The sequence below is a fragment of the Musa acuminata genome, chromosome BXJ2-4 (assembly GCF_036884655.1).
Source record: "Musa acuminata AAA Group cultivar baxijiao chromosome BXJ2-4, Cavendish_Baxijiao_AAA, whole genome shotgun sequence".
Classification (NCBI taxonomy): domain Eukaryota; kingdom Viridiplantae; phylum Streptophyta; class Magnoliopsida; order Zingiberales; family Musaceae; genus Musa; species Musa acuminata.
In genome coordinates, this window is record NC_088341.1 from 30,896,548 (window position 1) to 31,171,060 (window position 274,513).

The following is a 274,513-nucleotide window of genomic DNA, read 5'->3' on the forward strand; positions in this document are numbered from 1 at the left end:
TGGTCCCTTATGACCTACAAAAGAGAAAACGGGTTAGAGAAAACATCTCACTCTGGATCCACAAGAAATCATTTCATTAAACAATTCATAGTCAATGCAAATTATAAACAGACTTTACAAACTTTGAACGATTGCACAACAAATGGTCCAAAATGATCCACTATGAACCGAAATCCCCCACAAGTGTCCACGTGATATAATATTTATTTACATGCCTAAAATGACCATCAAACCTAACTAAAATGGGGTTGTTAAGCCTTCAATCGTCCCTCTATATGTTGTACAAAGCATGGACAAACCAAAAGATATGGACATACATAAGCATTACATCGAACACTCTGTTTATAATTCTGTCCATGACATTCTCCCTCACTTATTCCTTCGACGTCCTCGTCGAAGCCTTTGCCGACACTACAACTCCTCGTCTTTGTTGAGTCTTTAATCTTCTGCTCTAATTGTAATGCGCCTCTTAGCTCTCAACTGCTCACTACCGCTGTTGTTGAGTAGTCGAACTTTTGATCTGTCATGCTACTTCAACTCGCTAAAGTGTGGGGTTGGCTGAGTTGTGTTGATCACTATTGATTCTTGCATATCCTTCAGATGAAGGAAAAGATCATCCTTGATATGTATCAATCTCTCAAATATCTCATGCTTCTTGAACTAGATGGATGCTTGTTGGAGTTTTAACAAGCAACATCTCACAAACTTTTGAAGTTTTTGGGTTATTCCTCCATAAAATTTGTCCATCGATTCTTCTTTTCACTTAGTTATCACTTCCAAGTATGTTTGCATTACTTCTGCTTTTGATTGGCATTCTGTTAGGAAATGAAGCGGATAATCTACTCTCAATAGTACTGATCACCATTGGTAAGAATTTGATAATTATTGTCTTCCATTCGGTTTCTTCGAAAGGTCTTTGAACCTTTGCAAAGCTTCTCTGTTAGATATATAGGAGAATTGGAATACTTGGTTTCATCAATTATCTTAAGAGTTGAGAAGTCAAAGGTTACTTGACTTTGCCCACCTCCTCGAGGGTTGTACTCCATGCATCGAGCTGGTTATTAGTCTTCGCCCGCTCTTTGCTCACACTTCTAAAGCACTCGAAGTGTTTGCACTCCTTGTGTTGAGTTAGCTATTGTGATTCACCTTCTCAATATCATCAAACTTCTGAAATGCAAGAAGTTCACTCTAACTTGGAGCAAGTCTCTAGTAGTTTTGGTCACCTCTTGGATTGTATTGTCTTCTCCATCATCTCTGATGCCTACTCCACTGAGTAGCAAAGGTACAGTACCACGTACTGCTTACTTCATTCCTTGGTTGTGCACTCTTGCATCGACCTGAAGACCTTCACTTATGGTTATCTTAATGATAAGCTCATTGATACCAGTCTTATGAAGTTCTCTAGCCTTTGCCCTTCAGTCTTGTCTCGGTACTTGGAGTTTGCCTCTACATTCTCCACCTCTTCGGCCCCTTTCACGATCAAGCATTCTCCCTCCATGAGAACAAGGGATCGATAACGTCACGAAAGTCCCGCCTCTGCGATACCATGACGCTACCATGCCCATGCCCTTACTGTCAATCGCTTGGTAGCTGCGTCCCTTTCTTCAACAATCGGTAGATCTGTCTTTGTGGCACTATGGCACTCCTCCGAGTCCACCTCCATTCTAACCGATACTTTGTTCTGGGTAGCTAAGCCCCTCTGAACTCGTCGTCGCTTCCTCTCCCCTTTCGACCCTTACTTAAACACCTTTGTGTTTTTCGAGCAATTCCCTTTAGTCGATGAAAAGATAAACTGCAACTCCCATGCATAGCCTCTGCCATCATGTTACAAGGTTCACACCGATTTTGTTCTCCTTAGCTTCCTTGGTAGTAACGTTCGCTTACTTGGCCTTGTCCTCTGACTTGCCGGGCTCCCTTAAGCGAATATGGGCTCTAGAGCAGTCTAACTCTTCAGTCGTTCTGATCATACCTCTGCATGATCAAGTTCCTCCCATGAGACTCACTAGTACTTGCATTCAAACTTTTCACTCAGTGGCACACAGCCCCCATATGCTAATGACGAAGGCTTTCATCCGATGCAAAATTCGATGCATGCATGGAAGACTCGCCTCTACAGTACCATGACTTTCACTCCTTGAATCCATAGCCCTTCTTATCATCGTGTTGTTCACCGAAGTGGAGCTCCCAATAGCTCCCGATTATACCTCTATATGATATAGTTTCTTGTAGGACTAGATTCGTGTGTATTGCATTACCATAAACTGTTCCACCACAACCCGCTGCACCATGTCGCCTCCTGGTGACATCTCCATTGCATTCTTATTCTTGTGGGATGAACTCAGATTATGATCCCTCCATATGTGGTCTTTGCCAATACATCACATAGCCTCTTCTACCTTCGATTGCGTTCGCTCCTTTGGCAATTAACATTCATCGACCTACTCTTTGGTCACACCTAGACAAAACACAGCTCTATGATAATTTGTCGCCTAGTAGCTCCCAAAATCCACCGACTTTGTTAAAATTGGTGCACTATTGTCTAGATCTTGGGCCTCTACTCCTACTAGCACAATATATCAAAATTTATGATGTTTATTTTCGATGATGCTTAAAATTGTTTTATCTAATTTATAGATGCATTATTATCATATTTGAAAATTGTAATGATATCGATATGTAACAAAAGCTAGACTCGTTTTCTTCTCTCTTCCTATTTTTTCCAAAATCGCTATGAGAGATGAATTGTGAATTAAAAAGAGAAGCGAGAAAATATATGAACTCTCAATAATTTCATGTGACCAAGATGAGAGAAGATTAGTAATCTCTCAATAATTATTACTTCGTGTATCCACTTATTCATATCACTAATCTCTCAATAACATCAGTATCCACTTATTCATGTTAAGTCCAATCTTATTTATTTATAGATAAAAGCAAAAGGTTTGATTTATCTCTAATTAAGAAGTGGACCAATACTTCCCTTTCTTTTATCTCTAATTTTCTTTTGACAATATAGTGACTATAACCTATTTATTCTCTCTAGAGCTGACAAGCAGGGGCTTTAGATTTGGTATCACTTGTTATTAGTAAACTATCACTAGTACCAAAAGTTAGTACACCAGAAGCTCTATAAATCTGTGTGCCAGTGCATAAATCTATCGCATGGATACCAAGAATACTATTGAAGGATAGATCAGCAAAGCTCGATAGGAGCAATAAAAATACCCAGAACATGCTTTTAAAGCATAGTCGAACTATGCTACCATTTGTTATCCAGAATTTGTAGAATTGATACATGTAAATAAAGCCACCACATTATGTAATTGCAAGTCTAGTGATTTTCAAGAATAATGATTACATGCTTTAATATCTATCATCTGCATGCTTTCACTATCCTCGATAAACATATTGTTGTGGATTAGGGTTCTTGTAGCTAGAGGTGTGCAATGAGTTGATAAAAAAAAAAACACTGGCACATCTGGTTTTACTTTTACTTCCTAGTATGGTGCATATCTGCATGCGGTCACACATATGGCAATCAACGTGAGGAGCTCGGTGGGGAACCCTAAGATGAATAGCTGAACTGCTGATACGTGGTTACTTCGGTTCCATCACCCAAAATGTTCCTTTTGAATGCTGCTTTTGTGTTATTTGTTCTTTTCCTGACATGGACGAGAGCTCTCTCTTCTAAGCTGTGCCCATTCTCGTTGATGATGAATTCGCAGCGCGCATAGCCATTGGATCAGGAAACAGAATACCAAAGTTTGTTCCCTTCTTTTCTCTTCCTTTTATTATAGGGAATGTTGGAATACTCCATCTTGGAATTCTGGATCTTATGCAGGATTATTATTATTCATTACATCAACCTGACCTTTTTAAAACAGGCACTAAATGCATGCCAGATCAATACATTGATGGACCTCGGCTCAATTGCAAGGTTGTCCACCACTCCATCCCACTGCGTCACAACTGACGGACACCTCTCATTTTCAAGATCGTCCATTCCGTTAACAGGGTCATTCATGCATGCATGTATGCAAACCGGAACGACATCTATCTACTTGTCGCCATGCATCACGGGGTGGTTTCCTGGAACCATGCACAGGGAAGCAAAATAACAACTCGATTCATAAGCTGTGGTGGTGTCACGAGAGTCGTACGACCCCATTTAATAACCTCATTGGGGATTGCTTCCGAGTCTCGATGCCGATGCCAATCCTCGGCTTTTCCGCTGTTCACACCGGTGGGGTACTCCCCATGTGGAGCCCGGTTATATATGTCCAAATAATTCCGGATCAACCATCCAATTAGTCTGTGTTGTTTGTTGATTGGATTACTAACGATTTTGTCTTCAATTCATGTGTCACGTCGATCACTGTCGGCCACTGCGACATATCTGCTCTACCATGCAGCAAAGGAAAGATACATATGATCAAGAGGTCGGACGAGCATTTTCAAGAAATTATCTTTAGGCTAGTAATTTTCACACGTACGTTGATGGTGACTGCACCTAGATTTTCCAAAGTTTTATCTTTAGATTGTACAGTAAGTACTTGAAGAATGCGCATCGAACGCATACAGGATCATCATATTCTTCGTGAGAGTTGGCCGATATAAACATTTGTTGTTTATTTCACTTGTAGGGGGCAAAAACTATAGACTTCGTAGTTTGAGTAGGGTTAGGTTTTAGTCTAAATATTGTGCGGATAATCGCTATTATCTACAACAACATATATAAAAAGTCTTTGACGATGATCTCACAATCATGTATGCTTGCTTACCGTCCTGTATGTTTTTTGTATCGATACAGAAAATGAGCTGGAAAAGTCAACTGATGCTTGCTTTAAACCTTTACGTACGCACGGGTGTTTCCCACTGCTGCTACATGTATGGCCAAAGCATGGTGAAATAAATAGTCGTTACTGGGAGCTTCACACGAATCGATATGTATCTTGCTAAGTAGAAGTTGAGGTTGTAATAGGTGACATGAGATACAGCATGAAGATCGAGGGTGACATGTAGCATTGTATAACGCAAAGACTCTCTCCATTTTTCGTAGTTTTAAGTTTCAGAATTTAATAAGAGCCACGTGATTTCCATGTCTATTACTGTTGAAGATGCAAAGACTAAACGAAAAAGAAGAAGCAAGCACTTACTGGTGTTCACTGCCGCATGAGAGGTAGGTAACAAGTCGACATGCAACTTGCTTCCTTCGGATCACCAGAATGATTGCCAGCTAAAACTCCTTGCCCATCCATTTCATCATCCACATGGCTTCCTTTGTCATCTTCCCCTGCAACAGCTGCACCAAGAATTAAGTAACCTCCACATGCAGCAGCTTCTTCTCTATAAATACCTCGGCACACCACCTCCAAGCTATCCATCACAACCACTTGCAAGTGTTCCTAGCGAGTTGTTTCTGAGAAGCCATGGCGTCCAAAGCCTCAGCTTCGCTTGGCCTCTTTTTTGCCCTCAACCTCCTCTTCTTCGCACTCACCAGTGCCTGCGGCACCACCTGCCCCACGCCCACCCCGAAGCCGTCCTACGATAAATGCCCCATCGACACCCTGAAACTGGCCGCCTGCGCCAACGTGCTCAACGGCCTCATCACCATCGGCATCGGCAAGTTCCCCAAGCAGCCGTGCGAGTGCTGTACTCTCATCGGCGGCCTCCTCGACCTCGAGGCCGCCGTCTGCCTTTGCACCGCCCTCAAGGCCAACATCCTCGGCATCAACCTCAACGTCCCCATCGACCTCAGCCTGCTCCTCAACTACTGTGGCAAGGACGTCCCCAAGGAGTTCCAGTGCCCTTGAGCCCATCACCCATCGTCTCTGTCATCTCTATATCCTTTCCGTTCATTTGAAGGTCGTCAAGTATGGTGTTCGACGTGCGTGTTAGTTATCTCTCTATTCTACGGGAGAATTTGGTTTGCTTTCGATGTTTCAAGATATATGATGGTGAGTAAGTGTTGGTGTATTAATGTACTTGTTATTCTTTGTTGATTCCAAGGTTGTGCAATAATATATTTGTTTCAATATATATATATATATATATATATATATATATATATATATATATATATATATATATATATATATATATATATATATATATATATATATATATATATATATATATATATATATATATATTCCATCTCATACTTCGTACTTAGCACATTCTCCCGTTTGGAACATAATCTAGACTTGGGAACCCCATGATTCATTTTGAGCCAACAAGAGAGAGTGCCAAATCCGGTATCAATTGAATTGAAGAAATGGACAACTTGAATTATGTTGGTGAGACTATGTTAGTATGATATATTCCATGATGATTGAAACGACATATATCTTTATGGAAATTTAATAATAATAAAAAAGGACGAACCTAAACTATATGACAGTGGAAGGACTCCTGAATTGTACATAAATAGCTACACTATTGTTGCAATCACTAAAATTTATTCATGACATTATTTTATAGGATATTTGATTGGATAATCATTTATTTTCTTGCGGGACATGAGTAATTTCACATAATTTATAAATATATCAAACATTATATTGTGTTCGGCTAGAATTTATTCTTTTTGCATACTATTATACTTTTAACCTTAGATTCTTATCAAGAAAGAAAATGAGAGATACTATCCGTATTGCTTTAGCTGATGATAAATATGAAAAACCAAAGATCAAGATGAATAAAGCTTTGAAATCAAATCATGCCTGATCAATCTAGTCTCGGTCTATTGAGATATTAAAGTATGAGAAGTATGTTCAAATATATCATATTGATGACACAATTGAATGAGTTTAAATTTATTTGAAGCATGTTATATTCAAATTATGTGTTGTTATTTAAATTTTTATGATGATTTATGCTAAGTAATTCATAATTAATTATATTTTTTATATTTTTAATTTTGTTTGGCATAATATTTATTTGGCATACTTGTCTTTATTCCTTTTAATATGGTTCTTATTAAGCATTTTGTTATATCTATATGTTAATTTAGTTCTTCTCACAAACACCAATAATGAAATCAATAACATAATAGAAACTTAACATGTGTTCCATATCACATGTTCCTTAACATGTGGTCATAAGTCAAAACTATGAGAGATCAATGTCATATGAGAAACTTAATTAGAACACTACTTTGGAGCATAGAGCATTATTCTTGATGTGATTTTGGTAGACTCATGTATGCAATCTATTCAACATAGATGAAGAAAACAACATTATGAACCATTAGAAATGCATTGTTCTTACAATCTGTTAATCATATGTATTGTTAATAGAAGTGACCCTTAATGATACTCTGCCAATACTATATATAAATTATCTTCATTTTTCCCATTCTAGTTTAGGGACCCATGCTATTAGATATATTTTGATAACAATTAATAATCCAATTTGATGACATAATTGACCTATTAAGAAGATATGTGATCTAAATTACTTAATCTCAAAACAAACTTTGTAGACTCATTTAGAGACACGAAGATTTTTCAAAATTTTTAAATATATTAGACAATAGAATGTGTTTAGATTTAGAATACGTTTTTTATAGATAATATTGTCATTTTCAAGTTTGATTTCTATATAGAAATAAAAGGATGCATTTGATCTTTATTGCTTTAGCTAATGATATATATGAAGAAATGAAGATCTAGATGAACAAAGTTGTTAGATTGAACCATAGGGTGAGGATTCCTGATGTGGCCTCTGTTCATCAATGCTAAGATATCAAGATTTACATTTAATCATTGGTCTATTGTGTGCATTTCTTAAGCATTCTTGATCATGTTTCTTTAGAGTTATCATTCTTTTATTGGGTTTTATTTGGGTGCAACAAGAGAATAAAAAGATTATAGCACAATGACCCTCGATAAGAGTAAGGCACATAATTAGTTGATCACTGATGAGCAACCATTGATGACAATTCAGTGGTTTTGATGAATCGTGAGACGAAAGAGAAATGGCAAATATTTCATGATGACACCATACTTATAAAAGCATCCAGATCTAAGGTTTGCAACAGTTAGTAAACATTAAGCAGATCTCCTTCGTAATTGACTAAGAGATTGGAAGGAAGAACAGAATCTTTGACACCTTCAGCAAACTGAACCGTGTCGAGTTTGCCACCTTCCAATGTTGCCATGAGTTTTTTGTCTCTCACATCCTCATGCAAAAAGGTTGGCTACTGCTTTCCTTGTCATAGTACTGCTGTTCTAACAAGAGAACTCCAAAGAAATAAAAACCAAAGTTTCTTGCTTCCAATTGTTTACTCGACAGGAGAAGATTCCACCCTTCCTTTTTCTCTTCTCCCCACCCCATACCTGATGATATGCGTGTCTTAGACATGGCAGCTCGTTCATGAAAAGGGAGTGAATGTGGAATAAGGAGTTGCTTATCAAAGCTATTGTATTGGAATCTGCTGGCACTGTTCTTAGCAAGATCTTGACACCCGGCTCCGCAGTTGAGCTGCTTTGATCTACTTCGAAGAATACTCGTTTCACATCCTATACCTGCAAAGTTTGCAGCTGCATTCATGGGTCATACTCCCAAGGGAACACTGTAGAAACTGGTCCAATGTAGTGCACCAAAGTACCTTTCAAGGGCCACGGAAAGCCTCCAGAATAATGTCCTCATCTGGTATGATAATATTGTATTTATCTGACACAGGTTATCAGAATGGAGACTGAGCAAACTAGATGGACTGCAGTTGGCTTGACGTGCACGACCATCAAAGCGTCATAATTCTGCATGGGAGATGCACACCTACGTGGCAAATAAGAACATTCGACCATGTTATGAAGGCATCTATCTATGCTGACCCAAATATCACCATTACTACTTGAAGGAATCAAATTTGTGCTACCATCAAATCTCAGAAACTAAAGCATTAGTAAAGGATAAATCATTAGTAAACAAACATGATGAGAATCTCTGAAACTATAGAAACCTACACACCAACTATAAGCTGAACTGGGGAAGTAATGTTGACGTTATTAGGGGCTTCTCTGAATGGTCAACTTCAAGACTTCTCTAATGGAAGTCATCATGAACTTTAGTGCTGCAGAACCAATTATGTGTTTCGATGTATTCCAATCCAAAGTGGTGAAGAATGAATAGGTCGGTTGGTGAGATCTGGAAAGGTGTAGAGAGCAGCATCAACAAAGCTGAACAATGTTGTCTCACTGACCTTTGACCTCTGCTCAAGGGTGATACTGAAGGGGAATATTAGGTTAGGCATGGGACAGTGAAGAGACCGCTTTAAGAGTTTGTTCCCTGTGGCTGACCCATGCTGAGGAGATTCAAGAAAAGATTGCTTGCCACTGTCATTTTCCTTGTCAATGTGCTCCAAAATCATCAATAAAATGATCCAAGTCTCTTCTTTTTCAACCTTTTAGATACAAGAACCACAACTTGAAAGCACTGTCATTTTCCCTGTTGATGTGCTCCAAAATCATCAATAAAATGATCCTACTTTTGGATACAAGAACTACAACCCACGACCACAGATAAGGAGTTTGCTGGATATTTTGCTGCAACTAATGACAGAAGGAGCATCACGTAACTAATGGATTGCATAGAATGAGGTTTTGATGGAAACCAGTTGCACTTATGAGAAATCCAGTAGGGAAAAATACTTTTTATCTTAACCGCATCACAATTTGTCATCTTGATGCAGTAAAAGAGACCATGAATCTCTCATGTTTGCAGCAATGCTTCAAGTACAAATACTTCCAGTACGTAAAAGGTAAGAACAGCAAGCAGCAGAGAAGCACAACAATCTAGGGTGGAAAAAAGGCTTCTCTTGAATTTACAGGACACAACAATAATGTGTTCTCTCATGAAATGCACTATATCCTGTAGACTGATTAGAGCATAAACTCCTGCAGTCACAGCAGATGGGGTTTCCAAAAATCTTGAACCAAAGAAGAGTGAGATTTTAACTGGAGAGATTGTAATCACAAAAAATTTCAGCACACAAACTTCACAATCTGGGATAGGATCCCAGTTTGAGTGTCCTCCAAACAGTCAGCATTATTAGGGACACTAAAGAAGATGAAAATTCTCCATTTTTTCAGCATTAGAAATAATCATTAAGAGCTTTGTGAAATGCTGAGTGCATTAAAACCTTTGCCTGCTTGAGTCCAGTTAACTAGAGATAAAGAACTACAGATATTATCATTCTGAAATCTAATTTTCCTTTCTCCAAGCTAGTAATGATCATATGAGTACTTACTGCCATGATAAAACATACCATTAACCTTCTTAAACATGTTACCAAAGAAACTCCAAATTCAGCATCTACCACCACAGACACTACTCATAGCATTATTGTCATAATTTCCACCCAAGTTCGTGCAAGAATTAGGATAAAAAAATAACAACATGGAAAGATATATTTGAGACATACATTACTGCTTCCAGGATGCATCTTCAACTTTTAGAAATAAGGACACATTGTGGTTGCAGTGCACCATTGAAATTTTAGTTGCTCTAAATGACCATTAGATGCATCAGGTTTTAATTCTCATCAAAATGAAAACTTACATTACTCCAGAGATTTTGACAAACATCACAATAGCATGCAACAGAGAATATCACGTAAGCAAAAAAGTAAAAGGAAACAAAATGGTGTTCCTTCAGAGGACATGTGACTAGCGTCCACCATACACAAGCTTAGAAAGCAACTAGGGTTGTTATCTTTTTTTCCTCAAGCGCCAACTCCACCTTTGTTCCAATCCAACCACATTCATTGCCATGCGTCAAGTTAACTCCATATGTTTGTGTTACATTCAATTGTACATAGTCATCAAGACATGTGCCAATGTGAACGGAAAAAGGTTCTAATTGGAATATTTTACAGTTGGTCATCATATACGCTGTTCAGAATCTTTTTGAAAGAGTGACCAGTGGGCAGCATGCCATGACTAGTTCTCAAAGATTGTTCATTGCACCAAGAGAAGACTGCAAAAAAGAAGTCAGTTGATGAGGAAGAATTAACTGAATGGTTCTTAACAACAGTCGCTTTACACTCCTTCCCACTATGTTCAAGAAATGGCCATATGTTAGATCAAGCAACAGAAATCATGAAGATTAAAAATGCCAGATCAGTTAGAAAAACCAGGTAAAACATCACATCCAATTGCATAAATTAAACTCTGAGAGCTTAAAAAAACAGAATTCCTGATCTACTTTGCATGGAGACCCAACTAGAATTTTCCAAAAGATTTACTCTTGGCAGAAGACCTAAAGACTAGGGAATAGGTGTTCATTTCTGTAGTCTTGGAACTTGGGATTAACTTGTTGGAATTGTGAGTTAAATTAATGTAGTTTTTGAGACTCATGATGATTTGGGTTCTGCAAGTAGAGGATTTATCAACATGAGATGATTTGAAATGAAAATGATTAATTTTATTCTCCTCTGTGTCTCTCTACTGCTCAAGAGCTTCCTACACTGTCCATTTCTACCCTCGAATTTCTCTCCTCTCTTCCTCCTAGTTGTTCTACATCAGATTGGTACCGAGTCTTCATCATTAGAGCCAATATCCACCGCTACCTTTCTAGATACTCGTCTCCCTATGGGTATGTACTTAAGTTACATGAATTCACTCGTTAAGAAATTTATGTGCTACAACTCATTGAAAAGGTGTAGACAAATTTGTTACAGGATCCAAATAAAGATGCCATGTGGATCAGGATATACCATAAAAGTACAGTCAAGCGCATCAGAGTAGTTACTAAAATAATTGAGCATAAATTTCAATAAAAAAAAGAAGGTAGACTAAATCCCAGTGATACCGTTCTCACTGATATATTTAACTCTAAAAGCAAACTAGTGCAAAACTAATTAAAATGTCAAACAAGCCTCCTCAAAAGATGAAATATCTGCATGCCAATCTTGATAGAATAATCATGCCTATTGATGCCTCACGTACTTCTTGTTTCAGTACTTGTAACCAAACCTATAAATTTTAAATTTCTGTCCTCCTATGTTCATATATTCATCAAAGAGGACATATAATATACCCAAGTTTTTTTCTATGTTTTGCTGATACAGAAGGAACTTAACAGCAATGACAAATCTGGAGCTTTTCATGATTTATGCAACTAGAGTTACTCAGGGTTGGAACTAGTGGCAATTAAAGTCAGATGTGGTTTTTATCAACAAAATCAAACATTGATTCTAATATATGTTAGGAAATAAAAATAACTATTGAGAAAAAGATGCATCATACCTTAGTGCCAGAGGGAGGGGTTCCAGTTTTAGCTGCAGGCATACCACCAAACCCAAACTTTGCCTTCTTTTCTGCAGGTTTCAAAATCTGGAATGAGCACATCAAGGTTTCATCTACACTCATCATGGCACCAGAATTGTCAAATTCCCCACAGTAATTTGGGGCAGAGAAAATTGTCACAAGTTGCCTGTCAGCAAAGAACTCGTATCCATCCTCTACCACCTAGGAAGAGAAGTAAGATTAGAAGTACAGATGTTTTTTCAAAATAATATAGGGAAGAAAAAAGAAGAGAGGGTTAATCGTAACCTGGTGAGCACGGCAGATCAGATCCAGATCATGCTTCTGAAGAAACTCAGTCACTCTATCAGGCCCAAAAGTATAAGATACTCCTCTATCATTCATTCCCCAACCTTGAATCTCATTACTAGGATCTGACCATAAAAGATCACAAAGCAACCCAGTGTCTGGCACATCAGTAGGGCATGCTAAATTTCGAATTTGATCCAAATCATGCAAGTCCGGAGAGAGACCACCATGCATGCAGAGAATCTTTTCATCAATAAGAGCTGCCACGGGTAGGCAATTAAAACAATCTGTGAAGACCTTCCAGAGCCTCACATTGAATCTGCGCTTGCATTCATCGTAAAACCCATAAATACGGTTTATAGATGCACATTCATGATTGCCCCTCAAAAGAAAGAAGTTCTCTGGATACTTAATCTTATAGGCCAAAAGTAGGCATATGGTCTCTAGGCTTTGTTTCCCTCGATCTACATAGTCACCTAAGAACAAGTAATTGGCTTGAGGTGGCAACCCACCATATTCAAAAAGCCTCAAAAGGTCAGAATACTGGCCATGAATATCACCTGTTTTCAAAATGAAAGAACGGCACATATGTTTAGCCAACAGAACAAACAACGGACACTGAAAGAACCTAGAAATTAGATAACTAGGAAAAACAGCATGTACAAAAGCTTTTCGACTCAAATCATGCGCAGAGCTGTTTGTGCTTCACAAAGCCAGATAGAAGCAAGGCCCCTAGTGTCCACATACCGATAGGCCAATTTACCATGCTCTCATTCAATACAACATTTAAAAATTAAGTAATCAAAGTCTCAAATCAACGAGTACGCTATTGATACATCAAACAGAAATAAATCTAAGCATGTCAAATATCAGAATAACTAGACAAAGATATTCAATGTTACACATCAAAACCAAAACATGTTTTGTTACCATATCAAATTCTCAGAATATGATCTGAGTTAATCTAGCAGGTCTAACCTTGAGCAGTTTGGCATGAAAAGATAGGTGCCAATAGCTAACAAATACTTTCATCTACATTGAATAATCAATTTCCACGGGTTTGGAATTGTAAATACCAAAACAAAAACTTCATAAACTGCTCGCCATTCAAGTGTAACAAAAGATAAGAGTGTGGAGGCAGAGAATATTGTTTATGCAGCAATTTTTTTAATTTTTTCACATCTCCAGTGTAGGTGAATCAATAAAAGATGCAACTAGAAGGTAATCTTTAGTTACTCTTAACCATCTATAACTGAAATCAGCATCATACTAGATGTCACCTCTTAAAATGTTATTTTACCACTGGTTATTTCTTTTAAAGATGACTGTTCTAATGGCCTAGTACTCCAACAATTCTACAACTGCTATGGGATAGGCTATATATAAAGCATAATTCTTAAGTAAGAATTCAGAGCAGATTCCAGAATACTGCTATGGTTATCCTGACATGAAAATTCAAACAGTGTATAAAGGTACAAGCAAGCCATTTTGGGCAGATCAAACGATTTCAAGGATCATAAGGTGGATGACTAATATCACCATCTGTCATTAATTACAAAGACAAAATGTGGTGCTACAAAGTACAAGCCTCATAATTTGTCATAAGAACCTATTGATAGCCGCTTAGAAACATACAAAATACAATTAGACAGGATTCCTAAAAAGATCAGATGACAAATTGTCATAAATTCGAATTTAGACCAACTAAATGTTTCATTATTCCCACTTAAACAGAAACACAACTCGTGTGTCTCAACACTGCAGAAATAATATTTTTAGTGCATACAGAAAAATCCTAGTCCCAATAGATAAGACCATGTCCACTTCCTTTTTATGGAAACATCATCAACCCTTTGTAAAAGTTTAATCTTTCAATATCACTATACATTACTTCCGAATAATCATTCTTAGATACTGATATCGTCCTACTTAAACTAGCTACCATTTAGCACATAAAAAAAATCCATCAATCTATAAGCAGGTAAGACAAGGGTAGAAAATTAACTAACTGAAATGTCTCTAATTTGTAGCAATCTCATAGCTAGTGCTAGAAAAGCAGATAATGGGCGAAATAAAAATAAATTAAACTGCAAGCTTCCAAATTTCTAAACCTTTTTGCCGATTCGGAGAGCTCGAACAACCGACGGCATGAAATAAAAAATCTCTTTTTTCCTCTGAAGCATATTTGACTAATAATCATAACATTTTCCTCTAAAAAACCAGAGCTATCAAATCAGTCCATGTACAAAACATAAACAGGATCAAAGAAATGATAAGAATTTACCGCAGATCTTAATAGGCGCCTCGAGCTCTAAAAGGTTGGGCTGTTGCATAAATATATCCTTCGATACAACACACAGTTGCCGGATCTCCGCCTCCGACAGCTGCACCTGCTTCCCCGGTCGACTCCCTCTAACTTCCAGCAGCCGCCGGATGATATCATCCAGCGCCCTCCGATCCATCCCCACGAAGCGGGAATAGTAACCCTCTTTTTTTCCCTCTCAAAACCAAAAACTGCCAAAAAGATCACCACGAAAACAACAAGATAACGCAAGAACACCTAAAAAGACCACCTTTCCCTTCGAACCCACCCCCCAAAGTCGCTGTGAAACCCATATCGCGAGATTTCAAGACTCCGCAGCCCCATCGCCTCCGAATTTTCTTGCATTTCGAGAACCGCCCTCTCTTCCCCGATACAGTAGGGTTTCTCTTTCCTTCGTCACATCGATTTCCACTCACTCCTCTCTATCCACTTCTTTCTGGGTGCAAAAAGAGCTTTTTTTTCCCGTCGAATTGAAAGGTCGAGTAGCCAAGACCGGTCATCAAGGATCTGACGGCTGAAGCTTCGCAACAGACACAGAAAGGAGACTAGTGATCTGATCCAGACCGTCAGATCGAGGTAGCGGAGTTCGTGGGTAGGTCGTGTGGGGCATCCGATGTCTGCAAAGGGTACGAATCTGAGTCAGCAGCACCAGGAAGAATCCATGCCAAGATTCAACCCGTATCTGACACAAGTCAAATTTGACACTAGTCACTCACATGAGCAATATAATATAATTTGAAGTCTCCAAGACTAGGGATAAATTTGAAATCATGTTTAAAATATGTATCGAGGATCTAATATATATATTTTAAATATAAATTAATATTTAATAATTTTTTATTTATATTTAACATAGATGTTATATTATAAATGTTCCATACTGATGTCATCTTAGGATAGTATTAGCATCCCAATATTTAAGGAATATTAATATATTTTTTTTAATTTTCAAATGTACTTCATAATTTTATCTAAAATTATCAAAATAATTTGATGAGAAACTAATATAATTTATATTTTATATAGAGTGAAATTTTACTTATTTATTTTTTAAAATTATTTTATATTTATTTATATGATTATATTTTTTAGTTATTGTATATTTGGGCCATCAAAATTTGTATAAGATTACATTTATTTATTTATTTAAATATATATTCACTTTTAAATAAATATTAAAATTATTAAAGGATAAATTTATTATAAAAAATATTCAATAAAATTTTAAAATATAATTTTATCAAATAACACTTATATGAATGCACATCTAAAGTTTAGTTAAATTTATCGATTATTTATTAAATATTCAAAGTATTTTATAACAATATATTCACTTAAAAATTTTCAATTATATATTAAAAATATAAGTATGTTTCCAAAACACAATGTGACACTTTAAAACCCATTTCATATGATAAACTATGCTTGTTTATGAGGTGAATTGGACATACACGTCACATATCTTACAAACCAGCCAGAATGAATGATATGTCCCTCGCTGTCATATAATAAATAGTAACTTCGATGACTTCATACGTTGTGCGTGTGAACCTAAGGATGACACGTGCTCCTTTAAATCTTACAATGCACCCTATCTTTCACTTTCCACTGCTTACTTATACAATGCTCATAGTATATATATTATGCGAGAATTTGAACTTTTGGATCGGTTTGCGTTTATCAACAATATATAAAAGTAAAAAAGAACACACATATCTTCTGATTTTTTAGAGAACTTATTTATATATCATCAGAGTAGGAACTCTAGTATCGACATGTTCTTAGAGATACCTTCCAAAACAGTTTTTTTGTAATAATATCAAAATTCTTTAATAAAGTTTTAATTTATATTCTTTTTTAACTCACACTAATTTATACTATATTTACATTTTATAATCAAAAATAGATTATATTTAAACTTTGTATGTTTATATAGGTTATGACCCCTATTATTATTTTTTACTTTATGAAACTCTAATTAGAGAGATCTCAATTTCCAAAAAATTAGGTTCCAAGAAGTGCAGTAGTTTAATTCCCTTATATATACATATACATATATATACATATACATATACATACATATACATATACATACATATACATATACATATATATACATATACATATATATACATATACATATATATACATATACATATATATATATATATACATATATATATATACATATATATATATACATATATATATATACATATATATATATATATATATATATATAGAGAGAGAGAGAGAGAGAGAGAGAGGGCATTTTACTGGAAAGAGGTCTCACTATTATATTTTTGATCAGATAGGCAAGTTCACCAAAATGCTCATTCACGTGAGCAAAAAACCCAATGTGGAGAAGCTTTGTCAATGAAGCACTCATGGATAGCTTCGGTGCTATGTTGTCAAATCCTTTGCTACATCGACATCAAAGGCTACGATGCATTCGTGGAAGGCTTCTTTACTACGTTTGCTAAGCATTTGTGGAAGCATAGGTTGTTGCATCGCTAAAGCATTTGTGGAAGGCATCGTTGCTACGTTGCCAATCCATTCGCGGAAGACTTCATGGCTACGTCACCGAAGCCTTGATTGCATCGTCAAATTCTTTCGCTATCTGTGAGTGTAACTGGGACGTCAAAAGCCTTTACTGTCACCGAAGCATCCGTTAGATGACGCCGATCGTCGAAGGTTGGATTCTTGGTGTGGGGATCATGCAACTCGTCTTTCTTGTGACATAGCTACAATGCTTAGTGTAATTGGGTTGCTGAAGCCTTCGCCGCATCGCCAAAGCATTCATTCGTTAGACGATGTTGATCGATTGTGGAAGCATGGATTCCCATTGTGATACCTACATCCACAGACGAAAGAGAAGCAAATCACTACTATGAAAATGGACTCTTACATTTGCCTTAGGAAGATGTTCCTAGGCCATAAAACACCCGAAAATACTAAATAAAAAAAACCTCAACTATAAACCCAAACTATTTAACTGAGTATGGACTTAAACCCAAAGCAAACACTTAGGTTTTCTTGTGGTGCTACTTGTGGTGCCACTTATGGTGTATCTGACTTCAAAGCTCAGACATTTATTTATAGCTCTAACAACAAGTCTGATTTTCCCGATGTGGGACTATGGGACTTGCCAAACTAACAAATCTCCACCTTGGCATGTCCCAACAAAACTTGCTCCACTTTCTTCATAAAAGTCCCAATGGGCAATCACCAACAATGAACACCAACCAAGTCCAAGCACTGCTTAAACTTGTAAACCGAAAGAGGCTTCGTAAGCATATCAGCTGAATTGTCCTTCGTATGAATTTTCTGAACAAGGACTTTCCCCTCAGCAATGGTATCCTATTTGCATCCAATAAGTTTTTTACCCGAAGGCGGCTTCACAAGATCCCAAGTTCTATTCTGATAGAGGGATTCTATTTCTTCATTCATCGCAATCAACCACTTAGCGGAATTATCACAAGAAACTGCATCTGAGTAAGAAGTAGGCTCACCAACTTCACTTGTTTATTCTGCAACAAACAAAGCATATGCAACCAAATTTGCATATCTTTGTGGTGGTCGAATATCTCTCCATGGTCTATCCTTGGCTATGGAATATTGCTCTTCCTTTGGAGCAACTTCGTCAGTAGACTCAGGACCATCTACTAGTATTCTTTGAGTAGAAGAGTTCGATTGAAAAGAATCAGACCATGATGATGACGAGATTGCAACTGAGCCTGTGACAGTAGTTCCCTGCAAAATATATAAGCTACCAGACCTACAAGCTTTCATAACAACAGGAGCACTTCTAGAAACTTTCATAACTCCACCTTCAGCTGTGTATTTACACCCAAGGGCCTCTAGGGTGTCTAAAGAGATGAGATTCTTTTTTAAATCAGGAACATGTTTAACATTAGTGAGCGTCCTCACAATACCATCATGCATTTTAATTCGGACTGTGCCTCTACCAAAAACATCAGATGCAGTATTATTGCCCATCAAAACAATTCCACCATTACAAGATTCATATGTGGAAAACAAATCCCTATTAGGACACATGTGATAAGAACAATCCGAATCTAAAATCCATTCATTTTTAGACATCGTCCTGCCATCAGTAGCAGAGAAAATATTTCCAACATTCTCATCAGTTGCTACACTAGCTTCAACGGATTCAATAGTTTTCTCAACAATTTTTCCCTTTTGCTTTAATTTATTTTTTAATTTAAAGCAATCAGTCTTAATGTGCCCCATTTTATGACAATATCTGCATTCCAAATTTCTATGTCTGAATTTAGATCTAGATTTAGATCTACTACTATCAAATTCTCTTTTATCCATTCTACTCCTGACAACCAGACCCTCAGCCTGATTCTCTCTACTTTCCCCAACGATATTCCTGTCTATCTACTCCTTAGATTTCAGTGCAGATTTAATTTCTTGATACGAAACTATTTCTTTTCCATAAATCAAAGTATCACGGAAATGCTTAAAAGATTGAGGAAGAGAACACAAGAGTAATAGGGTCTTATCCTCGTCATCAATTTTTGTATCTATATTCTCCAAATCCATAATCAAGAAATCAAATTTATCAAGATGTGAGAGTATAGATGTACCTTTAGTCATTTGAAGCATATACAAACCCTGCTTCAAGTAGAGACGATTCTCCACTGTCCTCTTCATGTACAAGGCTTGCTTGTCCCACATGCTCTTAGCCGTAGGCTCCCTGTAGTACCAAATCAACTCCGTCTTGAACTAGAATGACCTCCATCTTGAGTTGCCACAAGCCGAAGTTGACATTTATGTCGAATTTCTTGATAACAATCTTTGTTATTGTCATCGTTGCCAAAAGATCCCGAAACCAGGCTTTGATACCGGTTTGTTAGAGCTGACCTCATGATATTTACCAAAGGGTAATTTTGGCAACACAACAAAGACAATAAAGCGAAAAGATAAAAGCGATAAGAACACCAAATTTACGTGGTTCGATCAATTAACTTTGACCTACATCCACGGACGAAAGAGGAGCAAATCACTACTATGAAAATGGACTATTACATATACCTTAGGAAGATGATCCTAGGCCATAAAACACCCGAAAATACTAAACAAGAAAAACCTCAACTATAAGCCCAAACTATTTAACTGAGTATGGACTTAAACCAAAAGCAAACACTTAGGTTTTCTTGTGGTGCTACTTGTGGTGCCACTTGTGGTGTATCTGACTTCAAAGCTCAGACCCTTATTTATAGCTCTAATACGAGACAACAAATCTGATTTTCCCGATGTAGGACTATGAGACTTACCAAACTAACAAAGCTCATCTTCCCTATGACTAAGCAATCCATTCGTTAAGGTAAAGGTTCGTCACAAAGTAGGTCATGCGGTGAGAGGTGTTGTTAATCTAAATTTGCAGAAGTCATGGTTTGAGATGTTGTTTGGGTTTGTTTTATCAACTTGATACATTCATCCCCTATAATATTAAACACTCATATTTGTTTAATATTATATATTTTCAATGTCAATATTTAATATTTTGGATGATTCTTTTTGAAATGAAATATTTAATATTTAAGTTGAGATAGAGAATTTCAATCAAACACAACGCCATGAGATACATGTTGGATTGAATGATACACTTCTACCTAACTTCAAACTTTTAATTTTGATTTGAAAAGAAGTCATGAGATATTAGACCAAATTGAAGGATCTATTTTCAAACAACTTTAAACTTTGTTTGGGAAGTCGTAATAAGTTCAAGATCAAATTGAAGGATATACTTTGACATAATTACTACTTTCTAACTTTGATTTGAACAGGATTTTTGTAATGGTTGAGAATGAAGATAGCTATAAAATATTTGAATAAGAATGAGTGGAGCAAAGAATAACAAAAAAAGGTTGAACAAGATATGGATTATAATATACATAATGCCCATGATGTTATTGGTGAATATATGAAATATGTTAGAGGAAAAAGTTATAGAAGAATATGACTTTAATACTTTGGTTTATTTAGATGAAGTTGAACTTTATACATTGAACAGGTATGAATTTATGAAATCTAAAATTTTTGATATGATAATGTTCTATATAATAATATATTTGTGATATTTGACACTTAATTTCTTCATGTTCCATAGACATTTAAAGATATTCAGAGCTTAAAAGAGTTTTACAAAAATATATTATAAACACAAATTTTGAAATGATATTGTTATTTGCTTGTGATACAAAATTATTCTATAAACTAAATTATATATACTAATAAATTAGACCATACCATCAATACTAATATATAACCTCTTACATATTCAATAATCTTTGTGTCCACCACCCTAACTTTACATATATATATATATATATATATATATATATATATATATATATATATATATATATAATTTCCAACTATATATATATACATAGACTCGAATTATATAAATTTAATCTAAATTAAATGATTCATTAGGAGGTTCAAATAAGGGGTGCAATCTAGTAAAAAAACAAATAGTGGGGGCTTTTTTGATAAATTACCCTATGAAGTTCCCTTAGTTTTGTCATATAAAATGTTTGTCGATGATAAAATACACATAGTATGACATATTATGTCTTAAGTTTTAAGATAGAATTACATTAATAAAAAAATTAAGATCTTATGATCAAATTTTTGTTCAATATATATCCTGATTAATCGAAGATTCATGAACAAAATTATATATTAACCACGTTTGAGAGGAATATGTTAATTGAAGTTTTTAGATAGAATAACGTAGAATTTTATTTTCAAATGCAAAACAACATAAAACAAAAATGCTTTTGGTTGCCAATAAAGAAAATGCTTCCCAAGTGTCGTAAGCTAAGTTGTGACGTAAGCCGGGAACTGAATCATGCCCATCCAACAGGGCTGGTCTTTGGAAGAACCTCACCAGAATTGCTCTTGAGTTGGCACGAAAAGACAACTCCGGAGATAAAGTTGTAGTGAGAGTTCTCTCGAAGGAAACAAACAAATGAGACTCTCCAAAACAACCAATGGACGATATCTTGTTTGTCTCTGGTCTTGAAATATCGTTCTTATGAGCCTCCCTCCATTTCTTTTCTTTCTTTTTTTCTTTCTTTCTTTCTTGCACTTGGCTGTCACTTCAAGTGAGCTTACGCAGAGAGAATGAAGTGATCATGATCCTGGCTAGATTTTCTTTCTGAGTCGATCAACTTTTTCTTTATTTCAGTAGAATATTCAGCAAGCATTAAACATATATATTTCAGTAGAACTTTTTCTTTGTATATGTTCTTGATTTCTGTAAAAGAAAATCTTGGTTAATGTTGGATCATACGCGGCTTTAAATACCTTGATGTATTGTGTTTTCTTCACATCATTGGAAGTATTAATTTTAGACTGCAGCCCTGTACGATCCTGGCTATTACTGGAGGCTTTCATCTCACGTTCTCAGCTTTTGCAGAAGCATCGAGAGGATTTGAAGTCAAGTATCTTCTCCTGATAGAAGAACTCAGAGCTGAGGAAGAGAAGAGTATCCTAGTTCTCGAGGGAATTAATGAACTGGATCAAGCATAATATAGAACAATATATTTTATATTGAATATATAAAGCATTACTTGATGATGGATGGGATTCAACGCCTGCGTTCTGCAAGGCTTAATCCAAGAGCTTGCACGAAAAGGTTATTTAAATGAGGAACAGGCAAAGCAAGCACAAAAACCTTGAATTTGACTGGTCAACTTGACCTACACAACTCTTCGTCGCTCCACAATGTTATTCAAATCATCAGCGGATAAATGGGCAGGGGAAGCTTCCATGAAGCAGCACGCATGGAAAATGACAAGTAGAGACAATGACCCATGACTCCAAGAATTTGGCAATGCATCCCCCTTGGACAACACCACCATCTCCTTCACAGCAGCCATAGCCATCAGCAGATGATGACTTGGAGTGGTGGTGCCCTGATCCTTGTGGGTCAGATGGCACCTGGCTTTCTCATGAACCAGCAGAAGATTGCTTTTGAAACTATGGTAGAAAAAGATTGCAGTAGGAACGCCAACCATTATAGACTGGCATGCACGAGCCGATCCTAGATTATTCACACTCGATGAAACTAGATGGATCGGATTCCAATTGAAAGAGTAGCTTTAAGTAATTACATGTTTCTGTCGAGAGGTTTCAGGTTGAGACATTCGAGTTGATCAGTATATTATTTCAAAAGCAATAAGTCTCAGATTTGAATCCATATTTTATATGGGAGAAATATGTTTTTAATGATATTAAATAAAAAAAATAGTTAGATTCATGAAAATTTACTGTAATGCTGATCTTTTTTAGGATTTTGATGATAGATATGTTGTGATTGCGAGCTCTGATCATAACACGAACGCTTTTACACTGGAACAGAGAAAGAAGTAGAATTCTTAGAGCTTCTTTGTGCTGCAGGATTGGAACAATTGAACGAAGGAAAGAAGAAAGGAAACAAGAAAGGTATACAGAGAACATGGTCTCGAGGATTGAGAGTTGCGGTTCACCACGGCCTGGCAAACCCTGAGGTGCTCAAGAGCTCCTCCAAGTACTCTGCTCCCAGGTCCTCCAACTCCACCACACTCTCCGCCGTCCTCACCTCCCGGCCTTTGGCCTTCTTGCTCGTCGACTTCCTCCTCAGGGTATTCCTCCGCTTGAGCGCCACCACGGGCGACAGCCCATTCTCCGCCTCCTCGTACTTCACGCCCCGCAGCGACTCCCGAACTCTCTCCACCGGGAAATTGAGCACCGCCGTCGTCCCCCGCATCGAGAACGCCGCCTGGTCGTAAGCCAGCGCAGCTGCCTCCGCGCTGTCGAACGTTCCCAGCCACACGCGAATCCCGCGCCGCGTTGAGTCTCTTATCTCGGCGGCGAACTTCCCCCACGGCCGCCGTCTCACCCCGCGGTAGGGCTTCTCTCCCTTTGTGTCATGATCCACCTTGCTTCTCGATTCCACCTCTTCTTCCTTGGGTCGGGGTGAACTGCGGCTGTCAAGGACCTCCGACGAGGACGACGACGCCGCCTTGCCTGAGGCCTCTGCGAGCATGCTAAGCAGCAGCATCTCCTCGGAGTCGTTCTCGTCGAACGGAAGGGGCTTGTCAGGGCAGACGAGCCCGAAGCCGTCGGTTGCCGAGGACCTGGGCGAGTACGTGGAGGACTCGGATGAGTGTTCCTGGTTATGGGAGTGAAAGGAGAGAGAGTAATCCATCGAAGAGGAAGACAAGATAGAGATCGCTTCTGCCTTCCGCTTGTCTCAGTAGTATCAGTGCAACTGCTAAGCTTGATCGTAAGGACGGCTGGAGCCCGCCTCCTCTTATACTTGAAGGAGATGAGAGCGGGAGGGAACGGATCGGACAAAAGAGGGGCCACTTGGACTTGTGCGAATCGAAGGCATCGCATGCTGGGTCCCAGGTGGGAGGAGGTGGCCCCCTCGCCCCTGGAATGACTAAAAAGAGCACGTGAGTCAATCTCGCACGGCGGCCGGGTCAGAGAAGAGCATCCCACACCACTGGGCCCAATAACAAACAACTCTATGTGAGATCAGCCTTTCCTCTCGCTATCTCTTTCTATATATGTAGACATATATATTGAACAGGAGTAGTGGTTTGGGAAGGCTTCAATCCTGGGAAGTGTGGTGTGTAAAGGACCACGACAAGCTAGTGGAGCAGAGGGATGGAATGTCACAGTAACTCTTGGTGATTTCTCCATCTGACTCCACTGGTATTGATACTGAGCTGACAGGATCAGCTGACAGCACAGCACAGAGTTTGCACGGCAAATTTTGCATCATCATGCTTAGTTCCCATTGTTCATATGCCAAAACATATGTCTGCAGTAGGTCGTCAGTTCATGTTCCATGTAACCTTTGGAGAAGATAGTAATCAACTGAAGCTTCTTCTTCTGCTTCAAGAGAATCAACTTTTGCAGAGCTGCTGCTGCTGCTGCTTCTGCTTCAGAAACAAATCAAGGTGACCAAAGTGTTTCAGAAAGAGGGATACGAAATCACATCTCACTGTGAGATTTTTGCAAGCAATCGGCAGAGTTGGTCTGCACAAAAACACACCTAAAAGAATATGAGGGATGAAAGTGGAGCTACAGGTGTGAAGTCCCCTGTCAAACCAGGCTATTGACATTTTTGACTACCTTCTACGTTTCAACATGGCTAGGGAGTAAAATATTCATGGTCTACTTAGCAATTCAATGAGTCCATCTACTTTTCTTTTTCTTCTCTCTCTCTCTCTCTCTCTCTCTCTCATATTTTGTGAGTGAAAAATCAATGGTTTATCCAAGCTAAGCAAAAGCTAGCTTGATATATTGCTTGGCAATAAGGTAGAGGAGCTTGTTTGCAGAAGAAGACTGTGTGATGGGACACCCGGTGATGTAATCGGAAGACATCAATCCAAATCAGTTGCAATTACGTGCCGCACTCGAGTTGTAAAACAGGAATATGCTCCCAATCGCCTTCATCTCGTCATCACCTCATGTTCGACCGTGGCGATGCAACACAAAGGCAAGCAAACGAAACCGAGATCAGGAACTGAGCTGCCACCGCTTCTGTAGACACACTGTGAGAATTCCTACCATGTCACTGTCTGAAGCAGGACATGCTTTGAACATGTGGCAGGCAGCAGAGCCCGCCTTCCCAAGTGCGGTGAACCAGGCCATCTCCTTGCACCGCTTGTTCTTGTGCCACCCCTCACCATCGAGGTCCCACAGAGCTTGTTGCTGACAACCCCCCGCCCCACCAAGGTGAAGGGTAGGTGAAGCTGGGTTTGCAAGCTTTGAGGAAGCTTCCCGGAGAGGGGCGGGGAGACGAGGAGTGGTTTCAGAACATTCTGAGTCCAGAACTCTCGAGGAATTCAAGTTGGTTTTGCCTCGGTATCGGCAATCTGAAAGTTCAAAGATCATGATCTACTTTATTTGGCGTGTCTACTTTTGTATTCAGTGGCAAACCTATTCGATAAAAATATTATTCTTCTGACGATGACAATATATTTAATTAGTTGATATCAAAATTCCACGAATCTATTCTTCTCTCGTGTATGGCTTTTAATATATACATTCCTACAAGTGTTGCTTACATGTTTAAGGCGTTAAAAGGTTGCCAATATCCATCCAATTAGTATTAAGTCATATCACACAATCTCTCGAGTGCGCACATATGGTCTCATCGATTGTGCATATTTCGTTGCATAGTCCCATTGTCTATGATGAGTCACACGTTAATGCATTAATAGATTCCTTTGACTACATTAAAAAGATATTGAATGACGAGTCCATACAAAAGGGTCCCACCCTATGATAAATAAAATAGTCTGCACCCTTTTTCCGTTCCAATACTTTATTTATTATTTATTATTTCGTTTTGACTTGAACGAAAATTCTGAACGATCTTTTTGGACTTCGTCATAACTATAAAATATTTCTCTTGCGTTAAGACTTTTGGATCTCATCATAATAAACTATACTTTCTAGCTAAGCTAATTTTATTTCAGTCGTAATAATGAGCATTTGATTCATTATATGCAGTGAATACCTCTTAGCGGAAATAGGTTTAATTAGTCACAATAAGGAATTTTTAATATATAAACTGACTGAAAGTTGCCATTTTAATTTTGTTATATATTTCATTTTAATAAAGGCTTAAGCGAAACTTATAAAACTTTTGTTATATATTCGAAAGCTTCGCCTCGCCCGAATCTCCCAAATCTTCCTCCTCTCCCTTCTCGATTGGCTTGGAATTAGGGTTAGGGTTTCGAGATCTCAAGAATCATATGAATTGTGCTTTTGGAATCGACTATGGCCAATTGGAACTGAAGGGCTAGTGCTCTGTCTCATCAACCATTTCTCGAGTTCTTGAGATTCATGTGTTTGCTCATCAGCAGAACAATGATTGCATTCTGACTATGCTATTTCTTTTGATGCGATTCATGAAATTTTACAGCCAATTAGCCTGATGATGAATGCATTATGTCGGGGAGAGACACATTCGTTCTTGCATATTGTTAAAAGGGTAATCTGTTTATTGTTTTCTCACATTTCTGTCTTCTAAAATGAATCGATGGATTATAGATGTCTGCTGTACCATACCAAGAACTTAAATGATAGAGGGGCAGGGTAAATTAATATAATAATATTTTTTAATTAATTTTAAAATTCGATCGATAAATCAACTTATTTTTAAATTTTGATTGAACAAATTAAAATTATAAGTAAAGAGAATAAAATTATGACACAAGTAAAGAACACATATTCCCTCTAAGTGATTGACTTTTATTATCGATCTTTTAGACAAACTAATTTATCATGGTTCGATTTTCTTGACATATGTCTATTCCTGATTCATTTTTTTTCAAGGTCATTAACTTTTATTATCGATCTTATTTTCAATGGGCGAAGATCAACTACCCTTGTTACATGTTTTTTCTTTTTAGATAACATTCACCCTCTTTTTATATAAAATCTCTCACATTCTATAACTTAGAATTCTATAACTTTAAGATGCTTGATATGCCTCAAGAGGCTTTAAGATTGAGCCAAAAATTCAAATCCCCAAAATTTTGAAATGCGAGCAGTACTACCATCGACATTGGCCGATACTACCGCTATAACCAGATTGCAAATATTGGCTCTGGTGGTACTATTATTGGCCTAGGCAATACTACCGTCGAATTAGATGGTACCATTATTGGAAAACGTCGATAAAGCATATGCAATACTTATCAGTTGACTCAGGCGGTACTATCGCTTGGGCCTAGCAATACCGCTGCCTAGGATTGGTTTAGACCACTGGTTTGACTTTCTAATATGCTCAATTTGATCCTAGTTTAAGCTCAATAGCTTCCTTGACAAGTTAGCATGATTCAAGCCCAATACCAACTCAAATTGACTCGTAGTGATTTCAATCAAAACTTTGACAAATCAACCACACATATGACACAGTTACAAAGCTTGCGACACATTATACGTTATTCCAACATGTCATCTGATGTTCCGGTATTTCGTTCGAACATCTAATATATCATCCTTTCCTTTGACATATCGCTTATTTCATTGGGATGCCAAATTTTTCATGACATCCAATCTTTCGACATAATATTTGATTCTTCTAGCACGATGCTCGAACCTCTAGCATAAAATTTGATTTTTGTATATCGATCAATTCTATGGCTTGACGTTTAATTTTCGACACAATAATTTCCCAATACAACGTTCAACCCTTGGTAGTCCGAGTCTATGATTGAAGTATTTTATGCGTTATTCATTTTAAAAACATATTTATCTGATAAACTCATTAATTAATTTTATCATCAAAATCTAAAATTCAACATCCTTTGATCGTCATGCATATATATTTACGTCTCTCTCAATTTATATCGATAATAAGATGTGAGTAATATTGCTTGTCTATTAAAGAAATATTTAAATATTATGAGATAAGACAGAACTCGCTAATTATGACAAACTATTTGATATAAAAAAATTTATGGAATATCATTAATGAGAAATCCGTCGGACAACTACCATCATTGACTAAAGTTTGTTTGAATAATTGCTTGGTCCTTAGTTTCCTTCATTCCAACCATGATATTTGGAATTGAGAAAACTGATGCTCTGAACCTAAAGAATTTACATGGCTTTTGTGGCTCAATAAGATGCGGCGATCAAGCTTATCCGAGAAGAAAACCAATCTTGCTGGATCTCTGTACAAATATATCATACGGGTCGGTCTATATTTGTGATATTGATGAGAGTAGAGTTTCGTCGAGGATAAATTTTAGTGTTGCCCTTTCCTAGTTGGTTTTGGTACAAGTATACTTCTCTTGGAAGAGGTTCTGTGCAAGGAAGAGGGCTGTGAAACACACCATTCCTTGTATTGCAGACTTGTATTACTCATCTACCATAACTTGGTGACTTGTATGATGACCAAGATCATACTGGACCTGGTAGAGCTTATCTTGGAATGTGCAGCTGCTGATGCAGTTGATGGATTCAAATACCTAAAATTCTATAATAATGTTTAACTATCATGTCCATCTACTGTTTCCTGCTCAATGCTGACTTTTTGACTTGTCAACTTGTTCTCAAATGAAACTGCAACTTTACTGCCAAACACACATGTTTGTCAAGAATCTTTCAATCTTTTCCCTGAAGCCACAGTTTATATCCACATGATATGAGTGACGGTCTCAAAGAGATCTTGCAATCATACTCCTGTCGAAGACGGGCGGCGACGCCAAGGCCCCCGCCAAGCCTTTGGACCGCGCGCGTGTCGAGGCCCAAGAAGACATGAACCGCGTGGACCTCAAGCCGTCGCATGCGGCCGCGCCTTGGTTTGGGAATACTGTCGCCTGCAAGGCCAGCGGCGGCACTCGGCCGTCGTCAGACTTGGGTAGCTGGGGAACCAAGGGTCGCAGCACGTTGATGTCACTTCCATGGGTGCCGGAGATATCCTCGAAGTCCGCCTCGTACTCCGCCGCCGTCGGCGTAGTGGATCTCGTACTTGTCGAGGGGGTGGCAGATCTTGCCGGCAAGCGGGTAGAACTGCTGGAGAGCGAGGGAGAGGGAGGACTTGAGGTCGGGGAGGATGGAGTCGAAGAAGTCGGAGGTGGAGTGGGAGATATGGTAGAAGAAAACTCGTTCCACCGCTCCAGCGTTTTCCCATGCTATGTCGAAGAAGGTGAGGGGCAAAGTGGATTCAGCTATTGATATGGTAATGACGAGAACTCGGAACGCCGGCAATGACGCCATTGATATGGTAGTTGTGGAAGCTGGCTTGGTTCATGGATGGGCCTTCTCGCTATGTTTTTACATTTATAATGGCGGTTAAAGGTAGGAAATGCATGGAAAGGATATTTTTGTCATTTAGATACCCTTTCAACCCTTTTGTACTAATAAATTAGGCTCCATCGATGCAGGTTGGTCAGTAGCACTGCGATTTAAGGACGCTGCAACCCGTAACACCAATTTATGGCGCCGCGTGACTATTACGTCGGCTGATCTCCACCGTCATCGCTCCTCTCGATCATATGATCCGACGGCTAGAGATGCATCCATTCAAATTTCGAATAACTCCGACCGAACTGTTCATACACGCACGAGTCCGCACGAGCACTGTCTATCTCAAACTCCCCAGAACGAATCGGACGGCCAGTGAAGTGTCGCATAAGATAGAACATGCGGTAGAAGACTTGGGGTAGACCGGAGAGGCAATGCGGATATTTCCTTGAAGTTTCAGGGCGATTGCATAGCAAACACGGCATTTTGAATCGTCCTCGCCCTCTGCAGTAACCTGCGCCGAGCATGATCTAGATGGACGCTCCGTGCGCGGAGTCTACTGGAATGGACGGTCCAGATCGAGTACTGGGCGTCAGCAAATGGACTTGTGGCCTTTCAAAGAGGTAGGTAAGGACCCGAGCGATCTCCCTCTATTTAGCCTTGCGATCCTTCGCTGCGCCTCCGAGAATCGGCGGATCGGAGCAAGAGACCGAGACAGTGATCCCTTCCCCCATCTCTCTCCGTCCCCTTTTGGATCGGAGATTTTTGTTCTCCTGCCCTTTTCGGATCGGAGATGGGGTTTGTTTCCTTCGCTGGGAGGGTTCTATTCGCGTCCGTCTTCCTCCTCTCCGCTTACCAGGAGTAATCTCAGTCTCCCTCGCTTTCTTTCCCTTCTTTTCTTTTCCTCCTACTTATTGATCTTTTGCTTGTCTTATTTGGATCTGCAGTTTCTCCTTTTTTTCTTTCAATTCTTTTGACGCGTTTCGTTTGTGGGTTTCTCTTGGTTTTTCTATTGTTCCGGGCTTTCTAAATTTGGGGGTATTTGGCTATAGAGACCACGACTTAATGAATTTTGCTCTCTTGTTGTGTTGGTCGCCTATGGGTGATCTGATGAGCTCGTTTTGTTTCTTTTGGAGGGGTTTTCTGGTGATGCTTTCTTGCCTGAACTGGCGGTTTTGCTCGGATCTAATTTGCTGAGGTTGATTCGGTAGATTTTGTTCTTTGATCTATCTCTTGATCTCTTATGTGAGGTCTCTGTCCGATGTTTTCTTCTCTCATTGTTTAAGTTTTGTTTTCTATTGATATGATCTGTTTATTTTTAGGATTCTTGTTGGAAGTAAGTTAGATCTTCAATTTTTTCTTCTCTTTGTTTGTCATTTAATTTGATGCACTACGATCTTTATTGGGTACACGTTCATTAAATGGGCAATTGTAAGTAGTTATAGGCAATAGGGAGTACCTGGTTGGATAAAAGTTTGCCTCGAGTTCGATGTTATTTGATTGGTACAACAGAGACAGCAATAGACTTCCTATGGATTTTGTTCCTGATCGGTTAAAACATACTGGTAATTTGGAGTATGGAGTATTTAAGCTGACTAGTAAAACTGAATGGTTGACTAGTCTCGGCAAATTAGAAGGTTTTCTTGATATGGTCCCAAAAAGGAGAGGCGTTAAGAGAAACAAATGCGAAGGAAGGAATCAACCCTTCCTGAAAGGATTTAGTTGGAGAGTGATCATACTCTTATTACCTTTTTATATTAGCATTTTTTTTATCATGGAAACTTCTGAGGTATCCGTACCTTATGCTGTTATTTGGCTATGACACTTTTATCCACATTCTGTGGTTTGTCATCTGGTTGTCTTTAATTATCAGCATGTTGTTCTTTCAACAGTTCGCAAATGTAGTATCAGCATTTTGTTCTTTTAGCAGTTCTAGAAATTAGTATTACATATGGATTTCTTTGCTGTGTGTGTTCTTCTGTATTTGCTTTTTGATGTACTGGAATATTTATGGACATCGTTGTATTAGTAACATAGAAAAAGTGATGATACTATGTCAGATGGCTAAACAAAGAATATCTACATGATATGTTATTAAATGTCATCAACATCTATGCACTAAAAAATATTGTGGTACATCAAGCATGTCCAAACAAGGATCAGGACACGACCTGCTAGATCACTTCTAAGTACCATCTATTGGTGATTATACATAGCTTAAATAAAAACACACAGTTATATATACTGGGCTATGCTTGAATGTCTGCCTGTCCTGCTTCAGCATTGAGTTGGCCTGATATGAGATGGTAATGGTTTAATGTTTATCAGTATGTTTAAATAAAAGAATATTGACATCTTAGAGAAGTAATACTAGGTTGTGTTTTGCATGGTGTGTGTTTCATTTGTGTTTTCTCAGAAAGTTCATTGGGAGTGCAATCTTATTATTTCTCATTAGGCATATTAGATGGTAAGGTAAGCAATTGTAGACATGGAAACTTTCTACTTCTGTAACTTTGAAAAAATAAATATTTGTTACAATTTTTTATGTTGTTATTTTATAAACATAATAAGAACAATAAGTAATGCCAAAAACTTGCCTTAGAAGTTACTATATAATCTCCCCAAGTCAAACCTTGGCCTTCACTTAGGGTAAAACATATGACTAACTTTGTCCTATAGACTCTACTGTACTATTGTTACTAGAGTCTTTTTCCAGTTTCATTTAATCTTTGGTCTTTTACTGTCATGTGTCTGTTATTTTGTTGTAAAGGAACTTCTGCAGTAAAGGTCTTTTTTTGGTGATGAACACAAGTATCTATTAATTTTATTTGAAAACACAGCTCGAGGAAGGATAGAGGGAGGTAGATAAAATCTTGCCCATGCCACAGAATGGGATGATATATGATAATGTCTTTATTGGTTGTATTAAGATAGTGCAGCAGATATTTTGAGAGCTAGAAACTGGTTCATTCTGCCAAAAGTGCTAACTCTAAAAAGCACCAAGATTTTGAAACTCCCATAACACTAGGCACTCACTTAGGTGCTCACTCGAATGAAGTGAGACGCTTTCTAATATAAAATTTATAAAAAATATAGTCAAAAATTAAAAATTTAGACAATACAATATTACCTACAATTATCCTGACTCAAGATTTTGAGATCCTAAAACTGTGGTGACAATTCAAAATTCTAACAGTGATAAATTTAGTAATTAATACAATTCATAAGCTATTATTATCAAGAATTGTTGGAAAAAACAGAGATCATAGGAACTTGGTGGAGGTGGGCTGTTTGAGCCCACAGAAGCATAGAACAGAGGTAAGGGAGAAAAGGAGGGTGTTTTGATTTTTTTTTTACGCATGGAGGTTGTCACACAGGTGGGAAGAGGAGGTTTGGGTTTAGTGTTTTGGACTCAAAATCAGACCAAATGGTTTGAACCTGAACCAATCCTAAAAAGTGTTCTGATTCGCATGGGTTGACTAAGGCACAGGTGGGAAGTGGGAGGTTTGGATTTAGATTTTTGAACTCATCAAATCAGATCAAATGGCTTGAACCAGGTCCAATCCTAAAAAGTGTTCTGATTCGCTTGGTTTCACTGAGGTGCTCGCCTGGTTCCCCCTCCTAGGCTCCTTGCCTGGGTCATTTTGAGGTGCTCGGGCCTCACCTAAGCCTCTCTTGAGAGCCTAGGGAAGCTCCCAGTGACTTCACTGAACCAATGCAAGTTAAACTTTGCATGAACGTAACTTGCGATATATCATAATTTGTGGAGATACGGTACTCGGATGAAGATTATTGACTGACATTATGTATGATTCAGGCATCTTTGATATCCATTGAATGTGTCTGTATGCTTTCTTCTGACGTATAATTGTGTGGCAGGTTTAGTGAATTTGGAGTTAATGGTGGACCAGCTGCAAAGGCTCTTAAGCCAAAATTCAACCTTTTCATGAAGCATGCTTCTTCACATATTGGCTTTGAAGTGCCTCATGTTGAAGTAGGAACTGTCTTTATTGTTTTTCAATACTTGAGATGCTATATTTGTCTACCGATATTTTTTATCTGAAATGTCCTCTTGTTCTCTGTTTTCAGATGAGACAGGTTGTTGCTGGTACTATTTTTCTGAAAGGACTTGGTGGCCTACTGTTTATCTTCAGCAGCTCGTTTGGAGCATATCTACTGGTAATTGTTGTCTTGTATATAACTATTATTACATGTTTTGTCCAGAAAGGAAGCATTTTGCTTGAGAGAAACTTTTGGCCTTGGGATGCTTGGATATTTACCAATATTGAATCTGACATTTTTTGGTTGTTTAGCTTAGACCTAGTTCTTGCAGAATACATGAAACCTAAGCTTCGAGATTAAGTCAGTTTGGATTGTTTATCCTAATTTCAGTAATTCCATCTAATTTATTTGGTTTAGATCAGTTTTGAATAGTTTTGCCAGAATCTACCAAACCCATCCAAAATGGTTTGAACTCAGTATAACAGATTTAAGTAAATCCTTCAATTGGGGAACCAAACAGCAAGAGGCTGAAGTTTGGTGGATGTACCTTAATTTACATGAAATATGTCAGTTCTTCCTGTCATTGCCTACTTCTGCCATTGATGGTGCAGAGAGACTCCATCCTTCATGGTGTCATCACTGGCTTATGATTTGTTGCCATGAGGCGTTTGATGCACATTGTGATGGTAGTTAAAACAAATTTCTGATTCTTGGACATTTATTCATGTGCAGCTTCTTTACCTGGCTTTCATCACTCCGGTCATGTATGACTTCTACAACTACGATGTTGAGAAGTCAGAATTTGTGCAGCTTTTCAGCAAGTTTATTCAGGTTTCCTCACATATCCTTCACATCATGTGTCAACTCTCTATTTTGTTTCTGTGGGTTAGGATTTTGTTATAATTGGATGTGACTTAATTCTTTCTTTCTTCTTTTTTTTGTTCTCCAGAATTTGGCTCTCATTGGTGCGCTGCTCTTTTTCCTGGGCATGAAGAACTCCATCCCAAAGCGTCCGAAAAAGAAGGTTTCTAAGACAAAAACCAATTGAAGTGTTTGATGGTTGCTGCAGTCCGAGTTGTAGGAATCAGTTGGTCTACTCCCCCATCAGACCACCACAGTCGTGTCATTTTCTACCTGTTGGCGGAGATTTAAGATCCCCTTCCTTTGTGAAAGTTGTGTTCTATCTTATTCTGGTACACTAGAGGTCGAGTTGACAAACTATAGATCCATTTTTCCCAAGTTTTTTTGCTTACATTATTTTGCGATTTATCAATTCATAATCTAGACTTCTGCACCGAGTTATTAATGATTAACAAGATTTATCAACACTACACTTGTTCCTTCAGGTGAAACCCTTTGTTAGCATTGCTGCTCTTTAGTGGCTAAACCATATTTGGTTACATCATCTTTATATTGAAGGAGTCTTCGCAAGCTTAAGGCACCCAAAGAAAACAAAAGGAGCACAACAAAATCATGTCCCAGATCATCAGGCAAGTAGTCGGTTATCGTGGCCTTGTCCCCAATTTTGTTCAACCAATTAGATGTCCATTTGAGCTCATCGAAGGGGACTATCATGTTTATGTAGCCATTTGATGATAATATATTGTATATTTACACGTATATACAACATGTATATTTGTATTTATATATACATAATCTTCATATGATGATATATGTTGTACAACCACAACCGTACATTTTGGAGGTTGTCGCGTCTATGAACAGTTGTTGCAACAACAAGAGGCAACAGAAAATTTCCTGAGACTTGGATTTAAACGAGGATAATATGATCACACGTGTGTTGGCCCCACATATGTCTTTTTTGTCTGCTTGACTGGTCTTCTAGACTAACTAATACATTGATAAGGTTTGTTTTGATCATATATATATATATATATATATATATATAATGCTCCCCAAATCCTGCCAAAATTGACCAACCGGTGGTATTTTATTTTTCTAGTCATCATGGGAATGGCTCCACTTCAAGTGCTCTATATATCAGACAAAGCCATGCGTTCTCACTCAAGCTATTGTTTCATTTAATATACGGATGCATTACAACTAGTAGATAGCTTATTAATACTAGCAGAAGCAATTACTCGGTCAAGAAACTATTGCTTAAACTTCACAATGTTTCATATGGAGTACAGTATGTGAAACATTAGCGACTCATTTATGTAGATTAGCTTGTCTAAAATAGATCATAATTACAAGGTCTTATGTGTCTTCGTGCTGTAAAGCGTGACTTTAGCTGTCTTCAACTCTAAAATATATATATATATATATATACACACACACGCAGACACACGACTGAAGCCATGGAAAGGTGGAAGATGATGGCTTCCAAGAAGTCCAATTCCATGCACAAGCTTCAGCCACTTCTGATCTCCCAACTCAAATGATGCAACAGTAACTGCAAACACTGGAAAGCAACTGAATCTGTTCATGGCGTAATACTCGTGTAAATGATCACAAGATTCTCATGTTTGCATCTCGGGTTGAGTGAATGATTAACGCCTTCAGGAAATATAACCTTCTATGGCTGCTTAATCGAAATATATTATGTGGGATGAGGTGATGTTTGAGCTATATTCTAACAAAATACAGTGAAATCTGTCGGCCATTCGGAAGACCAAGCAATGTTGATCTTTCATCCCGACTCCCCTCTCTTCAAGCGTATATAAGCCAAGCAGACGTCGCTCTTCCTCACCCACAAGCACAAGACAACCCAATCCCGTTTGATCGATCCGAAGGCTAATCAACATGGCAGGGTGTGGCTCTCCCTGTGGAGCTTGCAAGTTCCTAAGGAGGAAGTGCCTCAGTGGCTGCGTCTTCGCCCCCCACTTCTGCCATGAGAAGGGCGCGGCTCACTTCGCGGCAATCCACAAGGTATTCGGGGCGAGCAACGCGTCCAAGCTCCTCATGCACCTCCCTCCCGCCGACCGATCCGAGGCCGCAGTCACCATCTCGTACGAGGCACAAGCGAGGCTTTTGGACCCCGTTTACGGCTGCGTCGCCCAAATCTTTGCCCTCCAGCGACAAGTGAGTCCTCCTCAGCACGCAAGAAGGATCTTTTTACCGCATTCCTTCCGGTGTTAATGCTTTCCCTCCATGTCGTAGGTTGTTCTTCTGCAAGCTCAGCTAGCCTCTCTGAAAGCCCAAGCTCAATTGGCACTTGGAAATGGCACGACGTCGCCTGGAGAAGGGATCGCGCCACCTGCTTACGCATCAATCTTCTCGACGAACGATTGGCTTGCGGATTGCAACAGCTGCCGGTCCTCTCACGACTGCAACTCCCATTTTGCCATGGTGGAGGACGAGGCCATGGTGTTCAGGATTCAGAGTGAGGATGCTCCTCGTTCCATGGCATCTCTCGACGTGCAAGCTGGTCCTTGGAGGTCGTCAGCATCATCGTCATCATCATCATCATATACTGATGTGGAGGGCCTTCTATCTGTAGCTTTTGCTTATCCTGGTCGTTCATAAGAATGAAGATCCATTATTGGATGCCTCATCATTGCCCATTCCCAATAATTGACATGCATTCATTCAGCTAAACATGTAATTAGCAGAAGCTGTGGGACGACCATTAGTTTAGTAGTAAGTAGGAATAAAAACCTAAAGTCTATTCATGCACTAGCTAGTTAAGTATTACTTTATCTTCAGAGATTTGCATGATATGTTGCTTGCATTATATGAGGCTTAAGGATTAAACTTGTTGATTTCAATCAAGTGACAAGATAAGATCATATGACCCTCGATGTGACATTTGCTTTCACTTTACTCGAGCTTCTTTCTTCTTTCGACCACTCAACACACTCTTTTTGCATGATGAGGCTTTTTGCCTTTGCCTGCAATGCTTGCTGGATTGGTTGATGAAACTCCAAAGGGAAGGGTTAAGTCCATGGAATCATCGAAATTGTGATGCAAAAGTAGCATTTGCCCAATCCATGACACACTTGATAGTTTCAGAATTCATTTGAGAACAGTAGTTTCAAGTCAATGAGAAAAATTAAATGCATGGTTTTGATTTGTATAAGGCCTAAGAGTTTAAATTCTTATGTTATAATGATATCCAAGGAGCTATATTTATGCTTTGACCCATTTAAATGTACCCATTAAATCACACAAAACCACAAAAGTAATCGTATCCTAGAAAAAATGATTCTTTTCACGGCTAAAATCCTAAACACCCACCGAGATTCACCTGCATACAATTAGTTTGTGACTAATTTTAATATACATGTATATATATATATATATATATATATATATATATATATATATATATATATATATATATCCATAATGAGATTTTTTTAATCATACCTAAACTTATATAGAGTGATTAAAGTGCCCTGTCATTTTAAATTACTATAATGTTGCCTCTCTCTCTCTCTCTCTCTCTCTCTCTCTCTATATCAATCTATATATGTCTATCTCTAATGGTAATAACACTTTAACTAGGACTATTTAAGGTAATGGCTACATAGGGCCTATGTTCCGAATTCAAGGACAGATACGTGCTCTCTCTCTCTCTCTCTCTCTCTCTCTATCTCTAATGGTAATAACACTTTAACTAGGACTATTTAAGATAATAGCTACATAAGGCCTATGTTCCGAACTCAAGGACAGATACATGCTCTCTCTCTCTCTCTCTCTCCTTTTAGGATAAATCTCGGAATTAGATGCACCCCTCACTCCTCAAGTTCAACACCTTTCCTACTCCAAAGCTAGAAATTGAGATCACAACAACATGGGAGGCCGACTTTGCTCACAATAAAATAGTAGCAAAAAACACTTGGTCATATGCAAATGATGCGACCATTGCATTTCCTCTCCGGAAAACCCTCCTAGATTAGATGAATTCAGTGGAATTTTCTCCCCAAAGCACTTAGATTACTCTATTGTTTAGCCGTTTTCCAATTCCATTTTATACTATGTGTAGGGTGATTTATTAGAACATGTAGTTCATGTTACACGAACTCCACCTCCAGTTCTTGTTAATCCTATGAGAAAGCAAGATTATAAACAATGAGATTGGTGATAAAACAAATATTTGAAGTACTTGGAGTTTGGTGAGAAATGTTAGTGTCTTGAGCCATTTTGGCATTATGTTAATCGAGCGTAATGGTGGGGCCTTGTTTGGTGAAGGTTCTCTTCCCATCTGGCCTTTAGTCAGTGCAAAGAGACATCAGGCTGCCTTTGTCTTGCCCAAGGTTTCCTTTATCTAATCAATTATTATGTATCACCTCAAAATAGTTTGGCAAAGATTAAGATGGAAAGATATTGGAGTTTGCAAACTACTCCTCTGATGATGTACTTTGTAATCAACCAGGGAGACACAGTGTCCATCTCTTGGTTATGATAAGCTTATTTTAGACAAGTCCTAATCAAAAGCGATAAGTACGTACTTAGTTTTAAAATGCAAAAGCTAATGCACTCCTTCCTTTCACAAGTGTTAGGCAGCTTGTCATCTTTTTCAGCTCTTACAGCTGCCCAGAGGCCACTTGAGATGTATAGGAAAACCAAAATAAGACGAGCATTATTATCTACTTTGCGTGCGGCCTCATCATGTTCAGAGCATGAATGTGTTGAATGACTGGGCAATTTTCTCATGTGCTCTCACAATGGCAAGCACCAAATAAGACTACTACACTGAGGTAAAATATTAGGTTTTATTATGTTGGATCCAAAGAAGAAGTAACTTTTTCTTTTTTCTTTGCTTGTTGTGTGTCGTAAAATTGTGTTATTTTATGTGAATTATAGTCCATTTTTCTCCAAGGAACGTTTGCCCAATCTATCCAAGTTAGTGTTGATGACACTGGCAACATTATGAGAACTCTCGATACAGGTTTTACTTTGGAGCTTATCGGCTCATGTTGAACACATCTTTCCATGCAAGTATTGGAACCGATTAGGTCACATAGCATATGTTTTTGTAGGCAAAGATTTTGATCATGTTAATCCTAAAGTCAAAACTCTATATATAGAAGCACAAGACTCGATAGCCAAGGTGTACAGTGAAATGCAATATTTATTGGATCCTTGATCCAAGAAAGTTATGTAGATGAAAACTTTCTCATTCCATATCATATATAGGTTTCTTCTTCTTCTTCTTCTTCTTCTTCTTCTTCTTCTTCTTCTTCTTCTTCTTCTTCCTATTGCACCACCCATTTCTCATTTGCAAGTTCGAAGCACACAACATACAATTCAAGTGTTTTCATATTCACCTCTCGAGCAACAAGTCTTGTCGACAAGTTCTTACCTCAAAGATCAATAGTTAGCTTCGGTTGTTGCCTTCGAAACTTATGACTGCTTCATTAGCATATAAACATACCAACCGAAGGAATCTAATTAAGCTTAATATCAAGAATTTAGAGATGAAACATCTTCTGAACATAGTCATCCATCCCCTTTTGTTTCTTCGATAGCTCTACTAAATCATAAATAATTGGTATCAACATCACAAGTTGCCTGCCATTCTGAAAGCCAAATCTTGAAGCTCCCCCACTTCGGCATGTGTCGCCCACATCTTGCTGCTACTGCCACCTACGGAGAGATCCTCCTTGAAGACAGCATCATGCTTCGGTAAAAGTCTAGTAGAATCTTGATTGATGAAGTTACGGGAACTCTGAGAAGAAGACATGGATTCCCAAGAAGAATATGGTTGGAGAAAAGGGTTGCCGTCATCATTTCCTTGCCATTGGCTCCCTGAAGGCTGTGAAGTAACCAAGCGTTGGGCTATCTGCGCCTTGACAAGCATCAGCTGCAGCTGCAAGGTAGCAACCTATGCACACACATCACGAGAACAAGAAACATTAGCACAAATCATCAACATCCATAACACGAATTGGAGTAGATAGATATTGTTTTCGACAGTGTTTCTTGTTCCCTGAACAAGAAACCGGGGGAGGATCTCATCCGAAGTTGTCGAATGATGTTCTCCAATTCAGATCATGCAAAGAATTCGATCTCGGGAAAGAATTGTTCTGTAGCAATGGGAGATATGACATGATGCGGCCTGGTTCGTTCGTGCATGCATGCATGAGTCTGAGGGCTGCAGCTACCTGTTGTTGCAGGGCGAAGATGTGCCCTACGCAGCCGTACACAGGATCCCTGAGTCTGGCCTGAGCCTCGTAAGCGATGGCCACGGCCGCCTCGCACCGGTCGGCCTGCGGCACGTGAAGCAGCAGCTTGGCCGCGTTGCTGGCGCCGAACACCTTGTGGATGGCGGCAAACCGCACCGCCCCCTGCTCCGAGCTGAAGTAGGGCGCGAACACGCAGTCGCTCGCGCACTTCCGACGCAGGAACTTGCACGCGCCGCACGGAGAGCCGGTGCCGGAAGCCATACCCAGCAGCCTAGCTAGCGCACAGTCACGGAGAGAGAGAGCGCGAAGGATTTGTAGGAGCGGAAGAGAGAGAGAGAGAGAGAGGAGCGGCAGAGGGAGACACGGGAATGGAGGGGTGTAGGGTTCAAAGCAGACAGGAATTAATGGTGTGTCGGAGAAGGGTGGCCGATTGAGGATGTCTTGCCAAGAAGATATTGCGTAGAAGCGTGGCTAAGATGGGTGAACCCAGAAAAACCAGAAAACCTTTTTGGCTAAGTTGATGTGCATTGATAGACCTCTAAAGATCATAAGTGTTTGTTCTATCCGTGCCAAAGAAAAAAGAACATACATTTGAAATTACTTTATAGAGATATTCTTATATCATCGATTTAATGAGCGAATATGTCATTTAGATATTCAACTAATATGACACGCCCAATATGTTTTGTATCATGAAGTGATTGATATATCTATTAAATATTGACTACATTTGAGTCCATTGGTTGATAAAAATAATGATCATATTAATTTTATTCATCATATCAATAATAATAAGTTTTATTTTTTAAAAAGATATATCAATACTATAGCATATTTAACTAGATATTTATAATATACGTACGGGGAATATCAACCAATAATTATTTAAATTAAAAAAAATAATAAAAATTATAACTCCTTTTGTCCGTCTAACGTCACACATGACGACTACTTATCGGCACCCACTGATGAACCCTTCCTAACGGCCGAGATATTTCACTAACTCCATCATACAAGGAAAGGAAGATGAATAATCCAGTACAAGTTACTAAATGGGTGAGTTAAACCCATGTAAATAAATACATTATAATTAATTATTTTTTATAAATATTTATTGTATAAATATAGATATGTTATGACATAATTTAATTGTCCAACATAGCAAGGGTTCAAAATCAATCCGAGTTTAACATATAAAATTATCATAAGTTTTATATCGGTACATAAGAGAGGGTTCGATGAAAAATCTTATAAAAATAGTTTTGATGGTGTGTTCGACAAAGATTCATCTTCGATGTTAAAATCAGTAGAGTAGTCGATGAATTTAGGGGGTGTACTCAAATTATTCGAAAGAGCAGGAGTGTACTTGAGAATTTTGTATATAAGATTTAGGTAATAGTTAAAGTGATGAGTTAATCCATGAGGTAATTATGTAAAATCATATCGTAAAGATGATTATCCAACCATCAAGCTTTACAATTAGTCGGCTTGACTCTTGTTAATGAGATGAGAAAGCTTCAACTAATGTGTGAAGATAATTGAGTATTCAAGATAACACCGATTAAGCTTCAATTCAACATTAGATGACAAGTATTCACAGTGTGTTTCAAAGTCATTAGGCAGAGGTATTAAGTGGATTCCTCATGACATTACAAAATATGTGAAAGTAAAAAAAAGCGAAAAAAATGGCTTGCAAAAATCGCGGGCTAAGATAAACAATATGATACATGAAATAAAGATATTAAGCTGAGAATTAACAGTAAATCACTAATATGATGTTTAAGACAATATTTAAGAAATGAAAGGAAAATGAAGAAAATTGCGTATACAATATTTTTCTCATGATTTATCAAATGGAAGGAAGAATAAAAGAGGAGTGGAGCGCTTTCCTTTATTCTCAAATATATATGCTCATAAAATTTCTATCTCCATTATAATTAAACCCAATACTTAACTCCCATAACTAGTAAAAATTAAAACTCCAAAGTTTAATTACAATCTACACATAGAACAGTAGAAATGGTCATAACATAAGTCATTAACCGCTAATCTAATATGATGCCAAGGGCACGATTATTATCAAATTCATTTCGTGACAAGGGAAAAATACACACTCAATGATTTTATATTCATTCCTCAATTTGAGTAGAACACATATGTGAGTTTATCCTTGAAAAATAGATATTTAAATATATGGCCTTATGGTTAATTTGTCAAGTTTACCATTAATGATTGTTAATCTAAGCTTCTCGAATAAATGTTAATATGAAACGGAACATTTGTATAATCTTAAATATTAATATTTGAAGGGATAAATATGTCATATTATTAATCATAGCAAATGTGCACTTTCAAACTTTACATTGATAAAATATGCAAACTGTTGATAATAACCCAAGTAATAATTGTAGCTAATTTAGAAAAAAAAATGTTTTTTAAATTATATTTTGGATATTTTTCAATCGGTACCTCTATTTTATTTTTTTTATCAAACAGTACCTCTAATCTTAGAAATATCCAAAATACTCCTAAAAATATTTTCTACCGATTACAGTGTTTTAATACTCGGTAGTGTTTTGACCATCATAATAAAAATATAATAAAATCTACTAAAAAATTATAAATGAATCAAAAGAAATCAAAATTATAATAAAATCTACCGATTCCATTTGATATCACGATTCAAATAACTATTTATAATAATTTAGAAATAACATCACCCAAATAAAAATTAAAAATTAATTAATTATAATATTTTGATCATCATAATAAAAATCTACTAAAAAAATACTGTAAATGATCTAAATGGACTACTGACCTCAACCAAATAAACTACAAGCCTAAAAATATAATATTATAATGATATAGAGTAATGATAGCAAAAAAAAAACCCAATAAAAATACTATAAATGTTATTAAAATATTGTAAACTAGCCAAATAAAAGAAGGTCATTTTCTTTTATAAAATTCTTTGTAGGATCCTTATGAACATGAATCTAAAATAAAAAAAAAATTAAAAATTTAAATGATATATTATAATTTTATAAATATGTTAGTAACACATCACCTATTAACAATCATTGGAGTAAAATGAATACATCCATTCAACGGTCTAATTCTATTGAATGAATATAATCAAGTATTATTGTTACTATATCATCAAGAACATGTGATGATTAATTTAATACAACATACATCGAAAACTAATATAAGAACATCTTCTGGTCTCATATTTTTCGAGAATCAGAAAATCCTTTTCAAGTTTGAATTTGTTCCTTTGAAATCTAAGCTATATATATATATATATATATATAGAGAGAGAGAGAGAGAGAGAGAGAGAGAGAGAGAGAGTAAAGGCACTTTTTGTACCACATCGGATGGAAAGTACATGGATCATTTGAAATCTATTAGATCCATTATATTAAAAAATAGCCCTCTACTTTCGGAGGTGATCAGAAAGAGTCCTCGACTTGGAATTTAATCTAAACAACGCTGGTTTTATTGGAATCTCATGTTTGTATTTATCCCTCGAGTGGTCCAAATCAAAACAATTAGAGAAAGAGAAAGTGCAATATTTTAAGAACTTTCGAGATGAGGGACACCCTCTCATAATTTTTTTAAATTTGAGGTTTGCTTCAATTGTTTCCAAAAGTTAAAATATATTTTCCTATTGTTTGCAACTTGATGTCGTGGATCGAGAGTCGATATAGCTTGGTCCTATCTCAAAGACGGGAGGTCGTTCAGGTGGCTTCTCGGGAGGAAGACAAAGTGGTGAGAGTGAAGCAAGGGTTAGAGAGAATGATTTACGAGATTATCGCTGAGCCCTCTATGTCATTATGAGGTGAAGTCAAAAGAAGTTTAAACTTCGTTGGGATCCTGCACAACAAGTTGGTGTTGGAGGGATTCCCAACTCGATCTCTTTGATGCTTAAGTTAGTAGCTAAAGGATATATTCCATTCTCTTTAGGATTGAGGATCAACCTTTATACCTACGGAGCCGTCAAGAGGAGACTATAGCTGGTGAGGATCAATCGTATCTCTCTGCGACGCGATCATGTGAGCGACTGAATCGTACACCCCTTGTGATGCGGGTCGACTTGTCTGGGCTCCTATAGCGCAACGTCGATTCATGCAATCCCATGTGGCATGAAGCTAGTGAGGGATGATCGAGGGAGCATCGCCCCTTATTTCAGCCCTTTTTTGCATTAAATGGATACTGAGCTATCTTCCACATTAGCTCAACCGGTAAACTATGACAGGTGCTGAATATTCTCTATCACCTATAAATCATCCCAGCTGTTATGCTTGCAAGTATTTAGGAAAAATGCAATCCCACATAAAGACAAAGGTCTTTCCTTTTGTTTACTATCAGTGGATGGACCGTTTATTTTTATGTCTAGTTTTAAAGTCTAAGTTTCCACACAATATAGTTTTACTATTATTTATAACAATAAAAGCCATATATACATACTTTAAAAGAAAAAAATTAAAATTTTGAGTCTCATCTGCGTGCTAGTGTATGTTGTCTATGTTCTTAGTATAACATATATTATAAAAGGTTAACAAAAAAAAAAGGCTAATTATATATTGTCCCCATAGTTAGTTATTTTAGCGTTTCGATCTTTACATCTTAAAAAGTTATATTGATATCCCTATAATTATAAAAGTAAAATATCTAGGTCTATTTATCCTAACGACGTTAATTTTATTGATAGAAACATAAAAAAAAGAAAAAAAAATAATTTTAATATTTGGTGGCGGACAACATTGATGGTGGCAGACGGCGATGCCGTTGGCGTTGATATCGACATAGTTGCTTGGCCACCTCTAACAACAATAAGGTTCGCTCTCACCACGACACTATCCGCCCTCATAAGGAGCATGTCATCGACCTCATCATCGCCTGCCTTATGTCACTCTACATTTGCGTTGACGTTGATGCAGTTACTGAGCATCTACGACGAAGATGGTGGCCTTCTCACCATTGACTTATTAGGTGGATCCCAACCACTACTTGAAGTTGAGGTCGTCGTAGCTCCTATCACCCCCCTCGTTGTTAGGTTAGTCCCGACACCATCTTTCACTGCTTTATATCTACGTCGGTACCGACACATATGTGTTAGATGTTGTCTGGGTTGGATAGACAATCAAGGAAACATAATGACTCGGTCCGATAGAGGTGGACTATGGCATCCACGACGGAGCATGTTGCATTACAAGAGCCAAAACTGATCGATGATAGACACTGCCCTTTATGGTGTGATGTTAGGCACTAACCAAAGCTCGTCCATATCATTGTCATTGTGCGAGAGGCCATTGGAGTAGAGGGCAAGTGGGGCTGCGAACGAGTCGAGGGAGGTGATAGAGGGCTTCTTGCACATGATGGAGGGTTCTGAGTGAGCGGATCCGGGGGAGGGGGAGGGGGCGGGCAAAGGTGCACTTAACTACGGTGGGGTGAGAGAGTGATTTGGGGATTCCACAGCACTACTCATAAGAGAATGGGATGACAGAGGAGCAGGAAGATGGGGAGCAGCCACCACCATGTACGTCAACACCGATGTAGTTTTTAAGCGACAATTGCATCAACATTGATGTAGATACAAAGTGGCATGGGGCAAACAGCGATGAGGTCAACGACACGCTCCTCGTAGAGGCGGGTGGGGTCATTGTGAGAGCGAACTTTATCGTCATTAGAGGTGGCCAGACAACTATGTTGGCATCGACGCTAATGACATCGCCATCCAACATCGAACACTAAAATTATCCTTTTATCTTTTATTTTGATATTTTCGTCTGTAAATGAACGTAGATGTTTCACTTTAGTAACTATAGGGATGCCAATATAATTTTTTAAAGTGTAGGGACCGAAGCGCGAACGATAGCTAACTACAAGAGATAATATGTAATTAGCTCTAAAAAAATAAGGAGCTTAACGTTAGTCACATGATTTTTTAATTAATTATTAATTTTATTTCATACCCAAAATATTTAGTCTTTGGATATAAATCCAAAGGTAGACCATCCTTAAGATACATTTGTTCCTTATTTATTTTAATTAATTTATATATAATCCTAAGATAAATCTTATTTTTACTAGGGTCAAATGGAACAATTTGGGTGAGCGGGCCTATTTGAGCTATTATATTTATTTATTTATTTTGCTACTATATTTAATTCAAGACACAAGTAAACCATTTAGGATTTACCGCCTCATCTTCCACCAATGATTCATCGTGCTACGTGCTTCAATGCTCCACCACGAATTCATGGGGAACACACGTGTGGAACTTTTAACACTAACTTAATTTAATGGACTCTCGATTGCTACCCATCACCCAATCCATTTATTTTTTGTTTCCATGAAAAGCCTCTGATCCATCAAGGTTTAGGAATAATATTTGAAAAAGTTCCTTTCCATTGTTCAAATTTATTTCTATTAAAATATGTATTAGTACAATAGACTATTTCAATGGTTTACAATAATAAAAAGTTAAAATGGCTTTTTGTCAGACTGACTTTTTAGGATTTTAGAGCAAAAGAATTTTGTTTTCATTCTTTTCGAGATTGGCATGAGAATTAAATATTAATAATATAGATAAAATGATTTCAATGAGAGAATCATAATTGATGCAACTTTAATAAATATTTTAATATTTTTTTGAAAAATAAATCTCTAGCTGATAATAAATTAGCTGACAGTATGTAATACATACATTTCATGTGGCAGCATTGGTTGAGGCGTCGCGTGAGTCGTGGTAGGTAGCACCAATTATCTCCAATTTAAAGATACTATTTTCCTTATTTTAGACCAATCTGTGGGACGTGGCGCACATCCGAAGGGCAAGAAGGGCGTTGCACGCATCTTAACGTCACGCTGCGGTTGTCGTAACTTGATCGATTGCGTGAGTCGCTGGCGGCAGCGGCAATTCTTTCTAATTTAAAGATACTATTTTCCTAATTTTGGGCAATCTTCTATGTGACGTGGCGCACATCCGAAGGGCCATAAGAGCGTAGAACACATCTTGACGTGCCACCGCGGGAGTCGTGCCTTGAGAGGTTGAGTTGTAGAACACACCGGTCGTCGTCCGTGGCTGTCGTATCAAATTATTATTTGGTCCACCGCAATGTCGAATTCCACGCCCGCAACGGGAAACCTCACGCCCGCCGCGGAGGACTGACCACATAGCTCTCCTGGCGCGGACATTCGTCTGGGTTCTCTCTCTCTCTCTGTCTGCCTCCCTCCGCTGCTCTCAGGGATCGATCGCAAGGTTCTTGATTCTTATTCTTCTCTTAGGAATCATCGTGAATCTTCGGCCAAAAGAGGGAACCGAGTAAAGGAGGACACGATTCGATCTCTTCCATTACTTTGTTCTCTCCCCGATGGCTGCTTTGAATCTCCGCCTTTTGGTGCTCCTTTGCTCGTGGGCAATGGCAACGGTGGGCTTCTCGGCCTGTCAAGCGCCTTCCGTCGTCTCCAGCTTCAGCCGTCCTAAGGTCTGGCTCGGCCCTTACGACTGGACGTACTTGCGAGGTATGATTCCCGTTGTTTCTTGAAAGCAGAAAAGATGAATGATGTTGGTTGCCTCGGCCTCCCTTGTCGGTTTCGATCGCTTGATGTAAAAGATGGGATCATTGCCGACTGTCGAGGACGCTTTGGAGGAATCGGTGACTGGGGGCTTCTTAAATCAAAAGATCGGTTCTTGATGGGGTTTTGGTGGTCGGTTCTTGGACATTCTTGCGGGTTTTTGGCGGTTGGTTCTTGGACGAGAGTTTCTTTTTTCCGGAAGAGTGAATGGGTTTTGTTCGTTGGAGTTTCTTCTTCTGTCGCTCAATATATTTGTTTTGGCTTTTAAGTGGAAAATTGAAGCTCGAGGGGGGATCTTATACCAGGGAATTAGTTGGCGAATTTTATTTAATTCTCTGACGTTCTTTACCTTTTCCGAATCTCTAACCCCGCCCCAAGCCGTATAACCGGGAACGGAGTACTAGGTTTTCCGTAGTTCTTCCTAAAATCCTCTGTGGGAGAACAAAAAAGAGCCTCTTGGTGTCGATCAGCTCGATTTTTTAATTTGCTCATGCTCTTGATATGATTGAGGTCCATCGACATTTATTTACTTGCTCGAAGTATTTTATTGTCCTTAAAAGAAGATGCTCTGATCTTGTGTGCTTTTCTTTGGTTTTCTTTGTTTCTTTTTCCTCTTTCTGAGAAGAAATCTTGTTTATTTTGGCTAAGTTTTGCTACTACTTTGGTGTACATAGAGAAGATTCGGATGTTCTAAAGAGTAACTTGCATCCTGTGATTCTAGCAACGACTTTAAGGGTTTGGTGAAAATTCTCACTTCAACTCACTTGTGTAGTTGGACGATGATGTGTAGCGGAATTATATATCTTATTTTGTTTATTTTTGATTCACAAATATGAAAAAACTTTGATCTGTGTCTATCTGGTTCTTCAATTGTAGCACTTACGTTAGACGTATTGACACTTCAATTCTGGTTATGTAGTTTATATTATCAGAAACCATAGGAAATTTAGCTAGTCCATGATTTTTCTCTTTTCAACCATTTGTCTCCACTCCAGGATTTTATTTAGAAGATCTTTGTTCTGAACAGTGCATTCATGATTTGACATCAAGTACTTATTTACTTGTCTTTAGTTATAATGACATCATGGACCAAATCTTTCTTAATGACTGATGTTATCTTGAATGACTATTCTTTTTGGAACCATCAGAAAGTAAATAGGCAAAATAGTTGGCACTGAATGCTTCTTCTGAATGCATACGTAGGTGCAAGATTCTATCGCCTCCTATTTAACTTTAAAAGTTAAAAGCATCTAGCCACTTTGGTATTTTGATGGTCATTAATTTTAGTGAATTTGTAAGTGATCCAGATATTTTGGGGGATGGTAGAACATGTTCACCGGACAAGGATTAAGCACATGCCCACTTTATGTACATCTTACCATTTTAATGATGAGCCTTACCTAATGTTATGCTGAAAGCAAACTCCACTTTGAGTGCCTGAGTCCAGAATTGTAGAATCATTCATTTCAATTTGCTTAAATGATGCAGATATCTGAGGTAACCTGGTTTTACCATCACATGATGCAGATTAGTGGCTCAAATTGTGTGTGTGGATATGTAATTGCAGGGTTGGAACATTTTGAGTCCAACTTGAACTTCAGGTGTGCTGGGTTTGAGTATTCTGAGTCTAAAAGTAGCGTTCAAGTCAAGAAAGCTCAATCCAGCCTTATCTGGGAGAGGCTTGGGTTGAGATGTTGAGCAGTCCAACCCTACTTGAGCTTAAACTGATCCAGTTTGAATCAATGAATACATTCATGCATTCAGTTTGCTACTCAAACTTTTCCAACTTAATGTAAAAGTTACTCCTTTCTTCCTTTTCCTTCCTCCCTGAAGATCTCTCATTCACTTCCTATGTTACTCTATGTTGGTTCTCCATTGCAAGACCATCAACACTTCAAAATGACTTGAGAATTTTCTTCATGTAGAATCATCCACACTTATCTTACTCTAGGCATTCCTTCGTCCCCCATCTTGCCTTCTTCTGCCTTGAGCATTCTCTTCCTTACTGTTTAATTAAACTAATCTATCTCTTATTTCCTTTAATGTGATTTGTCATTCATACTCAATTCCCAACAACATATTATTTTGTTGGCCTCTCTTATACCAAATATGCTATTGGATAACTGTGCTCCATGGTCCGCTTCTCCAACCCAGCCTTTTGTCAGGCTTGATCTCATGTTGTGGGGCTTTTCATTGGTTATAGATATCTCCCAGGGTTTAAGTTGACATCCAACCAAATACAAAGTCTACGAAATAAATTTAGTTATCTGTAGCCACAGCTAATGGTTGAATATTATCTTGTGTATGTATTTCTTCAGTGAGCAAGCAAGTTTTTTTTGTGGATTGCATTCAAAGATGTTGTTCGACGTCCCAGAATGTGATACAAACCTTTTCTTGTTGGCACATGTCATAGTTCATATATAAATTTACAACCATGCCTCTATATTGCAGAATCAAAACCTTTGATCCCTGTACTGCAATTGTATATATCTGAACCTTATATATATACTTCATTGCAGTTGAGCTGCCGCCTTGGTTCTCATCAATGGCCATCAATTTTGTGTCCAATGTTAACATTGTAAGTTAGTCATTTTCACTTACTTTACTGCTGTTATGCTGGTTTTAACTATTTTTCAAACTTTTGCATAGTTGTGTACCTTCATAAAACTAATTTTAAAGTTCTCAGTAGCAACACTTTCCTGATTCTTTTCATGCTGATTTCTATAATGTCACCACCTTCAAATGCATAAGCAAGTTGCAATTAGTATGAAATCAATTATAAGCTTCAAGTTTGGCTCTCGTATTTTAGCTGTTAGTACAATTTTGAGCTTTACTCTCCAGACTTCTGTTGACTGATTTTGAATAGCGCTTATATATATGATTTGTTCCCCTTTAAGAAATTCATGGAACCATAACTAAAGATGGTTGCTCCAGGCTAAGAAGCACAAAAACAAACATGGGACATGGACACAACACGACACAACACGCCACGACACGACACGACACGACACGGACATGGCAACACATCATTCTTTTTTTTAAAATAGGGCACGAACAAAACGAGAGCACGTGTATTTTTAATATATATATATATTATTTGATTAACATGAGTTTTATAGTATTTATACTTAAAATTTTATGAACTCAACAATTTGAACAAATAAATATCATCATACATGTTAAAATAATTAAAATAATCTAGATTTAAGTATCGAAAATAAAGGTTGAGTACATCAAATAATATTTAACAATCTCTAGATAGAATTGATATATATTTCCTTGTGACGATCTCTAGATTTCTTTTCTTGCGAAGTTTATGACCCTCATGTGAGGGCCACGAAAATGTAGCATTGCACGCGAGTGTTTGGCATGTGTGTCTGTGGACCGTGTCCATGTGTCTGACATGTGTTAGACATAGACATGTCTACCAAAAGCATGTGTCCGTGCTTCCTAGGCTCCAGGAGGGTGTAACATTACCGTTTCAAGAAATGGTAGAAGCTATATTCATTATTTCTTCCATCCAAAAGACAGATGTCAGCTTTTTAATCAGCCTAAAATTTATCGAGCCTTGAATACCATCAGACATTCATTTTTTTGGACCTAAGGACTTTGTGCTTATTTTTACACAATAAAACAAGAGTTATGGAATATTATTCCCATCAGACTTGATTGAGATATGACAATGCAGAATTCTCTCATCAGAGGGTTGTTAGTCATGGGGAAAAACTTTCCTATATCAAAATAGCTTCTAGAAGGGTTGAACCTACCATATATCTCTCCATCTTATTTTTGCCTCTTTTTATTCTACTTCATAAAATAAGACATCCTATTTTGCAGAAAAGAATTACCAATGGAACATCTTGGCATGAGAAAAATACTTGCATTGCAGGCCAAAGTCCCCATGACGAGTGTTTAGTCTTCTGCTTTATCTGGAGCAATGTTGGAGTGTGAAATATGAATTAGCTTCAAAGTCGGTGAATTTGTATTGGGTAATGGAACTACTATGAGATTCTGGTTTGGTCATCAGATATGAGACTTTGACTATTAGATTTAGTTTTTGGTAGACAGAACTTCGTATACAAATTGATTTATGGGAGCTGTGCGATGTCTTTGATCTTTTTGTTCTAGGATATACCGATGATACACTAGCCCTGGGATGAGACAGATTCATCAACTGATATATTCACCTTTTCTTGGTTGATATAACTTCAAATGCAAGTACATCGTGGGAGTCCATTTAATTGCTCACGACCACGTTTTTCCATAGATTTTTGAACTTTGTGGGCAAGTGTTGTCCATACTCTAAAATTCTATGGAATCGCCCTGGTACATGTAACCAGCACTAAAAGGTTAGATTCACTCTAAGGATGTACCAGTGAAGAAAAACTTGGAAGCTAGATGCTAAGTTTGATTCATGTAGTTGGACAGATGGAACTGAAGGCCATGTCTTAACCATAACATTGCAGAACAGGTTTGTCAGAAGTTCACATTATTTTGGGCATGAATCTTTGGGCTTGAAGATTGCTGAGATACTCTTGGCATAAATTATTTATATTTATCTTCTGAGAGATGATGGAACGTCAATAGTTATTAAAATCAAGGTATGCATTTTCGAAAGGTACCACCCGGTACGGGCGGTTCGTATCGGTTCGACGGCATACCGGTACGCGGGCCGCTCGCTACCGGGTGGAACGTTTAAAAGCGCCCTTTATCGGACGATACAGGATAATATTGGGCGGTAATGGTCGAAATTCGACCATTACCGCCCGACACAACTCGGTAATGGTCGATTTCGATCGTTACCGCTCGGTAACGATTGAAATCGACCATTACCGCACTATAACAGTGCTACAATGCTCCAACGGTCAAATTGACTATTGGAGCCCTTTCTCATAGACACAACCTACATGATATAGACACAGAAAGAAGTTCATCGTATTCATAGCCATCGTATTATGGAGAATCATACGGGCAACAACAGTATGATGATAGTTGGTTATCCTTATTTGAGCAACAGTATGATACATAGCAGTAGATCAGTAACGAAAGTAGAAGCTTTGACATTCACCGATATATGCCTCAAGAGATAAATATAATTCATGACGATCAGCACCACATTGATGCATCAATGACAAATGGTGTATCAATACATTATGTCATGCGATCAATTTCATGATTGACTCCAACAAACATATCATATTGATATGCAGATATATAGGATCGAGAACCCCGATCAACCACCTGTGGAGGCCTGTCGTTCGTTCTGGTAGTAGAATCAGCAATCAGGTATATCTACATATATGTGATACTATTCTTGCCTAATTTACATTGATTTTTGCTAAATTTATGCTATTACTATATTTATTTCTAACTTAAAAACCCTATCCTAATTTTTTTTTTATTTTCAGGTATTTTCGGAGGGTTTTACACCCAAATTAGGTGTACCGCTCGGTACACCCTGGCGTACCGCTCGGTACATGGTACCATACCATACCGAGCCAACCTTTAAACACCGGTATGGTACGGTATTGCATACCTTGATCAAAATAGTTTAGGAAATCAACTTAAAGTAAACTACCTCCAAAGAATTCCATCATGAGTTTTGGGAACAAAAGGCGATAAACAACTGTGAATTCTTTTGCTCACAAGTGAAGCCAATCCTTCATATGTTCTTGTGAACTTCTACCTTTTTCTCTTTCTGCCCTTTTATCCTTTTATGTTTCTTCTTTCCTTGTACTCTCTTTCTTCTTTCTGTTTATCTATCATGACATAAGATAGTAGGCTTTGCTTACATTCACATTAAAATAACACACAACTGAAAGATTTATTACTTGAAAGGGCTCCACACTATAGGCCCACTATAAGATAGTCGAATTTGCAGGTCTATTTTTCTGCATATGTGATTTGTTAAATTCCTTTGCTAGACCATGGACACTTGCTGCCTCTTTATTAAAAGCCTAATGAGCTAATCCATTGTTGAGAAGTTGGCATTTCAAACAGTGAGCGCCAGCAGTGTTATCTACAGCTTTCATGATACTATTTAATATTTACATCAGAATGCATATGGAATGTTAAGGGGAAAAGGATGTAGGGCACTAAAGGTATCTGACGACATACTTTCTAGTTTCTACAGTCTTTATTGTCTATTGTTTTATATGACATCCAGTCTTGTATGCTATACTTGAGTATGTTCTTTCAATCTTCCTGATGTTTCTGAGCATTTTGATTCATATCATGATATTTTGTTGACTAATTTATAGCCTCAAACCTTACAGGCCAAGGAACAAGCAAAACAATATCCAAAGAGTAACCTTCCCTTGGTATGCTTCAGAGGTGGCAGTCCTCCTATTCCAGATGTTTCAGGCATCCATTTGGATGATTCATGTATGGTCCTAGTTAAACATCTGCGTTCACTAGTCCTACTAAAATTAGAAGGTTTTGACTAAATTATGAAATCAATTTTGAGTTTTCTCAAGTTATTGCAGTTATGTTCAATATTCTAAAGTATTACAGTAAGATGTCCCAAGAAAAGACAATTTCATGCTCTTGCAAAGAGACAATTGATTGCAAGTTATTGGATCTTTTCCCTTAAGCCTGCAAGCCTTTTTGAATGATAACCATAAATGATAGGATTTTGATGTTGTCTCAGTGTGGTCTATCTTTCTGCGGGGTAGACTGAGAGCCCCTTACCTTCCCTGGAATGATTATATCTAAGAAATACATTTTATCTTGTAGTGTCAAAGTTTGTACTGTATGGATCTTTTGGAGGTGCATCCAATCTCTCTTTCATAGATCAATGCATTCCATTTCAGAAAAACCTATCAGTGACATTGACGAATGAGCTGGTAATTGTCATAACTTCACAATTTATGTAAGTAATTGCTAAGTCTTATAATTGTTATCATTCTTTGTTTATTGCTATAATTCACCTCAAAGCATTTTATTTTCAAAGATGTCCTGCCATTTCTAACATATCTACAAAACCATGTATTTCTCTTTTTTGTGTAGATTCTTTTGTAAGTTCACCATGAAATAAAAACTGGAAAGTTGAAACTGAGGTTTTTGCCTAATTTATTTCTTAGGTTAGATAAACACAATGTTGTGTGTATCATATATTCGATGTCTGTTCAACTTTGATTAAATTTTAATAAACTTAGGCTAGAAACTGACTTATTGCAGTATCTGCACCTCTTGCCAACATGCTTATTAGGAACATCCTCGGTGTACTTTCTAACTCCTCCATCCAAAGGCAGAACCACACGAATCTTTGCGTTATCTGTTTTTGATCAATATACTTACTGTAAGCCCCTTTTGTAAATTATATGGGATCTTCATTCGAGATACTTAAATTATGCCTGTCCATCAAATGTGGTCCTTTTGTAAATTTTATAGTGTCTTTGTATGATATACTTCTGTATGTGTGGTTTTCTAACTTCCAAATATTGGTATTAGTAAAGCATGGTTGGCATAGTAGCATAGCATTTTTGATTGTTTGCGAGCATGTCCAAGTCCATTGATAGTTTGCCAGTTTCACAATACTTGAGACTTTTATAAATTTTACATGGACCTTTTCTGTATTACTTAAGTTTGACTAGTGATATCATATTACTTTACTGGCAGGAAAAGTTCCATGTAACTGCCTAAAAGTTGGGATCTTGCATGCTGTTGTATGCAATGTGTTAAAAAACAGCCACTATTGCAGTTAAGCACTATGCTAATATATCATGAGACCTTAATTTGTTTCATAATGATAGCAGCCATAAAATGACTACCTGCTTCTATCCTATATTCGGATAGTGGCTGCGCAACCCAACTTTATAATATTTTGTTTCGAGGTGCATAATTTCATGTACCGATGCTGTATCAGTCCGAGTTGGGCCGGTACTGGCACTCGGTACACTCACAAAATAAAATGGAAACTTCATGGTACCATACATGTATCTATCTATATTAGGTGGTACAGGCCCTATACCCAGCATATCAAGCAGTACAGGCCATGTACCGGACAATATAGGCCTGTATCGATTGTATCGCCTGAGTTTACCCTAGTCTGCATATTTGGTAGAACTATTGGACCAGTAAATACTGCCCTATCATACCATAGCGGGTGGTATTTTAAACCCTATTTTTTTTTTTGTCTATCCAATCTTATTGTCTATATATTGGATAGGCTATAGTATAATAATTTTTATTGTGCTTTAGTAGATTGATCATACATCACATTAAAATATTATCATGCTTTGTTAGTGTATATTTTCTTGGACAATATGAGATTTTGATATTGCATATGTTGGAGATAATCAGGTTAAAATTCCATTTTGTAATGGTACGTAACGTCAACTTTGCATGAAATTTGTGTGGTAAACTGTGTGAACATCTTTTGTTTGGCTCTTTGTTATAGTAAGTTATTTGAATTATTTTAACACTATACAATCATGGGTTTATCTTAGTGGTCTGCTTTTGGCATGTAGTGCCCAGAACAGCACCCACTGTATTCTATGAAGATTCTCTACCTGTATGTTCCTGCTGTTTGCCATCTACAATGTTGGTTGCTACTCCAATTTCATCTTTCAAACAAAAACGTGTGCAAAAAATTATTCTAAATATTCATGTGAGTTGGGATGAGTATCAAACGCCAGGTAAAGAGTAATTGTTGAGACCAAACTAGAGTATTCAATTCACTGTAGAGAATTAGGACTCGAGGTTATTGATTTCAATATTCCAGTGGGGAAAACACCTTATGGTGTTTGGTTGGTTTGGCTAGCCATTAGCTGTCACACATCAGTGATACTGTAGGCACTTTTCTTCGGTTCATGTCATTTAACAAAAGAAGACCTGTTCGTTTTTTTGCCTTTTAGAAAGAACAATATTTTGTTTTCTTCTAGTTTGATTACCAAATGTTTAGTGTCTGGACTAAACAATTAGATCCTAACATAATGGTTTTGATATGCCATATTTTCTTCTCTACAGGTTTTGTACCTCAGTCACATTCTGTGTAGATGTGGCTTGATATACTGATCTTAAACTTGTACATGTGAATTCAGTTCTCTCCAAGATTAAACTGTGTTTTTTGTCATGTCAATGACAATCAATAGTTACTTCTAAATTTATTGAGAAGACTTGAGAATCTGGCTGTGGTTTCTTTCATGACTTGGTCTCAGTTTACTTCTCTATAAAAAGTTGGAATGCTCTGCTAAAAGACTATGTTCTCCAGATATCTCCTGGAATATGGTACTTTGGGTTCTTCAATGGACTTGGACCTGCTCGCACACAGTCAAAAATGGTATGCTCTATAAATTATAAAATGAGTGTATTATGCACTAGGTGCATTGACAATTCAGCTTTATATTTTTATTTTATCTTATTATATAAATACTCGTTTAAAGCTATATGTGCAATGTTGCAGATTAACCGAGGAAAAGCATACATATTCAGTATCAGCATTGTCATTGAAGGATGTTCCACCATGGGTGTATGGGGCCCTTACTGTAACCAGTCAGTTAATATGATTCCTTGTTTTCAATCTTCCATAGACAAGCACTCCAGGAAACTATTAGATTTAAACATGTACAGCTGGGGAAGTTTAAACCATATGGCTCAAGCTGGAGAAGATAAGGAAGCTAATTATCATTTGTCATCCAAATGGATGACTATGAAATATAAACAAGTAGATAACAATGCTAGCATGTTTGTCACCGCCGAAAATCTCATGACATGCAACAATACAATTGAATTGTCATGTCTCAGAAATGGGGAGTTGAATATATATGCTGTGGACATAGTCTCTATAACATCCCAGTTTGTTGTTTCTCTTACTGATTTGAGGTTTAATCAAACATCTTCAACAGAAAACCTAGGAAATTTTAGTGAAATTCTACTGATGTCTTATGCTCGCTACAATGCAATGCCACTCAAGTCTTTACATGATTATTCTACGGATATAAGTAGGGCCCCTTTAATTGTCAATTCACCAAAAGTTGGACGATGGTATATTGCCTTTCAAGCTGTTAACCAGACAGAAGCAAGTGGAACAATGCAAGAAACATTTTTGAATGGAAGTCTGTGTTTTTCCTTTATGTTGCAAGTGCCTGAGTGCAGTAGTGGAAAGGCTGGGTTCAACTGTACATGGGAAGCGCATACACTTCAGGTAGGATTATGGTTACTATTTGTTTCCTTTTTCTGCTGGAATTTCTGAATAGTGCTCTAGTTTGCCACTTCAGTAGTGTGAGTCTCCATCTGGATATATGAGCTACATTTTTCTTTGAGGTGCATTTGCTAATAGCCTAATAGCCATATTTAATCCAGTAAAATCATTGTTGACTGCAAGTTCACAAAGGTCTTGGAAATTGAAATATTTACTAAGAGAAGAATCATCGTCCTTAATGTTAAGGATGCTAAATTTTAGAGAAATCAGGAAAAGGATGAAGACAATTATAAGCTTTTGTGCTCCCTATTTTATCCGCAATTTATATCTTTATTTTGTTACTATATCTTGCAACTGGGTATAGGATAGAAAAATTTGTGGAAGTTAAAAAAGAGAAAAAACATGTGGATTTACTTTATTTTCTCTGTTGATATGCATGATAAGTTTTCTCACGCTGACTTTCTTTTGTTTGCATAAGGTAGTGGTTGACAAACTTGCACCTAGCTATTTTGGGGTGGCGTAACTACTAAATGTAATACAAGGTCAAGTTGGGGATCGGTTATAAGCAACACCGAAAGGGGTGTAAGCATATGACAACTTGTTGATGATCATGGACCTTAGACTTAATGAAAAGACAACTTTCATATTAATAGATATAAGAGCCACACATAAATTTATAGCCAATCAAGAGACAAAGCGATTCAAATTGAAGTTGGTAAAGAGTCCGAGCTACATGAAGGCACTCAATTTGGAACAGTGATTTAAAAAGCGCTAGGCGCCAAGGTCCAAAAACGCTCGAGGCGCTAGGCGCTCACCTGAACGAAACGAGGCGCTAAAATATAAAAATATATAATATAATTAATAAATATAATTATTTAAATAAAAATATGATAATTAAGAAAATCTTGTAAAATTACAATATTACATTAACAAAAAGTCTCAATTAAAAACAATAACAATAATTTCAAATAAATAAAAATTAATAGTATTAAAATCAAAACAATATATTATTAATCTAATAAATAAAAATATTGTTACTAGTATACGGTTAGTAGTATATTGTTAATATACTGTTAATAGTATATGAAGTGAGAAGAGTGTGAGTAAGAGGAAGATCGAGGCTGCTGACTAAGAGCAGTGGCAGCGGGAGTAACGAGCGACGACAGTGGTTGCGGTAGCAATGAGCAGCGGGAGCGGCGAGCGACGATAGTGGCAGCGACAGCGGTAGTAGCGAGAAGCAGCAACAGGAGCGGGAGCGGCGAGCGACGACAGTGGCAGCGGTAGCAGTGAGCAGCGGGAGCGGCGATAGTGGCAACGACAGTGGTAGAAGCAAGCAGCGGGAGCGACGAGCGGCGACAATAGCAGCGAGCAGTGAGCAGCGATAGTGGCAGCGACAGTAGCAGCGAGAGCGGGAGCAGCGAGCAGGGTTAGGGTTGGGAAGTCGTGAGAGGAAGGTTAATCTCGGTGCTTTAGTTGGTTCGATTGAACCAACTAAAGTGCCGGAGATCGAACTAGACCTAAAACGCTGGTTCGGTCGCCTGGTTTAACCTGGACGCTCGCCCGAAGCGCCCGTCGCCTGGGCACGGGCGAGCGCCCAGGCGGCGCCTCTTTGAAGCGCGCTGCTTGGAAATGAAGCGAGGTGCTCGAGCCTCGCCTCGCCTCGCTTGAGCGCCTATTGAAATCACTGATTTGGAGGTAGACCCTATTTCCAGATTGGCAAAGGGAGTTGGCATGTAGATCGAAGATTGGAGTGGGAGCACTAACTTTATGGCGCTTCCCTTGGACAATTTATAGGTTGTTCTTGGGATGGAGTTTTTACGTGAGGCAAAAGCAGTACCCATACCATTCCTGAATTCTTTTGGATTGTGATTCCATGCGTAGTGCCACTTTCAAAAAGAGCTTCGAAGGACCTTATAACTATCTTATAACAATGCAATGAGAGTTAAATGACCTTAATATGAAGCAAAGGTTCATCAAAACCGATACTCTTGCAGAATATGCTGGTGTACCAATAACTCAATCGCTAAAGCCCTTTTCATGAGGATGATGTAAGGTGGAATGAAAGTTCAAACTCAATGAAGGAATCAAAGATTCAATTGACCATCCACATTTGACATTATTTCTAGACCGAGAATCTTCGGTCTACTGGATGCTAAATTGTTCCGGTGCTTATCTTTTGTCAAAAGTATATTGGTGCTTTCGATGTATAAGACCGAGCTTACGAATGCTAAGTAAACGGTTAAAAAAAAATAGAGAATTAGAGTTGGTACCTGGAACAAGTGGATGGTTGTGGCCACATGAAAAAGTTACCATTTGATTAATAGAAGATTAGATAGAAAATGCTTACTAAGTCACATCCGAGAAATGCTTCGTTGGTAACATGATGTGCAGAAGCAGTTGATCAATAGAGGCAAGCATTATGATGATCTCGAGTCCAGAGGGACTTAACTAACCAAAAAGAATTCAATCGAGAAAGTGTCAGACTGAAGGCCATGAACATCAAAGGATGCGACATAGTATAAGGATGCGACATGGTATTACAACAATAAGTCTTTTGAGCATTGACCAAACTTGTGTTTTGGTATCACAACAATAGGTCTTCCGAGCATTGACTAAACTTATGCTCTTGAGAAGAGAGCATAGTTGTGGCCATAAATACGGTGTGGCTGATCCCAAATGCATGACTAAAACTGCAAGGGCGAAATCAAGCTTTGGTTAGAGTAACACTTATTGTAACACTTTGATTTAGTCCCACATCGGAGGTGGGCTAAGACTAAGATTGACTTCTAATGGTCTAATGGGTGTCTTCTTGTTAATTTTAGCTTAAGTGTTTTGAGCTAGTGGTTCAAGCTCAACAAAGTTAACAGGTTGATTATCCCATCAAGCTAGGTTGTGACAATTGGTATTAGAGGTGACTTAGTATTGGGGCATGGTGAGGGACTCGAGTAGGAAAGGGTTACCTATGGACAAGGTCAAAGGACACATTGTTGTGGAGCCACCATTGGGATATGTCTTATATGCACTAAGCTTGACGTGGACATCAAGTCCTTAAGTAGGGGAGACTATAACACCTTGGTTTAGTCCATGTCAGAAATAAGTTAAGATTAAGATTGATTTCTAACGGTTCGATGGGTGTCATACTGTTAACTTCAACTTAAGTATTTTGGACTAGTGTTTCAAGTTCAACGAAGCTAATAGGTTAGTTATCCTATCAGGTCGGGTTGTGACAGAAATTTGGAGCATTTCTTGATTTGTGCATGCCATCCTTGCGCAAGGGCCATACTAATCTTCTCTTTGTCGTTTTAATTTTATCGGATGTCTTCGAAGATGCTTAAGCTGAAGTTAACAAAAATATACTCATCAAATCTTTATAAATCGATCTTATTCTTAGCCCGCTTCCAATGTGGGGCTAAAACAAGATGTTATAACCCCCCACTTAAGGACTTGATGTCCTTGTCATCAAGGCCTAACATAACCTAGAATCAAACCTTAGTATGGTGCATGTGAGACTTAGCCTAGTGTTGGCTCCACACTATGACATGCCCTTTGGCCCTATCCATAGGTAGTCCTTTCCTACTCGAGCCTCTCACTACTCTAATATTAGGTCGGCTTTGATATCAATTATTATAGTCTGCCTTGATGGGATAACTGGCTTGTTAACTTCGTTGACTATTAACTATTGTCTCAAAATGCTTAAGCTGAAGTTATCAGTAGTACAACCATCAGGCCCTTATAAGTCGATCTTAGTCTTGACCCACTTCTGATGTGAGACTAAATCGGGGTGTTACACTTCTAGTACAACAGAAATGCAATGGCAAAAAGTTGGTAAATTTAAGTAACTAGCTTGGAGCACAATGTGAGGAATTTGGTGAAGCCAATCGAATTAAGCCAATATTTCTCACCTATGCAATGGAGCTCTACATCAATTGGAAGTCTCTTCAAAGTGCTTAAAAGTCAATAACCATCAACTCCTCACCTCTGGTTATTCGGCTATGTTGAAGTTAGTATGTTCGTGCACTATCCACACATCAAGTTACCTAAAAAAATAGGGATAGTGCAGATGTACTTGGAGGAGATGAAGGATCTAAAGATGCGAGGGGTAAACTTCATGCGAGAAGGCTACAGATTCTTCAAGTTTTATGATATGGTATTGGTGCAGCTCCAACCAGCAACTTTCAAGCTCTTGCAAGGTGACACTTCAAAGGGGTTTAAATGCAAAGGTCAAACCTCTTCTCTTGTCAAACAACCAATCTAGAGGATTCAACATGAAGTGTTCCAACTCAGCCAACTACCCTAGCTAAACCAACCCAGTGACAAGTTGCAACAAAGTAAACATATCGAATTTGACATCTCAACAGTAAAAGCTGAGAAGCATGTTACAGTGGAAGATGATCGAGTTGTGGCGTTTGTGAAGGCTTCAACGAGGGCGTCGAAGGAATAAACAAGGGAGAATGTCATGGAGTGATGTAGTCAAGGTGTTCGACGCATGTACATGATGCTTTTATGTCATCGTTGAGTGTTGCTTTTTGGTGTTTTCGGGTATTTTCTTGTAGGAAGATTGTACAGGGCACGAAGTATAGTAAGCAAGACCACTCATCCACGAAGCTGTCAATTGAATCTTCTTTTTGGAGATCATTTTATGACTTTGACTTCTTGAATACTATCTGTCCCATTTTCCTTTCATGGAAGTGTTTTTGTTTTTCTGTTTTTGTGTTGTAAAAGTTAGAAATGTTTATGGCTATGTGACATTGCATATTGGGAAAATAGCCGTAACAGTCCTGTTTTCGTATGCCATGGTTTGATTTTTAATGGGTGGCCTTCGACATGAATAATCCATATAGGGTTTGGGTTCGATGATCCGTCAACTCGAAACCACCTTACGGATGAAAGTTTTGATGGAGGAGAGAACTATTGCAAAAAGGCCAAGTGTAAAAACAAAAAGAAAACAGTCTCTATTGCTTGTAAAACTAAAATGCTAACTACAAGACTTAAAACAATGGAATTAAAAGCATGATAGAAAGTTTATGGGTGCGTGAAAACGCAGGTTGTCTTTGGATAGCACGTCGGTGCTCTCGACAGGTTGTGGTTGCAGTCGGTTCTCGATCTCCTCCTCTCTTCACTGCTGGAACCTCCTCTTGAGGTTTGAACAATAGGTAGTAGGTGTTGAAGACTTCTTGCAACAGCTAGACGAAGTTTTGGGGCAGAGCTTTAGGCTGTTGGAATGTGAGAAAGAAGGCTGCGACTGGAAGAAGTTGGCTATAGCGGCACAGAATTCTTCCCTCTCTTCTCCTCGCTGCTCTGAGGCTGCAAAACTAGGGCTGGCTGGCTCTTTGAGAAAAGGCTTCCTTGGTTCGTTTTTGATGGGGATGCACCCCTTGTTTTATAGGGTGAGGGGTGCCCTAAGTCCTTAAGGTTTAAGGACTTTCCTTGTGGGGTGCAACAATTAGGATTCTCTTTTTCAGGGTCTTGTGGGGTGCAACACCTAGAATTCCCTTGTAGGGCTGCCGCACCCTTCTTGCTTGGTGGCTGCCCTAATCCAAGTCCTATTAGGACTTGGATTGTGGTGAGAGGGCTGCTGTTTCTTAGGCTTGGGCTTTGCTTGTCCAAACAGGGCTGAATAGTATTGAGATTGTCCCTGATCAACGAAATGTTAGCTGTCTCAACATCCTAGAACCTTGGGTAGCACCAGGCTGGATGGGACCTTGGTTATATGTCTAAGGATGGTGCAACATTTTTAGTGTGTCCACTTTTTGTTCAATGAAAGTATTAAGTGAACATTGAGCCCCCTCGTGTGTGACCATTACTGTTTGGTTTGTTTGCAGGAACCTTTTGTGCCTAATAAGTTAGCTGTTTTGTGTTGCTTGCAATCCTGGTTAACTTGTCCTTTTCGTGTGCGATGACATGTTATTGTAGGTTTTTCTGTGTGAAGGTCCTTTGTGGATTGCACGCTTTAGGCAATTTTTAGCTAAGGACAGGACAAGGCTGGATGGTATGGCAGTATATACTATAAATTATGCAAGTCTCTTAAAATCAAGGGGATAAAGAGGAGTTCCTTTTGTAGACTATTCTTATGACTTGAACCATAATCACAGAGCTATCTCTCTATTGTACCAGAACTCATCCACGGTTATCTACTCCCTTATAACATTTATATTCTTATATGTGGCACTGTGCTGAAATTTAAGTTTATGATATTATGGAATTAAGCAAGTGCACAATTGCTTATATCATGTATCTTGTTTTTATTTTTTGGTTTGTTCTATGTGCAAAGCTTATTTTGCCATATCTGTCGATAATTTGTCTGATCTGTCTGGTTGGAGTTCATTTTCATTAGTGCAAAGGATATTATCATTTTTTATGTTGTATCATGCTTAAAGTGGTTTGTACGAATTTACTGTAATTACATAATCCGGTTGAATTCGTTTTGTCTAATATGACTGTTTTATTTCTTGTGGTAATACTATATGACATCTAATTAAATATGCTAGAGATGTTAAAACTTGCTTCAACATTATAAACATCAAGTAATAGCTGGAAAGACATATATGGCAAACTTTTCTGGTTTATTGTTTTTAAGCCTGGTAAATTTCGTTATAAAGCTTCATGAACCTTCTGAAAATGTCTTCCTGCAGAGAGCTTCCAAAAATTCAGCCGTTCCTTTTGCATCTTATTATCTCCCAGTTAGTGAACTTGGGTCCACAGATGCTGGTTTCTCTTTGGATAATCTTTTGAGCAATTCTTCTGTTGAGCAAACTGCATGGACTTATTTCTTTTTCGATATCCCTACTGGTGCAGCAGGAGCTAATATGCATGTTCGATTATCTTCAGATACAAAGTTAAATTATGGAGTATACACAAAATTCAGTGGTTTACTAACCATGGATAATTGGGATTACTTTGCAAATAGCACAAGCAGAAGCAATGATTCCATGTTTTTGGCATCAGACGATTCAAGCGGAAAAAACATAGATTTTTATGTTTTGTCTGCTAGAGAAGGAACTTGGTGCATTGGATTAGAGCATCCTTTGAACGCTAATAACAAATATCAGACTACCATGTCCATTTGGCTTGAGGGATGCCCCAATCACTGTAGTCATCATGGGGCATGTCGCAATTCTATCGATGAAAGCGGGTTGACATTCTACAGGTTATTCCATTTGTTTCACAAAATTTGTTATACTTGAATTCACCATCAATTTTTACGTTTTCTTGATTTCGTCTAAGTTCTTAGAATTTATTATGATTCCACTGTAGTCTTATTTCTCATAGTTAGTGTTCTTTTTCTCCTTCCAGCTATTGTGCATGTGATCGTGACCATGGAGGTTTTGATTGCAGCAATGAACTTGTTACACATAAAGGTAATCTTGCTTTATATCAATTATTCTGAAATCCATACGAACCTTTAGCTGGGTCATGAGTGACCTTTTAAGTGCAGGTCAACCAATAAAAAGAATTAAGGAATGCCAAATGATCACAAAAAATGGAAAAGTAGGAGAGAAATGATCTATGTACTTGGAAGAAGAGAGGTGGAAGGATGGCCTTGGAGAGAAAAGGTGAGGTATGGTGCGGGAAGTGGAGGGGATTAGAGAGGGAATGGAATTAAAGGGAAAGGAGAGTTTAGAGATTGTTTTTAGGCTTAACATTTAGGAGGATTTAATGCACGATGCTTGACACCTAGAAGCAACAACGAGAAAAGGAAGTGATAGATGCCCTTTTTTGTTTCTTTGAGCTGGTCAAACTGGCAAATAAAGTGGACTGTTTAGATAAGTGGCTTTTGCCTAGATTTCTAGGCTTAGGATGAGCAAAATGATAGTTAACGGACTATGTTGGTGAACATAAGAGAATATAATTTTTCTCATTCATTAATCTTTTTTGTATACAACTAAGGAAATTGATTTTGTACAATATTTTATTTTAATTCCTTTTCTATAATATGGGCTTCTCTCCATTATGGAATTAATAGAGCATCCTATATGTTTTTTGGAATTTCTAAACTGGACAAATGAGTTGTAAAAGCGTTAAAGGTTGGAGATAATCTATGACAGGACACATATTTAGAAATTATTTATATATCGTATAAGATCTAATTCCTTTTCTAATGACAATGAGAAGTTGAGAACATCAAGATCTGAGTAAGGAATAAAGTTACCTGTGTCTATGTCTGGATCTGTTATCTTCAGACTCTTAGTAGTACTCAGGAGGGTGAACATTGACTTTTTCTAGATTTCACTGTCTTGAATACACATGAAGCTCAAGTGCAATTATAGTGCTATCTCCCCTAGAACTAGACTATCCAATAACATGTTGTGGCATTGGAGATTTGGGTTGTGGTGTTGGAGATTTGGATTCAGGAGTATCAATAGGACTATTTAGTTGTTGGTTAGGTAGGTCTGGTAGAGTGAAAGTACGAGATGAATCTGACAAGGAAATAGTGATTGATAGAGATAGTTCTAAAAAACAATTTTCTTAGGTAGAATTCTTTCCTTGAAGATGAATTTGCTGGAAATATGTTTGATTTTTAAAGAATGTGACATCCATAGTGACATTTTTTTTGATATAGCATCATAACATTTGTAACCCTTTTAAGTCGAGGATTAGCCAATGAACACACACTTTAATGCATGAGATTCAAGTTAAATAGTTTCACGTGATGGTTATGATTCTTATGAATATGGACAAAAGCAATGCACCCAAATACCTTTGATGGAAGAGAGTTAAACAATTTCACATGTGGATAAATGGAGGATAAACGATCAAGAGATGTTTGAAAATTAAATATTCTGATAGGCATTTGATTAATCAAATATGAAACAGTAAAAATGATATATCTCTAAAGATATTTAGGAACATAAGTGGTAAATAAAAGAGAGTGTGCTACTTTAAGTAGGTGTCTATGTTTTCGTTCTGCAATACCATTTTGTTAGGGGCTATCAACACATGAAGATTGGTCAATTATTCTATACTCTAACAAGTAGGAACTGAGAATGACACTAAAGTATTCTCTACCATTGTAAGTTCTAAAAACTTGTATTTTTTGCTTGGAATTGATTTTGGATCATGGTATGAAATTTCTTGAAAGTTTTTTCAGCATTGGATTTGTCTTTTAGAGGTAAACCCAATATACTCTTGTATGGTTATCAATAAATGTTATAAACCACTTGATTCCAGACAGATTTGTCACTTTAAAAAGACCCCAAATGTCACTATGTATAAGACTAAATGGTTTGGATTCTTTGTAAGGCCGAAAAGGAAAAATAGTGAGATGGTGTTTAGCAAATCGACAAATTTCACATTGAAATCGAGAACTATTATTGTTTTCGAACAATGAAGGTAAAACTTTTGCAAATAAGGAAAGCTTGGGTGACCTAGTCTCTAGTGCCATAACATTATTTTATTACTAGTAGGAGTGTTAATATTTATTGTCAACTAAGCATGTCTAGTCCAAGTAGCGTCCTCTTCAAGATAATAAAGTCCTTCACTCTCTTTAGCACTGTCAATCGTCTTCCTCAAATATAGTCTTGAAATTCATAGTGAGAAGGAAAGAATTTAGCAACACAATGCAAATCCTTTGTGAGTTTGCTAATGGATAATAAGTTACAAGACAAATTAGGAACATGAAGCATATAATTTAATACAAAGGTATCTGAAATTGCAATTGTGCCTTTTCCTGCTACAGAAGAAAGTAATCCATCAATAACTTTTATTTTAGAGTTTCCAGGACAAGGTGTGTAGGAGAAAACAAGTGTGAAGGGCTAGTCATATGGCCTATTGCACCTGAATCTATGATCCAAAGAGCCCTAAGACCAAAAGAAGCAGATAAAGCTGTGAAACAATTACCTTTCTTGGCCAAAGAGCAAGATAATGAAGGAGAAGGATTAGGGTTTTGAGACTGGTTCAGAAACTTAAATAGTTGATCAATTTGTTCCTTGCTGAACAAAGGCTTTTTGGCTCGTTTAGAGGTGGTGGCAGATTGATTGTGTACTTGAAGTCCTTGGCTATTAGCCTTATTTAGAACTTGATTGTTCTTCCAATTTGCTGGTTTTCCATATATCTTTCAGCAAGCTTCTCTTCTGTGTCTTGGTTCATTGTAAAACTTACACCATACTTTCCCTTTATCATCTTCTTTCCTTTGATTACATTTCACAACATTAGCAGAAGAATTAATTTCAACCATCATAATAAGTGCATAATTTTCTACAACCATGGATGAAATGAAAGATTCCATCATGACTTAGTCTTCTACTTTCCTTCTAACTTCGGAGAATATAGCTTGGAGAGATGGCAATGAATCTTTCCCCAATATCCATCCATGAACTTCATCTAGTTCTTTGTTTAAACTTTGTTTAAGCTCTCTGATCTCGTTTGTAATCTTAAATACTTGAGCTGAATTTCTTATATCTGAATATGTCTTGACCACAACATCCCATAACTCTTTTGCTGTTGGTAAAAACATATATGTTTGACCAATTTCTGGTTCCATATAGTTTATCAACCATGATATGATCATGGAATTTTTAGAATCCCATACTTCGAACTTGGGATCATTCTCTACAAGTGCCGTTGTTGATCCGGTCAAATATCCGATCTTTCCTCTTCCTCGAATATACAACTTTACGGACTAAGACCAATGAAGAAAGTTTTGTCCGTTGAGTTTATGCATTGTAATCAGTAAGGATGGATTGCCACCTAAGCTGTTTGTTAAAGATAGAAGCCTTGGTTTTGTCTTCTCTCCTTCGGACATAGTAGCGTAGGTTCCTCACAAACAAACAAGGAAGAAGAAGTAGTTGGGGCTGATATGGAGAGTGGCAGAATAGAGGAAAAGACATTCACCAAGTAAGGCTAAAAGAAAGATGAAAAAATGATTCCTATAGGAATCAATCTCTGATATCATAAATACAAGAGAATATAATTTTTCTCATTCATTAATCTTTTCTGTATATAAAAGAAGACATATATAGGTTGATTACAACCTGTACAACTAAGAAAATTGATTATGTATAATATTTGATTCTAATTAATTTCCTATAATATAGGCTGATTTGATACTGATTGAGTGGCCCAATATAGGGGATAGTTTTCCTTACTTATGGGATTATAAAATTCCTTAAATATGGGATTCAGAATCTCTTAATCATGAGATTTTCTCTAATTGGTTTAAGGGATTGATCAGGTTTTGGATCACGGCAATTTGTTACATCATGTTAAGTTCATGTTGAAGCATTTCCTTACCCATGCAGCAGTCACGTGAAATTATACTTGTTGAATTTCTTTTTTGTTTTTCATTTCTATTTATCAAATTATTTTACAAAGATTCCATTAATGTTCATGCAGATTCCATCAACTATGCATGTGGCTGGAAAAATTTTCATGGCTCATTCATAATGTTGAAATGTCTATATTTTTCATCTTGTTGCCATGCCTAAAAAATTGTCCATATTTTTTGTATGAACTTATTTTTTACTTTTTCTTGTATGAATATGATTGTTCTTGATTTTGATAAACGAGTCATATTTCTTTGCTGAATTTGAAGTTTCTGGGTTCTCTAAGTTGTCAAATTTATACCCATGTTCCTTGCTTTTTTTTTTGCCCTTTTGAGTGGTATCTCACTACATTCTAAAGATACGAGAACACTAATCCGGTTGACAAATGAACTTTATCTAAATGAACTTGTTATTTGGAAGACCTCCATATAGCTAGCTGCCTCATCTTTTTGGGAATAGTTTTACTAGTCCCATTATGTCCTCTTATTGATTCAGAATATTGTTATTGATTAAGTTACATGTTTTTTCAGCATGGAACTCGTCTCTCATAAATTAGACTTTCATGGTTAATTCTTTTCAGTTGCTAAGATTTCCCTTGATATACTTCTCATGTTGCATTTTTCAGGTAATATGGTTTATTGATATATAACATTTTCGAGAAAGCTATATATTCATAATAACCACAGAACTGTTAGAAGTCCAACACATTTCTAAAGACGAAAAAAGACAACTACTTGATTTATGGTTATATTTTTATGCAAGAAGTAGTTTTGTACTCTTAACAACAAGGTCCAATTGCTAAGCAAAACTATTTACCATTTTCTATGTGCCACAGATTATATTGAAGGCAAATGTTGCCTGGTTTGGTCAATTTGTTCTTTTTGTAATTCATTTTCTAATTAAAATTTAAGCAAAAGTAATGATACACATACATTGCTTGATTCACTATTATTATTGAGTAATGTCAGTAATATAATGATTACATTGTCCACTCATTTTATCTGGAACAGAATTATAAAATATTTCTGTTATGTTCATGGTTGATGTGATAATATCTTTCCTCCTTGTATATATTGTAAATGATATCACTTGCCATTTTTTGGTTGCTTATGATGTTATAAAGTCTCTGTTCGATATATATTTATTTATTTTCAGGACATATTTGGCAGTCGATCTTTCTTGTTGCGTCAAATGCAGCAGCTATATTACCTGCATTCTGGGCACTTCGACAAAAAGTATGCTCTATCATCATAAATCATAATTTCTTTATCATTTTAAAAGTTGATTTGTGCTCATTGCTATATCAGAATTGCCACATAATAGTTTAATTTTTTTTACTTGACTGAGAATTTTACAAGATTGTCCTGGAGATGAGATTCTTTTTTTGTTTTCTAAATACAATCTCTCAATCATCTAAGAATTCTAAATTCACTGATATCAGGTTCAAAGTACTAGATGCATTATGTCCTGTTAGAAAATACTAGATACATTCAATTAGTACGTAGTATGACTATTTTTCATGATAATTATAGTAGCCTAGCTGATGCAGTTTTGGACATGTCTTCCATAAATTTGCTCTGATATCTACTTCATGTTGTCCTTAAGTTTCCAGGTAAGATTCAACTTAAGTGTCTTAAAAAATGACTTAATGTTGCTTGCTAATGTTGACAAAATTTGTCCTTGCTAAGCTTGACCTAGGCTTGATTCCATGGTTTTGCTGCCTTCTCTCTCAGTACGAATCATCTGCATTTGAACACCGCTTTTACATTTTCCCCCTGCTGTTATACACTGATTGTGGTGCTCCAGTCACAATACAGTTTCAAGTTACTCTACCTACCACCAGTTCCTCACTCATTTTTAGGTTTATCCATTATCGACGATGTGTCTTCTCAAAGAAAACCCCTGTTAACCTAAATTGAATGCAGAGAAATGTGTAAGAACAATAATTGAATTTCAATAGCATCTGACAAGATAGTATGCTAAGTTGACCTTAACCTGTCTGCAAACATGCTAACATTAATTTAAGGATAAATGGATCTATCCCAGGATGTTTGCATCTGCTTATAATATAGGCAATATGGCTGTCTCTGGAAAATTAAGATTTTAGGACATCTTTCAATCTGAATTCAGTCATGGATACAACTAGAAACACATTGAATGATTTTTCGCTGGAATTATATCTAAATGCTATTTTATAATGACAATCCTACCAAAATAATACTATAAATCCTGATTCAATAATAATTTTACGTAAATGAAAAAATTATTAATTAACTTTCAAATTCTCTCCGTTAGTCTAAACCCATGTAATGATCGTTAAAATTCATTTGTAACTTCTGTTTGCTGAACCTAGGAATGCATGGTGCTTAAAATGTATTTAATTGGTGCTTTTTCTTTGTAAAGTTAATGATGACGAGACATTGCTCACACCAATTTATTAGGACATAATTATAAGAATATCTTGTTGGCGTTCGATTGTGGATGTTCTTCTTTACTAGTTTTGCTTGAAGCAGATAGCTTAGAATTTTATGTTAACCATGTAGCTGTTCAAATCAGGCATTTGCTGAATGGGTGCTCTTCACTTCTAGTGGAATTTCAAGCGGTTTGTATCATGCATGTGATCGAGGCACATGGTGTGTACTGTCTTTCCATGTATTACAGGTTAGATTCTTTCTTTATCCACCTGTACATCAGTCTTTATAGTGGAAATATTTCCTCTTTGAACCACTATTTGTATTAGAAACTTTGTCCTAGTCTGATATTGTTAAAGGGGAACTGAGCTGAACTTATTTTGAGTTTGATGGCAATATCATCAGATTTATAATGCTGCCCTGCAATCCCTAGTCAGAAGCAGATGGTATAGAATGGTTTTGTTAACTTCTATTGCTTCTGAAGCTGGATGATTAACTGATCCATTTATCAATATGACTGGTTGCTTTAGCAAAGGTGGTGCCATAAAAAAGTTTGCTGATCTTTGAGAATAATAGTATTTAGGTGCAAAAATTGCACATCATAATGGAACAAATCTAAAGTCAAATTGTTATCATTTTATTTCATTTTTTATCATAGTGTTGAAATCAATTAAGCATCATGATGCTTTCCAAGTCACCCATTTGTTTCCTTCAGAAAATGGTGGGTTGCTAGTGTGAAGAAAGGGAGGATCACATGCAAGTACAACCCTTTCTCAAATAGTAGTAACAATGTACTACTAGCCCAAAATCGAACCAAATAAAAGAAGAAGAAACCAAGATGGAAAAGAAAAAAATTATTGAACTTCTAAAAAAGAAAAACATTTAGAGATCTTGAACGACTCTTAGACTTTAGTGCTATTGGCTTGAATACTTGAGGCTTTGACTGATTTACACATGTAGATACCACCTATTTATAGATGCAAAATGCAAGAGTTCCTAATATCTATAACTCTATCTAATCTTATTTAAAAGATAAGACATCAATTTGAAATCTTTCAAAATATATTTTAACATTTTAAACTAAGAATTCTTTATCCCTAAAACTCTATCTAATCTTATTTAAATGGTAAAATATTAATTTGTGATCTTCAAAAATATACTTTAACTGCTTAACAGCTAGATCCCTTTTTTAATTTTATTATAGAAAGTGAATTTTCACCTTTGCTTGCACTGAGAATGTTGCTTCTCTTACACTCTCTTCAATTTATTCTATTTAAACTTGCATAAGCATTGGTTTTACCTTTTTCAATCTAATTTCCTATGAAAGTTGCAATTGTCTGACTAATTCTACAACCAAAATTGGTTCTATCCCGAAGGAATGTTACCTGATTTCCAGAGTCAGCTCAATATAAAACCATCCGAATATTGTGAAATTTTCGGGCAAAAGGGTATTTGATCTCTCATGCGAACAAATAAACAAAGCATATCTATGTACAGCTACAAAAAATTGAGAATCTAAAGGTGGCTGTTACAAAGATAAAAGACTTAGTCATGCAAAGCACAGAGATTTTAGAGCCAATAACTGTTACAGATTTGTTTGTGGTTCTTGTTGCTAGTGACTTGGTTTAGAATATTGGCATTGTGAAAAATATCTGTTCATGTGGATTGGTCTCTCTCTTATTATAGTTTCTCGACTTCTGGCTTTCTTTCATGGCTGTGGTGAGCACTTTCATTTACATGGCGACCATTGATGAGGCTTCAAAGAGGGCAATTCACACTAGCATATCAATTCTCACTGCTCTGTTGGCTGTAACGGGTGCAACCAGGTATTTGTGTTGAACAAGTGATTTGTTCCACAAATTTTACACTATAGTGAGGTTATTATGCATGGATGTTGTTTTATTGTCAGGTCAGCAAATATTGTTATAGTTGTAGCAATAGGGACTGCTGGTCTTCTCTTGGGATGGTTTTTGGAGTTCTCAGTACACAGAGCCATTCACTGTCCATTGAGATTCAACTTAAATATGCCTGAAAGGTATACTTTCACAATCTTTTCTGTGAATAATGCATTTAGCACTATATTTGCAAATTCTTTCTGCATGAGTTGGTTATCAGTAGCACATTGTCTATGATAGGTTTAATACAATTAACATTGTTTCCACCATTGTCCTTGATGGATTTCCCTTCACTCTGAAGGCTGTGAATATGGAACTTTATAGTATTATCGCAATTTCTAATTAGCATCTCAGCAGTCATCAATTAGATGCTTTTTGGCCTCGTTTTGGCATTGTAACAGATGGCAAAATTTGAGAAGTTGGCTCCAGAATCTCATCAGAACACTCCAGAAAAGATTTCATTGGCTATACTTACTCTTGGGCTTCTTCACATTAGCTTTGGCAGCAGCATGCCGGACACTAGAAGCCAATGAGAGCTACTGGATTTGGCACAGGTATGTGATATGTTCATTACTCGAATGTATAGTTATCACAATCTAGTGAATCATGTTGCACTGGCAGTACTTGTGCCAGGGACATTGTGAAAATATGTTTCTGCTACCAGATCATATTTGTGCATCTACTTTATTCTGAGCTAGTGTCTCTGATCTGCATCTACAAGTAGCCTTCATACAAGAATTTTTACCAACCAAAATGAGGCTTATTTATATGTTGGGAAGATTTATTAGTCCATTATATAAAGGCATTTCTACTGACATTGTGCTAATGACTAAACTATCAAGATGCTTCTTACTTGAGATTTTTCATTCAATTTGCAGCTTCTGGCACATTACCATATACACTTCTTCCTTCTTCTTCCTTTACTCGATGCGGACAAATGAAAGCAATGAGCAACAAGAGCCTGCCTATGAGCTAACACGGCAGGACTCCTTGCCAAGAACCGAGTAAACACAGTTTCGAGGCTCAATGTGGCCAAGGAAGTTACAGTGTGGTAGACACTTTTGCCAACTCTATCTTCACCCAAGCAAAGGATCATTTATACTACTGCAGATTGGATTTCCCTTTTGCAAGCATTTAGTAGTTCACGGAAGGCTGATTGCACCGAAGATTGCTTACCTCCGAGATTTTATTGAGATAGACTTTCTTGGTCTTTCATCTCCCTATGGGCATCATATATATTTTTTTCCTATTCTTTTGGGAAAAAGAAATACAGAAGCAGATAGCAACTGTAAATTGCTAATTCTGTTGGTAAAAATTATAAACAGAACTAATTGTGTTAATATTTTTATGGTCAGCATGATATCCCTGTATCATAATTGTCTAAGTAAGTTTGATGTATAGCCCAGAATTTGATAGCGGAACTACTTCCAATAAATTGTCGTGGATCTTACTGGTTAGAGAAGAATATTTTAGTCAGCTGTGAATAGTAAAGCAATTATGGAGCTATTTTGAGATATCCTCTTTTTCTGTACTCTGTTTCTGACTGTTCATGCGTTGGATCACAAAGGTATCAAAATTAACGTGTCTTATTTTGTTGTCTAACTCGGTGACAGTAAATTTCTTTTATTGTTGTTGGAAAATATGTCTGACATGTAACAAAAAGTCTTCAATAAATTGTGTTTTTTGACTTTTGTTCTGTCTCCTTGTATTGCCGTAGTAGTTTTATCGTCGGATGGAGGTATGTAAAAGCTGACGGAATAAGCTCATTACATGGTGACAGGTCATAGATTTGTTTTGGCGACAGGTCATAGATTTGTTCTACGTGGTGAACTACTCGACGATCACAGTGCTCGCTGTTATCCTTCTTCGACGATCATCCCTCCTTCTCGATGATCATCCCCCTCGCTCCAGCGATCATGGTGCTCTTCCCATAAATCTGACTTGTCCCTTACGCCTACGAACCCCTTTTGCAAATATGATATGTTGTCTCCTATTGTTGATCTATTCCGAGACACCTTGCTGATTTGCTACCTGCTCACCGCTCCAGTGACTCACGCGCTGATCTACCACTATCACCAACCAACCTTATAATTTGGTTGCTATCCACATATGTTGATTTGTCACTATCACCAGCCACCTCTACAACTGGTTGCGACCGAGTGAAGGGATTTGTAAACAAAGAAGGAAAAAATTCGCCTTCTTCTACACTTATTAAATCAAATCCCCTTCGTTATATCATATCCCTCCCTCTATAATCAAATCAGATTAGATCTCCATCCTTTACTACTCCTTTGAAACTACATCATGCCTCTAATACTCTAGTGATTGTTTCCTTTGGAAATGATGGTTCCTCTCTACTTGTAGACAGTGATTCCTTCTCCTCACTAATCCAATGGCAGTGATTATTTTTCCTCACTTATTTGTAACTGAAGGTAGACAATAATCATCCTCTCCTTATTTGCTATAGCAACAGGTCCTAGATTTGTTCTACATGGTGAACAACTCGACGATCACATTGCTTGCTATTCTTCTTTCGCGATCATCCCCCCCTTCTCAGTGATTGTCCTCCTCCATTGACTATAAGCATACTAGACCACTACACTATAGTCTCTATACAATATAGGGGGATTTAATCTATTGGATATATCTACTCTCAATTATCGTATATCTATAGTTCCTTATCGGATATGGTGCAATCAAACCTATTAGGAAACCTTGGGAGAGCATCACATGCACAACGAAAAATAGAAAACAAAACTGGTTTACCAAAGAATGATATAAGATCTTCATGCGATGATTAGGAGTAAAAAACTTATGAAACCGAAAACTACATAAGATTTGTGAGGCGCTCTCACCTAGGAGAGATCGTATATCCTCAAAACTATAGATCCAAGTTCGTTAATGAAGGAGCTCTCGCAAGCTCCTCTCTAGCAGTGATCCACATGATGGATGAAGCGACACTGTATCTTCTCGTGTAAAGCTTATTTTACGCACCACCACACAAATAGGGTCAGCTCTCTTGCTATCCTCTCATGCTAGAGAGGGGGCAAATCACTAGAGGAAGAAAATGGGAGGTCAGGGAGATGACAGCTAAAGGGGTTCAGCCTTATAACCCTTCTAGTTCCATATCCCTTTTATAGAGAGTCATCTTTACTAACCCTAATAGATTTTGTCGGGCATTAGATCTCTATCCAATTACCCTAGCATATTGGATACTGGATCTCCATCCAATTATTCCTAGCTGCTTGTGTGGAGACACTAAGGGTACAATGCAGGTGCTCATTGGAGAATAAGTTCACTGATTGATCCGCTTATGGAATGCTATATGGATAATGATACCTTACTGTTATATAGTGATTCCACAGTCCTAGTAGTGTATCTGGTCCTTAGACTTGAGACACCAAGGATGTCCTGTATGAGTACTCCACTCTTTGATATCGAATCTATAAGTTTGGAAGTTTCAAATATAGTACAACCAGTTATTGGGAGTGACAGCCAACATTACAAGGGCTATTGAGTGTTGATAGAGGATCATTCGCCCTCGGTATCATGAGAAAAATATCCTGTGTATTATTGCTTAGACAAATCCTTGACCAAGATTATTCGGATTGAGAGAGAGTGAGAGTTCTACAAGAGAATCCGATTAAAGTGAGACTTGAGGAGAAATCGTATGAGCCTGACAGCACCATGCCCGATATATGGTCTCTAGGATATTAGATGATTGAGGGATTATAGGTACATGATGATTGAGGACAAATAAATCCAAAGGATTGGATTTCTTTATATTATTTGGGGACTACGACGTAGTGACATAGTACATCCGTAGTCGATGAATCAAATGAATTATTATGTAAATAATAATTTACTGAGCCATAAGGAGTTCTAACATGTTTGACTCACGACCAACTCGATATTGAGCCTAGAGGATCGCACACATATGATAGATATTACGATGAGTAGAGATTCAGATAGTAAAAGATAATATCATATTTTAGAAAAAAAAAATATTTTATAAAAATAAAGTATAATGTGATGCTCTGTTGGAAAAAAAAAAAAACTAGAGACTTTTTTTTAAGAGTTTATCCAAGATGTCCGGGCTCAAGGAAAGGTTTTATGTACACGCTATAGCGGAGTATTCAGAGGAGTGTAAAGATGCAATGAACCAAGCAAGGAATACTCACTATAATTATTTGTCTTATATATATTGAGTTCATCTGACATGTTTATAAGGTGACGACCTTATCCTTATCTATACACCAACACAACTCCAATCTGTCTTTTGCTTTGACTCTACTTTTACCGAACTCGAGCCATCCAACGTTGTATCACATCCATCCCATCAAAACTCACTTCCCCACAGCATCATCTGACGATTCATGTGCTTCGTCTTTGTGGTTTGTGATGGACTCGTCAACCCACCAAACTTATCCTCCGCAACTTGTGGCTTGTGAAAGTTACCTCCATTCGTGCGTTGTTGTGTGTGGATTTTGACGTACCTCCTTCAAACTCGAAGCAATCATTAGCTGCCCAACAAATTATTAATCTATGTTTCAACTAATTATATTAAAAATATCATGTTTCAGTAACCTAATCTCTTATCTGAAACATATTTTAAGCTCCTTCCTCAGTCATTTTTTTGTGTTTTCTGAGATATCAGAGTTGAATTTCGTTTATATCCTTTTTTTATTCAGGCTTGCACCATGTAATTGGATCCTCTTACATTTAACTCGATTTGTATGTGAGAAAAGATGTTAGGAATCTTTTATGACTCATCATAGACCTTATAACTTAAATCATGTCTCATTGTCACGCAAGCATCAGCAAAATAATAGTGGCAAAGGACATATGATGTACGCAAATGATTCCTTGCATTCAAAAATAATACTTCTGGTTAACATCTTCATGAATTCTCAAACAATTCCTTCCAACATTGATGATAATTAGTACATCAATTTTGTGATCTTCCTAGTGTGATTTTTGCATTTCTACCCCTTACCAAAGATGTATTCGGTGTATTCTCCTCCTCGAAGTAGTTTACTATTATGCCTACAGCCTTAGAAATCAAGTATATGTACAAATGCCCCTTACCAAGATCTTGTTTGTGTACATACGCAAGGAAGAAATAAATTAATGGAGATAGAAGTTAATTCCATGATTTTTTTTACCAATTACTTAGGTGAATATATCGATGTCCTATTTAGTCTGACGTGGTTCGGATCCATGCAGGATTATCTGAGCTACTTCCGAGATGGGAATGTTAAACTCCTGAAATGTCACTTGCATAGAAATTGTGATCGAGAGCTCTCATTGGACAACTCACATTTATATTTTTATATCTCGAATTACTAATTTTGAACATAAGAGGGATCAGATCGAAAAATTTCTCTCGACTGTGATCTTTATGTAATTGGCACTCTAAGAGCTCAACATTTCCATCTCGAAGATATCTTAGACAATCCTACATGTATGGGTCTGAATCACATCGAACTGATCAATACGTTAACAGCATATTCTCCTAACACCTATCATTAAAAATATCTATCACCCACAATTGCTTATACGTTGCTATTTATATTTACTAATTTTTTAAATATCTTACTGTAAACAACCAATATCTTTATCAATTGACTAATTAGAAATTTGTATTCGACACTTTCTTTGTTTCAAAAATTAATTTTTATAAATTTATAAAAATATAAAAACTTCAATTTCTGAATGCTCAGATTAATTTGATGTTTTTTAAACCTAAACCTTAAGAAGATATTGGCATTATCAAGGAAGATTTTTTCCATATCTATCATTTTAAAGTTTGAAAATACATATACATCGCTCTAATAATTTAAATTATTTACATATATATCCAAATATTTAAGTCTTTCGTATAAATAGGTTAATATTTAAGCTAATTATTGGTCATCAAGATCATCACTGATTTTTAAAAATAAAATATTTAATACCTTAAATATCTTTTATTACTTTCATAAATTTATTTTTTAAGAATTCTATTTTCTATCACTTATGCAATAATATATTAATTGGATATCTCAACAAAGATATTTCTTTCATGTGTATACTAATTTTAGAGGGGTTTTTGATGTTTTGGTGCAACTGAAAATTTAATACTATCATCTTAGTGGTCGACCGATTGGAAACAAATTATCATTATACATATATTCGAGGGTTAAATATAGATATCACTAATTTATAGGGATATATATGCACACCAATAAGATAGAATAATAATGATGGAAATGAGGCGGAAAGGGAACGGAATCCAAGAAAGCAGAGTCGTACGGGACGTGGATTCCCATCGAAGGAGTTCTTCGAGACAACTCCATCCATGTCGTGCGTTCAAACTTGCAGCGATCCCTTTAAAACGCTTCCCTTTCCTTCGTTCTTCGCCGATCCCTTTCCCCTCATCCTCTGTCTGCCTCTGTCCCCCTCGCAAAGGGGGAGAAAGGAAGCATTTTTAGAGCGCCAGACCCGCTCTCAGCCCCATTGTTTTGATCCCTTCGACGCCGAACAAGCGAAGCAGGGTCGGGATGTCGTTCCCGAGCAAGCGCCGCGAGATGGACCTGATGAAGCTGTAGGTAGATCCCCGGCCATTCTTGTTTCTTCTCGTGGGTTTCCTTTTTCTTGATTCTCGGTATCGTTTCGTCTTGTGATGCTTAGGATGATGAGCGACTACAAGGTGGAGATGACGAACGACGGGATGCATGAATTCTTTGTGGATTTCCATGGTCCGAAGGAGAGTACGTCTTCTGCACTCGCGAATCTGTGACCTCCGTTGTGTTTGTTTCACGTAAAGGGTTTTATTGGATCTTTTTTTTACCCTTTCCTGTATCCTTGCGCATCTGATTGGACCGGAAAAAGAAGTAGTTGGTGCAAAAGAGGGACTCTGAGCTATCGGCACTCGGTTTGACTTTTTTGTTGTCTTTCGGATCATTTTTTTAGCCAAAAATTAGCCTTTGATTGAGTTGAATATGTCAGAGAAAAGTAGCGGTTGATGTGAGGGAGGACCTTATGGCTATTTATGCCCTTTATTGGCTTTTATTTTGCTTTAATCTTTTTCTTCTGTAACAAAATAGTTTGTTTTCTGTCATTATTGAGATATTTGACATGTAGTGTCTTTAGTATGTCCACCTCATCTATATGGTTAAAAGTATTTCTTTTGTGGCTACTCTCTTGAGATTCAGGGCTAACATGAAGTTTTAGTATTAGTGTGTTTTCTTGTGTTCTTGGATTATCTTTTGAATCCGATTGGTTGTATTATGTTTTGGCAATAATCTTTGATACATGTTGATAATGACAGGCCCTTATCAAGGAGGAGTGTGGAGGATAAGGGTGGAACTACCAGATGGTTATCCTTACCATTCTCCCTCGATTGGCTTTGTTAATAAGATGTATCATCCTAATGTTGATGAAATGTGAGTGTTTGGGTGATACTTTCTGTTAGTTCATTATATTGTGGCAGTACTTTTCCATTTTCTTTAGCCTTCTTTTTCAGTGATCTAGATGGTTTAAGCAAACTCCAAATATTGGAATTCATGCACATGTTTTTCTCCTGCCAACGTTTCAGGTCTGGTTCAATTTGTTTGGATGTTATCAACCAAACTTGGAGCCCCATGTATGGTAATAGAAAGTTGCCCTTATCATTTTTCCTCAAAGAATTCCATCATTGGCATATAATATGATTAATATGATGTGCTACATCTAATAATTAGACAGGTTCAGTAGATGTTAATTTTCTGCAATTTTTCTGTCAGATCTTGTCAATGTATTTGAAGTTTTCCTTCCACAACTTCTTTTATACCCAAACCCTTTGGATCCATTGAATGGGGAGGCTGCAGCATTGTTGATGCGTGATGAACCTGCTTATGAACAAAAAGTCAAAGGTGATGGAATTTAATTTATGCTTAATGTGTTTGTTTCTAGATTTGGGACAAAACATGCTAGTTCTATCTATCATCTGTGCATTGTCTTGGATTAATCAAATTATCAATAAAATGAACTTAGTCTGTATTGGCCTCCTAGCAATGTCCTGTTGAAATTTGCTCTGCAAATGACCCTATGGGACATACCTTTGATCCAGAGGAAAACTTCTCGTATGTATGTTTACATTTGTGCCTAAAGTGAGCACACTAGAGTGTCTAAAAGATCAGGTAGCACATGAGGTTGAAAGGATAAATGAAGAGCAAGGATCAGGATCAAGATCTACAAGAAATAAATTGTCATGCATAAATTATACTTCTTGATAAGCATGTTCATTCTGATTTGCAATCTTTGCACCAGTATTTTGTTTCTAGTGCTGAGTTTCTAGCTTGGGGAAGCTCTGGTTATGATGATAACACACCTAAAATATGTCTGGACTAATGGGAAGCCACTGACAACAAGAGACCTGCAGTTAAGCTAATTTACTTGGATGTTAAGATACAGACGAAAGAGTAGCTGGTTATTGATTTTTGCTTATCAATTGGAAGATATAGGTCTGGACAATTGGGGTATCAGATCTCTCTTACCAACATGTATTCTAGGGACTTAATTGATCTTGTGACCGTGGAAGAATATTCTGATTGGAAGGATCAAACTTTGGAAGAAAATCTTTTTCTCTAGCCTGTGGTAGTTCAACCTTGTATATATTCTACTAGGTCGTTATCTGGAATTTGCACTTGTCTTTTGCTCCTATGGCAGTTGGAGCATTGGGTGCTTTATTGTGCACATTCAAGAAAGAAGTTACTAAGATTAGAAATTTGTTGAATAAGAAACAGATTAAGTTTTGACATCAATCAAAATTAAATGATCACTGTGGTTCTGATTCTTATAATTATTCATATATGATTTCTCTTTTGGTATTTCAGGTACCTTCTTGGTTATCAGTTTAAGCTTAGCTTGTTATTGTCTATCACTAGACATAATTAAATTGCTTGAGTACAGTTTACTATCACCAATAAAGAAAAAGGAGTGAAGTGGTTTTCCATTATATTAACCTATTGCAACCAATCTCTGAATGGACTATTATCTTCAGTTGCACATTTTGAAAGATGTCTTTTTAGGAGTCTTAAGTTACAAAAGCCACTGATTGATTGTTTCAGATGTATGCTACAAAGGATCTGATTCATCTATCTGATTGATCAATAAATTTATTTTATATTGCTTGCCTCCTGTGAGTAATTTGTAGTTATAGCGTAATTCTCTTTTCCTCACAGAGCTACTTATTGAATCAAACATATGATCTATGTTTGGAATCTCTTAATATCAATTGTGTTTACACTTTCTTTCTGTCATTAGACACTTGACATCCAAATCTTTTAGGATTGTGGGCATTTGTTGTAGACTTTTTGTTATTCCTTTGGTCATTTCTGGCTCAGATCTTAGTTTCACTTTTAATCATAGTTTGTGGTATATCAATTCTGATATACATCAGTGTCGAATTAGTGAACCACGTTAGCTGTTTGTACTTGTGCAGCAAATTTAGTTTTTGTGCAAGCTATTTCTGTGCATAGCACAGTTGACTTTAAATATTCTGTTAAGAGTATGAACTGGTTCTTGTGTCCAGGAATTTTGAGACTTTAGAGGTAACTGAAAATGAAGCAATAGTCTTAGTTTTGTTGTCTCAACGCTTTCTCTAGTGCTGATTGTAGAAGGGTGATAGCAGGCTGTTTCTTAATGAGAATCCTTTGTTCTACCATTAGTTCTTGTATCATATGTTCAATCCTTAAACTTTAGAACCTGTGCAGTTGATTTCTTCTACTTAAAACCAATTTATGTTGTCGACAAGACTACATTTACTTTGATATTTGTTGATGTTTTTTAATCTGTATTTAATTTTTTATGGCCATTGTTTTTCCCTCTTTATCCAGAATACTGTCTGAAGTATGCAAAGCCTGAAGACATTGGTGCTTCCCCTGAAGAAGAATCCAGTGATGAAGAGCTGAGTGAAAATGAGTGTGATTCAAGCGACGAACAAATGCTGGGAAAACCTGACCATTAATGGGGTTTTCTTTCGTATACATCTTTGTTTGAACTACCGAAAGAAAAAAAAAATTCAAACTCTTCATGTCATGTGCCACTGTAAATAAGCATACTAAAATCAAGTTATGTGTATTGTGTGAATTGACTCAGTGCAGCCAGGTGATTTGGCACTCGGTAGTAGATCGAAGACTTGTATCAACTAAAGGTGGCCCTGCGAAGCACTGAATTCAACAGCATAAATATGCATCAGTTATTGATGTGGCCTTGTTGATTGGCCAACAAGCCATGACAAATCTTTTAACACATGTTAGTGAGCCATTAGTGGTCTCAAACTTTCTTCTGAATTCAACAGCATAAATATGCATCAGTTATTGATGTGGCCTTGTTGATTGGCCAACAAGCCATGACAAATCTTTTAACACATGTTAGTGAGCCATTAGTGGTCTCAAACTTTCTTCTGCAATTCCTAGCAGTTTATGATATGGACATTGAAAGAACATTACATTCCTATTGATCATCCTGATAGATCTGCCCCTTCCATTGCTTCAAGTGCTGTCCAAGGTGTTGCTGTGTCTCTTGGTGGCTTCTGGATTGGTAAGATTCTATTATTCTGCAAGGACTCAGTGTAAGTTCTGCAGTGTTATATGATTCTAAATATTGAGAAATTTGTCGAATAAGTGGTGTAAAAATATTATATTCCCAGTATTTGCTTTCAGTTGACATTCATGAGATTAGATATCATATAATCTAAACTCTTTTAATATTAGTAATATTGATCTATCTTTAATTATTTTGATTTCTATTTAACACATGAATATTAGTGATGAAGATCAATTTTGATCTAACAAAGTTTTTACTAATTAGTTATCAACTTAAAAAATATGTAGGTTAAGATTTTAAATCCACAATATTAAGTAATGATGTCATTTGTTAGTATATATACATGCCAAAAAAAAATCATATTATTAGATTTTTGTAGAATTCTTTTTTCTTTTTTTCATTCAATGATGAGCAATTTTTTAGGATATAATACATGCTAAAAATCATATTATTAGCCTTCAAGTTTTCTAGATAGCACCCCCTCATTACTAAAGAGTTTCTGTGGATGCCTAACATGACTAAACAGGTGTTGTCGGTTTAATTATTTTTGAATACATTTATAATATTTTTTATTATTAAACTATAATTTTATTTAAAAAAGCACTAAAGTAGAATCTTAATTCATTTAAATTCTCAGTAAACATTAATTATTTTCCTGTATTAATTTCATAATCGATTTTATTTGCGAGTTTTTTTAGAAATTTTGAATGAAAATTAATACTCTAAAATATTTCAATAGAAAGGATGACATAACCTTAAATTTAGATTTATAAATTTTAAAAATCATAATATTTATTTTAATTATTAAAAAGTATAATAAACAATTCTCTGTTATAATATTTTTGAATAGATTTACTATGTTTTTTTTAATCACTGAACCAAAACATTATAACTCTAATAAAAGATATTCTAACTTACTTTTAATTAATTAAATTTTCACTAACAGTAAATATCAATTTTGGAGGTATTGTAAAATTATTAATATGAAACTTTGAATAGTTTTGTATGAAAATTATGAAGATCTTTATATATTTCAAAATAAATCATTTTAAATGTAGGAATGAGAAGTGTGATCCTACAAAAACCTAAAACATGAAGAATTTCCATGGAATCGCCTTTCAATGATTATATGACCTCAAATGATGGGAACATATTCCCTAAATTGTCTCATCAGTTTTGGACGGTAGCGTTACTATTTGACAAAGCCATTCCGCTCATCACTTCATTTATGTCCCCATTTGTGTGCTTCTTCACCCTATGAGCGAAGAAAATAGCCCCCAAGGAGATGCTGCTGCGTACGACCGCGTCCGCTTGCGTCTGGACCGACGTGGATGGCGCTGGACGCGCCACATCGTCCTCAGCAGAAGCGACGAAGCGTGCAAAGGTTGCCTCCCTCCTCCAATGGCTGCCCACCCCCGCTCGCTGAACTTTAGAAGAAGAAGAAGAGGTACTGTACTTGCAGCAAAGATTGTTGCAGCGGTCTCCTCCATCCATGCCTCCGTCACATCTCCGCGAACTGTTTCTTCCATGGCAGCCACCCCAAATTTATTTCTCCAAGACAAATACCACGTAAATTGGCGTACTGCTTTGGATCTGCATAGATCTTCTTGTCCTTGATCTCGCGGAATGGAAGTCCTCCGAGGACCATTAGGCTCAGCTCAAACGAAGTTTCACTTCCCACGGACGTGATGATTGTAATGATGGTCCTCTAACGAATGAAATGGAGTTCGGCATTGCATGGGCGTCTGTTTGATGAGCATAACGACGGGGACTTCACACGATCCTTTTCTTCCCAGGATCGTGACTGTTGCTGGTGACTGTTCAATTCATAAAAGCCTGGTGAAATGAATGCTTCGTCCTCTTCGGCTGTGATGCATCGAAAGATTCAAGGCCCGGAAAAGGTTAAGCAGAAGCTTCTCAATTACAAGCATGCATGTATTGGGAGCAAAAATGGAGATCAACATGCGTTTGATAGATATACACACATGGCTCGTGTTCAAATACAATTACCGAGGAAGAGCAACTTTTTCGTCACCTATTTCCTACCTCATCCTGAGAACAAACTAATGAGTCCAATGCTGAGTAGCTCACACCAAGTAAAAAGTTTCACCAACCTATCTCGAACATTGAGAATAACAAGGCAAATCCGATCATTGATCGTACCTAAAGCTACAAAACAAGATAGCCATTGTGGTGCGATATCTTCAAACGAATAATGGTGCATTGAATCTCTTCCCTCTCCATAAGACTGCCGTAGATAAAGCATTTGTGCAATGACTGACTTCCTAATTCTGACGATTGTGTTTCTGTCTGGCATAAGACAAAGTTGATGATGATGTATAAGGTCATGAAGAAGACTACAATGTTGATGATGATGATATATAAGGTCATTGATGATGATATATAAGGTCATGAAGAAGACTAAAATGTTGATGATATTTATTGTATAGGGTCATGAAGAAGACTACAATGTTGATGATGATATATACGGTCATGAAGAAGACTCTGTAAATGTAATGGTTTTAGTTAACTGTGACAACGCCAATTAACTAGCTATGATTAACTCGTTTCTAACCAGACAATTACTAGAACATAATTGAGACTAACATAGTTATGGCAGGCACATTTCCTTCAAATTTCATGGAGGTGGAGGTTGTCATTCATGTAATTTTCAGCAAGCAACTGTTATCATTTTACTGCCATAAAATTTGTAGACAACGAGGACATTAATTTCCTCAGCTCTTCTCATGCTAACGAACATGATGAGCTACAGACGGAGCAGGAGAGGTGAAACTTGAAACAGTCGTCTGCAGTAACTATGACATCCAATGATAGATCAGAAATAATTAGGACAAAAAGGCCCAGATGTTGAATCAGGAGGAGCTCACATAAGGCAGTGGCTCCACAAAGTCAAATTCATACAATGATTATTCATATTTGGCCTACTCAACATCTTGTTTACTTTTGTTTCTTTGTGACTTTTAGCCACCATGCTTATTCAAAAGATAAGTCTAACCATTGTTTATACATTGTTTTACTACTTTGTCGGAATGTAGAGAAGGGCACTATTCATAACTATATGTCTTCAGTCATAAATTACTGCAGTTAAATTATACAGAGAGAATTAACAATTATGCAGCACAATGGAGAAAAGGCTGTATACAAACATGGATCTACATGTGAAGCAGAACTGCAGACAATTTCTGCATTAATGATTAGCAAGCAAGAAATTAATTATTATGATAAATACACAACTATATACAAATAAATGACAAGAACACCATTTTGGCATTTATAATGGGAGACCATCCATCCATCCATCCATTAGTTTTGACCTTTTTATACTTTGAGCAAGTTTGGAGCTTCACATCTAATATAATCCAGTGATGCCCTGACACCTATTACTGTACATGGGACGTAAACTAAAAGGAAGTCCACATTTATTGGGTTTGTTTCCATTAAGCAATGGTGAAATCCATGAGGAAATTACCTTCGGCTGTGCCCATCACTGCACTGGTCACTGAAGGTCCCCAGCAAGGACTAGTCGTTGGCTGCTGAGGTACCATGATTTTTGGCATCTCCTTTGGAGGACATGAGGATGTCAACAAGCAGAAGAGAAGCCTACAGTAATTTTCTTTTTGGCTGAAGGCATTTGGTTTTAGCTTTCTGGTTATGGAGTTTAAAGCTCTGCCCGAGGTTCTCAAGTTGCAGTGGGTTCTCATCCGAAATGATAGCTGATGTTTGCTTGTTGGCAGGGAAAGAAGGTAACGCAGTTGCTTGCCAAACTTCGTCTGCGATTACTTGCTGTCATCATCTGACATGCTTCTTCCTTCTCCAGGGAAGATAGAGAACGAAGTAGAGCGAGCATTATAGATCACGGTTTCTGTTCTTGCAGACAGTTTGTGGAGATTGCAGAACTTGCAGTGCAGTGCAGTGCTTTGTTTCTGGTTCCCAAGCATTTGGCCCATCAGAGATTGTAACGATGGCAATGGAGGCCCCATTAAAAGTGGCTTTGGGCACCCTTGCTTTTGTAGTTTTCTGGATTTTAGCTGTGTTCCCCGCAGTTCCCTGCTTACCCATTGGAAGGACCGCAGGCTCTCTCCTCGGCGCCTTGCTCATGGTCATCTTCCGAGTCATATCACCCGAGGAGGCCTACAGCGCGATCGACCTCCCAATTCTTGGCCTCCTTTTCGGGACCATGGTCGTCAGTGTCTTCCTCGAGAAGGCCGACATGTTCAAGTACCTGGGCCATCTGCTCTCTTGGAAGAGCCGAGGAGGGAAGGACTTGCTCCTCCGGATCTGTCTCGTTTCTGCAATCGCGAGCGCTCTGTTCACCAACGACACCTGCTGCGTCGTGCTAACGGAGTTCGTCCTCAACGTCGCGAGGAAGAACAATCTGCCACCCAAACCTTTTCTTCTGGCACTGGCGTCCAGTTCCAACATTGGATCCGCAGCTACTCCGATCGGGAACCCGCAGAATCTAGTGATCGCTCTCCAGAGTGGCATGTCCTTCGTCGAATTCCTGTCGGGGATCGTCGTTGCGATGCTCGTGGGAGTAGTCGTGAACGCGGCCATTCTGCTCTGCTACTTCTGGAGGCTGCTCTCGGCCGACAAGGACGAAGACGTGGACTCAGCGGCGGCGGTGGCGGCCGAGGTCGATGTGAACCTGCATCGGTTTTCGCCGGCCACGATGTCGCACCTCAATATCAAGAATTCTCAGGCATCGGCGAGTGATGCTTCGGCACAGAGCTCCATTTCAGGTGCTTCGAACTTGAGATGCAGGACTAGTAGCGCTGACGGTGGTGTAACGGATTCTGCAATGGCGCCGAATCCATCGAGAGATGGAATTTGTGTAAGCGGGGACGACGGTGCATCAACAACATGGAGGACGCAATTGTGGAAGACATGCGTCTACCTCGTCACCGTTGGAATGCTCATATCGCTCTTGCTGGGGCTGAACATGTCATGGACAGCCATCACAGCGGCTCTTGCGCTCGTCGTCCTCGACTTCAAGGACGCACTCCCTTGCCTTGAAAAGGTAATGCATATATATATATATATATATATATATATATATATATATAGAGACATGCATGCATGCTTTCCGAAGGCTTAGCTCTGCTTGGAGAAGTGCTGATCGCAACGCTCGTTGCTGCTTCAGATTTCGTATTCCTTGTTGATATTCTTCAGCGGGATGTTCATTACGGTGAACGGCTTCAACAAGACCGGCATACCGAGTGCCTTGTGGGAGTTCGTGGAACCATACGCACAGATTGATACCGTCGGAGGGGTTGCGTTGCTATCCTTGGTGATTCTTCTGCTCTCCAATGTCGCCTCCAATGTGCCCACCGGTACCTTCTATGTCTTTGAACTTATTTGAGAGGAAACCGAAAAAAAGAAGTCATTCTACTTCACAATCTGCTTGTTTCAGTTCTGCTGCTGGGAGCGAGGGTTGCGGCATCGGCTGCAATCGTTTCCCTGGCCGAGGAGATGAGGGCATGGCTGATACTGGCATGGGTCAGCACAGTTGCAGGAAACCTCTCCCTGCTGGGCTCCGCTGCCAACTTGATAGTCTGCGAACAGGCTCGGAAAGCTAAATCTTTTGGATACAACCTCTCCTTCCTGGGCCATCTGGTGTTCGGAATCCCTTCCACGCTCATCGTCACTGCTATTGGCTTGGTCTTCGTCCGAAGTTGATCGAGCGAGCGAGCGAGCGAGACGAAAGCTATGTGCATCCGACAGGACCAGAAGAAACTGGTTCTAACCACTACTAGTGATTTCGAAATTGTTGCAGAACAAAATAATACTAGAATGTAAATTAGGCCTTCATCGGTTTAAGGACCGGAGATGATTAGCTTATCCTTATCCTAATAAGACTTCATAAATACGCCATTGTGCACTGAATTGCATGAATTTCTATTCTCTCCTCTATAAAATCTTTCGGATCTGATATCTTCCCTACTATTTTCCAATAAAGGTACTAGTGTCGTAAGAGAATGTTCTATAAAGCATTTAGCGTTCCATAGAACATATATACTTTTATCATTGTTACTCCCTCGAAACAGTACGAAGATTAAACTGCATTTTCAGAGTGTGTGAGGTGGATTAATCAAAGGCTCCTCCAATGGTCCACTCTGACACAATCACCCTAAACAGCATAGAAGACACGGAACCATGCATCTAACATTATTTCAAAGTAGTTTGCTTAGACATATATAAAGTAGTTAGGCTGCCAAATTAATTGGCGTCCGATATTCAATTGAAAATTGTTACCAGTATTAACAGTATATTATTACCATTACTCTGGATGGTAACCACTTCCGGTTCATGACGAACAGAAAGCACTTGATTGAAAACGCAAGCTTCCGGTGGATCCAATAAAGAAAGATACACCGCTAATTCACATACAAGGGTTTTATTTTTTCCACATACACACCCCAAAAAATGAAAAAACAAAAAACAACTATGCAACTGTATATGTACATCGGATGAATAATACAAGGAATATGAAACAGCAACTGTGGTATGCTTACAGACCGTTTGTGAACTCCAATCACCCTTTAATTTTGATCTGAATGTTGGGCTTGGCAACAGGGCAAATCGAACATCAATATCTTCTGGTCATTTACTGCACATCATCTTTCTTGAGCCACCATCTTTAGCTCGGTGTGACTTCAAGGAGGTTTAAAATTAAAAAGCTTACTCTGTAATATTACTTCTACCAGAATCTGTCTGATCGATTTGTAATACTGTATGTGCAAGTGGGTTGAAAGCCTTCAACAAAAGACCCAGAGCAAAGGAGCATGATGCTCGAACAACTGCATCTGGTGATCGATTCATTCGGGTTACTAATGCTGCAAACACCTGGTAGAAAAAGGACATTAAGTTTCTCTTAAATAAATCCAGACACCATGGATCAGCAAGAACAAGAATTTTTATATAACCGGCCAAGGTGACAGCAAGCAATGGTGCTAAGTAACCGGCCAAATGCCGAAGTAAAAACCTGCAAACAGTAAGGAGCCAAAGACCGCTGATCTTCTGAAAGTGACAGCAAGCAACTGGAGAAGTAAATTGCATTTGCTTGTATAACCGGCCAAGGTGAATCAAAAGCCTGTGGCAACAATATGCAACGCATAAGTGTTTTACTGTAATCAAATGCAACAAGAATACCTCCCAACTATACCTGGATCAATGGTGCTAAGTAACTATCAACTCTAGAGGCCAGGAGTTGATAGACATGCCTTGATAGATCTCTTATGAAGTCCTCATAATCACTTCTGATACATAAGGAAAAAATGGCTCACATGATCATTTAGAAGTTGTAGTTCTTGACTTCTTGTACGAGATTGGACAACCTAAAACTGACCTTCTTTCGGAACTGAAAACTTGTTTGTTGAAAAGGGCAGAGAAGCCATCAGCTTCTATCAAGGGTGCAAGCTGTCGAAGGGTATTCTAATCAATTGAAAAGAAAAAGGTCAGCTGATCACTGAAAAGCAAAATAAACATAAAGATGGAAAACTCTATAGCATCATACCCTGCATGCTTGACGAACATTCAGATCATCATCATGAAGATGAAGAATCAGGCGAGGGATAGTGGCATGAACCTAAATGATATAAAGAACAATGAGTGGGAGCCAAATGAACTATGACAGCCTCCAAAAATAAAGCTACATTAGCCACTCGTTCTTTCACAGAAAGTACATTTTGCAACAGAGACTAATCAAGCGTATATTCATGCAGTCAGCAGATATTTAAACAAGCAGCAAGAAGTCATAACATCATTCAGTGACACTGAAATCCTTGATTAAGCACATTAATAAATTTGTCAACAGTTTGTCTTGCACTAACCCCATACATGAACTTCTAACTAGCTTTAAAAATGGGAACAGTTTGTCTTGCACTATACTCGTTGACTTAGTTGTTCAGCTTCCGAGTTCCAGGTTAAGGAGATTGCAAGCTCATCTATTAATCAGTCAGCCATGGTATCCTAACAACATGCTGCATCAAAGAGAAGCCCCCTCTTTTTTGTTTAGTGGATTAAAGAATGCTATCATTTGGCCTAATTAAATAATACAAGATTTCCTTATAGACTTTATTTTGACAAAAATAATTTTGATGAACACTAAAGGTAGAACACCTACTCATGAAATTTCACAGTACTTTGAAGACGAAAGCAAATCTGCAGGTGTGTTCCAAGAAGATTATCATTTGCTTGTCCACCCTTAACAAACTTATGCTGTCTAGATATTTCTCAAACTCATGAGATCCTTCCGAAAGAATTTGGAACATCCATTTTGCATATGTAAATTCAAGCAGGTATAAGAAAATAGCACTTTCTTGAGACATCACAAATACAAAAAACGGATTCAAAATTCAAGAAGATCCTCATACAATGCGTCACCATTTAATGAGCACCCAGACCATGAGTCAACTGAATTATTTTGTATGATATACACAATCTTAAAATTCTACTATTAATCAAAACTCAGTTGATCCTAGTACAATGAGTTTTATCCAACAATTGATCCTGGTACAACGAGGCAATCTCATCCGACAATTTTAAACTTAGTACTAGGATCAATCTTTAGATAAAACCAAGGTTTTTAATTTCGAATGACACCACTCGTACCGAGCGATACATATTGGTCCGCCGATAGACTGGTACGCGGACCGCCCGCTATTGGGCGGTACTGTTGATTGGGGCTGTTTCCGCCCCGTTACCACCCGAAATTGGTCGGTGACGGTCGATTTCGACCGTCGCCACCCGCTACCAGGCGGTATTAACCGAGGGAGAAGGAAGAAGAAGGAAAAGAAAAGGAAGAACTTGGAGATCCGATGTCGCTCTCCCTCGACGGTCCCGATTAGTCGCCGCCCTCCCTTGTCGGACACCGTAGATGAGATGTCGCTTCCTCCTCGCCTGAGGCGACGGGCCTCGACATCGTCGGCGACTTCTCATTCGGGCGAGGAGAAGAAGCCTCGACGACATCGTCGAGGCTTCGCAGGGAGAAGAAAACGATGTTTCTTCTCCCCAAGTTGTCACGACCTTAGCTGATTTTGCCTAAGGCGTGCGGCACCCTTGCGTGTCCGTCCGCAAAGGTCAGCCTCCCCGAAGCCTCCCATCGTCCCTTAGGACCGACAAAAGAGAGAACGGGCTAGAGAAAACGCCTCAATCGGGATCCACAAGCAAACATGTCCGAAAAACACTTCATAGACAATGCAAATTACAAACAGACTTTACAAGCTCTGAACGGTGGCACAACAAAGGGTAAAATGGTCCATTACAGACCGAAAAGCTCTCGAGCGTGTCCACATGACACAACCTTTATTTACAAGCCTAAAGAGGCCACCAACCCAACTAAAATGGGACTATTAAGCCTTCGGCCGCCCCTCTACATTCTGTACAAGGCAAGAACATGCCAAGAGACACGGACATACATGAGCATTACGTCAAACATCTTGTTTAGAAGTTTGTCCGTGACATTCTCCCCCACTTATCCCTTCGACGTCCTCGTCGAAGCCTTTGTGAACACTGCAACTCTTCGCTTTTGCTGAGTCTTCAATCTTCTGCTCCAGCTGCAATGCACCTCCTAGCTCCCAGCTGCTCTCCGCTGCTGTTTCTGAGTAGTCGAACCTTTGATCCGCCATGCTGCTTCAACTCGCCAATGACTCTGACTCTGGTGTGGGGTTGGCTGAGTTGTGTTGATCCTCATTGATTCCTGCGGATCTCCCAGATGAAGGAAAAGACCATCCTTACTGCGCCAGTCTCTCAGAAATTCCACATGCTGCTCGAACTGGGTGGATGCTTGTTGGAGCTTTAACGAGCATCGTTTCGCAAACTTCTGAAGTTTTGGGTCCTTCCTCCACAGAATCTGCTCATTGACTCTTCTTTCAGTTAGTTGTCACATCCAAGTAGGTTCGCATCACTTCCGCTTTCGATTGGCAATTCGTTGGGAAATGAAGCGGACAATCTACTCTCAGTAGCACTGATCACCATTGGTGAGGATCTGACAACTATTGTCTTCCATTATCTTCGAAGGGTCTTTGAACTTATGCATAGCTCCTCTGCTGGATAGATAAGAGAATTGGTGTACTCGGTTTCGCCCATCCTCTTAAGAGTTGAGAAGGCAAAGGTTCCTTGACTTCGCCCGCCTCCTCGAGGTTGTACTTCATGCATCGAGCTGGTTACTGGCCTTCGCCTGCTCTTTGCTCACACTTCTGAAGCACATGAAGTGTTTGCACTCCTTGCGTTGAGTTAGCTACTGTGATTCACCTTCTCAATGCCATTGAACTTCTGGAATGCAGGAAGTTTTCACCCCAACTTGGAGTAATTCTATGATAGATGAGGTCGCCTCTGGGATTGTACCGTCTTCTCCATCAACCCTGCCGCCTACTCCACTGAGTAGCAAAGGTACAGCATCACGTACTGCTTGCTTCGTTCCTTGGTCGTGCACTCTTGCATGACCCGAAGTCCTTCACTTACGGCTATCTTGATGAGAAACTTGTTGACACCGGTCTTACGAAGTTCCTCGGCCTCTGCCCTTCAGCCTTGTCTCGGTACTTGGAGATTGCCTCTGCATGCTCCACCTCCTCGGCCCCTTTCACGACCAAGCGCTCTCCCTCTGTGAGAGCAAGGGATCAATGACTTTCACGGAAGTCCCGCCTCTGCGGTACCATGGCGCTGCCATGCCCATGGCGCTACTATCCGTCGCCTCGCCTCTGAATCCCTTTTCTTCACAATCAGTAGATATGTCTCTATGGCACTCCTCTGAGTCCACCTCCATTCTAACTGATGCTTGATTTTGGGTAGCTAAGTCCCTCTGGACTCGTCGTCGCTTCCTCGCCCCTTTCGACCCCCTGCTTCAACACCTCTGTGTTTTCCAAGCAGTCCGTTTTGTCGATGGAAAGACAGACTGCAACTCCCATGCATGGCCTTTGCCATCACGTTATAGAGTTTGCACCGATTCTGTTCTCCTTAGCTTCCTTGGTAGCAACGTTCGCTTACTCGACCTTGTCCTCTGACTTGTCGGGCTCCCTTAAGCGAATATGAACTCTGGAGCAGTCCAACTCTCCAGCTGGTTCGATCATACCTCTGCATGATCAAGTCCCTCCCATGGAACTCACTGGTACTTGCCTTCGAACTTTTCCCTTGGTGGAACACAGCCCCCATATGCTAATGACCAAGGTTTTCATCCGATGCAAAATTCGATGCATGCACGGAAGACCCGCCTCTGAGGTACCATGGCCTTCACTCCTTGAATCCATAGCCCTTCTTGCCGTCATATTGTTCACCGAAGTGGAGCTTCTAGTAGCTCCCGATCATACCTCCATATGATCTCATCCCTCACGGGACTATGTCGTGTGTATCGCATTGCCACGAACTGTTCCACCACGATCCGCTGCACCATGTCGCCTCCTGGTGACATCTCCATTGCATTCTGATCCTTGTGGAATAAACTCGAATTGTGAACCCTCCATGTGTGGCCTCTACCAATACATCGCAGGATCTCTTCCACCTTCGGTTTTGTTCGCTCCTTTGGCAATCGACCTTCATCCACCCACTCCTGGGTCACACCTAGATGAAGCACCGCTCTAGGACAGTCCGTCGCCTAGTAGCTCCCGAAGTCCCCCGACTTCGCTGCAATTAGTGCACCATTGTCTGGATCCTGGGCCTCTGCCCCTACCAACACAATCTCCGCTGCGCACCGCTTCCTTCATGGCAACTTGAATGGCAACACTGTGGCATATTCTTCAAGAGTACCTGCCTCTGCGTCCTCTTGCCCCGTGCTAAGGCCTTCTGAACTCAACTTCGCCTCCGCAAATTGAGTCGCCTTAGTTCCTCCATCAAATGCTCCTCCGAGATAAGGTGCATGTGCCCCGAAGCTCCCTTCGTCTTTGGCACCATGCAAGATGAGTCCGCTCTGTCAGAATGAAGGACCCATGGAACAGCATGATTCTACTCCTGCCTCTGCAAGAGTTCATGTCCTTGACCTCTGTCTAGGGAAAGCACTGTGCCTCTGCTCCATGTTCCAACTTCTATGCTGGCTCCCTTCATGCGGCTTGGGTACTTCGTCAAGTTACACCCAAGTTGCTCCGCTCCTCGTTTTTGCATTGAGTCGATGGTGGCCCTCGCGCCCACCATTCCACGGGTCAGCCCTCCCTTGAGTCCGATCTCCATATCGACTCCAAGTGTGCCTCCATTTGAGTTGCTTTGGGTCGCTCCCCCACTTGATCTCGCAATGCATCCACCAATGCATTCTCTCAAGCGAGATCATGCGACGACTCCTCGCCGCTTGCTCGGTCCATTGAGCTTCGTGGAGTTGTTTGTTGAGGTACTCCTCCTCAACATGTGCAGTCCGTCGCACATGATTCTCGCTCTGGAGAGCCGAGACTTATCCCTCCTGGATAACTGTCCCATTGGAGCAACATCTCTCTTCGTTTCGGAGACCACCATCCCCTTGGACTACTCCGATCTGCTGAACAAACTGTGCATTGTTCTGCCTCCTGCAAACGCACTTGCTAGATTGCGACTCCCCGTCAATACAGTCCCCGCTGCACTCCTCAAGGCCTAGCAACATGCTGAACTCATTGCACACTTCAGCCTCCTACGGACGTATCCTTCACATGCCGAAGAGAAAGTTTCAATGCTCCATGGCGCCGAGTTTCGGTCGCCTTGGGATGGCCACGAACATTCCATCGTCCGCATACAAGCCCATGCATGAGTACCAAATTCTTCGAGTTAGCAATTCCCCTCACCTCTGTGAGCTTTGCATAACTCTTTTGGTCGTTGAGCAACTCATTCCACCTTGCATGGTCTCATTCTTGCCAAGCGCCTCGCTTGCCTAGAGCACCATCAAGTATAGTTGTCAACGTTGAGCCGTAGCTCAAACTCAGCCATCCCAACCTTTGTGCGCTCCAAATTCTTCCAAGCTTGCCTGTTCTCGTGGTGCCTCTTGCGCGAAGGGTTGGCCATTCCTCTGAATGCCAATGTTAGATGCCCGCTCCTCCGAGCGACTCCTTTTCCCTACATCTCCATGCCCGTTTTCCCCCAAACGGTCGCGCGTGTGCTGACTGCCCTCCACGCAGCCCCGCTAGGTCCCCCACGTTTGCATGCTAAGTGTTTCTATGAGTGCTTGTCCCGCTCTGATACCATAATGTCACGACCTTAGCTGATTTTGCCTAAGGCGTGCGGCACCCTTGCGTGTCCGTTCGCAAAGGTCAGCCTCCCCGAAGCCTCCCATCGTCCCTTAGGACCGACAAAAGAGAGAACGGGCTAGAGAAAACGCCTCAATCGGGATCCACAAGCAAACATGTCCGAAAAACACTTCATAGACAATGCAAATTACAAACAGACTTTACAAGCTCTGAACAGTGGCACAACAAAGGGTAAAATGGTCCATTACAGACCGAAAAGCTCTCGAGCGTGTCCACATGACACAACCTTTATTTACAAGCCTAAAGAGGCCACCAACCCAACTAAAATGAGACTATTAAGCCTTCGGCCGCCCCTCTACATTCTGTACAAGGCAAGAACATGCCAAGAGACACGGACATACATGAGCATTACGTCAAACATCTTGTTTAGAAGTTTGTCCGTGACAAAGTGGGGAGAAGAAACGAGGCGATGTTGCCCCTTTTTTTCTTTATACACACACACACACACACACACACACACGCACACACACACACATATATATATATATATATATATATATATATATATATATATATATATATATATACCGTGCAATATGCCAGAGCGTATTGCTCAGTACTCGTACCATACCGTACCGAGTTGAGCTCGATACTCTAGTATGGTACGAAATTACGAACCTTAGATAAAACTCATTGTACTAGGATCAACTATGAGTCAACCTTATCCAATAATGTTTACAACAAAAATATTGGTATGGTAGCAGTGTATCACACACTTGAGGAATTGAAAACTCATTCGACAAATTTTATACCTTTCTCGACATTTTGCTAAAGATCAAGTTTTGTCCATATATACCATTTGAACATCCTAATCGCATGTGATAGTTGTACATCTAGTATACATACCTCACTGAGGATAAATAGTACACCTTGTTTTAATTAACCATCTGCAAAAATTGTGTTGTGGATGAATCTTCACAAGAAAATCTCACTGACTTGACTAATTAGGACATTGCAAGGAGACAAATCTTGGCAACTCTATATTTTATTTGTATATCGACGTACAAGTCAACTAGTAACTTAATGGGTTATCAATAAATTGTTTTTAGAAAAGGAAAAAAACAACAAAGAAGGAACGCATTGGTAACTCCTCCAGTCTTAAGGTAAGAAGAAACTAGGTTGATAGAAAAACAAAGAGAAATGCACACAAAGATATGTTTCATGTATTACGATAGTGAAAATATGAACTCTCAATCCCAGTATTGCCTTTCAGGGTACTTACTATCTTTTCTGCCTTGATCTTTAAAGCTAAGTTTTTAAACTTAATGTCATATAAACCAAGGTTCACAATTTCATACCATACTGGGGTATCGAGCTCAGCTCGGTACGGTACAAGTATATCGAGTGGTATGATCTGACATATCGCTCGATATATATATATATATATATATATATAATTTAAAAAAATAAAGAAAAGGGCGATATCGCCTTGTTTCTTCTCTCCGCGAAGCCTCGACGACGTTGTTGAGGCTTCTTCTCCATGCGCGGATGAGGAGAAGTCGCTGATGATGCTGAGGCCTCGTTGCCTCAGACGAGGAGGCGACAACTCATTTGCGGCGTCCAGTGAGGGAGGGCGACGACAGATTGGGATCGTCGAGAGAGAGCGACACCGGATCTCCAGGTTCTCCCTCTTCTTCCTTCTCCCTCGGCTAATACCACCCGATAGCGGGCGGCGACGATCGAAATCGACTGTCACCGATTGATTTCAGGTGGTAACAAGGCGGAAACAGCCCCAATCAACGGAATCGCCCGGTACGGGCGATATCATTCGAAATTAAAAACCTTGATATAAACCATTCTAAAATGCTGCGATCAATTCCTCTCTCTAGGAGCTGATCATAAAAGAACTAAAAATCAATCTGACTACATATATACTTACACATACTGGTTGAATTGCTACATATAAACATGTATTTATAACAGCCTGACGAAAGGCCAGTACCATTCCATATTATACCTTGGTACAAGTTGGCATCTATTTCATACTGGATGGTACCTATTGGCATAATTACCGAGAATGCGAATACCATATTGGTCCAACAAAACACATAACTGGCATCAGACAAATTTTGAACCTGGGTATATCCAAATCCAACGGTGTCTAAGGATTATAGAAGCTAAGACAGGATTAGTAATCATATTGGGAACAAATAAAATATTGCTTTTCAGTTGGTGACAGCATTTGAGTGAAATACCTGCTCAAGAAAAGCCTGATGTTGTGAACCCATTCCAAAGTTGCTTAATGCTCCATAGGCTGCAAAAGCATTCGAACGCATTTTCTCATTCATGGAGATCTGTTCACAAAAAGCAAATATTATCCTGATGTTAGTGTCATGCTTTATGGGTAGATACTTCGCTGACAGGAACATGGACAGAAAGAATGCAAAGTATCTTATGAAATTAAAGAGAAACAGAAATAGGGTTTCCAACACTCATGTTGGCAACACCTGGTCACACATACACAAATTTATCTAGAAGCTAGATCACAATGTTATAATTATTTTAGCATTAATTGGTATGTGACCGTCATGAAGGTAAATTTGCAACTTCTATTCAAACATGAAATGAAGGAATCTCTAAATTACAAATTTCATGACAGAAAGCCACAAAGCAGAAACTTAATATAATCCTTAATCAATACAATACTCATTTGAAATATTTTCACCTGCAAATGAGCAGTAAACAGAGCACTCACTGTATAGCAATCATTGCAGTATATTTCCAATTGCAAAAAATGCCATTATAAGCACACTTTTCATGTTAAAAATATTAAGATAATAAAAAAAGTAAAAGACAGAAAAGAAGACACTAAGCATAACATTACATATACATAAAGCATAAGCAAGAATGTCTAAACAAATACATGTGGTGCCATGTGACCAATTGTCACAGGTTGGACATGGTGCCTTGCTTAGCTAGGAAGCACGGACACATCATTTTGGTTGGCGTATCCGTGTCGGACATGTATCAGACACGGATACATCACCGACATGGCCTGACACGTGTCCGACACATATCCTATTTATTCTTCTTTTTTTTTTTTGGGACACGACATATCCGTGTTGGACATCTCCCGTGCCCGTGCCCACGCCCTTCCTTGCTTGACACTTGCGTGTGGTGTTGAGTCGCGTGGCCTTCACATGAGGATGGGGGAAGCTAGAGGAATTTGGGGGATATGGGGAATTTGCGGATTCTCACCAAACCTGGAGGCGAGGTGTGTGAACACCAGCGGCAAGTGGAATTGCAGCGGAAGCAGATTCAACAAACTTCAGTAGAAGTAACAGAGCACCAGATTGCAGTTGAAGTGACACTGTTGCGTCTTTGCCCTCGTGCCTTAAGCTTGCTTTCGCTGTCCCCTATTGCACGATGCACGCCCTCGATGACCCGTCGCTTATCACCATATGCACTCGGTGTCCCTCTCGCCCTCAGGAACCCATTGCCTATCATCAGCACCCTCACTCGTAGGTTTCTCTTGGCATCCCTCTCGTCGATCCGTTGCCAACAACAAGAATCATGGGCTTCCCTCAGCGTTCCTATTGCCGACCCATCACTGACCGTGTAGAACGAGCAAGCGATTGTGATTTCAATCCTTCTGTTTGGTTTTAATATTTTTTAATTAATTTATCACCTTTTATATTTGTATTTTCGTGTTTGCCCAATTATATATTAGATATAATGTCTTACTATTATAATGTTTGCCTACTATAAAAAGCCTAAATTATGAATAAGATATAATAAATCTACTATAATATCTAAATTATAATGTCAGCTTCTTATTCATTATAACTCAAGTGTATAACAAGAGTAATAGGTTAGGTCTTAGTCTTACTATTCTGATTTTTTATTACTGTCTCTTATTACTGCCTCCTATTCATAATAGGTTAGATCTTATTTATTATGCTATATTAGCCATGATATATGTTACATTGTGAATATATAATGATTATTGTAATATGATTTTTTATTTTACTTTTGCTTTTACGAAAACACACATAAAACACATATAAGGCTTATATTAACATGAAAATTCCACTAGAAAATATAATTAGATTTAGATGATTTTAATTAATTAAATTTGTGTGATGATATTTATTTGTTCACATTGTTGAGTCTATAAAATTTAAATATATATGCAATAAAACTCATGCTTTATATTATATATATATATATAATATTAAATATACACATGTCCTCACCGTGTCCATGTCATGTACTTCTTAGTTGCTTAAAGTAAGGTTTATAATTTTGTACCGTACCGACGTTTCAAGCTCAGCTCGGTACGATACGGTATGAGCGTACCGCTCGGTACGGTATGAGAAGTCGCCAACAACGCCGAGGCCTTATCACCTCAAACGAGGAGGAGGCGACATCTCATCTGCGATGTCCGACAAGGGAGGGCGGCAACGGATCGGGATCGTCGAGGGAGAGCAACGTCGAATCTCTAGGTTCTCCCTCTTCTTCCTTCTCCCTCGGCTAATAGCACCCGGTAGCGGGTGGCGACGGTCGAAATCGACCATTATCGACCGATTTCGAGCAATAATGGGGCATAAACAGCCCTAATAGACGGTACCACCCGGTACGGGCAGTATCATTGAAAATTAAAATCCATGGCTTAAAGCCAATATCCTACCTTTAATGCAGGTGCTGGTTATCAATAGAGTCAATAGGAATTGTTATGGCTAGACAGTCATTTCCTGCGTGTAGATTAAACAAACTTACAGATAAAAGATTAAAATGGAGATACAAAACTGATCGTCCCGCACGGATAGAGGACTTAATACTTTTGAAGTTAGTATTTGGTAGCTTGTGTTTTGGTGTATGTGGTATTAATAGAGGATTCTCAGTAAAGGAGGTTACCTGTAGATTTCTCAGCCGCACAGATAGATTTATTAAAATGGGATCTACAGCCTCTTCAGATGATGAGCTGAGAACCTACAGTCAGATTTAATCCGTATGCATAAGACCATGAAGACTAAGAAATTGTAAATATTTATGTATGCTTCAAGGAAAAAAGTGGTACTACACAAGTATCTTACACTAAGCAAGCATTGTACTGCGGTTAATTGAACTGATTCATCAGGGTCTTCGAGTAAAGCTACAATGACTCCAAGAACTTGTGCGATGTAGTTAGGCATATGACTCTTTGGAATCTGCAATGAGGTAAAAGAATATAAATCAGTTATGGAAAACATTGCTGTAGCTGTTTGTTTTTCAAATAAGATTTCTTGCTAATACATGCAAAAAGTGTGACATATATATAAGAACTAATTACTGCATGAACAGGATTCACAAATAGAAAATATAAATGACAACAGAGACACCATAACATGGTAATGACTGATAGGTATTCATGATTTATACTTGTACCAATCCAAGGCATAAAAGATAAGTATGGCAAGTTCCCTACTGAGATCTGATAACTATAGCTAGAAAACGTGAATTTGGAGTTTCTCAAACTAAACGAAGATACCCAAGCCATTCAGAAAAGAAGACACAAGAAAACATGAATACAAACAGCAAGAAAAGATTCGAAAATGCATTAGAATTAACATTAGACCATATAGACCAAACAAATACTAGTATGCAGAAACAAAAAGTGCAAGCAAAACAATTCAAATTGTAATATTGCATATTTGCATGAACATTGAGTAGCAGAAGTATAACAAATAACAAAGAGTTCAGGATGAGGGAAAAAAAATCTACAAATAACAATTGGATATGGAGGCCAAGCAAATAGAAAATATACCTGCACAAGACCGCGCAGACAAAGGCTTCTCACAGTTGGTGATTCATCTGAAACATGCAAGCACATTGCCTCTACAATATGTTCCAGCAATGAAGGTAATCCGTCACTGCATGAATCAATTAAATCATAAATTGAATTGTCTCATGAGTAGACATCTATAATTTGATAAAAACAACAGATGCATGAAAAGCAGTGAATATGTTGGTCAGATTTACTAGTAATGTGTAGTGAGAGCTGAAGCACTTTGAACAGAAAAATCTTAGAAGTAATGTGGTCAAATCTGCAAGGACGACAACAAAATTGTTTGAAGGTATATGCTTTAGTAGATTGGTACATGGGGAAAAACAAATTAAACATGTTTAATTTAAGAATCATAAGGTACAACAATGTCATTTGGCAGTGCATGGTTTTCCTTTGAAAAATATCTAATACATCTTGATACAGACCAAAGAGTCAAGTTTCCATTGTAGTCTGGTTAGTTCATATAAAAGTTACATTTTTCTCTTTTAGGAAAATTCAATGTACTCTATTCATATTTAATGCACTTGATTTTGCATCATTGGTCTTGTTATCATTTAATAGGGCATTATCTATTATTTGGTGTAAAAATTGGCCAAACAAGATAAAATAACTTTAGGGAGTAAAATTTAGTGGACACTAGGAAAAGATTAGACAAATCCTTATCTTATTCAGTTTTAGTCATGGATTGCCACACCATCCGAAATAGTATGAAAGGGTGGTACAAATCTGTCCGAGGGCTGATCGAAACCCAAGCCACCCTGTTTCAATCGAGCACTTGATTTGTGAGGCGTACCAATCATATTGCCAGCTGATATATATTGATGTCATCTCAATAGTTTAACTTGCTCAAATCTTAAGAGTTCCAACAACTAATCCAATATCTCAACACTTTTCTTTGTAGGTGATTCAAGATCTAAAGAAGCAATTTTCTACAACAAAGAATCATATGACAGTTCTTCCACGATGGATCTGAAAAAGAAAAGAATTTCAATTTTTGATCCCTATAGCCTAGAAGTTCTATTCATTTATGGCTTAGATATAATTCTTAGTTAATTTTAATTTATATAGCAAGAAATTAGGAGGAAAAAACCTTAAAATAGGTTTTTTTTCTTCTCAGTCTCGACTGATTTTTAGTTTTTTTGCTAATTGTCAACACATACAATCGATCTGGCCAGGGACCGATATGCATGATCTGTACAAGACAACAATCTATGATTTTAGTGGTAGTTGAGTTATTTTAACTAATCTATATAAAAACATACAAACGAACATATGAATGGCACTATTTTATTATCTTCTTGATTATGTTTTCTTCTGGCTTCTACTCTACTTTCCATCGCTTTGATTGCTCACCTTTTATCCCATTTTGCAATTTTAGTTACCTTTAGTCACTTGTCGCATCAATTTGATGCTCTTGCATCCTTGATGCAATGCAACAGATCAGAACACAAATTTATACTACTGTTATTTCTTATTGTGTCAACTGATATCAAAGAAACTCATAAATCCTTGCAAAAAGGAATAACATTTTCGAGCTATAATTTTCTACCTTGAAATTATATTCAAATTTTCTACCATTTTTATCCCACTCACAACCATAGATTTAATTCTTGTGTACGTCAGGCATATCGCCAAATTATCGCTTAACATCGACTTCCTGACTTGGAATCTAGGAGGGGCATTATGGAATATGCATCATGAATTATTACATGGTTCCGAGAGTTTCAATTATGTAATGGTGCAATTGGAAGAGTTTCAACCAACAACAATGGACCATGCTAAAAGAAAAGTAATGTTTGATCGAATGTTTATAAAATAAACAATGTCTAATAGTAAAGGTAACAACTATCATAACAATCTATCATATTTTTATTAATAACTTCATAGTTAAACAATGATGGTTGTGAAAGATATAAAGGTGCCAAATACCTATGACGAATGAACTCTGACAAAGCAGAAGCAGCAGCTTCCCTTTGAAACCTTTGATGCCTGTTTAATGCTTTGCTCAAAATCATACTTATCGGCGAAACCTATCAGATAAATCATCAACAGTAATCAAAGAGAACTCAATTAAAAAAAATCTAAAACTGTTAGTTAATATAGCTACTTTATTATCATATGTTTGCACAATTAATGAGACACATCATGCAATGGTGGTTCCATACATGTCAGCACGGAAGCATGCTTTCTCAGAAAGTCACTCAAGAATCTATATACAGATGTCTACCATCAACAAGATTTCACTAATACAAATGTGCGAGCAAATTCAGAATTATTAAAAATCAGTTATTATGCTTACTTGGTTAGAAGGGTCAACAGAAAAAGGACTCAGCAACATAATTGAACAATTTGTCATGAAGAAATTCTATAAAAGATGTTGATACATTTTTCTTTTCAAGGCAAAAAGCAGGAGTAGCCACTCAACCTATTTCATTAAGAACACTGCAACAAGTACAAGAACAATCAATAACATGGAACTTGATATATGAGAAGATATATAAAACCTTAGCATCATCCTTGTCAAATGTTAGACCACAGTACCACACAACTCTCAGGGGGCAAGAAAATGACAAATTTACAAAAGCCAAATGACAGCAAAATCTTTCATGGCTATAAATGGTCCTATAGTTGCAAAAGAAAAAAAAAATCATTTATTGCATATTGACACTTGATAGCAAGGTCCGCCATACCGTACCGTACCAGAGTTTCGACCCAGGCTCGGTACGGTACGGTACGGGTGTACCGATCGGTATACCGAGGTGTACCGAGCGGTACACCTGATTTTATCGATTTATCCCTCCAAAATACCTGAAAATTAGAAAAAAAAAGGGTTAGGATAGTGTTTTCAAGTTACAAATACATACCTCTTAATTAGAAAACGAATACATACCTCTTGATTAGAAAAGTTAGGATAGTCTTAATCAAGGTCCGCCATACCGTACCATACCGGAGTTTCGACCCGGACTCGATACGGTACGGTACTGGTGTATCGGGCGGTACACCAGGGCGTACCGAGCGATACACCCTGGTGTACCGATACTGTAGCAGTGCTACAGTGTAGCACTGTAGCACTATAGCGGTACAGGGCGGTCCGCGTACCGAGTACCTGGCGGACCGGTACGTACCGCCCGGTACGGCTGGTACGCTTCGGTACGGCAGACACTGGTCTTAATTACTCTCTAATTAAAAAAAACAAATACATACCTTTTGATTAGAAAGTTCTTCCTTTTAATCTTCCCAAATTAGCCTTGATTGAATTCACAAATCGTTGTTTTATAGAGTTTAGGAGAGAAAAAGAAAGTTTGAGAGAGTTTAAAAGAGTATAATGAAATAGGGGAGAGAAGAATGGTTTAAATAGGAAGAGAAAAAGCTCCAACGGTCAAATTAACCGTTGGAACACTGTAGCACTGCTATTGTGTGGTAACGGTCGATTTCAACCGTTACCGAGTGGTGCCGGACGGTAACATTCGTAATCGACCGTTACCGAGTGGTATCGGGCGGTACCGAGTGGTGCCGGGCGGTAACGGTCGAAATTTCGATCGTTACCGCCTGATTTTGCCCCGTATTGCCCGATACGGGGGTTTTTGGGGCGTACCGCCCGGTAGCGGGCGGTCGGCGTACCAGTAACCTGCCGGACCGGTACGTACCGCCCGGTACGGGCGGTACGCTTCGGTACGACAGACCTTGCTTGATAGTAAGATTCGCTATACCGAAGCGTACCACTCTGTATGGGTGATACGTACTAGTCCAACAAGGGAGTGATATAGGCGATACATCAATACGTCCCACTGTATCATGTGTTAGTACACTCGGTATGGCTCATTATATACCGTACCAACAGTTAGTCGGAACCAGTGATTTAAAAAGCGCTAGGCGTCAAAAGATGCCAAGGTCCAAAAATGCCCGAGGCGCTAGGCGCTCGCCCGAGCGAAGCGAGGCGCTAAAATATAAAAATATATAATATAATTAATAAAATAATATAAAAATATAAAAATATATAATATAATTAAACAAAAATTAACAATATTAAAATTAAAATAATATATTATTAATCTATTAATAATATTAAAAATTAATCATTTCAAATAAACTTAATAATATTAACATTTAACAGTATACAGTATACGTATACTGTTAAAAGGAAGTGTAAAGGGGTGCTAAGCCTGCTGACTGAGAAAAGAGGAAGCGGCAACGGCAAGCGGCAGCGGGAGGCGCAAGCGGCGACAGCGGCAGCGGGAGCAAGAGCAGGAGCGGGAGCAGGAGCGGCGAGCAACGGGAGGCGCGAGCGGCGACGGCGGCAGCGTTTGCGAGCAGCGACAGCGGCGAGCAGCGGCAACGGGAGCAGGAGCGGCGAGCAGCGAGAGGCGTGAGCGGCAGCGTTTGCGAGCGACGACAGCGGCAGCGTTTGCGAGCGGCGACAACGGCGAGCAACGGGATCGGGATTTGGATCAGCAGCGGCGAGGGTTAGGGTTCGTTTGTCACTTATATCAGTTTTAGTTGGTTCGATTGAACCAACTAACCATCATAGACCGAACCATACCTAAAATCCTGGTTCAGTCACCTTGGTTAACCCAGGAGCTCGCTCGAAGCGCCCAGCGCCTGGGCTCAGGCGAGTGCCCAGGCGGCGCCTGTTTGAAGCGCGCCGCCTGGGAGATTAGCGAGGCGCTCGAGCCTCACCTCATCTCGCCCGAGCGCCTAGGCGAGCGCCCGACCGCCTTTTTAAATCGCTGGTCGGTACATCGGTATGGACCAATAAGGCGAACCATGCTTGACACAATAGTATCAGATATTGAGAACTAGAATTTCAATTAGAAACTCTCGTTTTTCTTATTTTCTATTAGCTTTCAAATTGCCTCACGTATGCATAATGCAATAGAATGCAACGTTTATATTATATACATATACATACATATATATATATATACATATACATACATATATATATATATACATATACATACATATATATATATATATATACATACATATATATATATATATATATACATACATATATATATATATATATATAACTTGCTAGATGAATATTAAGTGCATTCTATGTGTTGCAATACATAAGCTTAATATAGTAAATATCATCAATAATTTCAAGGGTAGAGATGCATGAGATAACAAACAGGCTTGGAAATGTCTCTTAAAGCATTATTTTTGTTTTCTTCTCGTGCCTTACTAAAATGATATTTTAGATCAGAAACCAAATCACTGTTAAATATCTTTACTGATTACCTCTTTAGGTCTTTTCATGGAGGTACAGGAAGCAATCTCCTGAATCAGATCAATCAACTTCTCTTTGTCCTTGTGTTCTCCATCTCTAGCCAAAATCTACGAATGAAGAAATATTCACTGTTTCTTTTCACATTTCTCATAACTAGTTGGTAGTAAGTAGTTATAGTGCTCCAATAGTCAAACTGATTCCTGATTAACATGTTAAATAGGAGTTTTACCTTGCCCATCTCAATATCCCCCACACAATCACAGAAAGATTGAAATGCTAATAGCAACAACCTACAAGGAAAAATACAGAATACTCGGGCACCACTGACTTAGCCAACTAAAAGAGATAAAAGCAAGATAAACTTTAGGAAACTTGTAGTACCGTAAAGGTTCAAGTTGCCCCAGGCTGGCCAACCCATGGCAACTTCCAAGCTGCAGTGTAAGCGCAGAAAGAACAGTAGAATAACTTTGTTCAACTGCTTTCTTTCCAATTTTACCACCTCCTCTGTCATGAATTTAAATTTTAAAATATATTTGGAAACTTCATACAGATGATACAGAAGGAAGAAAGTTCCAGTGAACATTTACATAACACATACCTGAAAAATGCAGTAATAGCAAGAATAGCTGCTTGCTGAATTTGGTTGTCATTTTGAAATTCAACAGAGTGAGCAACAATTTCTCCCTTGTCTACATCAGTCTTGGGTAGAGGAGTTCGATCAAGAACAGAAACCACATACTCAAGAAATGAAAAAGAAAGCACCGGATGCTGGGAGAATGCCTATCATGAGAAAAATAACAGGTGAATGAAAAAACAAAGTGGAAAAAGGAGAAACATGTTGAAGAGTATGTCAAGTTTTCTGGGTTGATAGAAGTGTCTTCAGGTTGCTGGGACTTTGTATCATAACCTAGAAGAATTAGATTTGAATCCAACCAAAAAATTTTGAAGTACTATAAATAAACATTTCTTGCAAAAATCTTCAAAAGTTCAATGTCCTAAATCCTAATCAATACAATTATCATTCATATAACTTGAAAAAATTATTAACAAGAAGGTTGCCTGTAGATCATATTTCCACACCATGATTGCTCATCATAAGTGACCAATAAGCCAAAACACAAGATAAAAAAAAAAAAATCAGTAAGCTTATCTTCCAAGATGGCTGTCTGTTCTATTAGCTTCTCACAAATCATCGAGCAGTTGACTAAAAATAAATAATGCAAAATATAGCAACACTTCCATCACAGGCCTCAATATTTACTTAACCAAGAGCTCATGATATAAGTATCACTTCCAGAGCGCTATCCTTATAATACATGTTTCACCTCACATTCTAATTCATCTTCAAGTCAATGATGTTCAGATAACCAGTTGATCGAATATAACATGCCTGTTCGTTGATTGAATGCACTTGAAACCTATGAGGCATTAATATGGGGATGGGATACCAGTACAACAAGATAATGCTCTGTAAATACGTCTATTTTCGAGAAAGTATGGTATGACACATATACGACAAGTACTTTAGATGTATAACATTATATATAGTATATACACAAACTTAACATTACATCCAAACCTCTTTTTATAGTGCATAGGAGATTCCTGATATCCAAAATTCCATGAGTTATGAGAGTTGATCTACACTTATCATTTAAGGAATACAGAAGGACAATGATGTCATCAGGCAAGATTTTGGATCAGATATGGCTTACAAAAATCTCAATATTGAAATCAAATCATCACTCTTGGTGATGAATGGCAGTCAAATGCCCAAATTCTTGCAAGCTTCCTACAGCCTACAGTGTGTACCTCTTTCCTGAGATTGCAAGTGACTATTGGGAAGGTTGGAAGGCCAACAAGGGTTTATGCATTCTGAATATAAAAACCAAACTATCATCTAGAAGCTCATTTATGGAAGGCTCCCCAATAATGATCTGCTGACCAAAATATCTTGTATAGTAATTATTCAAAGAAGTTGGAACCTGTTTCAAAATCATTAAAATATTAGTTCAAACATTGATGATGACTGGATCTGTACAAGGCTGACCACAGAAGGACAAAACCTGGAGACCGACTTTTTGAACTTATTTGAAATCTTTTATCCTAGTCTTGCTCAATAGAAGCACCATATTGTTTTTTAATTATATTGTGAATCATATCAGATGTTTGGAAATGTACAAAGTTAATCAGACCTATAGAGTAACAAAATCATGTGACAAATTGGCTTTGACCATGCTATATCATCTTCAAGCACTTATTTCTGGGAAAACAGCTACAGCTAATTTATGTACCTTACTGGGTGATACAGCAAGAGATTTGTGTTCTGATCTTATCTTTTAATTATTATATTTTCTTAAATCAGAAAAAATAAATGAGAAAATACCATGTATACAAATGGAAACCAAAATCTCGCGTTTGAATCAAGTTCCATGAGTCAAGATATCAAATGTGTAAGTAAACAAATAAAGAGAAGCAAATGTTAAGATACCCACAAAAAATGCATCCTGCATCGGCCAGCCACCCCGAATCCTGGTAACATCTTTTGTAACTATATCTCGTCCAGCAGCAGCCAAAATTTCATTAAAGACAATGCTTGAGTTGGTATTCTCAGCCAAGCATGATATCTTGTAAAGTAATGGAAAAAACAATAATTTGCTGAAAAACACACCAAGCTAATTTTCTGGCTTGGTATATCAAAAGTTCATATTATTATCAACTAAGAGATATGGACGGTTAAATAAGGATACAGCATTTAGAACTTCCTGACGTGTATGTTTATCAGTAATGGCAATAGTTGCTGAAAGCAAAGACTGGGTTGTCCTAAAGCCATGAATATGATTAGATGATATAGTGAAGCTTTAAAAGATAAAGAAATTAATTGAATTCAGACCTTGAAATATCAGCTTCAAGTAACTCATTGCCTCGCTTAGAGATAAACTCAATGACAGCTTGAATAGCACCATCTGCCGACTGTTTGATCTTATCACATATTGCCGACGTGCATGTATGCAATGAGATAATTAGCTGTTCAAAGAATAATGAAGAATGAATTCGAGCAACAAGAACTCAAATTAGCAATCAACAAAAGAATATAGCAAGTCACCTCATCTCTTGTTAGTAGAACACAAACAGATGAAATAACCCTGTTAAAAGTTTCAGACTGGTCTATAGATGCATCCTGAAAAATGCATATGAAAATTTATTACCAAACAAAGATTGCAAGAAAAAGCTACATGACATGAATAGAAGATGATTCCAACCCTTCTTAAAATCGAAATAACATCTTCAAGAGATGACAAGGCACTGTATGAAACTTCAATATCAATATAACTAACGGATGCTGCCAGTTTTGGAAGTGATAATGCGACGCTGAAGAATTGACCAATAATCTGGAAAAAAACCATGAAAAATAACCAATAAGAAACATCCCCAAATATGATTGTGTGACAGTGATAATAGTTTACAAAGCATCTATTTGTAATAACAAGATCACCTGTGCTGCTAATTTTCGAACTTCAGAGCTTGTATCTGCACATCGTGGAAGATATGCTATTACCCTTTCTCCCAGGCTCAGAGAGTCCCGGCTTGGTAATACAAAAGCAGCTGAAAAGAATAAGGAAATTGAACACAAGAATGTTATATTCAATGTAAACATGGAAAGAGCTAAAAAGTATTAATCATCATTACATGGTAAATTGGAAAAGTTTCTTTGTGCCACTCTATCGATTTGTTTGCTGTGCATACAACTTGAGTGGCAACCCAGTCCACAAACTCCTCCAGAGAAAAGGGCCCTGAATTTGAGTAACAACTCATATACAGCAACACAACCTCTTCTTCTTTGGTGCTCCACAGAAGATGAAACATATAAATCCACCTGTCTAAGAATATGCAACAGCTGCTCTGCTCGACTTCGTCCATCTTCACCACTGACAAGACATTAGTGTGTAAATGGAAGCACAAAGAAACAGTGAAAAAATATATTAAAGTAAAATTCAAGAATATATGTCGTGTCAGTCCATAACAAGACAAAACAAAGGCAACATAACAGATATAACAGAGGGAATCAAACTAAACATTGTATGATGTGTGTGTGACACAATATCATTCGACTTTGTATGTTATAGGCATGCATAATCCAAACAAATCATCAATTTTAAAAACTTTTTCCTGAACACAAACATGGAATACAAAGTTAAAACAACTTTTGAAAGCAATGAAACTTTAGCATACATAAACTCAAAAATGAAAACAACTTATACTATTACTGGATTTTATTCTATATGTAGAAATACTTGACACTAAGTCTAAACAAACTTCTGGTTCTACTCAAACTTGCATCTAAATGGAATAGATGACTATAATCAAGTGATGGGTGTTTCTCATTAAATTTCATCTCAAACTTATAATATGCATAATCACTTCCTCCATTTTTATACAATTATTAGACACACACACACACACATATAATCTATGGAAAGATTTCAGGTGTTTGTTAGTGGAAATATTTAACAAATGCTACTTAAGTCTGATTTAAACCATATCGAATAAGAAAAAGAACAAAAGTAGAAAAAAAACTAGTACAAGGTCACATGACATTACATGCCAGCTATATCTAGTGATAGGCATGAAATGTTCCACGAGCATGACATGACAAATCATATTTTTGCCATAAAAGTGCTGATGAAATACAAAAAGAAGAAAGAAAGAAGGGATGGTAAAAAAGAGAAGAGAAAAGGAACAAGCTACATTACAGGCCTTCGATTTGGTCTCCTCAAGCCTCTCCCCTCCTGATATCTCTAGCGTATAAGACAACTCATAAATGACTTCATTCTGTCTTCCAATGAATTATAAAAAGGAAACATGTTACACATTCCTGGTCTAGCATGGGTATCTCTTCTTATCAGGTCATAGAACCATGCCAGCATGGGTTTTTTCTGTTACTGGTATGCTCAAAGAATATAGAAATTACCGAACATGTTATCCCGTTAAAGGAACTCTCACAATTTTATGACTAGCCCATCTTGAGAACAGTCATGAATTAAGGTATGATAGGCAAACTTTTGTCTTCTAATAGGTACAGGAGGATTTCTCGGTGGACTCAGAACACGGTGGACTTGTACACTGAGTAAGCCAATTGATTATTTTATGCAAAGGTCAGTTCCACAATTAGGTCAACTTTCCATAGGGAGTAGAACAAGATGTGCCACAAGTCTGCAACTGAAAGCTCTCCACAACTAGCAACAAAGGACCATCATCACATGCAACATAACAAGACCTCTTTGTATGTTACATATATTTTCCTTTTTTACATCAGTTCTTCCTCTGTTTCTATCTTTCATCCTGTTTTTCACCTCTCAACAGCATGCCTATGTTGGCACGATGACATGTCAAACCATACCGACAGTATATATAATGCTAGATGATGGCAGCAAGATGGTTAATCTTAAGGCTAAGCTTATTCAAAATATTTGGAAAGAAGAGAATTCGAAGTCTTAAATTTTGTAAACCACAAAGAAACAGTTCTCTGTGAAGCCAAAAATGTATGGTACCGATTCAGCCACCCAAAAGATATTATATAATGTATATGCATGTGTGTGTAAAAAATAATATACATATTCATACATGTGCATTTGTATAACACATACTAATACACGATATTTGAATAGCATGCCAGAGGTAACAAAAGAAGATAAAAGAAATCACACACTCAAAGGAGAAACACATTGAATTATTATACACAGAAGCTATCAGCATGTTCAAGTGATACAGTCAATACCTGGTTAAAAGAATAGCACACAATAAAGAAATAAGATTGTCAACAAGTGGGTCGATGATATCTGAAGGATCACTGGGTAAAGCAAAGAAACCTAAAGTAGCCTGCAGGATGTTAACATATATTAGAAAATAATATAAAAACCCAGATGCAGGGGAAGCTAAAAAAATCTTAGGTAAGGCTACTCAATCAAACTACCTTCATTACATGGTTTCTTGCTTCAACCGGTAATCTCGGCTCTACCAGAACCAATGTCTTACATGCACTCAGAGCAAGAGTCTGAAAGTGAATCTCCCACACAAGGCTTACATCAAATGCCAGATCACCAACAAATTGAGCAAGAAATATCTATAAGAAAAGGCAAAACCTGAGTATGGAGAAGCTCAGTGCTCGAATCAATTAACTCCTCTCTATCATCTCTTCCCATCAACGTCAGCACATAATCGAGCATTTGATCTCTGCGTTTCAGTGGGAATGAAATGCCCATTTCAGCAGCATTGATAACTGCACGACCTGTATAGAACAAATGAAGTATAGATTGGAGCAATAAATGCACGTAAGATGTTGTAATGGAGCAATAATTCTCTCAGTAACACCAAGCAACAAAAAAAAAATGTCCCAAACTTGAACATGGAGCTGAAAACCTCTATTCCAAAGGTACAAAATGAAAAAATTATCTGTAAAGCAACAAAAAAAAAGCAAAAGGAAGAATAAACAAGTGACAGAAAAGATGGCAACATAAAGGACTAGCAATCAAAAAAATTTTGCACATGAATGATCTAAGAATCGAGTGAATATATGCATTGTGGTACAAACGGCATCAACTGGCCAATTCATCCATGTTGAAAAATCTGCCTATGTACAACATGCAAATTGGATGAGATACAAATGATAAGCCAACAATACCATGGTTTAAATTGGCTAACATGTTGTGTGCAATGCATCAGACTTCCGATGGACTTGTCAACTATCTGGTCAGCCTCAACTGTGATCCCTTAAAAAATTACTTCAAAAGCTCCCACCAGGTGAAGCTAAGTACATACAACTCTCTAATTTTCCTTAACACCTCTCCCACCAGTTTACCCAAATGTTTGACAGCCTCAATGGAGGAAGCTGGGTTGTAGGACCCAACAAATTCTTATTCCAAACCATGCTGAATGGGCTGCAGACGAGAAGAATATGATCTTATGTTTCACCTTTCCAGCCACACCCCCCACATGCTACATCCATCTAGACTTTCTTGACCAACCTATGGCCTAACTGATTCTTTCCTCTCACTGTAGGCCACAAACAATTTGGTTTTATTAAACAGTGCACACTTTCATGAGATAGCACAAATCAACAAAGTTCTGAATTTCTAAAAGAAAGCAAAGGTCTAATCACCAGAAGCCTACCATTTCTATTTAATGAGTCCATAACTTTAGCAAAGAAAATAGGCTTAGAAAAGCATTGGACTCATCTTCCTCCAATGGAAATTTAATGTTGAACATGTCCCATATTCCCAGGAACCCTCAATTGAAATTTTCTTGCATAGAAGTAATATGTTAAAAGGTCCAATTGCACTGAGAGGCTCTCCCAGGAACCCCACTAAACTGAAGAACGTGGCCAATGGAAGATCATCCACAAAGCACCAATTCAAAATCTGATTGAAGATCCCTCAACCAGCTTGTGAGGCTCTCCCAACTTAGAACTGAGAAAACAATCCAAGAAGCCCTTGCATAAATTATGGCCTTCTTCACAAAGGCTTTTTCCTTTGGATGTAATTTTCCCAAATGATGTACATCTAGGGCAGATTCTTGCCATTTACTTGTTTCGAGGATCAGGGAAGAAAGAGCAAATGTAAAGATAAAAAGAGGAAGACGGTCAAAATACTGCCGAATTGTTTTTTAAATTTAATATCATTACAATCAAAATAAGATACACTCAAAAGGATTCAATCTTTAAATAAAAAAAATCAATCTTTCAAGTTGTTTCTTCTTGGCTTCCATTAACAGAAAAAGCAGGCATAGATATCAGACTTCCATTAAAATCAATCCTTCAAGTTGTTTCCTCTAGAATGTCAGATTTGGATAGTCCAGTTTTCAATGAATAAGACTCTGCATTTGTTTAAATGCTGTGCCAAGAGTAGCATGAGGTGTGAAATTAACAAGAACAATGGTGTATACATTGTCTCCAAGAGAGTAGTGCAAAAAATTCCAGTTCAACTGCATACTTGCAAGCCAGTTGATATGAGAAGAACACATCACAATCTTCGTGTTATAAAAATTCGAAAACATGTCTCAGGAAGTACATCAGACACCATATCAAAATCAAAGTTGGAATTTGAGTAACACAAGCACATGGTCTTAAGTTTTAAATACCAGTCTGACAATGATGTCAAAACATTGTGGACCAATAGAGTACCTGGATGGTACACCAACCTTTAGCACTTTTTATCAATACTGAGAAAATGAATACCAATTGGTAATGAGCCATATAATTTGGAGCCATCCCTTGGTCGGGCTGGTAAGCACCAGTTGGTATGTATTGGTCCGCCTAATATTTGAAATCATGCACAAGCTTAACTAGGCAATAAGAAAATACCGAGCAATAAAGTTTTCAACACTTGCTAAATTTATTGGACATCGACGACAATTATATTTAGACATACTAGAATATGACTAGAATTGGAGACGAAAAGAACTTGAGATCAACTCAAGAAGAAAGATGTGAAAAAACAAATGCAAGTTAAGTGTAAGATCACCTAATAGATCAATTGCAGTTATAACAGCTTGCTTTGCAGTAGGATGTTGTACATGAAGAAGACGTGAAAGCATATTTGTGCCCTGTAGGAAAACAGGAACATATACACATTCATCCAAAATAATCAAAATACGACATAATAGAACTTTCAGCATGAAATTAGAGCTAAAACCAGAAATATGAGGAGAGAAATGTAGAATTATTTTTGTAAACACAATCAAAAGCAATTGACCTTGTAGATATATTGCAACTAATAATCTTGCATCATAAAATGGGTAACAACAACTGCTTGCTGTAGTAGAACCCAACTATGGATTTCATCTGATGTACTGCTAAAGGAACCACCACTAAATTGTAGCATAGCTGGAAGATGTTAAGCTGTTTCTAGTTTTTAAACTTCCACCTCGCCCAGTAGTGGGGAAAAGATCCTCTCCAGCAAGCTGTTGTAATATACAGCTTCAAAATGCATATTACCAGCATTGGATCAATACTCTTCAAATCTTGAATGGCCTTGTTTTACACTAGATATATTAAGGCATCAGTGGGGACATGATAAGCATCATCATGTGTATCATGCTGGCTATATGCCCCTGGCATTTAGGTGTGAAAACTTGAGACTTGCACCCATGGAACTACATGATTTAGCATGTACACAAATACCATGGCACAAAATGGACAGACCAAATAAAGTGTCAACAGTCCAGATCTGATCAGATGAAGGGTTGATAAAAAATGATACAACTTTTGCTGTTTGGTTGATAGGCAACTACAAGTTCACAAGCAAAATTTTTTGTTATGGAGAGAACAGCAAGAAGATTGCACTACTCTGCCAAATCACAAGTAAAGAGATGAGAAAAGACAATCAACTGCTGGTTCAAACCTCAATGATCATCAAGTATAAGACCTCTTGCAATGAGCTACATCGCCCTTTATCTATCAATTTCTCAATACTCAATCCAAACTAAACTATGACTCTAGGAATTATTATGGAACAATGAACATATCTTTCCTTCACGGAAACTGTAAGATCTCAGAACTAAATAGGAAGGAACCACCAGCAAGGATTGTCATATTAGTGCGAGACCAAGACAGCCTATTGAATAGGCAAATACCATCATGACGACCAGTACGCCTGTACCAATAGAAAACTGGGGAAAAATAAGAAAAAGAAACTCATGTAAGGTTTATTCTTCTCCTTTTCTTCTACTTGTCTTCATTGGCACACAGCACACCACTGCACAACCTAGGTTTCATACTGGAATGGGGTTGTGATTCATGACCCTGAATCTCGACTGATCCTTGATTAAGATAAACAATCATGGCTTGGCCCAAAAACTTAAAGATCCAGTCCAATCTAATAAAACCTGACACATGATCAGCTTAGACCCGAATAGGACATATACGAAGTTGATTAAATTGGTCCCAGTGCATAGTGGTAGGCAATGTGGCCAATTCTTGTGTATTATTCAAATTGACCATTTCAGTTCAATATGTTGATTCATCAAATCTGGAAATGACAGTCAAAAGATTCTAGGAGACATGATATGTACTAGTCTGAGAATGAATGACGGTACATAACAAAATAAAAGAATAACTTATGGTAAGAGATGTGTAACTGTTTATGATCTTATTTGAAAGTACAAGAATAGAAAGAATTGAAAAGAGTGGGATAAAAATATTCCAGAGCATAAGAATGGCTGTTTTATCTGGCAAAAAACTTTAAAAACATAATTTTCTTCCCAAAATCATGGTCTTCCACAGCCTGTACCAGTTGATTGTTGTTTCTTGGTTTCACCAGGTTCAGTGTGCTATTACCAAAATTTTGTTTGTCTCTCTCCTACAAAGGCCCAATGCTATACAGTAAAAATATTATGGAAACTCAATAAAGTAACAACTACATATCACTAGGGAATGGCAAGGAGATACAGAAATCACAAAGGATGTTTAATAATATTAAATACAGGTACAAAACATGTGTAATTAGAGACATTTGATAGCATCAAGAACTTCGGTGAAGGTGACAGATGAGATCTGATCAATTGACCAACTGAGAATTAAATAATGATTGCAGACATCATGACCATTTCCAAGATTACCAATCATCGGAACCCAAGAAATCAACACATAGTGGATTCTTTTACAGCCTGACTCAGAACAGTTTGGGTAATTTAAAACAGAGTAATAAATATTGATGATATTCTCAATTTCTCATCTAGATGTCCGACATTTTTTATTGCTTCCTTGTCACACATAATAGAATCAACTCTTTCATTGATGGTGTTCATTATTTTTAGCATTGAACTGCTGCACAATATATTTTCAACAAAGAACACCAAACATTCTTAGACCTGGTACATGTGCTTATACAGGATACATCAATTAGATTGATTTGTAGTACAGGAAGGTAGGGTTGGTTCATTCTGTTAGGTTGTGGTACGCCTTAAAGATTTAGTTTGCCTACCTTCTTAGGTAAGATATTTTCTCTTAGTTGTACAACATCCAATTAAAACAAGGCTGGTAGAAAATCTAAATCTCCAAATAAGTTAATAAATTTCTTTTTTAGTGCTTTAGTGTCTTTTTATTCAGTTCTTTGATTGCTCTAAGCCTTTCTTAAATCAATTACAGATTAGTAATGTTCCATACTGAATTTATACATCATTTGTTGTCCCCATTTTGTATCTTTGGCTCAAAATATTTGTAACAAGACAATCACAGTTTGAAGTGGGTGAGTGATCACCATTGTTATCTTTTCCCCGATGCTTGGTCATTTTCTTAATATCATTATATAACAACATTAAAAGGTACTTATTAATAAATAACATATCAGATTGAGGATCATACCACTAGTGCATTTATTCTAGCCTCTATAACTGTCGAAGGAGCATATCTAGCAGCATACCCATACATTAATGCTAAAGCTGCATATGTATCATCTGCATCCTCCAAAACTCTACCAGAAAGGAAGGAGAAAAACCTACAGCAAATGTTTAGACAGATGAGTAAATGGTAGAAAACAAAATCAGATGTTGATATCACCAGACTCAAAAACTCAACACTTAAATGATTGACAGATAAAACCAAAAAAAATAGTTAAAAAAAGGTTTGAAGTAGATTTACTTGGGAATTAACAATTATTATCTTCGTGTGAGAGACTTTAATTTCCAACATAATCTAGAAAATCTCCATAACGGGCATACATCTACATGTGTGTCTCCACTATTATTTAGTGTCACTTTTTTATCCAAGAAGCCATATATAAGTTCTCCAAAGCAAGGAATGCAATTTCGCCTGAAACAATATGGTACATGCGGTAGGTGCCGAACCACCCGACGACTGACATGTGGACCACCCCGAATCGAGCGGCATATTACAGGCAGGAATGTACGGCCTAATACACCCCATATCTTGAGCAATACAATTGAAACATGACCGTTACTGACATGTTTCGATCGGTAACAGTCAGATCTCGACCATATGGAATCAATGGCTCACTCTCTTCTTTCACTCACATAACTTTCCCCCACTCTTTCTCACTCATGCAGTCTTTCTCAATTAAGCACCGTAGTTGGTGATTGGAACTTCAATTGGAGGTATTCAAGTGGTCAAACATGTCACTTGGTCAAAGATTTTATCATGCTTATATCTATATTAGTGTATTTGTATGAGTAATTACAGTTGATTGGCTTAGTGTATTTCTCTTAATATTAGAGATACTTTTTCCTAATTATAGCTACTAAATGTTGATTAGTGTCATTCTTTATCATGTATGGTCAATTCGGGGACTAATGTCATTCTTTATAATGTAGGGCCAATTAGGGCTGTTACCTTAGTTTTAGAGACAATTTGGGATCATTAGGTTTAATCACAGCATGTTAATGGTGATTCGTGTATTTCTCTTGATATTAGAGCTATTTTTCCTAATTATAGCTAGTTAATGGCGATTGGTGTCATTCTTTATAATTTAAGGTCAATGAGGGTCATTACCTTACTCTTACGATTAAGTTAGGGGTAATTAAGCCTAATAATAGCATGTTAACGTTGATTAGTGCCTTATCTAAGGATCAATTTCCGGGTAGACAAATATATATACACCTATAGAAGTAACTGTACAAGATAGAGATAAGATAAACATAGAACGAAAATACTTTCCTAGAAAATTTTCTAGCACAATTAATCAACTAGTAAAATAATAGAATTGGGCATTAGATATAAGAACTTTGTTTCTCTGAATTGCAATCTCGTATCAGGGTATTGTACTGGTAGTCCATACAAACTGGCACTATATCTCGAAGATTTGAAGAGGAAAAAGGAGATGAGAAATGGAGGGATGGTGGTGGAGGAAGAGGAGGAAGAAAAAGTCGAAAGATGAAGAAGCGAAGGCGATGGAGGATGAGGACAAGGAGGAAGAGGAAGAAGAGGAGGTGATAGGAGAAGAGAAAAAAGAATGAAGAAGAGGAAGGAGGACGTGGAAGAGGAAGAAAGAGAAAGAAGAATGAGAACGAGGAACGAGGAGGTGGAAGAGGAAAAAAGAAGAGGAGGCAGTGGAAGAAGAGGAGGAAAAGGTCGAAAGAAGAGGAGGTGGTGGACGAAGAGGAAGGAGGAAGAGGGAGAGGAAGGAAGAAGAAAAGGCAGTGGAGGAAGATGAAGTAGCGGGAAGAGGAAGGAAGAAGATAAGGTGATGGAGAAAGAGGCACAGGAAGGAGGAAGAGGAAGGAGAGCAAGCAATGGAAGAAGAGGAGCAAAAAGAAGGATAAGAAAAAGGAGGAAGAGGAAAGAGGAAAGAGGAAAAGGATGAAGAAGGGGAGGGGGAGAAAAGAAGCATACATGGTTGGCGATGATGGCAGACGATCATGTAGGCGACAGCAGACTACGTGTATCGAGGCTCCTCTTGCGATTAGGGTTGGACCACGAGGAGGCACACAATTTTCTTTTTATATGGCCGAACTCGACAGCCCGAGATGGATGGCGTCCATATACCGATTCATGCCCAGATAGGCAAATATTGCCCTATACGTATTGTTTTGGGCAAAAAGAAACAACTTGGTTTAAACCAAAGCAAATATATGCATTTACATATATATATGTACATACACACATACAGAAGCAATTGTATAAGATTATACAAGACAAGGTTCGCAATACCGTACCATACCGGTATTTCGACCTGGGCTCGGTACCGGTATGGTACGGTATACCGAGCGGTACACCCAGGTGTGCCGAGTACTGTAGCACTGCTACAGTGATACAATGCACTCGGACCGGTAACAGGCGGTCCGTGTACCGACAACCTGTCAGACCGGTACATACCGCCCATACCGGGCGGTACGGTTCGGTACGGTAGACCCTGAATTACAAGATACACAGACAAGGAAATTTTTAATGAAATTGAATTGATCAACTAGTAAAAAATGCGGAGATATAAGCAGACCAAATAAGTAGTGATCATATTTAGAGGCAGTCTATTCTAATTTCTGAACTAAGAGAATCAGCTTCTGAAGTAATGTGTTCTCAATTTGGTATGACCAATCAGATGACATGGTACAACATCATGGATATACAAAAAGAGAAACAATTAAATATAAGAAATTTTCATTAGATAGACCATACAAGTACCTTTGAAACCTGCTATATCCAACATTGTCTAAAATGCATTTCAATTTTTCCAGAACAGTATCTAGATGTGAAGCAGCAATCTGTGAGAGGCAAAAGTCTTGTAAAGTTCAGAAAAGGAATTTACATCAAGAAAATTATACAATTCTGCCTTATCAACATACCAGCCCCATGCCTTTAGCAAGACCAAGCCTATTTGTAGGGACTGAGATGTTTGCATGTGCATACATCCATTCTATCTTTCCATTAACATATACTCTATCATCAACTTTTTGAAGAAGCATTCCAAGGCATCTGCAGAACAAGGTATGAAAGAAAACACAAAAATATAGAAGTAATATATACAGCTAGAACATTATTATTGCCCTGAAATTATTAAACTTGTATTACATAAATTAGACCTGCAAAACAAAAAATCTATCTAGATAATTCATCTGTAGCAAGACACCTAATCAGCAGAAATCTTATTTAAAACATGGTAACTAACAATATAAATTATACTGCTTTTTGTACAAGTAGCAAAGAAAAAGATTATATGCCAATCATACTACATAATCACCTTAAAAGTTCCAGTAAAAAAACATGAATTAGAAACTTATGCATCTGTTTTTATCTCAATCTTTAAAACAATAAAAAAAGACTCAAGACACCAGAAACCCAAGCAATGACAAATAACACTGCTTCCACCAGCTACAATGCCAACAGAAACCTAGGAATGCCTAGTGGATACAGATGAGCAGCATACTCACCGTTATATTCTAACAGTTGCTTCCTAGTTATTAGAATATAGTGAGAAACATGTAGATTACAGCACTATGGACCAAGGTTCAAAACCCCAGTTGGACCAGGACATGATAACCTGTATTGACCAGTTCGACCTGGTTCCAGTAAGCGAATCAGGTGGTTTTGGCTAGTCTGGTTCGAAACTGGGAATATTTATTATTATTTTAATCTCTACAGCTGAAAGGAGCTGCTGACAGCTGAACAGCTATCAGCGGTCAACAGCAGGTTCTCCTCCTCTCCTCTCCCCACCCTCTGTACTCTGCCTCTCTCTTTGGCCTATGCCAGCTGGCAGGTTCTTCAAGCTGTTGACAGCAGGTTGAAGCTGTCAACCATGGTTTCCTCTCTTCTGTCAACAGCAGGTTATTCTCCTACTCCCCAACCAGAGCTACCTGCAAGGTTCAAAAACCCAGTTGGGCCAGTACATGCTAACCTGTAATTACCAGTTCGATCTGGTTCCAGGACACGAATCAGGTGATTTTAACTGGTCCGGTTCAAAACTGGGAATATTTATTGATCTTTTTTTGTTTAATCTCAACAGCTCAAAACAGTTGCTGGCAGCTGAACAGCTATCAGCGGTCAACAGCAGGTTCTTCTCCTCCTCTCCCCACCCTATGTACTCTGCCTCTCTCTTTGGTCCATGCCAGCTGGCAGGTTCTTCAAACTGTTGACAGTTGAAGCTGTCAACCATGGTTTCTTCCAAGGTCTGCAATACCGAATGATACTGCCCGTACCGGGCAGTACATACCGGTCCGTCAGCAGACTGGCACACTGACTGCCGCTACCGAGCGGTACCGTCGATTGAGGCGTTATCGTCGACGGTGACCGAGGGAGAAGAAAGAACAGGGAGAAGGGGAAGAAAGAAATAGGAAAAAAAGGGAGAACCTGGAGATCGTCGCTCTCCTCCTCGTCTGTCAGCGACTTCTCATCCGCATGCAGGAGAAGAGGCATCGACATCGTGGGGCAGAGAGAGGCGAAGATTTTTTTTTTTTCTTCTCTTCTCGGGTGACGTCGCCTGCAAATTTTTTTTTTTTATCTGCGACGTCGCCCGAGAAGAGAGGCGACGTCGCCTCGCATAGAGGTAAACCGAGCGGTTTACCTATATATATATACATATATACATATATATATATATACATATATATATTATAATTATATATATATATATACACCGAGCAGTATACCGAAATATATCACTCGGTATACAGTACCGAACCATACCGAATAAGTCTCGAAATTTCAGTACGGTACAAAATTTCAATCCTTGGTTTCTTCTTTCTTCTGTCAACAGCAGGTTCTTCTCCTCATGCCCCAATGCAACAGCCCCCCTCTTCTCTCTGGTCTGTTGCTGGCTGGCACGACCTGTACCAGTTCAGCCAAGGACCAAAAAGGGCCTCAGATTAGAATTTGAAACCTTCCCACAAACTAATACATATTAAACATGCAAAAGAACTCTATAGAAATCATCAACCACCAAAAGACCTACCAAAAAAAGAAGAAAAAGAAGAGGCGGATCTAGAAAAGAATCTAATTAAGTACCCCAGCTAGATAATGTTAACTAAATGGTCAATGACTTGACTAAAATGATGTACCCAGGGATTTCTTTATCAAATTGCAAGTGTCTTGAAAGTTAGAAGTTTAATATTGTTCACATAAGAACCTCTAACTTAATATTTCATTATGTTACAAGTAATATGTGCTACTGAATTCTGGAAATGAGCACGTTTCTGACTTGAGAAGGGCACCAAGCGTCGTAATAACTTCCAAAGGTTCTGATAGACAAATGTGGCTATTATATACATACTATCATGTAAGCTTATAAACATGCCCTGAAAATTCTTTTATATTACTGCCCTTAAAATTTTAGACTTTCTTCCATATATGCCCTCTCTTTGTAAAATTATGTGAAGGTATTCATAAAGTTCGTACCTTTAGAGAAGGTATATATGATATCTGTAACCCTATTTACAAAAGGTTGTGAACCTTAAAATGAAGGTATTTGTAAGACTTTTAAGTGTTCAAATCAAATTACAAATGAAAAGCACCTGTGAAATAGCTTCTAGAACAATAGATCCATGAGATTATTATACTCAAGAGAGATAAGCTAAATGTTATATTCACCATTCATAATGGCTGTTGATACTTGATAGTATCGACAATTTATACTACATAAAGCTGAACTGGAAATGACACCTCTAAATCCATACCTATGAAGCAGTGCCAAATGCTCATCATCGTCATCATAAAGAGCATATTGTCTTGCAAAAGCATTGCCCAATGAAAGGATCCATTCATTGTCTTGGACAACATCCAAAGATTCTGATAAAAACTGGCGAAGGGACGAAATGTTTTCAGTCCAAGTTAAATTTGCAAATTATGCAGCACAATTAATATGGGAAGAAACAAAATGAAAATTACTTATGAGAGGTTATTTTAACGATAATATAAATGTATCACCCTTGTAGATGTATCTGGTAGGTTAAAAAGAAGTAACATTGTCAAAAAGGAAAACCAATATATTAAGTTACAAGCCTACATGCAAAAAAAAATGCAGCACCATAGTATACCACTGCAATAAAGACAGGAGAATTCTACACCAATGTAACATGTAGAATGATAAGTTTCAGAGATCATATTTGAATTAACTAACATATTATTAATCGAAAAATGCAGCATTAAATAGTATCATTGAGATAGAGACGGGAACATTTTACAACAATGAACATGGAGGAGGCAATGCTTCAGAGATCACACTTACATTGACTATCATGTCGTCCCAAGTCTCTTGGTAAGAAGAATCTTGCCTTAAGTCATCGAGATCACTTATGTATGCCTTCATTTTGGGAACCTAGTACTTGCCAAAACGAAGACTATATAGAATGCTTGTAAAGAAAGACTATATAGGATACTTGTAAAGTAAGTCTATATAAAATATTTGTAATGATTAATGAAAGACTATATAAAATGCTTATAAAGAAAGACAATATAAAATTCTTGCCAAGAACAACTACATCAGATGATTGTATCAACAAATCTCTAATAAGCTGCAATAGAATATGGAAAAAGCAACATAAAAAAGTTAAAGATATTGAAACTAGCAGGCACCATGATAACATATCCACCAAAATCCCAAGAATTTCATAGTATCCACAGTTTGCATAATATCTCTGTGGTGACATGAATATAACCACTTTGAAGGTAGCTACATATATATTGCTTCTACACTTAAACCATAAGAGATGATTGCACAACACTTTAGAAACCATAGGCAAATTAATCAAGTCAGCGGTATTAAAAAAGACATGCCTGGATGTGAGCCTGGCTGCAAGGTGAACCTAAATGCAAGTTTTGCATCCTGCCTCAGTCAAGGCTCAAGGGTAACATCCTTTAAAGCTTTAGGCATCACAAATAAAGGTGCTTGAAGAGGTTAATATGGTTGATGTCCAATCATAATCCAAGCCAGCACAAGATTGTATCAAACGATCAACCAATCTCAGATTGCAATCCAACATCAGGTTGGGTTAAACTAAAAAAGGTGGGTCAAGCTAGTGAATGTTGGGTTAAACTCAAAAAGGTGGGTCAAGCTAGTGAATCATTTGCCATGACCAGGTCACTAGGGTTCTACACAGAAGAAGCTGATGAAGCTAAAGTATAATTATCAAAAAATGATAAGAAATAATATTCTGTATTATTATGTAGCAACACCTCATAATGCCAAATGAAATTGGATTATGTTTGAATTTATTAAACCAGTTGCCTTTGGGTTTCTCAGCTTGAATTTTTGGGAAACCCCAACCCAACCGAATTTCATTCTAGTTCCTTGATGAGATCAAAGTTCCAGAAAATCCAACAAAACCTAGCACATTGCTCAGGTTGGGTAAAGCAGGTTCAGTTTGAAACCAACCCAAGTTGCAACCCAAGTGCATACCTCAGTTTCCGCTTGATGTATGGACAATTTCATCAAGATCTACATTTACTTCTTAAGTGTTCTACAAGTTGCTGGTTACTGCCATTATCCATTTCATTGCTCCTTTCATTTCTTGCCCTTCTGTTACACTATTACTACTTTAGCAATATTACTTCTGCCTTGCTTTGCTGCAGACTCAGCTTCTTATTAGTTTACATTTTTCTTCTGTTAACTCCCAAAATTCATCATTAACAAGCTTTTGATCCTTGACATGGAAACTTCTATGAATTTCCTGGATGTACATAACTGTTTTTCGTTTTCATTAAACATAATTTCCAGCTATTGTTCAATGAATGCATACTTTAAGTGAACAATTAGTCATTTAAGTGTTAATCACCAACCAAAGCACAATCAAAATTGAACAACTATTCTAGACATTTAAGTGAACAATTAGTCATTTAGCCTACACACAAAAACAGATTCATACCTCATTTCATAAAGGAAATGAAAATGTCAGAAAAAGCAAGAGAGAGAGAAAGCAAAGAGAAAATCAAAAGAGGAGACATAAAAGATAGGGCTTCAAAGATACTGACTAGAGATTCAGTAAAGAGCAAAACCTCTAAAAAAATAACAGAAAAAATTGAAGAAATCTCCATGCAGACATGTTTATCCCCCACCAGAAACACCAAGATGCACTCTTAATCAAAGCCACAATATTTGAATCAAAAACCCTCAAAGTTTTGGATTCTGGTATTTACAGATCATTCAACAAAGAATGAAAAGTCCATCCCAAAAAGTTTCCATCATCAACATTAAATTCTTCATTACTTAAAATTTCTAAAATTTCACCAAGATTTTATAATGAGCAGATTCCCACAAACAAGGAATACCAAGATTATTAAATTACATTCAAAATGCAAAAGAAAATAAAAAACAAGTGTTTGTCGGTTCAAATTTAACAACAAAAAGATCATTTTCTTGCCATGTAAATAGAGGTTTGATTTGAGATTACTCCAAGTATATAATGGTAACAAACTACCAGGAATGTCAATTTATAAAAGGAAGATGACTCCAACACATTTAAAAGAGTACCTTACAAGTGTTATACCTCATCTTGCCAAAAGAAACTCAGGTTTTTGGGGAATAAAGGACCTAAGAAACATAAAACCTGCAATAAATAGGGTACCCGTAAGAAAGTTTACCGTTCATGCAATATAGCTCACTACATAGACAATACATTCTACATGCATATACACACTTCAAAAAGTTTAAAGATAAGGAACACATTTGTATTAAATACAATGTAGTTCTAATCAAATCTCTAGACAAGACTCAATGAATCAATGTACTGTTAGCATTTATCTTTCTAAACAGGATTTGTAAAAATGTTGTGGTATACCGTATCAGTTGTAAGAAAGTTTACCGTTCATGCAATATAGCTCACTACATAGACAATACATTCTACGCACATATACACACTTCAAAAGGTTTAAAGATAAAGAACACATCTGTATTAAATAAATGTAGTTCGAATCAAATCTCTAGACAAGACTCGATAAATCAATGTGCTGTTAGCATTTATCTTTCTAAACAGGATTTGTAAAAATGTTGTGGTATCAGTTGTTACTCTCGATAGATAAATTGCATGTGCCTTGCAAAGTCACATAACCCTGAACTATAACATGACCCCAATGATAACTTTTCTCCAAACATAATCCCTATCATCAGCAAATGAGAAGAATAGAAAAAATAATCACTGAATATTCTGCTTTTACACAATTCTAATCTAAAAATTTGGTGTTTTTAAACAATCATCATCAGCTCATCTATCCCCTTATAGCTGTAACATCACATCCAATGCCACCTCCACCATTACCATTCTAAAGCTTACAAAAGCACCACCATGATCATTGCAATGACCTTCTGTTGATCATCCTCATCCACCAGTTTTGCCACAACTTCACTAATACCATTGCCATCATTTGTTGCTATGAACACAGACCTCACCTCTCCCCCACAGCCAACACCATCTAGCAGCAGTCTATCTCATCCACCAGTTTTGCCACAACTTCACCAATACCATTGCCATTATTTGTTGCTATAAACACAGACTTCAGTTCTCCACAGCCAACACCATCTAGCAGCTGCGTAGGCACATTGGCACAAAGTAGATATCTATCTGTGAATTGATGGATAGGGAATGTGTCATCGTAAATATCAATAAGATGGGGAGTTTTACAATTTTAGCACACGCAGACATATCAGCTCAGAAATAGAGTTGAATTATGAACTTTTGACAAATCAAAGAACCTAACTTTTGACAGATCAAAGAACAGTGACCCTATATGACCACAAATCCCATTGATTATCATTAGAAATACAAGAATTTCCAAGATATAGAAGAGATCAGAAAAGGACCGTCAAAATTTGAGTTGCCAGCTGCTCCCTTGCAACAGGGTCATGCATAAGAACAATTAATCGAGCAAAAAGATCCTGCACAAACAAAAAAGCTTGCACAGATAAGTTATTAAATTCACAGGAAATAAATTACAATTTTAAAATACTCAGACATGAAAACCAACTTGCTTTACCTCAGGGCTAGGAATATCATTTGAATTATTAAATTCACAGGATATCATACTTGTGTGAAATGACCTGTGCCTGCACAGCTCAGTTATGCACTTGCAGACCTGACAGAAAATCAACACGAGGAGACCACTAAATATTAGTCCAAGCACAGAAAACCTACAAACCACAAAAATGATATTACCAAATCTACTAGTATCAGTATCAAAAAATAGTGATCTGACATTATATGCCCAAGGCCCCAAGGAATCTCAGATAATTCCTTTGATCAACAAACCACGACACAAAAGCAAAGAGCTTAAACCTATGAAACTCTCCAAGTATAAAAATATATTTTTACCGTTGCAACTGCACCTGTATATTCTTTTGGTAAAAGCATCTTCAAGATGAAAGGCCAGAGTATATGCTGGAGAATATCAGTAGACAAGGGACCAACTTATCAGAAGCATAACTATAAAAGATAGCCACTAAGGAATTAGCAATAAGAGAACCTCAACAAAACTAGAACATACTAAACTAATGAGACAAACCACGAGAACAAAATGCACATCTAAGTAAAAGAAGTTTTAAATGTCACTAGTCATCTCATTACCTCCATCTCAGGAATTGTGATAGCCAATAAAAGGAGACCTTTTTCACAGATTACCCTCAGTTCTGATGGACTAACTGCACCTACCATTACCTGAAAAACTGAAGCCTGCTAAGCTTCTGTTAAATAAAAATACGCCAGCCATAATTACTCAGTACAAGCCCAGGTCTTACCTTAAGGTTCCTATTCTGAAATGACTGGAAAGGGCTGCCCCTAGAAGAGGCTTCCTTCAAAGACTTGAATATTTTTATTTCCTGGTCTGAAATAGCACAATGGCGTACAAGGTACTCCACAAAAAGCTCTGCAGGAGGCCCACTTAAGTAACAGTGCGAAGCCATGACAACAATTAACTGAAACAACAGTTGTATTTGTGTGAATATAGAAACATAGCTAAATCAAAATCCATAATCTAAAGCTTTGATATAAAAGAACTTGGAGTAAAAGAGTAATAAGAGGAAATAGTGGCTTACTTCTGCAAGTGCTTTTCTAACACCTAAGCTCTGCTCATCTACCAGCAATTTGACAACTTCAACAAGTGATACTCTTTTTCCATGCCAAGCTTCCAACAACCTACATAGACAACAACCGGGGATTAAGATGGGATTGAAGCCAGATTAGAGTTTTTCTAAGAAAAGATTGAATTTCATATTAAACCCTATGTTTTTGCTATATTACAGTTTGAACCTCCACCTGCTGAAGATAACATTCCACACACTCCCTTGGTTTCCCAAAGTGAATTAGATATTTTGGTCAAAATGGAGTGCAGGATGTTGTCTGCCATAGAGGGATGTTGGAACTTGGAAGCATAAAATCACAAAAACAAATGAAATCATCTTTAAAAATGGCTAAAATTTGGAAACAAACCTGGGTAATAGATGCTTTACTGCATAGAGTGCTCCAATTGTTGACAGTTCATCTTTTGACTGACATTTCTAAAACAGAAGCACAAGAAACTTTAATCAGGAAGAGAGAGATATTTTTTCTAATACATGATCCCAAGAATCATAATCTTATAATGTTAAGGATGCTGATTTCAGTGCGATTTAAGTGTGTCATATCTAATAGTCAATCCTAAAAGTTATTGCCATAAAATGGTTGAAGGTAACTATTTAGTTGGTATTTAGGCATTAAATAGACAGTTAATATGAGTATATCCATGGACTGCAATTTCACCCACAACGGTTCAGTACAGGTGGCATGTACCAGTTCAACTGCTACCCAAAACCCAGAGCAAACAATTTCAAGCCAGATCAGGGTGGTATAAGGCATACCGGCTGGGACACCTAATGTACCAGGCGTATGGCAGATATTCAACCATTACCAATCAATACGATATGCCAACAGTCAAATTTGACCCAAATTTGACCGTTGGCCCACATTTGGGGGTAATATAACCCCCTCTTGGCTGCCTCCTCTCCCCCTTTATCACTGTCACTCACTCTCTTTCTCACTCTCACTTCTCACCCTCAGTCTTTTGATTTCAAATTGTGATTAGTGGAGGCTGATCCGGATAAAAGAGGCTTGGAATCTCGAGATTGGGTGGAAGTTGTCTTCAATTTAAGATATACTGTATGTCTAGCATAAACTAATTTTTTTCTGTAGGGCACAATGCTTGCAAGAATGTCGGTCTTAAATGATTCATGCAGGTCTTAAATGATTCATGCATGAAATCCCTTTTAGATCCAAATATTGTATTTCACAACTCCACCTCAAATATGTTTTTGGGTAAAAAAAAAGCAGAATTTGTTCCAGTCTAAAAGATGAATCAATGAATCAATTCCAATTTAAATTACTTTGAGAAAACTATGGTTTTTTTAGTTGTGTTGAGCTCTATATCAGATGCAGTAAGGAAATTTTATTAGTTCAGTAGCCTTATTGTGATAAAGCATAATTATATTACTAGCATGGTTTGCAGTACCGGTCCATACCGCCTGGTACGGGCGGTACGTACCGGTCCGACAGGCTTCCGGTACGCGGAACGCCTGTTACCGGTCCGGTACTGTAGTAGTACTGTAGTAGTGCTACAGTGCTCAGCACGCCTGAATATACCGCTCGGTACACCTGGGTGTACCAAGCGGTATACCGTACCGTACCGGTACCGAACCCAGGTCGAAACTCCGGTACGGTACGGTATTGCGAACCTTGATTACTAGTACATCAAATGTTCAAAAATGACTAGGATAAGTTGTTCTAAAGTCTATGAAATTAACAGTGAATCTGAGAATAATTGATTGATTGCCAGATAATTTTATTATTCACAAATTGTACTATTGATACTTCGATAGTTTTCTTGTATCATGAATTTCAATGACAATTATGTTCTGGTACATATTGCTTCAAAGTTTGAAGTTCAAACTATGCATTGGCAAATAATATTTCCTCATTTAATTTGACAACCTTTGAGACAAGCTTCATATTACATTTTAAGTATGAAACTTGGAAAAGATTTTTCAGACAATGATTCTGTTATCAATTTCCAGGCTAACATGAACCAAAATACTGAATCATATGACTCTTGTATTACTAAATCAGTAAAAAAGGTAAGGTTGATAATCTGTTTAATATCATGATGACTTTCTCAAGCACTGCAGAAACTATTGAAACCATAATGATTCTAGTTGGCCTTGAAGCTTATTATAATTAATGAATACACTCTATTCCAGAGTGGAACATGTCTATATCTAAGATAATTTCATAAGATATGTTATTCCGATTTCCAATCATTATACTCACTCGATGGGGAACCATGTAAGGACTAAAGCTTGTATGCTTCAATGTGTCTATTTTATAATATATGTCCATTCCCAAACGTAACCAGACAAGTTACTATTTCAAATTACCAATATGTCGATGCAACTACAAAACATTGCACTTTAACAACCACTCACATTCAGAAGGAAGACACAGAGATCCTCAGGATATACAGAACCAATTACAAGAAAGCAATGCTGAATCTCATTATAAGTCTGCAAAAGAAGAATAAACTGATCAATATATCATAGTTTAACAAAATGTCTTGCGTTTAAACAAGTAGATGAATAATGCAAAGAAAAAAAGAAAGAAAATAGAAGAGCAGCAAATTGATGATTGTAGCAATGTTATGTAGCAGTACATTAATCATGGTTTGACATTTCAGTTAGGAGACCCATACCGGTCAATGACCAGACCAGTATGGGTCTGGTCAGTGCCAGCATGACAGCATGCAGTACACTGGAGGAGAGGTAGAAAGGGAGAAGAAGAGGAGGACAAAGACGAGGAGAGGAGGAATTGACAAAGACGAGGAGGCAGAAGAGAGCAGTATCAGTCCGAGCAGCGGACAGGAGTGTTGGTGGCACTGGGCAGGCAGCACGAGCAGCAAGTGGTCTGTGACAAGTGGTGCAAAGGAGATGAGTGTGGAAGGAGATATCATGAGACAGAGAAAGCGGAGGTATTATGGTTCCTATTTATTGGAGTTAAAAAGAAAAATAAGAAAATTCATGCAATAAGCCTTGTACCGCAACTGGACACTAGAAAGGGGCAGTCCACATCTCGGTGCACTCCCAAACCAATAGATAATGGCCAGTACATACTCGTCCAAGCAAAATGGAATTCCTTGAAATTAATTTACTATCCATGAATAGCAAGAAACCATTCTCCATGAACTGATACTAGACGAATGACATGTATTTTACTCGCATAAATATGCATGTCTAAACACAAGAGTAATAATTAACATGCAATGGCACATGGCTCACTATCTTTGCCAGATTTCTTCTATAACCATTTCTGTTTTGATGGGGGCCTCTGGCCATTTAATCATATATCTAGAATCCCCTAAGTCCAATACGTTAAAATCCTCATGCAACTACCTCTTAGCTATCACATTCACAATGACAAGTTCCTTGTTAAAAAGGTTGGTTGTCCAATCCTCCTGGCTTGATCCATAAATCTTCTTATCATATATTTTCTAACTATTAGCCTGCCTTCGAGATTTGGAAGGTCATTCAATAACTTATGCTGTAAAGGACATTGGGTTTTTGGGGAACCCATTTCATTCTTTCCTTACACCATTTTGTTCGAAATGAACTTGTGAATCAGGCAAAAATTATAGGCTTTTCCAGGATGTTTGACCTAAAACTGGAAATTTGCTTAGAAAGCTTTAGGTGGTTTCCTCTTGAAGGGTTGATAACCTTAAAAAAGGAATTGCTTAGATTTCACTTTTTTCTTGCTTCATGCAAAGAGTTCTTATTGTTCTCCGAGTTATTGAAGTGTTTGATGAAAATTGAACATTAACTTCAAATGAAAAGAATAAATAAAAGGCTATCTTTATCTGTTTTGTAAAAGAAAAAAAGTCTCAAAAAGGAAAAGAAGAAAGAAAAAAAAGGAGAAGAGAAAACAGAGGAGCATCATCTATTCAAAGCAAAATTTTCTAACAAAAAAAAGAAGAAACAGGGAGTAACTAGAAAAAAAAAAGGAAGAGCTACTCTTTAGTAGATCAATGAAGGGGCCAATGCCAGAGAACCTAAAGAATCAACCTATAGATTAAGAGATGATCACGAGGATTGCTCTTTAAACAAAGAGCAACAACTAAAGGTAGTTAGATGAAAAGGGAAAATCAAAGTGGTTAAGAAATCTAATAACAAAAACAGACACTTTCAAGTAACTTCTGGTGTTGTGGAACAAATCTTAGCCCCAAATATTAAAAGACAAATTGGTGAAATATGTAGGTAGCTAAAATAACACACAAAAATCTCCTAAAGCTGTGAAAAATTTGGGAAAGCATTATCTAAGAAGTTACAAGCTTAAAAAATGAAGAAGTTTCAGATGATTTTAGCAATGACCTTATGCAGTGGAGAACTATTACTTCCAATTCCTGAAAAACTTTGTATTAATCAAATTGTAAATGATGCTTTGATATGTGGTTTTCCTCTAGTAGCAGTGCACCTAAAGTTCAGAGCATCAAATCCAAAAGAAGGCAAGTGAAGAAGATGATGGCAGACCCAAGGTTATTTTTTTTCCGAAGGCTGACTTTCTTATTAAGCTGCTACCTCATCAAGACTTTTACCAAATATTTTCAAATGTAATCTAATAGTGGTACAACATTTTGAAACAAGTGGGTCCAATGCCAAAAGACGTCTCAATAATCTCTGAGGTAGACCTATGACCAAGAAGCTTATCGTTATATGACTAATAGTGAACCTTGTGCACTAGATTACACTCTTCAGTGCTTAAAATCATTTGGTTAGAAATTTCATGAATGGTTATTCCCTTGTCCACTTTCCATCTAAATCAAAAGTTCAATCAAATGTCATCGATCCCATAAACTAATGAATGTGGCTATGATGAATGTCTTGTGCTTTCAGTATTTTGAATAATGCAGTATTAAAAGTTTAACCATCATATCATCATAATATTCCCCTCTATTATATAACATGAAATCTTACAGGTTGCGTTTCAGAAAATGGTTTGATACCTAAATGTGGAAGAGAAGCCAAAGAAACAAATACAGTGCTAAGTTGGGATTCTCGTTTCTGGCATAAACAAATATTAGTCATTACTTCAAACTAAGGAAGCACCTTTAGGCCCATCGAGAAGTTCAAACGGTGATCAGTCTGGCTATTGATGCATGCTACGGGGAGAAGCGTGCACAAGATTACTGTAAGTTCCTGCAGAAAACAAATTCACATTTACGAGAAATTGAGCAAAACAAACAAAAGGATTGAAAATTCTAATGTTGCATAATGCCTTAACTACACGGATCACATATAAACCTAATACAAAATCCCATATAAACCTAAACATAAGCATCTAACTTAACATTTAGATTTCTTTAATGAACAAAAATTGAAACTCAAATCATCAAAATATTCGTCTTATTATTTTCTGATATAGACCCATGTATTGAAAATCGTTAATTAGAACTTAAGCCTTCAAACCACTCAAGAATAAACAAAGTCAAGTTTACAGTTTAAACTGCAACTACAAGAAATAAAATCTCTTGATCTGAGTAACAAAAATAATCACTCTACAACTCCTGACAGGGTCTAACTGCTTTGCAGATTCATTAGTAGAGAAAGGAAGAGTGAATTGTTTCCAAAGAAGCATTTCTAAGCACTGATAAAATTGTATGCAATGTGGGAAATATCTGGGTCCTGCAGAAGTAACAGATGCCAGAAAGATCTGGTAAGGTCTGACTAGAGTCAGGTGTAGCAGATACATTAAAATCCTGAGGAAACATAGAGCAGACAGTAGCCAAGATGATTTACAACCAAAATATAACATCAGATATGAGGATGATAAGGCTTAGAAAGAGTGTCAGAGAGTTGCTTCCAAAAAAAAAAGTACAGAGTGGATGGTAGCCAAGATGGTAGGGTAGTATAGTACTCTGTCAGACATGGAGTATAGTACTTTGTTGGACATGGAGACATATATTTGAAAACAAGCTGGGAGCAGGTATAAAATCACCTAAAAGCAAAGATAAATTAACCAGGATCACCATGTGCTTCAACCATACTAGTAGAACATAGATCTTCAAAGCAAGCAATCTCTTGAGGATGCAATTGATATCATTTCAAAATAAAGCATTAACCACTAAAATCAACCAGCAAACCATTCTATTGAGTTTTTCTTACACAATGTCAGCCTCATCTAATTAACTGACAATGGCTCTATAGAATTTAGTTTCCTTACTTTTTTGCTTCTCAAGGTGAAGATAGGCCAAGGTTATCAATTTATTTACTATGACAAATGTAAGAAAAACAAGATGAGATATAGTAAAAAAAGAGAGAAGAAAGAAAGAAAGAAAAGAGAGACAGATACACAGCAAGAAGTTTTCTCTGGAAAAAAAGAGCCAGAGATTAATGTTGTGCTATTAGGCTCACATGGTCATGGAAAACAATAATAATGCTAACTAAAAGTGCACCTTAATTACAGCAAGCAAGCCCTAGGATGTTTCTTCTGGACACTGAAATGGTGTTCCTCAGGCTTGTATCAATGCACATGCATATTATATCAACTGCTTAAACTTCAAACCATGCAATGGATTTTGGCCTTCAACCTTGGACCTCAAGAAAGAATCTGCCCATATCTAGCCTACAAATGGTCAGCCACATTCTTGGTCAAAACTAGGGACTAATTTTTCAAATGGTCTGGAGAGAATAATGATAAGAACAGGCCCAAGCTTGGCCCAGTTCTTCTAATCAGCAATTTTTAGCCCAACACAACCATTTCCAGGCATACGCGGTGACCTATAATGAAGAAAAAGCACTCATGTAGGAACAAGCAAAAGTTCGGGGAACAAGCTTAGAGATCCAGAGCCTGACAAAACGTTTTTTCATTGGTCACTCAAAGGTTGATTGTCCCTTATCACATAAGTTGATCCCCTCAAGCACCAAGCAATCAAGAATTAAGTAAATGTATATGCACCCTCAGCCCCATGCTTGGCTTGCCAGGCATACATGAATAGAAAATCAAAGTTATAAGGAAGAAATTTTGAAGTTTTTCCGATTAGGAACTTTAATCATTGATCTAGAGCTTGATTGCCACTAATCACCAATTAGAAACTTTAATCACAAGAGTATGAGAAAAAGTGGGAATGAGAGAGTGCACTAAAGTTAGTGAGAGTGAGTGAAAAATGGGGGAGGGAGGGAAATTGAAAGCCCCAAAAGAGACCCCAACCTTCAATTTGACCATTAGGGCTAGATTTGACCAGTTTTGGGTTGGTACCAATCGAAATCCAATGTGTTTTGATCATATCAAACAGGTCGATAAGGGTCGAACTTCAATCATATCGATCGATACACCACCCATATCGACTGATACTAGATCAGTTTTCCATGTACCGCCTGAAATGGTTAGGTAACAATCAAGTTTGAATGTATCATATGGGTCGGTAATGGTCGAGTTTCCACGTACTGCCTGAAATGGTTAGGTAACAGTCTTTGAATGTATCATACGGGTCGGTAATGGTCAAGTTTCAATTATATCAACCCATACACCACCCTACCGACTGATACCATGCCAATTTTCTATGTACCACCCAAAACCGATACAACTCATTTCATACCATTTCAGGTCGTACGTCAAGCCTTGGCCATACCTATCTTGAACTTAGTCAGCAATCAATAAAACCTATTCAACCAAAGGAAAGGGCTCGCCATTATTGGGCTTTATTTTACAATTGAAAGCCTCATATAGCAGGTGCTAACTCCAATCTTAACCCAGACATCATGCTCATTGACCAAGAAAAAATGTTTGGAGGATCTTCCATCCAAGACAACGATCCCAAGCCCAACAAAAAAAAAAAAAAAGTGACGAATCCATCTTTGGATTCAACACTACAAAATATATTCCAGCTCAAGATGGAAAAGGCAAGGATCAAGAGTAATAACCCTGAGCAAGCCTTGTATAAGATAGTATAATTCTTGATTCCTTTCCATTTCTTGTGATTTTAAAACTATTCCATTTGCCATTATTTATACTTTCTAGTAGCTAAAGATTCATGAGAGTCCTAATTTTAGTCTAACTAATGTTCAAGAGCCCTATTAGGAACATTGCATGGACTATGAGTTAGAAAGGTTGTTTCACTATTAAAAGACACATTTGAAGTGTTATAATCATTGTTGAGTGATAATTTTTTCCATAATTGAAAAAAAGAACATTTGATCTTAATTCTCAAGGCATAATTGTTTTTTATTTCCAGTGTTAGCATGATTCCTTTAATCTCAGTTGATCCCAAGTCTCCGGAAGTTTTCACCCTTGGAATAGAAGATCAAGGGGCCAGTTTCTAACAATATATAAAAAGCAAAAAAGAACCACAACATAATCATCAAGTTATTCTGCAAAGTTATATACTACATGGTATGCAATTTCGAATTGTACCGCCCGGTACGGGCGGTACATACCGGTCCGACAGTATACCGGTACGCAGATCGCTCGCTGCCGGACGGAACGTGCTACAGTGCTATAGTGCTATAGTAGAGAGAGAAATATTTAAAATTAGGTGTACCGCTCAGTATGCCCTGGTGTACCGCTCGATACACGATACCGTACCATACCGAGCTAACCTCGAAACACCAGTACGGTACGGTATTGCATACCTTGATATACTATATATCTTTACTGATACAAGATCATATCATAAATGCACGATCAATCCTTCATAAAAATAGGAATAACAAAATCTACCTCAAAATCAAGTAGGGGAGGACCACTCTCTGATAGCAAACAGGCAGTAAGAAGATTATGCAGACTCTGTGTAGCAAGAAAAGCAATCTCTTGATCTTTCTTGTATCTGACACAGGTAAAACAACAAGCATATAACCACGTCTCATGTTTTACACTCATCTTTGGAAAAATAAATCAATAAAAGATTGTTGTCATCTTAATACACACAAGTCCAAAATCGTTGGGATTAGCCTGGGCAATCCTGCCTTCAACTGTGAACGGGTAATAAGTCCAACCATCTGTCCTAAAGCATCTACTGCAGAAAGTCGTACCTGTACCAACAGATATTATAGGGATATAATATACATGCTATGAGGTAAGATAAATTGATATCGTACCCAAAAGAAGAGGGTACACACATTGAACTTGTACAAGTATGCGTCTGTTTGGAGTTTCCACCTTATGACTATTCATTTAAATTTAAGGGAGTATTTAGAATTTAGATATCATCATTAAATACCTTTAGGTCTCGTGAACCTGCCCAAACTCTCAACAATAACTCAAAAACAGAGTTCATGAATGACCTGAAGTATATTTTAGTGTCAGGCTGATGAATAGCTGATGAGTACATCCAATAATCCATAACACATGAACAGAAAGATATCAGAAGCTTACATCACATCACTATCAAGAAGCGGATCTGAAGGGAAATCTCCAATATACTGCCAAGCAGCCTGACACCAGCATTTAAATGCTGGATAAATGTTTGTCAGTTATGTCAAGATGGTCATATAAAAGCCCTAAAAAAATGTTTAACAAACAAATACCATTTGCAAAAACTGGCCGTTGAGTGTCCCGCACACTTCCAAGAATAGGTAACACACGTAAAAGGACATCTTTCAAATGTGGGGTGAATTTCAAGGCTTGGGGAACAGTACACAATGTTAGCTAAAAGTGTGTAGATACCATCCAATAAATTCAGTTAAAGAAAAAAGAGAGAGGGGGGGGTGGGGGGGGATTCTACACCTTCAGCAGATGCAAAATCTGCTAGTATCTGCACCATGGACTGTAAAGCTGAATTAGGTCCGGATAAATGGAGAAAAACTTCTTCCATCATCTAGAACATGAGTTTAGCTCAAATCAGATAGTTGATATCAGAAAATGATAAAAAAATGGGAATAAATGAAGAGCCAAATAGTACCATCAAATATTAGTATCAAAAAGGATAAAGCAAAGTCTAAAGATGGTTACATTCAAACTATTTGAAAAAGAACAAAGACAAACAAGAAACTAGAGTTCCAACAAGAACAACATATTACACGGCTATATTCAGCTTGCGCTAAGTTTAGACCACAAAACCACAAATGAGGTCTTACTATGGGAACCAAAAATGACAATAACCCAAAAAACACAGTTCATAACAACAAGGATTAGCAAGCACATGTAGCCCTGCAATGTTTAAAATTTGAATTTCACCCGGCAAAACTTGTATTCCCATATATGGATTGCCATCTCGTACTGACCATGTGTATCATTCTGATGTACCAACCAATACCAATGTACCAAATGGTATACTGATACATATCAAAGACTCAAAGTGGAAGAAGAAGGAGAAGGGGAGATGGTGGAGGTAGAGGAGGAAGAATAAGATGGAAGAAGAGGAGACCACGGAGGTGGAAGAGGCGAGAAGATGATGGAAGAAGAGGAGGAGGAAGAGGAAGAGGAAAAGGAAGAGGAGCAAGAGGAAGAGGAGAACAGGAGGAAGCATATCCAAAAATGACAGCAGACAACGAGTGGCAGCAGGCAGCTCAGCGTGTATAGCAAAAAGGGCTCACAAACGCAAGCTGTAAAGTGTAAACCATATGAGTTAAATAGGTTTTTTTTTTTTTATTAATAGGCCAGACCGGACCCGCCGAAATGGGAGTGGTCCGCATACAGGTTCACGCCCAGACTGGTACATGCTGCCCCTTGCGTTCTGTCTGAACGAAACCACAGCCCTGATTCCCATAAAACCTTTTTTAAAAGATAAACATTCTTAGGAAGTTGTAATCTTAATCATACACCACTTCAAGTATATTGTAAATTATTTATTTTGATTCAACAACAACAATAAAGCTGTTAATGTCCCAACAAATTTTTCATTTTGATTATGTCTGTTCAAAAGAACATATATGGGAGTTTATCCTAGTGGTATATCCACAAGATCAATATACAGGAGCACATTTTCAGTATGTATAAACAACTATTTCTCAATCAATATAACAAAGCATTGTCATGCATATGCATCCACTCCAATCAAATAAAGGTTAATCTTTCGGTCTAACACCAGTCAAAACAGTACAGTTCCAGTACAGCTCAGGACTAACCTAAAACTGTTATAGAAATATTTTGATGTTCTATAGTTACAAATCAAGGTATTCTAATAGAAGAGAAAAGTTAAGAGAGTGGCAAATTTCCTAGGCTGTTTTATGTTGAACAGCACAAAAAATGCTGTTTATCAAGGTATTTTAGTGTCTAACTTGGAAAACAGAATTTTAGGACTTATTAATAGTTACCAATGTTAAAGGTTTCCAAAAATCTTTCCACCAATCAACTACAAGATCAAGACAGAACAGTTACTATAAAATACTCAAGCTCATCAAAAAAATCTTACCAAGTCAGGCGCATGAGATCCAATTGAAACAAGTAGACCAGCTGCTGCCCTTTGCCAGTCAGCATTAAGTTCCTAGCAGTACATAAGATAAGCCATATGAATATCACATAATATAAGTTAACTAATCATTACAAACAAAATGAAAAAACAAAGTAGAGCAACATCAACTTTCTTCTTCAATTTCTATTTTCATCCATGTATCAGAAAAGATTATTCAACTGTTTTATTGTGCACACAGAAAAAGAATAGAATATTGTTCTGAGATTCTCAGGACCCTTGAGAGTTTGAGATCTACTGTTAGATTGTTTGCTTCAGTGGCAGTTAATATTTCTAAAAAGAATATTTCCTTTTCTTTTATGTGTTAGCGTGTGACACCCAAATTTAGTCCCACATTAGATGTGGGAGGAAATTTGAGTTGGTTTATAGAGTTAGATGGGTCTACTACTGCTAACTTAAGCTTAAGAATTTTAAGCTATCGTTCAGTTCTATCAAGTTAGCAACTGTTATTCTATTGGCTCACGACTTGGAGCTTCTCTATCCCCCGAAAGAGTGAAAATAGATCTCTCTTTATTCCACTTTCTCTTATTATGTAACCTTCACGGTGAAAGTCAACAGGCAGTGTGTCTTTGCCAAGAGAAGGTCCACAATACTTTTCTAAATACATATAATTGATCTCATGTTGGTTGCTCCTCTTTGACAGAGCGACTGTGGTTTAAGACAATGAAATAACTCCCCTGCTTCCTCCCTAAACATCGCACTGGTGGAAGCCTCATGCAATAAGCAGTCCTCTTAAAGCCTCACTAGGATTTTGTCTCAAAAGTTCAATATTGATTAAAAATTAAGATGATCAACATAGATAAATCCTGTAATTTCATTCTTGTCCATGTATTTAATAAAAGGCCAAAAGGGCCCTCTCATGTTCTATATCACCCAGACCATTAAGCTATTAAAGTTCACAAACTTCTCACTACTACAATCATTAAGCCTTCATTTATCACGGAATACAAGTCTTCTAAGATCCAATGAGTAGCACATTTTCTATGACACACACTCCTTCAAAAGGGCTAGTAATTATCTGTTTTTGGTTAAAGAATTGAAGAAGTAGCTGCTTTTTCCCAACCTCGTTAGTTTTCCTACTCTTTTCTTTCTCTGCTTTTTTCCCAACCCCTAAAATATCAGTTTATATGCCAGTATGTATCATCTGGTGTGGTTGAAAAAAATGAAATAAAACAAAATATTGAAATGTATCGGTACTGGTTCAATCAGTATTTGAATCATTGATCACCAACTTATCTAAAACCATTAAAAGTCAACAAGATATTTCAATCTAGAACCTGTTCAAACCAATCACAATTGTAAAACATCTTTAAGGATAGCAAGCAATGCCTCATTTTCTTGTCAGAGGTTACAGATGAATTCAATTTAAGTTCCAGTAATCATGTAGCTATAAGACTTAAGAAATACACTCTCAACATAGAGGGCCGTTAGAACCATGTGCTTGAGGATCAGCACAAAGTGGACCATAGTCCGAGAAGGAACAAGTAGAGTGAAATGAAAATTACTCAACCATCTACATAAACCTTCTAATTGAATCCGGAGAAGGTAGGGTTAATATTATTATTGCATTAGTTTATTGGTTTTGACTTCTTTTTTGAGGCTTTAGGTCCTTTTCTCTTAATTCATATTAAAAAGTATCAAATTTACAGACACCATTTGATTTAACAACAAAAGTATATTTATATTACCAGCATTTGATGTAATTTACAATAAAAACATATTAAAAAGTCACTACTCACAAACCTAAGGTATCACAAAGTCAAGGAAACAAATATTCTAGAAGAAATGATATGGTAAAGTCCATATCTAACATGAAGAAGTAAAAACATAAAATCAATTAAATCAAAATTACGAACAATTCTTTATCCAATGTACATTCAAGGTATTCATACCTTAGAGGTTATAATCTCTGAAGTGGCTATCTTTGCAAGCTTAGCCATATATGTAGAGTCGACATCCTTCGGGTCCATAGCCCGAACTGCCCCCGCCATAACAAGGAACACTCCAGCCATGTTACCAAAACGCTGAGCAACAGACCGATCCCAATCAAACCAATTCAAGATACACGATCAAGAATCAAAGAAAACAGACACAGATTCTTGAATTGATTAAATTCACGGGAATTACATACCCGACGCCCTCCTTTGGATATTGAGACACAGCAATCAATGACCAAAAGGGGATTCCTGCGAAGCAAAGCCCTTCAAGATTCTGAAGCAAGGAGCAAGAGGAAAAGATCTCAGGGAAGGAACAAGAACAAAATATAGGGTAATTACAGCGGCGCGATTTCTCTAAGAGCGGCCAGAGATGATTCCCTTACGACGGGCGATTCGTCGACCAAAGACGACACCAGCACCTGCACGGCCTCTGCGAGGAAGAAATGGAGAAAACGGAATGAAGCCTCAAGAAAAAGAGAGAAGAAGGGTTGGAATTGGGGGGACAAAGGTTTACCTAGGGCGGGCAGAGAACCGGAGGAGGACGCCATGGCCGACGAAGCGAAGGAGACGAACAATAGGCAACAGAAACCCAACTAAGAAGAAAGAAAATAATCAGGGTGCGGTGACAGCACAACCGAAGGAGAGTGTGGGGTCGGGCCTCGGCAGCGCAATTTACGTATTCCCTTATAAAATAAAATAGGGAGATGGGAGTCCGTAGGTATGGACTCCACGTGGGCTGTGCACCAACAAATCTCAAACGTCGCTTAGTTCCCTAGCGACCTATCTCAACCGTTCGCGCACATTGATCTCCTCACACCGACGATTGGGCCTCTCCGGCTTCTCTCTCATGATACGAAGAGCAACCGTACATCCCTGCCCGCACTCACCAACCTATGAAGCCCTCCTCCGTGCGGGACGCCGCGTTCGCCCTCTTCAACAGGTCCATGCCCGCATCGTCGTCGCCGGCCACCACCGCACACGCTCCTTCCTAACCAAGCTTCTTACTCTCATCCTCTGCTCCTCCTCCTCCGCCAGCTGTTCCACCGCCGCCTATGCCCGCACCCTCTTCCTCTCCATCCCCGAGCCGGACACCTTTCTCTTTAACTCCCTCATCACCGCAGCCGCCAAATACGGCCGCCCAGCCGACGCCATCGTTCACTACCGCCGCATGTCCGCCGCCTGCTTGGAGCCCTCCAATTACACCTTCACCTCCGTCGTCAAAGCCTGCGCCGATCTCTCCGCATCGCGAACCGGCCGAGTTGTCCATTCGCGAGTCATCTCTAATGGGTTTGATTCCGATGTATTCGTTCAGACCGCATTGGTGGTGTTCTATGGAAAAACGGGCGATTTGCACCACGCGAGGAAGCTGTTCGACAGAATTCCCAATCGGACGGTCGTTGCTTGGAATGCAATGATTGCTGGGTATGAGCAGAATGGTCTTGCTGAGGAAGCTGTTGCGATATTCCAATTGATGCAGGTGGCCGGCAAGGAACCGGATTCAGCCACTCTGGTCAGCTTGTTGTCGGCATGCTCCCAGTTGGGTGCCTTGAGTTTGGGTCAGTGGGTGAATGACTATTTAGTCAACAAAGGTCTAGAGCCCAATGTGGTTCTTGGCACTGCACTGATAAACATGTATGCTCGATGTGGTCATTTAGAAAAGGCTCGCAAGATCTTCAATGGCCTCCAGGAGCGAAATGTGGTTGCTTGGACTGCAATGATATCAGGATATGGGATGCATGGTCACGGGCATCAAGCAATTAAGCTCTTCCAACAAATGAAGTCAAGTGGACTGTCACCTAATGATGTCACGTTTGTTGCGGTTCTATCCGCATGTGCACATGCAGGACTTGTTAGCGAGGGCCAGGAGATCTTTGCATCAATGAGGCGAGACTATGGGCTGGTTCCTCGTGTCGAGCATCAAGTTTGTGTGGTAGACATGCTTGGGAGAGCTGGACTTTTGGATGAAGCAATGCTGTTCGTAAGGGAAGAGACGAGGGGGCTGCCAGGGCCGGAAGTATTGACAGCGATGCTTGGGGCCTGCAAAATGCACAAGAATTTCAGTCTTGGTGTGGAGGTGGCAGAACACCTTCTTGCCATTGAACCTGGGAATCCTGCTCACTATGTGCTGCTCTCCAACATTTTTGCATTGGCTGGCAGGATGGATCGAGTGGAGAAGATTAGAAACGTAATGATCCACAGGCATTTGAAAAAACAAATTGGGTATAGCTTGATAGAGATCAATCAAGCAGCCCATGTATTCCGCATGGGGGATACATCTCACCAACAGACTATGGAAATTTACAAATACTTGGAAGAATTGATCAACAAGATTAAGGAAGCAGGTTATGTGCCTGAAACCAGTGCAGCATTGCATGAATTGGAAGAAGAGGAAAGGGAATTTGCACTTAGATTCCACAGTGAGAAACTCGCAGTGGCATTTGGGCTCATGAATACTTCCAAGAACTCACTCATTAGGATTGTTAAGAACCTACGGATGTGTAACGATTGCCATTTGGCCTTCAATTTCATATCACTTGTTTCAGGAAGAGAGATAATTGTTAGAGATAAGCATCGATTCCACCATTTTAAACAGGGCTTATGTTCTTGTCAAAATTATTGGTAGTGAAACACCTTATTGTTTGTTATATTAACATGGCAATCTTGATATGTCATTTTTTAGTAAAGTTGAACCTAAGATGGTAGTCATTGCTTGATTGAGGAGATTGATGAACTTTGGCTTACCTGATCAGGTAATCTGCAATTTGGAAACCAAAATTGTAGGTCACTGATTCTACAGTGTATCGAGTAGAACACTCAATTCTCACATTGTTATTATCTTTCAGACTTTGTTTTCACAATTACATCACTCGGTTTTCATTGTAGCAAAGATATCAAAATATTAGTATGTTTCTTGAAGAAGCAGCTTTGATTACAATGTATACCAAGTCATTAATTCACTGAAACATTTTGTAAAATTATTCTTGATCATATTTTATCGAAGCCTCGTGTTCTCAGCTTGTCACAAGGAAGCAGCTGCTAGTACTCTACCAACTTTGAGGTTCATGATTACGATATTATCAGAGATATTATTTTACTGAAGCATCATTTATAAAGGACCATTTTTTCATCTTTATATTCCAAGGTTCTTTCTTTACATATTTAATATAATTTTATAATACTTTATATCAAGGATTGAAATATCATATCGTATCGGTGTTTCGAGCTTGGCTCGATATGATACGGTACCGTGTACCATACCGTACCGAGGCCATCAACATCATTGAGTCTTGCCCTTTTCTTATAACATATAAATCAAAATTTTCTTCTAATAACTTCTATTGTTGCATAACTAGTCTAGTCATAAAACTTGTAGATTTTCTACTAAGTGCTTCAGCTACAACATTAGCTTTACCTAGGTGATAACAGATGGTATAATCATAATCATTTAGAAATTCTATCTATCTCCGTTGCCTCATGTTTAACTCTTTTTGAGTAAAAATATACTTTAAACTCTCGTGGTCAGTAAAGATTTTAAATGTCCGCCCATATAAGTAATGCCTCCAAATCTTTAGAGCAAAAATAATTGTTACCAATTCCAAATCATGAGTTGGATAATTCAATTCATAACTCTTTAGTTGTCTAGAAGCATAAGCAATCACTTTCCCCTTTATGTATCGAAACATATCCAATACCCTTTCTTGAAGCATCGGTGTAAACTACAAATCCCTCGTTATCACTTAGAATAGTGAGAGGCATTATTCAAACCAAAAGACATTACTAAAAATTCATAGTGTCCATATTACGTTCTAAAGTTGTTTGTGGGATATCTTCCTTCTTGATCTTTAATTGATAATAACTTGACCTCAAATCAATCTTGGAGAATACATGTGCACCTTGCAAATGATCCAACAGATCATTAATTCTAGGGAGGGGATACTTCTTCTTTGTTTTTTTTGTCACCTGATTCAACTGTTTGTAATCAATACTAGCATGATAAAAAGATAGTCAATCTATATCAAATATAATATATGGCAGTACGCCAAGGTGTACCGACCGGTACACCTAATTTAGGTGTAAAATCCTCCAAAAATACTTGAAAATAAAAAAAAATAGGATATGAATTTTAAGTTAGAAATAAATATAGTATTAGTATAAGTTTAGTAAAATCAATGTAAATTAGATAAGAATAGTATCACATATCTTTTTCGGGCTTTGAGGAATAGTCTTGTACAAGGTTCGTATTTCAGTCTGTTACAAATTATCCCTATGTAAATATTGAAATATCTAAAAAAAATATTTGAATTATTAAACTATTTTATTACAATATAAACTCTAAAATTTAAATGAATTAAATAATCACATATATAGATATACCTGATTATTGATTCTACCACCAAAATGAACGACGGGCCTCCACGGGTGGTGGATCAAGGTTCTTGATCCTATACATCTGCATATCAATATGATATGTTTGTTGGACCCAATCATGAAATTGATCCCACGATAAAATGTATTGATATATCATATGCCATTGATGCATCAATGTGGTGATGATCATAAGTTGATCGTCATGAATCACTTTTGTTCGAGATAGCTCCTAAGGCATATATTTGTGAATGTTAGAACTTCTAGATTTGCTACTGATCTATTGCTCTGTATCATACTGTTACTCAGAGAAGGATGACCAACAATCACCGTATTGCTATTACCCATATGATTCTCTATAATATGACAATTGTGAATACGACGAGCTTCTTTCTGCGTCTACATCATATAGGCTCTATCGTATTTGCTTAAATTCATCCACTGTCTTCCCTTTCTCTTTCCATGCAAATGTGAGAAAAAAAGAGTTTGAGATAGTTTAAGAGAGTATGAGAATGAATTGGAGTGAAATAATAGAGAAGAAGAGTTTAAAAACCTATAAGAAAGGGCTCCAATAGTCAATTTGACCATTGGAGCACTATTATCAAGCAGTGACGGTCGATTTTGACCATTACCGAGCAGTGTCAGGCGGTAACAATCGAAATTTCAACCGTTACCATCCGATATAATCTCGTATAAGCGTTCCGCCCGGTAGAGGGCAATCCACATACCGGTATGCTATCGGGCCGGTATGTACTGCTCATACTATGCGATATCATTTGAAACTGTATATCTTGCTTTATATCACTTAATCCTTTCTTGAACTTACATATATTGGAAAATCTAGGGGCGACATCATATGCGTAGCGAAAGAACATAAAACAAAAACCTCAAATTTCCTAATACGTGTTCATCATCATGCGCAGATTAATGCGCAAAACCAACGAAATAAAAAACCACGTATAAGGTAGTTATGTTATATAGGGAGATCGTATATCCCTGAATCACTATAGATCTGTCAGAGTAGATGAATGAGGTCAAGCGTCCTCCTCTCTAGTGGTGATCCATATAGCAAGGCTGCAATGATGCTCCTTAGATCTCCAGGCCTACTCTTTGAGGAGGAGAAGGGGAGAGGAGAATAGGAGGTGACAACTAAGAAGCCTCAACCTATGGGCCTTTAGTACCCTCCTATTTATAGAGGACCCCAATTAACCTTAATGGATCATGCCCTATTGGGTATTGGATCTTCATCCAATTACCCAAGTCTTTTAGATTAGTGGGTCTCTACCCAATAATCTCTTATTAGCTCTTATTAGATCTCATCCATGGGATCCAATAATTCATGAGCTTATTAGATATCCAATAAGATAGGGGCTCCAACGAATATCTCATATCTGAACCTCTACTCGTCGCAACACCTACCATATGTGTATGATGCTCTAGGCCTAATATCGAGCTAGTTGTGAGTCATACCTATCAGAACTCCTTCTGGCTAAATGAATTATTATCTTCATAATAATTCACTCGACTCATCGATTGGGGACGTACTAGGTCACTACGCCATAGTCCACAGACGATATTAGAGAATCCAATCCTTTGGACCTATATATTCTCAGTTACCGTATACCTATAGTCCCTCAACCATCTAATATCACAGAGACCATATATCAGGTATGGTGCTGTCAGGCCCATACGGATTCTCCTCGAGTCTCGCTCTAATCGGATTCTCCCGGAGAACTCTTTCTCTCTCAATATGAATGACCTTGGCTAAGGATTTGTCTAAGCAAGAACACACGGGATATTCCTCTCATGATACCGAGAGCGGATGATCCTCTATCGATACTTAATAGTTCTCATAAGGTTGGTTGTTACTCCCAATAATCGGCTATACTAGATTTGAAACTTCCAAACCTATTAGTCTAATATTAAAAAGTAGAGTACTTGTACGGGACATTCTTAGTATCTCAAGTCTAAGAACCAGATACACTATTGGGACTACAAAATCATTATCTGACAATAAGGCATCGTCAACCATACAGTATTCCGTGAGCGGATCAATCAGTGAACTCATTCTCTAATTGACACATACACTGTATCCCTAGTGTCCCCACACGAGTAGCTATGAGACCAACTACATCCATCATATGGACAAGTATATAGTACACTAGTTTGTCCGGTTATCTCGATGTCCCTCTCGAGCAACCTATGATCAGGATTATTTATGATCTGTGTTTAAAAGTAAATCGATCTCATTATCGTGATCTCATCATAATCCGATTCTCATTGCATATATCTATGGATATGATAAAAATATCAAAATATAATAAGAAAAAAGAATACGTATCATGTCATATGTGTCATCACTCTTGGCTTACATGACACTTACAGGGGCACATATGACTAGCAACATAATGATTTTTTTTTTTACATAATAATATTATTGGAAGGCATCTTTGATGATGAATTGCTTACTGAAACTTATGAAACAATTGATTTAGAGGTTAGCACAATGCAAAAAACGAAACATGCTAGCTTATATGAAGGCAAAACGCAGGCATATTGGATCATAAGCTGTAGAAACAAATTGTCATTTTCTAAATCTGCTCCAATTGTAGGCATCTAGCGACATCCCTACTCGGGAGAACATCCAACACTAGCCTGGCCATAAAGTTTGAGACGCTTTTAAGTCAATTATTTCTGAAGAAATTCTATGATCTTGCATATTGGTATTTTTATAAGCTAATCTGTATGCATTGACCTTCAAAAGAATTAAGTTGTTTTGACATTCTTTTTCTTTCTTGTTTTCCTTCTTTCTCCTTTTTGTAGGTATTGGCATGAGGTTAGTTGTAATAGGTTCACAGGAAGATATGACCCGAGTCATGATTATGCATGCACAAGATTCCATCAAATTCTTGGAGATGCTATATTTTTGTGGCTGCCTCTCTTCAGCTGGTGGCTACAGTTATGCAAGCATCTGTTTATGTAAGCCTCGGGCCCTTATACAATCAAAGTGTTGAGCAATGTTCATATCTTTGGTGAGTTTCTACGGAAGACCAACAATGTTGTGGTAAAATATGTTGAAGTATATCATAAGCTCATGGGATATTCTGTCCATTCCACTAAACATTACTGTGCATTTTTTCTTACTGAGCATGTTACAGAAGATTTTTATGTTGAAGTATTTAATTTCATTTTGTTGTCTGCTAGTAACCTTGAATTAGAAATAAAGGTCAACTCAGTAACATTGGTCCAAAAGAGACAGCAGCTTATGATAAAACTGGAAGCCAAATTCTATTGAAATAAAAGGGTGATTTTGTTCAAATTATTTAGTATTTTTCAAACGGTATCTTCATTTTATTTTTTAAATAATATTTTTTAATTTTAAAATACTTAGATTTTCTTTTTTTTTATTTTGTCACTTATTACAGTGTTATGATCTCTTATAGTATTTAACCACCATAATAAAAATATTATAAATAATCTAAATAGATTTCCAATCTCAACCAAACTAACCATAAGTCTAAAAATATAATATCATAATGATAAATTAAGAAACACGATATAATATCACTTACCATTTTTTGAATAATATTTACAGTATTTTTAATATATCAATAGAACACTATAAATATCATTGAAAAATACTACAAATGAATCAAATAAAAACACTATAATAATTTATAAAAGTAAAAAAAACACTATAATATTTTTAAATTAAAATATTATTTTTTAAAAAATAAAATATGGATATTTTTGAAAAATATTTAAAATATAGATATTTTTTAAGAAAATCCCCCAACAAAATAAAGCCAAATAAAAAGAAGACCAATGCGTCCAGCGTCCAGCGTCCGGTGTCCTCGCACGCACTATGGTACGTACCCGTGAACCAAGGGAACGCCAGTGGACCACGTTCTCTTGTATCACAGTGGCTGAGTGAGAGAACACGAGTGGGCTATGGCTTCACGTGGGCTCTGCAAGCACAAGAATGGTGCTAAGAATTTAAAGCGACTCGGGAGAAGCACACTCCCATCTCCAAAGTCTTAAAAGTGTATACTGTCAATAGGAACAGTGATTGACAAGTATGGTTGTGGTGATAAACCAGTGTGCTATAAACTTCGTTGACCTCACCGTACTTTATAAGACCTGCATGTGGAGTTCTGTCTGGCCTATCAAGTGCTCTGAATTATTGGCCTAACAAGTGCTCTTCTTGGGAGCTCTCCTGCAGTATTTATTGGAGTACTGGTATCAGTTTTGTTAGCTTGGTTTGCTTTGGGGCCGCTCATAGTTTTGTTAGCTCGAGTTGTGGTCAGTGATCGAAGGAATTATTTCTGTAATTACAGTTGGTCTTGAATCATACTGTCTGTCTTCATCTAAGATGGCCTTTGCGTTGAGCTTTTTTGCCTCATTTTACTTGGACCAACTTCTCTGGTTTTGTCTGTTGCAATGATTGCAATTGAATACTCATGTACATGATATGAGAGAAGTGTTAGGTATAATGTCGTAATTAAGAAGAACAAATCCAAACTTGACACACTCCACAGGTGAGTAAAGTGTAATAGGCAAAATTTTAGCCTCTCTAAGCATTATTATGCAATATTCTCTCAGAAATTAAAATTTTCTTTGTTCATATAATTTATTTTTCCTTTTAGTCTAATTAACGTTTTGATGCTTATTACATTAGGAAATGTGCTCCCATTAATTACAAAATTATAAATGATGGAGATTGGCATCAAAAATCAAGTCCCACTGGAGCATTTAGACATGTAATTGATGAACAAGTGGATAAGGTTTGCTTACTCGAATGCATTTCTTATTAGAATCTGATTGGGTCTTAAGTTAATTCCAGGCCATATTTTGTTTAATCCAATGTAAACAGACACTTATCATCTGTGAAACCTCAAACAGCGGTACACTTTTTAAGGCAATGGCTCATTTTGATTTAGGTGGGCCACACCGCCGTTGCTTCATTTCAAATATGATATGATGTTTGCTGCACCATCGTGATGAGCTGTACCATTCACAATCTACAAGTGAGCCTGTACCAGATCCCTTAGTCCATTCCCCTGTGAGTAATTTTGTCGTATTCTTTCGCAACCCAGCTGTTCACCTTCCGCTCTCTGACAAATAGGTCCCGAGTGGGTCCCGCTTTTTTCCTTGTCTCCGCTTGATCAAAGGGTAGGTGGGCCACACGGGTCAGTCATGAACGGTGAATGTGTGTTTTTTTGTTTTTTCCGTCGCCCGGTTCGACCGGGTACCGGCTACTCCCGGTCGCTCTCCCAGTATACAATGGGAGCTGGTGGAGCTCTTTATTAGTCCATTGCTATTGCAGCGGAAGAGTCGCATTCGGATTGGAAGAGAAAGAAGAAGAAGATGCCGATCCCTCGAATCGCCGTTGGAACTCAGGAGGAAGCGACTCACCCGGGCACGCTCAAGGCCGCGCTCGCCGAGTTCATCTCCACCCTCATCTTCGTTTTCGCTGGCCAAGGCTCCGGCATGGCCTTTAGTACGTCCCCTGTTCGCGCTTGTTCATCATCACCATGCAATGCTGGGTTTTCGTGGGATCTCATGCAGTCGTTTGCTTGTTTTCCGTGCCGCCGCAGGCAAGCTGACGGGCGGCGCAGCCACCACTCCGGCGGGCCTCATCGCGGCAGCCCTAGCGCACGCCTTCGCCCTATTCGTGGCCGTGTCCGTGGGCGCCAACATCTCTGGTGGCCACGTGAATCCGGCCGTGACCTTCGGCGTCTTCATCGGCGGCAACATCACCCTCCTCCGCAGCATCATATACTGGATCGCGCAGCTCCTCGGCTCCACCGTCGCGTGCCTCCTGCTCCGCTACTCCACCGGCGGCCTGTCCACGGGCAGCTTCGCTCTCTCCGGCGTCAGCGTGTGGGAGGCGCTCGTGCTGGAGATCGTCATGACCTTCGGCCTCGTGTACACCGTGTACGCGACGGCGGTGGACCCCAAGAAGGGTAGCCTGGGCACCATTGCGCCCATCGCCATCGGCTTCATCGTGGGCGCCAACATCCTGGCCGGCGGGGCCTTCGACGGCGCGTCCATGAACCCGGCCGTGTCCTTCGGCCCCGCCCTGGTGAGCTGGTCCTGGGACGACCACTGGGTCTACTGGGCCGGACCCCTCATCGGCGGCGGCCTCGCCGGTCTCGTCTACGAGTTTTTCTTCATCTCCCACACTCACGAGCAACTCTCCTCCGCCGACTACTGAGACGCCACCCTCTTCTTCTTGTCTACGTTGTGCACCTCCACTTCTGCGCATTCAAAAGCTGGCCGTAAAAAGCCCACCCCTTTTGCTTCCTCGTCTCTGTGGCTTCTCTTCTCCTCGTGTAATCTTGGTCCTCTGTTCCTGGATCTGGCTCTCTAATCCATCTTTAAGTTTATCTCCATCCCCCATGTAATGTTTTCTTTTGTGTGCAACGGTGAGAACAGCTAAATGCCCACTGTGTGTTGGATCTATAATTCGCTAAAAAATTACCATCTTTTTTACCGTAATCTAAGACAAACAAAGCATCTACATGTGTAAAACACTTTTGAGATCAAGAACTACTATAATCTGAAATAATTGAAGCTTCTGCAGACTACAAGTAGATCACTGCAAACTTGTACATTTGCTTTGCAGTCCATAAATGAAAGTAATCATTGACAGTGGTTGTCAATGTTGTATGTTGATAATATATAGAGTTTGCACTTGAAGAAGAGAATCCAATTTCATTAGCATTGAGCCCATGAACAATATATGACCTAATCAAACTCTTCCCAACATAATCCTACATCGTGTGACAGTAATCTACTGAAGCAACAATCATTGCTACATTCCCAACTGAGTCGTCACATAATAAAGGACACCATCTTCTTCCAGTTTCTTCGTTCTTTCTTGGACTATGTATGTCATGATTCATTCCTGTGTGTACATTGCATGTGCAGAGACCAGTTGCTATAATCAAAATACTTTGAGAGATTTGTGCACAATCTCCTGGGCCATTTCTAGTGATAGATCTTGGCGCTACTCCTTGCTACCTTTGCCTGATATCACATAAATTGGATTGGTAATTGGAATATATGTATGTTTGCCATGTCTGACACTTGCAAGTCCTGCCCACAGGCGACACAAAGCTCGACAAGAAATAATGGAGCAGTTCCTCTGTCCTACCAAGGGAATTGCTCCTTGCCATGATTATTATGCCGAGCCCGTTTGGTACAATCCTCACAAGGTTGTAATGAGGCATTTGTGTGCAGCTTTATCACATCCACACTGTCATTTGTCCCCGTGAAGATGGTGCCTCCACATGTGACACAGCATATGTCATGCCTCATTTCCGTGCCTGGCATATTCCATGTTGCAACTATCAGTTAAAATCTCAGTTGTTGAACTGAGATTAATTGGCAGGTCGAATTCATTCTTGTCTTGTTGCTACTACAGAAAATATTGATGGTGATGACAAGAACTCAAGGTGGACAACACATCACTTGGAAGCTGGCCACATACCAGCCTGGTGTATATAAGTTTACTGGGGGGATTACTGACAAGGGTTTGGCTCATCATGGACCACATACTCATTTTGATTGGTCATCTGATTCCAATTCGACCTCCTAAGATTGAAACAGAGATGATATATGAGACTGTAATTGAGCTGAATGCTTCTGTTGTTCGAAGTTGAACCTTGCAAATGCACATGTAAATGGACTACAATGTTCATCAATATAAGATCAAGCCTATCTTTTTTGTGATGCTATATAACACATAAACCTCATGGTTCTTCTAAGCTTTGACACTCTTCTTTTGTTTTCTAATAATGTATGATAATGTCTTTTTTTCTACTTGTGAACTGTTTTATGCATGGAATGCAGATAACCACTCCAGCAACATCAATGATCCATCTGAAGATGGTGAAATGGCCCTACATTTCAGTCTCTAATCATAGCTTTCATATGCCCGTCTTGGCTTTCAAAAATCTGGTTGCTCTACACATTCATTCTATCTCCGGTGAACTGGAATAGTAAGATGAGTCATCTTCTTTCACCCACTGTCAGAACAATCATGTAGCTTGAGCTCATAAATGCAGAAGGAGCTCTTCCTCTTTATAATGCCATGTGTTTCTGGCTTTTTATGCCTGTCTCCTACATACATTCTTCTTGAATTTTGAAGGACACAGGGTTCCAATATGTTATTGTACTTGTATATTTTGTTCTCCCTGATGTCTGCAATATTTGCACAAAACAGATTGTATCTTATGTACACAGATTTTATATATATGTAACACTTCAAGTGCTCCTTTATCAAGCCTAGAAATTTATGGAAAGGTTTGTACAAATTCATCAATGCCAACCATAATCTGTACGTTGCCAATTGCAATGACACATCTGTAACTGAGTAAATGATCAACTCTAGGTATCTTGTTTAGGTTGTAGAACATGATATAGAAGTTTGGGATGTTTTAGCAGCAGCTGCCTCAGATGCTTTGGCATTTCATTGAGACATGGACATATGGAAGCCAGCTTTGCTGCAGCCTTTTCTTTCACAAGAAAGTGAATCTTCTGCAATATGAAGTGCGACTAGATGTGCAGGTGGTTTTGTAACCTAGCAAGATGAAGTGCAGGTTGGTTTCCTTTGTTTTCTTATTGTATCAATCAATATATTTACTTTTGATTGGAGAACATGTATTTACTTTTGATTGGAGAACATGTATTACCATACTGGACATTGTTCTTGCTTGAACTGTGCAGATCATGCAATAGCTGTATACTTTTGTCACTGGCGGCAATGGAATTTCTCAATAATTTCTTACATTTGTAACTTGTTGGTTATCAAGATAACTTTTAGGGGCATAAAAAGGCTAGAACTAATACCAACACTTCATCACATAGACAAATGCATGAGAGTTGCTGATATCAATCGGATTACACAGTCACAGAACAAGAATAATAACTTTGCTCCTCTGCAAACCCAGTATCAAAAGTTGTGGTTGTCATTTTTCATGACTCTCATCTTTTTGATTATTTTGCTTCAGCAGTCATACATAGGCAAGCTGTTGATTTGCAAACTTCATATACAATTTTGCTACATCAAAGTATAATAATGTAAATGCTTTTCCTAGCTTCATCATCTTTGTTATTTGCTCTGTACATTTGTGTTGCTAATAAATTTTCATTTGTGCATAATTTTCTCCACTGTTGGTACTGCATATAAATCTCCTAACTTTTCAGTTCATCCAATGAAATAGAACCCAAGAGTCAGATGGGGTGACACAGCTGAAAACATTAACTATTAGCGGCAATCACAGTAGTGAGCACCCATAAATAGAGCATGCATCCTCACTGTCAAGGTGGTCAAGCTGTTCTTCCTTGATGTATACCTAATATAATAAGCAGGAAAATAAATGGACCACTGTAAGCACAATGTAATGGCATCCCACATGCACATGTAAACACCCATCTTCAAGCAGTAGGAAAAGGTGAAATGGTCAACTCTTGCCTTCTTAGATAAGATACAGTCATGATGGTATCTCATGAATGGGTGTGAGCACATGATATGTAATACTGTATTAATGGATACATTCCATTGCTCTATCTTTATGCATAAGCTTGATGCAATCATGCATACAATTTTATACACTTGGCAAGTTTTGTTAATCCAAGAACCTGCTCTCAGATTCCTCATCTCCTCTTCCATTGACTTTCCATTGTAAGGTTCACAATGCACAGCTTCCAACTCTCTCTCTCTCTCTCTCTCTCTCTCTCTCTCTCTCTCTCTCTCTGTGTATATATATATTAAAGCATCATAGTAGCAATCCTTATAGTTGATGCAAGCCATGAATCCAGTGACTAGTGATGGAAAATGGCTCTAAAAAGATCATCGAATCCAACACCAAGTCAGTCATGCAACAAAGAGCAAATGGGGTTGGTTGGTGGTATGTAAGCAAACCAAATTGGCAGACCACTACATGAACTAAGTCAAGCTATAACACCAACTCTGTCCTTTTGAGTAATGCATTCTACACCATAAAAGAAGCCCAAAGGATAGATCAGAGACTCAGACAGTCATGACTGGTCCTATGATTTGAGTCTTCTTTTTTTTCCTTTTTTACACAGCTATTCTTGTTCTGGTTTCTGTATGAACCACAATGCATATTGAACAAAAACTAATAGTAATTTTGAGACATTAGTAGTAATCTTGCTTTCTCAAGAGTCTACTAAATATGTTGATAAACTAATATGTTAGAATGCTGAGCTGAGAGGATGAAAACACTATTCAGATGGCATGTTGCTATATTCTGAATGCCACAAAAGTCAACCATTCTAAGGCTGATAGATTATATTGCAGATAAAGTAAGCGATGAAACAACAACTAGTCAACCCAAGGTTGCAAGTGTTTTCGTTGAAACAACCTTCTTAAGCAAACAAACACCCTGCAAAACACAGGGGATGCATATTGCAGGATGATGAACAAGTGTAGCTGTCAGCTACCATATCATTAGCAGTCTCAAATATAATTTAGTCCTACTAGTTTTGTAGGGTGATTGGAGCTCCTTGATTCAGCTAAGTCAATCAATGGACAGATAGAAAGAGAAGATGAACTGTTGATTGAGCTAATCAGATAAAAAGCAAGAGAGAAGGACAGCATTCTGCCCTTCTCTCTCCTTCCTCTTCTTTTCTCTTTTCTTTCTCGTTTCCACCTCACATTTTTACTGACTCATCTCCACCCCTTCCATCACTTGTGAGGGAAGGAAACGCATGACTTCCTTTCCTTGTTCTGCTAACCTTTTAGTCTCATGATAACCATTCTCTACCTGTGATTGTTTGGGTGGCCAACTCCTCCCAACAAAACCTGAGCTAAGTGGTGCAGACAAAGCACCAAAACAGGCCCTTTTCAGTTAGTGTTGCACAGTCCTCCTCCCCTTCTGTCCTTTTCTATTGCTCCTTCTCACTCTTTTCCTGTAACTTAAGCTCCTATGTGTGTAGCAGTACTATATATAGAGATGTGTTGTCCACCTTATTCTCTATATCGGCAACCATTTCCTCCCCTTGCGCTCTCTCTCTCTCTCTCTCTCTCTCTCTCGTTATCTCCTCTTCCTCTGTTTTCCAGTCCTGAGAATTTAATGAAGCTGGAGGATTCAGAGGAAACCATGGGTTCCAACACCAGTGGCAGCATCTGCAACAGCGGGTTCATCCCCGCCGTAGTCATCGTGAAGGGCAAGCGCACGAAGAGACGGAGGATACATGTGCCGCCAGTCGCATCAGCCGTGGCGGTCGACTCATCGTCGGATGACTCGTCTGTGGAGGTCTCAGGCTGCGTCACCGAGGAGGATGAGGACATGGCCAATTGCCTTATCCTTCTAGCTCGGGGACGTGCCTCCGATGCCGGACTTAAGGCAGAAGGCCTGGGGGGTGAAGACGGTGGCGCCGGCCGCAATCTTTACGAGTGCAGGACATGCAGCAAAAGCTTCCCGTCGTTCCAGGCGCTCGGAGGGCACCGCGCCAGCCATAAAAAGCCCAAGTTGGCCATGGCGACCGCGACCATGGCGGAGAACAAGAAAGCCATGGGTGACGAGGATTCGCTTCAAATAAGCATGAATTCTTTCCCCAGCATCAAGCCAAAGATCCATGAGTGCTCGATATGCGGATTGGAGTTCAACTCCGGTCAGGCACTCGGCGGCCACATGAGGCGGCACAGACCTCTGACTACTTCGACCATCCAAGGAGCAGCCAATAAGGAGAGGGCCTTCCTGTCATTAGATCTCAACCTTCCGGCACCAGCCGACGACGAGCAAGACGAGCTTCGAAGGCCAACGTCACCAGCTTTCACCTTCGTCCTCGCGGCACCGTCGGCTTTGGTGGACTGCCATTACTGAAAAGCAACTAGTGGAAGAAACGCTACCCATTCTTTTCGTCACTCCTACTCTTCCTTCTTCCATGCATTGAAATGATGTGAACTACTCGTATGTTCATGATTTAAAAGGTGTCCATAATTCATTGGATTCTTCGATGTCTATGAATCTTTAATGTGTGAATTCTTGAAGAGGATTGCATGTTTCGGCATGTGTGAGGAGATCAGGTGCCACTGCCTTTCACGCAAAGCGAAGTGAGTTCCTCTCTCTCTCTCTCTCTCTCTCTTCGTAAATAGTTAGCTTGGTTGGTTTGTCCACCACCAAGAAAGAGGCCGTGTGGATTAGGTTCGTCCTCCCACTAGTATTTGTCGTCCTTTGCACGATGACTACTCAACTCCTCACTAAATGCTATAGAAAATGAGTCTTCAACTGCCTCACTTTTCCTATGAGTGTGATGACAGTAGCCTCAGTAGTTAAACAAGTATTTGTCTGCATGCTTTGACTGTGTGAAGTCCAACACAAAATGTACATTTCCTGAAATCCATCATCACCCTCAAAATACATATTTTGGAGTTGTGCTTGTTGATTGAGAGTGCTAACGCATACTTGAATCACATGTATCATTTCTTTATTGTTTGAAATAATGGTAAAACATGCTCAATGGATCCTTCCATTGAGTGACCACATTGCATCATATTGGTCCACACAACTTGTAGGCCATTAGGACATTGGACCATTATGAAGCCTTTTAGCTCAAAGACGCTCCTTTTCCCATCTCTATCTCATTTGACAGTGAAACAAAGGCATGTGAGAGTTCAGTGCCACAGCTTTCTTAATCCATCCACTTCATCACGCCCATAACTTGACAAGTAGAACAGCTTGTGATGCCTTTAATTGAGATCAAAGGCTTTTAAGAGTGATGGGGTTTCTCCTCTCAATTCTAGCTGAAGACAGTCAGCTGCTAGTGGATGGTGCAATGCTGTAGAGTGCTTCACACTCACAGTGAAGTCAGCTTCACTCACCAGCTAGCGGCAAGAAATTGCTGGATACTTAAGATTGGGCCACTTTTGGTTCTCCATCATTTATAATTAGCTTTTCATTTTCTGATCCACCATAAATACAATTACTGAGTTCTATTCAGCTATTGGATTGGAGATATTTGAAAATAAATAAATAAACATGTCTTTTTTTTTGTCCTGCTTCAGTCAATCTATCCATGCTTCTAGTTTTTACTTTTGTGTGTTTCTATCCATGTGTTAATTGGTGTTAACGGAAAATATAACTCTAACCCTAACATGAGTTTTGGAGGAGAAGAGAAAAAGGGACCATCATATATGGGGAAGAAAGAGAGGTTTTCATCTGTGGAGAAGAAAGCATCGATGATTGGATAATCTAAATTAGATCCCACAAAAGACAAAGTGAAAATGAATAAATAGAAAAATCATTGGTTTCATCAAGATAGATAATAGTGTATTCCATCATGTATCTCATGAAACAAATGTAGATTCTTTGTGGATGAAGTTGACAAACCTTTATGAGAGAAAACCTTTCCAAACAAAATTCTTTTAATTAAAAAACTTATTCACTTGAGATATAAAGATGAAAGTCGTATAATCGAGCATTTGAATTACTTCCAAGATATTGCGAATCAGTTGAGCAATCTGAAAATTTTATTAACAAATGAGTTGCAGGCATGTGTTTTCCTTCACACCTTACCAAACATTTAGAAAAAATTATTAGTAATTATTAACAATTTTCTACTAACAATAATTTATCTATGAGTGCAATAAAAAAAATTTATTCAATTAAAAAATTAAAAGAAACAAATGCACTTATTACAAAGAGAGAGAGAGAGAGAGAGAGAGAGAGAGAGAGAGAGAGAAAAGAGGGGGGGGGGTGTTGTGGTTGTAAACAGGATAATCTAGATTAAGAATGAAATATTATTATTTTAGTAAGTTGAGGCACAAAAAAAAGATATTAAGAATGAAGAGATCAAGAATGAAATACTATCATTGTGATAAGTTAACGCACGTGAAAAGAGAATGTAAAAAATATTGAAAAGGGAATGATTAAAAGAACATAATGAAGAAACAAAAGAAAAGAAGAAAAAAATAACTACTGCAATTGCATTTGATTATGATGTTATTATTTTAAATTATGTCACTATAGTTAATTTCATATTGTTGATTTGGCTCCTCCTTTCATGTTATTTCTTGACATGACTTTTTTACATACGATTATAGTCTATATTAGTATGGGAAATGAGAATTATATATGTGAAAAATAATATTGGATTTGCAATAATGTTAAATAATATGAGATGTGTTTTTAAAAAGATATATCCAAAGGTTCTTGATAGATTTAACATGAGCAAATCAAAATTTGTCTGTCGTCTATTTTCATGTTATTTAAATTGAGTTTTAAATAATATCCTACAAGTAAAAAAAAGAATATATGAATATAGTGTCATATTCTTCTGCACTTGATAGTTTGACATATGCTATAGCATACATAAGGTAAGGTTTAATATTGCTTATGTAATTAGTGTAATTAGTCAGATTTGTCATAGTTATGTTAAGCATGGGTGATTTTCATTGTAGAATTTCTATTTTTGACCACTTGATATTATTTTCAAGGCAACAGTGCTTTCATAGTAAAAACTATAAAAATATGTTCCTTTTTTTCCTTTTTCTTCTAGTGGGTTCAAGTATATCAATCTAATAGAAGCTTGTAAAGAACACTTATAAATGAAAAAGCATATTGAGCTAAATCAAAAAAAAAAATTATATAATGTGACACTTAAAATGTTATCCATCTTAGTAAAAATCTAACTTTTTATGCTAGATTCAAACATATTAATGTCAGATATTATTTGGATCAAAGATATTTTAGTGATAAAGTTATTGCGTCTTAAGAAAACTCATACTGATGTGAATGGATCAGATGACTAAATTATTATCTTAAAAAAATATATTACTTGTAGAAAGATATTAAACATGAACGAACACCCATATGGTTAAGAGAAAGAGATTTATTAGATGATATCACCCATATGTTAAGTAGTGGGACACATAGGGCTAATTAAAAATATACCCCTAACCCAAATATGTGGGTTAAATAAGAAGATGAAAAATTGATCGATGTTGATCTTTGTGATTTCTTCACTTAGTTTTCTTTTCTTGAAACTCAAATAAGTGGTAATCTTCTCATAGTATTTAATATCCTCTAGTTAGACTAATAAGAACCATGTAAATTTATTATTTTTATAATGGAAGAATTGGTCTGACTTGCTCAAGATTTTTTTGTTAAAAAGAGTAAATTAAAAGAATATTGAGAATTTGAAACCTTATCCGATCTATTATGGAGGTGATAACTTACTTGTTAAATACTTTGATAGATCATCATAAGATTATAGGCTCGAATCATGCCTTCATCACTTATCATTTAAAAAAAATGATTAAATTGAAAATGAAGCAATGTGGTAGATTAAGGATAAACTTAGATGTAACTACAAAATCATGCAGTTGATCTAATATGTTATTTGAGATGAGAATTTTGAATTAGCCAAAGCTTTGTTAAATTCAAGTATGGCTGTTTGTTGAGAGTGCAATTTTTGGTGGGCAAATAATTGCCAACATCACAAAGATGACTGTTTAATTGCCTTGCTCTTGTGAATCAGTATCTGGTCAGTATAAAACTATATATTTCAAATGGATATGTGTGAATTTTTTTGATCTCTTGTTGTTTCTTTAAGTTTAGCTAAAAATAAAATCTTATATAATGTGTTTTCTCTATGTATCAATTTAGTCAAGGGTTGTAATGGATCTGAAGATGAGCTCCATTGTTAAATCAAGGCCTGTTTAGAATAAAATCCAATCCATCATGCCATCTGCAGCCCATTTGCAGCTGTATATGAGCATAAATGATGGGAAGACAAGCAAGGAATTTAAACTCCTAGCAGGAAAAATAATGATACTGTGGTGGAAAAGTCTTCTGAGCCAAAGTTCCAAATCTAATTGTTGGGAGCTTCACTCACTCATCTAAAGTAAGTTTAGCGTCATGTGTGGCCTTGATTTATATTCCATGATGATATTATGAATGGTCTGGATTAGTTATCAGTCATAAACAGGAAAGCAATGTAGGGGCTGACTTTGGCACTGCTACAAGTGAACATTTTTAGTCTTTACTTTGAACTTTATTCCTTTTCTTTAACATATATTGGTGACAGAATCACTGTTTTCATATTGGGATTTTCTCATAGATATGTCCTATAAAAAGCTATGCTGAGAGGTGAGTGGTTGTGCAAAGTTCTGTATCAGGTGAAGCTTTTTTCCTTTTCTTAGAGTGTCCTTTATACTTTTTTGCTCTTCCAGTTGCCATGATTCCTCTAATTTTCTTTCCAAGGCTCAGGTTTCTAAGAATATTTCCTTAATTGTGGTCTTTATGACCATATGAGGATGAAGGTGATTTAGAATTGCAACATGCAAAATATACTTGCTTTACATGTGGTGGATGGTAGATTTTGTACTCCCAATTTTTCCATATAACTTTTAAGTCTGTTCCTTTTCTTAAAATTAACGTGCATAGGCCACATAAAATCTATGAGTATGGATTGATTTATGAAAATGGGAGTTGTGTCTCATAAAGACATGGAGAAAGGGTGGACAAAATGCATATCGATCCGTCTCTCTACTCTGTACGCCACCCTATCAAAGAGAGTGAGAAAAGTGGTGTTATTAGCTAAAGGGAAAGTGAAGTTGCACGGCAGGGTGTCTGTAATCTTGTATGTGCTCCATGGATAACAAACAACCAATCTATTGTTTCGCTACAGTCGAATGCAGTGAGAAATATAGTCATCATCGCCTATCGTTTCAGATACATTATTTGCCTTGCGGTGCCTTTCCAATCAAGTAATTTTCATGCGCTGCATCAGATCACGAATGGGGTTATTGGCTGTCTGTGTCACTCCTTGTTCATCATCATGTCCAAGTAGAAAAGATGTCTCCTTCGTAGTTTGGCACCAAACATGACAGCCAATTCTACCTTTATGTTGGACTCAGGGAACGGTATCCCTGCGGCTACGTAGGTATTTTTCATGCCCAAAGTACCTGACAGCTGTCTGACAAATGTCTGGGTCTTCCCTCGGAACAATCCTGTCGACAATCATCCGCAATTTGCAAGCAATGCAATGAGCCACTTGGAGTTCTGTACACAGTCTTCTCTTTTGTGACGGATGGCCTTGAAAACGACATTCATGTTCTTCATTGTGCTCAATCACTGACTCACGCATCTGTGGTGTGATCGTATCCAATTTACTGATGATTGAAGCACAGTTTTCTGATGCACCAAAGTCCAGGGTAGATGATTAAGACAGAGCTCAATCGAGTGTTTGGTCCTGGACATGGTCTAAAGTGGAGTTTTAGCATCATCCATAGAAAGATTGGTCCCTCTCCCTGTCAGATCGAGATTAGTGCTCTGGTGAAGAACCTTTTTAGTTTGAATCATCTTCCAAAAAAAAAAAAAAAAAACAAAAACAAAAAAGCTGCTCCAAAGCAGTTCAAAAAGTTGTTTCCTCAACATTTCCTTTTGTGTCCTTTGTGTGTGGAGGAGGATGTGCAGGTTAGCTTTCTGTCATCAGCTGCTACAGAAAACTTGCAGATAAGACTTGGTCGATCCATGTGGATCTAATTCTGGAAGGAGGCAAAGTCCGATGGTTGCAAGAATATGTAGAGCTGGACTCAGGCTTGGAAACACGAGGAGAATGCCCCCCCCCACCCCCTTCTCCAACTTGCAGGTCCAAGATGTAAATGTTGGATCCTAGTGAAAGATTTCCAGGTCAATTGTGCCTAACAGGTCTTGGATGCTTGTGAAAATTCTTGTGTCAGAAACCCTGTGGGTGTTCTCCCACCTAACTTTTTTGAGTTGTTCTTTTGCTTGTCATGTGCATGGAGCCATCTCAACATAACATTCAAAATAGCAGATGGCTCAGAGGTGTGCAGTTTCCAGCTTGGTCAAGGAAGCTTCTTTTCAGAATAACTATTTCAATTAATGCTTCATGCCTCCAGAGCCAAGAGAGGGGGGGGTGTTAATACAAGAGGCATTTAACTATTTCAATTATGGTGATGGAGTATGGTAGGTCAGAACAAGAGGCATTTAACTCCAAAAAAAGACAAGATTTGAGGGACTATTTTTACTCTACTTGTAATATACTTCCTAAAACTCTTTGCTGGCACATTAGTGATGGTTACTACGGGCACATTTTTCTTCCAGCATTGTTGACACAAGTAGAAAGGTTCTATATAGGTTTGGAATGAAAAGAATCAATACAATGAAATCTCTTCTCTCCTTGGAAATCTTTGAACATGAATCTTGTACACAAAGACCCTGAGAAATTAATTCCTTGATGCCATGCAAAAAGGCGAAAAACGTGAATCAGACAAACTGACTTATTATTATTTTTCGACAGTCAGCTCTGAATAAAGCTCTTTATTATGATACAAGGGGATTGAAATGGACATTAGATTTTGCTAGAGAAATATAATATTCGAGAGGCCGTCTTCGAATCAAAGTCTTCATCTCTTTGAGCACTCCACATGATATTTTGACTGAAAAGACTTCATATATATATATATATATATATATATATACACAAACACACACACAAAGACCTGAGAAAAATAAAATGGAAGACGACGTGAATCACACAAATCTGATTCTTTTTTGTTTTTCTGCGGTCAGCTGAATAAAATTCTCAATGAGACTTCTTACTTCTTCCATGTGATCTAATGGTGATGATGGACTAGACTTGGAATTGCACCACACTTTGTCTGCTTCCTCCCCGAGCTAGTAAACCAGGATGTTTCGTCTGCAGCTCTTATCTTGCCATGGCTTCATTGTTTCCCATTACAACGAGACGTGGAAAGAAGCTACAGGTGACAAGATGGGGACATGTCGTCATCAAAGCTGGGGAACACATCGAGCAGCCTAGAGTCCAAGCAAGTGAGCCGTTGAATGATTCCCATGATACTCTTGTCTTCTGCCCTTTACATGGCAGCTTTAACCCCTGACTCATCATTGGATCTTGCCAGCAAATTGATCGGCTAAGAGCCAGGGCGAAGAACACAGTCATATTAGCACCCGCCCATGCTACACGCATTGGATCTATTCCCACAATTTACGCTGCTAGATTAGCTCTTGGGGCTCCCCATCTCCTCGGTCACCTGTTACTTTTGCAGCTGAAATCTGACTGTTCCTTTTGCACACCTCAACAAGTCGAATGGGGGGGAGACACATCTTTAGCGGTCACAAAACCGCGTGACGTTCCCCACCTCAAGAAAACAGAAACGGGAACAAGAACGCAAAAGTTCACGGTGGCAGTGAATCCGATTCCAAGGTGGGAGTGGAGAATTCTCCATGTCTATTTCCCACACAGCATCGTCTCACACTTTCTGTTCATACTAAGTGGCAATGTTTTCTTTTCCCTTTTCCCATTTGCTACGTACACAGTTAATCGGAATAAGAAAACATGGCAGCACTCATCACCCAAACAAAAAAGCAGAAGAGGAGAAGGAAAAGGAGGATTTGGGAGGGGGGAGGGAGGGAAGCTGGTCACACGGATTTCAAAGAAAACGTAGCGTTTTGTAACTCGCTTCCGAAATTACAGTTGCTGCCACTCTCCAGTGAAGAAGACGAGGAGGAGGAGTTCCGAAGGGAGGCCGGCAACGGCGACAGGGACCCCTCTCCATCCTTCTCGTTCTTTGGGTTTGGGTTCAGGCTGATGGCCACAGGGGGGATCTCGGAACTGCGGAGGTCCGGCGGCGGGTGACGCCACTGTGGGAGCGGCCCCGCCAGCAGCAGCGTCTGCAACAGCGGCCCCGCCCCCATCACCGCCTTCACCAGCCGCCCTTTGTCCGGCAGGCCCCTCATCGCGGCCGCCGCCTCGACCTCGGCCAACGCCGTCAGCGCCGGCGGCGACGCCCCGTTGCTGCTCTCGCCCACGTCCTCTGCGGCGGCAGCCGCCGCAACGTCGCTCCCCTCGTCGAAGGCAAGGGAGTGGGCGGGGTTGGTGTTGGGGTCGAGGTTGGGCTCGGGGTGGGAGGGAAGGTGGGGGTGGTCGCCGTGGTGGAGGAAGAGAAGGAGGAGGGCGTGGCGGGCCTCGTCGCGCTCCCGGGTGGCGACCTCGAGAAGGCGTGAGAGGTGGAGGGCCTGGGACTCCATCCTCCGGAGCTCCTCCTGGGCGGTGACGCGGGTGGACTCCAGCTCCAGGGACGTCCGGAGGAGCGCCTGCTTCAGCTCGTCTGCGGCCGTGGTTCCGCCCGCTTCCTGCGATGCATTCTGACACATCAAGTTTTTGAGAGGTGGGAAGAAAAGAGAGGAGGGCGGAGGAGATACCTGAGGCTGCTGCCAAAGAAAAGAAGCGCCGCCGGCGACAAGTGTCGGAGGGAAGCGATGGAGTTGGTCCATGATGACGGTTATAATTTGTTGGCAATGGAGGGTGTTGCTTGGCGTGTACTGCCTTCCCCGCCAGGGGCTATATAAAAGCGGAAGCCATTTGGTTTCTACCATGTGTGAATCATCCCGGTCCACAGTGTAGTTAGATAAGGGTCACACCTCATATGGAAAGTCGATATTACACACCTCAACTATTCTACTCCGAAGATTTTTCTTTTTCCAGGATGCATTAAAATTTACATAGGCAAACATACTGTTCCTCTGCATTGGCAGGATATATACGTAAAACCCAATTCTGAAGAGAGATTCATGTCCCGATCGGTCAGACCGGAACACAACAACAGTTACCGCGTGAGCAGATTACAAATAAATACAAAATGATTTATAAGGGGCACCCATCAGCTTGTAGGCTTCAAAAGCAGCTTATAAAAACTCACTCTGCAATAAAATTGAAATAATGATGTTAATTTAGTGATTACATTGAAGCAGATTCTTCTTGTCCAACCTCAAAAACAATAAAAGAACCAAGATACAAAACAGCTGCTACAATGATTCTAGACTGATAAATACATTCACAATACTTCATTCTCTGAAACTGGCCCTTTTCCATCCAAAAAATAAAAAGAATACAATTTTGAAAGCAAAATTTGGGTGTAAACATGTATATATTGCAGTGACGTAAACTGCGGTGGAGATATAAATAGATCCCACGCTGGAAAATGATTCAGAAATCCTGAAGGAAAACCTGGTGCTTGGAGGATCACAAGCATCATATACCAACCACGTAACCATTTGGTGTACTGAAGCATGCATACAACAAGAACGCTTTTGCTGTCCATTGCCAACTTTGGAAGAACAGAAGACCTTACCATCTAACTGCTGAGCCGACATTTTCAGACCACCACTGCTGAGCCATTTCATAACTGCTTAGATGACCTTTGTTCGGCATCAGCTGCTGCTGGCATCGCTTCTCCCATTCACACACTATATTATGTATATGCAACAATTATGGTTCCTCACCATCTAACACATTTTACTCCATGCTGTTCTGCATAAGCTCAAACCACTGCAGGAATAGCCAATGCAAGATAACAGTCAGACTATCAACAATATGAAGCACTATTAATTTTCCTAATTGATTTTTGCTACTAGTGATATCATGTAGTATGACTACTACACCAAATAACAGACCAAAAAGTGGAGAAAGAATGCAGCAAAGACATAACCTGTCTCAACAAATCAGCTAGTGTACGTGGAAGTGTTTCAATGTTCCTCAGTATGATATAGTATGGAAAAGGGAAAGTTTTTAGATACTTTGTAAAAGAAAGTTTCTCCCCTTCAAATGACGCTTCCTGAAAAAAAAAATTATATACACAATAATAAGAAATAAAAAAGAAAAAAAATTAGTAGCACAAAGAGATCGTCCACATACCATTAGATCCTCAATAGATTCTTGGGGGCTATCAAGAAGTATAAAGGCTATCAATCGCTTTCGATTTAAAACATCCCTTACACAGCGCTTCAAGTTTTCCTGCCATAATTGCTTTCTAGTAGTCAGGAACAGGGCTACCAAACAAGAAAGAAGAAAAGGTGATGGGGCATTATTTACATACTAGTGCTTCATCTTTGTTATTTGCACATGAATCATGATTAGCAATATCATGTTTTTGTATCAATCCCTAGTATCTCAAACCAAGTCCAAAATAGTGGCCTACTAATTAACATGATGCTAGGGCAATTATGGAGACAAAGCACTTTTATCACTTATTATACTACGATCTCAAACCATGTCTTCATTAGGTGGACAGATTTTCTTTTAAAATTTGAACAAAGGTTTCAAGGATGAAGAAATTAATAAATGTTATTCAACCATGACAATTAACTATTCCGAATATAACTCCTCGTTTTGATTCTATGATATAAATATTGTTTGTAACGAGTCGCAGGATATATATGCAAGCATACAAGTTTTATTCAACTGCATAAAAACTAATCAAGATCTGTAACTTTAAAATTCACACCTTCTCATGAAACCTTCCATCAGCTATTATCAAAACGAGCTGGTTCAGCGGGTTCTGGCCTGATGGCATGCGTGCTTTTGATACTGCAGTGTCAAGCATATCGTTCAAGTACTTAAGCAGATCAACTACTGGTTCATCAGCTATGGTGTTGTCTTGCTTGAATGACAAGCTAGAAATCATCTGTTCCAAGTAAGCATATATATGCATAAGCAACACAAGACTAATGAGGTTACTGAAACCAGTATTAAACTGATGATAACATGTGACCCACCTTAACTCCAGCTTCTCCAGTAAATGGCTGATCAAAATCGTGAAGTAACCTAATATTCCCCTTCCCACCAAAACTTGCAACTGCAAATTGGCCAACTTCTAGTTGTGACATTGCCCGACACACTGTTACCAGTGCCTCAATAGCTACACTTCCACAGTGGCTTTCAGACATACTGCGTGAATCATCAACTGCAACCACCACTTGATAATTCCTTTTATTGGGTCTGGTTCTCCTCAACCAGATCTTATCTTTCCTGAAATGGCTTGCAATGTATGGTACAACCTGGACATATCAAGAGTTAAACAAGGATCCAAAATTAACAGAAGATACAATCTATGTTTGATTAACACATAATTTTAAGGGGTAAGTGATGAATGTGACGATCTATCAAGGATGGTTAATATACACTTATTTACCTTCTTCATGTTAATGCGTTTTCCAGTCTTATAATCCCCCTGAAGCTTGCTTGCGAGAGTCGGTTCCATCACCAGGCGCAGCTGTTCGGCCAATTCCTGAGACAATCGTGTTGTGACCACTTCATATCTTTTCCATTCTGAGATAGCTTTTTGCAGCCCCTCATCAGATATTGATTCAATTCCCAAGGACCTGGATAACACCTTATCATCTGGTGATGAATCAAGTGGCAGTACTTTTTCATACATGTATGAACTTTTAAATGACACCATGTCCTCATAGAGATTATGCAAATTACATTGTTCCATTTCTTCTGCTGATGCATCACCTTCAACTGCCATGTCGGGAATCTCATCAACTTTTTCCCTGGGAATCAAATATTGTCTGGATTTAAGATTGCTCGTTTCAGAACTCTCCATCACATTACTTCGATCATTATCTTCATTCTTCAAATTGTGACTTTCATCCCCAGAAAACTTGCTGCCTTTGAAGTCGTTTTTTATTTGGTCAGATGTTGCAGCTGCAAGAGCCTGAGAAGTGCTCTTTTCAGCCTCAGACACAAATCCATATTCTTCTGCATTCTCACCAGCAAGATCCTCAACTAATTCTGACTGATGTTCCTGAGTATCAACTGACACTTTAGCTCTTTCTTTCCAGTCTTCCATGGCATCTCCTAGACTTCTGTATGGATTTGTTCTAGTTCTTTGCATGGACAAATTACTGTCCTGTGAATTCTCAGGTTTTGACTGAAATTGATCATAAGAAACCCCTGAACCATCAACAGAGTTGGGAATGGAAATTTCCATTTTGGGCACTTCGTCAGATGGTAAAGACCTTGATGGAGCAATGCTACTATTCATGTCATTACTGTTGGCCCAAGAAATCTCAGCATCCATTGTGAAGTCTACTCCATGAGAATTACTTGCGGACTTCAATGATTCAGTTCCATCTGCTGGATACTCCAATGGCTCAATCTTATCTGATTCCAAAGTTTCTTTATTCGACTCTAAATTCATATTTGCAATTTCAGCTTCCTCTTGCCCTTCTTTATTCTGTGAGTTTTCATCAACTTGATTACAACTGTCATCAACATCAGTTTGTTTGGACTTTTCATCAACAACATCATTTTGCTTGGACTTTTCATCATCCTTCATTTCTTCATCAGACTCACTGGGTTCAGAATTAGCTCCATCCACGACATCTGAACCTTGCGGTTCATCCATGTCTACATCTTCAAAATCTAGTGCCTGTTCCTGAAATTGTATTCCTGTTGAATCTTCAAATGCTTGATTTTTGTCCAGCATCATGTCATCAGCATTTAAATCATCATCACTTTTTTCAGATTCCTTGTTCTCCTCAGTTAGCCTGTCACTTTCATCTCTGTCCATCTCTTCTGAATCCTCCTTAGCAAGGGCATTATCATCTTTTGCTCTGAGTTCTCTACTACTTGAATCTGTCTTCTTGACAGCAGGACCTGACTCATATTTCTCAGTTAAATTTTCAGTATTGCCATCTTCATCCCTATCCCAAGGCTTCTCATCAACTACCTGATCACCATCTGCTGTCTGTCCCATCCTAGAATCCAGGTTCAGGTCTTCCTCATCTTCAAGGTCAGTATCATTGGAATCCCCACTCATGCTAAATGTTTCAGCATCAAAATCCTCTTCCATTTCTATTCCTTTATCTTTGTCACTGGGTCCTTTGTCCAACTTATCCTGTCCTTCCTGCTGGAAATTGACAGCACAACTGTTAGAAGCTAACTATATCATAATATGCTGCAAAAACAGTAAGCGCTACTACAAGTACCTTCTCGGAGGAACCAAGGAGCTGATCTTCATCCTCAATCTGATCACTTACATCATTAATGCCTTCACCCTCCCCCATACCAGTTCCACTAGCATCTTCAGATCCATTGCCTGTGGTGGTTTCTATTTCTTCTTGAGCAGAGCCAAATCCTTTAGAAAATACCAAAATAAAAATGTGGGCAAGCACATTTGTCATTTCAGCTATCTGCACAGAGTAACAAGTCAATTCAGTACACAATTGTTTAACGAAAGAAATGAAAGCTGATAAATGAAGAGACAAAAAAGCATACCGCTACATGTGCATCTAAAAACTCAGAAAGGATGCCGTCTCCAAAGGTTAGAATAAGGTCCAAAGGATCACGAAGATTCATGAGTTGCATCTCTATGTTAGAACAAACTTCAGTTTTCCTGTTCGCAGCAGAACTTGCAAGTTTGCTCTGCAAGATAAGTTATATGTGTAAGCACAAAGGTGATGTCATGGTTCACCAAAATTGAAATTGACAATAATTTCAATCTAAGATTGTGAGCAACTAACATTGAAAATGGAGTTTAAAAGGAGAACATACCGCTGCAACAATTGTGATGCTAAGAGAATCATGAATTCTGTCTAGATGGAGATTCATCATATATAACTGAAAAAGATCTTTCCACGATGTTATATTCTCAGCAGACAATTTTTCAACAGAATTATGGTCACCATAGTATGCATACAGGTTAGCACAAACATCCATCACGAGTTCAGATGTTCTCTCATAATTTTCGCTGTAAAAAGGTTCAATATTCTTGGCATTTTCTCTACAGACGAATTGATTACTCTCATCACGCTGACAAATGAATTCCTTCATTATCATCTTGCCCTGCAAAATTTGTGCACAATTTGAAGGAATGAGCATTTCCAAATTGATTCAGAAGCACAAGCAAACAAAAAATTTTAGCCATAGAGGTACATATCTAAAAAGTAATCTTCCAAAGAAAATTGTGCATGCAAACTAGGCACAGTATCAGGACATAAAAGAAATACTTGTAGGAAGAGTTCGTCAAGTAAGATTTTACACAAAATTGAAATTAGGAAAAATGAGCGGAGCCCAAAAAGCAATTGTCATCAGAAAAAATGGTAAGTCATTAGTATAGACAATCTTTATTTATATTATTATATTCAGACAGAATCATAATAAGTCTGAATATTTAGAAATCAAATAGATGAACATTGCATCCAGGACAGATGAAAAATCCAATGCTACAGACCTTGTTGATTAGCTCTTCAAAACGATTAAGCAAGGTTCCCTCGACAGATCTCACAACCTTTTGGAAACCCAACACTCGAGTAGCTTCTTCAAAAGCATTAATTGTTTCAAAATTGGACATAACCAATTGCTCCATTTTCTCAGAGACAAGACAGGGAACTTCTGTAGCAGTTGTCACAATCCCATCATTGCCAAGTAGGTACATGTCTAGTATTTCCTGAAATAAAGATTAACCTCAGATGAGGATGTTAACTCAAAGTATATAAGTAAAGCATGCTTGGATGCATGAGATGACTACCTTTGATTTTAAAAATCTAGGAATGAACATATCAATGACAGGACACACAGTGTCAGCTCCATCCCTAGTAATCTTGCAAGTATTCAGATGACCATCTTTTATGCTTCCAAGCAACATACTTGTATCTCTTGACATGGCAAGTAAGCTGTCAAATAGTTGCTGCCAAAAAAAGGAGTCAAACTAAACCAACATGTACATAGGACAAAACTATAAATTAATTTACTCATAACCAAGACCAAAGAAGAATTTACCTTTTGTTCCCACATGCATTTGAGTAGGAGATGTTGGTTCCTAGCTATAATGAAATCACCACTTACTTCTACAGGAAACAGGAAAATAACATAAAAATGTGCTAGAACAGAAGAATAGGAAACTATAAGTTCTCCAGCATGTTACCTTTGCTATGCAACAGAAGAAATTGCTGATGAAGTTTCTTCAGCCGCTTATATTCACTATATATAACAAATCTTTGCTCTTGTTGCATCAAAATTAAATGATCAAGAAAAGAGAGTGCTCGATTTACCTGCATAAAGGTGAGGTAGGAACACGAAAGTGAGGAACATAAAGCATGGCACCATTACAGAACAAACCTATATTACGATAACATTGCTAAATTGCCAACACACTGACCTGCTCTAAACTAAGATCTTTACTAAAACCAAGGCAAATCTCTTTAAGTTGCTGCATGCTAGCCAAGTTTCTGAAGTAGAACTGATTAGCAAACTTCCATTTCAATGCATCTTTATCATCTTCTGGCCTCTCTGAGTGGCTCTGGGAAGTGATGCTCATATTTCCTGGATATTTGTGCCAGAACTCTTGCAGGAGCAAATGTAGCATTTCATATGAAGGCTGAAGGTACAAGTCACTCAGATGGCCTGATTTGGTTCCAATCTGTATGAAACATAGAGAAAGGGGGAATACCATGATCAAACAACAGGAAAAGCTCAATAATCAAGAGGAGGTGATGATAGTAGCAGGCTAATTTTCTTCTACAATATTTAACTGAATAAAGCAAATATAATTTATTCCACCTAAAAACTTCCAAGTATCCCTTGAAAGATCAAAAACAAAAAGATAGCCAGTACCTCATTCAATACAGATCTATGCCTTGATAACCCACTCTCTTCAAGAATCTTTAGCAAATTGCTTAGTGCCCTTCTCTTTCTGAGATTTTTAGTTCCATGTTTCCAGATATGAGCAAGTTGAGCTGCATTTTGGCAAACCCTTTCGAGCGAAGACCAACCTTCCTCCCATAATTTCTTTAAGCCTTCATATGGAGTTTCAGGCATCAAAGACTGTTTGATATCTAACAAACCTGCAGCATTAGCAGCACATATTGCAAAACTTTAATTTGGCAAAAAACTCTTCAACAAACCATAATCCAAACACAGAAGAATATATGCTATCAGATATGTCATACCTCGAGCTTGTAAGAAATCAGTTTTCAGTACCAATTTAACCTTGTCACTCCAGCCATTACACCATAGGAATCTAGATGAAAAGAAGCAGATAGATTAACAATTACCTTGAATTCAATAAAATAAGTTCAAAATAGAATAATTGAGGTACAAAATAGAAAGGGAACCTTTCTGAGTTTCTGAGTTTCATGGCATCAAGAGGAAACTGCAACACATCTAGACTTGTTTCATTGCAAGTACAATTCTCAAGCCAAGCAGGAATTTTCTCTCTCTTCAATGTTACTTCTTGGTTAAGAACAACCATCAAAGGTTGTTGTAAAATATCCTGACAAAGAAAAGAGCCTGGCAGTTAGCACAGAACAATGAATCCAATTACAATAACATAAATATGATATGAATCTACAACAACAAAACCGTAAGTCCCAACTATTTGGGGTCAGGTACATGGATCTTTTGCCACTATTTATATCTCTAAGAAGTCATATATTTAGTTAAATTTAGAGTACTTAAATATTTACTTATGATTCCTATTAAAGTCGGTTTAATCTACTTTTACCTCTCCTCGTACCACTAACGTTAATCATTTCATGATAAGAATCTAGTGTTATAAAAAAAATGTTCTGTTGATGGAATAAATAGTTGTTTAGTCTATAAGAAATTCTTCTCAAAAAATAAATTGAAATAGAAGATCCTTTTCATTCAAGAAGCATGTATCTATTATATATTGGGAAATAATGATTCTAAAGCATTATTTTCAGGATCGATATACAACCCAATCAGAAATATATAATATTAATCAAGGATCATAATTTCATACTGTACCGAAGTTTCGAGCATAGCTCGGTACGGTATGGTACAGAGTACCGAGCGATACACCGGGGTGTGTGTGTGTGTGTGTATATATATATATATATATATATATATATATATATATATATATATATATATATATATATATATATATATATATATATATATATATAAAAGTTAAAAAAAAAAAAGGCGACGTCACCCCCTTTTTCTACCCACATGGGGAGAAGAAATGTTGCCTCGACAACGCTTCATTTCTTCTCCCCATAACGTCGTCAAGGCTTCTTCTCCCCGCACGGATGAGAAGTCGTCGACGACGCCGAGGCTTTGTCACCTCAGACGAGAAGAAAGCAACATCTCATCTGTAGCGTCCGACGAGGGAGGGTGGCGACGGATCGAGATCATCGAGGGAGAGTGGCGCCGGATCTCCAAGTTCTCCCTTTTCTTCTCCCTCTTATTTCTTCTCCCTTGGCTAATACACCCGATAGCGGGCGGCAACGGTCAAAATCGATCGTCACTGATCGATTTAAGGTGGTAACGGGGCGGAAACAGCCCCAATTGACGGTACCGCCCGGTAGTGGGTGGTCCACGTATCGGTCTGCTGATGGATCAGTATGTACCCCCTGGTACGGGCAGTATTATTCGAAATTAAAATCCTTGGTATTAATAAACAACAACAATAATAAGAGATGGGCACATTATACATTAAATTTTTGAATAAGTTTCCGCATCTTCTGCCTGGCCCTGCTGAAGCTTTCTATGGACGAGTAGTTATGAGGATGCTCCCAATGTAAAAGCTTAAGATGCTCTTTCAAATCTTTTTCTATAGTTCTTCTACCATTCTCAATGTGCTCCAAAACTCTGAAAGTGGAGAAGAAATAGTTACAACTTGCCTTAATCTTTTAAAAAGAATAGTGGAAATCAAACTACAAAAATTATTAAGTTTTTTTTCTGAACTTACAATGGCATGAATTGCACATAATAACCAAAAGCATTGTACAGGATGTTCAGATTCTCTCTCATAGCAGGACTGCCATAAATCATTTAGGAGTAAGTACTTGACAAATGTATAATAAAAAAATAATTTCCCTAAGAAATGGTATAAAGAACATTACTGACATCAGAATAATAGCTTCAAATTTATGCCTGACAATCAAACAAATGAAGATTTGCATCCCGACATCCACAAGAAGGAGAAAACAAAAAAAATATTATGTCCACACTCCACATGTACTGGGCCACTAAAGTTGCTATAAGAAATATGTGAATGATAAACAAAATGAGTGCAAGGATACCAAAGCCCACAAGCATGAACAACTCATGAAGAAATACCTCTCAAAGCTCAAGTTAAACCACTACAGCGCAGGAGCTCCAAGTTAGTAACAAACAAGTTTTACAATGACTCATAATTATCATAATCGAATCGGAAAGCGATCCAGTCAAGCCTTTGGTCACTACGTCAATGGTCGAACCAATGGATCAACTTATCAGACCGCATTTTTAATTAAAAATATTATAAAATACATAAAAAATAATTTAAAATTAAATATAGTAAAACTAATAATTTAATTTAAAAATAATTTTATACAACTGAAAATAAAACTTTAATTGTATTAAAAATGATAAAAGTGGCAACATCAACCAACATTATAAACATAAACATTTATCCATATTAAAAAACATGTCACAAAATCAATGGTAGTAATAATACCAATCCAATTCAAAATCAATTATTTATTGATATAGGAGAAATAATTTATCCAATATAATTGTCACGATTTAAACAGCATATACACCAATTCTTGATCAACATGGATACCTTTTTAGTAATCAAAACAGCATTTAATAATTCTACCCCAATTAGTCAATTCCATATTATAATCTGAATTTTTAAATTCATTTTTGCTTGTTGCAATATTTGTTTTGTTCTACAAATTTAATTCTGTTTAGATAGATTTTGCAAGCTCTGACTTAATCTCTCTCATCTTCTTCTTCATCATCAATAAAGTCATTAATTATTATATCCTAATTTATTTCTCAATGACAAATAATAAGAAATATTTAATGTAATATCCTCTTAAACAAATAATAAGAAAGATTTAATTTAAGGTTATTTAAGTAATATTTTGTTATACAAAACCTGATCATATGTAACCCAGACAGTTCATGCAAGTTATCCAAAACCAACTGGGTCAATTCTGGTTTTTCAACACATCCAATCCATTAAGTGAATCAGACTGATTAATGGTCTAGTTCTGGTTTTTCCAGTCCAACCACCCGGTTTGGTCTGGCTCTAATAACTCGTGTAACGAATTCTAAGTAGGCCAAGGTTTAAACACTAGTTGGATTGATATAAAAATGATACAAACTTTGCTTAATTTCTCACGGCATGGACTACTTAACAAGCTAATTTCTGGATTATTATATGATTTACACAGAGCAATTTGACAAGTTATAGTGCCCTATATAAAATTTTACATTAAACTTTCTACTAAGCTTTACAAACTCCAACTCAGGATAACAAGAACACAAGCAGATACTCATTGATAAGTAGCTGAATATTTTCCACTGTATAATTTACATTGATTGGAAACAAATAAGGTGGAGCCAATTCATTTCATCAATGTTATATTAATCAATGAGCCCGATTTCATAAAAAGAAAAAAAAAAGAACACCCTAAATATGTAGATGGCCACTATTTGCCTACGTAACATGTCTTGTGCTAATGCAGGATGTTCGTTAGCACCACGAGTGCCAACATTGACAGGACAGTGTAAATCATGCAGATGCACTCTATAATTCGATAGTGATTTATTAGCAACAACTAAATTCTGAAGTTCAAAACGGGTTTGTTTTAACATCACGACAAGATTCATCTAAAGGAAATGAAAATGGGTCTTATTCATGTGCAATTATGATCATTTATACCAAAGTGACAGAGTTTAGCAAATATTTTTAAGGCTATTGTTACTAATAGAGTTCAGCAAAATGTTTTAGGGTACTGCACTACTGCTCAAAATTAATTAGTTTAAAATTTTTATATTAATAACTAACACAAAACAGATTTACATATCATAATCTTATTCCTGTTGGATATAGATCAACTCAAACATTGAAGTTTGAAAGTCATTTCAAGTATTTCTTTTTACATTTTTGGGATTCAAAGGGTTTAAATTTAGTAAGATTTAAGGTTTATCTAAGCATTTTGAAAAGCGTGAAAAATTACCTTGGGGATAAAAGTAATGCTTTGATCTATCTGAAGATTCTGAACTGCCATAAACATTGGAAATCACAACCTTTCATGCTTGCTACACAAGCCAATATAATAATGGAAGAAGATCTTAAAACTTTTAGAAATAAGGCTTGCTAGCTTATAAATAATGTTCCATTCCATTTTCTCTCCTATTTTTAACAAATACAAAGTGTTTTACACAATCATGTCATATTTTAGTATATTAAGACAAAAAGAGTAGCCCACCCTTACCTATGAAGCATGGACAAAATATTATGCATTACCAATTTGCAGAATATGTCTAATCTCAAAGTCAAACAAAACATAGCAGATATTACAATAAAAGAGAGATTTTTGTGTGGCAACTTCTAAAATCTATCGAGGTACACTTATATATCACAATTAAAATTAAACAATTGACATGAACTTATTCAAAAGAAAAGAAACAACTTATATCGACACATACTTCAAAAAATTCGAGAAAATAACAAGAATTTATAGTGCGAGAATATGATATCATCATTTTACTTATATTAACCGCAAAATGATGCTCAATATAAGACAACAAAATATTTTACAAACTCACGAAAAGTATCCATAGTATCCAATTTCTTACAGAATTACACAGTTTAAAAATGTACCAACATATCCCAAAAGTACCCAACACCGGCTACTGATGTGACAACTGCCTTAAAATTAAAATTTGAAAACTAGCATTTCCACACCTAAAATAGAGCATCACTTCCTGGCCCCAATATGAGAGAATGTCCATTTAACCTATTTGTTTATTTCCTATTTAGTCATATGGCTACAGTATCACAGTTCTCACCCTGTCAGAATCAAATTTGCTATCCACAAGTATCATGCTGGTTCTTTCATCATTCAACAAAGTACATAAAACTGTACACAAAATTGGGAGATGGGAGATGGTTTACAGAACTGCACCTGGAATACGCTTTCAAAACAACACCATGATTGAGCTGACCATGGAAAGCAAGAAGAAGGTTAAGACGTTTCTTGAACTCTCCAACATTGGAACTTCCAACAAAGTCCTCAATACTGCATGTTATCATTTGCTTAAAGCCAAGTTGGAATTAAGTTTTATTAAAAATGTTAATATAAGGTGTGGTGCATGCCTTTGCATAGTGAACAGTTTATCAGCCTCAGCATCACCAGATCCTCTACGATGGAGAACTGCATATAAAGGGAACCATAGCTGCACTCAACCAAGCAGAAATTCAGTAGGTAGAAATGTGTCTGACCATCGAAATACGATTCACTTAAACAAAGAATCACATATGTATCTATGTATGTCCACATGTATGTACATATGCATACACATACAGGCGTGCGCGCACATATTTCTAACCTTTCCAGCATTATTCTCATATTGTTCCACAACCTCATCAAGTAAAGTAGGCCAACAGTCTAATTCAAGTTTTTGCCATGAAGAGATCAAAGAATAAATTGGATGGAGCAGATCTGCAGGTAAAAAAATTAACTAATTTTAGAACAATAATCAACGAGGAAAAAAAGGAAAAAAAATTAAGTAGGGCAAATATATTACCCGTGAGAGAAAACATGGAAGCATTTTCCTGCAAAAATTCGGCTCTGCCAACTAAAAGTTGCAGACTGAGTAAAGCCTTTAGAACAAGATTACATTTCACATGCAAAAAAGGTAATAATAGCCATAAGATATTGATTAAAGCCCCAGACGAGTAATCTTGGTCACGAAATAGGATAAAACAAATACAAATGAAGTACCTTAGACAAAGGTGTGCTAGGATGTTCTGACAAGAGTTTGTCAATAGCATGCAATAAATTCTGGAGACCAGGATGCTCTGGCCACTCTTTCAGAAAAAAATTAACCCGCTCTTGAATGACAGTGAGTGGTTTCACCATTTTATGTAATAATGAAGCATTTGAATCCTGAAAAGAGAACCAACTACAGCTTGAGATGCTAGATGAAGATAGCAGCCTAGGAGGAAAGTATCATAACAAGCATAACCTTGTATATATTGTAAGCATGAGATGATTGGGAAGCTATGCCTAATGTTTCTTCATGCTCCAAGCTTACACGAAACAAGTGCTCTGGCATAAGTTTGTCATCCAAGATGGGCCTAAATACATCAAGGTCTGAAAAAGAAAAATAGCTAATAATGAACCATCTATACCATGGAATTAAAGAATTCATAAGCATCACAGAGATCTCGCAACTGACCTTTCATAATTTTGGCCCCCAACCTATATGATTCCAAGAAGGAGCATATTTTATCTTCTTTAGCCAGAAAACAAATGCCAGGCTGATATCATTCCAGAAACAAACAGTGACAAGTCATAAGTTTATGTAAACAGATTTTGAGACATAATAATATATTGCATTCCAACAACATAGCAGTCAAATTAAAAAGGATTATCCTAAACACTGAATAACCCATGACTAACTTTATATGTTTCTTTCCGAATTAGGACAAAACAGTTGGAAGGTTAATACTGGACTTATTGTAGTAATGTCCTTTTCGTCTGATAGGACTGTAATCATTCGATAAAGATTGAGTGTTGCTACCAACTTGAGTTTCTCCATCATTTTATAAGAGTAAAATTGGACATTAGATATCGAAATTCCATAATGCAAAATCAAATACTTTTTTACTCTTTTAGCACAAAAATGAAAGTCAGTGCTATCAAGATGGTTTATAACACTGAGGCTCTAAATCTTGTTCACTGTGAAAAATATTAGGTGATAAAACCAACTATTCTAACACAAGAAAAATCCAATAAACTAGTACAGCAAGAAAAACCTCCACCTTGTAGAATCATTTTCTAGCTAGTGATAGAAGAGTATATGAGAAAGATGGGGAGAAAGAGAAATGAATGGATTTACTTTTACAACGAGACCAATTGATCCAAATAACTGATCATGGACTTTTACCAAACTCTTCAAAATGGACTCTGGAATAAGGTCCCATTCTTCATCCATATTTTCATCCTCTTTAGCAGGTTTCTTCTGAAAAGCAGAAATATTAAGAATTGGGAACCAAGGAGAACCTTAGCAAGCAATTAAGAAAAAAAAACTTGATACCATTTCGATAAACTCCTGTTCCACTTTGTTACTCTCAGATATAAGACTCCCATCAGAATCCAACTGACTGAGAGGAGATACATATTCGTCCATAATATCTTCTAGTTTAGTTAAACGTGGTCGGAACTTAAAGTATTGAGCTTCATCACCTTCCTTGGCTTTCAATTCTGATTTCATACTCATCCATAGCTTTGAGAAGTGATCAAATGTACCATTCAACAGCTTGGAAGCAAAGGAAAAAGAATCAGGTTCCTTGTTCTTAAAGCTGCTCAAAGTTTTGAATAATCAATTAAAACTAAAGAGCCTACCAGGAAGCAGTTCTCGCCCATTATTCGTGAATAGGAAATTTTATCAGCTGTTCGAATGAGAACAACATATTGAATTGTATTCTCAAGCTGTAGAGGTGAATCCTGTTACAAAGGGTGCACACTTGAGTAACACAAGAATTAAAAATGTTATTCTGGATTGACAAAACAGAAGAACCTAGAAACCTCAGTGATAGAAAAGCAAGTATATTACCACTTTCTCTGGATTAATCACACTTGAAGCATTAACTAACTTTTTCAGTAAACCAATATCAAACTCAGGTTCACTATCCTTCATATTTACAGGATTGGTCCCAGCAAGCAAGTCTCTGGGAAATTGCATAAACGAATAGACTTCATCCTGCATCGCAGAGTATTTGAAAATGTGAATAACAATTACTGGAGTACTAATTTAAATGTCACAAACTTGATAAAAAAAACCCATAAAGTAAATGTTGGACTCAGGCCTAGTAAGTATTTAAGCAAGAAAATCAGAAAAATCTAGTAATACCCAAATGAGACAACACTTATTTCTGAAATTGGTTGTTACAGAGAAATTAGAACTTAGTATATTGAAAAATTGCACCAAACACCTACCAAGATCTTCTGAATATCCTCTCCATCAAGCTTCTCCAGATAGTCTCTTTCCAGAGCACTAGATAGAGCCAGTGATAAACCCAACTTCATTTCATAAACAGCTACTTGAACTGGTTGAACTAGGTCAATATACTCTGCATACTCTTCTGATAGTCGCTCAATGAATGAGGATGATGTAGCCTGAATACATATCAATGGTTGAAGCAGAGAGCCAAAACGCCAAAACCATATAACAAATATACATATAACAAAAACAAACAAATTGAAAATCTTGGCTAAGCATGTGGTATACCTGCCAGTTGCATGCCATATCAACCATTAATGGGATATCTGTCTTGTGTTTCAGATTCTCCACCAATGCCATGCAGGATGATAGAAGCTTGCTAAAATCAGCACAAGCCGATCGTAAGTTCCGATACCTAGAAGGTTCAGGGCGAAACACAACCTGTAAAACAATAAATTGTGTAAAAGAAATGTCTTTTCAAAAAGTTGCCTTAACTATCACACCGATAATAAATCATTATACTCAACAGGAGAGACTTTTGATAGATTTTCAAGAAAGGTTCCAATGTGCAAAAAGAAAACATCTATACAACTACCCTAAAATAAAATAAGAAAGTATGTGAAAATTAAATTGGTGTTGGAGTATATATATCGCCTGAAAAAAAAATACTGCCAAGAAATTATTGGAAATATTTCTAACAATATGCCAGAAAATGTATTTTTTTGCAAAATGTGATTAGATAACTAATTTGAACATTATGGATCATAACCAGAACGATTAGTGACCCCAAAAGTATCATGATCCAGATATGTATCACGCTTAAAATGAACAAAGCTTGACTATAATTTCGAATCTTTAGTATTGACAATCAGCCACCAAAGTCGGCCAGGAACAAATGGAAACTACTAAGAATGCATACCATAGCAAACCCCATTCTCTGATAAAAGTGTCATGACGATAATGATGCAAATAATTAGCATATGGTAATATCCATGACAGCAGGCAGACTTTTAAAAGTAATTTCATCCCCCATATATTCGTAGAAAGTGAATTCTACAGAGAACATTCAGCTTCTGTTTGTTGTGTTCGTTGGATGAGACAATGACAAGACATGAACAACTAACAAAAGTCTATGCGAGTTACCTTCAAGTCAAACAAAGAGTTCATAAATTTAGCTTGTGTTTTATACTATAGAAGGTAAGTTAAAAACACGACCTTTGCCCGTAATTTTTTCTCTTCCGCCTTGAACTTTTGCAATGCAAGTAATCTCTGATTTTCATCATAAATCATTAAGTTCCTTCCAGATAAGCGTTCACATTCTAGGCGGACCTGAAGATATTAAAGTAATGGCAAAGAAGAAAATTTCAAATTTCAAAAAAAGCCTAGTCAAGCAAGGTGATCAATGAGGTGCTAAGTTACTGCACCAACCAACAATGTTGACAGGAACCTATCATTCACCAATCAGAGGCATTGGTAATAAGTGAAACAATATCACAGATGAAAATATCCAACTTGAGTAACAAACATTGAGTTAATCAATTTCTTTAAAATTTGCAAGATCCGTTTACATGTTTCGAAGAGAGTCATTTATGACGGTATAATACACATTATAGATGTCAGATACCGTGCACTGGAAGATAATTTCTACAAGATGATAAAATAGGAAAACACATTGAGCATGCTTTTAAATGTCACTGGGACAGGTATAATCCCTCTGATTCTTGCAGATCTGAGTAGCAGCATGGACTACTACGGACATCTTTCCATAAACTCAGTCAGCCTGCTTAGGGCTTTTAAGAGTGGTCCACACATGGCTTTCAACCTAAACCAAATCAAAAACAAAGAAGTTACCCCTTGAGGGGCTCAGAACACTTAAGTTTGATGTTGTGCCTCATATTGTTATCTTCAAATGAAGGCAAGAAAGAACCAAGGAAGAAGAAACGAAAAAGAGGAAGACCTCAGAAATGCTAAAAGGAGGAGATATGGGATATGTCACAGTTATTTAAGTACAAAAAACAACATAGATTATCCATTTCATGGAAACAACCAAAAAATACACCAGTACCTTCATTTCAAGGTCAAGGAAGGAGATCTTATGTAACATATTTGAATGTTTGAACGAGTACTGCAACACAGGATCAGGACCATCTTGGTTTAGCAGATGAAACCGTAGCATGCCAATATGCAACCATGCACAACCGATGTTATAAAGAGAATCTGTTCAAGAATGCAATTAAAGTAAGAAAGCAAAAAAAACCATCAAAGCAAGCAAATATAAATAAAGAATATTTCTGAAGTAATACGATACTAAGACAATAAATTCTATATATTTGAATTGCATAATGTTCTCAGTTCTTGATTAGGACAGACCAGAAGATGGACTCTTGATGTAAAGTTCCCTGAGCAAAGGTTCTACAAGTGAATCCACAAGTGAAGTCAGCACAGCATGATTTGATGATGAAATGAGCGACTTCAGAATCTCTATATCTTCATGCTGGAGCAACAAATATGACAATTAGAACTTAAAACTCACATCTTGATATAAATCAGGAATTAAGCTAAAACAAAAATTTTTAGAAAATCGAAACTAAGATGGGTGGATCAAGTCAAATGTAGATGCAAACAATAAACGTCGCATACATTGCACATGGGGTATGGCCTCCCAAGACATAATTTAAGTTATTTCCATCTTGTTAGTATTTTATTCTGTTTTAAATCAGGTTAAAAAGAACAATAGTATATTTCAAGAACTTTGAACTTGAAGATACTTTCAATTGTTTTAGTTCTCCATCTTTTCTTAGATATTCTTGAGTGATCTCGGAGTGGATATGTAATAGTTTTGAGACTATAGAACAATACATCATTAGACCAAATCAGAAACCACCACAATTCTGAATACCACAGTACCATGAATCAAGACACTATCCTTGGATCATAGTTCGGGTAAGGGGATAATTGGACTTTTGTATTGTGTCATATATCAAGACAACATTGGATTTGCAAGCAGTCTCCTGGCATGCCAATTTATTCTTCTCATAATACTATGACTCTTGGAAACCATTAAACCGACAAATACAATGCAAATACTTAACCTGCATTCATGCTACCACAAAAATAAAAAAAGAACCAACAACCAAAAATATATCATCAGATATTAATTTAATTATGGTGTCAATGAATTTTTGATAAAACCCATTAGAAATGAATATTTTCATTTTTCTCCAGTAGAAAGACCATTAAGACAAACAAAGAAAAAACTATATAGGCACAAACACTTTGGAGTAAGCATAATTTACTGTTTCCACAAAGTCAGATACTTTGATCTGGAAATTGTTGCCAGACCAATTCACTTTATAATACATAAATAGTTTCTTTAAAACCTAAAACGAAAGGGCCTCTGTTCCAATCTTTGCATCTTACATACTGAAAGAAGCTGTCTAAAATGTGATTCATCCAAGTCATTTTAGCATTATTGTCAGATTTCCTAGAGTACCCGACCACAAGCACATGATTCCATAAATAAAAATCTTAACATGTGATGAACTTAATGAAGAGATGAAAAGACAACTGCTTTGAGTTGCAAACATAATATCAAAAAGTACAAATAATTATACAACTGCTTTGAATTGGAAACGACTTACCCTTGTACCACTTCCAAAAGCTGAACAAAGAATTGATTTGATCTTGCTAAATACATCTTTGTCAAAATATTTATAATGCACATTTATGACCTGTAACCATCATAAAGAAAAATAATGAAACATCATGTATGCAAAGCAGCAAAATCAACAAAATAGATTACCTGTCTGAAAAGAGAATCAGCGACTGAGTGAAGAAAATAAACCATATCTCCTTGCAATAGTCTCGCTTGCCAAAGACTTCTCGAAGCAACTCTAAGCTTCAAACAATGAACATCATAGTCCTTAATAGACGAATTACTTTGCCTGTAAAACAGAGAATATCATGCCACTTAATATTCTAAAACAGTTAAGATCGTGTATGTAACATACAATAAAAATTCAGATTGTTGCAATCTTTACAAATTTCAAAATTCAAAGAAGTAATCAAGAAAATAACTAGATGTAAATATCTCATGGACGTCACATGATAAAATGCATTTTAAGATCCAGATAGTTAGCTTGAAAATTATTGACACATCTGTGCAACAACGATATAAAAAGCAGCAAATATAATTTTATAAACTAATAGATGATTCTACAGGATCTTGTCGATTATCACTGTTCTTGATGGAAGCACAAGGAGGCAGGATTCGTCAAAATGGCTCTTTGACATCTGCATGAAAAGGTAAAAAAATGATTGAATGATAGGATAGAAATATCATATTAAGGAAAAAAACCCAAGAAACGTTAAGTACCAGGAACTGTTTCGAGCAAAAACTCCACATGGAAGTATGAAACTTGAACCACATGTCCAGAAGAAAATTGGCAAGCTCTCCATGAACTATTAAAATTTTCATGGATCAAAGAACATGAACAGAAAGTTAACTTATTGTGATAATTAAACAATTTTAGATAAGTACTGACAATGTTATGGCAAGTTCACTCACCTGAACCCATTGACTTCCATGCATCTAGAATCCACAAAATCATTTGATGAGGTGTAAAATCACTAGGTGGCCTTGATGACAAGTTCAGCGAGAAATTCAAAGCATGTACAAGTCGATCAGATGATTTAAGGAGAACCTAATGTCACAAGCAGAGAGAGAAGAAAAACAAGGGTCAACATAAGAGAGAATGAGAGATGAAGACAGAGAGTTCACGAAGGAAGTCTCCAAAATGAAAACAACTAAATAGACAATTACCAGAAAATTAAAGGATTCACTAATAAAAGCTATACAATTTTGTATTCTGTTTGGCAAAATACACCACATCAAAGTGCAACAAAGAGAAAAGCAAAAGTATGACCAAGAGAAACAAAAAAAATAACAAGTAACAACAGCATAAATATCATTATAGTAAGTAAGACTTTTTGAGATAAACTACTATGTTACCAGATGCAGTCATGTTAAGCTGCCTATGGCATACCACAAATATGTTTACATAATTGAATGATCTTTGGTATTTTTTTATGTAAAAATCAACTTTCAACTTAACGCAATCAAGAATCCATCCAATCATCTATAGATGATGATATTTTATCTCTCAAAGAGGCAACACATTAGATTATCTGAACAGCATTTGCTTAGATTGAAAATTATGATGCAAATGGTGTGGCAATATCAATACGCAACTAGGATACTCTACTGCTTTCCAAGAAATATACAGATACACATGGCATAATGGAAAGATTAGTCGAAGGTAAGAAAAATTTGAGAAAAAAAGATAAAAATAACATCAAACAGATCTTCTGATCATGTGTTGTCTCCTCTTCTTGAAAACAATGTTGACAAATGTGGATGATGATCATCATAAGGAACTGCTTACCTGACTTATAGGAACTGTACTAGAGGGCTGCTTGACACATGTATAACGGAATGTGCATTCAAAAAGAAATCAAATTGATTCAAATTTCAAACCATAGTTTGCATTACCGTACCGCTCGGAAAGGGCAGTATATACTGGTCCGATAGAGGACCGGTATGGGTGGTACATCAGTACACCTTAGTGTACCGTATGCCAATACGCTCAGTACAGCTCAGTAGATACCATACCGACAGCTGATCGGTACACCAGTTCAGTACGGTATTCAGAACCTTGGTTGAAACATGCATCAGCTAAAAACTACTGGATTTTTATAAACAACAAAAAAGAGAGCAACTGAAGATTATAAAGTGAGATATTGCAACAATCATAGTCCTCAAAATGCTAAATAACTAACTCATTATAAAAATTACTGGTATCCATTCTGAAATTGAGATCTTCTAGTAGCTTCTAAACTCAATCATATGAAAAAGCACAAAAGTGTCAAAGACTTATTACAAGGCCTTATGAATGGAATACAAAGAATATTAATTGACTGAGTTGTACATGCTAAATAATTGTTGGACCAGGACAACTGTAAAACGACCCAACAAAAATCCTCCGAAACTAATCAACACTAAATTCTTAGTATTTCAAGAATAATATTAAAGTGGATACCTCCACAATTAATATGGAAGCTGGTCCATTAATATTTGTTTTTCTACCATAAATTCCTTTTCTTTTTCCAAAATTAGATATAGATCAACAAAATCTTGAACTAAGCACCATCTTAGAAACTCAACAATCAAACACACAGAGTCCACATTATGAATGCACTGGTCAGCCAAGAAAATAATTGAACATTTGATTACAATCATAAAAACTAGTTGAAAGAGTATAAGAAATATGTTTTGTCACTAAAGCAATGGGTTCCATTTATCTTCGTCTAGATTTACAAATGCAGGTCAAGACAACATGAGAAAGCAAGGAAATGAAGATAAAGTAAACTAAGACCTTACCTCATGAAGTTCAGAAGAATCTACCAGGGTACTTCTAGATAATTCATTAAACAACTCTATATCATAGGAAAAACTCATGACATCAAACAACGGAAGTGTCACCAACCAACCCTCAAAGCCAGGTTTCCTACATAAATCCTGCAAACAGAACGAGCAACAAGTAGTTGAACATCTCACTGCTGCAGCATTATCTTTTGCAGCCGAGCTAAAAACTAACTCAACATTTCTCCTTTCATGTTCAAAACGTTGTAAAAGCCCCTGTAAGAAAGAAAAAGTAAAGTAAAAAAATCCATTTTAAAATCAAAATTCTACAGAAAAAACATCATTAGCAGATACCTGATATAACTCATCAATCTGGTTCACCATGTTGACATCATCCAGACCACCCTTATTTCCAATATATGATGACATGCAAAGGGCTAGAAACATGAAAAAAGGTAAAAAAAATTAAAGTCAAATGCAACACAATTGAGCTAACAAAAATATAACATAAATAACTCATTTACTCAAAAAGAACAGAACATGGTGAATTTCATGAAGGATCATATGAAAACTCTTCTGACACAGGACACATTATGAGAACTGCATATGACAATGTCTTGGAATGAGCAATTTTAATATGCTGCAAAAGACCAAATTCTAAAATTTTGATACCCTTCAAATATACTTATGGTGAATACCCAAAATTAGGTTTCTAAATAGCAAAATATCGCCAGTAAAACTATCGAACATTCTCAATATCACTAGAAGATAAAATGTTAAAGAAATCCATAAATGTGTTAAAGACTAAATACAATCTACTAAAGGAATCTATCCACACAAAAAAAAAAAGCAAACCAACCAGACAAAAATCAAAGCAAAATAAATAAGAACAAGCATTGTTTCTCAACAACCAAAAATTTGTGTCCGATCATTCACATCAAGATTTAGAACTCAAATATCTTGTTGAACATCAAAAGTTGTTGGGACTTCCGCGGTGTTCCAGATTTACTCCAAACTGAGAAGTGACAACTAGAAAATACAGGTAGCAAAACTGACAAAATTATCTGGTTAAAGAGAAAGAGGGTATATATTTTGTTTCTTTCACCTTATAATAATCCAGGAATGCAAGATCAACTAATGCAGATATTCAAATTGTATATTTAAAGATAAAAGTATCATGCTACTTAAATGGCATTGGACTTTACTAAAAGCCAAGGAAATTTACTTGCATTGCTTTACAGGCATATAAATTCTCTCATTGTGATGCTGCACAAGAAGGATCTCTTTTATCATTTCTCATGCATTAAGATAGGATACATAACATTACTTTTGTCGAAAAATATACAGTTAATTCAAGAGAAAAGAAAATCCCAACTAAGAGTATGAACGAGGGAGATGTTTTATATACAGTCTAGTATTATACTACAGGAACCTAACTAACTAGGTTTTAAAACTCAACCGTACCATGGACTGATATTTATATGTCCTACCAAGTATTGGAATTGAAATATACAGCTTGACAGCAATACAATATTGTTCAATTTTAGTTTTTTAATTCAACAATACCGGGGTGTTTGTGTATATTGACTGATATATTGGTACCGTACCAGTTTAATAAGTTAACGAAACTGGTATCAGACCAAGATTTTAATCTTACTACCACTTAAGATCAATGACTTGTCAAACAAGAAAAATTATAATGAAAAGTGTTGATCTAATATTCAAGGTTCACCTTACTAGTATACCGACCACCCATCAATGCGATATCTACCGAGGTATACCGACATACGGTATGTCAATATGCCTAGGCGTAACAACTTTTGACAAGTGACACATCTTTTTCAAGCTTTGTGGAGCAACTTTATGGTACATTCCGAACCTTCCTTCTGTTAATATTGAATTAACTATAAAGAATAATTTGAATTATTAAATTATTTTTTAAATAACTTAAACTTTAAGATTCAAATAAATCAAGTACTCAATCGACGGATATACTTGATTTTACCGCCAAAAAGAACGACGAGACTCCATGGGTGGTGAATCAAGGTTCTCGATCCTATGTATCTATATATCAATTTGATATGTTTGTCAAATTCAATCTTGAAAATGATCCCAAAGCATAGTGTACTAATACACCATATGTCATTGATGCATCGATATGATGATGGTTGTAGTCCGATCGTCATGAACCACATATGTCCGAGACAGCTCTTGAGGCAAGGACGATCGTGGCATATATTGGTGTAGAGCATGGATTGGAGAATGTCATAACTTCTACTTCCGCCACTGATCTACTACTCTGTATCATAAGATCGATCATCGTACTGCTACTCGGAAAAATATGCAATACAGCTCGATATAGTGAACCCAATGATTTCAATAGGCGCTCGGGCGCTCGCCTAGGTACTCAGGTGAGGCGAGGATAGGCCCAAGCGCCTCTCTTTATTTCCAGGCGATGCGCTTCAAAGAGGCGTCGCCTCGGCGCTCGCTCGAGCCCAAGCACAGGGCGCTTCGGGCGAACGCCTGGGTTAAACCAAGCGACCGAACTAGCGTTTTAGGTCTGGTTCGATCTCTGATGCTATAGTTGGTTCAATCGAACCAACTAAAGCACCGATATCAACGCGACTTTCCCAACCCTAACCCTGCTCACCGTTCACGCTGTCGCTGCCACTGTCACCACTCCCGCTCCAACTGCTCACTGCTACTGTTGTCGCTGCCACTATCGCTGCTCTCGCTACTGATGCTGCTACCGCTGCCACTACCACTGTCGTCGCTCGTCGCTCCCGCTACCGTGGCTCGCTGCTACCGTTGCCACTATCATCGCTCCCGCTCCCGCTGTTGTCACTGTCACTGTCGCCTCTCCAACTACTCGCTGCTACCGCTGTCGCTGTCGTCGCTCGTCGCTCCCGCTTTTCTCAATCAGCACCCTCGGTCTTCCCTTACACTTTTCTCTTCTCTTTCGACAGTATATTGTTAATATTATACTAGTAACAATATTTATATTTATTAGATTAATAATATATAATTTTGATTTTAATACTGTTAATTTTCATTTATTTGAAATTATTGTTAGGTTTCAGGATAAATGGCAAGCGTACAAAGCAACTCAATATTGTCTCCAATGGCATCAAAAAAAGATCCTACATAAAAGTATAATTATCTTAAGGATCCGAAAGATCCTAATATAGCGACTTGCATGTTCTGCGATAAGACTACTAGAGGTGGTATTTTTCGTGCAAAACAACATCTAGTAGGAAATTTCAAGAATGCAGCAGCTTGCAACGGTGTCCACTTGAGGTAAAAGAAAAATTATTGAGTTATATGAATGAAAAGAAGACGCAAAAAAATGAATCTTACGGGAATTTACCAGAAGACAATATTGAACATCTCAAGGATGAAGATGAAGATAATTCTATGAGTATTAACCCAAGTGAAAAAAAAATATACAACAAAAAATGAAAAAAAGTTATGAGTACTAAGAAGGGTAAAAAAAGACCGATGGATCTATATATGTTTCAAGGATCACAGAAGCAACAAGAGCAAGCAGGAGGCTCAAAATTTAGACAAAAAAATATAAGTGATGCTTGTGATAAATAAATAAGAGGAAGAACAATTCAGCACATTGCTCGCTTCTTCTATCAGGCTGGTCTTCCTTTTAGTATAACTCGTTTAGACAGTTTTAAGGAAATGATTGAAGCTATTGGAAGATATGGTGCGGGATTAAAACCTCGAAGTAATTATAAGATACGAGTTTCATTGTTGTAAAAAGAGTTGCATTATACAAATGACTTATTAAATGGTCATAAAGAATTATAGGCAACAAATGGTTGCTTTATTATGTCATATGTTTGAACTGATAGGAGGCACAGGAGTATAATTAATTTTATGATTAACTGTTCTTTACAGACTATGTTTGTGAAGTCAATAGATGCTTCATCTATTGTAAAATCTGAAGAACGATATATGATTTACTTGACAAGTTCGTGGAAGAAATTGAAGAACAAAATGTCATTCAAATCATAACCGACAATGGAAGCAACTATGTATTAGTTGATAATATTTATCTTTTGAATTTTTAATTTTTTAATTTTTTAATTATTTTATCTTCAGTTAAATGTGTTAAAACCAAGGTATGCAGTACCGAATGGTACCGCCCGGTATGAGCGGTACGTACCGGTCCGATGGCATACCGGTACGCGGACCGCCCGGTACCGCTACAATGCTACAGTATTACACTATAGCACTGCTACAGTGCTATACTGTAGCAGTGCTATAGTATAAAAAATTATAAAATAGTTTGGTACATCAGGGTGTACCGCTCGGTACACCAGTACCGTACCGTACCGAGCCAACCTCGAAACACCGGTACGATACGGTAAATTGCTTGAAAAAAAAGACAACACTTATATTGGATTTCATGTGCGGCACATTGTATTGATTTAATGTTGGAGAATATTGAAAAAATCTTAAACATCAAGAAAACCTTAGAAAGGATAATTTTTATTGTTGGATTTTTTTATAATCATATTGGGGCTTTGAATATGATGAGAGAATTCACAGGAAACAAAGAATTAGTGAGATATTGTGTCACCCGATTTGCTATTTTATTCTTGACATTACAGAACGTGCATCGTCAAAAACATAATCTAATAAACATATTTACCTCTGAGTAATGGGTGACTAGCAAATGAGCAAAAGAAGCAAAAGGCAAAAAGGCTACTGATATCATCTTAATGGCATCATTTTGAAATCATGTAGTTTATATATTAAAGGTAATGGGCCCTCTTGTTCGAGTCCTTCGGTTGGTGGATAATGAAAAATAAACTTGCAATGGGATATATTTATGAGGCTATGGATAAAACAAAGGAGACGATTAAAAAATCTTTAATGAAAATGAAAAAAATTATGAGAAAATTTTTACAATCATTGATGAAAGATGAAATTGTCAACTTCATCGTCCCTTACATGCAGTAGAATATTATTTGAACCCTGCTGCATGTAATGAAAATAAAGGTAATGGGTCCTCTTGTTCGAGTCCTTCGGTTGATGAATAATGAAAATAAGCCTACAATGGGATATATTTATGAGGCTATGGATAGAACAAAAGAGACGATTAAAAGGTCTTTTAATGAAAATAAAAAAAATTATGAAAAAATTTTTACAATCATTGACGAAATATAGAATTGTCAACTTCATCGTCCCTTACATGCAGCAAGATATTATTTCAACCCTGAATTATTTTATAAGATTAAATCTGTTGGGTTTGATGTAGAAGTTTTGGATGGGTTATATCAATGCATTGCAAGATTAGTTTCAAGCCTTGAGGTGCAAGATAAGATTATTCGTGAATTATCTTTATATAAAAATGTCGAAGGTCTTTTTGGAATTCCAATAACAGTTCGATCCAGGACAACTACATCTCCAAATATTAATAATTTGATATAATTAATTTCATCTATAGTATGTTACTATGTTCTTACTAATAATAACATAAATTTTGCAACTGCATGGTGGAGTCTAATTGGAAATTTCACCTCGAATTTGCAACAATTTACTATCAAAGTACTTAGTTTGACATGTAGTGCTTCGGGTTGTGAGCAAAACTGGAGTGTCTTTGAGCATGTAAGGATTATTAAATATTTTTGTTATAATTTATTTATTTATTTAGATAGATAAATTAATATATTTTTAAATTATATAACATGACAAATTCACTCAAAGAGAAGAAATCGATTGGAACATCAACGATTACACGATCTTGTTTACATAAAGTATAATCAAGCTTTGAAAGCTCATCATGATTTACAAAATATAATTGATTCAATCTCATTGTAAGATATTGATGATTCAAATGAGTGATTGGTGAGAGAAATGGATGTCAACTTGCAAGATGCCGAAGACGAGCTTGTATTTGAAGATGATAGATTGGTATGGGGAGATGTGGCAAGAGCTTCAGGTGCTGAAGAATTACAAACATATACAAGACAGATGACAAAGAGAAAAATGAATGCAAAAACATCAAGCTCGGCTCCTGCTATTGTTGAAGACATAGAGAATGAAACATATTTTGATGAAGAGAAAGGACAAGAGGAAGATGACGAATTCAATGAAGATGATTTGTGTGAAAATGACGATAATATTGATTATGATGAATGACTTGGATGTAAAATTTTATTGTTTTAAATTTTGAAACTTTTTATTAATGTGACATTATGATTTTGTACCTTAGATTTTCTTAATTTAATAACATATTTTTATTTAAAATTTTAAATAATTATATTTATTAATTATATTTTATATTTTTTATATTTTAGCATCTCACTTCGCTCGGGCGAGCCACTAGCGCCTCGAGCGTTTTTGGACCTTGACGCCTTTTGGCGCCTAGCGCTATTTAAATCACTGAGTGAACCCTACTAATATTAAAGTCAAATTAAGCTATATAGATAAAAACAACTTCACAAGGCTTATTCTTTCAATGCTTCCACAAGTTTTCGAAACCTTCACAAGGTAAATCCTAGTTACTAAGGTTGGTGAGGGCAATAATTTCAATGTTTCTTGTGCAATAATTCCGATAGGAAATTATCCATAGAGGCTTTGGAAAAGGTTTACTTCCTCATAGGAAACATAAGAACATTGAGATCCTATCGTCAACAACAAGTGCATTGAATCAATTATTTAGCAACTGTGCTTTGTGCAACAGCTCATTCAATTCATTAAATTAGTAGACCTATTCATTTATGTCCTAGGGAAGGAAATATTCTTGTTTTGTTTAGTTTTATGCTCCAAGGACATATTCATGTTCTCTATCACAGAAAAATGAGAGGAGCACACGTAACCCAATCACCAAGGGATATTGCTATCTAGAGAACTTGTAAACCATGTGAAATAAAGCTTGAGTATGCTAACTTGACATCTTAAATCGCTAAGGGCAACACCCTTGATGGTCCTACTCTAACACTCTTCCCTGATGTTCTTTCAAAGTGTTCTTCCTTGAGTCATACTCTTCTATCTATAGGCACCTTTATATTGAATCCGCTGACACATCAATCGGATCAGTATAACTCATCATCCATCAGCATTGAAGCACCAGAGAATAATGATGACCAAACTAACATAGAATTATCCTAATGAGTAAAGTCTATAATTACAATATCAGGAATGAATCTTCTTTTTGTTTTTGTGAACTGATATTCTAAGACTTCACACACATGAAGTTGAAAGGTGAATTTATGCATAACTTTTATCAAATCATTTTATCAAAGGCATCCACACTTGACAAACCTGGCCTTGTAAATGGATTTCATGCACTTCCATCTCTTATAATGAAGAAAAGTATGAGACGACTTACCAACAAAATTTAACTAAAAAAGTGTTCTTGCAAAAGAAATCCAAGTCAGTAAGCACCTTGTAGCGCCAGCTGTCGAATATCTAAATCGGATGATAGAACAGTCTTCATGATCACAAGATTATCTGCATGATCATTGCAAATTATTAATTTACTACATAATTGCAATTAAAAAATGTAAAGCCAAATTGTGAAAATTCATACCAGTAAAATTTAGCCTTAATAACTTGGTCCTCGTCCAGACCACATTACAAAATGTCAGAAGTTGCTGCATCTTGTAGAAGACATCAGCAGATGCTGGCAAAAATGGATGACCTCCATAGCGCCATAAGGTGGGCTTTTCCATGTGAAAAGTCCAAATTGGAATATGGTTCAGGTTATGAATCTCAACCTAACCACAAACATAGTTAATGAGAATTCCAAAATGGATTATTATTCAAGTTAAAATATCTCAGCCTATCCACAAACATAGTCAACCAATATGAATTTTTTTTAAAAATAAACATAATTATAATGCATGAAATTTACATACTAATATAGATTCCACAGCTTTTGAGAAATGAGGCTGCAATTTCATAACTTTCTTCCTCAGAAAATTCCAAGTTACTGACGACAAATCATAATCAGATGCGTTGATACTCTTCCAGAACAGCATATGATATTCAAGAAGCTCAGCATATATTAGTTGGAGTTCCTCCGACTCCACAATTACTTCAAGTACATCAGCTTCCAAGCATCTCAGAGTGTTCAGCACTGGCAACAATAAATACTGCAAAGTCTCTTCACCACATGAAGAATCCCTTTCCATAGTCCATTGCTGATAGGTAAGACTCAGCAATCTCACACAATTCATTGCATTGTGTAGATATTCATGACAATTTTTCAACATCGCCTCTGAAGCCAATCTAACTACCTCTGAAGACAACACTGGTAGGGGCCTAGCACTAATATCAATCTTATAATGAGAAATTACCTCCTTCCAACAATTGCGAATGTATTTCCAAATGGGATGATCTCTTTCTTTTTCAAGAATATTCAGAAAAGAATTAAAAAAATTGCAATATGGCTGCACCTTTGAACTGTACCATTTGAACAATAAAACATATAATGCAACATCACTTTCTGTAGCCTGCTCCAGTGACCAGTGTGCAGCAAAGAAAAGCATCTTATTGGCTAGAGCCAAGTCAAACTGTTCAATATCATTTGTAGCCTTGACATCATGCTCGCAAAGAAGATCTGGAAACAGAAGATGACGAAGCATATTTATCGGTAAAACATAAGGCTGGAATTCCTGGCTCATGCATGATGGAAGCATTCCATAACAGCTCATATTAGCTTTAAATGAAGCACATTGCGATGCCAAAAACTCCAAAAATATGCAATTTTGTCTTACACATGTCTCTCTTGAGTACCACAACAAATGTCTCAATGTGAGAGGAGCTGGCCATCCTCCTGGCAAATGCAAGGAATATCCAGACAGCTCATTGAAGCTGTACCAATCAGTATCGGACAAATAAGAGAGTTTTGCTTGCATAACCGCTTCCATTCCCTCAGCTTCACCCAAAGATGACAAGTACGTGTGCTCCCAACTTAGTTGGAGGCTCCATTTGGGCTGGTTACCCTTCATAAGTAACTGCTGGAATAGCTGAACCCAGCGTGTGAGCTCAAGAAGAGTGATACGCACACCAAGACATGATCCTGTACTTTGAACATGCATATGCGCCTTGCTCATTGCTAAAACCAACTTGCTACAAGGAATACCAGAACAAATTAAGAACCTTTTCACATCATTTACATTGATTTCCTCATCTTCTTCTTCATCAGGCAGCCAAGTTGGCTGCATTACGAATATTTCCACTCCTCTATTACGCATAGCCCTAGAAACCTCACCGTGCTTCGGATCAACAGTAAGAAACATTTGAAATTTTGGATGGGCATGAAGTACCAAAGGTTTACCATCAGCAAGCCCACACTCATTGATTGTGATAGAACCATTGGGCTCCACCAATGAATTGATCCTGTCGAGAACCTAAGTTTGATAGACAAAAAATACAGTGTCAAACCATAAGCATAAAGAACACATTCAACACACTTCGCAAAATTAAGAAGTGAAAGTACAGCCAACAAACCGTGGGATTGCAAAGATTTGCATTCTCCAGAACAACCCATTCACCATTTTCAATGGCTTTAATCAAGATTCCAGATACCCATTCAAAATTAGCTGATGGCTTCATTGTCCCTTTTTTCTGTATATATAACAGAGTTTTTACCAACTTGTTCAAATCATTTGTTGACCATGAAACAGGTAAGTCGAACATTTCCAGATCATGCTCCAGCTGTTGAATAATCTCAACCAATAGATTGAGTGAGCTACATAAATCGTGTTTCCACAATCGCGGAAATAGCGAAGTTGGATGAGAATTGCAAATTTTCGATGCCAGAAATGCAAACCACTTCGAGAATAAATTCCTCCTTTCATTAATTAAGCCCTTCCAATCTCGCTCCAATCGTAGGCCAAAATACTCATTAACATATCGCTCAACCTGTGTGATGACATCTCTATAGCTACGAAAAGAATTGTACTGCTCAAAGCAACCAAGTAAGTCAGTGACATCAGTTCCAGAAGAAAGATTCAACTCATGTAATACATTTCCAGTGAGATGAGCAAGTAAACGAATGAGTGATGTTTTCCCTGATGAATATGGCCCAACCAAGATGCACAACCATTGGCGCTGAACACAGTGAAGAACAGCTTCTAAGTTATGCAAAATGCCTGGCAGTATATTTAGCTGGCTTTTTAATACTTTTGAAGGTTGGAAATGGTTCCTTTCAACACAAGCACTTCCCAATATCAAATAATTAGGATTGACATGCACTTTTGGAAACTGAGTAACTGATGGTTTCACCCCAAACACCTCCGTGTAAAGCTTCATGACTTCATGGCGATCAGCCACAGTCCGCATCCTTTGAAGGTATACAATACTTAAAAACCTGTCCATAGAGGCTTCCTTTGAGGTATCTGCAAGTCAAACCAAACATTTCAGAATATCGTTAGCCAAAAAAATATGAATGACATGTTGCAGCACATTATAGTATTACTTTTTACTTAATTAACAATTGACAGATAAGAAAAGATCAGAAATTTTATAATTTATAAAAGAAAAGTTTGCACCTTCTATAATCTGGCACGATCGCATCACATCACGCAGATTGAACTCCCATGGAGAACCTTCTTGACCATACTTCCGAGAAATCATAGTATCCTCATGAAGTCGGTTATTAAAACATATAAGCTTTGTAAGAAGTGTTTCAGGAACTGATGGATATTGTGATCGACAAATGAAAAGATAATCATCAGCATCTAATTCATCAACATACACCTGTAATACCATTGTATAAAATGAATAAATTGTTGTCTTTCAAGAAAAAAACCTGTGCACATAAAGATTCACATCACAAGCAACACTGAGATGATGATTTTGTTCAGTTCATCCTACCTTGGTGAATCGATTGAGAAATGACTTGGGTAGACATTTCCTGCCACCACCCTGATGTGAGGGGTTTTGGCATGCAAAAACCCTAAATGAAGGTGGACATTTAAAGGTCAATCCCAGCTCAGGGATGAAGACCTCAGCACGATGATCTAAAATAGCATTTAAACCCTGAAATTCCACAATTTTGCATCAGCAAAGAATGATAAATGACATGACAAAAAAAAATCAATTGAATCAGATAAGGAAAGTGCCTCTAAAACAGACTGTGGAGCAAGATTAAGTTCATCCAAAAGAACCCAACTTCCCTTCTTTAAAGCCTGCAATAAAATATATAGACCTTAATAAAATAAGTTTCATACATAAAGCATCAACTTTGCCAAGAAGAAATTAGGTTCCCCAACCTCAAGAAGTATGCCATCACACCAAGAAAATTCCATTCCAGTATCCCTTTGAATTGGCAAGTCTGATCCCAAAAGATCCATCATGTCGGTCTGGAATAAGATTATGAGAAACCAGATGACAGATTTTCTGGAAAAAAAAGTAAACCACATCCACACAGGCAACAGGTATGATTTATACCTGCTCGGAAAGGTTGATTCGCACCACAGAATGTCCTGAATATTCTGCCAACGCGACTACTAAGCTAGTTTTTCCAACACCAGGACTTCCTTCCAACAACACTGGATAATGTTGTACTGTTAGCTCAATGATGTGCGAAATATAAAGAGAATAATCCTCACATAGTGGTTAGTAAATTGTCAAGACAACTACAGACCAGGCTTTGAAAGTTGCATTGCACGTAAAACCCGCAGAACATTCCTGCTCGTAGTGGGTGCCAGGAACTCAAACCCCTTATGCTTGCACTCATTACAACCTAAAATGAGACATGTCAGAGAGATCTTTCAGTTTTACCACAAAGAAAATTCCACAAAATCAGACCCAATGCATGAGATGAGAAAAACTAAACTTATTTTCATTTATAATGATTCAATATTACCTTAAAAACAAAATTCATTATCCAAACTAAAAGTTCCAATGGAGACAAGCAAAGAAATTTTCATCTGGACAGGCAATTTGACGAGCATAAAGAAGGCACTTACACTTGATTTTTTTTCTCTTTAATCTTCTTTTTTCCATAATGACCAAAAGAATATTGGATCCAAATCTATGAATTTAGATCTAATTATCTAGGAGACTGCTATTCACAGATCCATTCAATTTTCTCATAGAATTTTCAGTTGTAGATATAATGTAGTTATTAGGCCCAGAATCCATGATTGAGAAAATTTTAATGTCTATCCAACCTTAAACTTGATTTTAGCTTTCAGTGTTTGTAAATAACTTACATTTCAACAACATGTAGTCATTATAATTCTAAGGTCAGCCGACAGATAAACCTGGACTTTCATTTGAATTGACTAAGTTGATAGATACATTAATCCACATTGAAATATAAGTTGGTAGAGATACATTAATCCAAATGGAAATACAAGTTGGTAGATGTTAACTTATATGTTAATATTTTACTGCAGCCAATTCTGAATTCAGCACTTGATATCAAGGTTTTAAATACATATTGGTATCAAAACGAACAGCTCAATACCGGAAGATATACTATTCATTTTTTATTATTTTATTCAATGAGGATAAAGCACTACAGGTATATTGCTCAATATGCCAATATAATACCAGTCCAATAGATTGCCAGGCCTATATCCAAAACCCTATTTCTTGTTGCTGCTCAACTGATCTTCCAACCACAGTGACTATTGGTATTTGGGAATTACTAAGACTCTGGAACAAACGATACCTGAAAATCTTAAAGTAGTTCTTCTATAGACTCAACCTTGTTAAAAACAATTCAAGATCACAAATCGTCAAAATGAGATGAATGGCAGGCAGAGTATGCATGAAGCATTGTTTGCAGAATTCACAAATACTTTAAAAACCATAGACGGATATGAGATCCCGCTACATATACAGAAAAAAAGGCCAGTGAAGTTAAAAAAAATTATATTAAACTGGTGTTAACAGAACCTATCAATCAAGGGTCATAATGTTGTGCACTGATACTGTACTATATACCAGAGTTTGGAAAAGCAGGAAAAAACTGAATAAAAAGAAAAAAAATATACTACCTGGTAAAGGGACTATACGGTGCTGTACCGGTCATAACAGTCAGTTTATCCTGGTCTGTGTACCAGTAAGCAGTGAATACTGGTTGTACCAAATCGTACCAAGTGATATTGCAAAGTTACTATTAATATACAAATTCCTACAGTTGATCAAGAAGATGACTAGAAGCATCCAAGGAGCAATCAAACAGAGTACATTCTGAATTTTAGATCTATAAAAGCTTGGAGAACTTGAAACCTAGTGCCAGCATATTAGGAAGGTCTTTCAATGTTAAGTGTCATAAAAAATATAGTCAACCTCACGGAATAGATATATTATGCCAAAAGAAGCAAGAAACCAAAACTTGACACCAAAAGAATAGAAGGCATAAGAAAAAGCGTAACATAGGAAAAGCAATTTCAAAGTTCCATGTCCACAACAGAGTCCAAATAACATTATAAAAGTATTATTTGACAAGTTGATCCAAGGCAGATGGAGAGTAAAATACATGTTCAGTTAACGAGAAGTGTGAGTATGAGATCAGATGCTTTACAGCTCAACATCATGTTCTCATGATGATTTGTTATTGAGAGGACTTGTAAGTCCAAGAGCTGATGACGCAAGCCAACTCCTTATCTTTTTTATGTTGATTTAAGATTTGAGTACTATCTCCATTTGAAATATAAGGTCTTAGTTGTAACATGCCGCACAATGCATCAAGATGCATCAAACGAAAGTGAACTAGATAACTATGCTTAAAAGGAAAGATGTTTTTTTTTACTGAAGTTGGGTGCCTCACTTAGATACTAGTGCAGTGAATGCAATATAAAACATTACAAAGAAGATATTAAAGCTAACTAAACCAAAAGTGTAACTAAACCAACTATAGTTACCTATAGAAATGTAAAATGGATTGATGCCAAACTGTTCTTTTGAATCAATGTTATTGCAAGTAAGAATGCTCATCTGCTTTACACCATCACCCCAACCATAGTTTTCCAGCTTGGTAAGTTGTGAATCAACCAGCACCAATGTGCTATCAGCCATCTGTTATACCAAAAGATAACTATCTAATTACCAACAAAATTTGCTACAAAACCAACAATAATATTAAAGAACTGGAATGATGTGAATAATGATGTTGAATTCAGCAAGCAAACATCGGCCTAAAGAATTGAACATTGGTGACATGCAAACAATTTAGACAGTCGAGAAAGCCCTGGCTTCAAAATATGGTTGATCCAGCTTTCTATAATTTAACAAAGAAGAATAGAAATGTCAAGGATGACAAAAGGATGAGAGGCAGCATGGCATTGACATCACCAAGGAAACGTGTGGGATTGAGGCTTTTCAATAAATTTGACCACTTCAGATGACATTTTTATAGCACATAAAAACAAGAATTCAAATATGAAGCCACTTTGCACAACCAATGTTATATAACGGTGAAGCTTTAAATTATAAAATAATTTTAAAAAAGCATACAAAGAGTTCAAAATATCAGCAAACAGTATACAAGCAACAAAGAGGAGATCAGAAGCACAGTGAAAGTTCTGCAAAGAAATATATAAAATTTTGAATAATGGTCATAACTAAATCAATGTATATAGGGATGACCCAATGCATAAAGCCCCTGCCAATGCAAGTAGGGAAAATAGATGTTGACAAATGATACGATGAAAAAAAAAATCTCATGAGAAACATTGTAACTAAGCTTACACAACGGTGTACATCTGTAATTCTCGATATCATAGGCAAAACACATCTGATTATATGCATGGACTAAAAAGATATACAACAAATATTTTATACATGGAATTGACAAAATGTAAATATATGCAATAAACAGTCACACTTTCACCTTCAATTCTCCTACAAGAAACAACAAAGAGTCCTCTCTCAACTTCTTGGTATCATGTTTTGAAATATTTGTCCCTGTGAACAATCAAAATGCAAGATCAATCACATAGAATGCAATATTTTGCAAAGACTAGTACATAAAATGTTTCACAAGCAGTCGAAATGTGACTACTACTTAGGTACATCCATGGAATCAAATCTCAGTTGTACTGGTCAGTAAAAAGCGGTATCTTCCAGTACAATGGTTAACAAATACGTGGACTATGCAATTTTGTATATCTGACCTGCAACCGAGCTTAGTAAGAGCACTGTACAAGACCATGCAGTAATTTAAATGGTACCGAGTCTTATCAGACGATAAGCCTATAGCCCATTGTATGTATGGGATCCCTCTTTTTTGTTCTAAGTCCAAACATCTATAATTAGCTGTCCTCTCTTATTCCTCGATCAAGTCCTCCTCTGCTGCTGCCGGATAAGCCTCCATCAAGTCTCAATTTACTACCCCTACATCCATGACAAGGTCACCTTTATCTCCATCAGGCAAACCCTCAAGTGTAAGCTTTCCTCCCCTCGTATCTCTCTTGTTCTCTAACTCTTCCTATTTGTTGTGGTCCAACCAGTATCAACCCATATAAATACACAATTTCATCCTGGTAGTGGACCAAGATTTTAATCCATACCAACATGATAGAACATAATGGAATCCATAAATATATTTCATAAAGAATAGGCATATAAAATTGATCTACATAGCAACACGATGTGAAATTAATTAGCAATCACAGCGAGCAAGACAAATCAAATCATCAAACATCCAACCTAGATTGCATCAAAGCCGAAACCGGTGGTGTCAGCAACTACCCTATACCACTTCTATATCATGCTACATGAACACAAGAACAAGAAAATGAGAACCACACACCACAAGATCTGTGGGCAGTTTCTTCATAAATATTAGAGAACCTTCCTACAAAGAGAACGACATCCATCACCAAGGAAAAGCACCAAGTCCAAAGAACATGCTGTCATCTAAATTATGAACCTTCATCTATAAGTTGAACTAAAAACCAACAAGACAAGCACATTCCATGCACAGCTGACATGAGCTATCAACAAAGCTATAATAAACAAACCTTACAAATGCTGTGCCCTGAGCTGGTTTCATGTCCTATTCAAAAGAGTAAAGCAAATAGAGAACATTATAATAAAGTTCACTAGAATGAGCATCATCAATTTTATATATATATATATATATATATATATATATATATATATATATATATCATTATGAACAATTTAGATCTGTGTTCTCCTAAATGTTTGCACAGCAGAATAGATGATGCCAAATTATGAATGTCTGGCATAATCCTATTGTACTAAACCAAAGACAACCAAACAAACGCAATCAAGCAGAGGTCAACCAAGGATATTAGTTCATGTTCTGGACCCTGTGCTTGTCACCACTTCTACTGTGTAACACCAACAAATCAGACTCAGCTTTAGCCCTTACAATAAGCTTAAAAAAAGTGAGGTACGGTATACAATACAAGCCATGTACAGGTTTGTAGTCTTTATAGGTGTACTGGCATACAGAGTCCATAACACCTAAGGCCCTGTTAACATCAAAATCAGGTATTCCAGCTCATATATCACAATTTTAGAATCCCAAATCAAAGCATCATGAGTTAAACTGAAACAAGTTTTCTTTTTTCATTTCTTTTAAGCCCCTCAAAGAAATTGAATATTCATAATGTCTCCAATGCAACGAATAGCATTCAGTCAACCAAGGATTTTAATTTTGAATAATACCGCCTGCTATCGGACAGTATCAGTCTGGCTACGATGAGGGAAGAAGAAGCGTCGAGGGAGAAGAGGGAGAAGGCGCTCGAAGAAGAGGGAGAATTGGGAGAACCTCGACGCTTTCTGATCCGGCGCCGCCCTTCCTCAACGATCCCGATCCAGAAGGTAACAAAGAGGCAACGCCTTGGCTTCTTATTTTTCGCATTTGTCGCCAAAGGCCGAAGATGCCTGCGACCTTCGCCGAAAGCGTCTGCGGCCTTTGACGCCTTCATTGAACACCATAGATGAGGAGGCCTTCTCCTTGTTTGACACAACGAGGAGAAGTAAAAGAGGCGACATCGCCGAGGCAACGTACGCCTCCTTTTTTTTAATATTATATATATATATATATATATATATATATATATATATATATATATATATATATATACATATACATATACATATACATATACACATACATATATATATATATACATAAACATACATATATCTATATATACATAAACATACATATACATATATATATACATATATATACATATATATATATATATATACCAAATGGTATACCCTAAAGTACCACTCGATCCGCCTTTACCGTACCTTACCGAGCAAAGCTCAAAACGCTGGTACGATACGAAATTACGAACCTTGGGCTCCATAACCTATCAAGAATAAACTGGTTGGTTAATTCAAAAGTTACAATCAAAACTAAGTGCATATCAATATGGGAACTTATCAGTATGGTCAATTTTATGAAATGGAACTCCTTTGGTACTTTCATGTCTCAAGCCACATGTTCTATATTTGCTAGATCCTTATATCAGGTTGAAAAAACAAGACGTAAAAAGAAAGCATACATAACCTAACATAGTAGTAAAAAGCATTGAAACTCTAAGCGTTTGCATAAACTGGTTGGTTAATTCAAAAGTTACAACCAAAACTGAGTGCATATCAATATGGGAACCTATCAGTATGGTCAATTTTATGAAATGGAACTCCTTTCGTACTTTCATGTCTCAAGCCACATGTTCTATATTTGCTAGATCCTTATATCAGGTTGAAAAAACAAGACATGAAAAGAAAGCATACATAACCTAACATAGTAGTACAAAGCATTCAAACTCTAAGCGTTTGCAGGTATGACACAATTATATTAAGAAAGAAAAAGGAAAAGTACCCAAACTTAGCCCATCAAGTAAAACAAGAAATATTCCATGGAGAAAAGCATATATCGGTCCAAGATTTTGCTCAGCAACATTCACAAAAGAAACCCATGATAATAGATCTCTCACTGTAAGAGTTCTTCCAATTTGCAACTTGTTCAACCACTGACCTCAATGACAAAAAATATCAGGTATTAGATCAAATATGAAATATAGCCTGATCCAAATAAAAGCAAAGTAATCGAATAAGGTTTTTCCAGACAAAAAAGGAAGATTGGAACATTAGGGATCAACTTACTAGTTCATCAATAATTCAGTAACATACATCAAGCCTCACATGTTAAAAAATGAGACAAACAAGAATAATCTCTGTTTAATTTTATGATTAAAAGCCACCATTGCCAAACAATTATGGTTAGAAAAGATTTTTGCCTCAATAAAAGAGTCTTTCCTCGGGACACATTAGAAGAAAGGTCACAATCAACTTGCAATCCAATCAAATCTCATCCAAATGAGACATGTCATCCTAACTTAATACAAAAAGAAAATGTCAAAAAATATGAGGGAGAGCAACAATCGACACATTGCATGGGCAAGTGTATGTCAATACATCTCCAAAGAAAATAAGGAATGGTATGGGGAGAACAAACTTTGGAATCAATCAGAGAAGTGGTTAAGGCAAATATTCAACAAAAAACAAAGCCCTCAGATAAAAGAAGCTATTGTGGAAAATTTTAAGAAAATGGAAAGTTGCTATCAAGCTTCTTGAGATCCAGACCATCAAGGTACTTTAATAACCAACTATAACTCAGGATGAGAAGGCGAGCAAGAGATCTGTTTGATACCATCAACTTCATACTCATAAAAGCAGGCACCACCATTTTCCAAAGGTAGGGCAGAGGCAGTAGTCTCAAAATAAAAAAGTAAATGAGTTCCTAGACAATAAGAGAAGGAATCTCTTAAATAGTGTCGTATTTGCCCAATGTCAACAAAAATTTCAAATCCTTCCTTTGTTGACAATGTCTTTAGGCCAAATGATTAAAACTGTAATCAATATAGCATGAGGTAGAACTGTATATAAATATTTTACCAACCAGAAGCATGTCAACTAATCCTTTGGTGTTGATTAACTATGAATGTTAATGGTCAAAATGTGTGAGCTTTAAGAACATAACAATATATCAGTGCCAAATTGCCCTGATATGTATATGGTCAAAGAGGAAAATGCAATAGGTCACAAAATCCAAAGCCAAGCTTATATGTACAATTACACTGTCAGCCACATATGCACAATGACTTGAGAATAGCTTGTCAAATCAAACAAACAGCTGATTCCTCAAATCAAGACAAAGAAGTTGCTATGTACCTCCCAGAAGCTTAGCATATAATTGGCAAAGCCTGACAAATCTGGCTTAATGAATCTGCACAAAAGTAAAAAAAATAACAAAATGTCATCTCTATTGTCACTAAAGAATAGCACAAAATAAGGTAACTGGAAACAGGATGATCAGAATCAGAAATTATCATAGGGAGGAAGGAGTATATACCTCTCTACAGCAATACTTGTAAGCTCTTTTATATCACTCACAGGAGGAACCCATATCTCAGTAAAACGGTTTCGTAGTGCTGGCGATAGTTCCTTCTTCCCGTAATCACCGCCAGGATTCATTGTCGCAAGAAGGAAGAAGTTTGGATGTGCCGTTATCCGCTCAAGAATAGCACCACCTTTCTCAGCCAATGACTACAAGTATATATATAAACCAAATAAATTCTGGAACCAAGATCTCAAATACGTAATTAGATTATAAAAACATGCAGGGACCCAAATTAAAGTACTACACTCTGCTGATTTAACCATTTTTACCCATAAAATGATTTCAAAGATGATGACACCTAGTACCAGGTCAAAAACACCAACTTATATTTACCTAGTTAAGTTTGTTGTAGGAAGTGACAACATTAGGCCACAGAAGAATAATGCAATATGATGTAAGCAAAATTATATACTGCAATTCTACGACGCAAGAGACATTCAGGAGGTGTTCTCGCCAAAATTATATACTATCAAGACGAGATTGCAAAGCGAGAAATATAATAAATTGGATGAGAAAAACACAAAATATATGGAAGTATTTGCAATGATCAACTTTAAATATTTCTCCCTGAAAGAATTAGAATAAAATGCAGCTAAAAGTATAACAACTAAGTCAGTTATTTAATATGAATTACAACCACTCATACCTGAAATGAACAACATTTCATGAACAATACGATGAACAATATATCGCAATAGCCTGTAGTTACAACATACATGAAAGGCCTTCAGGTAAATATTATGTCTTTTTTTACTTCTAGAAGCAGTAACCCTAACTGACATGCCTTATTTCACCATGTATAGGTCTCCATTGAACATCTAAATACCATCTTAGATTATTTTCGAAATGAAAGATGGTCACAAATGAAATGCCTTGTTTCACCTTAGTAACTCTATTAAGTAATCGAGGAAGAATAGTAAAAGATGGTCACAAATGAAAGTAATTGAGAAGAACTGATGGGAAATATATCGCCATAGCCTGTAGTTACAACTTACATGAAAGGCCTTCAGGTAAATATTATGTCTTTTTTTACTTCTAGAAGCAGTAACCCTAACTGACATGCCTTATTTCACCATGTATAGGTCTCCATTGAACATCTAAATACCATCTTAGATTATTTTCGAAATGAAAGATGGTCACAAATGAAATGCCTTGTTTCACCTTAGTAACTCTATTAAGTAATCGAGGAAGAATAGTAAAAGATGGTCACAAATGAAAGTAATTGAGAAGAACTGATGGGAAATATATCGCCATAGCCTGTAGTTACAACTTACATGAAAGGCCTTCAGGTAAATATTATGTCTTTTTTTACTTCTAGAAGCAGTAACCCTAACTGACATGCCTTATTTCACCATGTATAGGTCTCCATTGAACATCTAAATACCATCTTAGATTATTTTCGAAATGAAAGATGGTCACAAATGAAATGCCTTGTTTCACCTTAGTAACTCTATTAAGTAATCGAGGAAGAATAGTAAAAGATGGTCACAAATGAAAGTAATTGAGAAGATCTGATGGGAAATATATCGCCATAGCCTGTAGTTACAACTTACATGAAAGGCCTTCAGGTAAATATTGTCTTTTTTTACTTCTAGAAGCAGTAACCCTAACTGACATGCCTTATTTCACCATGTATAGGTCTCCATTGAACTTCTAAATATCATCTTAGTTTATTTTCGAAATTTTTATTTTCAATAATAAAATAGTATCCCTAACTGGCATTCCTCTTGCTCCTCATTCTAGTAATACACATCTCTCTCAACATCCATGTACTGAAATATATGTTGTTCCTAGCTACCCAGTAATCAGATCTATAAAACATCATCAATCTTACAATTGTATTTTCAATTTAATCCATCGATACACAACAATCACATAACACATTTGACATTTGAAACCCCCTTCCAATTTAATCATCCAAATTCTGTTTATGCAAATATTTACATCATTCTTTCCCTCTAAAAACTTTAACACAACTTCACTACAAAAGGGCATTATTGTCCATTAATTTTAACAAAACCCTCAAGTTTCTCTTGATATAATCTAGCCTAAAACCCTCCTAAAGTTTGTCGTGTAGAATTTATTCCAACAAATACACAGGAACAATGCCAAAGATCAGGTCAACTAAAAGATCAGGTCAACTAAAATAAATTTTAAAAGATCAGGTCAGTGATGTTTGGTCAGTGAATAGTAGGATATTTATATAAATATGAACTCAATGCCAAAGGAAGGCATGATTGGCCCAAGTAGGCATTTTGAACGTAATTGTGGCAATAATAAGTGTAATTCCAAATGTCACATTCGTTACGAAACAAAGTTCAGCATTAAGTCAGCATATATAAATATAAGTAAACATACAACTGGCAAGGCAACATGGTGCATGCTTTTTTTATGCTCTGCATTTTATTATTGCAATGTGGAAATAGTTGAACAGTTGTAACCACAAAGGAAGCATAGGGAATCTAATGTTGAAGGTAAGGAGATAAGGACAAAACCTAATCAGAGTTGCAAGAATGAAGAAAGAGTTGAGTGTCAAGAAGAAAAAGGAAAGAGCCAATAATAAGAACAACATAGGCCCCAGAACATTCAATTTTAATACCACTTCTGCTCTGATTGTTGTATTGGCGTCAAAGATCATCAGGAACCCTAAACCATCATGTCCATCAAAACAGCTTCTGGCCACATTTTGGCAAATACCAAACAGCAGATATTTGAGAAGAACACAAGACTCAGATAAGTAGAACAAAAAAAAGGAAATACTGGAAATATAGAATACAACAGAGTACCGGGCATGCAAGTCCTAGAGAACACTCAAAAGAAAGGTGCCCAATCAAGTGCCCAAATTGAAAGACAACTGTCCGATTTGCAGCAGAATATGCAGAAGAACAAACTAGCTTCTGACAAGGGTATCGTACAAAGGTTCATTTAATAAAAAAGAAGAACCATCCTAAACAAGAGAAGTTAGTTGTAATAAAGGAAAAGGCTAAGATTTCACTATCAGGTCAACAAGTAAAAGTCAATAAGCTTCACTTATAAATAAACCTAATCACAAATGATCAGTTTACCTACAAACCTGAACAAGGCCTTTTATCACATTTGTCCAAACATGATCTAAGAAAGATAAGTATTTACTAATGAAAGAATAAAATATTGGGAACAAATTGATGTTCCACTCTTGGGGTGGTGCAGTATATCTTGATATATTGTCGATAAATAAAGTGCATATGTTTCAGTACCGCAGGGTATTTTGCAAACTGGTGAGCAGTCCGACCAGATCAAACATTCTCCAAAAAAGCAGGTTTTCACGAACCTCACTTCCATGATTCCACATTCTTGTGCATCAAAGACTGGACATACTTCGTACTCAAAACTAGATTAATAGACATGGAAAGTAGGTGAATATCCAATAAACTGGTCATTTGGTTTCCAAGTTCTTTGAATAACACAAACTCATATCAGGATACTACTTTTGCCCATAACTTCTATTTAAATTTGTTTTAATTCATCCAAAGATCTCCACGTACTATAATCAAGCAGATTCCTTTCAGGTTTATTGGATTCAAATATCTCTCAAAAGCCAACTTCTGTTAATACAAATAGCACAAACATGTCATCTCGTATGAGAAAAACCTACCAGTTTCCTTTCAGGTTCTAAGACACTATTCAAACGTTCAAGAACACTGTCATCAGCCAAGGATATCTCATCCACTAGAAAAAGATCTCCATCCTTCATTGCTTGCACAAGGGGTCCATCCTGCCAAAGGAATATGGTCTGCCACTTCTGATGGAGCTGCATTAGACCCAATTTCAACTGCTCAAACACATCAAGATCTTGTGGAGCAATAGCTGCATGCAAGGTTGTCTTTACGTCATTCAAAACGTTTATAGTCAAAGAAGCTTGTGAAATGTCAGATGACAGTTCCTGCATGACAAGTATAATGCATCAGCAAGCAGAAGCCATCAGTAATAAAGGTTCATAGAAAATTAAGGCACAAAGTATATGAAAATTCATACAACATCTCTGGGAAAGAAGCAAAAGAATTTGGATGTTTTGATCTGCTCAACCAGTTGTTTGAATTGATTGGCCAATTGTGAACGATCTCGTACAGGATAGAATCCCTGACAGTAAAAAACATGTCAAACAAAAAGAATTGTCACACAACAATTGCATAAATTTCATAAATTACTGTCCCTTGTAACATGCATGGAAGAACACAGAGAAAGAGGAAAGGTAAGTGAGAAGTCGAGCCAACCCCAATGAAGTCAGCAGTCTCGGTATACTGATGGCAATTTAAGATATGCAACTTTGCCTTTAGAAAAACACTTAGCAATTGGCATACAGTTGTCTTCCCACCACCAGTTTCACCAATAAGAAGAACAGGCTCACGCAATCTGTAGCAGCGCTCAACAAGAAAGAACAACCTCTGCATACTGTTAGTCCACGTGATACTGCAACAGCAGGAACAATGTATAGTATAAAATCCCAAGAATAAAAAATGATTGCCACAAATAAGAAATTAAAGAAATTAATGAGTCACCTTCCAAAGCTTTCCTTTACTCCAGGGTTTTCGGATAATGCATAAGAAGTTTCATCTTGATCTTCTTCCTATTACCCCCATAAAAAAGTCAAGTAACATTGTCTATCAGCACAAAGATGAACAAAAAAGCAAGAAATTTCTCTAGTTAAGAATTAAAAATCAGAAGTTTAATTGAGTCTGTGTTCCTTGGCATGCCTTCTGCATGTCCAGCTTCAAAGTTCTCAAGGAAATATATTCAATGTAAAACAAACCAATGGCTATATACAAAGATATAGCAAGAAGAAACAGCCCAACGCAAATTATCCTTCCAGATGAACAATAAAAAAAGATAGCATCCAACATTTTGCTTTCAACAAAACCACAATGTGATCAAAGTTGAAAAAAAGGTGTGTTGTAAGAACATGCAAAGATTGTTATGGATTACAAAAGAAAAGCTCATCTGCCAGATCATTATGATAATAGGTTACCTCATACAAAGCGTAACAAGAAAGAGGCAGTTACTGGTATAAACTAAGCTTGGCTATGCTTACGCACCAGCCTCCTGTGATGTAGGAGTTCACAACAAGAGGTTACATTTCACCATAGGGAGAGAAAATCAATGGGATGTTTATAAAACTAAACACAACAAAATAGAATCAAACTAGCACTAATCAGTGAGCCAAAATCTAAAACAAAATGCATTTATTTAAGAGCAGAATATAGGAAAAGCATAGACATACACTATACAACTTATCCATTATCATTCGCACACGAAGATGACGCTCCAACGTCTCTCGTACCACGTTCTTTTCATTTTCATCCCTCAGTCTTTCAGCAAGAAGAAGATACCCATCTTTTGCCAAATCCTCATAGGTCCTTCCAAACATCCTAAACCGATTTGCCCATCGAAACAAATCACGTGGTGTAATAAAACCATGCTTTCCAGCAAAAACTTTGCTGTGTTGCCGATGCAACTGCAAGTCCTTCATTACTTCAACCATTTTTGAAGCATAGCTTGCAGGAATCTTACACCTCAACTCCAAAATTTTAGTTAGTTCATCATCAGGAATTTCATCAACATGTATTTCCAAAAACCGATTGCGAAATGCTCGAGACAGCATTTTTCGCCCCCCATATAATGTAGGTGGATTTTGGGTTGCAAAAAGCATGAAATTAGGATGTGCAGGAATTGTTTCTTGAAGTTCAGGTACAAATATTTCTCTATTGTCATCCAGTAGCCGGTTTAAGGCTTCCAACACGTCTGATGGAGCAAGATTTAGCTCATCCAAAACAATCCACTGTCCATGACGCACAGCTTTTACTAAGACACCTTCTTGGAATTGAAGTTTTCCTTGGGAATCAGTTATATAAGTGCCAAAATACTCCTGTAGATCAGTATGCTCGTGATTGTTGATTCGTACAAATTCATGACCAGAAACTGAAGCAAGATAATGCACAAGGCTAGTTTTCCCACTAGAAGTTGGGCCCTGCAGAAGAACTGGGTATCTTTTAATATAAACTGCACGTGCTAGGTTACTAAGATTTTCTTTGACACTTTTAGTAAGGATATAATCCTCCAAAAAACCATCCGAATCTGGCACATCTTGACATTTCGATCTGTCAGTGAAATAATCATCAAAAGGAATATTTTTGGGTATAGTTCCTCCCAAGATGCAAGAAACTATCATTTTATGCATAATTTTTGCACTGGGGCCATCTAATAAAGTAAGAAAAAACATGCAAAACCCATCATAAAGAGCTTTCTGGAAGCCAAAGCTTTTCTTTGCCATTTTAGTATATTCCAGTGCACGAGCGAGAGACCTCAAACTGAACTGTGGCTTCTGGTTAGCCCCATCCTGCAGCCTCTCCTCTGATTCTCGTTTGGCTGCTGTGTAAAAGTTAACAATTCTTTTAGACAATTCTCTGTCGGTGTTATCCTCATCCATATATTGAGTAACAAATAGAGTCAAATCATCATTGTCCAATACATCATCTACAAAATATTCAGTAAACCTGCTTCTGAAAAAATATGGCAATTCTCGTTTTCCGGCATCCGTTGCAGGATTCATGCAAGCAAACAAGCGGAAGGATGGATGGCGTTCTACATGATCAATATCACCCCTTTCGGACAGACAAAGGGTACCCTTCTCGCTATCTAAAACACTACTAATTCTCTGTAGAGTTTCCGGAGGAGCAAGATTGACCTCATCGAGTAAAATCCAATAACCATTCCTTAGAGCAGTTATGAAAGCTCCCTCCACAAATTTAAATGAGACACCCGCAGAGGTGCCAATCTGCTTACGTGCAGCATCAAGTCTTGAAGAAAATGATTCCCACTCATGCAGAACATTTTCAGATAAAGGCCTCTTCCTCTTTGAGCCAGAAGTTATTGCGGCTTCCTTACCAGCACACTTCTGTACAAACTCAACTGATTTTTGACATGCATGTAGTAGCTTTTTCCAATTCCTTTGCACAGCATATATTTCATAGTGGCGAAGAAGGGCTTCATTATCCTATTCAATAAATTACAGATTCATCAGTTTTACAATTGTTAATTGATAGAACTAAATTAAGATAAGTGGTCAAGACCTTCTCGGAGAAGGTTCTGCAAAACAATTCCTTGAAATCTTGGTAAAGGGGAATGCATATTGAGCGTGCATCAGCGGGCTTATACCCCCCCAAAAGATCAGCAACATCACTTTGCTGGCTCAAATTCTGCACCAAGAAATATTTTTGTATAAGAATTACTAGCTAATACTAATGATAAAAGACTTAATAGAAATGGCAGATCGTCTTTTTTTTCACAGACCAACACAGTGAGTGGTTGTCCAAGTCTCATTGCCAGATTCTGCACAACTGTTGTCTTCCCAGTACCAGTTTCTCCAACTAGAAGAACAGGTTGATTGTGCTTAACAGAACAAGCAATCCTCTCAAGAACATGCAAGATACTGTGAATACCAACAAAAGGTCGACTTGGATGGAAGTTCTGGACAATAAAAAAAAGTATCAGATATAAAACCAAGAACATATATTAGATAGATATATTTTGAGTTATTGAACAAACTGCAATCTGAGTGAATGGGAGAACAACTCTTCCAACTCGTAGACCCGACCGTCCACTCTGCAATGAACCATTGATTATAAGCAGGACAACAAGCCGTGAAACAGAAAAACAGTAAGTGCCAAATAAGATAAACCTGAATGGTGGGCTTGTTAGGAGGATAAACATTTTCCACCTCTGGTAGAGGAACACCCCAAATCTTAGCAATTTCTCTCATCATCAACAGCCTTTTTTGTGAACAAGGGAGATAAGCAGCAAAAATATCGACAGCCTAGACCACACAGAACATCCAACATAAGTTTCAAAAGTTCATATCTTATAAAAGATGTATAGAGGAAGTAACGAAGACCTCTTGGTATATATCTTGACAATCAGTACTCAACAATCCAAAATTAGAGATGGTGATCTTAATATCCAAATCTGAGATTCTCTTGCACCATTTCAAAAGATCCCTAACAAAGTCAGCAGAAAAAATGAGTTACCAGGAATGACAAGGTATTGTTTTTCAGAAAGCCAGAGAGACTAATTACCTTAATGAAAACCTAGTTAAAGCACAAGATGAATCAACCCCACCACCCTGGGTTGCCCCCAATTGGGAGGAAGCAAAAGAGCGTGCTATTTCGTAAGTATCTGCAGCATTAGAAGCATTTAATAGAAGTCCACTCAGCAGGCACAAATAAATCGAATATAGAAAACAGCCTACCGATAAGCTTCGGGATAAGTGGTTCCAAACTTGGATACCACGCATTTACAGTATCTATCATATCTACACGATTAGCAGCTTTAACCAGCACTTTCCTCCATAAGGCACTGAATGAGAGCCTTCCTATGAAACAGAACCAAAGATGTACATGAGGTAACAACTCATATCTAGCAGTTACATTCTGTAACGTGGTTGTCTCCCATAACTACACAACAACACTCATAAAAACTCATTCCTGGAAACAATTTAGTCCAAAATGAGAAGCAATCAGGCTTAGAAGATCAGACACCAATGTGAAAACAAGTTTCCAGCTACAATATAATATCTGGTCAGACTACAGTACATTACCTGTTTACATAAATAAACACAAAACCAAACTAGAACGTAATTTAGAACTTCCAAACCAACATAAACCTAATCCACACGGAAGACTGAAAAGTAATTTGCAACATCAGTAACAGTACCAAGAAGTTATAGAGCACTTCCATATATAATGTGTGCCTGAGCCTAATCCTATCATCATTAAGAAAGGAAAAAATACCCTAGCATCGTTAAGCAAAGGAAGACAAGGTTATTAAAAGTTGTTCTCGCACAACAGGGCAGCAACATGATACTAAAGGAATTATAGAGCACTTCCATATATAACATGTGCCTGAGCCTAACCCTAGCATCATTAAGAAAGGAAAAAATTGGTTATTGCAAGTTGTTCTCCCACAACAGGGCAGTACCATGATACTAAAGACAGTCTGCCTCTACATGGCAACAACTATTGTACCAGCAACAGTAATATGAAAGAAATTATGAATAACCAAGTCGCCAATCAAGCATTACAAGATATGATAACATAATCAAACATAAGAAAGTTGGGGATCAGTGCATTATGCAAACTCCTCATTCTATATTCAGAGTACTGATCAAACATAGAACCAACAACCATAGATCCGGCACAGGAAGGTTTTACTAACAGCTTAGGACCAATTCAAAAAAAGATCAGAGATATGGCCATTTTCAAAATCAGAGAGAAAAATCGTCTACTTTAAATGCAATGTAAACTGAATGGAATTTTGAGTCTTAATGAGAGGCAATGCTTGTAATTCACTAGAAAATACCATGAATTTGAAGGCTCAGATTAAGGAATAAAACAATGGCATCTTCCTTCAGAGAGATATTGCACTCTAACAGGGTAGAGAGTTATCATTTCCTAAAAAAGTATTATCCAGTTTTATTAAAGACAATCAATGAAGATGGCGTTGAAGTCTACGAAATCAGTCAGGATAAGGAGGTTGGGCACGTGTTTATCCATGTCCCCTGGCAACCTCATGATCATCACACCTTGAAAAGCCGAATTTTATTTGTGCCATTGTTTCTAATTGAAAGAAAACCCGATTAATGCTACTTCCACAAGCCATCCATTTCTTTACACCTAAGCACAATCGTTCAAGCACCTAAAAAGTTCGAGATCTCTCCGGAATTTAAGCAACTAAAATTTGTTTCACACATTTTTCTAGAAGTGGTAGGTAACCGGTAGGCATTACCACTGTCCTAAAATAGCAGCCACCTTAATAACTACGGTAATTTAATAACCAGCAGACTACATGTAAAATAGCACCTTCAAGCATTTTGGGTAGGAAGCGACCATCATATTGGGTTTTTAGGGCCTGTATGAATTTGTATCAATTTGGGTTTATATCTAAAAGGTCCAACTCAGCTCAAAATACTAAGTAATATTTCTTAAAACAGTTAATATCATGTGAATTTCCACTTAAACATATTTTTGTAATGTTCATTTCAAGCAACATTGTCCATAGTCGCAATGGGTTCAAATTGTTTTATTCACTGTAAGACTGACACCCATTGGGTTTATGCTGGTGACAGTAGTTGCTATACTAGAGGGGAACAAATTCTTCAAAAGTGATTCTAAATGAAACCTAGATCATTGAAGTACAGTCGTGTAAAGGTCTATCAACATTTACAATTCCATTGGCAGTTTCAAGAACATAGTTAATTTCCCCCACATTTCACCCTAAAGTACTGTCAAGATGGAAGGCACAAAAGTTTCCAGAATTTGGTAAAATTCAAAAAACTAGTAATTACAAAGCAACGATGAATTGACAGATCCCTCTGCCTTTCTAGCCCATCATAGAATGCATTAGCATTAAAAAAAGGCCAGTTCATGCGACTCCGATCAATCGCCCTCAGAAAAGAAATGTATATAGCCTTACCCCAACAAGCAAGGAGGATGTTTTCATTATGCATGCCCTGGTGACCAAAGTTGCACAGAAGCAGCCTAGTACTGTGGCCTAGCACACAACCTTCCAGCAATGCAGAGAATGAATAAGAAGCCTTAACCCAACAAGAAAAAAGTTTGTCCCCTGGCTTCCACCTTGGTCACTCAAGTATAAAGGATCAACCTTAATATGGCACCACAGAAAACTTTGACACAACCTAATAATTGCCAAGGGACCAGCATAAAGCTGGTTAAACATTAAACTAAAATGTTACAGATGCTGATGAGTGATAAGTAGCAAAATGCGAAACCGACTAATAATCTTTAATAAGACATCACCTATTTCCTAGTCTACTAAAAAATAACTAAAGTAACCTAAAAGTAGTCCAATAATCAGTCATACAAGAGGCAATATCACTAACAATTCCTGAACAAGGTTGTCCGCATCATCGATATAGGTCTAAATGGTACATACCAATTAATGTAAGGCAAAGGACCTGCATACGAATTTCATTGAAAAGAAGCAACCTGTTTTACCATTATTAATTGACAATAAGTTTAACAACATCACACAATACAGGTATTAAAAAGGTTTGAAAATGTAGGGATTGGTTATAATCGACATATAATGAGCACATGAGATCAAATACCAGTACAGAGGGATTGGTTGATAACACTTGGTATATATGAGATTACTAGAAGAAGAAAGAAATAACAAAGCCATAACACCACCAACTACTTGAGATTGCCTACACAAAGCTTTTTCCACAATTTAGGCCTGTTCAGGTCAACATCACTAATTCACACGTAAATATGTAATTTATGTCTTTTGAAAGGGAAGAATACAATATTACTCAAATGTATATCCACCTATACACCAAGCATGAATCAAACATACATAATTTTATATGTCAGAAAGATCTTTAAAAGCGAAATAGAAAGTTCAAACTGCAACATACAATAATCGAAAAATCTCGATTCTTATTAAATAGATAATCAAAAGCCTTATTCTAAATCAAAACCTGCATTACCTTTAATCTCATGAGAAACTTCATGCTTTGAGGTTGATATTGTCCCGAACAAACGAAAGTTTTCACTTACACTAATTGCCTGTGCAAATCAACACACATCAATGAAAAACAAATAAATTGAATGCAAGAGCCAAGTATGTATTGCCTATATATCAACATGATAAGTGAGATAATTCGAATAGACAAAATCTAATTCCTAATTTGTGGCATCAAAATGAATCACATCAACTGCGGCAAAGCTGGTACTAGAGCCTATCTAGTCTCATAATATACTGATCAAGAAGAAAATTTTTAACAAGCAACATGTACGTGTGGAGCTTGCTTAAATATCTGCCACAACAGAACTACCGTATAAAAGATGATATGTCACATGTAACATGATTGAATTTATCTGTGTCTGGTTCACCAGAAATGATACGGAACTCAGAATTGGGTTTCAAAATGCCTTAAACTTGAAAAAAAGGTTGATTTCAGTAGAGAGAGATCTAAAGTCAATTAATGGGAAAGTGGGAAGGGCCAATATTTAGATTCACTTTGGTGTAGTCCACTTACATTGACACACTTGCAAAAGTTCAAGTCCATGAAACTCACTTCAAATTCCATGAGACTCACTTCAATGTTGATTTCTACCTTTGGAATGGATATGGAGTTCAAACCAAATCTATTGATTAGGACTCATATAGAGTGGAAGAAGCTTTTCTCAATATAACATAGACAAAATGCAGATAAGATACTTTATTCTATCGCAAGGAATTCAATTTCGAGTATGAGACCCACACTTGGTTCGTAGCCGACAGGTACGGATCCGATCCATGCTGGCATACTGACACACTATGTACCAAGGGACCGACCAATTTATTATAGAATAGTGATTTAAAAAGCACTAGGGGCCAAGATCCCAAAATGCTCGAGGTGCTAGGTGCTCGCTCGAGCGAAGCAAAGCACTCTGACAGTGAAACTTTAGAATGGGGAGAAAATAATTGTTAAGAGGGGGTGAAGAGAACTGTAAATAGGGGGAGAAATAGTCAATGAAAATGGAACTTTTGAACGACAGCGATGGCGGCAGAGGAAACTGCGGACGATAGCAGCGATGGAAGCAGACTGTCACGAACAGTTATTGCGCACCCGCAACAACTTCGTTCAACGAACCGTTTGTCGCTCTTGCATATATGTACAGAGGCTTGGTAGCACGTTTTGCCTTGGTTTTGTGTGCTTTTACTTGTAAAAATGTAAGTTCGAACAGGTTGCAGTGCTACAGTGCGACCGCTCACCGCGCCGGGCAAAACAGCCCCAAAATGGCTCCACTTTCACGTGCCACGACCTGTTTTCTGCAGACCATTGCTGCACACGAAACTTCAACCATCTCAACACCCTGGAACCACCTGGGTGGCACCATGGGGGATGGGGCTTCGGTATAGTGTCGGGCGTTGATCAATCTTCATAAGTTCACACGTTTCTTGACGGGAACTTGCCTTCACGTCCGACACCCGGTGAGCAATTGTTTGTGGACTTGCAACTATCTGTTTAACCTTCTAAGGTCCTTGTTTTCCTCCTTTCTCTCTTTTCTCTCATGCACCCAGAGTGCTCGCTAAATTGCTTGTAAAGCTTCCCTTTTCGCAAAACGTCGGGACTTATCCGCCGCACGTTCTTGAACTAATCAACTTTCTCTTTTACAGGTCTTTCAGGACCTGAGTGAGGTTGTAAATTGGCTGACCCTTTGCGGACGCATATCGCAAGGGTGCGTCACGACTTAGGCAATCCCAACTAGGTTCGAGAAGTTGGCGCAAGGGTGCTTCACGACTTACGCAACTCAAGCTAAGTTTGTGACTTTGCCACAAGGGTGTCTCATGGCTTAGACAATTCTAGCTAAATCCGTGATAAAACGGCGACGTTGTGGGCGGAGGAAGCTTTAGAGGTGTCCATCGGTGGCGAAGGAAACTACGGTCCTCTCCCTCGACGATGGAAGGAGCTGCACACAGAAGCAACGATGGCAGAAGGAAGCTACGAATGAAGGCTAGGTCGTTGGACCCGTTCGTCAACGATAGATGAAGCCTCGGTCCACTGCATCTGCGACAGAAAGCATCGACGGCAAAGCATCGACGGTGGAGGCAGAAGCTGCGCTAGAGTTGATGGCTCAAGGTCGCACAGGGGTACGAGGGGTGGCTTTTGCGGGTAAGAAAGCTAACCTTAAAAGTCTAGTTCGATTGCTTCATTTGAACCGAGCGCTCGGGCGAGCGCCCAACGCTTGGGTTCAGGCAAGCACCCAGGTGGCGCTTTACTGAAGCGCGCCGCCAAGTCCACTCTTAAGGCACTCGAGCCGAGCCTCGCACAAGCACCTAGGCGAGCGCCCAAACGCCTATTTAAACCACTGCTATAGAAGGGAGAACAAAGGAGGGAGGAAGGGAGGAGGAGAAAGATGCAGATGCAAAAGAAGCAAAAGAAGAAGCATTAGTGGTAGAAGAAAAATAAGGGAGAGGTGTCGGAGGAGGAGAAGAGGAGGCAGAGATGGAGATGGGGGAGAAGCGAGACGATGGAGAAGTAATGGTTTAGTGGCAAACAACAGGCATACATGAGCGAGCAAGTGGCATGCAGGCGATAGGCAAGGACCTACAGGCAACTCCCAAAGCTTTTGAGAGGATGTTGTGTGAGATAACATAGGGTTTTTAAATAATGATAATAGAGTGGCTTGGACAGTCCGAAAAGAGACAGCCAGCAGGCTCTTGCTCGGACCGATAAGTAGTGTCAATATGAACTAATCAGACGAAATAGTATTCTTTGCTCTAGATTAAGTACCAAAGAGACAATCTTTGGCCATACAAAAAAAAAGTAGATGATTTTTAAAATATATTTTCCCTCCGTCTATTCCTTATTTTTCCCATTGTTCCCATTGTCAAGATGTTTGTGCCCACACCACAACACACAGATCCCAACCTATAGCATATACGGTGTCGCTGAATAAGTTCGTGAACCAATCATAATCTTAAAGCAATTAGATGCAATTTACAGTTACAAACAATTAAATTACATGGGACATTACCTAAGATTGTACTAATACATGAGTGAGCAAATGCAAATGACATAGAATGAATATTAAACTAAAGGTGGTGGCGCCTTCTATCATAGACCTCTTCAATTTTGTTTGTTGTATATTTAAGTCCCAAAGCAACACATAGAAAGAAGGAGAATAGAAATTTGTACCACATATATACAGAAGTGCAAACAGTCTATACCAAATAACCAATCATCACTGCAGCCTTATTGTACTTTTTTTAATTATCATTGATTACCCATCTTTTGGTTTGTTTTGACTGATAAGTCTTGTTTCTTAATATATCTGAACTTCCAGGGTAAAGACCTCACCTCATCCCTGTGCCGGTCATAATCATTTAGTATTTCCAATATTTTGAGCCACAGTTTACACAGTATAGAGAGAGAAGCAAAGTCACTATAATATTGCATGGTGTGAGAAAAATGCCATTACAAGCAAAAGTTAGTTCATGGACACATCTTATATAGAGAAACATTGACAAATCTATCGTAATGCAAATGTATTAGAAAAATGCTTAATCATTATTGACCTTGTTGTATTCCAATACCAACCGAATATACATAAAATCAGTATTGTTGCTTTACAGTTGAAAAAAAAGGAAACATGAGAAGAACCACAAAATTCAATAATTCATCTTCGTCCTACTCGTGTCAAATCTTCCAACACCTTCATAATATTCACTTCATAAGTTCCTCATCAGAATTGAATATTTTATCATCAACACACACTGCAATATGTTTGCATTGAGGAAAACTAGTCTATGAAATAGTTTCAATTATCTAGTATCTAGCAAAAAACATGCTCCATCATCATAGATTAATATATCACTGCAACACCAGAAACTCATTATAGTCATCAACAAAAAGTAAATATCCAAAGATAAAAGATAAAATATCACATTATAAGATAGAAGCTAAACACACACAATAACAAAACCAATTTATCAATTAAGATTTAGTTATCCTTACCCCATTTTGAGCATGAAAGAAAATCATTACAAATCAAAAACTCAACACATCAAAATTCTCATTAACACAGAAGCCATTTGTACATAACAGGTCCTACAACAAATTAGAAGTATCTAGCCTAGAACAAACCAGAATAGACATAAGGATCTATGCAGTCACCTTGAATTGTTAGTAGAGATATCGTAGTCCAATAAAATGAATTGATAAAATTATTATGTAGCTTTATTTAAGACAACTCTCTAGTCTGTGGATGATAATTTGCAACATTGATATGCTCAGTAGTCAGTACTATAATTAACATGTCATCATATTTGATATTCTGCCATTCATTTGTTCAAAAATATAATGAAAAAATTAACATATATGTATGAAAATGTGTTGGAAGACCCACACAGTTTATTTCTTGAAACATTGTTAAAGTAAACAACTAGAATTTTTTTAGTTATAAATTGCGAGTATGTTCTTGTGTCGAAGATAAATTGTGATTACTGGCCTGATTCAATGTGATCACTGCTTGCTATTTATAACATTGTGCAGAACAGCATAATTGCACAAGCACGTGAATTTGCAACTAATCCACAAGATGAAGTTTTACATGAAAGGGAAATAACCACTGAGTAGGACAAAATATAAACCATTTCTTTGGAAAAAATTCACAGAGAAAAAAAATTACCTCCCCATGACCAGTTATAAAAGTAGTGGAACCTTCCAATAACGGCAATATGATTGATTGTACTTCACTTGGTGCTTTGTCTATGTCTTCAAAAGTAACCCAATATCCTTTTAGAATGGCCTATTAAAAGAACAATCATGAAGAATGTTCGAACAACATAAATAATTGTCTGCCCTAATTCTTAACATAAAACAAACCTGGGTAAGTGAACCAGGATGCCACCGAAATTCACCAGGTTGGTCAGCACAAATGTAATTCCCAATCAATGTTTTGCTATCCATTTGTTCATCAGTGTGAATGAACAAAACTAAACAATCACAAAAATTGTAGAAAAATTACCAAATCAGCAAATAGCAAATCCCATAATAGAGTATACATCAGCATCATATTCAATATCATAGATGGTGAACAAATGATACTGTTTGACCTCCCCCATATCCCATCGATTTACCACCACAATTTAAAAAAGAGTATACAAGTGTGCATCTCTTCTCAGAGTATTTCAAATGCAACTGATAGCATTTTAATTACTGGGAACTTTGGACGTAAATGAAGCAAGATGATATAAGCAATCACTTGGATTTTGCACATTAATCAATTTGATATTACACACATTTGAAAGTAACTACATCTCCCTCCTTCTTTGTCCCTTATGTGGGGCTTATTATAGTTTATTCCAAAAAAGAAATTTAAATTGCAAGTAACACAAATATTATATCACATGTAATCCACATATATGCAACTACTCTGATATGATAATATACATCACAAATACCCAAGCTAATTCAGTCCAAAGCAGAAACTCTTTAAGTGCATGATGAAGTTGACATTATGTTTTTGCACGTAACTTATGATCCCAAAACCATGAATCTCTCAAATCTTGTTTCTCAGTTTGATGAATGGAAGAGTAGAACTTGAAAAACATGAATTGAGTACCTTGATTTTCACTCATCTCTGCCAACCTATTAATTAGAGCAGTTTTTCCGGCACCTGGTGGGCCATGGAGAAGTATTGGCCACTTTTGACTTACAGACATCAGAATCATCTCATAACTCCTCTTAACTGTGGAAGTCAAGACAAAGGGGCTTCCAGGCACAACAACAAAAGAACAAGTAGAAACAGCTAAAATATAAGAAACAGCACTGTTTGCATAAAAAAATTAATAATATTGCTCTGCATCCAGGAATTATGAAACACCACATACCATGGAACCCTGTTCTGGCAACCCCTCATTTTAGACTCAATCTCAAAAGAATTTGATGATGGAACTAGAAAATCACAGTCAGACTCAAGCAATTGACTAAAATTATCAATTCCAACAGAAGAGCTGTCCTTTTCTGCTTCAACTGTTTGGAAATAACAGCCAGCCTTTTCTAATGAAGTGTCCTCACAGAACTCCTCAAACCTATATGCACAATTAGTAACATAAAGATGGTTACATGCTAACTATCTTGTGTATCAGCGAAAACACTTAAAAGACTTACCTAAGTAAGCATGCAAAAGCTTCATCTGAACCGAGGCCAAAATTTTCAATAGCCCTATCACTTATTTTTAGAGCAATAGAGAGAATTTGAATCCCACACCATCTTATGTCAAGTGCATTATGTAGCTGTAATGAAGCACAAACTGACAAAAGATATGAAGTCTGCTGCATGAGGTCTAAGAAACAGGTCCAATCCCATAGTTCAGAGAATACTGTAGGTTCCATCACCAAAAAACGATAGGATACACGAATTGCACCAAGCAGTTGGTTCTCACCCTGAGATTACAAAGGCAATTGTGAAGCACTGTAAATAAGAAAAATCAAACAGTCATGCTTAAAAACATCTACAAAACTATGAACCAATGAGAATCAGAAAATCAAAAAAATTGTTAAGGCATAGCACTATGTCATACCACAAATATAAGATATGTAAAATGTCAAAAAAACACACCACATGATACCAGTTTTCATGTGATAAGAAATAACTTGTGATTTGTGAACATCATGAATGTCACAACTGAATTTATGCTGGAAAACAATATTGATAACCAGAAAGCTTTGGTCACTGGAAGTCAATGAAAATTGCTAACAAGGTAAACAACAAAACCCAGAGCCTTGTCCCATAGTACCAAAGCATCTCAGGAAGTTCACACCAAAGAATCTTCCAAACATCCTATATTGCAAAAAGAAGAATCTTTCACATAATTAAACCAATTTAAAATACACATTTACAGGTTGAATAAAAAATACAACTAGCAAAAAAACCAATATCATGATTGATAGAATGGACAATTTTCATGTAAGAATGGACAATTTCATGATTGATAGAAAAACCAATATCAATTTCTAGAGACGGTGTAGAAATGCTAGCAAAAAAAAAGATGGGAAAAGAAAATTTTCCACAAAATTCAAAGACCAACTGGAAGATAGAAAACATGAAAATTTTTTAGTGTTTAAACTTTTAAGGACAAACAACCAGTTAGCAGGTCATTCATATTTTGTACTTAAAATGACAACTATATGAGGCTTGCTAAAGCACCACAATGTAAAGTATCTAGAACTTGAAAACCAACAATGATAGCATGTAACCAACTAAAGCATTTAGCTTAGGAACAACTCAACTAGGACACTAAAACTTTATGTTTAAGAAAAGAACTGCAGTCCACAAAGCATCAAAAACAATACCTTCTCTGAGAGCTGTGAAGAAAAACCCACCAACTGAAGGCGTACGAATGGTTGAGGAGAAAATTTGAAATAATTCAAGACGCATCTACAACAGATAACATGATGATTCAGTACATCAATTGCAGATTAAAAAAGGTTGGATGCACTGACCACACCAACAACCATTGCATTAAAGTTCAACCAAATGATAGACAGCGGGGAAAACAAAATACAAAAGATCCTATTAGTTAACTTCCTGCAGTCTGCATACACATTGTAGTTATGATAGACATTTAAATGTATCATTACCTAATCAAACCTAAAATAAGTAAATAAGTCACTAAGAACGCAGATCAGAGTAGTGCAACCCTAGCAACATTGCAACATCGGATAGATGCTACTACAGGGAAAGGATGCAGTATCTTGTTAAACTAAGGATCAAAGATCAAAGTTTCTCAATGTACTGGCTCATATTTACTACTCCAAGCATGAAAGGAGCCACAGTCTGCCACTTCTCAAAAAAGTCTGCTCCAGTCCGTTATTTCTTTTTTAAAACTGCCTCTTTAAAAGAGACATGCTGCTCTGGAATAACAGATGTGAGACCCTAATCACGTCTCTCCCAACCAACGCAAGACCCCTCAAACCTCATGCCGCCGCTGCCAAACTGCCTGGTCTTCCATCCTACTCACTCCTCCTCCACCACCACCCCTATCTATGCCGATACTCAAGTACGAACAGGACAAGTACCAGTGCAGCCTGGGACCCGTGTAGCACCAATATCCGGAACTTCAAACCTTGCTGACGATCCAACTTCAAAATGAGCATGCAGTACATATACCTCAATTTGAACTACTAAAGTTGTTCTATAACGATGATTAGTGTTTCTCATTCATATCATGTGAACCAAGTACCAACTCCATTTCATCAAGCATTGTTACTGTTGAAGGAAAATTACAAGTATCTGCTCCATGATGTGACGCCTCAATTCTAGAACAGCATTCACAGAATCAATTGCACATCCAAACCAATACAAGTTACTTTCCATGTGGCATGCCAAGATGATTTTAACATAGTAAAACTACTACATAAAAAGCGCATCAAAAGGCAAATAATTCATAATGAAAAGCACCCACATCAAAGTTCTCCAGCCAATAGATCTTTTTGTTTATCAGAATAACATCTATAAGAAACTGCTCAAGCATCTTCCTAAACAAAAATGTAGAAGGGGAGTGGTGTATAAAACAAGATGAGCTGACTACGGGCAATAAGCATATTGAGTTAGATGATGAAAAGACTGTATGTCCAATTTCCTGTGTCACTGTCTATCAGACCAAGTTGTGAAAATTGGCATTAGATTGAACCTAGTACTATGTGTGGATGATTGGAGTTAAGAAGGAATGGTTAACTACAAGGACAGCGGGAACAAGAAGCATACATCCATACAGAGCTACCAATGGGTCGTGGACCTCAGATGTCACACACTAGGGAATAATTTTGTGTTCCATTGAGACTTAACACAAACACCTAGTAAAGCAGAAGGGGCTATTGTGATACATGAGGCAAGAATGTTCCCTAGATATTAACACGAGCTTAAGCATTTTGGACTACATAAGAAAAAGGCCCATATTTGAAGAGCCTAAACCATGGTTCGCCTTACTGGTCCGTACCGGTGTACCGACCAGCTACCAATATGGTACATATAAAGCTATACCAAGTCATACCGAACATACTGACACATGGTACATGAGGACATCCAATGTACCGCCCCTACTGATCCTCATTCAGACTGATACATGCTGCCCGTACCGAGCAGTACGTCACGGTACGATGAACCTTGCTTCAAACTGTCTTAATATTCTTCCTAAAGACAACTAAAGGTAGTTGTCCTAATGATCAAATTTCCTCTAAAATAGCCACTAATAAAAAACTAAAACTCAAATGTCAAATCCTTGAAGCAGCATCACTCAACCTGCAAAAATTAACCTCCACTAAAGCTCAAAGTACACCAATTCGAAGCCTCAATCTGAAGATAATTACGATTCATATTGATCACCATATCATGTTAGGGAGATCCACCCTATTTTAAGAGTACGCTGACATTATGAGAGCTTCAAATGGAATAAAACACATGGTGCTCAATTTCAATCAACATGAAAGAATCTAGTTGAGGCGACAAGTGAAAATATACACTTGGCAATAGGTTGAGGGAAAGAATATAGAAACTAATATTTCATGTCAGTACCTTTGAACACAAACCAGGGATGGGGCTTGAGAATCTAAATCATTCCTGCCCAGAAACATTCAGTGCTCGACAGCGTCCATATTCCAGCTCATATGAAATGAACAGAAGCGGTAACACGTGCGCACAAACAAACAACCATTGATTGGAAAAGTGCTTCTTGTAAAACTCTGTTTCTTTGGAAAGCACTTCCTGGAATTCACTACGCTTAATCCAAGTCATTTTTATGTTTATTATGATTCTAGATCATTGTACATCGACAATCAACATTTCATGACATGCCTACAACGAAAACATGCAAACTCTAACAACTATTATAACAAAGAAATTCGCTCATTTCTATCAAGAACTAAGTCTTTCGAAAGAAGATAAAATGCACGCGACGAAATGAATAACCTCAACAAAAATGGTGCCAAGTCTAGCGCCCGACACAAGGCCAACGATGCCAGCTCATGAAGCCTCAAACCCCTCCCTCTGGTGACATAAAAATCGATCACGTGCAAATCGTCCTCTCCGACGTCGTCAGAATCCTCCTCGGACACCGACTCCAGGCAAGGGACGGCACGAAGCTTCGCCACAGCCCTGTCGGCAATCCTGCGACAGAGTGGGCGGAAACATCCGATGATCGGAATCGTGTAGGCTGGATGAAGAAACGGCTCAGCCATCGCTGCCACGACATCGTCCGCAGTGGCAGCTCCGCCCTGCGGAAGAATCAAGAACGTTACAATCAAGAACGTAGCACTAATCAAGAACGCGCCAGAATCAAGAACGATATCCGAAGATAGGGAAGAGGAGGTCACCTTTTGATGGAGAGCGAATAGCTTGGGATCGGAGCGGAGAGCAGGGCAACGAGAGAGGAGCCGTTTGAAGGCGGATTCGCAGGAGAAGCTCCCGTCGTACGACATGTTTGACGACGGCGGAAACCCCCTGAGGCGGCAGAGGGAAGCAGAGGTCGAGGAATGGAAGTTAACGTTTGGAAGGTGGTCGCTGAGGCGGTGAAATCGGGGGTTTATAGCGGCCAAGGTCGGTCGCGTTTTAGGGTTTTAGGCGGCAACGTAAAAGGAGATCAAAGGTGGGCTCAAAGGAAACCCCTGGCCGGAGTTCCGCGGTTCGACTCGGCTGACTCGGAGAAAAATCCCGGGCGGATCGCGGCCGAGGTTATTGGCGCCTCGCTGCTGTAGGGTTTACCTGTCTTGATTAGGCCAGGCAACGCACGATTCCTCCACAAAATCTAGTGGTCTGGACTGAAGAGGACACGTCGGACTGTCACAGGAAAGGGGCAACCGGTGTTCCCTGCATTTGCACAGACTGGTGATCTGCACTGTATGAATGCTTGAATTAGCGGTAGCCCTATCAGAATAACACGATAATTTCTTGAATAATAATCTTGCGTTTGTTATCTTAACAAGATAACTTCGAAATACAATTAGATAAATGCTTGACGTAAAAGAATGTGATGCGAATATGTTTTTGCGAATTATCACCTGAATCGTCAGATGTACGTCTAATGAATTCTTGCTATTAAATTATTAATGCACCGGAGAGGATTACCATTTTGTTAGCTCGGTCGAGTATGATTACAACTTCTCTTTTTGTGTTTAGATACAAAACTAAAAAATGGTATGTTGTTTCTAAGTCTTGGGCTTCTGTTTTGGGCGTCTTGTTCATCTTCCATCTACGTTATTTATTTTCATTAAAATAAAAGTTTTAGGTTTTTTTCCCATGACATATTGTCATTTTAAATTCAAATTGTGCATCACATATATTAAATTATTCATTTAATTTTGATGTAAATATTTTTTATATAATAATTTATCATCTCAATAAAATTTCTTACCTGGATTACATTAATCGATCTGGGTCAAATACATTATGTCTAAGAAATATTATTTTTTTAATCAAAATTTATTTTATTTTTTACTTTGTATATAATTTTTTAACTTTAAAATACTTAAAATTATTCCTTTTTTTTCTCTATAATATGATTATATTATAAATTTGTCTAGATACTCTTTGAATATTCTGTTCGTTCAGTCTATAAACATAATTGGTGCAATTGTTAGACCAAATGATATTACAAGAGGTTATCCTGGGAATAATTATTTTTTTATTTTTTAAATTAATAATACTTTAATCTCAAATCAATTTTAGAAAACATGGATGAATCTTATAATTGATCAAATAAGTCATCGATTCTATAAAAAAAATTATTTATTCAATTCTATATAGCCTATATAATTGTATTGTCTTATCTTTTTTTCTTCATAAATAAAACTAGTGCTCCTCGGATAAAAACTATGACGAATAAAACTTTTATCAAAAAGTTTTTATAAATATATCTCTAACTCATTCCATTCTACTAGAGTTATCTCTAACTCATTTCATTCCATTCCATTACATTCCATTCAGTGTTAAGTATTAAGTTTATGATAAACTCAATCTGGTGATAGTCAAAGATAATCCTCTAGAAACATATTTAAAAATTCATTCAGAATGGTCACAATCACTAGCTTTTTTTTTTTTCATATTGGTATCAATCATATTTGTCAATATCTTATACATAACTCTTATATCATTAGTGGGTTGATCAATCATTCTTACTAAATCTCTTATTTTGTGATTTTAAAACATCTTATCCTCGAGTTCTATTGCCATCATCTCTTTTGCATAAGCCAATGCCTCAATTATTTAGAGTGTCACTCAACCCATTAATTATCACATTTTGTTGATCTCAACGAGATGATGCCTCTTTACCTCAAAGAAGTCTCATCGTAAATATAAAAATATTATACAATAATAAGAAATAATAATAATAATAATTTAATTATTAAAAATTGTAAGATGATTGAATAATATATATAGTCTATATGACTCAAGACCTAGACTCTTATGACATTACTTGTAAAACTATACTTCTAGTTTCATTTATATTATATATGCATGATTAATATATAATACTCTATTGTAATTTGCTTATGCTATCAATGATAATATAGTAGGAAAGCTACTATACTGTCCAGTATAGCCTTTCACTTATTTTTTAAAAAATGTTTTTCCGATCTAATGATAAAAAAAAGAGGTTTAAATCCACAGTAAAGTTTTCTAAATAATTCAAGCATTTTAAAAAATTCAGAACAACACAATTAAATATAATTATGTAAAAAAACTATGGTAATTTGTTGGCACATCTCATCTTTTAATTCTCTTTTCAATGGTTGTTTGAGTGTTACTCAAAGAGAACTAGCAATCTTTTTCCTCAAATATATTTTTCCTTTCCCTTTAGATGCAATTTCATCTTTCTCTCATCCTTCTTATTTTCATAATTTAACTTTTCTATTCCACAATCTTTCTAATACTGGTATCATTTGTTTTATAACGCTGTCAGACATACTTTTACATGACTCAAATGTTTAAAATGGTAGAAAACATGTGAGATGATATTTTTTCATAAAATATACATATAACATTTTCTGAATTATTTTCATTCAATAATAAGTTAATTAGTAAGTTGAGTATATGTGATGATTGTATAATAAATATCATGGGTGTCGATAAAGTAAAAATAAAAATGATTGATGGAGTGTGTATATTTTCGATGTAGTGTGTTATAAAGATATGAAAAATTTTAATTTTTTAAGTCTTTTAAATTTTCAAGGGTTGTATTTTTATTAATCGTATCATTTGAAATGAAGTACAATAAAGATATCAAGGAGTTGAAATTTGGTTACACGTGGAAGAGATGGTCGGTATGATAGTGAGATTTGTTTACAATGTAAAAAATAAAGGATAATATTCATGGTTTCCAAGATGTAAAGGTCTCTCTCCCAAATGAAATATCATCATCGATTTGATTACAGCTATATATCGGGCTAATTATATATTACTATTATAATTAGCTATCTTTAGTATCTCAGTCCTTGTACTTTCAAAAGTTATATTGAAATTCCTATATTTACGGAAGTAAAACATTATGATCCCTATACAGAATTAAAAAAAAAATATTATTGGAACAACGAGATTAAATGTTTTATTTTTGTATGCATAGGGATCTCAATGTAGCATTTAAAAGTATATATACTAAGATGCTAAAGATAACTAATTATAATGGGTAATATGTAATTAGCCCCTATACAGGATACATTGGCGGGCTGATTGAAATTAGGTGTTGGACCATGAACTTATTCAATTTGTATAGTTGTGATGATTCTTCGAGCCAATGGTTTAATTTTTGTAGCAGGCACGAAGTTGGAAAATACTATCAAGGTGGAGATTGTTAAAGTTGGTAAGTATTTTAAAGAGTCTTAATCATATTCAAATTAGTTGAGAGAGTTTTAATTAATTGAAACATCTTACTGAATTAGGGTTTGTTCCTATAAATATATCTAGAATCTTATATCAATTTTTTTATGTGTTTTGATTTTATGATTTTTTTTATTCTATTTTTCTCCCTCTAAACAGAAAGAGATGTATAAGCATAAAGAAAAGCCTAAAGAAGAGATGGATGAGAGGGGAAGGAAACATAGAATATAAAAAGATAGGATTTAAGAGAGGAGAATTTACACGTCTTCTCATCCCTTCTATGGACTATTGAAGAGAAGGTACGATGACTCTTTGTCGCTATTGATATGTTATTTGATTGTCGCTGTTAGAAGCTACATGAGAGAAGCAATAACATTAAACGATAGGTCGATAATTCTGGGGGTAATTCAAGAGAAGCAACAATGACTCTGGAGAAAAATAACGATGTTGAGCGGGTGATCTATGGCGTTTGCTACACTCTTTGTCGTTCCCGTGGGGCATCGAAGAGAAGCAATAGTGTCTCGTTGTTGCTCTTATTGACTACAGGAGAAAAACAATATGTTAAATGAACAATCAACGATGTTCATAGCACTCCTTATATCTCATGCGAGCTATAGAAGAGAAGCGACAACAATTATTGTGACTCTTGTGAACTATGGGAGAGAAACAACAACGTTCCAAGCACTCTCTTGTTGGCAGTTAGTGCTCATGATTGTTTTCTTATCACTTCATATTGCACGTCGGTTCTTCTTCACGATGAATCCCTTTTGTTTTTTTTATTTTATACAGTAAATTGATTTGACTCGATAAACTCAACTCGACTCATCCAAGGTGATCGATCTAACTTAGTCTACGAGTTGAGTCGATTCCATTATTTTTAGTGAACAAATTTGATCTGACCTACTAGAGCTAATCTGGACTCTAAGATTATACGATCATATGATTGCATTTAATAACATTGATGTATTCGTAGATGTGCGGAATAGGTTTGATGGAATTCATTCAATACCCACAAGCAATCGAACAATGAAAGTAGAGTGTGAGCATCACAAAATCAAATCAACAACATAACGCATTAAGTATCCTCTATTCCTATTTATGTAAATCGCTTATGCGACGATAGATTACTTGGATCTATTGGACGAATAACGATGATTTTTATTAGATAGTCCCGAGCTTGTTGTATCTATTAGACTAATAACATCTCGATTTTTAGTAGATTACTGGATCCACTGGACCAATAACATCACGATTGCTACCGCAGTCTCGAGCTTCGAACTACGAGTGTAAAGATAGAATAGAAGAGCAGGACTGAATGAATATTCCAATCATCGGGTTGGGTCAAGCGGGTTGAATTTGAATCGAATCCGACTCGATTTAGATCAGCGAATGGACGACTTGAAACATATCATGCGTGTCATTCGAAATGTTCATCTTCGTTTCCCCATAAAACGGAAATAATGCATTGGAAATGCAAGGAGAAACGGATTCCGCTGATTCGCGCGTCACGCAGCCTCTTCCTCGGCCACGTTCAAGTTCCTACGCGGCATACCCGCTGCGCCTATCTTTCTGATGATTGGTGAGCTAAAATCAAAGCGAGTGGGGACCATCGGTGGGCCCATGTGCCTTTTCACAGGGTGATTGGGAGGGTTCTGTTAGATTAGGTACGTAACAATTTCTGAGATGGAGATAAACCCGACGGAGTACTGCGCTGGGGGAAGCGAGCTGTCTCTTCACCACTCCGCTTCGGAGGCCCAAATGGCGAAGGCCGCGACTCCTCTCGCGGCGAGAGCGAGCGCGCTTTCTCGCCCTTCCAATCCCGTCCCCGCGCACCCCCCGCCGTCCTTCCACATACTGCCCCTTGCCTTACCCACGCCTCCCCTTCTCCATCTCCCCTTACACCCATCAGTTGGTAAGCAAGCTCTCCCCTCACCTCGCTTCTTCTATATTTCTTTGTTCCTGTAGGTGTGTTTGGGCTAACTCGAATTAATAGTTTGGATTATGCGGATTTGTTTACTTCGATACCTAAGGAGTATGATTATTCTTTGAATTTATATTTGGGTTTCTTATTATTTTTTTTTCTATTTTATGGATGTTCCGTCAAATTCTTGGCTTTCCGCTTTTCTTGGGTTAAAGTGTATCTTTGACCATCTCTGGTTAGGGTTTCTTCAAAACAAGAATCTCGTGCTCGAGTCTGAGTAAAATACTTTTGCCGGAATCTGAATGTAATTGTTGTTTGATTTAGGTGTGTTGGTCACTCCTAAGTGTAAGGAAACGCTTATTTTGTTCGCGGCACTGGTTTGAGCTCTGTAGTTCCTTACTTTGTTTGAATAAAGAATCTATCGCCGTCCAAATTCTAAAGTCTTCTTAACAAAAAGAGGACATGCTACTCAAAAATGGAACCTGGTTGACGTTGGAATTATGGTGGTTAAAGGAGAAACAGCACATCAGATGACCCGATGAAGGCCAAAACTTTAAAAGCATCAGTAAATAATCAACTAGAAAGGCAATGATCACACAGACATCAATTATCTTATAACATCTGGGATAAAATGATTTACCCAAAAAGCAAGGAAAAAGCTAGGATAATGGTAAAACTAGGCCATTGTGTTGTTGGAGATTGGGAGGTTAATGTTGACAATGCATAATAGAAGCTGGATATGGGACTAAGCCCTGCAAGGGTATAAGTCAGGGATAAGTCAAGTAGGGTTTGGATCGTGAAGGTAAATCGATGAGTGGTCTTGAGTTGGCAAACTTCTTCCATTTTTGGTGAACCCTCGTACCCGGAGAGTATATAAGCCACTTCATATTATGGTCATGATGATCAAACTAGTGTCATATTAGGAATCTATCTCGTGCTGCATAAAGAGGTGGTCTTTTCACTTAACCTTATGGAAGGTTTAGAATTTTATATACTTATTCCCATTACATATCTTCTCTTTGACATGTTTGCTTTGTACACCATTACCACTTATGAACCATGCATTAGTGAGGAGCTATAGCAAACCGGTCAAATTTGCTTAAGCTTTAGATTTATGCTCCTTTTTGCCATCTAATTTCTCCTGTGCTATCTGTTTGTATGATGCAATCTGCACACACATTATTATGGTGTTACCTGGATATTAACTTGTATTGATTCAGGAATACACATGAATTCTTTAGATGACAAATTACCTTCTAAAGCTTTTCTCCTCTGTAGTTAGATATAGATGCAAATCAAGGTTGAAACCAAAAAATTATGGTATCAGAGCTCAAGCATCCAGTGTTGGGGCTGGGAACTATGGAGGAGAGAGAGAAGAAAACAGCCACAGCAATCTCATGGATGGTTCTACCAGTGAGAATTCATCTAAATAGTGAGTTGTATACTATTCATTTTAAGTGTCCTCTTGTTATTATTTATCCACCATAGTTAATGGTTCATGAAATTATTTTTTATCTATTACCAAGTTTGGTTGTAGTTAATGGTGCATGAAAGTTCACTAAGTAATACAATTTCACAAAAGACAATAATTAAGCACTTCAATGGATTACATGTGTTTATCATTAAAAAAGTCCGTATGAAAACCTCTGTTTTCTTTTTGTTTGCTTCATAATGTTATTTTTGGATTTGACGTTTCTCTCCCATAGTATTGATCTAAGATGTGTGAAAAAAGTAAATAAAGCAAAAAGAAAAAAAAAAAGAAGGTAAGAAGCTAAAAACTTCATCTGCTTTAAAACATAAACCAAGTAGAATCTGTGAACCTTCGAAAACTTCTACCAGGATTTTTGTTCTCTGTACTCCATAGCATATACACCTGATTTTTATGTGTAATTCACAAAAATCTTGCAAGCAATTGGACACTTCTTGATAACATTAATTTACTTTTATATTCACTTAGGTGATGCCTTTGTAGGACTTAATATCCGTCTAGACACAAGTGATAGAAGATTTACTATTTGATATTCTTTGTAATATTTAGATGAAGAAAATTGTATATTTTTGTTGAGCATCATAGATGTAAGTTAAGAAACTAATTTATGTATGACTTAATTTGTATTTTATAACATGGCAGCCAAAAGTCTCTTTCTGGAGTCAATTACCAGCTGTCGATTGCTGGTGTCCTATTTGTTTCTGCAATAGCATTTGCACTTATTGTTTCCTTGAAGGGTGGTCCTTCTGCTCTCATAGCAACGCTTGCAAAATCAGGATTTACAGCTGCATTCACACTCATATTTGTTTCAGAGATCGGAGACAAGGTAATCAATTTATAAAATAGCTACTAGACCTGTTTTTTGCTTGTATAGTTATTGCTCATGTAATATCATCAATAATTTGTAAAACTACAATTGTCCTTTGATTCATTCTTTTTCAAATTTATCTAGACACCGTTTTTGTTATCTTAAGTTTGAAATTAATTTGCTTTCTCAACCAAGAATTCTAGGGTTACATGCTAGTGAACTTGGTAGGCTCGTTTGAGTATATATATCAAATGTTAATGTTATATGTCTGTTCACATAATTCTTTCTAGATCTCTACTTTTGTCTCTCTGTGTAATGGCTGAACCTGCTGAGAGAGAGTGTGTGTATGGGATGTCTATGATGGTTCCAGTTAATCAGTTTCTTTTAATGTTTGAGTTGCTTCTATGAAACTTGAAGTCTCCTCTTGATAATTAACTTATTTTTTAAACCGGTCAAGGAGTATTTGACATCGTCAACTGAAAGTCATTGTGTCCATGGTTGGCACATGCCGGCATTGTCCCATAACCTTGCCCACACACTAGGTGCAAGTGCCCATGTTCACTCATTAAATGTGTGGCATGTGACAAACACAACTACCAAAGCACATTTAGGTACCAAAGCCACGACAACCTGAACCTGCTGCACCATGCCATTAGGAAATTTGGCGATGGAACTGCTGCTATAAAGTATAAAGTTAACATTTTTTAAATGATTATTTAGGTTCATAATTCTTCTACCGGTCCCATCTAGTGCCAGTTCAGGTGCATTAACTGATATTCCTGACTATACCTACAGATATCCATGTGTTTCAACTTACATTTATAGGATGATTTACTTCTTAAATGATTATGTTATGGGCTCACATAGTTACATTTTCAAGAATTTGCATCTATAGTTGTTGTTTTCTTCTTGTCTGGTTTATCTATTATGCATCTTAACTTCAAATTGACTACGTTCAGATTCTGTTACTGATATACAGAAAAAAGTGACGGACTCTAGTCTTTTTTTGCAGACATTTTTTATTGCTGCATTATTGGCGATGCAATATGACAAAGCAATGGTATATTACTTGACCTGTTAATTGTTTATACATTCTTATCTAGGTGCTTACCTTGGGCTTTGAGTTAGATTCATGTGCATCCGTTTTATGATAGTGTCTGCTTCAACTTTGAGCGATCTAATGCTTAATGTCAATGCAAGATGTAGAAAGGGATACTTCTTGATACTTTCAATTAAGAGAGCCTTACAGAATTTATAGGGGTACAAGCTTGACAAATGAAGAAACTAAAGCATACAAAATCAGGAAACTAATCTCCCAAAAAAGGAGAAAATTTACAGAATCTGGAAGGTAATCTATTTGAAATAAAAAAAAATCTTCAAAATTGGGAAAGTAATATTCTCTTGATGAACGAAGGAACTAAATCATAAAAATTAGGAAACTAATCTCCTGAAAAAAGGGAAAATTTACAAAATCTGGAAGGTAATCTCCTTGAAATTAGAAAAATAATTTCATCGAAATTGGGAAAGTAATATACTCACATAAGAGGAAATAATCTCCATCAATAAACACTCCTCAAGCTGGTGAGTAAATATTTTCCATTCCCAGGTTGCCAGTAATATCTTGAAAGAAACGACTTGGAAAATCTTTAGTCAGAATATTAGTGAGTTGCCGAGTTGTCTACTTATGGATACATAGGTCATAGGAAATATTGATCATTCCATTATCAGTATTTTCTTTAATAAAATGTCGATCTACTTCACATGTTTTGTTCGTTCATGTTGAACTAGATTTTACACAATGCTAATAGCTGACTTATTATCACGATATAGTTTCATATTTCCGTCCCATCTTACTCCCAAATCATCAAGGATTATTTTCAACCATAATAACTCACAAATACCATGTGCCATGTCTCTGAATTCTGTCTCTGCACTAAATCGAGCAACTACCGACTTATTTTTTACTTCTCCATGTCACCAAATTTCCTCCTAAGATGGTACAGTAGCTGGAGTTTGATCTTTGATCAACAACTGATTCAATCTAGCCTGATCTGCATCAGTGTAGGCTTCTACAATATATTCAACTGCCATTGCTTCTAAATAAGATGCATTTTCCTGGAGTGAACTTCAAATATTGTAGAATTCTATGAGTGACCTTCAAATGAACCTCTTTAGGAAAACTCACTATGCTGATTGCATAAGCAATATCAGGTCTTGCATAAGATAAATAGATGAGATTCCCAACGAGTCTTTGAAATCTCCCCTGTCTGCTGACATGTATTAGCTGATTTGCATCTATAGCATCTCCTAATTTGTGATTTTGTTCAATAGGTGTATTAGCTGATTTGCATACAAGTATTCCTGCTTCAATGATATATTTTTGTTAGAAAACAAGAATTCCTTTCTGAGCTATCTCAACACCCAAAAAATATTTGAGCTTTGCCAAATCTTTGATCTCAAACTCTTTGGCTAGTAGATCTCCGAGTTTCTTAATTTCTTCAAGATTATCACCAGTAATAATTATATCATCAACTTATACAATCAAAGCTGAAATTTTACTAATTGGTGACCTTTTAATTAAAAGAGTACGATCACCTTGCTTCATATCTTACATTGCCTGTGTGAATCTATCAAACCATGTTCTAGGAGATTGTTTTAGTCCATTGATGTCTTTCACAATTTGTAGACATTATTATTTTTAAATCCTTAATCAAATCCTGGAGATGCTTCCATATACTTCTTCCTCGAGATCACCCCATGTAAGAAAATATTTTTAACATCTAGTTGCTGCGTAGACCAACCAAGATTAGCCGCTAAAGATAGTAGTACATGTATGGTATTCATTTTTGCAATCGGAGCAATAGATCTCGTATGTTTGAGATAGCCTTTGGCCGCAAACTTAGTCTTATACCTTTCTGAAGTACTGTCAGCTTTATATTTTACCCAAATACACATAGAGCTCGAGGATCAAGTTTATCACGATGTTGAGAATGACCATGAATAAAAGAGAAAATAAAAAATCTTTGGTGCGATATGACTAAAATCATGAAAATTGAGAAAAAAAGGGAAAAAACTCTGTAAAATAGTAATTAAAGCTTTGTTTTCCAAATCCTTCGATGGTAATTGATTTATTAAATAAGTAACAGCTAACACTACTTCTCCCCTATATGTCTTAGGCATCTTTTTTAAAATAGCAATGCATGTGTTACCTCAAGAAGATGATGATTCTTTCTTTTAACAATGTTTTGCTTTGGAGTATCCATGATCATAGACTTATGTTTCGCCTAGAGCGGTACGAAACAGGCAGCACGTACTGGTCCAAGTGCCAACCGATATGTAGACCGTCCTTGGTCTGGTCCGCCATATAAAGGGAAAGTGAGAAACCCTAAATCCCACTTCTATGTCGCCTTCACTTCTCATGCAGTCATGACTGATGTTGCAACTTCTTGCTATGACTTCCCGCCTCCATCTTCTCATTGCGACCGACGATCACTACTGGCAATCTTTGCTTGCTGCAACCTTGCTGAACATCACCACGCACGATCTTTGCCCTAATCAATGTTTGTTGTACCACTCGAGTCGGTATAGTACAGGCAGGACGAATGGATCTGATTGGTGATCGAGACATGGATTGCCCAAGTGCTCGTCGACATGCACCAGCATACCATGTGTTAGTATACCGGTACAGGTCAGCATGTACCAACTTGGCAAATCATTGTGACGGGTTCGGTACCTGAAATGACAAACCTTGCCCCTAATCACCTCTCAAGTATGCCTCTTCTCCTCTTCCACTTCCTCCTTCCTCCTCCATCTCATCCTCTTCTTTCCTCTTCCTCCTTCCTCCACCGTCCCTTCCTCTTCTCCCTTTTTTTCTTCCTCTCCGAAACTCTAATACCTATTGGTGTATGTGTGTTGGTACACTGATACTGACCAATATGTACTGGTCTGACAAATCTCAGAAAGGGGTTTGGTACCTAAAACAGCAAACCTTGTCCATGACAATTGATGTATTATTCCTTTAGTTTTTTCTTCTGTTACCTGATGTAAGACTTTTGATTTGAATGCCAAAGTGGGTTTGAATCATTTTATGAAATTTAATGAAGATTGAACTAAAATCAGATTTTTTTTCAAAAGATAAAGCCAGATTTTTTTTCAAAAGATAAAGCCATGTCATCCGAGAATAATCATCAATGAAAGAAACATACCAATGAGCTACAGGAATATTTGGGATCCATGAGGGACCCCAAACATCATTATGAATCAATGAAAATGGATGAGATGATTTCTTATTACTTACTAGACATGAAACACCTTATTGTTTAGTCAATTGACAAACGAACGTCACAAAAAAAATCATTGACATCTAAGCCTTGAAATAACAATGGAAACATGTTTTTTGATAAGGAAAAGATGGATGTCCAAGCCATAGATGATGAAGCCAACTTTGAATTTTATTTAATGATTCTTTTTTCTGAAAGATAGGATTATAATAAATAGTTAATGCCATTACCACTGCATTATTCAAGATAGTAGAGCCCCACCTTTTCTATGGCATCCAATCGTCCTCCCCGTAACCTGATCCTCGAAAGTATTACAGGATTAGATAGAAAAAAAAGTTACACTATTTTAAATCTCTAGTAATTTGATGAATTGACAAAAGGCATACTGATAGACTAGGCATATGCAATTGAGACTTTAAGGAAATGAGGGTGTTAGTGCAGTTATACCTTGGCCTGCAGTAGTGGTTAAACCAAGGTTTGTTGTATCGCTCGAGTCGGTACAGTATGGAGTGGTATGTACCAATCCAATTCGTCATTGAGATATGGCTCGCCCAAGTCCTCATAGGCACGTCCTAGTGTATTATGTGTCGGTACACTGGTACAAATCAGTACGTGCTGTACCGACAAATCTCTGAGACGGGTTCAACACTCGAAATTGTGAACCTTGGGTTAAAGTTAAACTACCATTAGCTATAACTTCCCGATTTTAGGACATGGGCTGTAGGATTGAAAGTGGTAAGATGAGTTGGTCATATGGTCAGTGGCTCTTGAATCAATCACCCAAGATTCGTACCAGTAATCTTTAGAGGCATTTAAACCATAAGAAATAAGATACTTACCTGATTGAGCTAGAGAAACAAAAGACACCATGTTTGTTTAGTGAAGTGAGGAAACTTTGAAGCTTTTCAGTCTTCTTTTTATTTAGCTCCTCAATCTCAATGTTATCAGACACCGAGCTTCCATGGATAGAGGTATCCTTAGACTGAGTGTAGTTTACTTGGCCTCCTCGTTGTTCATACAATTGTTGAATTCGATTCCCACCATTCTTTTCATAGAACCGTGGTTTTCCATGTAACTGCCGACATGTCTCCTTGTTTTGTCTTGGTTTCTAGTAATTAGTACACCAAAGGCCATCTTTGTAGTGTGGCATTTTAGATGACTCACCTTTTCCAGGATCAATGTTAGACGCTGAACCATTATGAGTGATCAAATGACTCTTGATTGTCTAACATGACATTCCTCCTTCCTTGGTTGATGACCGAGAAGACTTCATCTAGGGGTGGTAGGGTTTTCCAAGTACTTAAATACGTTCTTGATCATATTCCACATTAAGTCTAGCTAAAAATTCAAGATACTTTTTCTTTCAACAATTATTAGTTACATAGCAACATTTTTACTATGCACCATAACATTTTGGTAATAATCAAGTTTAAGCCATGATCCTTGATTCCTTTCATAATATTGTAGTACTCAATTACATAGAAAGTACCTTTATTTGTGGAATGAATCTTGATCTTAATTTCGTAGATCTGAGCAACATCTTTGACTTTAGAATATGTTGTAAATAGAAACATGTACGTTCCTAATCTCTGGATGCGTTGGCTTCCAAAGCCATGTCATGATCATCGAATCTTTGTCACCCTGGCAACAAACTTTGGGTCATCTTCTGTGACACCCCCAATTAGTCCCACATCTGAAGTGGGCAATGACTAAGATTGACTTATAAGGGTCTGACGAGTGTACTTTGATAACTCCAGCTTAGGCATTTTGGTCAGTGGTTTGGAAATTAGCCTATTAGACTTAGGTCGTGACATCTTCGCTTGGTATTATTAGTCCAATTAAGTGCCTTAATTTTCCTTTTCCTTTTAGAAAAGTGGACACAAGTCGGGAAGATACCTAATAGTTTTGAGCCTAATGGAGGGATGAATTTTTTTAAGTTCACTATGGAATGGTTTGATTAAGGACAAAACTAGCAAAGGTTTGGGTTGAAGAAGACACGAGGAGAAAAAGAGAGATTTTGGGCCAATGAAGAAAGAAAAGAGCTTTTGTCCTGGTATCAAATAGACTCTAATGCCATGTATAAAAAGGAATACTTAATACTTTCGATTAAGAACTTATAAGGGTACAAGTTTTACTAGTGAAGAAACTAAAATATACAAACTCAATAAACTAATCTCTTGGGAAAAAAAAGGAAACTGATAATTACAATGGGAAGATAATCTTCTTGAAATCTGGAAAATAATTTCTTCAAAATCGGGTAAGTAAATTTCCTCACAAAAAAAGAAATAATCTCCAAAATCACCACAAGCTTTTGAAACGGATCAAAAGCTTTTTTAGTTAAGTTGCTTTTTTCCAAACAATTACCAAATTTCATAAATGATAATAATTGCTGATGCTGATGCCTTTATTCTCTTAGTTTCATATTTGATGAATATGTAAATTTTTGTTCCTGTATATCTTGTAATGGTTCGTATTCTTTTCTTTTCTTTGATGTCCACTTGACCATCAGGTTTTATTTGGTTCGATGGCTGCTCTTTCTCTTATGACAGTCTTATCTGTGGTAATAGGACGGCTATTCAATTCTGTACCAGCCCAGTTCCAGACAAGTAAGTTCTAGATGATGGTATGGTAAGGTCCAAAAGACCAAAATTATAATATGAATAAACAGAAGAATGCATGGTGTCTGAATGAATTGAATATTTAAATTAGAGACACATTTTCTTATAGATATTAATAAAATGCCTAAGTGACTGTAATTTACCAATGGCGTAGATAGATATTTTTTTGCCAACAGATGCCTAGCATGCTACTCTTGTGATTCTTATCCATCAGTGCAATGCTTCATGGTACTTACAAACAAGCAATTTTTTAGCACTACCCCTTGGAGAGTATGCAGCAGTGGCTCTTCTAACATTCTTTGGTTTGAAGTCAATAAAAAATGCATGGGAAATTCCATCAGATGCTGATACAAATAGCAAAGAGAAATCTGAACTTGGAGAACTTGTTGAAGCTGAGGAGCTTGTGAAGGAAAAGGTTAAGATAGCCTGAGAAGTTTATATTTTGTACTTGTTAATACATTAACTTTATCTTTTTTCAAATTTATCAGTTCTATGCCATGTTGTGCACCATGAGGGAGAGTTCACTGCCATCTATCGTTATGTTTGTTGTTATTGGAATTAGCTACAATCCTTGGTATGATAAACTAATCAATTCTGATGTGCCTTTCAGGAGAGTCCATTTAGCAATAGGTCTTTGAAAGCAAGGGCTTGAACCAGGGAAACTATTGCAAATTAATTCACAGCTTGAGGGATTAAATAATTAAAAGCAACACAGTTGATTAGTTAATATGATATTTGCACCCTGTTCTTCTAGGTGACATTTAAAAGTAACACAGTTGTAGCCCATGTGCTCAATTTGATAAGTTTCGTGTATTCAATAGTATAATGGGAAGCAAAAAATTCTCAAATTTTATTGTTTGTTGTGGTAACTTCTTTGTCTCATTTTGTTGAATATGAAAAATGAGATTACCAATGCATGGATGGAATTTGATTTTGTTCTTACAAGAATCTTTTGCTAAATGTGCTTACTTCTGTTTAACTTATTATTGTAGTTCATCTGGTAGAATGTATGATCCACATTTTAGTAGTATTTTATGATTTTACGAATTAGACTAACTTTCCTATATTATGCCACATTTTTCCTTTCAGATCATTTGCTTTTTGTCCCGGAGCCTGGACATGTGCACTATGTGCATTCAATGAAACTTCTCTTTTTTCTTTCTTGTATTTTGCTTTATTACCATTTGATGATTTCTCTTTATTATTTTACATGCATATCAGCTTGTAAATATTTTCTGACTGAATGATAAGAAACGGGATATCATCATAATCCCTTTTTAATTCTGCTTGATATTTATTTTCATGAATGTATGAGGACAGACATGAAGAGTGTTTTCTCTAATCACCTTCTTTTCTGTCTCCTCCCTTTCGGTGTTCTAATTAGGTCTTTAAAGTTCTCAAAGTAAATGAGAAGAATTTATTTCTGTCACTATCCTTTCTGTGTCTCTACTATGTCGTCGACCATGAACTTGTGATTCTTCGTAATTCTAGTGGATTGCACTGGCTCTTTCCTTACAGTATGAAAGCCCTAGAAACATGTCTGACCCTATTGCTTATCAGTGCTGTAAATCTTCTTTTTTAGAATATCTAAACCAATTTAATCAAGGTGATGATTTTGTATGAAAAGCTTTCTCCCCGACATAATCCATTTTTTTCCATCTCGAACTGACTTTACAAATGGAGGGCTGTCTGAAGTAGCTCCACACTTCTACTACTTGGAGACTGGGTCATGTGGATGCCATTCCAGAATTGAGAATACTGTGGGTTAACTTTTATGTCATCCAGAAATTTATTTTGTTGCTCTCCTCATTGTAATATAGCTTCCTAGATAACAATTTAATCAACATAACAAATTAAGATGCTATCCTATTGGGTCATGTTAATGCTGATTGAATGTACCTTTTTCAAGAACTCATACCTGATTTTTGTTTATATAGGTAAAGAAGTAAGGCCAATCACTTTGGTGTATTCATGTGGAAAAAGTTATGATTGGTGGCTTGATCCTTTAGTACAAGTATTAACATTAATCTAATTGACATTTTTCATCCATGTGGTAATGGTGGCACTATTAATTGTTTATTTAAGTTTAGTGTTATGGTACATGGCAACTGTAAATGAAACTTTATTTGATTTGATTAGCTTATTGTTAACAAATTGAAGCAAATGTTTTTCTTGACATTGTTAGGCAATTCTATACAAGTAATTGAGAAGGTTGTTTCATGTTTGTGCTTGATCATTACAATTACACATATTACCAATTTGTATAATAGTGAGATTCAGGAAGCTAATATTTCAATCTTATTTTCTTCACGATGGTTGTATGTTATAGTACCATGTGATATCGATCTGTTTTTAAAGTAAGTGTTATAACATTTTCCATTGTTTGATGGAATCTTAATGCACTCAGGTAGCAAAAAAGCTTACAAATCCTTTTGAAGTCCTATGGAAGTCTTTCAGCCTTGTGTTCTTTGCGGTGAGCATTTTTTTGACATTTATCTTTATCTTCCTTTGTGAAGACACCGAAATCGAATGCATTTTATGAAAAAACTCGAGTGGCAGCATATTTAAACATGTCATCTCAGTAAAATGTACATTGCTTGTACAATTTGTTGAAATATGTTTCTAGGAATGGGGTGACCGCTCAATGCTGGCAACAATTGCTCTTGGGGCTGCACAGGTGTGGTTGTACGAATATGCATATGATTATCTTAAATATCCAGCATATATAGCAGCAAATATCATCATTCCAAGTTCATATTTTTTTTCAGTCTCCTTGGGGGGTAGCTGGTGGAGCTATTGCCGGACACCTAGTTGCCACATCTATTGCAATCGTAGGTGGAAGTTTTCTTGCCAACTACATTTCCGAGAAACTGGTAGGTCCTCATCGTTTATTTTTTATCTCACAAGTTGTCTGATTGAAATAATATTTAGGTTCGGATCTGGTTTGTGCTATGCTAAAAGATGACATTTAATTTTCAGGTTGGTTATTTAGGTGGTGTCTTATTTCTAATTTTTGCTGTGGCTACACTTCTTGGAGTTTTCTAATAGCTGGAAAGACATGACATTTTATTCTAAATCCATTGAAGAAACATTCTGTGTTCCAACGATACAACACAGGAATAAGGGGATTGTAAGGTGAGGTATATGTTCTTCCCCATGAGTTTAATTGTTTGGTTTCATGGTCAGGTTATTCGTTCTTGTGAGTTTAAGACGTTGGTTTCACCTGAAGAAACACACTGTGAGGTAGCCTGTAGAGTAATACGATATGTTACACCAATTTTACCTTCAAATATGGCCTGAGACTCTGAGCTTAAGCATTGTGTTGAAACAAATGGAACTGTGAGCAGAGCTTGGCGGTCCTTTCTTTTTTTAATTTTGATCTACTGAGATGTTCATGTTAAATGTATGGATTTAGTCTAATAAGAGAAGATACGTTCACTTTCTAGCACCTATAGGGTTGTCTCGGACAGATGTTGGCTTTGAGTTGGACTAATTATCAATAGGTTATGTTGCATGGGGCTGTTTGTAGACATTGCTATGTTATTTTACTTCCGTATGTCAGATTTTCCCGGTTATTCATATGGTTTATCGTTGTCTTATATTTGACTGTGAAAACTTAAACGAATAAAAAAAAAAAGTCAAGCCCACTTGATATCATTTCTGATTTTGATATTTTTTCTTAGTTTACAGCATATAGTAGTAGAACCTCTTTCATCCTGTTTTCTTAGAAGTAACATGTCTAGTGGTTTTTAATTTTACTTATCTAAAGATTGTAGACTGGTTCAGATATGCATGGTCCAGCGGGTTGCAACTATACTTGAATGTGCAAATATTGGGAAAAAAGGGAAAGTTATTATTATAATGAGTGAGATGACTTTTCTTTAGAAAAATAGTAAAAAAAAGAGGGGTAACTTTAAGAAGTTATTATTATAATGAGTACATAAAAGTTTCATATTCAAAGTCATAAGGTCGTCCTTTGTTACTCTTAGATGTGCGGTCAATCATACCAAAAAGGAAAAAAAAAAAGCATTTTACCTTAAAAAAGGTCCTCGGTTTTAGTCAAATGACCTTTCCTTAATTAGTTTTTATTTGAGGTATTTTTTTATCATTTTGATAAAAATATCCCTTGGTTCTCCATCAGTTGTCTTCTTCGTCGTCGCCCTAGTATCTATTGTGAGTGGCGTTGTCTCCTTCTTTTTTCTTTTTCCTTTCTTCTCCTCCTCCCTTCCTTTGATGCTAGTCCTTCCTCATTGCCTATGTAGTATCGGTAGAACGTGGGCAAGCACATGTGCCGAATGAGAGGAGCGCTTGGATGTGGGGGGGGGGGGGGGGGGGCGGGCTCGTCGGTAGGTGGTGTGGTGGGTGGCGTAGAGGATGGCTAACTAAGCAGCAAATGAGGGAATAAGGAGGTCGTTGTGACTGTGGCCTTGTGGGGGTGGGGGGTCATAAGATTGTCGCCCTTATACCTTAAACCCTTCTCCAATTGTCGCTTTGTGGGCAGTGCTATATAGACAAAAGAGGAAGGGGGTAAGGTTATCGCCATGGGCAACACTACACAACAGTAGGATAGGAGGAGCAGGGGAAAGGGAGGAAACAACGGGCGTTGTCACTTACGATGAGAGCAGGAGTTGGCAATAGCACAAGTGACGATAATTGGTCTATTGGTGGAGGGAAGAATTTATTATTTATATTTTCTTATTAAAATTAAATATTTCTAAGATAGGCTTTAGTAAATAAACATATATGTTCTCAATTTATAATTTAATTGTAATAAAATCTTTTCACTCCGAACTTATAACCCCATTTCTTTCTTCTTCTTTTTTTTTCTTCTTTATCTCCTCCTTCGGTTAATCATGAGGTGATATGAAATGATAAAAAAGACATAACTAAATGAGATGAATTGAAGATTGAATAAGGTGAGATGAGTAGTATTTGATATTTGTTATGATGATTTAATATTTTTAGGATTATATCCATTATGTAATAGTCCAAAAGATTTCATCTTCTTCCGTGTCAATTATATTAACTCAAAAGATGTCATGTTTTAGACTTTTGCAAACTACGCAGGTGTGCAGGAGAGTGCATGAGCAGTGGCAAGAGCAAATGCTAGTAGAGTGGTGAGGTTGTGGGGAAAGAGAAAAAGAAAAAAAATAGATAAAAGTGAAATTAGAGGGGCTATAAATAATAAAATATTATTTTGTTAATTTTCAAGGCTTGTAAATAGTAAAGAGATTGTGAATAGTAAGGAGTCTCAAAATAGTAAGCTCATCAAAATATTTAATATTTCTAAATTATGTATTTGTAAATGGATATAAAATAATCTCTTCTTCCTCTTCTTCTCGTTCATCGAGGGGGCGATGAGTGAGACCAGATGGTGTAACCTGGTGATGAGTGATGTCGACAGTAAGCGACATCGATGACGAGAATAAAATAAGAAATTATGAGAAAAAAAACCAATAATACAAGGATGATAAATAATAATATAATATTTTATTATTTTTAAAATAAAATTATCAATAATAGAGCGAGGGTTGTGAATAATAATATTCAAAATCAATTAGGGAGTCATTCGTTAAAAACAACACTCAGAACTTTTTTAGGTAAAAGAATGAAAGGCATGTGAGATTAATAGCCTCGTGATGTTCAAAGGAAACACTTCCTTACCTTCGAATTAATTAATTGCTCAATCAACAATGGCTCGTAGAAAGCTCCGTTAAACTGGTCACTATATCACAAGAAAATGCAGATACGTTGACTTTAAAGAAAAAGATAAAAAAAACTTTATGGTAAAAAATTCATTCATTTCACTTAATCCAAAGAAAAAGAATAAAACAGGGTTATGCTGAAAAGATTTATTTGTCTGCAAAAGTTTTTTTTATTTGGAATTTCACTTAATCCAATTTCACATTTGGTAAAAGACTTACTTCACATTTGCAATTGCAAAACAAAAAAAAAATCACAAATATGTCTAAAAAAATTCTGAGAAAATATCAATATTTGCAAGTTTATTTTTTTTAAATATTGGTTTATTTGTCAAAGAAACAAGAATGCATTATAAAAAATAATTTAATATCATTAATTAAATCATTTGAATTAGTATCTAATTATTAGATCTTTTATTTTGATTAACCTCGTTTTTTGGAATTCATAAATTAATAAATTAGGGAAGAAAATATATAATTATACCTGCTAAAAAACAGATTCCTTCATAGTTAATAGGGTCCTCACCACTTACCCAATTCTCCCAGTCTTCGATTGAATTGGCATTTTCTCTTCGATATTTTTGAACTTATAATAAAATATTTTGGAAGTAACGATAGAATTCCTTTAAAATATTAAATATAGAATAAATTTAAAAAAAATGAAAAAGTTCTCGTGCGACAAAACCAGAAGACAAGGAAACAAAACAATTCGCAAGCCTTGGTCTTGGAATCTTCGTTTAAAGAAGCAAAAAATCTGGCAACAAAAACATCACCAAAAGCGTTTTCACGGAACGAAAACATAAAACAAGGAAACAAAACAATGTTTGGAGAAGCAAAAAGTTGGCAACAGAAACATTGCCAGACCCTCGTGTCCCACGCACGGCTAATCTCCCTCTGTGTGTGTGCGTGTGTGAAATCCAAGAACCTATTTCTCCCCTTCATTGGTTATGATTGTTATGATGGTGGGTTGCTTTTCCTTACAGGAGGAGACAAGAAAGACTCTTGAAGTCAGAATCAAGTCATCCGTTGGGGAGTTTGCTCCTTTTCCCATTGTGTCGCGATGGATGATGACATGTTGGGGAATTTGGTACGCATGACATGATCCGGCCCGGCCCAATCCTTATGTATTCAGATTCATTCGACTTGATAGGTGCCGAATTAATCTGAACTCAACCGAATTCTGTGTCTTCAACGGGCCCGAACTCGGCCCAATCGTTCGCTCCAGACTCATGGGCTACTCCAAATCTGAAGGCGCAACTAACCACGATTCCCTTCCTTGCTCGCACGCCCGATGCCCTGCTCCCTGTGGAGGCGCTCCGTGCAGTCCTCCCTCGCCCTCTGCCGCTTCGACTCCATCCCCATCTCCCCTGGCCTTCCTCTCCTCCATCGCCGGCACTGGGCCCTGCCGTGTGAGTCCCTCCTCTCCGACAGCGAGTCCTCGTCCGCCCCCGAAGACTGCTGCTCCCACCACTACCACGACCCGAGAACCACCGAGAGGATCAGCTACCGACCGTGCAGGCTCGCCGCCTCCCGACGAAGGTACTCCTTGTCAAGACAATGGTTCTGCAAGGCCGATATGATCAAGAGGATGCGGGCCAACCTCTCGCACCGGGGCTGGATTCTGGGCTCCCCGAATTCGCTCGAAGTCGAGCTGTGCGAGCGCAATGTGGTCGCCCTGCTGAACGATCTGTTCGAGGGCAGCTCCGACGCGGCGCTGGCTTTCTACTTCTTTAGGCTGTCGCAATGGTACAACGGTTCGAAGCACGGCGTCCGTGCGGTTTCCACTATGGTGCACATAGCGGTCACCGGGAATATGAACCACATCGCAGTGAAGCTTCTCCGAAGTATTGCTAGGAATGTTGACGAGCACAGCGACGGAGTACAGCATCAGCTGGTGTTTGATGTACTGAGAGAAACTTACAGTAGTAGGAGAGTTTTGGAAACTGTATATAGCATGCTCGTTATGTGTTACGTGGATAAAGGAATGGTCAAGATGGCTATTAGGTTGGTGGATGATATGAGGAACCTTGGCATGTACCCGACCATCCGTGTCTACAATTCTCTGATCAAGCTTCTGCTGGAATCCAAGCAGTACGAAGTTGCATGGCAATTATATGTGGAAATGCCTAGTAGCTCGTTTGGCTCTAACCAGTGGATCGTAAGGATCGTGAGCTTATTTATCCGGGAGCTCGGTGCTCATGGTGACTTCGACTGTGCTTGTAAATTGCTCTTTGAGATTCAGAAATACGGTGGCCAAGCCGATGTTGTTGTGTATACAACGATGATAAATGCCTTGTGCAAATGGGGGCTCCTCAAAGAGGCAACTGCTCTATTATATAAAATGTTGCAGTTGGGCATCTCTCATGATGATGTTTTGGTTTCTTCAGTTGTCGATGGCTACTGCAAAGCTGGTAGGTTGGTGGATGCCGCACATCTTTTGAACTCTCTAAGCGGCATTCCTGATGTTTTCGTGTATAACAGCTTCATATTGATGTTATGTAAAAATGGCAATATGGTAGAAGCTTACAAGCTGTTCAAAGAGATGTTTGAGGTGGGGTTGGATCCTGACTCCTTCAATTACACAGCTATTATTGATGGTTACTGTAGAGCATGTGAGCTAGATCAGGCTTTGAAGACATTTGCTCTAATGCTGAAAAGAGGGGTTGAACCAACTGTTATGACATATACAGCGTTGATAGAAAGTTACTGTGACAGAAATGATCTTTGTGGTGCAGAGTACATGCTTTCTGTGATGAAAATGGAGGGTGTGCAACCAGATGTTGTCACTTATAATACATTGATCAATGGTTACAGCAAGAAGGGTCACATGCATAGGGCATATGAGTTGAAGGATGTCATGGAAAAGGATGGTGTATCCACAGATGTGGTGACATATAATATTCTCATGCATGGACTCATCAAGAGAGGCTATGTCAAGGAATCAAGAGAAGTCTTTAATGAACTTGTTAGAAGGGGGTTTTCTCCTGACAGAATCACATTTACCAATATAATTGACAGTTATTCTCAAAATGGAAATATGGAAGAAGCATTTCTCATATGGTGTAGCATGAGCAATAATGGAATAACACCTGATGTTGTCACTTGTAGTGCTCTCCTTAATTGTTTCTGCAAAAGGCAGCGCATGCAAGATGCAAGTGTTTTATTTCACAAGATGTTGGATGCTGGATTGGAGCCTGACCTAATATTGTACAACACTCTCATATGTGGATTCTGTAAAGAAGGGAATATTAGTGAAGCTTGCCGTTTTATGTTCATGATGAATGAAAATGGTATTTTTCCTAATAATCTTACATATGAGGCTCTGGTTTGCTGCTTTGAGAAAATTGGAGTGAAAAATGCGGCTGAAAATGCTGCCATGAAGATGCAGGAAATTTTCTTTGAAAAATATAATGATTGATTCTTGATGAATTTTAGATGTGCTTTGATGTCATTATATTGATTGGTGGAGCTTTAAAACAATTGTTTCACCTGCCATCTTCAAACTACCATGAGGGTGAAGTTCCTTAGAGAAGCTTTGGTGGACAAGTCTCTCTATTCAAGCCAGTAAGGTTGTCAGCCAAACAAAAAGACTAAAGCTGCATGGTATGTTCCGGTATTTGTCATATGCATTTGTACATTTTTTACCTGGAAATGGATTTTTCATTTTAAAAGAAGAGACAATTTTATTATCCCTTTAACTGATTTTTCTTCTCCGTTTAATTGTGCCCTAGATATGTAGCTTATTTCTTGCAAGTTCAGATCTAATATCTTCCTTTGAGTTGGTAATTCTTTTCTGAATTCAGAAGTTGGTAAAGTTATTTTTGATCTTGATTGTGGTTGGCAGGAATATACATTTGTTGTTTGTTTGAAATGAACATAGGATACAGACCCATTTGGCAATTGCACCTATATTTATCAAACCTTTTCTCGATTCTGTGGTTCTCAGACTTTTCTAGATTCGGTGGTTTCAGCTACTTTAGGGTCATTCATGTTAGCCATCATATAATATCTTCCATATGTTTTTTGAGGTATCTTTTTTTTTTTGTCCAGACTTTTAATATAGCTTTTTCTTAACATTTGTTGCTTCCCATTCAGGAGTATACTTCCATAGTGTGGTAGATTCCTCCCTGAGCAAAGATCGAAGACATCTTGATTTGCTACCTCAGTCACGATTTCCTTTGATTCTTCGTTGATCCACTTTAAATTCAAATAGAGGAGCTTTTACATTTAGGTGAGCTTTATATTTCACAATCACACATATATTCTCGGAAACATGAAGGTGAGATTTTACATTTAGGTTGTGTTCATAAGCTTCACAACCTTTGGTTGTTCTACTTCATCGGGTACTTCATTGGATAGTGAAGAAATTTCACAATCACAAGAGACTTGCTAAGAACCAAGTAGTTGTATGGTAATGATAAGACCCTAAAGTCTTATCGTAAAAAAGAAGAAGAGAAAGGGGAGAAATGGGGATGATAATGATCGTTTCGAGGGGATCGGCCTCCTTGATCGCTTCGAGGGGATCGGCCCTCCTTGATCACTTCGAGGGGATCGGCCCTCCTTGATCACTTCGAGGGGATTGACCTCCTAGGGTTTGTCCAAAGACAGAATAGTATTTTTCATAGATTACTGAAAAGAAACAGTTACATCCCTATTTATAGAGTTCCACCCAGAGTCCATCAGGACTTGAACTCTAATAATAAATAAATATTAAATAAACCTTTACTTGACTCTAACTGAACCAAACCGACTCGATAACAACTGGACTAAACAGACTCAATAAACATTATTCAAAAGCTCAGAAAAAGGTTCCTAACAGTTCCTCCCTCTTCAAATCAGCCTTGTCCTCAAGGCTGAGTAGCATCAATCTTGGGGAGCTTGTCTTTTAGCACTTCAGTCATAGGCTATCTGCAATGCATCACAACTCGTTGATCAAGTAAGTATGGTTTCCACTTTTTGACAGTGTAAGCAATAGGTTGATCTTTCAGTGTAGCAATCGTTGGAAGAAATTCCTGGCCTTTGCTATCATAAGTTAAAATCCGTCCGTCAGCTTCGAATATATCACAGCCTTCAATGTGGTGGGCTAATTGGGCTGCAACTTTCCTGTCCATAAAATTATTAGTGCTATCTGTATCAATCAAAATAGTAACAGGTTGATGCTTCAAAGTTCCTCCGATTTTCATAGTTTGTAGGTTAGTGTAGCCAGCCAATGCATGCACTGTATGTGTGATGGCTTCAATATCTTCATCAGTTTTCATACCTTTATGATCGGAGTCCAACTCTTTTACTTCTGGTTCCTCTCTAATTGGCTCAATCATCAGAAGTTGCCCTTGTTTACATCGGTGCTCCATACTCCATTTTTCATCATAGTACAAACCCTTTACTGATCTCTCCTTGAGTTCTTCTTGGGTTAGTCTTCGGGTGTCAAGGCTTTGGTTGGGAATAGATGGGGCAGGTGGCTGACTGATCATCTGATTATTGTCACTTCTGTTTCCATGATTTTCCCTATTGATTTTTTTCTCGTGTAGATGTACGAATGAGATCGCAGCTATCATAGTGCGGGGTTGACGAGCCTTAACTTCGCACCGGATCTCTGGAATAAGCCCTTCAATAAATGTATCAAGAAGTTGTCGTTCCGACCAATCTCTAGCTTGATTTGACAATCTTTCAAATCTACTCTGATATTCTAACACTGTAGAAGTCTGACAAATTTTGGCGAGCTGTCCATCCACCTTCATGTATGAGTAGATTGTGTCACAATCTTGGGGCCCTTTTCCAATATTTCCATATCCGTGCAACGTAGAACTTGAGCTCCCACCTTGTTAAAATTTACTAAGGCTCTCCAGTAAGTCCTTTTTGAAATCATTAAGTACTTCTTGTAACCGGTTCTCAATTCTAATTTCCAATGCTTCCATTTGTGCTTTCACTGAGTTATCGGTGGCCATTTCGTAAGACTGCAAATCTGTAATCTCAACTCCTATTTTTGGTGTTGGTCAAGGGCATCAATCACTGCCCTATTCGGTGGCAACACTATAGGAATGAAGGGTTGCTGCGAGGATGCGGGGATGTAGCTGTGGTCGCCGCGTGGGAGGCAGCGATGCTTGTTGCGGTCGCTGCGTAGAGGGATCGCTGTTGCTGAGGGCTTGGAGGCAGCGATGGTGGTACGGCTGGGGCAGCACCGCCAAGGGCTCACCGCTGCGATGGCTGCGACGGCGCGGATGGAAGGCAATGTTGCTCTGTTTCTGTCACACTGCGGAAGGAGGCGCTGGTGAGAGGCAACGATGCTTGTTCCAGTCGCTGCGTGGAGGGATCGCTGCTGCTGAGGGCTGGGAGGCAGCGATGGTGGTGTGGTTGGGGGCGGCGCCGGCAAGGACTTGCCGCTGCGGTGGCTGCGACGGAGGAAGAGTTGCTACCCTGTGTTTTTGTCACTGTGTGAGATGAGAGCACCGAGACTGAAAGGCGACGGTTGTGACTGTTGTGACCCAAGGAAGCAATCGCCGAGCAGCCGGGTTGAGGCTGCGGTGATGGCAACCAACAACTGCAGCGGTGGAGGCAGAACAAGAGGGAGGTGGCGTCGAAGCGGCCGGGGTTGAGGCTGCAGTGGTGGCAACCGGCGGCTGCGGCAAAGATGCAGAGCAAAGGGGGCTGCAGCAACGGTGCATATCGAGGGGGTTGAGGTGAAGGCTGCGGTGGCTGGCAGCAGCAGTCGTTGCTGGCCGGAGCGCAGCGGCGGCGGTGGAGAAGGAGGCAGCGAGGGTCGTCGCTGGCTGGGCAGCAGTGGCGACGGTGGTGGCAACTGACGTTCGCAGCAGCAAGGGGATCCGCGACTGCGGCAGCAAGGGAACCCGCGACTGCGACGGTGGTAACTGCCCTGTTTCGGTCATCACGGATGCAGAGCAAGGGGGAGCAGCGGTTGGGAAGCGAGCGGGAGTAGCGGCTGGGAGGCGAGCGGCGGTCGTCGCACGGGGGAGCAGCGGCTGGATGGCGACGACGACGACGCTCGAGGCGACGGCGGTGACTGGAAACAAGGGCAGTAGATGTGAGTTGCCTGTGATTGCCCTGTTTCGGTTACAAATGATGCAGAGCAAGGAGGATCGGCGACTGAGAGGCGTGCGACGGTCGTCGCACGGTGGTTGGCAGCGGTGGTGGCTCGGCAACGAAGGAGAGGGGTGGCATTGAAGTGGCCGGGAAGCAGCGGTTGCGGTAGAGGCAACCGGCGCCTGCGGCAGCAGAGGGACCGACGGCTGCTCTGTTTCTATCGCACCACAGAAACAGCGACACCGACAGATCGCGCGGCCGAAGCTGCAACCAAGGGAAGGCAGCGATGGCGGTGTGGCTAGGGCAGCGTCGCCGACGGTAGAAGCGGCGATGGGTGGTCCGCTGGCTGGGAAACAACGACCGCGACCCTTCTCGCTCGAGCGAGATGCGGGCAGCGAGGAGGCGAGGTTGCTGGCCGGGGGGGGCAGCGACGGCAGTGGTGGCTGCTGGCTGGCAGCAGCGGTGGTGGTGGTGGTCCGTCGGCCGGGAAGCAATAGCGGCGGGTGGGCTGGCCGAAAGCAGGGGACGCAGGGGTGGCTGCGACTTCTTTCTTCCTCTCGTGTTTCTTCTTTTCCCTTTCCTTTTTTTTTTTTTTTTTTGAACGAGATGGGGCAGCGAGGAGGTCGAGCGGTGGTCGAAGGTCGCTGGTCGGGGAAACAACGACAACGATGAAGAAAGAGTTGCCTTGTAGTGGTGGTATCAGAGCAACGATAAGACTTTAGGGTCTTATCATTTGGTATCAGAGCAACGATCCTTGGCGCAGCCCACCGCAACCTTGCTTCCCTTCTTCCCCTTTCTTTGACGATAGGACTTTAGGGTCTTATCAATTGGTATCAGAGACGATAAGACTTTAGGGTCTTATCATTTGGTATCAGAGCAACGATAAGACTCTCTATCTATGTTTCTATCTCTATCTGCTTCATGAACTGCGGTCCTATTTATAGGACCTAGTGACAACCACCCTATAACTACTAGATCATGAGGTAGTTATTGAAACCACCTTATAACTACTAGATCATGATTGAAGTGGTTATTGAAATCATCATGTACCCACTAGATCATGATAACAATCTAGATAGATAACTATGAATCAAATCTCAACACTCCCCCTTGATTCATAGTTGCATACACCAATTTGCGACATAAAATAAGCATTCTTTTGAACTGGAAGTGATTTGGTGAGGATATCTGCAACTTGTTCATCCGTTCCATAATACTTCATTGTTATGGCTCCACTTGCCTGAAGTACTCTTTAGATCATCTAAAGCTCCTACACAATCACTATCAGTGAAACCAAATAATTTGCATTTAAATTTTATTTTGAACATCCATTTTAACCTAATCGCTTTCTTTTCTTTCGGTAGATCCATTAGCTCCCAAGTTTCATTCTTCTCAATTGACTTGATTTCCTCCTTCATTGCTTTTCTCCATTCCTCTTTTTTAACTGCTTCCTCAAAAGTTGTCGGATCTGAAATAAACAAAGCAAATGTTGAGTTATAAATTTCTGTCAGTGATCTGAAATTTCTTGGAGGGGTTTCATCTGAGGAATCCGAATTTGAACTACTATTGGGTGAGGTTGACGATGAACTTGTTGGAGCAGGATCTGTCACTTGATTCTACAGAGTGTCTAGTTCTGTTGGAATCTGCATTTGTGTTTCACCTTTATTGGTCTCCCAATTTCAAATTGCCCTTTCATCAAACATAACATTTCTGTTAATAATAACTTTGCCTCTAACAGGGTTATATAATCGATATGCTTTCGATTGTAAAGAATAACTAATTAAAATGTATTTTTCAGATTTTTCATCAAGTTTGTGATGATTTTGTGAATTCACCAAAGCATAAGCAATACAACCAAAAATTCTTAGATGTCTAACACTTGGTTTCATACCATACCAAGCCTCAAAAGGAGTTCGATTCATAACAGCCTTTGTTGGTGAAATATTCAACAAATAAACTGCTGTTGCAACTGCTTCTGCCCAAAACTGATTTGGAAGATGTTTTCCTTTAAGCAAACTTCTTGCCATTTCAACGACAGTTCGATTCTTACGTTCAGCAACACCATTTTGCTCCGGTGTATATGGTGTTGTCAATTCTCTGTGAATACCATTTTCTTCACAAAAAGAACTAAACTCATTAGATAAAAATTCACCACCTCTATCTGTCCGAAGTGTCTTTATATATCTACCACTTTGTCTTTCTACAAGTGCCTTACACTTTCGAAAATTATCAAATGTTTCAGATTTCAATTTCAAAAAATATACCCAACTCATGCGACTATAATCATCCGTAAACAATAAAAAATATTGACTTCCACCAAATGATTTTGTATTCATAGGTCCACATAAGTCAGCATGAATTAATTCAAGACAATTAGATGCTCTCCATGCTTTTCCAATAGGAAATGGTTTTTTACTTTGTTTCCCATAAATACATCCTTCACATACATCAAGTGTATTAATCTTGGGCAATCCGAAAACCATTCCTTTTTTACTTAACAACCTTAAACCTTTAATGTTAAGGTGTCCATATCTTAAATGCCATAAACTAGACTTATTCTTTTGAGTTGTGATAAGCTCATGCCTTTCAATATTTGACACATCAAGTGGAAACATCTTGTTTTGTCTCATGCAAACATTTACTATAATCAAACCAGATTTTTTATCTCTAATAGTGCATGAACCATCATCAAATATTACTGAATATCCATCATCTACTAATTGTCCAACACTCAACAAGTTATGTGATAAAGTAGGAACAAAGAAAACATTATCAAAGTATTTTACCTTCCCTTGATTTGTCTTCACCTCAATTGTTCCTTTTCCTTCCACTTGGATTTGCTTGCTATCTCCAAGTCTAACTTTCAACTTGTGAGTTTCATCAATATCTCTAAATATTGATTTTATACTTGACATATGATTAGAACATCCACTATCCAGAAACCAAATATCATTTGAGATATTATGAACATGTGAATGAGTCATCAACAACTTACTATTTTCTTTATTTTTCTCCATATAGCTTGTTTGCTTTTCTCTTTTCTAGCAATCTGCCTTCATGTGACCAAACTTTTTACAATAGTGACATTGAATTCCACTTTTGTAATTTTTTTGATCATAATTTGATTGCCCTTGTTCATCATGCCGATCAAAGTGTCCTCTTCCTCTTCCATTTCCTCTACCACGAAATCCTCCTCTGCTACGTCCTTTTCCTGCTGATTTTTTGTCTTCTTTTGGAGTAGAAGACTCTCCCTTAACTTGAAATGCTTTTTCTTCACTTTTTTCAAGTGATCTGTTCAACCTTACTTCATGTGCTTGCAAGGAACCCATTAGTTCATCAAATGAATAAGTAGATAAATCTTTTGATTCCTCAATTGCGGCAACAACATGATCAAATTTCGGAGTTAAACTTCTCAAAACTTTTGCAACAATTATATGATCAGGAAGGTGTTCACCATAAGATTTCATTTGACTAACAATTTCAGTCACTCGAGAAAGAAAAGCTTGCACCGATTCATTGCTTTTCATGAACAAAATTTCAAACTAACGACAGAGGGTTTGAAGTTTTACCGTAATCACCCTTGATGAGCCTTGAAATTCATTTTGAAGTATCAACCAAGCTTGCTTTGTGGTTGTCGCTGTTGCAATTCTTGAGAAGATCGTCTCATGTACAGCTTGTTGAATGAAGAACAATGCCTTTGAGTCCTTCTTTCTATTCTCCCTCAGCCTGATTTCGTCATCTGGATCTGCATATCCATTCTCTATTAAGTCCCAAAGATCTTGAGACTTGAATAGAGTCTTCATCTTGATACTCCAAAATTCATAACTTTTGCCCGAGAAAATTGGGATAAGGGGTTGAGACATGGAATTGCCGTTAAAAGTCATAATGCCCAGTTCAGATTGAAACTAGGCTCTGATACCACAAATGTTGGGGATGGAGGAGCAAGGAAAAAACAGAATACTACGATGCAAGTAAAAGAATCTTTTCGATTCAAGAAAACTGATGTAATATTAAAAACAGGAGGATTGATAAGAACACTTACAAGATACCAAATGCACACAGACTCTCTATCTATGTTTTTCTCTCTATCTCTACTAAAGTCTTATCGTTGCTCTGATACCAAATGATAAGACCCTAAAGTCTTATCGTCTCTGATACAAATTGATAAGACCCTAAAGTCCTATCGTCGAAGAAAGGGGAAGAAGGGAAGCAAGGCTGCGGCGGGTTGCGCCAAGGATCGTTGCTCTGATACCAAATGATAAGACCCTAAAGTCTTATCGTAAAAAAGAAGAAGAGTAAGGGGAGAAATGGGGATGATAATGATCGCTTCGAGGGGATCGACCTCCTTGATCGCTTCGAGGGGATCGGCCCTCCTTGATCACTTCGAGGGGATCGGCCTCTTAGGGTTTGTCCAAAGACAGAATAGTATTTTTCATAAATTACTGAAAAGAAACAGTTACATCCCTATTTATAGAGTTCCACCCAGAGTCCATCAGGACTTGAACTCTAATAATAAATAAATATTAAATAAACCTCTACTTGACTCTAACTGAACCAAACCGACTCAATAACAACTGGACTAAACAGACTCAATAAACATTATTCAAAAGCTCAGAAAAAGGTTCATAACAGGTAACCTCTCGAGTTCAAGAGTTCTGAATTGAGTACTTGCATTATTAGCTTCATCCTCTTATCATATGCAGCATTACATGATGCAGTGATTAATTGTCAAGGCTGTCCATGGCCGAGCTTCCACCAAGACATTGAGAAGATATGTGAGGAGGATACTGAGTTCAGTGTTCTGCAGAATGATACCTGTGACAGAATACTCTTCTACAGTGCATCGTGCTTGAGACTTCTTGGTAGCTTTTAATGTAGTCAACAGCAGTTCCCTCAACCTGAGATGGAAGAGCTTGGTTACGATGGATACTGCAACAGTATGGATTATTACGGACATTACCTGCTCAAGGATGATCAGAGAAGGGCAGTTTCGAGGGTGAGGGAGCTGTTGAGAAGAATTGAGGTGGTGAAGTCACACAAAGGAGGAAAATAAGGCACAGAAGTGCAACTCTGCAACCTACATTGTGAACGTGGTATGCTGTACCATGACTTGATCTCCCTTGTAAAGACATAAATTCATGTTTGACTTCCTTTACAATCTTATTTTTATGAACCATTATAATGCGTGGACACATTAATATGAAATGTTTCTTCCATGCATCTGTGAATACAAAAATACTCAGAATATGAGAATCATTACCAGTTTTTGGGTTCCTAGATATTTACAGGGTCTTATCTGATTCTTCTGGTTACTAGGGTGATTTGTGATGTTACAAGCACCAGCATGCTTAGCACAGATATTTATTGAGCTTGAACAGTAGCTTCATTTCTTGAACAAAAAGTCAATCAATTCCAGCATGGAAGAAATGAATCATGCCATATGCCTTCCCTCTTTGTGCCACAAGGAGAAATGATGACTGCTGATGGAGTTCCAAAGGTCAAGGAATCTTGTGATGACATGGCAGAGTGAAAGATCAAGTTTGGCTTATCGAACTAGTTAGTGCTTCAAACAGAATCCACATTTTATTAGCAGTATTTGGACGTTGGAGAATAAATTTTTACAGAACCCAAATCTGATGAATTGAGAACTAGAATTACGTATTCAAAAGCTGAGTTAACAAATAAGGTGATGCAATTATTGCGGCTCCCAAATTGAAAATTGGAGATCAAGATGTGGTTTCATGTTTTGTCATAAGGGAGCAGAAGATGCAAGAGTCACCTGCCAGAAAAGAAGAGGACAACATTGGCATTCAGGTGGAGGGATTGATCAAAAGACTATATATTTGAGAGACATGATTATATGATAAACAAAAACAATATTGGCATTCAGGTGGAGGGATTGATCAAAAGACAATATATATTTGAGAGACATGATTATATGATAAACAAAAACAATAGTGACTAAAAGCATGAAAAGATCTTATCATCTGCAGAAGATGCAAAAGTCACCTGCCAGAAAAGAAGAGGACAACATTGGCATTCAGGTGGAGGGATTGATCAAAAGACTATATATTTGAGAGACATGATTATATGATAAACAAAAACAATAGTGACTAAAAGCATGAAAAGATCTTATGACAGTTAATGTACCTCATGCATGGATCACTTACATATACATTGTTGAGAATGTAGCTTTCCATCCGACAGAAGATCTGAAATAGTCTTTGCAAGCTGTGCTGCTCCATGTTGAGGAATTAGAACATCAGGATTACACCAAACAGCACATGGGTCCCCATGGCTTCCACCTAAACACCAACCTCCAGGAACTATCCTACCAGGACCCAGGCTCAAGTTTCCTTATCAATGTGGTCAAGAACAGGATCATTCTTAGAGAACCTAGTACCAAATGCTGCACCACTTAAAGTAATGTTTTTAAGGTTATCAGCAGATGGGTTCCTTCTTTGGAGGTGCACCCCATATCATACAGTGTAGGTGATGATTGACAATAGTCCTATTGAATGCAGGCGAGTTACCAAGGACAGTTTGGAAATAGTTTGTGTATGATGACAGTGTATTTGCATAGTCCATCATAAAAGTTCTTGGCAAATTGTTGGTACCCAATATGCAGTACTCTGTAAATTTCCAACTGAGGATAACAGAAGCAGAACCTGCATCAGAATGCATAGTAACTTTTCTTGCATCTCCTCTCTCTCTTAAACATAATTAGAAGAGAAAAGCAATAGAATTGCATAATACAAACTGCATGATGAACATGCCATGACTTTGTTTATGTTTATCTCAAATGAAATTATCTTCAAAACATTATTCAGATATTTTCTGAAATTGTCTGAAAAAGGAAACTTCAGCAAATGAAAGTGGATTATAATGTAACAGAAGGTTTTAGAATTACATGACAGAGGATGTTCTGTAGAAATTAAAATTTCTGGGATCTAGAATTATAATTTAATATTTAGGATTAATATTTAAATGCCTGTTGGATCAGTTTCGGTCACCCGATATTTACTGGTTCGAACAAGCACATATATTGAAATCTATAGCTCAATAATGATGCACTATAGTTCTTTTTAATTTTTAATAATTTTATTCAATACTGCTATGTGTTATAGGTTTGTATATTCCTTGGTATAATGATACTGTACCTGTCTGATAGGTTAATGAAACCTGAATTTTATTGAGACTTAAAACCTTCTTTGGGATGACCACTCTCAAATTTTTACTTTGTATTTGTTCTTTTGAGCAATGGGTATTTCGGGTACTTAAATAGTACTTAACATACAAGTTTACACAATCCTTCTCTAGATATTTGAAGAGCTGTCAAATAATTTTTATAGCTTTGTATTGCTCAGCTCCTATGACTTCATGTATCTTATGATCTAAATCATCTACTTTGTTGTAGATAATCATTTGAAGCATTACCATGATTCTTATTTGCTTATTGCCATTTATACTATAATATGATATCTGTAAGATTGTTGCCAGGATTGATTGGAACCACCTTATAATTTTAATTGTTGCATATTCATGTGAATTTTGTACAGTTCTACAGCTTAGGTGGGTTACTTTCTTGAACTCAATTCTTGTATTCTGATTCACCTCTTCATTCCTTTCTCTCCTGAGTCCTCTTAACAAGTGGCTTAGAGAATTTTGACTAACTTCAAATGTCAACCTTTCATCATGGATGCTGAAATCCTACTCAACACGTTATACATATGGTTTTATCAAATTATCGATTACATTTGTAAATTCGAAATTGGTCCTTGAGTTTCAACTTGTAGAAATTAATAGATTAAGCTTTCAAAGCGATTTCAGTCATGTCCTATGATTAGATTTGCTGGAATGTTGATATGGAGGTTGAGAAAGTTGTCATAAGGGTAGGAAAGCTAACTTGTATGGCAAACAAATAATAGAAAAGATGAAATTTACAAGGATAAAAGGAAGAAGGCATCAATCCTCCTTTCCTTATTGTTCGCCTATGGCTAAGTAACATATTCAAATATCAATATAAAAGTGTAATACCCTGATTTAGTCTCACAATTAAAGACTAAGATTGACTTGTAAGGATCTTATAGGTGTACTATTATTAACTTTGACTTAAGTATTTTAGGTCTATGGTTTAGGCCTAACGAAGTTTACAGACCAATTATCCTATCAGGTCAGGTTGCGACAATTGGCATCAGAACCAATCTAATATTGGGGCATGGTGAAAGGCTCGAGTGGGAAAGGCCTACTCGTGAACAGGGTGAAAGGGCACATCACAACGTGTATCCACCACTGGGGTATGCCTCGCATGGTAGCTATTCTAGGCCCCGATCATGATGTCAAGCCCTTAACTAATGGAGATTATAATCCCCATCGATTTAGTCCTACATTGAAAGTGGGTAAAGACTAAGATTGACTTCTAAGCATTTAATGCGTATACTACTATTGATTTTGACTTAAGAATTTTCAGTCAGTGACTCAATGAATTTAATAGATTAGTTATCCCATCAAGTTGGGTCGTGATAATTGGTATTAGAGCCGACCTACAATTGAGGCAAGATGAGATGCTCGAGTAGGAAAGGGGCTATCATGAATGGGGCTAAAGGGTCAATCACTGTGTGGAGCCTTCACTAGACTATGCCTCACATGTACTATACTAGGTATGATTCTAAGTTATGCTAGGCTTTGATGAGGACGTCAAGCCTTAAGTGGGCGAGATTGTAATACTTTAATTTAGTCCCACAATGGATGTGGGCAAAGCTAAAATTAGCTTCTAATGATTTGATTAGTGTACTCCTAATAGGACTTTGACTTAGGCATTTTGGGCCAATAGTTTAAACTCAATGAAATTAATAGGTTAGTTATTCCATTAGGCTAGGTTGTGATAATAAGACATTGTTTAATGCAAGGTCTGCAATTTTGTACCGTACCGGAGTTTTGACGTTCGCTTGGTACGATATGAAACTATATACTATACGGTATACTGTTCGGTATACCGCTCGGTATATATATATATATATATATATATATATATAATTTGGCGATGTCGTGGAAGCGACGTCGCCTCTCTCTTCTCCCAGGAGGGGCGACGTCGTCTCGTTTATATATATATATATATATATATATATATATATATATATATATATATATATATATATATACATATTTATATTTATTTATTTATTTAAAAGGCGACGTTGCATCGCCTCGACGACGTCGCCTTTTCCTTCCCCCACACGGGGCGACGTCGCCTCGTTTATATATATATATATATATATATATATATATATATATATATATATATATATATATATATATAATTTTATTATTGTTTTCGTTTCACCCGGTAGCGGGTGGTCTGTGTACCGGTAAGCTGACGGACCGGTACGTACCGCTCGTACCGGGCGGTATTATTCGAAATTGCATACCTCTTCAATGCCCATTGATAGCTTAATGTGCCATGTGCGACCACCGTGGCTAGTTTCATACAGAATATTCTGACAGGGTTTGGCTGTAACACTTGAAAATTTTAAGCTACATTTTGCTACAAATTGAAGCTTAGGGACCAACTTGAATTTGGTTGATGATTCTGAGACTGCCTATATAATTTTTTCTATCTGCAAGGACATTTTTAATTTTGTGGTATGCATACTTTAAGTCATTGAAGTCTGTCTATCTAGTCAAACATGTTACAAGTGAATAGGAAGACCATGGAGGCTGTCAAAATAATTAGAAAAGATCGATTGGTCAAGTCTATACTGGGTTTGAGCTAGATCTAGAACCTGTTCTAACTTGGGACTTATGGATCTTGCAAATTTAAGAAACCATACAATCTGATCAGGAAGATGTTTGAGTTGAATGGTTATACAGAACCATTAGTGAGATTTTATGATTGGTTTTCATCCTTATATCAAACATCATTCTAGTGACAAAATTCTAGTTTGGGCAAAACTAGGCAAGAAGAACATGGTTTATGGATGGGGATTAAAATTTGACTTAATTCATAATCAACAAGGTCTTGTTAATATAACATTCTATCAATTCTGTCTTAATCATGTAAAGATTTTCTTTATATGGCAAAGATCAAACATCTTATGCACCATATAGAAGAATAAATTGAGTTACTTCTGGGTGTAACATTAATCTGAACCTGATACCAAGCTGGACCATCAATTTATCCCATTTTTTGTGAATATTCATTCATTCAAGTTTTGCATTAAATAATAGGCTTAAGGTTTTGCCTACTAATTCAGGTTATTTCTGGATAACTCCAACTTGCTCACTTAGAAGTCTAATGTTTTGGCTCCAGAGAATAAAATTTCTGTTGCGTTATGACATTATGAACTCATGCATTTCTTACAAATCTTAACATGAACCTCATGCTAAATGAAGCTTTTTTTTCTATGCAGATCCATCTGGGTTTATATTATTCCCTCTTGTTTTTCATTCTTTTGACCTGGTGGTATCATCTATTGGAATACTGTCAATCAGGGGTACACGTGATCCTGGACTTATTGACCCTATTGAGGATCCAATGGTTATCCTTCAAAAAGGCTATTCTGTCTTGATTATTTTGGCTGTTTTGACATTTGGTGTGGTAAGCAATAAGTAATTAATCTGTACAAATGCCTACCTAACATGTATATCTCATGCTCACTTCATCTTCCACTTTAGTATTTTTTTTAGAATTTTGTATACTGGTTGCTCGACTATTTATTATAACCTGAGATATTAATATTTTGTTTACTTGTTTGGCTTTGATCTTTGACAGTCTACTTCATGGCTTCTTTACACCGAACAGACACCTTCTGCATAGCTAAACTTTGCCTCATGGATTGGTAGGAACAGTTACCGCATATGCTTTTGTTTGGATCACAAAATATTACACTGATTCCAAGCATGAGGCTGTTCGTGTGTTAGCACATTCTAGTGCTATGGGTCATGGAACTAATATAATTGCCAGTGTTAGCTTGGACTATAATCAACAGCTCTTCCTGTACTGGTGATAAGCATAGCTATTATCACAGCATTTTGGCTGGGACATACATCAGGTTTAGTAGATGACACTGGAAATCCAACTGGTGGTTTATTTGGCATAGCTGTAGGAACAATGGGAATGCTTAGCACTGATGCATATGTTCTCACCATGGATATGTTTGGTCCTGTAGCTGATAATGCTGGTGGTGGAATTATGGAGATGAGTCAGCAGGTACATATCATTGATGAGTATTTTTATATGGTTGATTTAACATGTGTGAGTGCTTTCTTTTTCATGTGCTTTTGTGAAATCAACTTCTATCAGCTCCTTTGAAACTATGAGAGAGATGAGAGGTCGTACTGACATTAAAGCATTAAATTGGTCACTTTTTATCTAATATGATGCAGCAGTAACTTTTTTGCTTGCATCCTGAAAGTGTTTGGGAGATCACAGATGTTTTAGATGTTGTACGTAACACTACCAAAGCTATTACTAAAGGATTTGCTATTGGTTCTGCCGCACTTGCCACCTTCCTTCTTTCCAGTGCAATCATATCCCTTTTAAACAGGTACTAATATTTATGTTCTTTAGTTTGCATAACTTTTATAAACATCCTTGCTGGTGGATTTGTAGTTTGACATTACAATTCCAGAGGTTTTTATAGGAGGCTTGTTAGGTTATATGCTTATATTTGTATTTAGTGCCTTTGCCTGCTCTGCTGTTGGAAGAACTGCACAAGAGGTTAATAATGAAGTTCGTAGACAATTTATTGAGAGGCCTGGTATAATGGTGAGTAGCCCAACATCTCATGTCAGGTAAAATTTGACGATATAATGAGTCAGGATATTGATATAGCATGCATATCCAGGACTCCAGAGAAAGCCAGACTACATTTGCCATTGTGGCATCTGCATCATTCCAAGAAATGATAAAACCTGGTGCTTGGGCAACTATATCTCCAGTGGTAATTGGTGAGTCTTAGGTTGTAAAAGTAGGCAGCATCTCAGTTGGTTTGTGCATACATTATCGTTTATTAAAGCAGAAAGTTTCGCCTGCTATTTCATGATTTGAGGTTGGTCTTTTATTCGGTTGGCAGGACTTTTCTTCAGGTTACTGGGCCACTATACTGGTCAGCAGCTTCTTGGAGCCAAAGTTGTGGCTTTGATGCTTATGTTTGCAACAGTTGTTGGTATTCTTTTGGCTCTGTTTCTAAATACTGCTGGCAGTGCTTGGGATAATTCAAAGAAATATATAGAGGCTGGCAGGGCAAAGCTAAAGTTCACGAAGCTAAAGTTCTTTTTCTTGCCTTTCTTTTTCAGTTTTTATTTTGTATTTTTTGCAGGCAACATGTATATAACTGAGTTTTCAATTTGTAACTGAAAACGGTATATCTTTTTCCAAGGTTATAATTGTTGTAGATGTTTTAGGAGACAGATCTTTGTTTAAACTTATAAAGACAAATAAAGAACAGAAAATCAAGATAAAAAAGCTGAAATTATAAACAAAGAAAACATGAAATCACTAAATTTCATTCCTAGGATTTTATCAATTTTTGGTCACTTGGTTATACTTTCCAGTTAGCAGAGGTCTAACGGTGCTATTGAATTAATGTATATATGGGAGTATAATTACTGGGAGATCTGATTCTTAGCGGTTTATTGAAGAGTACCATGCATTTGTCCCTAGATGCTGAAATCTATATTAGGTGCAAGAAATATTAAGCATATTTCTTATTTAAAAATAAATCTTCAGGTCTGTAGGAATCATTTTTGGCAAGTTATGCTATATAGTGTTTTCAGATCTTTGAAAAATCAAGTGCTTTCAATTATGCTGTTTGAAGTACTGAACTAAGTTTCTTATACTTACAGAGTTGGAGATCCATTCAAAGATACTTATGGCCCTTCAATACATGTTCCCATCAAGATGCTTGCCACAATCACTTTGGTCATGGCACCCCATCTTATCTAGTGATATCCCACCTTTATTTGTTCAAATATACAAAAACCCTCAATGCATTCTTTGAAATGTGGGTAGTTACTGGATTGAAAAAATAGTTGTTATTTTTCCTGATATAGAGCAAGATTGCGAGATACACTGCTTACATTCTTTACTAATACATGGATTAATCATACATACATGCCTTTTAAGGCCAAGGGTTTCAGATTTAGGTAAGATACAGATCTATTTTATTTTTTGCAGTGCATGACTGGATGTATTTAATTGATCCGTAATCGCTACTCTCATTATTGGAACAAATTTGTGATGGGTGCTGTTTTCTTATTTTCATGATGAGAAAGGATTTAAAGGTGACTTGCTTGATAGTTACTCATCATCCTGAAATTACATGAGTTTTTGCCCGGCAGGTATGCTGAAATTTGCTGGTAAGCATTCTTAATAAGCATCAACCCTTTTATAGGTTTTATATTGTTGTCATTTACATGTTGTAAGCTACTGCTACTCTCTGCAAATCCTCTTAAGGCAGACTTGAGATAGTATTTTGAATGAATAAACTTCATGCCATGTAAACATTTCTCTTTCCAGGCAAAGTAGCTGGGGCCTAAATCTGCTTTTTCTTAGTCGATTGAGTGGATGATGTTTTGATGCATCAGTTTTCCTGCAATTGCTGCACCTACCGGGAACATTGTAGCAGCGTGTAATCCCAGGTGGCTTGTTTGAACGTCTGTGTTTTGTGCAGCCTGCATGGTAAATCTGATCCAACGTTTCTTAAGATCGACAATGGGACTAACTGAAGCAAATGTTTGCTATACAAAAGGGATGAGGCATACTAATCTGCTCTGATTTCACTAACCAGCCTACTTATTCATTAGTGATGATTCAAGCAAATTGCTAAAGAAATCATTAAGGAGTTGTAATAATGGGGTGAGAGACATTGTTACCAGAGCTCTGGCGATGATACTGGGTATGCTTCAATTGTTATTCCCATATTTAATATGAAGTAATATAAGAAATTTTTATATGATTCATGTTCTTTACTTTCTGAGTTGCAACTATTTCTTTTCAAGGTCTATTTGGGATTTTGAGAAGAGAGAGATAATGAAAACTTAAAATAGGATGTTTTGTGATAAAATCTCTTCAATCCTGATAAATCACTAATCTCATAGCATCTTATTTTTCTCATCTTAATTAAAGTGTAGAAAGGTCAGGGACCTTTTCAAAAATCTACTCCTTTTATCAAGTTTGATAGGTATAATGTGATCCGATCTGACTCAATCCATATATATTAAGATTAGTACGGTTTGATAGGTGGAACTCAATCCGATCTTTTGCTCGTCCAAATTTAAAGGCACAACCACGAATCCCTTCCTTTCTTGTGCATAGGATGCTATGCACTCTTCGGAGGCGTGCTCTGAGCAACGAGTCTTGAGGTCCTCTCTCGTTTTCTTCCGCTTTGACTCCATCGTAGGCATAACGTCCTTTCGTGCGAGGCCCCCTTCATCGATAGCGAGTCATCGTTCGCCTTCGAAGGTTGTTGCTCCCACCACTACCACCAGTCGAGAACAATCAAGAGGATTAGCTATTGATCGCATAGGCTCGCCACCTCCTAGCGAAGGTACGACAATGATGCAACAACAGTAACATGATAAAGAGGATGTCGTCCAACCTCTCAACATTGGATTATGGATTCTTGTGTTGAATTATATGATACT

At 37.5% G+C, this 274,513-nt stretch overlaps 18 protein-coding genes and 1 non-coding gene across 42 annotated transcripts; 11 read left to right on the forward strand and 8 right to left on the reverse strand.

Annotated features, from left to right (window-relative positions):
• The first annotated feature begins 5,379 nt into the window (after positions 1 to 5,379).
• On the forward strand, positions 5,380 to 6,037 carry LOC135610269 (14 kDa proline-rich protein DC2.15-like). Its single transcript, XM_065104568.1, has one exon. It carries the CDS (start codon positions 5,430 to 5,432, stop codon positions 5,811 to 5,813), a length of 384 nt encoding a protein of 127 aa, XP_064960640.1. The 5' UTR covers positions 5,380 to 5,429; the 3' UTR covers positions 5,814 to 6,037.
• A 4,445-nt stretch (positions 6,038 to 10,482) lies between these two features.
• Positions 10,483 to 15,302, reverse strand: LOC103983223 (serine/threonine-protein phosphatase PP1 isozyme 3). The gene is made up of 4 exons (XM_009400464.3): positions 14,845 to 15,302; positions 12,561 to 13,120; positions 12,255 to 12,476; positions 10,483 to 10,983 (listed from the first exon to the last, which is right to left on the reverse strand). The coding sequence occupies exons 1-4, from the start codon at positions 15,020 to 15,022 to the stop codon at positions 10,954 to 10,956; spliced, it is 990 nt and encodes a 329-aa protein (XP_009398739.2). The 5' UTR covers positions 15,023 to 15,302; the 3' UTR covers positions 10,483 to 10,953.
• Positions 15,303 to 23,285: 7,983 nt separating this feature from the next.
• LOC135609102 (ethylene-response factor C3-like) lies at positions 23,286 to 24,195 on the reverse strand. Its single transcript, XM_065102191.1, has one exon. It carries the CDS (start codon positions 24,113 to 24,115, stop codon positions 23,411 to 23,413), a length of 705 nt encoding a protein of 234 aa, XP_064958263.1. The 5' UTR covers positions 24,116 to 24,195; the 3' UTR covers positions 23,286 to 23,410.
• A 5,139-nt stretch (positions 24,196 to 29,334) lies between these two features.
• LOC135608741 (phenolic glucoside malonyltransferase 1-like) lies at positions 29,335 to 29,658 on the reverse strand. The gene has a single exon (XM_065101778.1). The coding sequence runs from the start codon at positions 29,656 to 29,658 to the stop codon at positions 29,335 to 29,337; it is 324 nt and encodes a 107-aa protein (XP_064957850.1).
• Positions 29,659 to 30,296: 638 nt separating this feature from the next.
• Positions 30,297 to 35,015, forward strand: LOC103983052 (uncharacterized). The gene is made up of 5 exons (XM_009400233.3): positions 30,297 to 30,546; positions 33,565 to 33,679; positions 33,775 to 33,864; positions 34,420 to 34,518; positions 34,637 to 35,015. Exons 1-5 carry the CDS (start codon positions 30,479 to 30,481, stop codon positions 34,733 to 34,735), a joined length of 471 nt encoding a protein of 156 aa, XP_009398508.2. The 5' UTR covers positions 30,297 to 30,478; the 3' UTR covers positions 34,736 to 35,015.
• A 1,380-nt stretch (positions 35,016 to 36,395) lies between these two features.
• Positions 36,396 to 37,202, forward strand: LOC135609103 (LOB domain-containing protein CRL1-like). Its single transcript, XM_065102192.1, has 2 exons — positions 36,396 to 36,732; positions 36,811 to 37,202. Exons 1-2 carry the CDS (start codon positions 36,454 to 36,456, stop codon positions 37,174 to 37,176), a joined length of 645 nt encoding a protein of 214 aa, XP_064958264.1. The 5' UTR covers positions 36,396 to 36,453; the 3' UTR covers positions 37,177 to 37,202.
• Positions 37,203 to 39,762: 2,560 nt separating this feature from the next.
• On the reverse strand, positions 39,763 to 41,206 carry LOC135609104 (LOB domain-containing protein 16-like). Its single transcript, XM_065102194.1, has 2 exons — positions 40,761 to 41,206; positions 39,763 to 40,480 (listed from the first exon to the last, which is right to left on the reverse strand). Exons 1-2 carry the CDS (start codon positions 41,040 to 41,042, stop codon positions 40,157 to 40,159), a joined length of 606 nt encoding a protein of 201 aa, XP_064958266.1. The 5' UTR covers positions 41,043 to 41,206; the 3' UTR covers positions 39,763 to 40,156.
• A 6,667-nt stretch (positions 41,207 to 47,873) lies between these two features.
• LOC103982619 (uncharacterized) lies at positions 47,874 to 75,592 on the forward strand. 7 transcript variants are annotated; one of them, XM_018829371.2, is made up of 15 exons: positions 47,874 to 47,992; positions 48,075 to 48,311; positions 50,885 to 50,943; positions 54,626 to 54,749; positions 55,101 to 55,210; positions 57,580 to 57,648; positions 57,772 to 58,512; positions 65,142 to 65,656; positions 65,803 to 65,867; positions 70,926 to 71,005; positions 72,327 to 72,431; positions 73,868 to 74,007; positions 74,091 to 74,216; positions 74,478 to 74,630; positions 74,955 to 75,592. In XM_018829371.2, the coding sequence occupies exons 2-15, from the start codon at positions 48,161 to 48,163 to the stop codon at positions 75,082 to 75,084; spliced, it is 2,568 nt and encodes an 855-aa protein (XP_018684916.2). In that variant the 5' UTR covers positions 47,874 to 47,992; positions 48,075 to 48,160; the 3' UTR covers positions 75,085 to 75,592. The 7 variants fall into 7 exon arrangements, with proteins under 7 accessions (XP_018684916.2, XP_009397910.2, XP_064960641.1 ...); XM_065104569.1 differs by lacking the exons at positions 47,874 to 47,992; positions 55,101 to 55,210 and adding exons at positions 53,576 to 53,651; positions 53,774 to 53,880 and having other exon boundaries at positions 48,227 to 48,311; positions 54,641 to 54,749; XM_009399635.3 differs by having other exon boundaries at positions 47,919 to 48,311; positions 54,641 to 54,749.
• LOC135611481 (U6 spliceosomal RNA) lies at positions 61,738 to 61,838 on the reverse strand. The gene has a single exon (XR_010486609.1). It is a non-coding gene; the product is annotated as a U6 spliceosomal RNA (small nuclear RNA).
• A 4,764-nt stretch (positions 75,593 to 80,356) lies between the features above and the next one.
• Positions 80,357 to 84,180, forward strand: LOC135610271 (ubiquitin-conjugating enzyme E2-23 kDa-like). Of its 2 annotated transcripts, none has more exons than XM_065104574.1 (6): positions 80,357 to 80,662; positions 80,749 to 80,828; positions 81,389 to 81,503; positions 81,656 to 81,708; positions 81,843 to 81,971; positions 83,937 to 84,180. In XM_065104574.1, the coding sequence occupies exons 1-6, from the start codon at positions 80,619 to 80,621 to the stop codon at positions 84,065 to 84,067; spliced, it is 552 nt and encodes a 183-aa protein (XP_064960646.1). In that variant the 5' UTR covers positions 80,357 to 80,618; the 3' UTR covers positions 84,068 to 84,180. The 2 variants fall into 2 exon arrangements, with proteins under 2 accessions (XP_064960646.1, XP_064960647.1); XM_065104575.1 differs by having other exon boundaries at positions 80,360 to 80,666.
• Positions 84,181 to 88,340: 4,160 nt separating this feature from the next.
• Positions 88,341 to 90,552, forward strand: LOC135610272 (silicon efflux transporter LSI2-like). Its single transcript, XM_065104576.1, has 4 exons — positions 88,341 to 88,412; positions 88,487 to 89,686; positions 89,810 to 89,999; positions 90,080 to 90,552. The coding sequence occupies exons 2-4, from the start codon at positions 88,631 to 88,633 to the stop codon at positions 90,343 to 90,345; spliced, it is 1,512 nt and encodes a 503-aa protein (XP_064960648.1). The 5' UTR covers positions 88,341 to 88,412; positions 88,487 to 88,630; the 3' UTR covers positions 90,346 to 90,552.
• Positions 90,553 to 90,997: 445 nt separating this feature from the next.
• LOC103982124 (protein SHOOT GRAVITROPISM 6) lies at positions 90,998 to 145,296 on the reverse strand. Of its 5 annotated transcripts, none has more exons than XM_018830121.2 (51): positions 145,161 to 145,296; positions 144,986 to 145,076; positions 144,841 to 144,895; positions 144,602 to 144,733; positions 142,653 to 142,724; positions 141,026 to 141,116; positions 140,827 to 140,922; positions 140,675 to 140,753; positions 140,520 to 140,583; positions 140,228 to 140,331; positions 140,021 to 140,126; positions 136,411 to 136,500; positions 133,744 to 133,821; positions 131,720 to 131,787; positions 131,326 to 131,425; positions 131,029 to 131,205; positions 130,859 to 130,948; positions 130,607 to 130,672; positions 130,272 to 130,370; positions 130,099 to 130,173; positions 128,789 to 128,848; positions 126,532 to 126,621; positions 125,981 to 126,102; positions 123,158 to 123,287; positions 122,997 to 123,076; positions 120,225 to 120,357; positions 117,385 to 117,466; positions 115,009 to 115,154; positions 114,840 to 114,920; positions 114,645 to 114,745; positions 112,556 to 112,794; positions 112,362 to 112,471; positions 112,129 to 112,257; positions 111,972 to 112,046; positions 111,759 to 111,892; positions 111,616 to 111,688; positions 111,361 to 111,492; positions 109,464 to 109,645; positions 109,247 to 109,369; positions 109,095 to 109,155; positions 108,877 to 108,972; positions 105,559 to 105,659; positions 103,609 to 103,714; positions 102,899 to 103,012; positions 102,720 to 102,794; positions 100,058 to 100,156; positions 92,183 to 92,254; positions 92,015 to 92,100; positions 91,832 to 91,925; positions 91,652 to 91,759; positions 90,998 to 91,512 (listed from the first exon to the last, which is right to left on the reverse strand). In XM_018830121.2, exons 1-51 carry the CDS (start codon positions 145,192 to 145,194, stop codon positions 91,348 to 91,350), a joined length of 5,166 nt encoding a protein of 1,721 aa, XP_018685666.2. In that variant the 5' UTR covers positions 145,195 to 145,296; the 3' UTR covers positions 90,998 to 91,347. The 5 variants fall into 5 exon arrangements, with proteins under 5 accessions (XP_018685666.2, XP_064960649.1, XP_064960651.1 ...); XM_065104577.1 differs by having other exon boundaries at positions 130,859 to 130,963; XM_065104579.1 differs by lacking the exon at positions 130,607 to 130,672.
• A 168-nt stretch (positions 145,297 to 145,464) lies between these two features.
• LOC135610273 (pentatricopeptide repeat-containing protein At2g33760-like) lies at positions 145,465 to 147,313 on the forward strand. The gene has a single exon (XM_065104582.1). It carries the CDS (start codon positions 145,494 to 145,496, stop codon positions 147,267 to 147,269), a length of 1,776 nt encoding a protein of 591 aa, XP_064960654.1. The 5' UTR covers positions 145,465 to 145,493; the 3' UTR covers positions 147,270 to 147,313.
• A 7,018-nt stretch (positions 147,314 to 154,331) lies between these two features.
• LOC135610274 (probable aquaporin TIP1-1) lies at positions 154,332 to 155,406 on the forward strand. The gene is made up of 2 exons (XM_065104583.1): positions 154,332 to 154,511; positions 154,609 to 155,406. The coding sequence occupies exons 1-2, from the start codon at positions 154,379 to 154,381 to the stop codon at positions 155,226 to 155,228; spliced, it is 753 nt and encodes a 250-aa protein (XP_064960655.1). The 5' UTR covers positions 154,332 to 154,378; the 3' UTR covers positions 155,229 to 155,406.
• A 3,929-nt stretch (positions 155,407 to 159,335) lies between these two features.
• On the forward strand, positions 159,336 to 161,028 carry LOC135610275 (zinc finger protein ZAT5-like). Its single transcript, XM_065104584.1, has one exon. It carries the CDS (start codon positions 159,970 to 159,972, stop codon positions 160,867 to 160,869), a length of 900 nt encoding a protein of 299 aa, XP_064960656.1. The 5' UTR covers positions 159,336 to 159,969; the 3' UTR covers positions 160,870 to 161,028.
• Positions 161,029 to 168,303: 7,275 nt separating this feature from the next.
• LOC135610277 (uncharacterized) lies at positions 168,304 to 169,428 on the reverse strand. 2 transcript variants are annotated; one of them, XM_065104591.1, is made up of 2 exons: positions 169,237 to 169,428; positions 168,304 to 169,179 (listed from the first exon to the last, which is right to left on the reverse strand). In XM_065104591.1, exons 1-2 carry the CDS (start codon positions 169,408 to 169,410, stop codon positions 168,454 to 168,456), a joined length of 900 nt encoding a protein of 299 aa, XP_064960663.1. In that variant the 5' UTR covers positions 169,411 to 169,428; the 3' UTR covers positions 168,304 to 168,453. The 2 variants fall into 2 exon arrangements, with proteins under 2 accessions (XP_064960663.1, XP_064960664.1); XM_065104592.1 differs by having other exon boundaries at positions 168,304 to 169,167; positions 169,237 to 169,417.
• A 291-nt stretch (positions 169,429 to 169,719) lies between these two features.
• LOC135610276 (midasin-like) lies at positions 169,720 to 232,758 on the reverse strand. 5 transcript variants are annotated; one of them, XM_065104585.1, is made up of 78 exons: positions 232,513 to 232,758; positions 232,109 to 232,413; positions 229,495 to 229,579; positions 228,311 to 228,585; positions 228,031 to 228,231; positions 227,763 to 227,911; positions 227,024 to 227,133; positions 226,827 to 226,946; positions 222,137 to 222,215; positions 218,879 to 219,001; positions 218,706 to 218,805; positions 218,525 to 218,627; positions 218,312 to 218,446; positions 218,179 to 218,235; positions 217,924 to 218,100; positions 217,704 to 217,829; positions 215,855 to 217,627; positions 215,136 to 215,203; positions 214,851 to 215,046; positions 214,612 to 214,716; positions 214,232 to 214,519; positions 210,550 to 210,743; positions 210,369 to 210,423; positions 209,017 to 209,167; positions 206,035 to 206,108; positions 205,067 to 205,220; positions 202,834 to 202,932; positions 202,638 to 202,738; positions 202,460 to 202,549; positions 202,310 to 202,375; positions 202,062 to 202,226; positions 201,737 to 201,944; positions 200,694 to 201,583; positions 199,097 to 200,593; positions 198,769 to 198,955; positions 198,624 to 198,689; positions 191,574 to 191,656; positions 191,238 to 191,495; positions 189,366 to 189,501; positions 189,174 to 189,259; positions 189,018 to 189,091; positions 188,601 to 188,742; positions 188,440 to 188,529; positions 187,169 to 187,292; positions 186,864 to 187,015; positions 186,014 to 186,127; positions 185,087 to 185,239; positions 184,795 to 184,974; positions 184,412 to 184,558; positions 184,201 to 184,302; positions 183,893 to 184,114; positions 183,695 to 183,817; positions 183,032 to 183,113; positions 182,819 to 182,946; positions 182,575 to 182,739; positions 182,378 to 182,453; positions 182,180 to 182,292; positions 181,947 to 182,026; positions 181,756 to 181,869; positions 178,539 to 178,607; positions 178,282 to 178,438; positions 176,935 to 177,092; positions 176,770 to 176,840; positions 176,435 to 176,664; positions 175,980 to 176,240; positions 175,746 to 175,872; positions 175,601 to 175,668; positions 175,350 to 175,508; positions 175,053 to 175,268; positions 174,374 to 174,664; positions 174,098 to 174,244; positions 173,809 to 174,012; positions 172,005 to 173,729; positions 171,589 to 171,870; positions 171,318 to 171,497; positions 170,729 to 170,827; positions 170,523 to 170,648; positions 169,720 to 170,362 (listed from the first exon to the last, which is right to left on the reverse strand). In XM_065104585.1, the coding sequence occupies exons 1-78, from the start codon at positions 232,615 to 232,617 to the stop codon at positions 170,330 to 170,332; spliced, it is 16,224 nt and encodes a 5,407-aa protein (XP_064960657.1). In that variant the 5' UTR covers positions 232,618 to 232,758; the 3' UTR covers positions 169,720 to 170,329. The 5 variants fall into 5 exon arrangements, with proteins under 5 accessions (XP_064960657.1, XP_064960658.1, XP_064960660.1 ...); XM_065104586.1 differs by having other exon boundaries at positions 170,193 to 170,362; positions 183,695 to 183,814; XM_065104588.1 differs by having other exon boundaries at positions 170,193 to 170,362; positions 175,601 to 175,665.
• Positions 232,759 to 237,679: 4,921 nt separating this feature from the next.
• Positions 237,680 to 250,577, forward strand: LOC103981566 (GDT1-like protein 2, chloroplastic). Its single transcript, XM_009398349.3, has 10 exons — positions 237,680 to 237,923; positions 239,211 to 239,364; positions 240,064 to 240,247; positions 241,242 to 241,289; positions 247,019 to 247,115; positions 247,382 to 247,542; positions 249,535 to 249,600; positions 249,754 to 249,804; positions 249,896 to 250,000; positions 250,107 to 250,577. The coding sequence occupies exons 1-10, from the start codon at positions 237,695 to 237,697 to the stop codon at positions 250,170 to 250,172; spliced, it is 1,161 nt and encodes a 386-aa protein (XP_009396624.2). The 5' UTR covers positions 237,680 to 237,694; the 3' UTR covers positions 250,173 to 250,577.
• A 3,532-nt stretch (positions 250,578 to 254,109) lies between these two features.
• On the forward strand, positions 254,110 to 271,763 carry LOC135610278 (pentatricopeptide repeat-containing protein At2g19280-like). 8 transcript variants are annotated; one of them, XM_065104600.1, is made up of 8 exons: positions 254,110 to 256,432; positions 256,925 to 257,060; positions 264,586 to 266,552; positions 270,277 to 270,464; positions 270,639 to 271,076; positions 271,253 to 271,413; positions 271,547 to 271,634; positions 271,714 to 271,763. In XM_065104600.1, exon 1 carries the CDS (start codon positions 254,121 to 254,123, stop codon positions 256,245 to 256,247), a length of 2,127 nt encoding a protein of 708 aa, XP_064960672.1. In that variant the 5' UTR covers positions 254,110 to 254,120; the 3' UTR covers positions 256,248 to 256,432; positions 256,925 to 257,060; positions 264,586 to 266,552; positions 270,277 to 270,464; positions 270,639 to 271,076; positions 271,253 to 271,413; positions 271,547 to 271,634; positions 271,714 to 271,763. The 8 variants fall into 8 exon arrangements, with proteins under 8 accessions (XP_064960672.1, XP_064960671.1, XP_064960673.1 ...); XM_065104599.1 differs by having other exon boundaries at positions 271,256 to 271,413; XM_065104601.1 differs by having other exon boundaries at positions 271,282 to 271,413.
• Positions 271,764 to 274,513: the final 2,750 nt, after the last annotated feature.

Bases quoted from the DNA above. Each gene is read 5' to 3' on its own strand.
- LOC135610269 (XM_065104568.1), top strand. From the start codon at position 5,430: ATGGCGTCCAAAGCCTCAGCTTCGCTTGGCCTCTTTTTTGCCCTCAAC.
- LOC103983223 (XM_009400464.3), bottom strand. From the start codon at position 15,022: ATGGATCGGAGGGCGCTGGATGATATCATCCGGCGGCTGCTGGAAGTT. The intron at 12,477-12,560 runs GTTACGATTAAC...TTCTCTTCCTAG, and splicing joins TGATCTGCCGTGCTCACCAG to GTGGTAGAGGATGGATACGA. The intron at 10,984-12,254 runs GTATGATGCATC...TCTTTTTTGCAG, and splicing joins CCCCTCCCTCTGGCACTAAG to TCTTCTCTTGGTGCAATGAA.
- LOC135609102 (XM_065102191.1), bottom strand. From the start codon at position 24,115: ATGGATTACTCTCTCTCCTTTCACTCCCATAACCAGGAACACTCATCC.
- LOC135608741 (XM_065101778.1), bottom strand. From the start codon at position 29,658: ATGGCGTCATTGCCGGCGTTCCGAGTTCTCGTCATTACCATATCAATA.
- LOC103983052 (XM_009400233.3), top strand. From the start codon at position 30,479: ATGGGGTTTGTTTCCTTCGCTGGGAGGGTTCTATTCGCGTCCGTCTTC. The intron at 30,547-33,564 runs GTAATCTCAGTC...ATTGTGTGGCAG, and splicing joins CTCCTCTCCGCTTACCAGGA to GTTTAGTGAATTTGGAGTTA. The intron at 34,519-34,636 runs GTTTCCTCACAT...TTTGTTCTCCAG, and splicing joins TTTTCAGCAAGTTTATTCAG to AATTTGGCTCTCATTGGTGC.
- LOC135609103 (XM_065102192.1), top strand. From the start codon at position 36,454: ATGGCAGGGTGTGGCTCTCCCTGTGGAGCTTGCAAGTTCCTAAGGAGG. The intron at 36,733-36,810 runs GTGAGTCCTCCT...TCCATGTCGTAG, and splicing joins TCTTTGCCCTCCAGCGACAA to GTTGTTCTTCTGCAAGCTCA.
- LOC135609104 (XM_065102194.1), bottom strand. From the start codon at position 41,042: ATGGCTTCCGGCACCGGCTCTCCGTGCGGCGCGTGCAAGTTCCTGCGT. The intron at 40,481-40,760 runs GTAGCTGCAGCC...GTGTGTGCATAG, and splicing joins TCTTCGCCCTGCAACAACAG to GTTGCTACCTTGCAGCTGCA.
- LOC103982619 (XM_018829371.2), top strand. From the start codon at position 48,161: ATGGCTGCTTTGAATCTCCGCCTTTTGGTGCTCCTTTGCTCGTGGGCA. The intron at 71,006-72,326 runs GTATGCTCTATC...TGTTCAAATCAG, and splicing joins TCTGGGCACTTCGACAAAAA to GCATTTGCTGAATGGGTGCT. The intron at 74,631-74,954 runs GTATGTGATATG...TTCAATTTGCAG, and splicing joins AGCTACTGGATTTGGCACAG to CTTCTGGCACATTACCATAT.
- LOC135610271 (XM_065104574.1), top strand. From the start codon at position 80,619: ATGTCGTTCCCGAGCAAGCGCCGCGAGATGGACCTGATGAAGCT. The intron at 80,663-80,748 runs GTAGGTAGATCC...TGTGATGCTTAG, and splicing joins GAGATGGACCTGATGAAGCT to GATGATGAGCGACTACAAGG. The intron at 81,972-83,936 runs GTGATGGAATTT...CTCTTTATCCAG, and splicing joins TTATGAACAAAAAGTCAAAG to AATACTGTCTGAAGTATGCA.
- LOC135610272 (XM_065104576.1), top strand. From the start codon at position 88,631: ATGGCAATGGAGGCCCCATTAAAAGTGGCTTTGGGCACCCTTGCTTTT. The intron at 89,687-89,809 runs GTAATGCATATA...TTGCTGCTTCAG, and splicing joins CACTCCCTTGCCTTGAAAAG to ATTTCGTATTCCTTGTTGAT. The intron at 90,000-90,079 runs GTACCTTCTATG...TGCTTGTTTCAG, and splicing joins CGCCTCCAATGTGCCCACCG to TTCTGCTGCTGGGAGCGAGG.
- LOC103982124 (XM_065104577.1), bottom strand. From the start codon at position 145,194: ATGGCGTCCTCCTCCGGTTCTCTGCCCGCCCTAG. The intron at 109,156-109,246 runs GTACTACAAGTT...TTTTCCTTGTAG, and splicing joins GGGCAACTTGAACCTTTACG to GTTGTTGCTATTAGCATTTC. The intron at 91,760-91,831 runs GTATAGTTGGGA...TTGTTGCCACAG, and splicing joins ACTTAGCACCATTGATCCAG to GCTTTTGATTCACCTTGGCC.
- LOC135610273 (XM_065104582.1), top strand. From the start codon at position 145,494: ATGATACGAAGAGCAACCGTACATCCCTGCCCGCACTCACCAACCTAT.
- LOC135610274 (XM_065104583.1), top strand. From the start codon at position 154,379: ATGCCGATCCCTCGAATCGCCGTTGGAACTCAGGAGGAAGCGACTCAC. The intron at 154,512-154,608 runs GTACGTCCCCTG...GTGCCGCCGCAG, and splicing joins AGGCTCCGGCATGGCCTTTA to GCAAGCTGACGGGCGGCGCA.
- LOC135610275 (XM_065104584.1), top strand. From the start codon at position 159,970: ATGTGTGTAGCAGTACTATATATAGAGATGTGTTGTCCACCTTATTCT.
- LOC135610277 (XM_065104591.1), bottom strand. From the start codon at position 169,410: ATGGTAGAAACCAAATGGCTTCCGCTTTTATATAGCCCCTGGCGGGGA. The intron at 169,180-169,236 runs GTATCTCCTCCG...TTGATGTGTCAG, and splicing joins TTCTTTGGCAGCAGCCTCAG to AATGCATCGCAGGAAGCGGG.
- LOC135610276 (XM_065104585.1), bottom strand. From the start codon at position 232,617: ATGTCGTACGACGGGAGCTTCTCCTGCGAATCCGCCTTCAAACGGCTC. The intron at 228,232-228,310 runs GTAAGTCTTTTA...TTGTGCATATAG, and splicing joins GCTTTTGCATGCTTACTTAG to GTTTGAGGAGTTCTGTGAGG. The intron at 226,947-227,023 runs GTTTGTTTTATG...TTCTTTTAATAG, and splicing joins ATCCTGGTTCACTTACCCAG to GCCATTCTAAAAGGATATTG.
- LOC103981566 (XM_009398349.3), top strand. From the start codon at position 237,695: ATGGAGATAAACCCGACGGAGTACTGCGCTGGGGGAAGCGAGCTGTCT. The intron at 240,248-241,241 runs GTAATCAATTTA...CTTTTTTTGCAG, and splicing joins TTTCAGAGATCGGAGACAAG to ACATTTTTTATTGCTGCATT. The intron at 249,805-249,895 runs GTGTGGTTGTAC...ATTTTTTTTCAG, and splicing joins TTGCTCTTGGGGCTGCACAG to TCTCCTTGGGGGGTAGCTGG.
- LOC135610278 (XM_065104593.1), top strand. From the start codon at position 254,121: ATGCCCTGCTCCCTGTGGAGGCGCTCCGTGCAGTCCTCCCTCGCCCTC.